The sequence below is a fragment of the Falco punctatus genome, assembly GCF_963210335.1.
Source record: "Falco punctatus genome assembly, chromosome: 10".
Taxonomy (NCBI): domain Eukaryota; kingdom Metazoa; phylum Chordata; class Aves; order Falconiformes; family Falconidae; genus Falco; species Falco punctatus.
Window position 1 is genome coordinate 5,383,311 of NC_137590.1, and position 278,635 is coordinate 5,661,945.

The window sequence follows — 278,635 nt, forward strand, 5'->3', positions numbered from 1 at the left end:
GGATGGGACGCATGCGCACTGCGCGCACAGTGGGGCACGGGTTCTTACACAATGCGCCGGGCTCCTTCAGCGGCGGGGAGAGGAGTGGCGGGGCGCGGTCGAGTATGTAAATGAGGGCCGGGTTTTGCTGCGCGATTGGACAAGTGGGAGGAAAAGGCGGGACCGGATGTGTAAAAGCGAGCCGGCGCAGGGCGGACGGGAGGGAGTGCGCGGGTTGGTTGCGTTCGGAGTGAGCATGCGGGAGGGGCGTGGCTCGTATGCAAATCTCGCTGGCTCGCGCGCGCGGGAGGGGCGTGGCCCGTATGCAAATCTAGCCGGCTCGCGCGCGGGGAAGGGCGTGGCTCGAATGCAAATGATCCAACCGCCGTTTGCCAGGCCCCGCCCCATCGTGGTGCCCTGCACCGCCGCGGCCCCGCCCCGCCGGTAAAAGGCCGCGCGCCTGCGCAGTGCGCCGAAACGGGGACTTAGTCTGTTACACAACCGCTGTGGAGCCAGGGCTGCGCTCTCCGCCGCGTCCAGCTCCGCGCGTCCCCGGCGGCGCGGCTCGGCTGTCCTCGCCTGTCTGCTCCTCGCCTCTCCTCCTGCTCCGCTCCGTTAGCGCTTCCCGCACCCTCCGGTATGAGCGGGGACCAGCTGCACAACGATTCCCAGGTGAGCGCCCCTTCACCGCCCGCTCCCGGGGGACCCCGGCCCCTCGCTGCCGAGGCCGCAGGGTCCTTGCTTCCCGTCAGGGTCGGCCCTGGGGGCCTGGCTGACGCCCCCCCGCCCCTCAGGGAGGGGAGACGTGCCCCGCTGCTGCCCCCTGCCCGCCCCCGCTCGGGGTAGCCCGCGCGTCTGGGGAGGGCCCTGTCAACCTGGCCTGTCCCCCCCTCGTCGCGCTGTGGCGTCCCCATCCACCGAGTCCCCCCCCGCCCCGGGACCCGTTTCTGCCCAGATGGGGGGACGCTGTGGGGGAGAGGGGGCTCGTGTGTGACCGGGGCGGCTGGCCACCTTCCCCTGGCTCGCTCCCCTCGGGGAGTGGGGGGGTCACCCCAGGAGCTACGCGGGTGCCGGTTCACCCTGCCTTCCCGCACCCCGCTCCGCAGGGCCCTTTCTGCGTCGCGCTGGTCGTTTCTCATTTGATATTTAATTTCCCTAAAAATGAGAAGGAAGGAAGGAGAAGGGGGGGGGGGGAGAAATTCAGCGGCCCCCCCCTCAAAAAAAAAAAAAAAAATCGATCCCCTGGCGGGACGGCGTTGTTCACGGTGTCTCCCTGTCTCCTCTCCCCGCAGATCGAGGCGGATTTCCGAGCGAACGGTGAGTGTGGCCCCGGCGCGCCCCTCGCCTCGCCGCGCCGGCCGCGCACAGACATGGCGTCCCAGAGACTAAGTCCCGGCTCCTCGCTCACCGGCCCCATTGTTCCCATCGAGCTGCCAAAAGCGGCCCTTTCCCGGCGGCCTCGCCCCACCCCGACCCCCGCCGCCTCTAGTGGGGGCTCCGGAGGCCCCCGATCCGAGCCCATCGGCTCTCCCGGGATCCCCTTTGGGCCCCGATTCCTCCCTGGAAAGTCGCCTTGTCGACGGTCGGGACTTAGTCTCTGCGCCATTTTCTTTTTCTCCTCTCTTCTGTGTGGCTTTCTCGCCTTCTCCTCCTCCCCGAGCTGCCGGCAAGGAGCCTTCTACAGAGGCACCGGGCGGCGATCCCCGGCCCCCAGCCCCTTCTTAACGGAGGGGAAAGCGAAGTTTTTAACTAAAATAAATCCCCAAGACGTTTTTTATCGCAGCTTCCCCTCCCCCCACTGCTCCCTGTCTCTGTTCCTTTCAGGGAATCCCTCCCTTCCCCTAAAATGAAAGGTGATTGCAACATGTTGCTCTTTAAAAGAATCTGCTGCATCCATTTTAAGATCGGTCTTACTTCTTGCCTTGCTATTTAATTGATGTAACTTTACCTTGTTGGGTGGAGATTTTTTAATTAAAATAAAAGCCCACACTATAAAAAAAAACCCAAACAAAAAAACCCCAACCTAACAAACAGCTGAAAACCAGTGTAGACAATTCCAGAAAGGTAGACAGCATCACTTTAGAAAGTTTGCAAGGTAACTGTTCATTTCGTTCAGAAACACTATAGAAAGCCTGTAATTTTATATCTATGTATGTATATATTTATTTATTAATATATACACTTAGATGTCAATATATATTTATATTCATGGATATACACACACATACAATAGTATCTTTTCTAATCAGCCTAATGGCTGCTAACTTTTCCTGATAGTTTATGCATATTTTCTAGGAAGCAGGCTAATTGCAGTTTCTACCATCCTCCCTCCCCAAGTTGGTAGGTGTCAAATTGAAGGGTTTAAACAGGGTGGAGGGTAGTTGAGGATGTACAACCTACCCTTTGTGCGTATGTGTTATTGTCACTGTTTGGGATGTGCAAGGAGCTCTGAGCTGTCCTCTGACTGGTGAGGTGTGGTAGAGGACAAAAAAAGATGGTTGAAGAGATCTGCTTGACTTGTACTGGTTTTTAGCATGCTTTTCTGGATGATGTCCATGTGCCTGGTTGCTTTGTAGGCTACTGCATGTAAATATTTACAAATCTACATTTGTGTGCACCTTTCTGTCAGTTCATTGGAATGTGATTGTGTGCAGTGAGAGCAGGCAGTAACGAATATGCATTTTTTTAACTTTTATTTCCATTCTGAATCTATAGTAGGGCTCTATATATAATTCTTAATAGAAAAAAGGGTACAGAGGATTTCCCAAGAGGTGCAGGAGTAACTCTTGAAGGAACTTAAATATAAGTATGTATTTGAATACTTGCAGACTTGTTATGCTGGGAAATATTTTCAAGATCATCTATCTTTATTTAGAGAAAAGTACTCCCTGGTAAGCTTTAGTTATATACTGATTTACATAGGGGAGGTGATGCATATTTGACCTTTCCACTCCAGCTTCCAGTGGACCTCTTAGAGCGCTTTTTCTCTTCTACTGTGACCATGTGCTGTTTTATTCTTTTAAGAATTTTGGGCATATAGCAGTTAAAACTCCTCCAGTTTTTATTTCTACCATGTGTTGGAGGAATTCAGTACAGAAATTCAAAGTAAGACACCTTGGTGGAAAAAAAATAATTCCCAGTAAATCAGGCATACCCAACAAATTCACACTAGTGTAGGCACCCTTCTCCTATTGTAATTATTTTATGGCAGTTGTGTAACACGTTGTGACTGATCAGAGGGCCCCTAAAATCCAAAATCCTTTTTACCGCTAAAAGGTGCCTGTAACCCTGTTAGTCTTGTTAAGGCAGTAATGCTGAATAGACACTGTCCTCTCTGACCTTGTGACCACGACTGATCTTCCTGAAAACCTGTCACCTCTGCTTGCTCTGTGTCTTGTTTCCTCGACACAGGAGATCTTTGCGTTTCTGTGTCGAGAATTGTCACGTGCGGATCTGAGAACAGCAGTTCTCATTTGGGCATAGTGGTGAGGCCCCAGCTCTTATATTCTTGTTTTTGATCCTATTTAGTGGCAAAGATTAGGAGTGGGTGGTAGGAATATTAAGTACTTCTCCCCCCCCCCCCCCCCCCCCCCCCCCCCCCGATGTTTAGAATTGGTTTGTACTTTGGTTATTGTTAGGCAGCACTTAACAGTAGAACCATGTCTCCCTTCAGGCTGCCTTTACATTTGGGGGAAGGCAATTTTTTCTTGGGGCTGGTACTGATTCATTCTAAATGTTGAATGTACCAACAGTAAATATTTTTGTTAAAAAAGAATGTTTGGGGTGACTTCTGGATAGCGTATCAGTAATAGAGCAGCTTAAGCACTTTGAAGCTTCCTTTTGTTACTAGTGTTCATGTCTGGGTCAATGGACATACTACCTCAGGTTGTGACCACACAAGCTGTTGTGACTGAAGTGGGGTGAGGGGGGGTGGATCTGCTAGCTGGTTGCAGGTCACCAAGGAGTACCCTGGTTGTAGCTGAGACCTTGGATTTGATTACACACCCGTTTCATTGATGGCTGAGTAGTGGTAGGTATGAGAGAGGATGCCAGCAGTAAATACGTGTTCCTGGCTATTTCTTGTCATTAAATAGCCAGATCACTCTAAGCAAGTGTGTCCTGGGCAAATTCCAGCTTGGGTAATTGCATTCTGTCTCAATATCCAGATTCTCCCTCCTGTTTAAATTGGCCATAGTGGGTATTTTTTTCACCTTAACTGTATTTTTAGTATCAGTATGTACTGCGAAGAATTTTCCATGTTCACTCCTAACAGTGCCTGCTTGCAAGGCATCCTGAGAACATTATTGTGCTAAGACAGTGAGCCTTTTTTGTATGTCATGTCCTCGCAGTCTTCAGCATTGTGGAAGGGAAATGGTGGTCTAAAACTGTCATTTCCAAGTACTGCTTGGTCATTGAAAATGACCCCTTCGCAGATGTTAATGTTGAATTGCAACTATGTACTCAGGGAGGGAATAATTCTGATATTTTATTTTTTTCTCTCACTTGGTAAAATTGCAGATCAAATGCAAAATCTGTTTGGATTCTGTTGAGTTTTGCCTTGAAGAGTGTTGTTGTTAAGGTTGAATGTAATAACCTCACAACTACTGAGGACAATGTTGAGACTAAAAGCAATTTGTCTTGACTTTCAGTTCTCCCGTTGTGTTTGTAGAGTGCAGTAGATAAAAATTAATTTTGTTTGCAAAATAATCAAATTACGTTCCAAAGCTACTAAATTTCACTAACTGCTCTTAGTGTCTTGGCTGTTCGTCACAGATCAGGTCTGTGATCAGAACTGTTCTGTGTAGACAGTAAAAACATCACCCTAAGAAGTGCGTTTTTTTTTCTCTGGTTGACTTGGCCAATAATGCTACGATGCAATTTGAGGCCAGATTCACTGTAGTAACCATTACAGTTATATTAACAGGAGTTTAAGTGTGAATTTGATTGTCCAGGGTCATAGAGGTGGCTTCTGGAAGTCACACACTTGGAGGAGCTTGCTTTAACAGTGAATTATTTTTTTGGCGGTGGGGGGAAGCAGCCCTTGCTGCTGCAACATCTTATCAGAAACTGGCAGGTTTTTTGTGTTGGCTTGAGCGCTCATATGGCACCTCTGTATGTATGTATCAGAGTGAAGATATGAAGGGCAATGAGCGAGAGGGAAATTTAATTTAAATAACAAGTGCACTGAAAAAATGCCTTACAAGTTAAGGAATTTCAGCACACTTTGTGTTTTGTGTTAAATTCATGTTTCACGTGTGACAGAGCTGTGCATGTAACAGGTGGGGGTGGAGTAAATGCTGACAAACTGAAAAGCAATATAATGAAGATCCTTAAGATTCTTCAGTGGTTGTGAAACAGTCTGTTGGAGGGCAGATTTGCTCTTCCTTGCAGCCGCTTTGTTGGCGCCTTATGGATGAGTGAGAGTTTTTTTGAAGGAGAGTATGGCCACTTCTGACATAGGGCTCTGTGTGCCTCCGCGCTGCTGTTAGAGCCACTGTACTACAACTTCTTAGGAAGCTTGGAAGTAAACTCTGGTGCTCTATCTGTGTTTTGTGCAGGTCAGGGGACACTGTCTTTTAAGTTCTCTGGGAGCATGTGGTCATCAGTGCGTTTAAATGTCAAATGTTTGGCAAGGGATCTGAAATACAAAAGGTACTTGATGGTATTTAGATGCAGATTGGTATCTCCACTGAAAATTTCCTTTCCCTTTTTTTGTGATACTTGGAGATGTGAATCCTGAAGAATGTAATTTGTTCCTTCCAACACAAGCCTTGAGTCACTCCCTGCCTTCACTTCCAGACTGCGGTGCTGGGTGATGAGCCCACATTGTAAGAAGTGCTGCCCACAGCCCCAGAAACAATACTTGGGGTAGCTTTAAGTCTGAAACCACTTAACTTTTCTATTTTAAAAGTATTCAATGTCAGGCACCAATCTCTGCAAAATTTCTTAATTTTATTTTCAATTGATTTTTCAGTATGTTCACAGCAATCTATTGCAGGGCTTGTAGAATTTGAGTGTTGCTTTACTATAGGAATCTTCAGATTGTTACAGGTGAGGGTACTGTGAAGTAAATTGATCATTTATGATGCTTCTCGGAAATGTAAATAAATGTACTGTTGGTAAGCTGCTTTTAAATATCATGTGCTACATAAGTTGTCTGTGTTAATTTTCCCAGCAGTAGCCTCAAAAGGGCTTTACTAAAGACCTTGAGGTCTGTTGTGTTAATTGGTCTGACACATTCAGCATTCAGGTTAAAACTTAATGGGTGTCTTGTGGGAGTGGGGAGTTGAATGCATTTCTGTTAGCTGCCGCCAACTTTTGTTTTTGTTGAAACTCAGCAGAATTACCTAAATGTGCTGGAAGATGTGTTTTGGGGGTTAATGGCCTGTGTGCTTCCTACCTCTGGCAGATTTTCTTAAGATGTTTTTCCTTTTACTACAGTGTTAAGCACTATCTGTTATTAACATGCTGTCAGGGCTGCTTTGTTTATTTTGTAAAACATGAAAAATTTTTAACTAGGGGACCACTGTAAAAGTGTGGGGTTTTACATGGCTTCACATAAATTAGATACACGGCTCATAAGCATGATTGAACACAAATTCAGATTTAATTTCATTTACAACTGTGACTCCAGATATTTGTTAGATAGTTCATTGAATTCCAACCTCCTGAGTTGCGCTGTCAGCAGAAACTGCAATAATATGTAATTATAGCAAGTACTTAACATCTCATTGACTCAAATTCCTCTGTTAATGATTTCACTGGATTCTTGTTAAAGTAATACCTGCTGAAATAGCACAAGCCACTGCCCTATTAGAAAGAGGCTCCAGGTCAGATTCTTGGCGTTGTAAATTGCTGTAGTTCCGCTAAAATCAGCGGAGCTCTGACAGTGTATCTGCGTTTTTGTTATTGGACTGCAGGGATGGGCTTTAATGATACACTAAGAGGAGGACAATTTAACATAAGAAATCAGTGCAGATTTTCTTTTTCTGTGGCTTTTCAAGATGGAATAGTTTCAAGTCTGCTTGAGCTGGTTGTGCTAATATAATTTCTCATATCCTTGTAAGACATGCAGTCATTCAGAAATATTTATTGGCTTATTAAATTGAATTGCCTTTGCGGCTGCTAGTTTTATAGAAACTGCCCTAAGTTTTATAGAAAACCTCACACTCTGAAATGTGGGAGCAAAACGCTATTTAGCATTATGTATTCCGCTCCTGCCTGCAGCTTTAGAAGGACCGTGTCTTAGGTTTCCAAATCTGAGAGAGGATGTTCCTTGTAGAAATTGGTGTTTATCACCTTGCTTTTCTGGGGCTGTTTCATTTAACTGAGATTGCAGCATATGACAAATATGTCCAGCCGTACCTTCTCCCTGCATGCCTTTCCGTTCTGAGCTGTTTAGCACTGTCAGCGTTTAAATATGTATCATCATTAGATTTCAGAATGCTTCCTCCTGTTCAGAGAACAGGAGAAGGGTATGGACTTACTGTTCTTTCAGCAGTGAGTTTGCTGGTGACCTGCTCTTCTGAAAGAACAGCAAGAAAATCAGTTTAAAACCCAGTTCTCAGCTACAGTAGGATTATTCCTTTTAAACAGTATCCCCAGCTCCTGCTGTCCTTACTCTGCTATTAACTGTCACCTCTGCTGGTGGTGGCTTTCTCTGTCACTTGCTGAACGCTGGAATTAATGCAAGGTTGAAGTGCTGTTTTGGGCAGAGCAGAGAGTGCCTTTTCTAGGGCAGGCTCCTGCTATTTAGTAGTTCAGCTGAACAAGTTGTAGTAGTGGTTTCCTGGTGTGTATGTGACTACAATATTTTTAGCACAGCATTTGTTCAAAATGTCCTGGCTGACATAAATACTAAATAGTTGCAGTGGATTTAATCAGATTTATAGTTAGAAATATTTTCATCTTGAATGCTTGCTTTTGAAACTAGTGATCATAGAGAGTGAACTGCCGTTGATATCTTCTGGTGTCACAGTGAGAGTTAAGGACCTTTGGAAGGTGACATGAAAAGAAAGGGTGAAGTTAATTTTGTCGTCTTGTGAGCTGCAAGGTATAGAAAGGAGTAGAAAGTGGCTGTTGGCTTTTGAAACATGAGCATGCATCCATATTTTCAGGTTGAAATTTGGTTTCTAAATTTGACTTCCATAGCTACTGAGCGGATGATCAAGTGAGAGCTCCAGGCTTGAGGATTAAAGTGGAGAGTACGGAGCTGCCGTCAGTCTTCCTGAAACTTGTTCTTTTGCAACACCTGCTTAACATCAATGATTCTTGGGACTTCTTTGACCTCAAAATAAGATTTTGCTAATTGTAAAAAAGACCTCAGTTTGTGTCAGCAGGAGTGTGGTGATATGAAATATACAGCTTTGTGCCAGTCCTTGCAACAAACAGTATTCTGGGAGATCCTCCGGAGCAATGGAAGGCTTGATGCTTTTGGGGAAGTGGGAGACCTTGGCAATTGGCTGCTTGTTTGATAGCTAATGATAGAGGTGTAGAATCCTGTAATGAGAAAGAGGAGTAGGAGAGGGACATTGGTTCAAATAAGAGTTGCCTCATAAATTTGCGGGGGTGTTATCACAAAGTTCTAGTGATGTTTTCTGTCATCTCAAGGCCTGTTTATCCACTAGAGTAACATACTCTGCAAGAAAAATAAGACATGGCCCAACAGCTTTCGTCAACACTACATCTGTGATCCTGTTGCTTCACCCTTGGGAAGTTTCCTTTGTTCATAGCTGTACTTAAATCTCTATAGCTTCACTTGACGATGGTCGCAGGTCGCAGTCATAGTTCATTTTAGACAATTAACTTGTACTGACAGCTGCTGTGTGTTTCAGAACAGCTGCTTCCAACATGGAGTCACAAGGACAGACGGTATTGAGCATGCTTTACTCCCGTCTTGGAAAGCTTTGGAGGAGGGGGCTGGAAAATGTCTGAAATGCATGTCTTCATGGGATGGGGGCAGTGCAGGCTCAATTATGGGAGGCATAGCAGGAAGGTTAGTGTAGATGCTTGTTATTCAGCCTCAGCAGACAATAATTCATCAAGAAAAACAACCTGTGTTTCCACCTAAAGTACTTAGATCCCTTTTTAAGTCTGAAAACTGTAACTTCTGAAATTGAAGTGACTGCAGGGTAAAGAGGGGCAGCATCAGGCCATTGGGAAATTGTTTTATTAGAAGGCTTCTGTCAGTCTTGGAGCCAAAAGTTGCTTCCCACAAAGCTTCTGATTGCTAGATGTTTTTTGGATTCCTTATTGATATTTTTGACATGAATGTATTTGTTCATGTTCACAAGCTTACCATATGCTTTGTGCAGTTGTGAGCTGTGTGGGTGTGCGTGTATGTATTTTTATCTTATACCTTCGTCAGAGAAGGGGCTTTTTAGGGAGTGTTGTAAAGACAATGGCTTCCTTCTCTGGCAGTATTGCAGAGAGCTGAGCTTCATGGTGCCCACCAAAAGATGCAGATTTGCTCCTTCATAATTCTGCCCAACACAGATGATCATGTGTTAAAAGACAGATGGACATTCATGAAATCCAGTGCTGCAGCAGAGTGATTCTGCAGCTGGCTGTATCTTTCCATGACTGAAGAGAGATTGATTTCTGCCTCAGGAAAGCTTGGAGTGTACTTGTAGCTTCACTGAAATATTTTGATGGGTCTATGTAACTCGCCTTTGGCTACGTCATATCTGTGTCCATTAAAGACATGCTCCATGGTGAGTACGTACTATCTTAAGTGCTTGTTGTGGCTCATCAGCTGCAGTATACAGCTGAGAGAGTCTGTTACAGACACACAGTATTTAGCAGATAGTACAACTTTATTTGCGGGAGAAACACTCTTATATTCTTAATGAAGGCATGGTTATGATTCTTCAAGATGTCCCCTTTTCTCCCATAATGCTATTTTTTCAACTGTTTTCTAAAAATAAAACCCTGGTGACTTTTACTACTTACTGCTCATTTTGAAATCCCAATCATTGATTTGCACAGTCTTACTAATTTTTGCAGCAAGCATCTGGGACCTCAGTAGTAGAGCATTTTGCTGTGTTATGGAATAAATTGTAGGACCGAATGAAATATGAGGTCTTGTGTTCAGCGTGAGTAAGACTGCATACTGCTTGTCCTGTTTGAAACCCACTGCATGAACATGGTTTTTCTGGCTGCTCTGGAATGAGTTTTAACAAATGCTTTGTAATTTCTGAAGCGTCGGGCTCGCTCCACTGCTCAGTGTATACTGCACGGGATTGGAAGTTGTCTTGATCCCATCCAAATGTCTTGTCAGTTTGGTGCAGCTAGATGATGGGTGGCAGTGTCTAAATGGAATAATTTTAAGAATTTTTAGGAATTTTTTTTGACATTGACCAGAGATGTGGCTTCATAATAAAAAGTCAAGAAAATAAATCATAGGCATGAAGCAATACCCAAGTACAGATTGCTTTTTAATTTTTGCTGGCATTTGTCAGTCACTCTGATCTATTGCCTAACACTGCTTCTGAGACATGAGAATATGAACTTGCAGGGTTATTCAGAACAGGGTTTTTTTATTTGTCACTTCTCTTCTGTACACTTTTCCAGTTTGAATGCCAATGGGGTAGTTTTTCCTTTGTATGTAACGTGGAATAAATGAACTGTGTTTTAGGGCCAGGGCAATGTACTTTAGTTGAACTTTTCATTGATGGCAATGTATTACTGCTCAAGGCTTACTCTGGTATTTGAACGAGGGCCAGACTTGTCAAAACAGCTGCTCATCTTCCTCTAAGGTTGCAGTTTCTTGTTTTGGAGAGGTGGCCTAAAAAGACCTTTTAGGGGAGAGGGTGAAGGAAAAGTGGACTCACCCTTTGAAATGTGCTAAGTGTCTGTTGCAGATCTTTAAGTATCTGGAGGTAGAGTTGAGAAACATATAGTGGTCTTCTAACTGAAATGTAGAGATTTCTGGAGTTATGGTAGCACAACTAAGAGGCTTCTATTTTTGTGGTCTGTAAGCAGAGTTTTAAGAGGAGAAAAGTACAGGTGGTGGGAGGGGACACACTGTTCTTAGCTTGTGGCATGAGGTGGTTTGGAGACCTGATAACCAGGTAGGAGAGCTGTCTTCATCTGCTCTGCAGTGGGTGCAAGTGAGTGGAGTTCTTTCTGTCCTTAGGGAGGTTAGTAGCTAAGTTGGCAATTCTTATTCCAGCTTTTGGTTTTGTGTCATGCTGTCTTGCCAGCTATCGGCATAGTCTTGTGTTGCTTGGTGCTCTGGTCAGGCTAGGTGGAGATTAAGGTTTGAACGTGGAGACACTTGAAGCTGAAGGCAGGAAGTACTGGGCAGGGACATTCTGGTACACAGGGACTCTGTACCTGGGATTAAGGTCCTTATTACCCTGTCCTTAGGCCATATTGTTTAAATAGGCAACACAGTGGGAGAAGAGGGAGTACTATGCTCTTCTCAGAGGTAGAGAAACGAGAACAGAGTGGGAGTGATTTCTTCCAGCACAGAAATAGATATAAAGCTGTCTGGTTAGGATGGAGATTCAATTCCAACTTGGACATTTGTTTTCGATTTTTAATTCTCTCTCCAGCTGAAGACTGAGGTGGTTAGCAAAGGGCAGTACGGAAAAAAAATAAGAGCTTCTGCAGTTTTAGCATATGTTGTAATTTCTTCTTAAATGCAGAACTCGTCTCAGGAGCTAAAGTGCATTTTTTTTTCCCCCTGTGGTACTAAATTATTTCACAAATTCTAAGACATTGCATGCTGGGTTTTGCAATTAGTGAAATCACTGAATTTGCAGAAGGGAGATCAGTGGTTTTCAGGTCTGCGTGTGGGATTTCGGTATCAAGTACTTTACAGGTTAGACTCTTGCACCATACGTGCCGCCTTGGTATGAATGTCTCCTAACCATGCCTTGAGCAATAGGAAGAGCATATTATGTCTTCTGCCGGTTTGTGAGTGCTACCAAGTGTGTGAGTAAGATCAATTATTGGAGAGATAAAACAGCTGGGCTGGGCAGGTACCGGTTTTAACTTGCCTAAGAAGGTACACTTTCAAGTTAGACAGGCACTCTCCATTTTAATCTAGCCTTTTGGGAAACGGGAAGCAGGAGCTTTTTGGAGATCTGTGTGAGGGTATGATTCATTGCAACACAAGCAGCATGTACAAAATGGAGGGATGGAGTAGTACTAGTGACGTACTCTGAGGTTTGTACTCTAGAGTTAATGACCACCAGATGGGAAATAAAAGGCTGCCTGCTCTTCTTCTGAGGACCGAGAATGTCACTGAGACTGTTAAAATGTGCTGTATCTGTTGTAATGCTTCTTGTGCGCAGGAAGCCCCTTTATGTGTGGATCAGAGCAAGCTTTTCTTACTGGTGCTTCCCCTTGACACTTCATCTTTAGCATTGGTTTTGGCTGCAGATTAGGTTCCTTCAGTTTGGTAACAGTGCACCTCAGGTATAAACAAGTCTGGAGTGCTTTCTGGCAGTAGAAAAAGGTGCAAGTTGTGTTTCAGTACACAAGTGTAAATTGCCAGATCCAGAGGCAGTAGGTTCCTGTGAACATGAATACAATGCAAGAGATGAACTCTTAATAACAGTGACCTTGATTAACTCCTGCAGTGTTGCCCAATCATGTTGTAGGTGTCATCTTGATTCATCTTTTTAGTAAACAAACACTGGCACAAATCAGAGTCAGGATATCAGTGCTGTTAACTGCAGTCTTGCTCCAGCAGATTGGAACATCTCTCCAGCTGTCTAGGTTACCTTTGGATGTGGATGTGAATAACATGCATTTTTCACTTTTGCTTTCTTGTGCCCTCCTGTGTTCTCCCTACTCCAAAAACAGGAAGCCTCTCAGAGGAGCTAGCATCTTGTCTGAGTCATAACATCTCATAGCTGTGTATGTCACCTGCACTTCATTAGGGAAGCATAAGCAAGCTGTCCTTGAAATACCTGTTTTTATGAGTAGATAGAGTCTTCTAATTTAAAATACGCTGCTCTCTGGAGTTTGGTAGCTGTCATAAACAATGTTTTTCTTTTATCATTAAGTAGGCTTATTCAGCATCACTTGTATTGAAAGGAAGCTTCTTTCTAGGTTTTAGACTGTTGTAATTGTATAGATATAAAGAGGGAAGTACAGCTTGGCACTTCATTCTCTATGCTTGTCTTACTCAGTTGTCAGCATGTGGTCTTGGGAGAGCACAGCACAGTGTAGTTTTGTTTGCTCCAGTCCGTAGTTTGTCTTGCAGTGGATAAGAGACTGCAGCTAGCAATAAGCTGGCTATTGCAGTAATTTAATTCTTAAATTGAATCTTAGGCAAAAGGCAGAAGTACTTGAATTGACGAGTCCATCAGTTTCTAGTTTCATAAATGAAGGTGTAAAGCTGTCATTCTTCAAGCATTGCCTTCTGTCTCTAACATGTTTGCCCCTTCCCTTCTGTGCAGCCCTGTTGTTGAGACTTGTCCAGTGATGCATAATCTTCAGTTTATAGTTTTGCTATCCATCACTGTCAAAGCGTGAGCTTGCCTGTGTAGAGGTGAAAGTGAATTTATTGTTGAACAATAGCCTGAGTTAAAATATTCTGTTTTTCTCTGTGTTCACGAGTATGCCTCTCTTAGAGCACTCATCCATTGCAGTATTTGCCTTTTTTCAGGAATCTGATAGATTTTTCTTCAAAGCTGCCGGTGTTGTCTTTGCATGCCAGCTGAATCTGGCTGCGTGCAGTTCTGCGAACAGGTTACATGTGCTGTTGAGAACAGGGATAGCTAGTTCAGAGCTCATCACTGTACTTGGTTAGAATGAGAAATGATACTAAAGCCCTGGCCATGTTTCCAAAGGGCTGGGAGGTTTACTAGGTCTTTGCGTACTGAAGTTGAAGTGTGTATTTTTAAACAGATTCCTCTATAGAGAATGAAGCTGCGAAGCATTGTTTTGTGAAATAAGTCCCCTGTAGCTGTATTTCACAAGAACATGAAACAGTGTTCAAAACAGATGTGAGCCTCATTTATTAATGGCAGAATTGGTTTGTTTTTAATTTGAGTTCTTACGTTTTTTCTCCTTTATTTTTTTTTTTTTTTGTAAATACTCCACCCATCAACTCAGGCACAGGAGCCTCATGCTCAAACTCTAATCCAAACTAAGAAACCTTCAGTCCCAAAATGTGTGATTATTTTTTTCCTAAACTGAATTTTTATGATGTCTTTTTGTGTGTATTAACAGTTTAATCTCAGCAGAGCTCTGGAATTAGTCTTTGGCAATTAGCTCTATAGGAGAACAGAGTTTAAAAAAAGCCCTCAGTTCAGCTGTTTTTCCCCAGTACTGGAAAAAGTATTTAAAAAAAATATAGTACATGGATTGCAAACAAGTATAATGGTGATTTTTATTATCTTAGCTGCTTCAGAGACTGCAAAGGTTTAAGTTTTCCACTAGTTTTTAGTTCACACAAGACCTGGTGTTCAGAAGGGCCGCCTTCTAAGCATCTATGAAATATTTGAAGGTTTAAAAATGAATGAAAATTTGTGTAGTTTCTGGGTTCCTCATAGGTCTCTTATTTCTGTGTTCTGAAGTCTGTGTCATTTGGTCAGTAAGCGTTAGTGACACTTGCTCATGTCTTCGTTGCATAAGCTATTCTTAAATCTTCGCTGTCATCCTTTCCGTCGATGCCAGGTGTCCAGATAGTATACTGCTAGGCAGTTAGCACTTTGCTAACTGCAGCTATGTGATTTCCCAAATCCTGTAATCTGGATGGGTTTATTTACATACAGAATTAAATTAAGATCAAATTACTTGAGGAGATTGGTACTCCAAAAAGGCATCAGTACAGAAATAGGTTGTTAAACATCCTTGTACACCAGGAGTCAAATGAGGCTTCCTCCCTGTAGGTCCCTACAGTTTTCCCTTATAAAAGTAATTCTGGTTTAAGTGTATGTCAGCTGTGCACGTAGTTCATAAAGCAATGTCTGATACATTCCTTGATGGTACAAATGCTGGATATGACATTATCTGCAGACTTTTCACTGTAGAAAAGTTAGATTTTCCTGAGAATGTAATGCTTGGTATTAGCAAACTGTCTTGTTGTTTTACTTGTCTGTGGCTGTTTCTTTTACAGAAAAATTAAACATTGCAGTTTCTGTATCAGGGTAGCTGTCTTACAGTGAAGTGCCATCAGGCAAGAGCCTACAAGTTGTCACAGAGACTAGTGGCAGAAGGTATCTTGTTTTGTGTTTTAGTCTCAAGGTAACTGAGATTAAAACTTGTTGTGAAAACATGCTGAACTGTTTTTCTGGTCATAGATACTTCCTTGGGCAGAGACTGCTGAACTGGTTCACCTCTTAAAGATGCAAACAAATATCCTTAGGAAATCAGGTTGAACTTAGATTGTCTCCAACAAATTTGGGATATTTAGTACACCATCACTAGAAAGAGTGTACAAGCTGCTACTTTACTTTCAGTTTTATCTTCTTATACCTCTTTCTCCAAAAGTATCTGTCCATCCAGCTTCTTAGTTTTGGGAACGGCACATGAAGTAAAGTATCTTGTGTCATTTGCTGATTTTCAGGATAGGTTATTCAATATTAATTCTTTCTTACGGTATAAGGGGTACTCATCATTTAGTTTTCCCACTTACAGACTTTACTTGGTACTACCACAATCATTAATGAAAGCTTAAGGCTTCAGTGCTCGGTATTGGTGCCGTTCTACATGTGATAGTATCAAGTAAAAGATGATCACAGGTTGCCTTTGTGATCGCAGGGAAAAGGGAGTTTTCTGGTCTGCTAGGGACTGGAGTACAGGAAGTAAGACAACTGGTAGTTGTAAACCAGATCCAAGTTCAAAAATAAATTAGTACACCTTAAAACCTGCAAAATAATGTCGCTGAAATGCATGCAAACTCAGGTTAAAAATCTTCAGGTATTGCAGTTTCAGAAAGCGCTGGGGCTGCTGTGCTCTTTCGGGTAAAGCAGAACTTACTCTGAAGAATGTGTGCGTTGCTTTCTGCTGCTGGGCACCTGGATGGTGCTTTCACTCCCAGAAGTGGTTTTGTCTAGCACTGGCTTGAAATACTTGCAAGAGGAGGACAGGAGCGAGCAGTACAGCTGCTGCTCTGGGCTGTGTGCGTAGGAGTGCACTAAATCAGCTGGAGTGGCTACAGCTTTCAGGGTGGTATTAGTCCTTCATGTAAAATTCACAATAAATTTTAACAGATGCATTGATTTAATTTTGACTCTAGTAAGAATCGTAATAACTTTTAAAAAAAGGCCTCAACACATATAAAACTGCCAGCCAAGAAACTTTTAAAAATAGTTTTTCCTAGCCTTACAGTTGAATCATTCCGGAATAAATTATGACATTGTAAATAGTCTTAGATGTTCCTCTTGTTTCCTTTGCCGATTTCTGCTGTCAAATAATAAAGTGGAAAGAAATACTACTTAATTTTTCCTTTGGAATGCTCCTGAAAATAAGCTAATAACTTGGTTTTTCTCATTTTGGGTTATATTAAAAAGGAATAATAAAGTCTTTAACCCCTATGGTTGCTTGTGTAGTGCTCATAGTTTTTGAGCATGTTTCTAATCCTCTCACCAACCAACCTCTTAAAATATTTAAGTAATGTTATGTTTCATGCTCAGAAAACTTGAGAAGTGGAGAGTGATTATGTTGCAGTAGTTGTAAAGCAGAGCCTCTGATATGATGGAAGTCATTAGTTAGGCACTTGGAGTTTGAAGTGTAGTGATAAACAAACTTTTGATGACTCTGCACCTGCAGCATATTTCCTTCAGTTTAAACAGCTCATTTAGTGACTGATTGTGGAAACCATTTGGAAGCTGAAAAAAGAAAGCTACCTTTTCACACCTAGTTATTTCTGCGTAGGTAGAGAGGACTACCCTTAAAATTGAGGGACAAGTTAAACAGAAACAGTTGGTTCAGTTCAGTTTTCAGGGACTATGCTTTGTTTTACAGACTTTAGATGTCAGACAAATTAAAAAAAAATGTTTTTCTCCCCTTCATAAGTCTCACAGAAGGCAGATGTGAGTTTTATCTAAGGTGGAATTTGAAATCATCATCTGTGCACTCCATCCAAAGATGTAAACCATTAGTTTGAAGAAAAAAAAAACCCAAACAAACCCAAACCCCCCAAAAACCAACACCAAAACCCACCAAAGTCAAACAAACAAAACCCAACAAAAAACCTCACCAAACTGGCAACATACTGCATGGCGCTTTTTTGATTGAAAAAGTTGGGAGTTTATTTTGCATAATAAAGTAACCACAGGATGTTATCCTGCATTAATAGGTTATGGTTTATATTCAGGTATTTGTATCAGTGTGATTTAACAGTTGCCAGCTAGTGAGACTTGACCTGGATTTAACAAAACAAACATATTACAGGTGCATAACGAGATTAAAATCAGTGACTTACATCAGTAGACACAAGATATTATTGTAAATTAAAGAATTTCAGTGGAATTTTGAGCACCATATCTAGGAGCTCTATTTACTAGTCATTTAACTATTGCAATTATAACATTATTTTAAAACTTTTAAAGCTACTGTGGTGATGCTTCTTTCTACATCTTCTATCCTTTTTAGAAGACTGAGGAGTACAGCTTTAAGTACAGAAACCTCAAGTGTCATTAAACATTTACCTTTTGTTTACTCTCTTGTGTGTTTTAGCTTAAATCGGGTTTCTTCTTGTGTGCTAATTGTGGTAATGTCCCCTTAAGGCAGGTGAATTGCTTTCCCTCCTTGTCTTGAGAGTGGAGCTTGTGGCAAAGCAAATTCTGATGATAAAATGCCTGCAGATAACTTGGAATTAGCCTGGCAAGGGTGAGTGATCACTTAACTCACCCACAATAGGAGCAGAGGTGAAATCGGGCTGTATCCATCCAGTGCAGACCTATACTTAAAAGAAATTATTGTAGGTAGAAAAGAAAAAGGGGGAAAAAAACCCACAAAACCAAACCCAAAAACCCCTGACCGGTTGGAATCTGTGTAGGAGTTGCTACTACAGTGAGGAACCAGTTTGTGTGTGATAAAAATAATATAGAAGCCTGGTCTTCTGAATCAAACTTTTTGTAAGACTTTGGCCACGCTTCCCCCATCAGTTCAGCTTCACAGGCATGATACTAAACAAGTAGTAGGAGAATCATCTGACACCAGCGTAAAAAATTGTGGTACTGCTTGGCAGAGGTGATTTAAAGCTTGTACCAAACACTTTTCTGTCTTGCAGACTCAATTTATGCCGTAATACTGAGGATTGCAGGGACCTTATGTTGTTCCCAGGGGTGCTGCCTCTTTAAGTCTTTCCTCCCTACAGCAAGCAGGGGACCAGCGCTGGCCAAAGCCACATCGTGTTGTTAAGGGCTGGTTAATAAAGGCTTTGAACAGATGCCATTAGAGCCTGTCCTCTGAGGACACTGAGCACAGCTTATACCACTCCCATGTGTATAAACTGTGTGTGATCCTTACTGCTGACAGGAGGCTAGTCATTCACTGCTGCAAGAGAAGCATTTCAATGCAGCTGCTTTTTTTTTTTTCTTATCTTCTGTCAAATTTTTGCTTAGGGGAGCCCTTGTTCTGGGTCAAACCCAGGACAGTCAAACATGCCAGCCCTGTCCTCGTGTGGTGTTGGTGCAAATACAGGCTCTGTGTGAGCTGCTGTTGAGACATCACTCTCGTGCTGAGGAAGTGTCAGGATTTCAGGATAGTCTTTACAAATTTCTTTTTCATGAATCCGGGAATGGTAGTGACTCTACAGAGCTGGCAAGTGAAAGTATTTTTCTAGTTTGATGTCATTGCAGTGTAATTATTCCTGATAATATAGTAGTTTTCCTGTTGGCTAGTGCTGTTTTTAGAACTGAAAGGTTTCTTCTTATGCCCCAAAATAATGTCAATCTCTTTTAGTATACTTGAAGTTTCTGTTATCCTCTGTAAGGACTGACAATTACAGTTGTTTGCCCCTGTTTTCTCCTGTTTCACCTGTCTTGAAAGTTTGCATGCAGTAAGCAGCTGTTGACTTTGCATCACAAACTATATTGTTTGCACCTTTCTAACGTGGTATGAAGAGCAGTTGGAGGCGGAAAAACCTGCTAGGGGCACTGACTCAGTCTGTGGATGGAGTATGGTACATGAAGTTCTCTGTCTGCAGTGTGAATGTCACAGATTGCACCAAAAGATTTTCTTTGCTCTTGACCCAGTCTGCTGAAGTAACTCTCAAAGCTGTTCTCGGGCAATTCTTTGTCAAAAACCTCCAGAAGATGATGATTCAGCCCACCTACCTGTGACAGTGATGCAGGCAGGAGCAGAGGTGCTGCACTCCTTGCTTAAGGTCTAGGCTTGATTCTTAGGCTGCAGTTGAGCATAAGCTGGGGTTCTTGGAGCTGTGAAGCAGCCGAAGAGCAAAAGTGTCTCTGGTGTAAATGTGCTTGGTGGCTGAGCAAAAGTGTTTCAGTCCAGCCTGGTTTGCACATCCTTTGTGACAGGGGATTGTTGAAGAACAGTGTGTTATCCCAAAAATTCTGCAGTTTTGTTCAGACTGTGTTGAAGTAAGGGTCTTCTGCAGTCCCTGGTAGCTCTGAAGTGTGAACATGACTGTAAATGTTGCAGTTGCTCCCTGTAGCAAACAGTTTGGAGAACCAGGGCAGAAGGTGAGCACAGAGGTGTGAGTGCCTCTGGTTCTTGCTCCTGAGCAACTCGCAAGAGACTGTGGGCAGTTCTTTGTGTCTGGTGTATGGCACATCCATCCCTCGGTGCGGTGTGTGTATCCCTCCTGCATACATCCCTCCCTTTGTCTCTTCCTGAGAGATGATTTTGTGCAACAGCACCATGTGACAGTTTCTGTACTAGGCCTTGGATCTGTGCTAAAGGTTGGTTGCTTTATAACTCTGAAAATAGGATTAGTCCCCCTTGCTTTATCTGTTTGAATGCCCTTAAATTTTACCTTCTTTCAGGATTTTACACTACTTCTGCATTCCTGGATACTAGAGCAGTTTGTGAACAGTTGTCCGGGTTCTCCCAGTGAGCCTGTCCTTCCTGCTGTGCTGGTGATGGTAACTACATTTTGCACAATGGGGAGGAAATGGGTGCAAATTTGGAAAAGCCTGACTAGATGCTGTAGTAAAAATATTTGTGGATCTAAAAGAAATCACAAGGAACCTACCCGGAACTACTTTTTTATGCAAATTTTTCTTCCCTGAGCCAGTTGGTAACAGCTGTTTCCCCTCAGCCACATTCACTTTATATACCCATAAGGCCTCCATGGTCTCAGTCCTGTATATGTGTGTATTAGTAAATTGGAATATAGATTTAGTTGCAATGAGTGTAAGGCTTTTGAAACCTGAAAGGTAACAGAGCTCAAGCTTTTTTGGCTGTCCCCTGTTTGCTCTTACTTTTTGTGTTTTGGATCTGGTTGTGATACTCAGATACAGGCAGAGATGGCTTTGGAGAGGGTCTTTGGCTGCTGTAGCTGCCTGGCTTTCCACTTTCCTGTTTGGACCCCATTTATAGGCTGTGGAAAGTAATTTTGGGTTAGTTTTGAGGTGAGAGCAGGAGGAATAAATCCTTATTGAAAGCAAGGCAGTTGCATATGACCACAGCTGGGAGTGAAGTGGGCATATACAATATAAACTTGCACGTGCTTCCAACACAGCTTTATTACCGAGTGTCCGGGAGCTTTCCTGAGTCCCCACAGTGCTCGCTGTGTGGATTTTTGCCTAGATCCTTCTCTCGGCCTGATCCTGGCCTCCTGATACACAGAGACTTAATGGGCCATGGCTTTTGAACCTTGAGGCAAAAGTGTATCTTCAGGTTTTGCCGCAGCTTTAAAGATGTACCTGCAGTGTGTAACTTTGTTCATTTGTGTGGGTGTAGACTCATAAGGCAACAGGAAAAAAATTGCTGCAACTATTTCTACCCCAGTAAGGGAAGGGGAGAATGTTAGTATGCAAGTTACTCAAATTCCAAATGGAGGAGGCTATGGAAAGCAAGTAGTTCTGTTCATAAAATAATGCAGTCTTAAGAGAATAAATATCACTAGGGACAAGAACAGGGTTGCTCTTACCTTGTTCCCTTAAGAGACTGCTCTGGACTTTCCTCTACCCTGCCAGCACAGCAGCATTTTGAGCTGTGCACTGGTGCTAGTAATTTCCCTGAAGTTTTAAACTTGCTGTTCTGTTTTATTCTGCTTTGTTAGTGGAAACATACTAATGGGTTTCAGTCTCTGACTCTTTATTTATACAATTACAGGAGACTGTTTTATAGCTTGGGAATTCCTGGAAACACATGTTTCTGTTCACATAGAACTTTTTTAGGTTTTGAATGCAAATAATGGATTGAAACTTCATTGTTGCCTCTCGGTTGGAAGCCCTTTGGCATGTGTAAGAAGCAGCTATTAATTTAGCCTTTCTGTACAGATCAAACATGTATTTTCATGTGTTACAAGGCTTCCTCAGTCTTATCCTTTGTGTAATATCATCTGCTGCAATTCTGCTTGCAGTGATTTTATGCATTTGTTACACAGCAGCTAAGATCTGCTGCAGAATAGGCGTATGTGAGTGTGCCACCTCTTTCAGAAGAGGCCAAGTAAAAGGCACTGACAGGTCATTAAACTTGCTGCTGCTGTCTACACTGTTAGTTGTTTTGCTACAAAATGCTTGCAGTGCAGCAGTTTCTTAAGGTCAGCATCCCTTTATACCACATAGCTATCTCAGTCACTGAAACATTAATTACCCACAGAGTATTAGGTACTTCCCCAGCAGGTGGGAAAATGAGGTGCACAGAAAATAAGTGATTAATCCAGTGTGGCTGAAAAAAAATTGCAAGGCTCAAAATGTGCACTAAAGAGTATCCGTCCTCTTGCTGCATAGGCTCTTGCAGCACATCTTGCTTACCTACCCAGCTTCTGCAAGTTGGTTTAGATTGATGGAATGCCAGCAATGACATTTGCTTCAGGATGACTTCATGTCCCAGAGGCTTCAGTAATGCAACATAGGAGTGATCAGTCTGGTTTGGGGTTGATGTTTTGTTTTGGGTTTGGTTTTTTTTTTTTTCTGTCCTCCTTAACCTATCCATGATAAGCTGTTAAAGTTTGGGACAGATAAATGAGTGTACAGCTTGGCTTGCAGCCTTGGTCCTGTGCCTGCCATACTCTCTCACTGTTAGTTCTGTCACATTGTTTATGTCTCTTCCTTAGATTGAAGTTGCCTCAGGGTTTCAGTGGAGCAGAAGGTGTGCTGATCTCGTTTTGCAAACTTTGTGTTTTCAAGAAGCTGTGCAAGGTCCTTGCTTTCATAGTAAAATTTTGCTGGAGTGTTAGTGAGACGTCTCAAGAAGTTGGTAGGAGCTATTCTGAAAGACAAAGAATGGAAGAATTAATCTCTTCCACCCTAGTTCATCACCAAGTTGTGCCACAGGTTGTTTCTTCCTTTCCCTGTGTTCAACAGGAAGGAATACAAGGCCTTCAAATCACAAGATTAATGAAGAATGCAGTATCTAAGGGGTTTGTCTTGTTCTGAAGCTGTTTTCCCAGCACAGTCCTTCTAAGGGTCAAGACATAGTATCTGTCTGTCCCTGTAGTATCTTTTGCCTCAAGTAACTGCTGGAGTGTGGGGAGGGCTTGTATGGTCGTTGGGTTTACTCCTGTTTCCATCAAAAGTACTGAGTTTTCAAGCTTTGGCAGAATTGGATACCATGTGGTGTGATCAATTCTGGCCCAGCCCAGAAGGAGTTTTGTCTCTGAGTAACTATAGCCTGGAAAATAGGTTGACTCAAATCTATTCAGTGATGATGTATTTCTTCATTTGAACCCTTAGAAAAAGCAAGAATACACTCTGGAGGAGTCTCAATTAGCCAGTTCATCCTTCCTAAGGCAGGAACTTTATTACTATTCTGCTGTACTCTTCCAGGCTCCCTTTTCAAGAAGCTTTCATACTTCTTCCCCCCTCCATTTTTTTTTCCGTGTATGATTGGAAAATGAATGAATGAGAATCTAAATTCAGAACCGAAACCTGCTTTATGTATTCTCCTTGTGCTTAGTCAAAATTAATTTGGTTGTTTTGCAGTAAACTATAAAACTGAGATTTTATTCTGGTTTATGGAGAAAAACGGTGAGCACTGTTGGAGTGTCAGCCTCCCTGAAGTGGTGCACCTGACCCAACACCTGAAGTGAAATAAGTTTGTGATAGCACAGTCATTGTGCTTCATTTGAATTTGACTTCAAGAAGATTTTTAAGGATTTAGCAATAGCTTTCTGTGGCAATGTTGGTTGTGGAGATGTCTTTCAACACTGGTAAAGGGTTGTGTGTCAGGTTGCTTTTGAAAGGTCCATCTGTGCCATTAAGCGTGGCACTGAGGAAGCAGAAGCCTGGCAGTCTCGTTTCAGTATTATTGTAGTTTCTTCCCTTTCTTGACACCTGCTGAGAACTCAGGTCCTGCTGCTTTTATTGAATTTCATGCTTAGGTTATGGGGGACTCCAGTCATGGTCTTGGTGAGTCGCTCTCGTTTCAGGATTCCAGATGTTTTTCAGTCAGCGATTGGAGAAATAAAACAGCACAACAAACAGACCTGCAATACCTTTCCAGGGTAAATCTTCTGTGTGTATTCTGTAGTTGTGTAAATAGGGCCATTAGGCCAGTAAGTGACACATCCAGTTTCACATGGAAAGTTTATTTTAGGTTATGGTTTTCTGCTGCAGTGTATCATCTACAATACTGTAATTTCTTTCTGAACAGTGCCTTCTGGGTATGTTTTTTCTGCTTTTGTCGCTTATAGCTGCATATAGATGTTTTCCAATTTCTGTGTCTTTCATACCTACAGTTTTGTTTTCAGCCTGCCCTGCTGTATTGGGAAGGGTGTTGTCTCCAACACCTTGATGCACTTCTGTTTTCTGTTGAGTAGCTTTTCCTCCCCCTTTTTTGGGCTACAGCAATGGCTGGCAGTGCATTCCAACAAACTCCAGAAACACTGTGTAATCAATTACTGGAATACCATGGTCACACTGTGACTTCTTCCAACTGGAATACAGATATTTAAACCTCCTCCAGACTGGTTAGGTGGGATTACTGTACATACTTTTAAATTGTTAAAACATGTAAAGTCAGGTAACTAGTCTGAGTCATAGCCTGCCTTAACAGTGAGGATCCTGATGCCCTATGCCTCAGACCGTGCCACTTTCTCCATGTGGTTGCTCTTCTGAGTCATATGGGGTCTACAAATGGGCTTTTTCATCTCTGCACAGTGGTTGCTTTCTCAGGTGAACAGTTTATAAATTGACCAGAACCTCACAGAGCAACCTTTACATGTGGGATTACTGTTGCCTGTTTATGTAATCTGTTAATGCTGTCACTATTCATGTTAAAGATCTTGGGTAATGATGAAATGTTACAGTCTTTCTATGTGCTGATATAATCTATATGTTGTAAAAGTTAGGGCAACACTAAACCATTTTGATCACCTGCCTAAGATGAAATGACATGTACTTTGCCAGGAATATGAAGAGTATTTTACATACCTTGAATGACATTCAGATGTTTGACCATTTGTAGCACTTCTGGCATCATTTCAGCAAATGAGCCTTGATAATTTTAAGTCTTTTTATACCCAACGTAGAAGAAATTAGACTCTAAAAGTAATATGAATTTGCAAAATAAATGGCAACAAATGGTAAAACTTGAGTAACTTGAAAATAAGAGGCCTTTTTCTGATGATCCGCAGTTTTAAGATGACTGTTTTTGAGGACGGCCTGTGGGGAAGGAGAAACATCAGTAACAGTGTTTCATTTAGGTCATCCAGAGTCTTTTTGCTGTTGTTTCCTCAATGCTTTCTCAACAGGTGATGAGGAAGTCAGGCTAAATAGTAAAAAGGCTACTGCTGTGGAGTAAATGGTCTAACATAGAGGTGGTGTTTCAACTGAAAAGGGACTAACCATTTCTCAAGTGGTTCATGAGAAGTTTTTGAACTTGACCAGCTTTTGAACCTAATCCAGTGTTCCTGAATTACCTTTCTTTCAGCCGTATAAATCAGCAGAGGAACTGGTGAGGTCTGTCTTTTTTTTTTTTTTTTTTAAGACTTTCTTCTCCTTTCCAGAGGAGAAATTTAAAAGACCCTGCTAGTTGCATCGTACATGTCCTCTATGGTGATAGTAAAAGGCTTCTTGCTCATGCCTTGGGTTCAGGGTGGCTGAATGTACCGGTAGTAGAGTGCTATGCTCACCAGACCAATGATCCTGAAAACGTCTTGAGAGCTCGTATGCTTCTTTGGTAAAGATTAAGTAATATTGAGACACTGGACTTAAATTGGGGCAGAGATTCCAGCCACTCATCTGAAGCAGAAGTGTTACTGGAGGAGCAAGGTAAAAATGCTTTTTTTTTTGTTGCTAGGGTGATGCATTTTTTTATGCTGTGTCTTCAGATTTGGGCGCAGATTTCAGTCCCAAGAATCAGGTGGCTTAAAAGGTGTTCTGGGACATCAGTGTAGAGAAGCATTGAGATGAGGCTTCAGACTGGTAAAATACCAGCATAAATATCAGTTGAGGTATTTCTGGGCTGTCTAATGAGAAGAAAAGCAATTGGGGTGTTGGTGGAACCAGAAAGAAAATACAAAAAGTCCTTGTCCCCAGAACCTAGTAGAAGATTTCAAAAGAACAAAGACTGCTGGCAGAAACCTTTCTGTAAGCAGGTTAATGAAGTATTCAAATTGTGCTCACAAAACTTACGGGAACATGAACTGAAAGACAGCAAATATGGAAGGCTAATAGATTTATCTTGAAAAGCTACTGTTGACCAGAAATTGGGGTTACCAGGTGTTAATTTGCCAGCTATCTCACTTAATTTAAGAGAAATGAGAAGAAACCAGCTTGTTGCTTACATCTTTTTTTTTTTCCCTCAGCTCTTAAAAAAAAAAAAAGATATTCTAATGCAAAATTATGAAAATGGGATAAAAAGGAAGTGGGATAAAAGTGGGTGGTGGGAGTGGGATAAAATGTCATCTATAGCATCCTGTACCATGTGCCAGCAACACTCTCCCAAATAATATTGATAGCTGTACTAAATGGGCATATGAGAACTTATGCCCCTTCCCCTGCTTTCAGTATTTTATTAGGAAAGTTGCTGTCAAAACTGAAATATTAATGTAGAAAGTAGGTCTGCTGCTTCCCTTGATTATGATATGTAAGTAATGCTTTTTGGGGATGGGTTGCAGAGAAGGGTGTTCAAAAGTGTTTTAAAAGCAAATGAATTTTTCTCATGAACTAAAACAGTATAGTCCACATAACTGTTTTGTCACCAGACTAATCTATTAAGCCAGGGTCGTTCTCGTTATGAAAGGAGACTGCTCGCCTTTGCTGTATCTGTTCTTGTAATGCTGTAGTTAGAGATGCCTAACCTTTTACAGCTCTGTTCCTGGATAAAGAATAAAACTGCACTGTTCCAGTAATGTGTATGTACAAGTATTGCAAATAGGGTTATGATTCAGCCTTTCCCCAGAGACTTAGCAGTGGAGTGAAGGGGGGGGGGGGGGGGGGCGAGGGGCGACACACAAACCAGCCACAGACCAAAAGTGCTTAGAATTTCCCATCCTTAAGTCAGGCATCCTTGTAATTAAACAGAGTTGAAAGATGAATCAACATACAAAAATGTGGAGCTGCTCGTGATTGTTGGAGGTACAGGGGGAATGGCAGGAATAGTACAGGGACTGCGGTAATCTTTTGGAGACGTACCAGGCTCAGCATTAACAGACAGAGATCCAGTGCCAGAGACATCAAGCTTTCTAGAACAGAAGAGATGCCAAAAGCTTTTGTTTGGATTAGAGGATACTGAAGGGAAAGCCTTGGGAGTAATGGATCCTCGTTCAGTGAGCATAACCCCTGTCCCCTCTGTAACCTTGATGCTGGAGAGAGGCGTTTCAGTTTCTGAAATCTTTAAATATCACATGAGCTTTTAGGGGTTTGAACTTTGCTCACAGGAGACGGTGGATTTAAGTAATGGTCTTAGAGAAGGAATAGTCTTTATCTCCTTGTTTAGTGTTAGAGGGAGCAGACGTACTTAATGGAAGACATAAAAGGCAGGAAACAAATCTGAATGTGTGATAATGTCAGACCTCATTCTGTAGCTCGTGTGAGGCTGGACCTGTTCAGCTGCTAATCAGCTGCAAGCTGGGAGAGAGTTACTGGAGGTTGGAATATTCTTCCAGGAATCAATATGCTAAATATATCAAAGAAGATATATTAGAGACAGGATCACTTCCATTGATGGCTTCTGTGTTGATGAGGTTTGGTGTGAGGTAGCCTACTGTATCTTAAAGGTTTGTTCCCAATTCGGTCATCTGTTGCCTGTGTAATTCAGTTGGAGGTGATGCTGTATTGGTTTCTGTGAAGTGGGCACACAATCTGGAGTGAAATGGCTAAATTTGTTTCATGTCAGCCACCAAATAACCACCAACTTGAACTCCTAGATAAAGCCAGGCTGGAACAAAGCATATTTGTGTGATATGTGAAAAACGTAATTCTGCCCTTTTTAATGACCCGGTCTACTGAACCTCATCCAGCTCCACCCTCAAAAAAAAAAAAAAAAAAAAAAGACAAACAGCTTTCGTGCCTTCTGAAGATACAAATATGTCAGCTCAAGAAAATTTAATAAATGCTGTTAAAGTCTTTGTTCTTAACCTAACTCATGGCATTGTGTCAGAAAGCAACACTGTGGAGCCTGAATACCAGGCAAATGTTCCAGAATAATTTAATGCTTGGGAGACGTGCCTGGGAGGTAGTACACTTACCTCCGTGGAAGTACTGAATTTAAAGTGTTGTCCAGTGTGAGAGGCCAAGTACCTACCCAGCCTTGACTGCACTTGACTGAAAGCTCTCCTGACAGTCTTTCCCTTCTGCTTTCAGGACCATGGGCATGACCCCCTGTTCCCCTGCTGCTTGGCCTGCCTTTCAGCCAGAGCACCTCTGTGAAAGCCCTTCCTGCTAGGAATCCTTTGGTAGAAGGCAAAGGAAAGCTGAGTGATGACAAATACTAGCAAGCAGAGCTAGTTTAACTGGTCAGGCACTCTTTTTCTTTTTTTGTTGTTGTACCAGACTTTAATTGTCTGAAAATACCAAAGTATTGTAAGCACTGCAGAGGATTGAGGAAATAGATGTCTGACTCCAATGTTTCCAGGGTATAGCAACTACTTTTCAAGAGCAAATATTAATTTCAGCTGGAAAGCACAAGTCAGCTGGAAGGGAATCTGGTGATGAAGGTAAAAGACTTCTGTTTTCCACTTTTTTGTGTAAAATAATCTTGTGGTTCTAAGCTCTAAAGAGAATAGCATTGAGCCCAGTTGCACATGTTTTCCATCGATCGGTTTGTAGAAAAAAATTGACTCTGTGTCGGTATGTGCCTCCTTACAAAGCAAGTGTGTTATAAAATGAGCGTACATAGTTCTATGTATAACATCAGGATGGTTTTTCTAGCAATTTGCCTATTCGCCAAGTGTAAATAGATGGCTGTTCGCTTCAGCCAGTGCTTTAGGAATCAGTGAGTAAACTCTCTGTGGAATAAAACCCAGGCAGTTTGCAAACAGCCTGAGCTTCCAGCTACTGGCTAAACTGAAGAACCCTAAGTGTGAAATGCATTGCAAAAACATTTTTGCCAGTGAAATGTGTGTTGTCCTGGTGGGAAGAAGGGTACTGAGAAATTGCTTCTTGGCTGTTCAGAGAGTGTAGGTGTACGGTCCCCACACAGTTTGCCAGAGATGCCTGCAAAACTCTGCCTGCTGTGAAATAGATTTTGCTGTTGGTACTTGAAAACTCTTAGGTGTTTTATGCTGTAATACCAAATGTTCTGCATAACCTGCCACATGCCTGTTTATCAAAATATATAAAACTAAATCTTGTGCTTTAAATGTATATGCTGTATACACCAATGCACTAGGAGGTGTTGCCAAGCTCAGGAGGATTGAGGAGAGATGCAGAAGGCAAATTGGAGGCTTGAATGTCAGCATTCAGTGTTTTACGTTGTCTTACTGCAGGTGTCTGAAAACAGTACCTGAAGTTAGAGAAAAGGCAATAGGTTGAAATCATGTTCTGTGGAAATGTGACTGTGGGTGTGTTTCCACTAAAAGCAGTTGAATGTTTTGAGGTTTAAGAGCTGGTGTCAGTTAAGGAGAAAAATGAATTTGTGGTGAAAGACTTGGTTGGAGTCGGGAGGACAAGGCTTGTTCCTGGCTCTGTAATGCATTTCCTATGTGACTGGGCAAGTCACAAAATCCTTTTGTTGCAGTTTCCTATTCTTAGTGCAGGGAGAGGCATGGTAACGTCTATACAATTAATTAAGCATTAATACCTTAAATCCAAGATCTCTGGTGGAAGTTCTGGTGCTATTATCTGGAAACCATTGCCAAAGTCAGTGCAGCCTTTTAGGTATCCTGAGGAGCTCACTTAATTTTCGTTGCTTTGAGAAGCATGTTCAAAACAAAACCTGGGGGGAGTCTTTGGGTACGTACATGTTCTTTCCAACATTACAGTGACCTTGACTGTAAATGGTAGTGCCTTTTGAGGTGGGTTTGAGATGCTAGTTCAGCCTCAGCTCCTTCTTGATCTACTTATAAAGAAGATTTAAGGAGCTAAAGATGCTTCTCAATGAGTTTATTTAAAGTTGAACTATGTTGCTCTTTTCCTGTGCTGGATCTGTTTCGTTGGTGCTTTAAAGGACTTTATTGTATAGTACAAGTTGTCACTGAGGATGGGAAATGTCACTTGGAGTAGAAATTGATACTGGTAAAATTGCTGTGTTCATGTAGATTTACTTGAGTGCCATCTTTCATTTCTGACCTGTCACTTAATTGGGCCAGTCCTAACCCGTGTAGGTGGGTTACCACTGGCACATACTCATTACAGCTGTCATGGTAGATTTTCTTGGCGAGGCTCTTAGCAGAGGGAGGTAAGTGTCTCCAGAAGGGAAGCATGAGGAGAGATTCCTAGTCCTCTTTTCTTTTCACCCTTTATTTTTCTCATTACTCCCCCTTTCCCTTGCTGTGTGCCTGTCAAGTCATCCGCTCTTGGGGATAAGAATAAGATGATTTTAATGGGGGTGGGGGTGCGGGGCGCTGTTTTTCTCTAGACTAGACATTTGTGGAAGTAGCAGTTTAAATTCTAGGATTCAGCAGGCCTAACATTTCAGCTTTATGCTCTGTTTCTGTATCCTTATCTATTTGACATGAAATACTTACTGGCATAGGAAGCTAGGTTTCCCATCTGCCAAATAAGATTGAACTTGCTCTAGCCATACTTACCTATTTAATAAGAAAGGTTGCATTTCTTCAGGATCTGTAAAGCATTTAAAGGTCATTGAATTAAAGACCGTATAAATGCAGCTGTTGCCAGGATGAATTAACTTGTGCTACAGAAACAATGAATCCATTTAGGACCTCTCAAAATTTGGAACAAAAATCTTAGTTTCAGTCACAGACAATACTAATATGGGGTGGGGGGAAATGCAGAGGTTGGTAAGGGAGGTGTGGAGTTTTCTCCCAACTTCATTTCTTAATTTTTTTTGCCTCTCTGCTTGCAGATTCTCACAAACACAAAGATAAACACAAAGACCGAGAACACCGGCACAAAGAGCACAAGAAGGACAAGGAAAAAGACCGGGAAAAGTCCAAGCACAGTAATAGGTGAGGAAAAAGTCAATGAAGTCCTCATAGACTAAAACACTGTTGCACATGCAGTCTTAAAAGACTTACTCTGATATGAGGATGAAATTGCTCCATTTTGAGTGTGGTTTATAGGGGTGTAGGTGCTTTAAGCCGAACTTCTGTTATTGCGTGCGTTTCCATATGGGTAGCTGAAGTAGTGTATCTTGCAAATGTGAGCCAATACTAATGTATAAAATATTATTGTAGTTAGTGTTACTAAAGGTGTTGAAAAGTAGTTTAACCCTACTATCATGAAGATCGATTAATTTTGTTCATGATCTTTTTTGTGTGTAGTTCCACGTGTTTGTCAGAAACGTGGGAGCTCTTTTCGAGTGTTGGTATAAACTGTTTCAGCGTAGGTGAACCTGATGTGACTGCTAAGCCTCCTAATAATTCAGCATCTGGAAAGATGGTTCTCCAGAATGATGCAGGTGTCCTTGGCCTGCTACCACAGTGGTTGGGTATCTCATTGCTGTGAGGCAGTGTTATGAACTTCTGGGTTAGATAACGAATTTGAAAGGATTGCATGCTGGTTTGTCTGATGTGGTTGATACATTACACTGCAGCTATATGGGGAGGGTGTTTCATGCAAGTCACCTGCCATACCATCCACACTGAACGTAAACACTTATTTATTCTGTGGTGACTTGCACCTCTTGAGGTGGTGGTGAATTCCATGCTCCAGTTGATACCCTAGCCTTGGCTGTAAACTGAAGAACCAGGATGTGTAGGTCTGGTGATTTGGTACGATGGAGCACAGGGCAAGTATGTCACAAAGTGGATGTTACTTAGAAAAGCTTTCCTAGTTGGAATTCCTGACGTGCCAGTGCCACAGAGTCTGCTTTAACAATGAAACTTGCAAAAAACAGCCCTTGGAGGGTAAGTTTCTGTTGTGACACTTGGTGAATGGCAAATAGTGTTTATGCTACAGCCAGGCAAGTGTTATTAACTAATTGCTGTGCAACTCTGATAACACAATCTAAAAATGAATAGAAAACCTTGCGTCAACAGTGATTTCTATTAAAAAGAAGCATGGAAAGGAGGAGAGAGTCTGTGCTAAGCAGTGGATTTGTTTTATTGGGGTTGTGCTTTGAGTTTTCTGTGACCTTTTGGGAAGTTATACAACCTACAGTTCTATAATATGTTCTCTTTTTTGAAAGTAAATGGCTGTGGAGGAATAGAACTTAGGCCAAATAACTTGCAGCATTTACTGATTTCCACAGCAAAGATTAAATGCTTTGGACACAGTGTTTGGACGTTTGCTCACATATCTATATTGCCTTGATTTCTGAGTTTCATTTTTCTGGTATTCAAGCATGTACCCCGAAATTTGCTATCTTGCATTTCCAAATGTTCATTGCTTCACTTGAAGAAAAAAAAAACAACCAAACAAAAAACAACAAAACAACAAACCACCACAACCCATACTCCTGAAATCTCAGGAGAGTACATCCTTTTGTAAGGAGTAATGTAAGCGCTATCTTTAAATTTCCAGAATTCATTAATGAATTTGCCTTATTTGTGTAGGAGTTAGAAATGGTCAGCAGATTTTTAGCTGGAACAACAAATTATGGCTTGTAATGTGAAGCTGCACACTACTGATTGTGTAAACAATAAATATGAAAACAGTGGAAAGGAGATAAGAATGGCTCATGTTTTGTGAGGTGTAGTTCATGATATGTAATCATGCTTTATCTTGAAGTAATTCCTTCTCCCTGCAGTGTTGCCTTGAAATCCCGGTGAGAAAGGCATCATGTTTTCTAGGCACTGTGCCTAAAGCTTCCAGTCACACTTGTTTATCTATTAAGAGTTCCTTTGTCTTGTGGACACAACATACTGTGTTTTTAAGTCCCATAACAGGGTACACCTATGTGGATGGCATGACTGAGTGCACGCATGTGCCAGGGGTTTTGTTCAAGGCACCTTTTGGGGAAAGATTCCATAATACTGTGTTGCCCCTCAGGCCCCTACACAAGGTGGGACTTCCCTTCCCTAGGCTGAGCACACATCTTGCGACTGCCACCTTAAAAATGAATGTATTATAGTGCTGAATCGTGAGAACCTGTCTTGAAGGTGGTACTTGGAGAAGACAATGTACGCAGACACACATGTGGTGTTCCAGTTGGATCGCTCCTTCAGGAGTGCTCCAGAATTTTCACTGCCCCATTCACGCTCGGTCACACACAGGGTACGTAGCTGTATAAAGCCAGCTGACTTCTAACACAAACTTTTTAGAAATAACTGACCTTGTAATTGAAATGCAAGCATTACTTCCCGAAATCTTTTGATTCAGCTGTCATCCATGTAATTCCATAAATGTAAGTTGTGCCTGTGAGGATTAGATTTTAGGTGACCATTGTCTTGTGAAGGAAGTAGCCCAGCAGTGCTCGACCGGGGAGGTGGAGGTGTGGAAGAAGATAGTGGTGAGCAGGGAATTGCTTAGAGAGGAGCTGTTGGAAAAACCTGAATGGAGCATGTGCTTGTGGCCAGGCTGCTGGCAAGTGTGCACTTGGAAGGTGTTAATCCAAGGATGGCAGAGGCCGGACTGGTGAGTTATGGGACAGGATGGGGAAGGACTGAAGCAAGTTGAGTTTCTGTTTGGGTTCTGTTACTGCAGTCACAATACCAAAATACTTCCCTGGACAGAGCCAGGATGAACAGAGAAATCTGAATTTTAGGATGGCTGGTGTGACTGTACAGTGTCTTGTCACTGTCATACTGCTAAGCAGTTGGGTTGCACTGCGGAAGGGGGATTTGTTCACTATGCCATTTTTAGTAGCTTTTAATTTTACCAGCAATGGGACAGGAATAAATTGCTTTGAAATACCGGAGAATTTCCCTGTTTCAGCGGGCTCTTATTTGTGGTGTAACAAGACCAAAAGCAAAATTGTTTTTTGGGGAAGAAGAGTGAGGGCTCTGCGTACATTTCATTAGTCTGGCTTAGCCCTTCGTAATAGAACCATTCAAAGGGCTGGTTCTAGGTCCAGTTTATATTGATACTTGATTGCAGTGGCCGTCACTGCTAAGAAAGGTTCCTCGTGCAGAAATTTATATGGATCTACATGGAACAAGTGCCTCATCAGCTGGGCTTAAAAATGGATACTTGTTTTTCAGTCCATCCACTGACTTTCGTGACACTGGGCTGGTAAACGTCTGTATTCCCCAATGTCACCCAGTTGTGCTTGCAAGCTAACTGAAAGCGGTTGCATTTTTAGGAGATGGATTCAAAACCTGTTGGAAACTCTTCGTTTGGAAGGTTTTTAGACAGGTTAGAAAACTTGGTTTCCAAGTTTTTCAAGTGTGCAGCTGGGAAAGCTTTTCTGGATGACACACTTGAATTGGTTTTTGTAACAAAGTCATGTGCTGGTGGATCTGTTCTCATGATGCTATCTCTATAGCAAGAGTTTCTTCGGAAAAGCATTTACTTTCTTACCTGTTGTTCAAATGGCACCTTCACCTTGAAGGGGCACCTTAAGTGTGTTTGGTTTTTTGGATAATATCGGCTAGGTAGCATACTACTGACAGCAAGCTGTCATCAGCAGGTTTGCAATGCTTTTTTTTTTGAGGAAAAAAAAAAAAAACAACAACAAAAAACAACCAACCCACAACCTCTTTAAGTTCAACAGCTCTTTTAAGCCCTTTGCAGTGAGGTAAGTGGTGAACCTCTTAAGTCGTACACGAGATTTATGTGGTCACGCCGCCTCTCATTATGACTTGTAGAGACTACTGGGTTGAAGGTCTTGTTTTTATGAACAAAGGTGACAAAGTGCCCCTTCCTAAACCTAGCCCTGCAGCAGTGCCACCACATTACTGTCCCTCCACTGTGACCATCCAACACCTCCCATCTGCAGCACAAACATCAGCTGAACCCAGTTACAGGGGTCCACAGCTGACCTCTAGAGCCTCTGCCCTGCTGAGGATTGTGACAGCTGTTTTGATAGGGGATATTTTTGCACAGAAGAATTTTTTGAAGGAGTAAAACCTGCCTGTTTGTACTGAAGTTTCTACTTTGACAATTAAAACCAAGGGAAAAATACCCATTAGTCCTTTAGAAATTAAAAATTCCAAGGTAACAAGAATGTGGGTTTTTTCCAGTGTTTTTTTACCTGTGTGGGGAATTCTTAAAGCACTCCATAAAAGCTTGTCACCTGTTTCTAAAATTGAAAATTAATCTTTTAGGAAAGTTTATCTTGGATCAATAGAATTGCATGTAAATCTTCAGAAAAGCCATTCAGTATTTCAGAAAAGCTGCTGTGTTATTGCAAAAGTTGTGCTGTATCTTTTGATAATTCTCAGAGGTTGAATGGTGCTTTAGCAGAAATCCAAGCCATTGTTGTCGGTGAAACTTGGCTTTGTATCTCCATGGCATTTTATACAGTGTGTGTAAAGAGTCCAGTAATTGCATTCTGAGAAGTACAGTACTGCATTGGACATTGGACACAGTTAAGAGCATTGTCTAGTTGTGTTTGAAGCAGATCGTTTTTATGTCTGTCTGTAATAGTTTTGACAATTTCATTTCCTGCCCTACACTTAAAAAAGGCTTTTAAAATGAAACCTGCATCAAGAAGGCAGAGAAACTTCAATGCAGGAGAATAAATGTTTCCTGTATCCAGACTTTGAAGCATCTAAACTGCCAAGATAAGTCTCAGAAATACCTAAAATAGATAATTTTGATTTCATATGGCAGAAGTGTGTGGAGTCGTATGTAGAACTTCTTAATTTTGCTTCTTGCTTTCCTCTCCCACTCACAAGATGACACTTCTGTATCTTAACCACTCATTTACAGCTGTAGTAAACTGAGAGAGAACATTTGTATGCCTCAGATCTTCTCAGTCACCCCTCAAGGAAAAAAAATGCAAAGCCCACTGAAGAAAAAAACCATATCAAAGAATAAATCCACATCACTATAGAGCAATCTCTGTCAAGCAAAATGTTTTCTTTGGCTCTTTTGCTCAGCCCTGTACTTCCCGATCCCCAAAAGAAAGTTTAACACACACCTATTAAATATAAATGTCGGTGGTTAAAAAAATAAAATTAAACAATTCTGATGTGGCAGTAGGTTTCTGATCTGTGGGAGACAAGTATTTCAAAAAAGTAGAATGTACAAAATAATAAAATAATAGGTCCTTTGAAGCCAAGGCTTGTTAGAGATCAGTTCAGAAGCGTTCACAGCAACAAGTGTCTTTCTGCCAGGTGACTTGGGCTTTGTGCATGGAGTGTGGGCTGCCAGTAGACTGGGGAGTGCAGGAATGGCTGTGATGGGGAAGGGGAGCAAAGAGGCTGCTCTTGTAGCACTGATCTGTGTTGTCAATGTGACAAGCATCTGAGCTGCAGGAAGAAAAATCTTCTGTCAGATTGCATATTTCCTCCATTTTCTAAATCTCTTGTGATCACAGTTTGAGACAAACTGAAGCGTGGAACACAGAAGGGATTTATAGACGTGATCTTCACTGGCATCGTATAAGTTTTATGGTTTTGCTAGGAAAAACACAGATTCCAGGCACTTGCTAGTCGTGAATGAAGATAAATTTCAGTTCAGACTTCTTGCACATCTCCTCTGATTTATTATGTGATCCTGAATGATTAAGAACTGTGTGCATAGGGGGCAGGAGGAGGCAGCGGTATCTGATGTAGAAGGGAAAAAGCAATTTTAAAAAAGTGTTTCAGCACCCCCTATGCTCTAGCATGTGTGGGTTTGTTTTCATTCCCTGTTGGAGTGCACAGTTCACCTTGATGAACTTTCTAATGTGTGGCGCTGCCTTCCAGTAGTAAAAATACTTGCTTTTCATTTAGTAATATACCTGATTCTCACACGTCCACAGAAGGTACATGCTAAGCCTGATCCTTGTCTCAGTCTGTGAATATTGTTCTAATTTTTAATATTTTTATCAGCTGTTGATTAGTCCAGCTTTTTATCTTGTTCCTCTTGCTGAAGGCTTGCTCTGTGAATCTGAAAATTGCTGAAAAGACTTCTTTCAACTCCGGGAAAAGTCATTTCAGGTTTTTCTTTATTGTATTGCTGAAATCCCAGCAGAAGCACTGGAGCTCACGTGTTCGTTCCCTGTAATACCATATGATAACCCTCTTAACTGCGAGCATAAAATACTGCAAGCCAGCTGAAAACTTGTCGTTTGCTGGTGTGCCTTCTGTTTCTGAAATGCTCCCTGCACAGTCAGCCGTTCTTGGTATGCATTAGTCTGAATATGATCACAGTTTGCCATTAATATTGTGTTACGTCAAACGAGACACAGGCTGCGTAACCTATGCTCTGTCCCTATTGTGTTTTTAGATTTCACTAAAATCACAGCTCCCTGTTATTTTACGCTTCAGTTGCATTGTAGGAGCTCCTGTGTAGGCAAGCAGAGCTCTGCTTGCAGCAGGCTCTGGTGCTTGCTAGTAGCAGATTCCCAGTCACGAGCTAATTACAGCTGAGAATATGAGAGAGGAAATAAAAGACACTTCAGATAAAGCATCCTTCCCAGCTTGTGATTTTGAAGCTGGAATGGAAAGGGCCTGGGAAGGGATTATTAACGTACGTAAATGGCACCTGAAGAATGCGGTGTTAAATTACTGCAAAGCTGTTGTAGTTTGAAGAAGGAAGCTGTGATCTGCACATCTGCCATTCTTTGGAAACACTTTCCACTTGTGACTTTCCCATGTGATCGTAGCCTCAGCAGCTGCTGCCAGGTGGCTGTCCTCCCTTCCTCTCCTCCTTCCTGCCCTCCAGCAGGCATCCTCACTGGGAAATACAGCCACCTTTTCAAGGGAAGTGGCATCTTCTGTTGCATTTACTACTTCGTCTGCTTCAGCCTGAGCTCTCCAAGGCCTTGAGATGCCCTTGTTCATACTAAAACTCTTAAGTGAAAGACGGGCAAGCTAGCAAAAAGGTTGTATTTAGGAGATGCATTTCTACTCATCTGGCCTTTCTGTGAACTAAGCCAGTACCGTGGGATATCTTCAGGTGATGTAGTCCCTGGTTCTGCCTGTATTGATATGGTGTCCTACTGTACTTTGTTACCTTAAAACAAACAAACAAACAAAAAAACCCCAAATCCAACAAAAGCAACAGTGCAGGTTGTCAGAATTAAGCACTTTCAGAGGTGTAAAACACTTCAGTGCTCTTACAGTGGTTAACTGTAATGGTCTGGGTGAAAAGGAAGATCTTATTTTGTCAGCAAGGCTGGGCATTTCTAAAACAGATTGTGAGCAACTGTTCTGTGATCCAGTTGTCTTCAGGCGAACTTGCACTCGAGGTTCTCTCTCTCTTACCCCGGGGGGTTGCTGTCCTGCTTCATTGGCTTCAAGCTGTCTTATTGGCAGAGGGGTGTGTGCAAGAAAGGTAACAGAGGATCCACAGCACTCCGAGAAATTAATTCAGGATAAGTTCTCTGGCTGTATGTGGTCTTAAGACCATTTATATTGGTTGTGTTTGGTCTTTTTAAAGAAAAGTGATCGGGGTGGGTTTTTTTCAGTTTTGAATCGGCCAGGAAGATAGACTTCTGATCTTTAAATTGTTCCCAGTCCCTCCTAATAATAGCTTTGGGGCTGTCTGGAAATAGCTTTCTGATAGAAGGCTGACACTCCTTCTTCAGGGTAAGGATGGCATCCTGTTGCTTTCTCTTTTCTTTTGAGATTAGTGTGGTGGTTAAATTGTGTTCCCCTGGAGGCTCGCATAAGTATCTTAGCCAAATGAAAGACCAAAGCAGCTCGGCTTGCTGACTGAAGTTAATATCTGAGCAACTTGCTTTGCTTTTGGAAGAAAAAAGGTTATTCTTCTCAGGATTGTTGCTTGGGGCCTTTGTTATCAGCATGTTTCCAAATGAGCTTTTCTGGGAGATGCAGATTTCAGGCCCTCTTAGGGAAGAGGAGCACATGCCCTCATTGTTGCACGTGTCAGAAAATCTTGAACCAAGTTGTTGAAGTCAGAGCTGTGGTCCAGTGTCTAGAAACACATAGGGCCGACAAGGAGTCTGCTTACAAATAAGGGAAATAAATGTATGCCTTTTTTGTTTGTGTTTTTTGGTTGTTGTTTTGTTGGGGTTTTTTTACGAGTATTTTTTGTGAGTAGCACATGAAATCAGATTTTTATCTGGGGAATTTCTTCTAGTCACATACCAGGAGCAGCAGCAAGCGGAACCTCAGGGCCTGGCCACCAATACTGTTAGGAAAATGAAGCTGCCAGGTGAAACTGGAGACAGTTTCCTTGGGTTATCTGAGCCCCCTGTTGCTTTGGTGAGAAATTTACTGCTTTGTAGAGCAAAGGGGAAGAATAGTCTTGTGATTAAAAAACAAAGCTTAAAAAAACCCAAACCCAATACCTAAGACTGAGTCGGGAATCCAGATTTCTTGATTCTGACTCTAGTGCTGAAAAATCTGAGCTTTAGATTAGATTGCATAACAGCTTTTCAATGGTGGCCACTTACAGTCTTTCGAGGGAGGTGTCATTTGAGCTTCTACTTCAGCAAGCCTAAGTTTTTAGTACTTTTTGTCTTTATTCCAGCTGTTAGTCTGTAAGCATTCAACATAAAAATTCTCACTGTTTCTTTTAGGCCAGTGGGATTTTCTACCTTTTTCAGCATTACCTTTGCAGATGTAGGTTTTCATCTATTAATTTGCTTTTAGTCACATTTTGTGTGCATCTCTGGGCTCTGCAAGTCACATACTGAAAGCTAGTGCTTTGGGCTGCTAGCGCGGAGCATGGTGCTTTTGAAAACTTAAGCTTTTTTTTTTTTTTTTTCCCCTGCTATTCCAAACTCCCAAGCAACATTTACCCTAGAGAACAAACCCCATCGATCGCAGCGTGTACTGTGCTTTGAAGATGCAGATTGTCTGAGTAAAACATGTTATTGCAGGTAGGATTTAAATACCAAATAAGAGCAAGTCAGAAAATAGAAACAAGCAGACTTGCAGAGAACAAAACGGGTTGAAGCCTTGCATGTTTGTTCATTATGTATGTTTTTTTCCTGTATGATGATATGCCTTTGTAATTGTAAAACTTAAATCTTTGGCAAATGATGTACCTAGCATACAGATAATAGTACAAGATACCAAGTCAGAATTTCCAGATCTTCCTGAGTTAAAAAAGGATTAATCAATGTGTGGGGTTTGTGCTTTGAGACAGTCAGTGAATCTCGTTGGAGCAGAGGAAAATGAAATAGGTATCTTAAGTCTGAAATACTGATGAATAAACAGGATACAGAAGCTGGGATGTCAAATCTGAGCAAGAGTAGCAAGCATCTCCTGGATTTCCAAGATCCAGTGTCAGGATGTCCTGCATATGTAATTGCATGTCCTGATCACACAGCACACATAACACGATCTGCTGGGTAAGAATAGTCTGCAGTTGTTGAATCTTCACTCACAGGCAACATGTGGTGCTGTGCGTCTTATTTCTAAGAGTGCCAGTTGCCTTTTGATATTTAGATACTCCTTTACAGTTTTAGATGTAGTATGAAGAGGTTGCTAGAGAGTTAAAATGAAACTGGTTTCTCTTTCTACTGATCTCTTTCAATGTGACGCAGTTTGTGAATATACTGACTTCAGTGATGGATTTTCGTGCTTTAGCTGCTTGAGCTTGGAAGGCTGCTGTATATTTATTGGAGTGTGTGGGACTCTGAGCTTGAATAATTTAGACCTTTTGCAGGTTCAGGTCCTTTTGTGCTAGTGTTACACGAGGCTCTGAAACTCTCTGCGTTGGACTTTACTCGGCAGTTCTACAGCTGGGTATGGGTCGGCGTATTTGTGGCTGTGGCTGCCTTCCTCTTAATCACATGCAAGCTTTATGGGAGCTAGTTGATGTGGTGCTTGTTTTCTGTAGCCATTGAATATCCAACCCTTTTGTAGTCTGGTTTTTATGATAGAAGGAAGACTTGAAGCATATATAGTTTTTAAAAATCACACTCCTACCTGGCGTTCCAGGCTTGCTGTTTTTCAGGTCTGTGCTCCCCCAGATCAGTTTGGACTTGCACTTGAGTGTTGAAATAACTGAAATAAGGAAGCTTGCCTATTTCTGGTAAGGTTTGCATTGCATTGAATAGTCCTAAGGAGAAGCGGAGTGCATCCCAGAGAGCAGTAGTGGTGGGAGTTAAGTGCTGAGGAAGGAGGAGCATAAGCTGCCAGTGTGAGGAGGGCAACTTACTTGGTGCCTAGCCATGCCCAGTAGAAGAGAGGCTGATTTCCACTGTGCCTTTCTTTGGTTTGCTTTTAAGCCCAGCATGACCTCAGGGAGTGCACACAACCTTATAAATGTGTATTGAAGGCCTGTTGAATTGACAGGCTTGCTGCTTGGCTTCCACAACAGTGCTGCTAATCCTTGCGGCCAGTACGAGTCTCCTGAGAGTGTTTGCTTACTTTCTGGCTCCAAGGATCGGGTCATTTCATGTCATTTTCATTTGAAAACAGTTGCGTCTTTTTGGTTGATAAGAAAAACTTGAGAATGTGATTCCAAATTTACCTAAATGTATTGGAAATCAGAAGGATGTAGACAAGGAAGATTTTTCTTCTCCTTGGGGATCTTTTTTCCTCTGTTCTGTCTAAAGAATTTCAGTTATTTAAACTCTCAATGCTGTTATCCATAGCACCAAACCCTTGGGTAGCAGCAGCCCAGATTTTCACCTTTGGTGAGTTCCAGTCCTGCATGGCAGGGTCGTCTCAGCCGAGCAGAGCTTGCTTGACCACCGTGGTGAGGCACAGTGAGGAAACAGCTTCGACTGAGGACTGCAGCATTATTCCTGCCTTTTTTGTTTGACTTTGCATAAACACAAGGACATCTCATATCCTGTTTGCTCTGGTTTTCCCATCTGTTTGGGAATAATAGAGATCAGCGGTTTTCTCTTTAAGTTCCAGAGATGAGAGCTGCTACAATGACAAACTGTTGTCTGAGCAAAAGCTGACATGGGCATTGATGGGACTGGCGGCTCTATTCCAGTGACCTTTTATGTGGACTAGGAAAAAGAGGAAAAGCAGAGACAGTGGGAATTCAGCCTAAAGTGTTGAGCTTTAAGCATAGCAGCTGTGGATTTCCTCAGCAATCCAGACTGATGGGGGTTTTCCTGAGGTGGAGCTCTTGGCGTCTGTGGTGTTGTGGTATGTCCCCCTCCTGTTCCTCTTCCTCCGGAGGAGCATGGATGACATGTGACAGGAGACTGTGGTGGATCTTTCTGTTGAGGTGATCTCTTTATTTTGTAGGGTTTGTAATGATCAAAACCAGTGACTCTTTACTGCTGGAAGCTGTCTGTGTTAGTTCTCCTTGTGTTCCCCTCTGCAAACATACGCTTTTGTCTTGCAGTGAGCACAAAGATTCCTCGGAAAAGAAACACAAAGACAAGGAGAAAACCAAACACAAAGATGGCAGCTCAGAGAAACACAAAGACAAACACAAAGATAAAGACAAGGAGAAGAGAAAGGAAGAGAAGGTATGTGTCTCCTGTGGGAGAGACAAGAGGATGGTTCTGGTTTATACTACTGAATGTTACAAACTCAGTAGGTTAGATGTAGCTTTTACTTCCATGTCTTTATCAGCCTGGAGAGAATTATCCCAACGCTACCCAGAGACTTAGTTTGTGGAGTGCTAGGTAGGAATTTGTAAGGACTTTAGCTGCAGCTGTGGTGAAGCATAACAGTTCCACAGTGGAGCTGTGTCTACTGGCTCCACATTTCACTTTGTCAAGGCAGAAAAATCTGTTAGATCATGTTCGTTCTGTGCAAGGACAAAACTATACAGTTAACTCCAATCTGTTGAAATTGAGGGCCAGAAAATACAGAGTTGACCATGATTTACCAAAAGTGTTGCCTTTTTGGTGTGTCATGTAGGTCACTAAAGGCTACAGGGGACGAAGGTGTAGTCACAGTGCCCTTTGGTTCCTTCCACAAGTTAAATATCCTGCCTGTGTTGCATACTGGAAAAACGTAAGTGGTCTGGGCAGCGCTAATCACCTCCTACTTTTTATGTTTTTCAGATGAAATTACCTTCTGGTGATATAAAAATAAAGAAGGAAAAGGAAAATGGTTTCTCCAGGTAAGAAGTCAGGTCTATGATCTGAAAAAAAAAAATATAAAAAAATAGCAGTTTGACTTTTCTTAGGTGCTCAGTGTTTGACCGCTCTCACTTGGTCTTGGGGAAAAAATTGGAATGCTTTTGACCCCTTCAGACACTATATTCTCAATTATGGGAACTGGTAACTGATATACTTACCTAGTAACTGGAGATGGGAGCTGTTAAATACCTGGTATCTGCCTGCAGATGATGGATTTGTCCAAGTTTGAAGTAGTTGAATTCTGCCAAGGACAGGTTGAGCTATAGAAATGTTGGTAGCTGGAGCTGAAAGAACCTTTGTTACAGAGTTGGTACCTGGAAGCTGCAGGCAGTCTGCTGGAGACAGGGCCTTATAAAGACACTCCTGGTTGCCTCGAGTGTCTCTTCTGTAAGTGACTGCAGCCCAAAGCCTGCGAAGAGGCATGGCAAGTGAAGGGTGCTGGTGTAAAATCAGAAGTACCTTCAGAAAATGCCTAAATGTCCAACTCTGTTAAAAATCCTGCTAATAATACAGGCTCCTGGACTTGGTTGTTGTATCAGTCATTAATAGGTAGTCTTACTAAAAACTGGAAACGAGCAATTGTTTCTGAGTACTTTTTTCTAATAGTTTTACCAGCTAAGATCTCTTGTGACTTGTTTAAGTGTAGCCATTGGTGATTTTTAAGGTGGTAAATGCAGTCCACTACCTTACTGGAGGTCTGTGGCATGGTGGATGCACGTGTTGGTATCTGTTAGTCAAGCAAAGCTTTCAGTCATGTGCCCATTTTTACGGATTCATTTATAAAAAATAAACAAAATCCTTCCAGTCTCACCATGTTCTGCGGATACAGAGAGGCTGGGAGAAGATACCTGTCGAGTCCATGCCTGTTAGTTATTCTTTGCGTATTTTGAATGCGCCCTCTTAACATGAGTTCCTCCATCTGTTTCATTTTCTTGCTCCTGTTTAAAAATGCAAACCAAGTAGTTAGGCTTGGCGCAGGGAAGAGGCGCCCCCTGCCGGCCCTTTTGGGGATACCCTGGAAACAGAAAGCAATGACTTTTAGGTGTTCGTAGTGTAGGAGACGGTTAATAATAACTCTTTTCAGCCTCTGCTATTCAGCAGTATTGCATTAATGTGCTAACCTCACCAGGGAAGTTGTCTGTTCTCGTATCAAAGTAACTGGGTCCTCTTTAGGTCCCAAAACATTTTTTTGTGTGTGTGTGTGTTTGAGGAAAGCCTGGAGGAGCCATCACAATTGTGCTTTCTTCAGGGCCTAAAGCTGGCTAAGAGTAAAGAAATTATTTTCTTTTTTTCTGCTGTAATTTTTTTTTTTTACAAGCTCACCAGAGAAAAATATCCTCACTCAGATGGTTTTGATTTTCTTCCTTAAGACTTGGTATGATGAGCAATGTTACAGTCTTGGAAACAATGCAAGTCAAGGTTCAGCTTGGTCACGGAGCTCCTTTTTTTTAATATAATTGCACTTTATTTCCTACTAATTACAAAATGTTGTGAAATATTTCACTGTTAAAATAGACTAGATAAAATTCCTAGCAAATTAATGAACAGTAGTTCTAGATTTCTGCCTGGAAGGGAGAATAAATTAAACAAGACAAATACTTCTTTTTTTCCATGTTTTGCAACTGTCTATGTGTTACAGACTTGAGTCTTGGTTAATCATAAGCGATGCCACAGAAATGGCTTCTTTTAGCAGCACGTATCTGTTTCCCCTGAGTTGCATCTGCCAGCACTGCAGTGGCTTTACAGCTGTGAAAGAGCAAACTGCCTTGTTCTGCTTCATGGACACGTTGCCAGCTAAAATAAGACTCCAGAATGTCTCTTGCTGACTGTGATCTACAAAGCATAATGGTGCTTTTTTTTTCTCCCACTCCATCCAATTGCGAAATCCATATGTTGACTTGAAAACTGAGTCAATTTGATATAGAAATTGCTGATTGAATATATGAACAGGAAAGCCCAGGATGGCACTCTTTCTACCTGAGTGGAGCAGCACTAAGTGCTTTAAAATGTAGCTGTGAACTCCTTGAGACATCTTTTTCTTTATGAAGTAAAATGCTTCTGTGAAATCCAGAAGTAATGAGTTCGTTTAAAGGGATAGTATCTCTTGTACTCGTACTCTTTTTTATTCTTTTTAATTTTTTTTAAATTACTGAGGTCTTGAGACATTATGTCTAAAAATGTTGAGCCTAACTTAATATTTGTGGTCTGTTGAAAGGGATGGGATTGTTTGCTTCCCGCAGTTTGGACAGTGAAAAGAGTGTGATCAGTTTAACTTTGCCAAATCTTTGTTTCCTTTTCTGGTTTTCACATGCCTCTGTATTTAGTTGGCAAAAGATTCATGGGAATAGCTTTCAAATCTTTGTTTAGTTGATAATCTTTTTCTCTTATCAGGCTCAATAAGGATACTGAGTTGAAACTAAATAATGTCCTCTATTTGACTGCACGCATGCATTTCAGTTTTGTGTTAAGTACATTTGAAAGTGCTGGAAGCTACAGTTGTTTTTACTCAAAACCTCAAAGGAACACAGTGAAATCTAAACAGTTGAATTTGATCTTGATGTTGGTTGAGAAACAGCAAATAAGTAGGCACTGAATGACTCCTTATGCTGTCTGTGGATATTCAGAGAATGACAGTTCGGGTCTTGGGGGTCTTAAGATGACAACACATTCCAGGACTGGAAGACATGCCCATTTTGGAGATGATAATCTCTTAAAACTGAGTTGTTGCTGGTTTCCGGGAAACCTCATATCTGAAATTAAAACCCACCTTTCTTGGCTTCTTTTTGTAGTCCACCTCGTATTAAAGATGAACCAGATGATGATGGGTTTTACATGTCTCCTAAAGAGGACTCCAAACCGCTGAAGAGACCTCGAGAAGATGATGAGTAAGTGGTGTGGGTGCTGGCGACTTGGATGTTTGGCTTTTTAAAAAAAAAAATATTGAGGGAGAAGGTGGGATTTCAGGCCATCAAGGCAAAATTGTTCATGTGGGTGACTGGAGATCTGAGACCGGACTCCTTATGCTGTTACAAGTCTTCTGTGCAGGTCAAGGATAGTATTTGTGGTGTCCAAGGCAAAATACCATTACCTGCTCCTGCAGATGATGCTATGAAATGTTGCAGTGCTAGTAAATAAAAAAGAAAAAAACCCAGAAGGTAGGTAGAGAAAGAGCAAGAGAGGTATTTATGCTATTTATGCTAGCTAAGTAGCTTGCAGTGGTTTCTGTTGGGTAAGGAAATGACTGCACAAGAGGAAGAGGAGGCATTGTCAGCCTGTTTGGGGGCAGGGTGGGAGGTTTGCCAGCACTGCTTGGCCTAGAGTCTAAATACGTCATGGGTTATGCTAAATCAAAATAAAAATACATACGATGTTTGCCTGATACAGTAACCTACCCAGTAAAATAAAAGCCCAGTTACATCATGCTGATGTGTCACCATCTATGTGCATCCAGCTCTTTGGATAGTGTGGCCTTACTAGCGGTCTGCAGTTAAAGGGTTGGAAGGGTTTAACCATGGTGGCATTGTGTCCCTGTGTGGTATTTCTCAGTTTCCAAGAGGAGATGGGTGTGACATCCTTTGTGTAATCATTTGCTGCCCTCTGTTAAACTTTTGTGACCTCCCATCTCATGTCTGCAATGGAAAGATTAAGAATTCGCCAGTAGTCAATTTTGCTGTTGAACTAGTGGAGGATGCAAAAGTTGAGCCACGTGGGCAGGTCCCAGACTGATGACTGGAAAAGGAGTTGGGGTTAGAACATGCCACAAAGCTGTTGCCCATTTTATCCCATCCCATGTGATCACTGGGAGGCTACTAGTGCTTTTGGATCAATTCTTCATCAAGGAAGATTTTTGCTTCAGCAGTTTGAAACTTGTGGAGAAGTGTTCACAGTAACAGCTTACGGGTTTTAGGGTTTTGTAGGCTGTTTGGCTGGATAGGGATTGTTCAGTTTTCTGAGAGTGGGGCATAAAATTATATTCTTTAGAAATGAAACATGCTAGAAATGTTGTGAACTTTTGCACACAAACTTGGTATATGTATGACTTTATTTTTTTTTATACTGGAAAATTATTATTTTCATCAGCTAGTGGTTTTGTTTTTACAGTGCTGAGTACAAACCCAAGAAAATCAAAACAGAAGACATCAAGAAAGCAAAGAAAAGGAAACAAGAGGAAGAAGAGGTAATGTGAAAGATGAGTTTATTTCTATAATCAAGAAAAGCAAGGCTGACAATTTGGTGTTGAATTATGTAGAGCAGGGGGAGTCTGATTCAAGGGTACAGAGGCAGGGGCCAGTTTGGGACAAAGCTGCACGTGGTAGATCCCCACCTGTGGTGCAGGTTAACTTATCTGAGCCATGATGTATACAAAGTCAGGAAAACTTTGTCTCCTGCTCTTAAAACAACGGATGGAGATGATGCCTCCAGGACATGAACTTCAGCCAGTTCCAGGCAATTCGCAGTCCTTCTGTTAAGTAGCTCACAGAGGGTAGAGGAGCCTCGCTAACAACATCTGGTAATTGCACAGATGATGTAGCACAGTTCAGAAGCAGGGGAGATGAAACAGAGCTAAGCTGCTAGAAAGAAGCTTACAGCTTTGAGATGAAGTGTAGAGTGGAAGTCTCATTGGAGAGGGACTTCACTGAGAGGTTAGCCATAATTTGAGACTAAAGAACTATGCTCCACATCTAGCAAAGGTACCCTTCTGAGGCACATGTTGCAGGCACCTCCTGGCAGTGTGGTTAATTCTTCATTTCAATGACAGTGTCTCTGTAGTGAACGTATACTAGTACGTTCCCAGAAGCCACCTCACAGTGGTGCAAGTGTGCTCTGTAGCATTGGCCAGACTAGATACGCTAGTGCAGGCCAAGGAGGGTGTTTCTATAATTAAACAATTGTGTTACTATGGACCAGGCTCCTCGCTTATCAGGTGAGGCAGAATAACTGACTGTGTGTACACTTAGCATGCCCCAAGTGCAAAGTAAAAGAATTTAGCTTGAAATATAAGTGGGACCATCAGCGGATTTTAACTTAATAGGATGATCTAAGAGCACGTTTACGTATTGAAGCCACAGGAATTTGGTTGTTTGCGGTCAGATTTATATGCCCCAAGAGACAGTCTTCTAGTTTTAAAGCATCTTGTCAGGGAGGGGAGAAGTAGCTCCTTCTAACAGATTCTTCACTCATTTTGCAGGACAGCAAAGCAAAGAAAGCTAAAAGCAAAGATAAGAAAGTCCCTGAAGCAGACAAGAGAAAGAAGCCGAAAAAAGAGGAGGAGCAAAAATGGAAATGGTAACTATATATCAGTGATGTAGGCTACCTCTGCACCTGACCTTTCCCTGTTAACTTCCCATGCTGACTGATAAGCATATCTGGCTTTCTCTTTTGGTGATTCATGAGGATTTGTTCTGAATAATGGGCTTACTTTTTCTGGTAAGCTTTAAATAAGTATCTCATTCACTATGTTCATCCCCTGAAGTAGAAGTGAAATACCTTTTTTGGTATACCTAGAACAAGAAATAAGTTGTTTGTGAGGCTGTTTTATGTTGTGGGGTTTTTTTTTTCCTTATCTGTAGAATGTAGAGGCTGTCTGTAATGATCAGGTACCAGTATTCTGGTGCCCAGGACCTGCTCCATTCTGACACTCTTCAGAGCAATATGAAAACTTGCAGGCTTGGGGGAATATATAAATAGCGTGTAACTATTAACTGATATTCTAGTAGATCTTATCTGTCTTGTATAGAGGGTACAACATGAGTGGTTGTCTACCTTTCTATTCTAGCTGGATGTCAACTTGTGTGCCTCTCAAAACTGCTGCTGTCTCTGGCACAGATATGAAAGTTGGTCGATGGACCGGTTAAACGTGGGTTGTTTGGACAATGAATTTTGAAGATAAGTTATGAACGGAAAGCACTTTTTGTCTTGCCCAGGACCCTAAAGTTGTGCTTTTTTTTTTAGAACATTTTTTAAATAAATCTGGACTTTGTGGTTCATTTGGAAGACAGGCCTATGCTGCATCAGTGGTGCTCTGTGTAAGAAACCTGCTGGATTTTCTAGCTATCCACAGTAATGTAAGCTGTTGTTACAGCTAGATTTGAGGAGCTGTTACTTGTGTGAAGTTTGGGCCTTAGTACTTCCCTCAGTTCAATGCATATTTAGATTTCAAAAGCATGTTTATTTTCTGCACTCTTGTAATCTCCTGTAATGTATTTTTATGCCCTTTTGGAGATGATGTTTTCATGAGTGTTTTATCAGATCATTTGGCTATTTTTAATAGATCTGTAGTGTTGTGGAATGCCTTTGCAATCTTCAGTCATTTCAGGTTGAGTTTTTTTACCCCTTTATTTTCCCTCTTATTGATTCATCTATAAAAGAAAAATTATTCTGTAGTGTATAGCCTTGGCATATTTCTCTTTGTCACAGCTTCCTTAGAACATCAGCACTTGAACAGTTTTTTCATACTTTTATGCTGTCTTAAAAATTTGGTTTTCAGGCCCTTCCGCAGAACTGTCCTGATTGATGATATTTTTTTTTCCTTTTTCCCTGAACAATCCACTTTTTTTCTCGATCCTTGACAACATATTTTTAATGTGCTTTGACATTAACAAACTATAGGGGCATGAAGCAATAGGAAGCTACAGAAGGTCTCTTTAAGCCTTTATGATCTGTTGTCTCTCTGGCTTTGTTTCAGCTGCCCTTGCCTGTTCTGTCGAAATACTCTGTTATCACAACTCCCTTTTGTTGTAGTCTGTATCCTTCACAGCAAACCTTTACTGGAGAGCTGTGCTGTTCTCACCTGCCTTGGCTGCATGGGCCCTGGTAGCTGTGTTAAGCTCTGCGATTTGTGCTTACTGCTGAGAAAAACTGCCTTTGAAAGCATGTTTTGCAAAATTTGGCAGTAGGTAGCTGCATCCTTCTGCTGATGTTCCTGTCATCCATCTGCAGCTTTGTATAGCGTGTCTTTGCTGGACAGAGTTTCATCTGCACTTGTGTCTCTTAAGGGCATTTCATGTTCCATCTGAGTCAATTTTCTGAAAGTCTGATATCTTTTTTTGGCTGCTTGTTCAAGTGCTTACTGCCTTGAGCACTTTCATCCTCACTTATGTGAATGCTTGATGCTAGACATTCCCAAGGCATTGGCCTTGTTCATCACTGTGTGGAGCTCTTTTAGAGGTCATTTTCACACCCTGTCAGCATGTGAAAAATATGTGATCCAGAAGTATACCTTATGAGCACTTCTCCCACCTTGTGTTATAGTAAGTTCATTTCCTTGAAATAACATGTCCTGGAGGTATAGTCTGTTTTTTTTTTTCCTAAGAATCTTCTCTATTTTCATTCCACTTGAAAAATCCCTCTCCAACTCTACCTTCCTGAGCTGCCTGGCATTCTTGATAGAATCAACAGGCTTGATACAGGATTTAATCAAGGAACCTATGTGACTGATCAGCACAGTTTCTGCTGAAATCAGTAAGGCGGCTTTCCTAACAGACAGTGTTCTCCCTGCTCCATGTAATCTTTTGTAGAACATTGCTTTAGGACCAGGAGCTATCTTGGACAGTGTTGTTCTAACAGGTTTTTTTGTTTAAAACCAAATGAGGATGAAAAATTGGCTAAACTCAGAAGGCTTACTTTTACCTTTTGTCTTAATGATTATGCATGAGGTTTAGGAAGGTGGAGGTGGGGTTAGGAGTGGCTTATGATCTTTTCATGACAAACTTTCTGGTAGCCTTGGGCTTAGAAACCACCCTGTGGATCGAGTGTTTCCTTGTAGCCTTCCCAAAAGGCACAACGTGATTCAGCTATCTATTGGAACGGCTACCTTTCTAGGACTCATTTTACATGTGTCCTTCGTAAAAGAACAGGAATGGGTAGAGGAACAATTTCTCATCAAGTAAATACAGCATGATAAATATTAAAAAAGACATGGCTGAAAAGCAAGAGTGACAAACTTATCCTTTAAAGTAGTGGCTACTGTGAATGATCCCCACATTTTTTCTTACTTGAATAAAAACACTCATTGTGAGAGAGGATAGCTGGGAGGAGAGGCAAATAGTTTAATTTATTTTGCTGGAAGGAGCTTCTGGGTGGAAGAACCTAGGCCTATGTTTGACAAAATATTTAGATGTCTAGCTTCTAATTAATTTAAAAAACAACCATTAGGAACGTAAATATTTGGGATCTAGACTTCAAATGTCAATATTAGTTTCTTATATAAACATAGTTTACTCAAGCCTTCTTCCCAGCCAGGGACTGAAACTGACATGCAGGTTTTGTGCTGATAGCTGGGCTTGTGGGCTTTGCTGTTAAAGATGTTACTGTCCTCCTCAGTTCAGGTCTGGGGCTGTGGTCAAAGACAGTGTCTTTCTAACTGTGTCAAGATATTACATCCCATACAGTTGTTTTTCCTAAATTCTTGATGTACAGGCACCGGTGAAGCATTTTGAGTGTCTTCTGGCAGAAGCTCTTTTCTCTCGATACAATGCTTATCTTCTGTGCTCTGACCCTCTTAATCTCAGCAGGGATGAAGTGATCTGTATTCGTGTATCACGATTCCTGAGATGCATGCAGTACATGTATGTCTTTTCTCAGCTGCTGTTGGACCCAGGATGGGACTGCTCCATAGGGCTGACACTAGAGGGAAGCTTAAACTATTTTTTTTTTCTTTTTTGCTCAACAAAGTTGTCTGGGCAATTCAAAGCCTGAGTGCTGTGACAGGTTAATGGTCTTCCAGTTGATTAATCACTAAGGTAAAATAGCCTTTCTCGGCAGGGAATCCTGTGCCAGCAGCATGTAGCAGTAATGTTCTGGTAATCATGAAAGAAGTGTAGAGGGGAGGGGAGGAGTGTGGAATCAGTGGCTCGGGCACACAGGGTACTGGGAACTGGGGGAAGGATACTGGCCTGCTGGGACCCCTTTTCTCTGTAGATAAATTGCTGACCCTGTGAATTCAGTTGGAATGTGGAATTGGTGCTGCCTACCTTGCTGTGTTGTGATACCTAATGCATCACTTGCAAAACATTTTTATAGAGGTGCTTTCAGGCAAGTTTGCGATTTTCCAATGCTACTCTGTTTTTCTTCAAGTATTGCTTTTTTTACCCAAAGAATCAGAATGAATTTAAAATAACAGAGCAGGTTTTAGTCTTTCTGTCTAAGCAGGTTTGTTCTCATTTAGGTCGTAAATGAACATCTGTTTCTTTATCTCTGTCCTTAACGGCATACTTGTCCACATCTGAAAGCAGCTGCATAATATACTACAATTGTTTGGCTTTGCTGAACAGGCATTCTGGACTTGATGTTAGATCACAGCTGACTCTAATTTGGCATGATCCTAGCTGTTTTACAAGACTGAATTCTTTGTTTTCTTAAGTTCTAAGCTTTTTCAGCTGTGTGATTTTATGAAAAGAGCAGCCAGTGGGAGGTGAGATTATGGTGTCATCAGATAACCTGTGACCCAAGGTTCATGGACATGGCTGTGCTTTTGCTTAAAAAAAAAAAAAAGAAAGGAAAAAAAAAAAGGTGCATTGAATATTTGTACTTGGTCTGTGCCTGGCAAAGCAATGATTGCTTGCTGATTTTTCTTTAGCATACTTTTATAGCTACATAGTAATAAAATGAAGATTAGGAGCTTAAATTTGTATTGGTTCGTATTTCTTTCTTGAAGGTGGGAAGAAGAGCGCTACCCTGAAGGCATTAAATGGAAGTTCCTAGAGCACAAAGGTCCTGTATTTGCTCCACCATATGAACCTCTGCCTGAAAATGTCAAGTTTTATTATGATGGTGAGTTAATCTGTGTTTCCACTTGCTGGGAAGAGAAATAAACATTCTCAGGGTATTGTGGTGTTCTTCCGGGGACTGAAAAGATGAGGAGGTGGTTTTGTTTTAGTGGTTAGCTTAAAAGAAGTTCCTCAACTGCTAAGTGAAGGAACGATCTGTGGAATAAAGGAACAGCCTACTGAATTCTGCTGATGGGGTTGACATGGAGATGAACTTGTTCTCCCTCTGTTACAGTGGTAAATCTCTCAGGTTACTTAACAATATGAGTGTCTTACGCCTGCGAGTAGTGGTTTAAAACTAGTAGAGTACGTGATTGTAGCTTCTTCATTGCTGGTCACCTTTAGGCTTGCTCTGTTTTCTTAATGTTATGAATTGCAACTTCCATCATCTGTGATGAAATTCATCATCGCTTGATAGCATGAGCGGGATGAAAGACAATTGAATTTTGATACAGATGATTAGGATCTTGTAGGAATGCATGGGATGACCCTGACCTCAAGGACACAGCCCTCTGGTGTAAGTCATGGTCCCACTCACTAACTGTTGTGTGTGGTAGAACTAATTGATGTGGGATTCTAATGTGTTGGGCTGACTGGTTGTTAGAGGCTCATGTGGAAGGGATTATATGAGGTGATGCCTGCTGGAGATTGGACTTGATGACCCGTGTGCTTCCTTTTAGTCCTGTGATCATGTTAAATGAAGGATCAAATTAACCCAGGATTGAATTAAGTGGGAGGCATCTGAAAGGATGAAAATGTAATTTTTGGTGAAGGGGACATCTGTGCATGGAACTCTTCCAGGAGCAGCGTGCTGTTTTCATGTGACATGACACAATGTTTTTAAATACTGAGAAATAGGTGGCATTCATTTTCAGCAACAATTTAGTGAAATAAACATTGCATCCTGTTGGAGGCTATCTCCAAGCAAGTAGCACAGTGATCAGGGATGTCTACAGACTTCTTTCTTAGGGTTCTTATAAAGAACTTGATAAAAGTTGGAAATTTTTTTTTCCTCTGTTGAAGCATGTATGATGCCTCTCCTGCTGTCTAGAGAAGGGGAGGGGCAAGTTGCACTGCAGCTGTCTGTTCGGTGCAGGCAGCAATAAGCTCCTCTCTATCTAGCTGTCATGATTTAACCCCGGCCGGCAACCAGGTACCATATAGCTGCTCACTCCCGTCTCACCCAGAGAGATGGGGAGAACTGGAATGTAAAACTTGAGGGTTGAGATAAGAACAGTTTAATAGGTAAAGCAGAAGCCGTGCATGCAAGCAAAGCAGGACAAAGACTTCATTCACTGTTTTCCATCGGCAGGCAGGTGTTCAGCCATCTCCAGGAAAGCAGGGCTCCATCACGTGTAACTGTTACTCAGGAAGACAAATGCCATAATGCCAGATGTCCCCCCCCTTCCTCCTCCTTCCCCCAGTTTATATACTCAGCATGATGTCATATGGTATAGAATATCCCTTTGGCCAGTTCGGGTCACCTGTCCTGGCTGTGTCCCCTTCCAATTTCCTGTGCCTCTCCAGCTGGCAGGGCCCAAGAAACTGAAAAGTCCTTGACTTATTAGGATAAACATCACCCAGCAACAACTAAAAACATCAGTGTGCTATCCACATTGTTCTCACACCAGATCCAAACCACAGTGCTGCACCAGCTAATAAGAAGAAAATTAACTCTATCCCAGCTGAAACCAGGACACTAGCCATCTATTTCATGGAATCTCAAGGAAGCGCAGGGATTTTTGCAGCCTCTGTCTCCGTCATGGCAAAAAATTTATCAGTAGGCTCCGCAATTACAGGGTGGGCAGGGGGGTCTGGCAAATAAAGTGATCACATAAGTCTTCCTTGAGAAACTAGGCAAAAAAATCCGATGTCTGATTTACACAGCAGCTGCTGAGAGCCGCTGTCCATGCTCACAAGGCACTGTCTAATTTCAAGATTATGCTAGGATGATTTGTAGAGCCCAATAATCACGCTATGGCTGGCCAGCCAGCTGCCAGGCTACAGGCTGTCACTGGAGGAATCTGTCCCTTGCCCAGTGACTGCGCTGCGGTGGGACTGCCTGTTTTCACCTAACATAATGACTGCTGGAGCCATCGTTAGTGCCTACAATATCAGACTCAGTAAAGGAGCCTGAAATGCCAAAGCCATCTTTTAGGGCTTGACTATATATATGTTTGAGTGGCTGTGGGTTAACAAGCTGCTGCTCATACCGGGGAGGTGGCTTGAATTTGCATGTTTTTCTCTAGGGTGGGGCAAGATAAGAGTGTAGATAGTGGCAGCTGCATTTCAGTCATGGCCATGTGGTCTCTTCTGCTCATTATGTACACTGGTTGCTCTCTGGTTTTCAGTTTTTAAGTCAGGTAACTAATATTCACACCTCTGGAATAAATCTCTTTTTCTTTAAATGTACAGCCCTGTCACTGAGAGCCTTTTCAAACCTTTGTAAAGAGAAGGAAATCGAGTCCGATGCAATATATTCTAAGGTGATTAGATAAAGGTGCCTGAGCCTTCAGCTATTTGGGAAAAATATCGGTCATTTGAGCCCCATAATATGTTACTAACTCGATAGCCTCTTTCAAGCTAGACTTGAAGCCTGGAAAAACAGTTTCCTTTGCTGTCTCTCCCTTCCCCCATTTCCTGCTAAAAGCAAACAAATGCTGTGTTTTAGGTTGCAGCTTAAAAATTGGCAGAGTTACTGGTGGTTTAATTTAATTGTGGAATATTCTCAGATCATTGGGAGGACCTTTTGCTAATTCCTGTTTTATGGGGATTAATAGATCTTAAGGTTTTATAGCTGACTCCCATGCTTTAATTTTAGAGATGACGCAACTTTTAAAAACATGTAGTAAACAAAGTGGTGTTTTTTCCAAGAGCATAGAATCAACAGTAGTGTTTCTTGTATTCACTTTTGTGGAGTAAAATGGTTGTTAAAAAAAATCCACAGGTGTTAACTGTCTGCCAGCCTATTGGGACTTTAAATATTTCTTGCAACTAGCTGGAGATGTGAGCTGCATGCAAAGCCCTTCACAGGGATCACTGGCACCTCATGTGTTGTCAGGAGTGCAGTCTGGCCCACAAAGATGCTAGATGTGAATGTTCGATGTCAAATCAACGGCTTCAGTGTTGCAGCAGCCTCTTTTCCTTTGTCTGGTAAAGTCTTCCCATGCAGCAATTTCACCTTGTACTGCAGTCTTGCAGATAAGCTGAAATGTGACCTCTTCGTTCACTGAAAGCTCAGTCTGTCTTAAAAATGACTAGCTTTTTGAGGCCGAGTTGGAGACACAGGAGTGCATTTCCACAGCAAAGGGAACAGTTAGCAGAATCCTGACACATTTCCCTGCAGTGAAGGAAAGTTAAATATTTGGCAGCACTTTCCAGCCTATTTGTGGTGTATCCATAGGAAGAAGGGCTTTTCCTGGCTAGAAAAAGCTAAAGGCTGGAAGGGGTGTTCCAAAGCAGAGACCCTCTGTGGGTAGAAGTGGAATACAAAGACTTTATTTCCCATATATGTGAGTGCTGGAATATGAAGTTTCATAAAATCCCTTGCCTTTTCCACTTCAAACAGCAGTATTTCCCCAGGAGCGTGCATACCACTGGGGTGTCTCAGCATAGGGTTTCCTGCAGGAGGCCTTTCCCCTTCCTGCCCTCCATGTCTCAGACCTGTCTCGCATCAGATTGCTATTGCTTTTTTTAATGTTTAGATTCTAGAGGAAACTTTTTTTCTAAATGTTTATGATGCTAGTCAAGCAATTGTGCTCCTCTGTTTCCTTTGTCCATCCAATTTGCTGTATTATGTGTTATTTTTTTTTTAGGAAAAACTTCTCTGTGGTAAAAATACAGCGTCCTTTAAGGTAGTTACTATGACCTCTTTCTGGCTTCAATTCTTGTTTACAGTTTTCTTTAAAAAGAAAACCTTTCTTTGTAGGTAAAGTCATGAAGCTGAGTACCAAAGCAGAAGAAGTTGCCACATTCTTTGCAAAAATGCTTGATCATGAGTACACTACAAAGGAGATCTTCAGGAAAAACTTTTTCAAAGACTGGAGAAAGGTATGCATGTAGACTGGGGCTGCAGTGACTGCAGGCGTGCTCAGCACTGGGCAATGAAAAGGGGCTACTGTCCCATGCACAGGAAAGTTCACTGAAGGCAACTAAAAGCTGCCTTAGATTGTAGCTCTGAGTTTTCCAGTTCATCCTGTAGTTTCACCAGGAAGGACCCTGGCATAAGTACCTTTCTAAACCAGCAAAGTCAGACTTAACCCAACCAAATCTGCTTGTTATGGGGTGATGGGGTATAGCTAATCTGACTGTTACTTGCCTTGTCGAAGAGCCAGCTTTATATTAGAAAGAAACCTCTTCCAAAGACCTAAAACTCAGAACTTCACCTCAGTCATCAAGCCGTAAGATCAGACCTTTTGATCAGGTGATGCGGTTTTCCTAGATGGGTTACTGGGGTTTTCTCCTTATCCCTCAACAGTCCCAGGCACTGTTCAGTGCGAGAGCGCTCTGGGAGGTGGTGCAGCACCAGCACTCTGAGATCAGAATGCTGGAAGGCCAGCATCCATACGCTCTGCTCCTTGTCCGTATCTCCTTGACCTTAGTCGGAGTGAGCATGTGGAACTAGGGGATGCTTGGGAGTTTATTGTGAGAACCTGTCTATTCTTTCTGTTAAAAGTGCCTGGGGTAGGGTAAGCTCTGCTATGCATGAAAACTTGCTATGTGTGAAAACTTGAAGTGCTGCTTTCTTTCTGGAAGGAAATGACCTCTGAAGAGAAGAGCACTATCACCAACCTCAGCAAGTGTGACTTCACCCACATGAGCCAGTATTTCAAAGCCCAGTCGGAAGCTAGGAAACAGATGTCTAAGGAGGAGAAACAGGTACCAGAGGGAATTCTAGGAGACTTCTTGATTCTTAGCTGGCTTGTTAACATCTTTGTGTAATCATTTCTCTGCCTGCCTTGCTGTTTGTAAGCTAGTGTTTACTAGCTTTCAAATTATTACTTTAAGGTTAACTGTAGGAATCTTTACTGTGCAGCTCAGGTAGGGCAAAGCACTGCTTTTACAGCTGAATCTTTATCCTGACTTAAAATTATATTGATAGGGCTAAGGCTCCTGATCCTACTTAAGTAAATAAAGAGAATCAGAGGTGCTACCTCCTTGGGATCCTTGGTTCCTGGCCAATAATGAGCAGTAGATACTCAGTTGAGAATAGATTTTCATTTTAGAACCTCCTTGGGTCTGGAGGGCAAAACTGGTGATGGTGGGAAGCATGCAGCAATGACATTAGTGAATAAAATGAGAGAACAAATCTTAAATATCAGGTAAAGAAGTTTTCTGAATAAAAAACCAAACTTTATTTTCCAGCAGCATGACTACAGTGGCTTGTGGGGAGAGAACTGAATAGTTTAGATGAGTGAAACTTATTGCAGTGGAAGTTGGAAACTTGCCCCGAGTTCTCAGTTGATCTTTTGCAACACTACAGTAATTGTCCTTTGAGTGGGGCCTGGTAGCTTGCAAGTACGGCTTTTGGGGTCAGAGGGGTCCCAGCAAAATAGAGAGCCCCTGTCTTACTGCCGTTCCCATTTGATAAACATGTGAGTGAGCCCTTCTTGGTTCCCATCCGTGGTAGCTGTTAACGATGGAGCAGAAATGGCTTTTTCTGTTAGTTTCTTAGCTGACGCGCCAGTGGTGTCTATGGGTCAGATGTTTTATTTCGAGCTGCAATGTTTTTATTTTTCCTTCTGTATAATTAGACTTCAAACACAGAAGTATGCATGAAATCTCAGCACATTTTTGCTTAGACTGTGTTGTGCTTCTGAGACTATTTGCTGACACAGGCTTGACATGTGGCAGACTGGAGACATTCCTCTGCCCGCTTTCTGATGCTCAGCTCCAACGCAGAAGTCTTGAGTTTTTATACAAAACCAAGAAGATGTGAAGTCTGGTGGATGTCAAACGCTGAATAGACTGTAAAGCAGCACTACTGTGCTGGGGCTGCTCTTGCAGCTATGATACATGGATAGAGGTACATGCCTCTACTGTAGCAAAATGGTCGCTGTCTTCACCAGCCCTAATCTGTTTCCCTGAAATACAAGTTTTAAGAGAGTTTTCTCACATTCTTTCCCTTTTTCCAGTTCGTGCTGCTTGCATTTTATGAATGCTTTTCTGGACAGCCTGCTGCGCTGTGTGTTGATACAGCCCTTGGCATGGTGGGGATCTGGTTTTGAGTCTGGTCTTCAGTATTAGTGTGGTGCAAATACGAAAATTTTTTAAGTCTTGGCATTTAGAGATGTGTGTGTGGTGCTGGATATACTGTATCATCTTTGCTTTTGGCTTATTTCTAGAAAATCAAAGAGGAGAATGAGCGGCTATTGAAGGAATATGGTTACTGTGTGATGGACAACCACAAGGAGAGAATTGCCAACTTTAAGATTGAACCCCCAGGTCTCTTCCGAGGTCGTGGGAACCATCCCAAAATGGGCATGTTAAAGAGACGCATCATGCCAGAAGACATCATCATTAACTGCAGCAAGTGAGCACTGGATGCTTCACACCTTAGCTTTACTTTCTAGATAGGATAGTCACTTTTTTAAAATCCTGTATAGGTTGATACTCAAGCCTGTAGAAATATGCGTGCTGCTTATCTTACTCGTATATGGGCAAGAAACTGAGTCATACAAGCAAAGACTGAACAAGGCTACCATGGGTTTCGTGTAGAACTCTGTCAACATATTTGCAACCTACATTTGCTTAAACAGTCGTTCCTGCTACTATTTCCAGAAATTAATTATCTTCTAGATAGGTTACCCTACTTGGTTTCCTTGATGTTGAAAGCTAAGGTTTGGTGGGCTTCTCTTTCCTGGTAAGTGTTGATGCTGTTGCAGTGTGAACAAGACAGAGATGATCCTAGCGATGTGTGTTCCCACCTATAGTATAATTCTTCAGCAGATACATACAGATAGCAGTTACATTTCTGATCTTTGACTGTTCACTTTGATTCACTTGCCTTCCTGCTTGTGGAAACAGGTAGTTACGTTGTCTCAGTTTCTTTCCCTGTGCTTTCTTTGTATGATGGTGTTCATTACTTTCTCTGTTTTGATGACGTGGAAGTCTCTTCAAATAGTTTTTATTTTCTGTTTTGTAATTCTCTGCAGGGATTCAAAGATCCCTCCCCCTCCACCAGGACACAAATGGAAGGAGGTCCGGCATGATAACAAGGTTACCTGGCTGGTGTCATGGACTGAGAACATCCAGGGCTCTATCAAATACATAATGTTGAACCCTAGCTCAAGAATTAAGGTGAAGATCTAGTTTTTTACAAAAAATCATCTTACTGGTCACGTCTCCAAGAAGCAAGTGTAACTGTTGGCTAGGAGAGAGATAGGACGTAAAGCTGTCTTGCTATTTCATCCTGCATGGATGGAAAAACATAGGAAAGTTTCTGTGCTTTTGTTCCTCCTTGAAAAGAAATAATACAATTACTGCACATGAGAGCAGATAAAATCTGGGAAATAACTATTGAAAAGCATCATTGTGTCATTTGTAGGAAGAGTCCTTTACCCTGTGTAAACCTAAAACGAAGCAACTCATCCAAGAACAGACTTGCACCCCTTGATACTTGACCTACTTTTTGCCCTAACTTCCTCTGTCTGATCATGTAGTAAAGCACTAACCATGGGTTGCTAATTAGTTGATCGTAAAATAAAAAATGTGGCCAGCCTACTGGCTGAGAAGGAGCTCATGACTGCAAAAAAAACCTAAACCCAACCAAAAAACCTGCTGTGGGAGCAAATAATCAGTCATCAGATCGATTGCATAAAAGCAATGATAAAACTGTTGAAAGACAAGTAACCTTCCATTTTCAGAGGTAGGATTTAAGTTGTTCTCATTAAGTCTCCACCCCCACCCACCCAAGATATTTTCTCCTGGATTAATAACAGGGGATTTGTCCTACAAGTGCAGGGGAAAATCTCTGTTCCTTGTTTTTGCTGTGACTTGAATATATAACAGTGATGAACTGTTGATGTTGCTTTCAAGTTTTATGGATGTTTAATTATACAGCTGAAGGAATGTAACTGTCATCTGAATAAAGCAGAGGAAACCATTTATATGTTGAGACCATATTATGGTTTGTGTCTTTATAGTCGCTTCTGTGGAAGCGTTTAATATCATGGAAATCTGAATTACTTACAGCTGCATGGCAGCATAGTTTGAAGTTGAGCTGGTAGCAGCAAAATCTCAGTGGTTTTGTACAGGGAGACAGTTTGCCACACACAGACTTGCAAAGCCTGGAGGTGCAGATTGGAACTGGTCCTGCTTTCTTATGCTCTCTATTGTAACTTTGCAGGGTGAGAAGGACTGGCAGAAGTATGAAACAGCTCGGAGGTTGAAGAAGTGTGTAGATAAAATCCGAAATCAGTATCGAGAAGACTGGAAATCCAAAGAGATGAAAGTACGGCAGAGGGCTGTGGCGCTGTACTTCATTGATAAAGTAAGGCTCGTTCCCAGCACGCTCCTCTTACCTTTCCCGTCCAGCTGAGAATACTTGAGAACGCTGTCTGTTCCTAGGGCAGAATGGAGCCCAGTCGCTTGAGGTTTCCTGAGACTTCCTGGTGGGCAGGCTCCCGTCTCCTTTTCCTTCCCACTACCTGGAATCCAGAGCAATAAGCTATTGTACTAAATGTGGCTATTTCAGGCAGCATTGTTTTAGTTCAGGCAAAATTCACAGTCTGGTTCCAGAGTCGCCCAGTTGGATTACTGGGAGGTTTGTATGGGCCTTTTGTCTCCAGCTGTTTCAGTTTTCCGGCTGTGAATTTCTGCTGGTTTGTCACCTCTTTAGTTTGAGGTCACAGTTGTGAGGTTGCATAATTATGCTAATTTTTTTACCACAGCGTAAAGAAAACTGCAGTTGTATTGGTCCATTTAAAGCTACTTAAAACCAGTTCCCAGAGAGCTGTTGCCCTGGTAGTGTATGGCACTAACCGACGAAATTAACAAGTTTTGTTCAAAAGAGTTTGGTGTAAATCAGAGAAGTTAGATGTGAATAATTCTGGGTTTATATGAATGCTGAAGGTTTCTTTTCAAAACTTAGAAATTGGTTTAGCCAGTACTGTTAAAACCTTTTTTTTTTTTTTTTTTTTTTTAATGTAGCCTTTAGATAATTTATATAACCAGAAGTGTCCTGTGTGCTATTTAAAGTCTGTTTTTTAGCATGCAGCGAAGAGGTAGGATCATAGAAGATAAACAACTGAACTTTATGATTTTGTATGAGGTTAAGCTCACAAGAAAGTCAGCTTAATATTTTTTTCTTTAAATATCAAATGTTTTGAAATGGATTTCCATTGGTCAGAACTGTCACAGTTTGAGTTAGTGAGTGAAAGCTGGCAAAACATCTTGCTTTAAATTTCTCTTAAAATGAGGTATTTTGGTAGATTGGTAGATTTGTGGTTTTAATGGAGGGTTATTTAAAACAGATTTAAAGAGGATTTAGTGTTGGTTTTATTAGAATTTTCTAAGTGTCGGTTTTATCCACTCAGATGCACTTTCTTCCTTTCTCTTCTCCTATGGACACTGCTGATTCTAGGCCAGTGTCTGAAAGTTTCCAGCATCTATACATTACTGGGATGGTTTGAAATGCTTACTTTTCTTGTCTTGATATAAATCTAGCTTGCTCTGAGAGCTGGTAATGAAAAAGAAGAAGGAGAGACAGCTGACACTGTAGGCTGCTGCTCTCTGAGAGTAGAACATATCAAGCTGCATCCTGAACTGGATGGCCAGGAATACGTGGTTGAATTTGATTTCCTCGGGAAAGACTCCATCCGATACTACAACAAAGTCCCCGTTGAGAAGAGGGTAAGGCATCTCCAAAAACACATACGTAGACTGAATCACAGAAAAATATCAGCACAGTTTTGATGACAGTAACCTGGTGCTTCATCACAGGTCAGATACTTAGCCAGAAAATAAATCTGTTAATGTTCCCATTTTATTGGCAGTGCCATGGAAGATCAGCGGGCTGGTGGTGTAACATAACCCAGCAGATGAGATACTTAAACATCTTAACTGCTTTTCCCTGTGGTCTCGTGTCAAGAATTGGCGTAACATAACTGTAGCGGCTATGTTAGAGGAGTTTCTTGGGTCTCATTCTGGTCAGCTGAGTTGGTTTTGTCACCTGTAGATGGTAGAGTTCTAGGCCCGTATGACAAGTAATAGCATAAAAGGTTCTGAAATACCAGTGCTGGACTAGCAGTCCGACTTGGGCGTTCGTGATACCAGCTTCTCTGTCACGGTGGTTTTGTTCCCCTTGGAGCTGAGCCCTCACTGAAGTAGGTCTTGATATTGGGCGCTCCAGAGCATACAGAGTAGGTGCACCGATACCTCTGGCCTATGAACCTGGCTATCCGCTAACCAATACTTCTTTCTTACGCAACGTTAACTCCTTTATTTTTTTAGTCATCCACCAATTTAAAATCTGCTGTGGCTTTGACCTCATTCTGGAATAAATCCCCATCCAGCAGTGTGAACCTGGAGGGCACTATCCAAAACCACCTTTTGATTTTCTGGGTGTAGCAGATTTGCCTCTGGCCCACAGCTCTGCAGTCAGCAGAGTATGTTAGATACGGCATGTATAATACTGTGGTAATTGTAACCATAGTCAGTAGCGAACGTTCGCTCCTTGGAGAGCAAAACAACTGGAAAAAAAAACTACAGCTGCCATAGAAATGAGCATGTGCTGGAATTCTTACTTCTTTGTTGAAAGAAAAAGTTTTTCCTGTTTTTAAATTTATGGGTGTTGGTATCTCTTGGTGTTTCTTCTTCAGTGCTTACAATGGGGAATTGATTATTGTGGAACTCGAAGCCTTTGTATATTAGGCGTCTATAGAAGAACGTGTTGTTGAGAAGCTGGGAACTGGGGATTTGGAGCGTGCAAAGCTGGGATTTGTGGTCTCTGTATAATCAAAGATGTCTTGATTATTCTCCCTAACCTACTGACACTTGCTTGGGTTGGAATTGTGTGAAACATTTAATGCAGCAATGAGAAAGTAGGGGTTTTGGTAGCTTCGCTACCAAGCCATGGTAGCCATGGGAAATGGCTTGGGGGTCTCTGGCTGGAGTAATAATGGAGAGTAAGGGAAAGATGGTGTCTTTGGGGTCTCTTTCTCTGTTAGGCAGCTAAGCCAGAGCAGAATCAGGTCTCCTGTAATCTTGATCTAAAGGATGAGGGTAAAGGGCATCAAACACTCAAGACTCCTGTTGCTAGCGAGGAACCTTCAACACAAGCACTGTAGAGACATGGGTCTTTGCCTGCTGAGAAGTAACATCCAGCATTATCACTGTTGCCTGAAAATAGTTTTAAGTGGCTCCCTGGCAGTGTTGCTTCCCTTATGTGTTGCTGCTACCCAGCGCTGTCTGGTCTGTGTACCTGAAGTTGTTGATTTTCTTTTCCTGCAGGTGTTCAAGAATCTTCAGCTGTTCATGGAGAACAAGCAGCCTGAGGATGACCTCTTCGACCGCCTCAATGTAAGCACATAGTTAATGATGAGGGGTGGTGGTAGAGCACCATGAACAGGCTTGCTCTGCACCAGACAATAACAGCTGCCGTGTTCCAGAAATGGCTTCAGTGGCAATTTTCTTCCAGGGCTGCCCTGAGTGGCCTAAAAGCAGTGAGAGTCTCAGTCTGGTGTCTGTATTGTCCCTGTGCCCACAGGTTCCTGAAGCAATGTCCTTTGGTCCGGGTGAGCCTGGCTGGCTCTGACTTGGGGAAGTTGTTTTCAGAGTTCAGAGATGATGATTGTGTGAGGTGACAGATTTTTAGATGCCATTCTCATCTGCACATTTGGCTCTGTGGGAGCACTGTGGTGGTTCAGGCACCTTCCCTGCAGTGGGACAGGCACATTTCTATCTGTTTGGAACCAAAACCTCCACACAGAAGAAAAGATTTTTGGCTACATGTGGTACTTGTTGTGGTACTTGATAGCAATCTAGTACTTGTTGGTTCTTTGTTCACTTTTCCTGTGGTTTCGGTAAGGTTGTGGTCAGGTCTGAGTACATTAGGCTTCAGCCATGAGCTTCATCAGCTGCGTGTCCAGAGATTTCACACATCCTGAGGTCAGTTCTAGTGCTAACTGTCATCTTTCTGTTTCCTTAGACCAGTATCTTAAATAAACACCTTCAAGACCTTATGGAGGGACTGACAGCCAAGGTATTCCGTACTTACAATGCTTCCATCACGCTACAGCAGCAGCTCAAGGAGCTCACTAATCGTAAGTTTTGTCCTTGAAACTGTGAAAGGAACAGATCTTATCCTGCAATATAGACCTGGCTTCCTTGCCTTAGCCACAAGTCTCGTATCTGTACACCACTTCCTCATTGCAAATGTCAAACGCCTGAGGTCTGACCAAAACACTGCAGCCAGACCGTCTTTTGGGGTAGCTGAGCAGCCCAGCACTGGGACAGAGCAGAGCTGACTTGTGAGCACACCAGGGTGTGCCTGCTAGTTTATACCTGTCCTTTATCAAATATCTTCCTTGCTTTCTGTTAATTGTAAAGTTCTGTAGGTGGCAGACAAGGCAGACGCATCTGTAACAGCCCCAGGTTTCTTGGCTGCTCATTCACAGCCTCTGTCGAGCACTGCTAGCTTGCACTTTAACGGCTTTACGAAGTTGGGTCCGTTGGATCTGTGAAGCCCAGCAGTGGCTTGAGCAGTATGGGCCTGCTGTCCTCTGCTCTCAACATGGGCGTGCTTCCAGTCTTGAGTGGCAAATGGTGTCTTCGTTGCTACCAAAGTAATGGTCCCAGAAAGAGTTAGGGCCCAAGATGGAAGTGGTCAGGCTCTTCGAGCTGTAGTTGTGCAGAGTTGCACGGGCCCACCAGAGGGGAGGGCCAGTTCTGCGGTGACTGTGAGCTTGCAGAGCTGGTGTGACACTGGCTGGGGCTGCACAGCCCTGGAGAACCCACTTGCTCACCACTTTCTTGTGCTTCGCAGCGGACGACAACATCCCAGCAAAGATCCTCTCCTATAACCGTGCCAACCGAGCGGTTGCCATTTTGTGTAACCATCAGAGGGCTCCGCCGAAGACCTTTGAGAAGTCCATGATGAACCTGCAGAGCAAGGTACCCCGACCGTGCCCGGCGCTTGGGCTGGGACAGGGCTCCGGGTGCTGCATCTCAGGAGTCACGTTCCCTTTCACTCGGGGTGTGAAGGGGAAGCAGAGCCTGCCTTTCCCTAGCGGGGGCTGGTTAGGGCTGCATCAGAGATGGGCCTGCTTGGAGAGGAGGAGTGAGCTGAAAGGGACACCTTTCAGTCTGAGTCATCTTTTACTTGTAAAGACCAAGACCAGACCCTTTCTATCTGCCCTTCATCCCATAGCTATGTGTTCTGCTGCCACTGAAACTTCAGAGCAGCAGTCTCTAGCTCTGATTTGTGTCCCCTAAAGAGCCGGCGTAGGCATCCACTCCTGTCCTACGAATCCCAGGCTGCTGTCAGTGCACTCTGTGTACGTGGTACACTTTGCCCCTCTGACTTGACCTCTTCCTTTGCAGATTGTTTCTGGTGAAGGCCATGAGGTCCAAAGGGGTTAGGTCTGTTCCTGGTCTGGCTTTAGAATAACCTTCACAATAAGGACTTTGGTTTGGCACTGCAGTGTCCCCTGCTTCTGTAACACCTAACATGGCTGCCTTCACCCTGGGTCTTAGAGCGTGGGGAGCGTTGAAGGGGAATGGTTGAAAAGGGGCTGCAAAACACTAAATCTCCCTGAATCCTAAACTTACTGGGGAAGAACTGCCTGAGGCCTTAACAGCTTTCAGCCTGTAGGATCTGGGGCAAGAACTGATTCCTGCTGAGGGCACAGGGATCATCCTTCCATCTTACAATCGCAGAGTTGGTACTGGTGGGATACAGTGGAGGCAGACAAGCTGCCTAGAGGGGCTGTCGGCCAGTCCCAGGCCAAGCCAATTCCTGTGCCTGCTTGGTTGTAGCTGTGTGAGAAAACGCCCAGCACCACCTTGTCCTCAGAAGTGAGTGGGGCCCTAGTTTGAGGGGAGTGTTCACCACACTAGGCTTTACATCAAACTGAAAGGCCAGTGGCCTAACTGTTCTGCAGAAGTGGGTCTGACCGCTGGTAGATTCTGAACATGGTCACAAACTTGCCCCCTGGGTCATGCTGCCTTGGGGTGACTGCCACGTTGTCAGCAGCTTGTTCACAGTGCTGCCGTCTGGTTTTGCCTCTCCTAGATCGATGCCAAGAAGGAGCAGTTAGCTGATGCCAGGAGAGAACTGAAAAGCGCCAAAGCTGATGCCAAGGTCCGGAGGGATGAGAAGTCTAAAAAGTAAGGCTAGTGTTACTAGGCTGTGCAATGCTCCCAGTACTTTTGGCTCAGAGTGGGTCTTTCATCCTGTATTCTGTTTGCCCCAGCCTGTGATCTGGGAAGGCTCCCTCAGGCTTTCCTGCGCCCTCTTTCTTCTGTACATGAAGAAATTGTCTCCAAGTTGAGAACCGTAGGATGGTGTGACACTGCAGTTCCTGCTGTGGTCTCTAGCACTACTCTCCAGTGTGTGTCTCGGCACTCTGAGGTGAGCACCAGCCAGTGCTCACCCGCCCTGCTGCCCAGGCCCGAGCAGAGCGATGGATCCAGCGTGCAGCGTAGCCATCTTAATGCGGAGCCAGGAGCTACACGATTGCACCTGTACTCTTCTGGGTTCTGCTCTGCTCCGTTGGAAGCCCATGGGGGCAGATGATGCGCTCAGACTCTGTGTGGGCTCTGCAGAATAGCCACAGGGGTGCTGTTAGGGGAGCTCTGAAAGCAGAATCAGAGCATGACTATCGGAGGGATCGACGGGCTGGTTTTAAAGTGGGTATAGCATCAGTACAGTTCAGGCTGTTGCTTCCAACCCTTTAAAACAAAACCGCTGCTTAAGGTTTCTGCTCTGCTTCTTGAAAATGTCAGTTCTTAATTGCATGTGCTGAGTGGTTTGTGTCACCATCTGTGCTGACACAGCTGCCCTTTGTGGCTGGCGGCATCGCTTACCTTGAGCAGAGTCCCTTTGGGTTCCCATGGGCTGCCATCTCAAGCCTAGCACGGTATTAGGAATTAAATGCTTTGATATTTTTTTTTTTCCCACCACAGGACAGTGGAGAGCAAGAAGAAAGCAGTGCAGAGGATTGAGGAGCAACTGATGAAGCTGGAGGTTCAGGCTACAGATAGGGAGGAGAACAAGCAGATCGCTTTGGGCACCTCCAAACTCAACTATCTGGATCCCAGGATCTCTGTTGCTTGGTAAGCATCTGCCTGGGGTGTGCTGGAAGGACCCACCCCGTCACTTCTGCCTCGTCCCCGCATTAGCAGACAAGGGCTGTGGCTGAGAGAGCAGTGCCCCTGTGCTGCCAGAGATAGCGGTCTCTGTGCCTGGTCTCGGGAAGCTGTGTGTCCCTTGAGGCGGGGACTCTTTGGCCAACCAAAGCCAGCACCGCACTGGGAGGTGATGGTCGCGGAACCTGCAGGGTCTAACACCAGGAGAGCAGTCGTGCGCGGCGGGGTGGCGTGTTCTGTAGCGGAGCAGAGCTTAGGAAGGTGCTGGGGGAGAGCAGGGTGGCCCTGTGCACAGCGAGGGGCTGAGTGCCTGCGCTGTGTTGACTCTTAACAGCATCTCCTCTCCTGCAGGTGTAAGAAGTGGGGAATTCCTATAGAGAAGATTTACAACAAAACCCAGCGAGAGAAATTTGCCTGGGCTATCGACATGGCAGAGGAAGACTATGAGTTTTAACCTGTTTTTAATGAGCTGAATTTTATGGGAAAAGGGAGTAGCCTGGTTTTTAGGGAGATTGATAAACTGTGAGCCTTACTTGTCCTTGGATGCTGGGGAAGGGGGAGGAAAGGGGCAAGTGAGCATCAAATAAAACAGCCAACATCTTGCAGAAAGCATAACCTGGAAATATCCTAAAGGAGCTGAGCCAGTTGTCCTATGGACAACTTATTTAAAAATGTTTCAGAGATCCAAATTCTAGCTGTCTGGTTTGTGTGGTTTTTCTCTTGAGGCAGGGCAAGTGGATGGGGGATTTGTCAACCTTCCGCCAGGCAAATTCACCATCACACTGAGAGCGTGGGAATCTTTAGCTACTGTATACAAAATCCAATTATATTGGTGCGTTTTTACAGTTAGGGTTTTGCAATAACTTCTATATTTTAATAGAAAATGGACTCCTTAACCCCTGCCCTTCCCCTCCCCCTCCCACCCCATTTCAGAATAACGAATAAACAAAACTTAAGAAACCCAACGCACCTGTTACAGCTGTCACTATAGTCATGGAAATACCCAAATCTTTTTCAATTTGTCACTTGAAACAGTCGTGGCATTGGAACATGAATTACAAAAATCCACATTTGTTCAGAGCAAAGCGTGATGGGAGATCGGCCTCCTGACTTGAGTGTTCCTTTTTTAAATGTGAATTTTTATTTCTTTTAATTATTTTAAAATATTTAAACAGTTTTTTTTTTCTTCTTGATCTTAAAGATCGTGTAGATTTGGGGAGCGGGTGGGGGGAGGGGGCCGTGTGATGGGGAGACGCGTGTGGAATTTGAGGACAAGTGAAATTGGCAACAAATGACATTCCCATCACCCTGTGTTCTGAACATGCTCTGTACACTTCAAGAATATCTACTTTTTAGGTTTGTCAGACTGTTTTACCTTTTTCCCCCCTTTTTTTCTAAGCCCCACTCCCCTCTTTTACTTGAAAGATTTTATTGTGTAAAAAGAAGTTTCACAGGTCAATAAATTTCGAGGGAAATGAGCATTGGTCCAAAAAAAGGAAAATAATCAAGATTTTAGGGCTTTTATTTTTTCTTTTGTAATTGTGTAAAAAAATTTTAAAAAAATTAAAAAGCAGAATTTTAATGTGAAACCTTTTTTTGCTATAATCATTAGTCTTAGAGGCATTGTTAGCGTAGTGTGTGTGCGAAGACCATTTCCTGCAGCCTTTCCTCAACAAGTATCTTCTATTTTTATCATGAATTCCCTTTTAATCAACTGTAGGTTATTTAAAATAAATTCCTACAACTTAACTGAGTGTTGGTGTCTGTGTGTTCTTTCACCTCTGGCCCTGGGCCCTGAGGTCCCCGAGGTCCCTAGGCTGCAGGGGGAGATGGTGGATGTGGCACCATGTCTTTTGGCAGCCCCTGTGCAGCAGGCACTGCGCAAGATGCTTGAGCCTGTCCCCTTTGAACAGGGCTGCCCAGAGGATGCTGAGGCCATGGCAAGGGCCAGGTGGGTTGGGACTGACCCAGCAGTTGTGTCTTCATCAGGGGTGAGCTGAGAGCACATGGGTTCCTCGTGATGCCAGGGATCTGAGCTGAAGCACCTGGCCAGGGCTGGCTTTTGGAAAGGAGAATGCTTTCCACAGCTGCTGATGGTGCCCTAATGTGCTGAGTAACTGGCACTGCGGGATGCTCATGTTGTCATGGTGGCTCTGGTCAGCCTGTACGGCCACGTAGGCAGATCCTCGATGGGTGGAGAGGTTGGTCCTGTGGCATGGCAGTGTGGGGGGGTGCTTTGGAGCCCTGGTAGGGGCACAGAGCTGACCAGGCTGTCCCGCCAGCCTGTGATCCTGCTTGCTTGTTTATGAGCAAGTGTTAGTGGGAGGGCTTGAGGTGGTCTGTCACCTCGTTTGGTTCCCAAATCCCTCATCTGTGCTCCTCTGATGGCATTGTACTTGTCTGGGTGGGTGGTTGTTGTGACCCTAGGGGAAGCTGCCTTGAATAATGCGCTTAAATGTCAGCAGCCCGACCCTCCAAGCTCTTGGGGCGCAGAGCTGCCCGGTTCCTGTTCCCAGCACAGCAGGAATTGCCTGAAGGATTTTACTCCACTCTAATGAGAAGCTGCTCGGTCGCTGCTGAAGCCCTGTCCATGTGCAGCCTGCCCAGCAAGCCCAGGAGCCTGCCCTCACCCTGAGGGTGCCTGCAGATGCCAGGTAAGGATCCTTTCTGGGACTCATTTGCTGCATTTGTGAGTTGGTAGGAACATCTGGAATGTGGCTTAGCATCTGTGTGCGGGGGCCCTTCGAGCATCCTTGGAAGTGGAGGCTGTTGCTTTAGTGAAATGGGAAGTGGACCTGAGGCAGCAGGGGCGGGGGGGGGGAGGGGGTGGCGGCAGAGCCAGGCTGACCTCTGGCTGGGAGAAGGGGTGGCATGGTGCTTGCTGGGGCCTGGGTGGCCCCTGTGGGAAGGTGGGTTTCGGCTCACCTTCCTTCGAAGATGCTGCCTTCAGGATGCGCTGCAGCTGGGGGCACCAGGAAGCACAAGGGAGGGCAGCGTGAGCGTGGGTTTTCCTTTAGTCCTTGTAGGGAACGTTCTCTGCCCTGTTCCCTGCCCGGGCTGCAGCATGTTCTCAGCAGCCTGGAAGCCATGTCCTCGCTCCAGCCGAAAGCCGCTTGATCCTGAACCCAGCACTTGAGCTAGCGCAGCCGGGGTGGCTGCGGGGCAGGAGAGGAGCTGGGGCTGGGGCTCCGTGCAGGGGGTGCTCTGGGGGTGGGGGCGGAGGGGGCTGCTCTGGGGTGCACAGGGAGCTGGAGGGGAGGGGGTTGAGGGCTGTGCTGTGCAAGCTGTAGGGTCTTTGGCTCTGGAGAGATGATGGAGCCCAGATCTGGCGGTGCCCCAGAGGGGTGTCCCGTGGGCTCTCACTGCCTTGCTCTGGTCCTGCTGCCCCCCTGCCTGACCGGTGGTTGCTGCGGGTTTCCGTGCAAGCACAGCTCAGCACCCGCTTGCTTTGCCTCCCTGGGCTGTCTTCTCACCTGGTCCCCGGAAAAACCCTGCCCGGCACAGCGAGAGCAGGATGTGGCGAGAGCTGAGCTGCTCTTCCTGGTGCCGTTTCGTTGCTGCCTTTTCTTAGCCCGCAGGGGAGGATGGAGCACAAGCAGCCCCCTCTCCTTCCCGGGAAGGGCAAGAGGCTGGGCAGGGATGCGGGCGACGAGGCTGATGGATGCATCCATCTCCCGGGCACTGGAGAGCAGCCCAGGGCCCCGCGTCCCCAAGGACCCTGGGGCAGACACTGGCCCTGGCTCCTCCACAAGCACATCCCAGTCACCCCAGTGCTGGAGCAGCGCTTGCTGGGCTCCCAAACCCTCGAGCAGCGCTTGCTGGGCTCCCAAACCCTCGAGGGTGGCTGCGGGGTCAGGCGCAGCAGGCGCAGGAGCCTCCCAGCAGCCAGCCCCGAGCTTCCTGCTGCCCGCTGCGATATTTTCAGGCGCTTTGTTGTGGCTGCAAAAACTCGCAGTTTGGCAGGAGTTACCGTTTACTCTCTGGGGCCTTTCTAAGGTGCAGTGGAGAAATGCCAGCAGAGAGGGAAAGGGGCTCATTGTGCTCCTGACCCGTGCCTGGAACAATGCAGCCCGTAAAAATATCCTTTCTATTTATACAGCCTCCCCTGCCAGCGCTCAGACCTGGCCCAGGGAAATCCTCATACCCGATGCTCCTGAGCAGGGAAATGTGCTGCTCCTCCGGCCCCGCTGCAGGCAGCAGGGAGGGATGTGGGGATCCCCCACCCCAGCATCACTGCCACCAGATCCACCTTCTCCCAGGGCAAAACCAGCCCTTGAAAAGGCACTGGGCTGCCTCCGAGTGGCGGGGAGCATGGGCACTCCCCTGCCGGCTCTTTCCTGGGCAGGGAGCTGAGGAGGATTTAAATCTGTGGTTTTGCCGGTGGCACAGCAGAGTCAGCACCACACATCCCACACTTTAAAAGGAGAATTCCCAGATACTGTTGACTCATGTGCAAACAGAGAAATGGCCACAAAACATGCCTCATCCCGATTTGCATCCCCACCACTGCAACGCCTGATCCTCACCTGCCCCAGTGCCACCACCCCGCTACGGCTTTCCTGCCCTGTTTGGCACGAGGGAAACTGAGGCAGCAGTGACGTGACCAGTGGAGGGAGCAAAATTTAGGCTGAAACTGGATTTTGTGCGTGTCAAGCCTGCGGACAGGGCCTGACAGCTCAGGGGACTGCAAATCCCACTGGATGCGGCCCCATCCCCCTTGAAGTCTTAGAGGATTTGGCGGTTGGAAATTGAAACCAGGTGATTCCAGGATATTAAAAAAGCATGTGCTTCCCTAGTGACATCGGGGAGCAGGGACAGGGAACCCGGAACTGCAGCGGGTTTCCCGTCAGGTGCCGGTTTGTAATCCAGAGGGATCTTGCCATGCCTGGAAGGGGCAGGGGGATGCGGGGGGGCGGCCCTGGCTGTGGGCACAGCTGTGCCCCAGCTCCTTGGCGAGTGCTCGGTGGGCACCGCGCCAGCATCCGCAGTGGCTCTGCGGCCCCAGGCGGCTCTGCTTTCCTTCCATCCCCGGCAAAAAAACCGCCTTGTGCTGCTCTGTGTCTGCTAACACTCCCCGGGGCGGGAGGTAGCTCAGCACCATGTTCTCTGAGGGTTTTTCCAGCTCCCGCTCCCTGCGAGAGCAGGGGAAGCTCTTCCCTGATGGTGATTTTCTCAGCCCATGGGCTGGTTTCTCGTCCAGCCGCCCCAGGCAGCGTGGAACAGGCAGGAGTGAGTAAATAACCCGGGCTGGTGCGTCTCTCCAGGGGATTGCAAGATGCCAAGTACCGCTTGCTCAGGTGAGGATCGGGCACCTCCTCTCAACACACGGTCCCTGGGGTGGGAGAGGGACGAGTCCATTCCCAGACACTGGTGTCAGAAGGGTGCTGGGCTGTGGGGACCCCCGGCACTCACCCATGTGGTGGCCTCAGGGCTTTTTTTTCCCTGGATTTTGCTCCCCAGCCCATGAGCAAGGCCAGGGGCTGTCCTGGAGCCAGAGGTCACCTGGCCGTCAGCCAGCTGCCTGTTCCTGGGCAGAGGATGCAGCTGCTGCACAAATCCTGCAGGATACGGCAGGGTCGGTGCCCCACACTTCGGGACTGCGAAGGGGGAAGATGCTGGGGCCACTCGGAGGGGAAAAACCCTTTTCCCAGAGGTGTTTGCCGGGGGAACTTGCAGACCCCCCCACCTTCCGCAGCCGTATGATGAACATGATTCAGGGAATTTCCAAACCAAAGCCTGTCTGACCCACTGCGGACCGATGCCCAGGTGGGGTAGAGTGGGGCAGGATAACGGGAATATGATGGAAGATTCCAGTGCCCTGAGGGACCAGGCGTGATGGCCCGCAGCCTGGCTGGTACAGGAGCTGGGACCACGGAACAAGACTGGCAGACAGCAGACAGACAAAAGCAGTTTCACGTGCTGTCAAATTAAACTGTGAAATTCCTTGGTGTGCAGCATCGCAGACATGGAGAATTAGTGCAAGGCTAAAAAGGGATTAGTCAGACTCAGAGAAGAAAAAATACCCATCACAGACACCTCATCGCAAACCATCACCTCCATGCACCAGCGGCAGCCTCCCAGGCGCCGTGACGGGTTCTCCCCATCCCCACGGACAGGCAGCGGTTGGGAGAGAGGGAGTTACCTTTCTTGCGGCTTTGATGGCCACGCTCCCTTCTCAGGTTTTGCCCTCAAAAACAAGGGTGTGCCCATAATGCTCGGCTATTTTAAGACCACTGGGAGCTGGCTGCTTCCTGCCCGTCCTGAGCGAGGCCCTTACACAAGCGTGGAGCGACTTTCCCAGGGGCAGCGGTGGCTTACCCTGGAGGGAGCAGGACAGAGGGTCCTGTGCCGGTGGGAAGTGTCCCCAAGCATCCTGTCACCTTTACAGTGCTGTCATACACTGGTCAGTTTTATAAGGGCAGCTTTAGGCTCTTATCCCAGTGCATTTATTGTTGGGTAGGATCCTAAACACCCCAGGAACCTTGTAGGGCTCCTACTGCGTGTGCACGCCTGTGCTTGTGCGTGTCCCTGTGCAGGTGGGTGAAGCAGCAGGGCAGGGGCAGCTGCTGGCCTTTGGGGTGCTCTCGGTGACGGGCGCCTCACTTTGCAAACGGTGCCCCTTCCAGAGCCACCAGACACAGGCTGCTGGGCTGCGTGCTGCCTTGCAAGCACACGTAGGTGTGTGTAGGTACCGTATGTATCTGCATATATATGTTTATCTGTGTGTCTATATAGAGGGGTACATCCCCTCCAGCCTCCTCCTTTCGCTGGGCTCGCCCTCGGGCAGCCCAGCACCACCAGCCAGGGTGGGCGATTCACCCACCGCTGCACCAGAGCCGGGGCAGCCTGAGCCCGCAGCCCACCCTGGGGTGTCCCGGCGGGGAGGAGGGCTCGGGAAGGCCAGCAGCACACGGAACGAATGGGAAATAGCAGGCTTTAACCATGTGAATGGAGCAAACCGCCCTGAAATGCTTCCCAGTTCAGCCCAGTTCAACGATTTATCCCCCACTTCTGTCTGATTGGTGGGCTGGAGCAGGGTTGGAGAGCCTCCCGGGACCCCTGCCCCCTGAACCCCCCTGGGGATGGGGTGCCGCCGGCCACCTGCAAGCCCAGTCCCGCTTTCCTTGCTGGCACAGGTCCGGCGTGGTGACGGGGAGGAAGCTGTGGCAGCCATGGGCCTGGCTCCAGCAAAGAGCCAGCGGCAGCCAGGGAGGGGACTGTCCCCAGGAAAGCCACCCTGCCTGGCCTGTCCCAGCGCAGCAGGGCTGGGGGTGTCCCTGGGAGGGCAGGGAGGGGGGGGGCAGCTGCCAGCCTGGCCTGGCCCGTGCCCAGCTCACCCGTGTCCCTGCGTGCGCCCGCACAGCCCCACGGCAGACGCGAGGGGTGGTGGGGCTGTGCTGGGGGCTCGGGGGGCTGAGCCCCTCGGCCCTGTGGCTGCGCTCGGGGGTGATGGCCTGGGGGATGCAGCACCCCGTGGCACGTGTTGCACACCCAGGGCCCCATGTAGACGCTTCTGTGGGGTGCCAGGGCCCTGTGGCGGGGGCTGCGGGGTGTGTGGCACATTGTGGCCCTACGTGTGCCACGCTTCTGGGGCGCAGGGGACCCCTGGTACCCCAGGTGCGTGCTGTGGGATGCAGGGGACCCCTAGTGCCCCCGGTTTACGGTGTGGGGTGCAGGGGACCCCCCGTGCCGCCGGCGTGCTGCGGGGCGCGCAGCTCCGGGCCCCCACGCCAGGGCCTCCCGCAGCCCCCCGGCGCTGCCCCTTCCCCCCGCTCCCCCCCGCTCCCCCCCACCCCCACCCTGCGGCGGGGGCGCGCTGGCCCCCCACGGGCGGCTGAGCGCGGGGGGCGGTGCCCGGGCGGGGGGCGGGGTGTCCCTGCCCACGCCCCGCCCCCTTCCTCGCTCCTCCCCCGCCCCCCCTCCCCGGGCCGGCGGGCGGGATGGGGCGCGGCGGGCGGCGCTGAGCGGCGGCGGCGCTCCGGGCGCTCCCGCTCCCCTTTGTTCGCGGCGCTGATGGCGGCCGGGCCGGGCAGCGGCCCCGGGGCGCCCAGCGAGGCGGAGGCAGCCCACCTCTGCCGCAGCCTGGAGGTGGGCACCGTCATGACTCTCTTTTACTCCAAAAAGTCGCAGCGACCCGAGCGGAAAACTTTCCAGGTGAAGCTGGAGACGCGGCAGGTCACCTGGAGCCGCGGCTCTGAGAAGATCGAGGGAGCGGGTGAGTGCGGGGGGGCACCGTGAAACCCGGCCGGGAACGGGGGGAAAAGGGCTCCGGGTCCCTCGGGGCGATGGGTGCGGGGCGGCCCCGGTCGGAGCCGTCCCGGGGAGCCGCCGTTCGCCGGCTGGGAAAGCGGCGTGAGGCTCGGTGGGGAGGAGGAAGAAGGGGGAAAAAAATAAAAAATAAATCCCGACCTCCCTGCGACCGGCATCTCCCTGCGCAGCAGCTCGGGATGGCGGAGGTGGGGTCCGGGTTCCCTGCGCGGTGGGTGAGCGGGGGATGCAGGGATGCGCGGGCCGGGTACCGCCATGGCCCCCCGCTGTGCGCATCCCTCCCCGGCACCCAACTTTACCGGGACGAGCCGGCGCCCCTTCCCGGGCGGTACCTTGGGCCGCAGCACCGAAAAGCCGTAAGGAGCCTCGGCAGGAGTAGTGTGAGCCCTTTTGGGGTTGCGTCTCGGCACAACAGATGAGGTGAAACGGAAAGGGCAAAAAGCAGAAAAAACAACCTAAAATATGGTGATGCAGCTCCCTCCTCTCCTGCCCTTTCCGCGGTGATGGCGGAGGGTCAGCGCGGCTCCTGCCTTCGGTTTCCCGCGTGTGATGTGGAGCTGGAGCATGAGGAGGGCAGGGGAAAAGATGTGTAAGAACTGTGAGCGTAAAACCACCCTCACCACGGGTGGGAAGGGGGAGAGAGCAGGGGGCCCCGCGCTGGGAAACTTTTCATCTCGGTGTTGGTTTCCCAGGTCACTGCTGTTTCTCTTAAATTACCTTTCCCACTCCCACGCGTGAGGACGGTGTCTCTGTTGCGATGCTGGAGGTGAGGAAGAGGGGACACGCACGAAGGCGATGTGATTCAGGTCCTGACGCTGGCCTTCCCCTCCGCTGAGGGATGCGACTGGGCGCAGCGAGGCTGTGGAGGGTTTGTCATCTCCTGACGAGTCCCGCTGGTCCAAGGCGGAAAAGTTGGATGCTGTTAGTATTGCCGGGGGCTCAGGTGAAGGAAGGAGGTGGAGATGATGGTCACGTCTCTGTGGCAGAACCACAAAATGCTGGTGCTTCTAGTTTGGGCTTTGGTTTGCCTTAAGGTCCTTGGAGTCCTCCAGCTTCTGCCCAGCAGTGTCTTGGGCAGATCTGGAAGGAGCCTCTGGCTCTGTTACCATCACTGGGACGTGGAGCTCCCCCACCCCTTCTCAGGGTGGCCTCCAGGTGTGTTGAGGCACTGGGAGAGGGAGGAGAGTACAGTGCTCCATTGACCCTGGGTTTAAGTTGTTTGTAAACGAAGGCAAAGCGCCCGCTTGTTCTGCCGGTGAGGCACCGGTCTCTGGCAGCATCTACAGACCACGTGGGTCCATGGCCCACGGTGGGACAGAGGCCCCCGTTGATGTTTACACGGGTCATCGTTCCTGTGGGCAGACCTAAGCACATGCTGCCGGCCTTGCAAGGCTGGGACCTTGACTTCAAGGAAATTTAGAGAACTTCTAACTCCTGTACCAAAACTGCGGTGGTAACGATGATGATGATGATGTCCTGTGCTGTGCTGACAGCCAAGAGCAGATCACTAAAAGCAGAGAGTGTGTCCCAGGGGCTGAGATGAACAGGTTAAAAATGTAGTAAAATCCACAGGTTTCTAGCAAAAAAGCAAGCGTTAGGGAGCTGGGGACAGCCAGTTCCCTCATGTTCCTTGAAGCATCACAGTGGAAAATTACTTGGGGCTTCTCGGCTCTGCTGCAGGCGAGTTGGCCAGCTGGTGGCCATGGGCGCTTGGTTCTCTGGCACACGCCTCCCAACACCCGTGCCATTCCTGCTGCGCGTGCATCCCGCCTGAGGGGCAGGACGGGCCGTGCTGGGAAGAGAGGACATCAGCCTGAAGAGATGCCGTGTCTTCAGCCCCATCTCTGACGCCACATGCTTTCCCCATGGCCTCCTCTCTGCACCTGAGCATCTCACCCTGTCCTCAGTCCCCTCCTGTGGTGTCACCCAGCACCCTGAGCAGCATCCATCCTCTCGCCCCTCTTCCTTGGCAGGGCTGAGAAGCAGAGCTTTGCTTTAACGCTTCCTGGACAGAGGCATGGGAGCTCCAGGTGGAAATAGTGGCTTGTGTACACAAATAGTGACTGAGTATCTAGGCAGGCAAGGCAAAGCCACGCGATCCTCGGCCAGCAATACTGGGTTGTTGGCCAACTTCCCTATTTTTATCTGGATGTGCTTTCTGGGCGGAAAAAGGATGCCTGGGAAAACCCAGGTGTGTGACAGCTCCACTTCACATGGCAAATACATTGATGTATTCTCCTCCTGGCTCATCCTCTCCCCTTGATGACCAGCCTTTACTGGCACAGCGTTCACATGGCCGTAGTGGGAACCAGAGGGGGAAGTGGTACAGAGTCGAGATAATCGCTGTTAGCGCAGGGTATTTTTAACCATGAGCAATGGCTGACCCAGTTCTCCCCACGAAGACAAGCCGTGCTGGTGTGGGGAGCAGGGGGTGGGGGCTGTCAGGAAGGCTGGGGTTTGCTTTTTGTGGCGGTGCCGGTTTGGCCCTGACTTGCAGTGTGAGTATGAGCAGAGGAGAGCAGCTGTCAGGGAGTGAGGTGTTCCTTCACAGGGAACAGCATCTCTGCTGGATGATGTCTGGGGGTCTGCAGGTCGACTGTTGTGTTCATGGGTTGGTAATGAATGTTCTTCTGTTTCTTGAGATATGGAGACCAGCAAGGAGCTTCAGAACCCCCTGGGCACAAGTTGGTTCTCTCAGTAGGAATGATCCTGGGGTTTTATCCATTTCAGAGCAGATGGGTATCCACAGTATATCACATACACAGGTCTGGGACTCGGGCACGTCTGTGTAGGTGGCCATGTCTTGGAGAGGTGTCTGTCGCCACGATCACCCCAGCACGGAGGAACTGTGCTCCTTTCTCTGCGCCTGGTGGGTTTTGCAGAAACAAGATGTGTACTTGGCCCAGGGAGGCGTGGGCAGTGCTGGGGGACCTGGCTCTGTTACTGACCCCGCTGGGAAGAGCACAGCCCCCGTGGCTGCGGCTCGGGGAGCCTCCTGCTGTGTGGCAGCAGTGCACCAGGGGACAGAGGGACAGAGGTCAGCTCCAGGTGGCCTTAGGCATGGGGCTAAAGCTGCGATGTGCTGGCAGGAGAGGGCTTCTGGGCAGTCACAGTCACAGTTCCTTGGTGTGGTGCTGCTCATTTCAGAGCTTCGATGTGGTTGTGGGTGGTGTTGTGGAGCTGCTGCCTCCCCAGGGTCTGTGGGCGCTTGCCTGTCGGTACTTCTGATCTCCTCTGAACTCTGGGCGCTTGCAATAGGCAACCGGTCATTTGCCTTCATGAAAAGCCACGATTTGGTGGTGCTTGGCTTTCTGGTGTGTGCGGACCTGGAGCTGATGGAGAGCAGAGCCGGAGCAGGTTTCAGGTCACCCTGCCGCTGGAGGGGAGCGTGCCTGGAGGGAAGCCCCCATCCTCCGTGCCAGCAGCGTGCTGTCGGTCCGACAGCTTCTCCCCGACCGAACGGGTGTGCGCCTGCCAGCTCCGCTGGCCACGCCGCTTGTGCTTGGAGGCGATGAGACATCTTTTATTTCAAATTACCTATTGAAGTGAGTGGGATCTCAGCTGGCCTCTGGAAGGAGCTTTCGGGACCCAAGGACAATGCCCTTAGTGTTGAACAGCATATTTAACAGTGGTGGGACCAAACCGGAGGGATGCTGGCTGGGGACCAGGTGCTGCTGGGTGAGTTGGGTGGCATCGCCATACATGCCACAGGTGTACGGGCAACCAGCCAGCCGTGCTGGCCACCAAATGCCCAGCCTTGCCTCCCACCCGTGAGCAGGAGGTGCTGGGGTCGTGGTATGTTGGTGCCGAGGGGAGGGGGGAACCCTTGCTGGTGTGACAGCCCCTCCTCTTCGTCGTCCCCTTGCTCTGCGACCCTTGTGTAGTGCTTTGTGAGCGTCGCATAAAGAGTGACCTTGTGTGTGAATTGTCAGCGTGTGTCCCCCCGCTCCTCCCCTCCGTGAGCGGCTCTGACTCAGCAGCGGGCAGAGCGGGGGCTCCAGCCAGCTGGGCTCCCAGATGAAGAACCTCTTCTGTTGGAAAGGACCCATCTCCTGCTCTTTGTTCTGCTCTTCAGCTCGCTCCAGAGCGCCCTGGCTCTCCACGAGCAGGATCAGCCGAGGAGTGGGGAGGAGGGGGCAAAGCCTTTCGCTTTGACAAGCGGCCACCTCCTTCTCCTGTACTACTTCAAAACTGAAACTGTGCAAAATGCAATCCTGGTTTCTGGGAAAAAAAAAAAAAAAGTAAAAAAAAAAGTGTTTTTTTCCCAGTTAATATTTGTTTTTATCCAAAGGGGTTTCAGCCAGCTCTAATTACCAGTGCATTGCTTTCTTGCTAATCAGCTCTGCAGAGGGCCTGGCTGTTATGATGGGAAGAACTCTAATAATTTTCTATTCTTTTTGTTAATCACCCAAAGCAAAATAGAGCTAATCCCTGGAGTCCGTTGTCTTTCATGCGTTTTTTTTAATACTTCCTGTGTTACGTAATTCTTTTTTTAATATAAAAGGGTCTTGCATTCATAACTTCACAGGCTGGGGGGTTATAGGCCAGCTTCTAATTGATCTGTTTGCCTTGAAACACGTCAGAAAATTCAGAGAGTTTGCTCAGAGACCGAGCTGAAAATTTGTAGCAGATGTTTGTTTTATAGGGGAGAGAGAGGGGGGGGAAACACCTTGGAAAAGCCCTGGTTCCATTCTTGCTTTCAGTGAATTGAGCTTGGTCCTGTGGAGGTAGAGAAAAGCTGTTGCCTGCGTAAAAGAAAAGGCAGGAACTGTAAAATAATAATTTTGGACTCGCCTCATCCTTTCCAACTGCTTGCCCCTTTCATTAGTCCACCAAGGCACAGTTGTTTGGGTATTTGTTATTTTATTTTTCTGAGGCTATCTGAATAAGCTGAGGGGCTTGGAGCTCTTGAGAAGCGAGCAAGCCAGAAACAGCTTTCAAGGATAAACAAACTTCAGAGTCTGATCCTCTCAGGGTGCAGGACGGCTCCTGCACTGGCGGGTCCCCCTGCACCACTGCCCCACGGTGCAGGATGCGGCCCCTTGTGGGGGCAGGCAGGGGAGCTCGCTCCCGAGGTGCCGGGAGCTGGGGGCTGCAGGAATTGCTGGTGTGGGAAGGCGAGAACATGGCTTGTGACCGTCATAATGGTTAAATCTTCCCCTGCTGAAGCTCTCTTGTGGGAGTTTCTTGAGCAAAGGTGGTTTTTTTGTGTCGTTACCGGTCCCCTTCCTGCTTATCAGGATATTTGTGTGAATCTGGGGGAAGCGAACGAGCTCTGCTTTGCCTTCACCTCCAAATCGAAACAGCCTTTTTCCCTCGCTTTACATCTCTTCGTCATCTCCTTCCTCTTCTCAGTAGCATCTTCCAGGAGGAACAGGTTAGAAGATCACTCCTCATGCAGTAGTAGGATACGTCACAAATTACCCCTTCCCTTGGCATCTCAAAAGCTTCTCTGCGACCCAGAGAGCAGCTGGAGGTTACCCAGCTGGGAGACCTGCTCCACCGTGGCACCTGCACCCATCTTGCCCATCCATCTGGTTCCTTCATTTGCCAGGCAGCCACATGGAAGGTATTGGCTTATGGGCTTTAAGCCCAATGATTAAAACGTGCTGGAGAGGTTTTGCATAGTGTCAGACTGATTACTTCTCACCTAGCCAAGGGCCTGAGCGCTCCAGGATTTTCAGGGCAGAAGCGATGTGGCTTGGCTTTCTCCCTGCCTGCAGGCAGCCGTGTTGGCTGGACACCATGTGTGGTGAGAGGAGCATCTGAGTAAGCTGGATATGAACATCTGGCTTTGCAGAGGAGCACCTCGCGTGCTCGGTGCCGTCACCTCCCGTCTCTGCCAGCAGTTTTGTCGTGGGATTCTGTACAGGGCTTTTAACGTGCCCCATCTCCAAGCTGAGCTGCAGTTGCCCAACCCAACTGCGATCTTTTGATTTCTCTTTGGTTTAGTTCCCCTGCCCACATGGCGGGGGTGGTCCTCCTTATCGGCTAAGCGTTTGCTCAGCTCTGTTATCTAATCACAGTGGTGCGCACCGTGAGCATCCCAAAGATGTGCCGAGCATCTCGAAGATGTGCCGGCTGTTAGCGATGCCCATCGCTTGTCCCTGCATGAGCGGGCGTGTGACCTTCTGCGTATCTTGCAGATTGCAGATGGAGGAGAAGAGGCTTGCCTGCAGGCTCATCAGGGGTCTTGGGAGGAGTTGGTGCTGAAGTCCCTGTCCCCAGGCAGTGCTAAGGTCCCCATCTCCAAGCGAGCAGTGCTAAGGTCCCTGTCTCCAAGCGTTGCATGTGGTAGAGCAGGCTTGACCACCGAGTTGCCCCAGAGGTGCAGCCTTCATTTAATTTTTGTGATCCTGGGAACTCGGGCATTGCTCTTTGGCTGGGACCTTCCCCTCCAGAGAGCGTTGGGACCGTTCTGTCACTTGCAGTGGTGTCACTTGGGTCGCTTCCCACTGAGGTGGGCAGCCTGGCTGGGATGTAAAGCTTGCCAATGCTTGGGATGGAGCAGGAGCTCTCAAAGCACAGTGTTCAGCTGGGACTGCCTTACAGTTCTGGCTACGTCACACAGGCTTCTGTTTGTGTCCTGCCCTGACCAGCTGCAGCAGCTCAGCCCATGGATGGTAACTTTGGGAGCTGCTGGAAGCAGAGCGCATTTGACTGTGTGTCCATCTCCTCTCTCTCTGCCAAAGTGGGATCCTGCTGGGGTCGGCGTTGCAAACGGTTTGTGCTGAGCATCCAGGCCATGGAACCAGCTGGCAGGAGCTGTGAGACTTCTTCCAGATCAGCCCACCACCAAGCACGCTGATGGCCGGTCCCGCATGGCTGTGGGAGCACAGCAGGACCACCCCCTTGGTGGGCTGCAGTTCCTTAGATGAAGGGGCCAACAGCAGTAGTCCCTGCTTAATGGCCAGTCAGCCGAAAGCTGGGCTGGTGGTTTGGGTTCAGAGGTGATGGTGCTGTGGGTGGTCTGGCTGGGGCTGCAGCGAGCCCCCGGTGCTGTGTCCCCATTCCTGAACTGCGGGGACAGTAGGAGCTGGTGTGAAGCACACGATGGGGGGTGTGGGGAGTGCAGGAAGAGCTTGCAGCTTGTGGTGAGGGGGTGTGGGGCTTCGATCACAGGAACCCCGTGCAGCTTGGAGTTTATACCATTGGCTGAACCTTGTTATAGAATGAAAGGAAATGTCTGAAGTCAGTGGAGGAGACTTTTTCTTTTCTAGTGTGCTCTGAGGTTTAAGGGCAGAAGAAATCAGAAATCAGTGGGGCTTAAATTTTGAATGATTTTGAAAAGTGAATCCCCACATCCTCCCTTCTTCCCCTTGGTCAAACACGCTTGGAGAGCAGGTGGTAGGAGATGGTGCTGAAATAGAGCAACTGGAAGGATAGCCGTCTAGAGGAGGACAAAAGAAAAAAAGATTTGTGTGTTCAACAGACACCTGCAGCTGTATGGAGAAAATGATTTGGTATCTGACAGCCAGGGATGCTCACAGAAACCTCTGGCTGTCCCAGCAAACACCTACCTGTGAGGCTTGTTGGCTCACTTGGTCGTGGTGTTTGCTACGGCTGGTGCTCTCCTGCCACTATTGTGTTTTGAGATCTGTTTAATATTTAGAACATCCTCCGCACAGTGACTGTACCCTGCCGTGCACGGGGTTGGGTGGGTGATCTCATGGCTTTTCCTCCGCTCTGACGTCCCTGCTTATCTGTTCCGAGTGTGGTTTCTCCACCAGAGGTGTTACATCGGGCAGTGGCAGGAGGGACCCAGGCCGGGGAGAGCCCTTGGGAAGGGGACACGGTGCCAACGGCCATTCCCAGAGGGACTCTGCAGCGCTGGAGGAAGTTTTCCTTCGAAAGGTTTTGAATCTTCAAGTTGTGAGGATTTTTGTGTTGCACAAAGAGCTGGTTTACATGCTTTTTGACATCGATTCAAATTCAGATTTCCTTATTTCTAAGAATTGTCTGCCTTTCTGAAGATCCCGTGGCACTTGGAGCTGCAGGCAGGGCTCCTGCCTCTGCCCGATGGCTGTGCCAGGCTCATCACTCCTGTCCCAGCTCTGGGCACCTTACTGACTCTTGATATATCCCTGTCACATATCGAACACCTTGATATATCAGATGGTGGGAGGACACATGATTGTGGAGCACCACGAGCACGCAAAAGCCAGGGGCTGGTATCTTGAGCAGAAGGTGGCAACTCTAGATCTGGAGGAGTCAGCAGATCTTTACGACACTGACAGCCCATACTCTGAAAGTCTCTGTGACTTTCAAACAGCTTTTCAGCTCTGTCTCTGCTGCCTGTGTGGTCTGGTGGCTCTTCAGCTCAGCCTGCAGCTGGGGGTGCTGAACTGGGCTAGCTGGAGAGCCATGGAAAGCCTTCCAGAACCTGGAATGGACCTCTCCCTTGCTCTCCTCTGCAGCTCCTACCTTCTGTTTGAAAACATTTGTGGTCCTGAGGTTTTAGTCCGTTGTGTCTTCTTGTGCTGCTAATAGTGTCCCAATGCACTCCTGGCTGTCGACAGGCAAACCCGCATCGCTGTTTTAAAATTGTCCTGGCGAAGGTTGTGGTCCAGCATGTGAGCTTCCATGAGCAGGATGCTGGGCTGAGCTGACTTTGTCTGCTGGCCTTGAGGATGAAATGGCTAACAGATGCGGCAGAAGGGGCAGGACCGAGCCTTACGGGTTGTTTTTTCTCCCCAACCCATTACAAACGCATTTATTTTCTTTTTCTTGGAATGTGACTTTTGTTTTTTTTTTTTTTTGCTTTCCTGCCTTGACATATGAAATCATCAGGGCCGGAGCTGTGCTGCCTGGTGGTTGCAGCTCAGCCTCTCTGCTCACCCCCAGCCTTTACCCATGCAGGGATGCGTGTGGGACTGCTGCCTTCCCCCAGATGTGGCTGCTCCTGCCTTCCCCCAGATGTGGTTGCTCCTGTGGCCCTTGGGGGAGTGACTCGCGGGGTGAATTGTCCTCAGGGACTGTGGTTGCCTTTTCCCCCTAGCTTCAAAACCCATCACCCAGGAGCCAGACGTGCAGTTGCCGTGCTGCAGTCCATCCCGCTGTGCTGCGGGGATCGTGGCACCTGGAGGGGTGGGTGTGGGGGGCAGCACGCAGTGATGCCGTGGCTGCTCTGCTGCAGTGTGCTGCTCCCCATCTCGGCTGGAGCTCCCCTGATGTGCTCCGCACTGTGCCTTGCTTCTTTCCTCCAGGGCTTGTGCTGTGCAGGGCCCCATCCTGCTCCATTTGAGCATCCATCCGCGCTAGGGCCAGACCGGCCAGGCTTGGAAATGAGTGTCACCGAGAGGGGATGTCAGGGAAGGCTGTCGCAGCAGGCTGTGCCCCACGGGGACGCTGGGTAGAGCAGCTGCTTGAAAGTCTTTTTCCTGTTTACTTGCTCCCAGAAGTGCCGGGTGATGTGGTGGTTAAAGGACATCCCTCCTGTGTGTGCCGGGGCGTCCTTCATCCCTCCTCCTCACCCTCTTTAGGGGATGTTTCCACACCTGCAGTCCCAGCCTGTAAGCCCTTCCAGATAACGGGTGGGGGTGGCTGTGGACCACGCTCAGCAGTGTTGGGAGCACACGAAGTCCAAGAGGACTTTAACCCCCTTGGCACCCTGCCCTGTAGATCTGCGCCCCATAAATCTGCTTTCCAGCTGGTGGAGGGGTGGGTTGAGGGCTGGCTCGGTTTGTTTGCTGAGCATTCGGGCACTGCCTGGCGTGGTTCTTCTTGGCATGAGCGAAGGGCAAGGCTCTCGTGCTGCTGGGCTGCACCAGAGCAGAAGCAGAGAGCCTGCTGCCTCGTCTGCCTGAGCTGCTGTGCTCAGGTGCTTCTGCCAGCACCCAACCCATAGGCATTGCTCCTCCATCCTCTGGTTCCTCTGGCCAGGATCCCAGGGTACCTGGGGTATCCCACTCTCCTTGGAGCCTTGTCCTGCTCACAGCTTGCCAGCGCCCAGCCCTCCTTGACTTCAGAGGACCAAAAAGTTGTCCTGAGTCCCAGAGCAGCCCCAGAGTGGTGCTGGGCTCCCCAGGCTTGCTGGGCAGTGGGGAGCTGGCTCTGCTGGGACACAGCTGGGCTCTACATCCCAGCAAAGCAGCAGAAAGTATTTTTTCTTTCTTTTTTTTTTTTTTCTTTCTCCCCCCCACCTCCTCGGTGTCTCGTATATCATTTAATGCTTTGTGTCAGCCTGTTCTCAAGGTCTTGCTGCTGGCTGGAGTCCTTGCTGCTGGCCCCTGTGCCTTCCCAGCAGCTCAGGCTCTGGGGCATGTTATGAAAAGGCTGAGGGATGAGGGCATGACATTTTGGAGCATTGACACATCGGGTTTGGTATGAACTGTGGAGCAGGTCGGTGTGCATGCAGGAGGTCTCCAGTTCTGGGGACCAAATACATCCCAGGTGAGATCATTAAGAAAAAGCCAAACTCAAGCCGTAGAGGGTCCTGGTGTGAAGACCATATCCAAGAGCTCCTGCTCTTCCCATGTAAACTGAAGATAATGTCTCCTGCTAGGGAGGTGTGTGGCTTAGGTAGTATCTGCTCAGTGCCTGGAGATCTTTAGCTGGATGGTGCTGTAAGAAGGTGCCGTTGGCTGGTTACCAACCATACTCTTGCTTAGCAATGGGAGGTGAAGCCAGCATCAGCAGTGGTCCCATCATGGCTACTGCAGATAGAGCAAAACTGGTGAAGAGGAGCTTCGTTGTTTCCATCGTTAACCACTGTGGGTCAGAGCAGGTTTGATTTCATCAGGTTTGATTTCAGCAGCAGCCGCGCTGGTGACGCTGCCTCTTTCTCTGGTTCATGGTGCGGTGAGTGGAAGGGACCCACATGGAGAGTCCGAGGGGAGGTGACACGAGGAGGTCCCAGCCACTCCCTGCATTATTGGTGGAGACGATGCAGCTCCCTGGGGCCTCTGCTGCGGATAATGGCACGCAGGAAGATCTAGGGGAGGGTGCACATCTGGAAATCACATCTGTGCTTCAGCAAATACTCAGTCCTTGCTGTCTCAAAACAGCTTTGGGGTTGAGCACGGTGGGGGCAGAGGTCAGGCTGCTGTGGTGACCTCGAATGGCTCAGCAGCAGGTGGGATCTTTACCCTGTTCTTCCCTTCCCAACTTCACCCTGACACTGGAGAGCTCAAGCCCTGGCTGGGACAGGAACGAGCCATCTCCCTGCTGCCCGCTGAATGTCCTGGCCAGCAGTCGCCTTTGCTGCTAAATCGCTGTCACGGAAACTTGATTACATTGTCTGGTGGGATGGATGAAAACTTGAGTCATGGCATCTGAGCGTCACTGGCATTTGCTGCCAGCGTGACGGATCTTTTCTGTCCTTTGGTTTTCACTCCCTGCCTTCGTGCCCTGTCCTGGGGACTCTTGTCTCCATTCGCTTTGTGATGGGGCATCACTCTCCAGACACGAAAGAGTCAAGAAGGTGCTTTTTTGTGCTGTTTTGTTTTAAGTGCAAAAATCCCCAAAGAGCTCCAAGGAGAGCTTGCTGCTGTTGGGGGCCCAGGTCCCCAGATCCACCTCTGCCAGGGCTTCCTCGTTGGCCCTGCCAGTCTCCTGGCTGTGAGCTGGTGAGCTGTGCCTTTGACTGCCTTGTGCACTCAGGAACTGCTGGATAGCCATGTCTGCCCTTCTTTTGTGCTTGTTTTTTGTCAGTCTGCTTGCTCCCATCCCTTTCCCCTGGCAGGCAGTGCTGGCATGGGTAGGAGTCCTCTAGCTGACAGAGTCTGGGGAGGTCAGTGACCCTGTAAGCTCACGGAGAGGGATGCAGAGATGTTGCACAGAAGTGCTCCCTGCTGGGCCCTTTGATGGGGATCACCTGCCCTGGAAGCAGCTTCTTTGAGTGTCTCCCCATTCTGTGCCGAGATGCAGCGCTGTGTCGGGTGCCCCATCGATCCATCCCTGCTCTCCGTGGTACCGCTCAGATCTCCCTACTGCTGCGTGTCCGCCCTGGAGTAGGGGAGAGCGGGAGAGGCAGGCTGGAGGAGCTGTAGCTGTGCTCACAGATCCTCAGCTTCCCCCATCCTCCCTCTGTTTTACTGTGCTCCTCTAAGGTCATTACATTTCTTGCCCAGACAGGGCTGAGGGGGATGGAACCCTCAATGCCACGAAGGAAAAAAAGTCACCTTTGGGGGGTGGCTTGTGGAGCCATCCCTAGACAGACTGTCCAGAAGCACTGATGCTGAGCTTCCCCTTTCCATTTGAGTCAGTGGCAGTTTGTGCCTCTCAAACAGACCAGGCTGATGACTGAAGGGCAGCTTCGCTGGCTGCTGCTGGCCTTATTTCATCTGGGGAAGGGACACCGACTTCTTCAGAGCAGCGTCTGTGTGAGCAGAACCAGGGCTTTGCCTTAGCTGGAGTAGCTCTGTGGGTGTTTGGGGTGGAAACGTGCTCCCAGTCCTGTGTGGTGAAGGTGCAGCAACTCCATGGCTCTGGTGGGTGCCAGCTGTGTGTGGGGGTGGATGTGACCAGCAGCCCTGGGTGCCGAGCTTGGGATTTGGTAGAGTCCAGAAATCGTGGTACAAACCCTCCACAACATTTCCATGGTGGAAGCCCTGAAGCGTCCCAGATTGCTGGGGCCCTCCACTGGTGTTTGCCATCTGGCTGCCCGTCTCCTCGAGCTGCCCACCAGTGTCCTTGCAGGGCTGTGCTGGAGGGACAGGGCTGCTGGTGTCCAGCACTGAGCTGGGTGAATTCTGAACGGGGAACCCCGTCTCTGCTTTCCTACTTCACAGCCCATTCGTGTTGCTCGGGGTTCGCCCCTCCTCACAGTAGCTGTCCTAAAACTGGGTGCCTGCACCCGGCTGTAGGCAGATGAGAGAACCTCCAAGGGAGACCCCAAGCTGCAGAGCGGTGGGTGGTGGGAGGGTATCTGGAAGGAGATACCAAGTGGGCTCGCTCTGTTCTTCACTCGTTCCGCAGTGTTCCCCGCTGGCCACCCCAGAGGTGAGGTGTGAGCCAGAGGTGCTCTCTCCAGCAGCCATGGAAGAGATGCGTCTCCTAAGAAGTTTCCTCCCACCTGCCTTGTACGCTTGTGTAGTGCTGGACCGAAGTGCCCATCCCTCCCTGCACTGTGAAAGGAGCCCTAGTGATCAGCTCGCGAGGGATGTTCCCTTTCCAGTGACATGGGAGAAAGCATGGGGGAGGCTGGGAGAGCCAGTAGGAGCTGGCACCCCATACTCGTAGCACCCTATACGAGAAGTTCATCTGCTGAGGGAGGAGAGCCTGGGCTGTTCGCATCCAGCAAGCCCCACTGTGTGCCCTGCAAACACCCCTACAAGGGCTCTGCTGGCAGCAAAAGAGCCTGAGGTGGGGAGAGCAGCGGGAGAGCAGAGAGCCTGTCCCTCTGGGGGTGTGTGGAGCTGTCCCCAGTAATAACCCTGCTAATTAACTGCTGGCCGTTAGCTGACACTGGGTAGGAGACATCTCCCAGGCCTCTCTTCCTCCCTCTCCCCGTTGGAGGGATGCTGGCTGCAGGTGCCCAGAGACAGGGCTGCTGGTGGGGCGTGGAAGGATTTTGGGACTGGGGAGCCTCCTGGTCCTTCCTCAGGGGCTTGGGCCGTGACTGCAACAAGTGACCGTGACTCAGGATTGGTGTCCCACCTCTGCTTCATTGCTTTATTTGCTGTTACAGTTTCTTGTCTGGCTTTGGGATGGATGTACCGGTGTGGTGTTTATAGCAGGTGCTGTGGGCTGTGCACACCCCCGGTGACATCTCCTCGTCCCCACAGCCCCAGGGGTACAACAAAGGGGGCTGTGCAGCTGAGGCTGGAGGAGCTGGAGTGCTTTGCCCGAGACTGTGCAGCCCACCAGAGGTACTGGTGGGTCCAGCACCACCCTCTCAGCTACACTGGGGCCAAGCGGTGGTGATGGACAGGGTGGCAGTGCTGGCAGAGAGGTGGCTCGGGTCAAGTGGGTCTGAGCGTGAAGTTGTCCCTGGGCAGGCTGAGTGTGAGCTGCCAGCCTGCACGTCCCCCGTCTGTGCTGGGCTGCGGGCAGAGCTGTGAGATAGCAGCACCCTGCTTCGCTCACTTGGGGATCAGCTTTGGGGTTGTTTTTTTTTTACTTTATTTTCTTGCAGCTGAGAGTAAGCGGGAGAGATGTGCTGATGATACAGGGTAGGCAGCTGCCAGCCCACAGCTGCCTCTGCTTGTAGTGTTGGGAGGGTGTTTGCGAGCTCTTGAAGGCCACCTGCGTGAAGCTGGTGGAGCAGCAGGGTGTGGGTCAGCCTGGGGAGAGGTCCTCAGCACCCTGTAGGAGCCGGGTGATGTCTGGGCAGGACCTGTGCCTCCCTGCTCCAGCCCGGAACACGGGTGCGTGGGATGGAGGAGGGAAGGGCAGTTCCTCACATCCTCCAAGCCGCAGAGCGATGCAGCAGCATAGCATCTCCTAATCTCCTTGCGCATCTCCTCTAGTTTCCTCTAGTTGATAAGGATTTGGGGGGGATGAGGGGGGGAGGGGGGAACTGGAGCTCGGAAGCCACAGGACACGTGGCCCAGGGGCGCAGCGGAGGCAGCAGCAGCTGGAGGGGCGGGCAGGAAACACGGGTGCCCACAGAGCAGCCGGCGCGTCCCTGCGTGCCCCGCGTGGGCTGCCCGGGCGCGCTGCCGGGGCAGGGGTGCTGGCTCCCAGGGTGGCATTTCAGCTCTCTGCCAAATCCTCCTGCTCCACGCTGATTGACCGAGATCGTTGAGAGGTGAGCCAGGATCTGAGCCGGGATCCAGGCTAGTCACGGTCACCCTGGCTAACTGGGAGCTCGCTGCTGTCCCATCTCCAGCCCACTGAGCAATCTTTTTTCCCCCAGCATCTTCTCTCCCGGGATGCTATATGTATGCTCTCTGTATGTGGATGTTGCTGCTGCTGGGTAGAGCTAATGCGACAGTTGCTTCGCAGCCAAGTGCGGTGCCTCGCAGCAAAAATTGCTGTTTGCTGATGCAGACAGCAGGTGAGATGAAGCAAATTGCTGAGACGCAACTGAGCCGAGTCTGCAGGGGAAAATTGTTTTACCCACGTCTTTTCCTGAGGCAGAAGTGCCTGCGTGTTACAGCAACCAGAGCAACGGGACCCAACAGGCCCCTGAGCACCAGCGTGGCTGTGTCCCTCCCTGGGACAGTAGTGGGGGTGAAAGAGCCTTTCACAGGGGGTTTGGTGCCTCACTAGACGAGCAGCTTGGCCATTTTTAGCTCGTAGAGGATGAGGGATTCACTGGGACACAGGGCGCTGCTGGTTCAGTGTTTGTGTTGGCCTCCATGGATGTCTCAGCCCTGCCTCCTGCCCTCTGCAAAAGTAGTAAGGTCAAATTAGAGGCCTCAGCTGCTTTCTTGTTGTCCTGTCTGGATAAACCATCTGTTAATGGCATGGGATTGTTCTCTGCAAACCTGATAGCCGGTGAGCGGCAGCTGAGGTCAGGCGCAGCAGGAGGATGCGGTAACCTCATCGCTGTCTCAGTGCAGGGATGTTTAATTCTCCATTACACTGCCTGCTTTAGTTTCATCGATTAAGGAGAGCTTGTGGGGTCGAGAGATTGAGCTGTTTTCACTCTGAAAACCTGTATTAATGAGAGATGCACCGCTTTTCCCTCTGAAATATGTTCCTAATCGGTTGGGGTTACTGCTTTGCCTCTTGTAGAGGGGATGATGTTAAGTGCAGGACCCCACTTTTTGCATTGATTCTGGGTGCAACATGCGTTTTGTAACAGCCACCTGAAATTTTGCAGTCCAGCCTCCAAATTCAAGCTCAGGTAGTGACCGTGTGCCCGATTCCTCCAGGAAACCTCGGTGGATGCAGGGATGGGTCCACACAGGGACAAACCCAGGGCTCAGCCAGAGTTTTGCAGGCAGAAGGGGCTCCATAAATAGCGGTGGGCAGGCGACGGGGCTGCAGACTGCAAGGTGCTGAAGGCTCTGGCCCCTGTCCAGCAAAGCACTTAGCACTCACTCGGCTGTTCCCCTGAAATCATGGGGGATTTTTGGTCGTTTTTTCCTTGGCAGAGCGGTGTTGGGTTGCAGTCAGCAAAGGTGAGGGGCTGAGCGGTGTGGAGCAGCCCCGGGCTGGGCAGGTTGGTTGCAGATGGATGAAGCAGCTGGTGAATGCCGGCAGGAGAAGGTGGGCTGCAACCCTCCTCCGAGCTCCTGCAGCTCCCAGTATCTAGTGCTGAGTGGCCACTCCAGGGGGCTTCCACTGAAGTATTAAGAGGGAGATGGCGCTACTTTATTCTCCATGCTGTTGCGTAATGGATTTCTCCGATTTTTGCCCACATGCACACACGAGTTGTCGGGGTTTTTTTTAATTCTTTCTCCCTTGGCAGCCTTTCTCTGAGGGCCTGACCGCCCAGCACCCCTTCCAGTGACGGGAAGCCTGGGGATGACCGCAGGGTTGTGCTCAGTGGGAACCACAATATTAAATAAAAGCAACTTTTTATTTTTTCTTTGCCAGAGTAAGTAGCCTGGAGGCTTTTCTGCTGCCCCGGGTGGGATCAGTCTGTGTCAGCTGGCTGAGGTCAAGCTGGGCTGGGAGTGACCATGTGGCTGTCACTACACCGTTTGTCCCCAGGGAGACACATGCACCGAGCAATGCTTGTTGAAGCAATGGGTGTTTTCTTGGAGGCTGTCCCTGATAAATCCATCCTAGGAGATAACTTGGGCTAAGCCCTCCTTTTGCCAGCTTTTTTTTCTTTAATCAGTTTTATATCTTTCCAAAAATCCTCTGGAGGTGGAGATTTTGCAACCCTCAGAGCCCATTCCAGGGTGTCCTTATCCTTGCCCGTTACAACACTCCATCCATCAGCGGTTAAATGAAGCTTGGATGAAGTTTTGGTTTTAAGTTACTTTAAGGGTGGATCTGGTTTTCATGTAACCAGAAGGGTAATTTTTTTAAGCTTTTTTTTTCTTAAACGGTGTGGAGGGTGGATCTGGGGTCAGCTTTTTCTTTCTGATGCAACCCGCTCCTGCTGAAGGGAAGGCTCCTTGCCCAGGAGTGTGACCGTGTCCTTTTATTTAAGCGCTGGAGGCAAGTGGAGGGCCAAGCCTTTCTGCTGGTGGTCGGCTGGGGGGAAGTTTGGGAGGCTGTGAAGGGCACAACCTGTTGGCACAGCCACGGTGCAGCTCAGCGTGCAACGTGGAAGCATGTGAGGAGCTTAGAGCATCTCCGGGCTGGATGGACTTTGCTGCCTCCCTGCCAAGCCTCTGCTGGCAACTGCTTGCACGCCTGCCTGGGAGGGCTGGAGGATGGCTGGAGGATGGCCAGCACGCTCCAGGCATCCTGTCTCATCTGCTGCTCATCCGTCCCTGCTTACTGCTGGTCCCTGCGCTGAGACATCTCAGCCCTGCCAGGCTGCAGCAGGGTTGATATTCCAGCAGAGAGCTTCCCTCTACCCCGGCCATGGCTGTGGCACCAACTTCTTCTTCCTCTTGCCACTGTCCACATGGGATGAAGACCAGTTTCTACCTTCTGCAGTGACCGCTGCCTTCCACAGCGTGCTCTGGGAGAGGGCAGCTTGGGGAGGAGAAGTGGCTCACCTTGGTGACAGGCTGCTGATCTTTGGAGGGTTCATCCTGGATTACCTGCCACTTCTTCTGTTGCCCAGGCACGCGTGACCCACGGTGGTGGGGCCCCACCAGATGCTCATCTGGTGTCTCTGGCCACATCCCTGGTAGGTCTTTCCCAGCAAGGACCCAAGGTGCAAACCTGTGGTGGGACTTGGGGCTGCTGTCACAGAGCCCACACTGCCACTCACGTGGGGACCTTGCTGGTGACTGGATGTCACTTCCAGCGTGGGCTCTGCAGTTATCCCTTCACTGCTCTCGTGGGGAACCTCTGCTGTGCTTCCAGCTCGCCTCTACTCCTCTGCCCTCTCTTTTGTATTAATTTCCACTCCCTGCTCAAGGCTGGCTGCCAGGTTCCCCTGTCTGCCCGGGGGGGGGGTCCGGGCTCCCCCCGCAGCCCTCTCTACAGGTTTGCAAAGCCATAGGGCTCTGCCCCCAAATAAATGCAAGTGCTGGTGGGCAGATCTGGGCATGTGGGATCATCATCAGCCGTGGTGGGAGCAGGCTTGGGGGGGGTTGGAAGGCAGCAGTGGGAGGATAGCTGCAGGCGCTGGGCTTACTGGTTACTGGCAGGAGGGTGGCAGGGGTGTGCAGAGGTGGCTGTGTTTGACTTGGGGCTCGTTCTTGCGCACTGCGATGGAAATAGTTATGGGTTGGAGTTTGGCTTATTGTCTGGAATAATGTGCCTGGCCTTGGCGGTGCTGGGGACAGGCAGGAGGATGGGGAGAGTGGCACCCAGGTGTGGGGGAGAGGAGTTAGTGCGAGGCAGGGCAGGGGGAGATGGGGCTTGTGAGGCTCTGCCTCTGTTGCCTGCAGGCTTGCAAGCTGGTTGCAAGCTTGCCTGCAGCCTTTCTGCTGGTAGCAAAGCTGAGGTGAAACAGCGCTCAGACCAGGCTGCAGAACCCACCCGGGGCAGGTTTTGCACCTTCGGCTGCATGCTCCTGCGGCAGCGGGGCCCCAACTGGTGCTGTGCAAAGCTGGGGTCACCCCCAGGAGCCGCAGCGTCTCGTGGGGCTGACACGAGCAAGGTCAGCCAGAGAAAATCCCAGCAAGCCCTGGGCTACAGCAAGATGTCTTCGTCTCTCCTTCCCCTGTGGATGGTGGCTCCCGGTCCTGCGCTGGCAGAGGGAGGACCTGCGGTGGGATGGAGGCAGGGCTGGTGCAGGGAACCAACATTTCGGCATTTGCTTGGTTGGGATGGTGGCATTTGTGCTTACTGGGCTTCCTGCTAAGAGTCATTTCCTTCCATGCTGCAAGGGGGCCAGGGAGGTACTTGAGGTCAGTAGAGAAAGTGGGGTTTGAGAGGCTGATCTGCTGCTCCACGGCAAGGAGAGGGCTGCATAAACCAAACCCTGAACTGCCTTCTCCCCGGCACACGCAGGCATGTTTGGGAGGATGAGAGAGATGAGCAAGCAGCTGCAAGCATGCGTGGGCTGGAGGTTTTTACCCTGCTCCCTCCGGGCGCAGAGGCTGCCCTTCGCCCTAGGAATTCCCTACGTGCTTCTGTCTTTGATAAGTACCTTGCTTGCTCCGGGGCTGCCTCCGTTGCGTGGATTTTAGATATGCAGTTTGTAACAATAGCTCTGTCTTACTACTTACTTACTAACCCACTGGTTGGTGCTCTGTGCAGTGAAAGGTGAGTGCAGGACATAGGACACTGCAGCATCCTGAAGCAGAGACGAGGCGCTTGCAGCATGCTTCAAGGGAAGGCCATTAATATTTTGGCACCTTCCCTGAGTAGTTATTGCCTGCTAAACTACCATGAAAACCCAGCTGCCGGTTCTTTCCCACTGCATTGGTCAAGCCCTGTATCCTTCAAAGGCAGGATTAGTCTTCAGCCCTGATGTGCATGTCCTGGATGCAAAGACCTGAGCTGTGATATGGGTTTGTAAGGGCTAAACCAGCGTGCTGTGTCGCTGAGGATGTGAGCACATGGGCAGGTTGCGGCAGGGCACGCTAATGTTTGAACTTCCAGACAGCTCATTTCCAAAGGGTAGGCAGTGCCTTAAGAAGTCACACCCTTGCTTATGGTAGGAGGCTTGTCCGTCCTCCCTTTGCAGCCCCGAGGAACTCGGTCTTTCTGTGCTCTTGTCCCGAGTTGAGGAGCTTTGGCGGGTTATTGCGGTGGTCAGTCTGCATACGTCCCGTGTCAGGCAATGAGCAGGCTGCTGTCATCTCCACCTGCACACCCACAGTGACTGGGTGCATTGCACTGCATCACAAGAGGATCTCGCATTCCTCATGTAGGATTTAAGCATCTTTTAAACATCTCCCCAAAGTCAGGCCCTGTGTCTGGCTTGCTGTGGTGTTCGTCTGGAGCGAGCATCATCTCTCGTGATGCAGTTCAGTGCTGTCGGCGGCTGCTGTGGGTAATGAGCAGGTCGCATTTCTGTCTAGTTTTAAGCTGCAGTAAATTGAAATGAAAGACGAGTCGATCCACAGTGAGTGCAGTAAGTGGAGTTTAATTGGGATGAATTACATGCCAGGTTTGTAGTAATCTCCGTCCCACATTGCTCAGAAGCATCATCTACTTTGGAAACGTGACTCAGAAATGTTGTTATTTGATTCCCCCGAGCATTTAAGAAACTGTTTTTCCAGGAAGCAAAGATTCTTGAGTTTGGGTTTGGTTTAGGTTTTTTTTCTTTCTTGTTGCTGCTGTTGTTTTTTCTTTGTTCTATGGCAATGAGAGTCTTTTCCCAGAATTTTCTCAGGGGAGGCAGTCTGTGAGATGCTCCCTTACTAGCATCTCTTCAGCTCCTTCTCCTTGCTCAGCATTTAATGCTCTGGCATGCTCGCAGCTGCCCCTTGCAGAGGAGCCAGCTCTGAGGCAGCTCGTTGGAGTTACCTGCTGCTCTTCTCCCTGAGCCACAGCTGAAGCTGCCAGGATGCTGGAGCTGTACTGATGGATTCACCACCCACATGTGCAGCCAGGCCCTAACACCCTCTGCTGCTGCCACAGGTTCAAAAATAAGCCAGTTTTTATAAAATAAAGTCCAAGGGACTCGTGTATAGTACAAAGCTGTGAGAGGCGGGAGCCCTGAGCTGTTATCCCCCTCCCTCAGCTCTGGTTCTGACCAGCACCTTGCATATGTTTATGTTGTTGATACCAGACCTCCCTAGTGGTGTCTATAATTCAAATGATCTCTGGAGATTGGGCGGGTTTCATGCTTTTTCAAATGTTTTCTCTCTGGAAGGTGTTTGGAAGTGAGGTGGGGAGGGGGATTCTGCCTGGAAGCATGGGGGGTGGGGTGGTTACTACAGTCAAATCTGCTCCAGAGCTGCTGTGGCAGATCCACCACAGCTGGATCTCCAGAGGTTGGATTTGGTTGATACTTGTACTGTGCTTTCTTCTGTGGCCTTCTGAACATCACCCAGAGGTGCTAAGCTTTTTGTCCCTCTTTGGCTAGGGAAGGACAGAGTTTTCTTGGTGAAGATGGAGCATATATGAAGGCAGGGACTGCCCTGGGCATCCTGGTGGTGCTCAGAGGAGCTGGGGAGATGCCAGAAAATGCATACGTAATTAGCATGAAAGTGGGGAGCGGGGCAGGAGGCAGGGGCATCATCAAGTTGTTTAAAAGAAGGATCAATGCAAGTTTCAGTATCTAACTTGAATTTGGAGAGGAGCAGATCTTAAATCCATGGTGTTTGTAAGATGTGGTAGCTGCAAACAGGATTTCATCTAACTGGGCAGGAGGCTGTGCCCTTAGAGGGTTCACCTCTGTAGAAAAGCTTGCTTTAAAAAAAAAAAAAAACAAACACCACAAAATGTTGCTGCCTGGAAAGACAAAAAGAAGTGCAGTTTGCAGGTGTGTGTTGGGTGGAGGAAGAGGAAAGCATGGAGTGTGAAGCTAAAGGGCGAAGGAGCTTACAGTAGCGGTAGCACTGCCCTCTGCTCATCACGCCTGGGGATTGCCACGGTGGCGTACCCAGCTGTTCAGGGGGACACGGAGGTAAAGGGGCTGGGGGGGATTCCTAGGGAGCCGGTAGAGTGGGGCTGTGCTTGCAGGCTTGTGTGTGTGCACAACCACATGCACGCGGCAGGAGAGATGTGCAGGTGGTAGGATCTCTGTGCTGTTTTGGAAGGTTGAGGAGCAAGCTGGGGCTCCTGAAGGGCTTGTTGAAGGTGAGAAGTGTGGCCAGCTGCTCTGGGAGGACCTGGGCACCTGTGGCTGTACTGAGGACCAGGCTGGTGGTGCTGTGCTAGAGCTCTGGGTGCCTCTACAGCCTGTGCCATCAGCGGTGGCAGGGGAGGACTGGGAGGCTGCTGTGATGGTGGCTTGTTCCCTCTGCACGACACCGTCCCCAGCACCTGCCCACTGACCTCGGATGTCTGGCAGCTCTCTGCCCGGGCCGGGGCAGCTGTCCCATCCTTGCTTTCCAGCATAGCCAGGGAAACGCAGTTTGCTGTTCAAAGCCTGGTACCACGGTGCCATGCCTGGGTCTGCCATCGTGTCACGGGTGGTAATCCAGCTCTTCAGATGGCTAGAACCTCTTTATCTGTGCCCACCCTTCCTTCTCCTCCATCTTCTTGTGAATAGCTTGAAATTCCCTGAACTCCCCTTCTGTTTTCCCTTTCTCTTAGTGGATATTCGTGAAATCAAAGAGATCCGTCCAGGAAAAAATTCACGTGATTTTGACCGGTACCAGGAGGATCCATGTTTCCGACCAGACCAGTCTCACTGCTTCGTTGTCCTCTATGGCACAGAATTCCGGCTGAAGACCCTCAGCCTGCAAGGTAAAGCACTCGTGGCCTCAGGGCTGTGCCAGGGGAGGGTTGGGCAGGCACCTCATCACCACAGGTCCCAAACTTCCGATGCATCCTTCCATGGTGAGCTAGAACATATCCTTGGGTAGGTGCTCTTCTTACCACACCAAGGAGGTGTCTTTGGAAGGTGACACCGGTCCCTGAAGGGTTACACATCCAAGCCCTAGTTAAGTCAATTAATTCACCTGGTGAACCCAAAAGTTGGGTGAACTAAAGCCCCTAGTTCAAATATGTGCTGGAAAATGTGGTTCATCTCAGCTTGGCGTGTTGGTGTTCATCAGCTGCGTCGTGGTAACCAGCCCCACACGTGAAGGGGAAAATCTTGCTCGCTTCTGCTGTGCAATTCTGAGTGAGAAAACGCTGCCAGTGCCAAACGGTAACTCACAGAGCCTGGGTACCTCTGCCGTGTTGGTCTCAGCTTTCCTCGGCCACTTGTCGGTTGACTTAAGCCGGACTTGGAGCAGCCATCCTTATGTTTTGCTACTGAAGGAGACGAGGTTTATGCTATTGAGTCTCCTCCTGTTCAGGTGGAGGACGGGCTGCAGCTCAGCTGATGGGCGATAATCTTTTTCTGCTAGCAGTGCGCAGGCTTGTAGACGGGCCCGTAGATGGGCGCTGATGGAGGCGGTGATGCTGTGATGGAGGCGGTGATGCTGTGATGGAGGCGGTGATGCTGTGATGGAGGCGGTGATGCTGATGCCTTAACCTCCATGGCAAATCTGCCTCTGGCTAGTGCTGCAGGGCACGGGGACAGGGACAGCCTCTGCCCTTAGAAGGGACGGAGCTGCTGTCAGGGAGGTTACAGAGGAGCTAGCACACCTTCCCAAAGCAGATGGTGGCCTGTCACCCAGGCCAGCCAGAGCATGACTGCTTGAGGGTGAAGATAACCCCCAGCTCTCGGGGACTGAAGGGAGGAGAGAGCGTGACGTGCAGGGGCAAGAGCTGCAGCCAGCCACATACATCCCACGGGAGAGGAGCAGGAGCCCGGCACAGAGAGGAGCCAGCCAGAGCATCTGCACAGCAGGGAGCTGTTATCAGAAAGGGGATGAAGGAAGGAACAGGGGATACAAGATGCTGAGGATAGTCCACAAGTTTGGGTTGGTCAGCAGCTTCTGCGTCCCTTCCTCCCATTTCTCCTGTGCACTTTCCACAGCCACTTCCGAGGATGAGGTCAACATGTGGATCAAGGGGCTGAACTGGCTGGTGGCAGACACTCTGAGGGCTGCCACTCCTCTGCAGATCGAAAGGTGAGGGAGTTGTCCTTGTTCTGCACTTCTTTGGGTTTGTTTTTTTCCCCTTTTCTGTCCTTTTTTTGACAGAAAAAGGTGAGCACAGTGACATCACCTCCTTCCCTCTCTGAGCAACGCTGACCTGGCCCTCCTGCCTCTGCGCTCGAGGCTCCATCACACGACCCGGTGCACAGCATCGTCTGTGGCCAGAGCTCCATCTCTTATGTGTGCAGGGAAAAGGAGCTTTATGACAAAGCAGATGTTCCTGTGTGTGTGCAGCCTGTATTATCTGTAGCAATTCAGTGCAGAGGCACGTAGAAGAGAAGACTTTTGGGGTTTTGTCTTAACTGTGGACCCATTTCCAGGCAGAGACAGTTTTAAAGGGGGCAGGTTGACCCTGGAAGGGGCGCAGAGTTCTTTGGTGGGAAGAAGGGCTGTGGGATTGGGTGGTGTGGTGCTGAGCATCTTCAGAGACGGCAGCAAACCGAACGGGCTTCTTGTCAAGGAGCTGGGGCAAAAGCGTGTGGTGTTTGTGCCTTTCCGTTTAGGTGGCTCCGTAAGCAGTTCTACTCGCTGGATCGCAACCGGGAAGACAGGTAAGAAGAGAGGAACCGCTCACTGGCACAGACGTGTGTGTTCTCAGAAGGGTTTGGTCCAGGGAGGTTTCCCTTTGACTTGAAACCTCAGCCTTCGCTTTGGACTTTTTGTTGGGTTCTTTAGGTTATTAATTTTCATTTTCAAGGAACTTTAAATCGAAGTCCCGGTACTTCCCTGGCTGATCTTTGCTGAATTAAAAAAGCATTTAACAATGGTCTTGTTTCCCTGACCTGTTTCCCAGCTGTTCAGACCCAGTAACACCTTGAGAGCCCATAGCTGTGAAACACCCTCACCCCCAGCTGGCATCACCCAAGGAAGGTGACACCAAAGAGCCAACAGGCAGCTCTGGCCACCCCACCAGGGCTGAACAGGGTTGTGTTTGCTGCTTTTCACCCTGTTTGTTTTATTCTCCTTTGCTGAGGTCCTTGAGGCCATGGATCATCCTGCTGCTTGGCTTTTAGGCAGATGGGCTGCAGCAGGGCCACTACTGCTGTGGTTCTTGGGTGGATACTTAGTGATGTCCTAGCAGGTGAAACGTCATGCTTGAACCCATCACAAGGAGGTAAGGGAGGGGAGTTGGGTCATGAGCCCTCATGAAGGGATGAGGGAAGGGACGTTTGCCTGTCGAGGAGGCAAGTTCCACCATGCTCTGTTTTGTGCCACTGCTGGACAGCCTGCTTTACCTGGCCGTATGCCGCTGCCAGTCTTCTCTTCCCGAGGTGCTGTTATCTGCCTCCTTTCACCCCTGGGACGTGCTTTTCCCCCATGATGTTAACTGAGCCCATTAACCGTTCTGCATTGATTTCCTCGTTAAAGTGCTCCCTTGGGGTAGGGGGATTCCTCCAGTCCCATCTGGAGAGGGCAGTGCCAGGGACATCACTTGCACATCAGCTCGTGCCCCCCCGGCTGCAGTGGTCCCGTCTGCCCCCTGTATGTGCCCGGTGCCCAGGCAGGGCTCGCTGCAGAGCACCAGGCAGGTCCCTGTGCTCCAGCGCATCCTCCGCTTGGTCCTCGCTGGTGACATTTGATCTCGCACTGCTATCGATTTCCACGTTTCACCCCGAGCCCTGGAGTCTTTCTCATCCTTGCAGCAAAGCTCCTGCCAAAAAACTTGACCTGCAAACCCGGCTGTCTGTGCCAGGGGGATGCTGCTGGGGAGTGATGGGTGACTGTGGTCGGACAGGTCAGTCCTGTAGATCGGCAGGCAAAAATCCCAGCTCCACACTTATCAGGAGAAGTGAGCAGGTCCCCTCATCCCACTTTGGTCCCCACTACCATGTCCCTCCCTCCCGGCTGCAGAGTGCTGCTCCATGACAGCCAGGACAGGCTGATGGCCCCACTGTCGGACTGCCAGGGGTTAAATGCAACCTGTCTGCATCTCAGAGCAGAGCCGGAGTGTGTCGCATGGGGGAAACCCCACTGCATTGGACATTTTGGCTTTTGCAATGATTTATATCGTGGTGTGGCGAGAGCACCGTTGGGTGCACAAGGATTTTGTGGAGGAGGGATAAATCCTAGCTAGCAGAAGCAGAAAGGGAAAGAGTGGTGCTTTTAATCTGTTGCAGATGCTACACACCTTTCAAATCCAGGCTTCGGTTTTATACGCAGTGTACTGGTTTTCAGTGGTGACAGAGCGAAGTATTTCGTAATTCAGCAATGGAGAGCACTGAGGCAGGTGCAGGGGTGACTGCGTGGGGCTTTTGGGTAATGAATGCATGAGAAATGGAAAAAATTGGTCCTTTTTTCTCACCTGGTTATACAGTAAAACTGATAAAATGGCATCCTGACAGGACGAAAGAAATCGCATGTATAGATTCGTCTGCCCGAGGCATGATCAGCAGAGCTGAAAGGCAGCCTGTTGCATCTCTCTTTTTGTTTTTCTTAATTTCATCTTTCTATTAGCATTTAGAATTAAGGTAACAAAATAGAGTATATTCCTTACCTGTCCATCAAGGGGAGAGGTTTCAGTGTAAACTGCTTAATTGGAAGAGCTGCTGCTCCAGCCCAGGCAGCAAAAGGAGCAAAACAGCAATAGAGGGGCAATGTGGGAAGACTGTGGGTCTCCCCATTTTACAAGCATCATGTGTTTTCTGCAAAGTAGGGGCAGAAGTTATGGGGCACATACATCTCTCAGATGAAATCTTTCCCCTTATGAGGCATTTCAGCGTTAACTTTGGTGTCGCTGGGCTCTTTGCTTTTACTTCTCAGTCTGGAAATGGGTTTGAAAAGAGAACAGTGAGTTGGGTTTTTTTGTTGCTTTGTGTTTTTTTTTTTTTTCAAACCACTTCTTTTGCAAATCATCCTTGGTCGTTTCCAGAACGGGCAGGTTTTTGGCAGCTGAAGAAATCATTCCTGGCATTCATGGACCCCGCACTCACCCTGCGCCCCAGCCTCCTGCACCAGAACCCTTTCCTTTCCGCCTTCTCCCGGCTGGGTGCCTGTGCGTACCTTCCAGCACGCCGGCAGATGTTGGCTGTTTTCACTGGCTGCTGGGCCTTCGGGTATTTGTTTTTCCAAGGGAGGTTAGGTGGAAAGAGGAGGATAACAGGATGTTGGGGTTTTTTTCCTAACTGCTGTGGGGGAGACTGTTTCACCTCTAGCTAGGAGAGCTGCCCGTTGCTGGGAGCCGTTACAGGCTGGAGGAGGGGGGAATGTTTTCATCCCCTGTGAGAGGGCTGGATCTGTCCTTTGGCCTGTTTGTCATGAAACCTTAAAAACCTTCCACAGAAGAAGTTATTCATTTGCTTTTTTACTTTCTAGTCTCAAAATACTACCAAGCTGTTTATCCAAGGTCACCAACACTTCATTAATAAAACACAGTAAATAAAATCCTTCCATGCCCCATCCTCCTACTGAAGCGGAGAGGGAAGTGTCGGTAACAGCTTTTACAGGGTTTGCTCTCGCTTCCTCTGATGCCATCACATCGGTGAGCAGTGCCATGGTGCCACACCTCCCTGTGAAGCAGTCCAGCATCACCAGAGCCAGGCGCTGGCTCCAGCGGGTCTCCAGCCTGCTGCCTGCTGCTGCAGCCCCTCCTGCCCTTTTCCCAAGAGCTTTTTTGTAGTCTCAGCCTCCCACCAAGGGGAGATTGCTGCTGGGCGGCCTGGATACTCTGGGTGTCCCATCAGGAGTCCCATGAGAGCTGTTGCATGCTGTGGTCCCTGGTGTGTGAGAGCATCTCTCGTGAGCCACCAATGTGCTGGCTCGTTCCCCCCCACATCACCTAATTTCCCTGTCACCCAGGACCCCGTAGCTGGGACCCCCCTGCCCTGGGGGCTGCACAGCACCCTGCTTGTGGCCATGGAGCTGGGTGTGTTGGAGGAGGGAAAGGGCAGGGTCCCCTCCCCAAAACGTTTGCCCTGAGCCCCCGGCATAACTCTTCTGCTGGGGGAGGTGGAGGTGCAGGGAGGAGATAACCAAAGCTGCTGCTTGTGCTGAGAGCGTGTCGCTGGCTCTGTAGCTCACACAGCCAGGAGGGGAGGGGGGGCTGGTGCCATTTGTCAGCTTTTTTTTTTTTCCTGTCCTGCCAACGAGTGGCAGGACGCTGCCTGTACAGTCTCGGCCGGGTGCTGGCCCTGGCCACCGCACGGGAGCTGGGCCAGGTCCTGCTCTGGCCGTGCGTGCGTCCCGGTCCCCTGTGGCTCCGAGCCCAGAAACAAGGGCTCTCTGTGTCCCACTGGTCTCTGCAGCGCCTGACACCAGCCAGTTTCTCCCTCTCCCTGGGGCTCTCTCCTCCTCCTGTGTGGTTTGAGATCACCCTGTTTTCAGGGAAGAGCCAAAAGAGACGCATCGCTGCAGGTGACAGTGTGCGCCTGGGTTAAAACCTCTGCGTGGGACATCTGCCCTGGCACGCTTATATTTGCACCCCAAAGCTGTAAGCTTCCAGGGTCAGCCCTGCCCTACGCTTTGTGGGACGGAGGAGCATCCTGGAGGGTCCTGGGCTCCCACGCACGCAGTGGGGGGCAAAAGCAGCATCTGTGATTGCTGGGGCGGACTCGGAGGACTTGCTTTTAAGGGAGGAGCTGCCAGAAAATGATTGCACGCAGACCTTTCAGCTTCTTACATGTTGCAGATGGGAGGCATCCACATTCTTCCTCGCTGCAGGGCTGTTGCCCCATGGGGGGACAACGCCAGAGCAGGCAGGGGCAGCCCAGGTCTGTCTCTGCCCACCTGGGGTCCTGCTCGGGGTTGGCACCGGAGCCCTCCTGGTCCAGGAACGGGCACGTTGGTGCAAATGGCCTCGGGGGGAGGACAGCCACGCCGGCTGCCCGTGCCAGTGGTGCGTGTGGCAGTGGCTGGGGGAGTGCAGCTGAGCACGACGTGGCAGTGCTGTGCCTGTGGCTAAACACTCAAAATGGCTTTTTTTCCTCTCTTTAGGATAAAATTAGCTGGGTCCAAACCACTTGCACAGCCTACCCTCCTCCAGCTCCTTCTGCAGGCCGGGGAGTGGGTTTTGGAAGGAATCTGGTCACCCAGCATCCATGTTGGGACACAGATCCTTGAAAAATGCTTCTTCCTGATTGTTCCTCTAAAGCAGCAGGTGCTGTGTGCCTGTTGTGGCATCGGCTCGAGTGGGCTGAGGGTGCTGGGGCTTGCCCTGCAGTGTTAGGAGCTTGCAGGAGTGGTGTCTGCAGTTCCCATTGGCATGCCAGCACCTCTCTCTGCTCCGCACGTGCAGCATGGATGCAGGGTTCAGTGGAAAACGTTCTTCTGTTCTGCCTTTCATCCCAATCCTGCATCCTTCGGGGGTCACACATCTGTCCTTGTGCATCACAGCTGATGCCCCTTTGGGCATGGCTGCTCCGTGCATGTGGTGTCCTGGTCCCAGGGTGAGAACCCTCCTTCCCAGACCTCCTGAGCGTGTTTCCCCTCTTTCCCCTGCCGAGCCAGGATCTCCGCCAAGGATCTGAAGAACATGCTGTCTCAGGTCAACTACCGGGTCCCCAACATGAGGTTCCTGCGGGAGAGACTCACGGTGAGTGTCTGATCCCTCTGCTCTCCCAGTTAGCACTGGGGACCCTTGGCAGTCTGTTGCCTGCCTGTGAACAAAACCCGGTGGTGGCTGAACTCCCACAGTACGTTTGCATATTGCAGAGGCTCCCAGCCTTTCCTGGGAGGGCCCCCACCCACGGCGGCGACTGAAGAGGTGCCAGCTCCTGCTGGGTGCTGCACCCTGCCCTGTTTGTGGCCAGCACGCTCTCTTCACCCCATCCTGCCTCCCCCACTCCCCACATTGCTCCTGTCTCCTGTCACGGGCTTTGTGCTGGTGGGGTAGAGTGCAGGAGGACAGGCAGTGAGGTCAGGTCCTGCAACCCACTGCCCCTGAGGGATGGGTGGCTGGCTCTGCCAGCATCCCTGCAGACCCCTGAATGAAGGGTCGTCCCGTGATGACCAGCCATTTCCACCAGCACTGGGCTCCCCGACCAAAGAGCTGTGTCCAGAGGAGAGCGTGCACTTCAGGTCTTGCAGTTTCCAGACACTTTAGATGCTCTGCAACAAAAATCTAAAATAATCCTTTCGTAGCTATTCAAGTAAGCGGTAATGCTTTTATCAGTGCTGAGATGCCTTTATGCGGGTAGGCTTGGGGAGTCGCCTAACTCGGTTTAGGATGTGCCTGTGTCCTGGGCACTGCAGGGTCCCTCTGGCCCCAGCAGAGATGTGCTAGCGGTAGGAGGCAAAGTCTGGCCAGGTTCTGGTCTTTTCCTCCTGCTTTTTAACCCAGGAATCCTGGTGAGAGGAGATACTCCTTGGGCCATGCAGAGTTGCTTGTGGCCCCTGTAAAACCTCAGGTGTTTTGTTTGTTTTTTTTTTTCCCCAGGACGTGGAGCAGAGGAACGGGGATATCACATACGGGCAGTTTGCACAGCTGTACCGCAGCCTGATGTTCAGCGCCCAGAAAATGGTAAGAGCTGAATTCTCCAGGGCTGGGAAGGGGAGGGAGAGACTGTATTTGTTACTGGGCATTCCCTCTTAATTGCCTTTTTAACCCTGCTGCCCTCAGCTAATAGCTTTTGTCTCCTACCTCTGGGCCACGGATGATGTGGAATAAAGAATTTATTGCTTTAAGCTGGTTAGCACGGGCTGCTGGGGATGGGGGGGCGGTGGGTGAGCAATGGCTGTAAGGAAAGCTGAGCTGCCCTGCGCTGGTTTGCTGCCCCCACTACCTTCTCGATCAATTTGTGTTTTCATGTATGGTGGTGAGATTGAGTGCAAACCTAATGCTTGTGCTTACTCTTTTGCAGATGGATGTCCCGTTCCTAGAAAGGTGGATAATACTCTGTATTTGCTGGGGAGGGGGCTGTTTTCTTTTGCTTCGTAAAATGCTTTGGTGCCTGCAGCAGCGTGTTGGGGATGAGGCATGCTGTGTACCTCTTGCCACCGTGCTGCTTGTGTTTTTGCATTTGAATAAGCATCTTTGCTGTAGACACTCAGCTTGGGTCTGTATGGGCTCTCTTCCTCCCAGACATCCCACTGAGATCCAGCTCAGGTCAGCCGCCTCCAGAAGCAGTCGGTTGGTTTATGTGAATGAGTCAGACCTTGAGCCATCTCCCAGAGGTGGTCCTCGTGGCTGGGGCTGGTTGGCCACAGCACCAGGGGCTGTGCAGGCTGTGCGCAGTGCATTCCCCTCTGGCTGCTCTCCGGGCAGTGCCGGTGGTACCACGGCCAGCTGAGCCCTTCCCTGCCCTGTGCGCATCTCAGCCTTGATAAGAAGAGTTTGAATTTAGATATGGAAGCTGAAGAGTGTTAACTTGTCCAGATAATTCCCCATGGTTTCCTCTCTTTTTTTTCCTATAACCATAGAAAAGAGTTGGCAGGAACCTCAGCAGACCAGCTGGTTCATCCCTCTGCCCCGGGCAGCCAGTGCTGCCCGGTCCATTTCTGGTTTTTTTTGGTGTTAGTCCCCAGCATAGCCCTCGGCTATCCATTATGGCTTGGTACGTTCACAGACAAGTCTTTTTGATATAATCCTCTACAAACTTCCCTCCTTCATTCCCTGCCTTGCTTCCTTGAGTCCATGTCCTCTGGATACCTATAGGTCTGTCCTGTCTACAATCACCCCTGGACTGCCCTCCCCCTAGTAAGTTCTTTTCACTTTTGTACAAGACAGACCCTCTGTGATATTTTTTTTTTTTGCACAAGTCAGTCCCTCTGATGATTTTTGCTGCCATTCACCAGAGTTTCATGTTATCGTGCCCTTGGCAGTGTGAATCCTGGATGGCTCCTGGAGCAGTCCCTGGCTCTGAGATGTGGATGTATAATCTCAGCTGCTGTGTGTTTGCTGTCCTGCCCTCCTCAGCTCTCTCTGCTCATCCCACTCTGCTCTCACAGCGCTGTTTGCTCGGGGCACATCTTGCTTGCACGTGCCATGGTGGTTGTGGATGGCATCTCACATGATGCTGGTAACAGCTGGTGGTAATGTGCTGCATGAGTGACCAAAGCTTCTCTCTCTCTGCTTGTCAGGGGTGGAGAAAGGTCTGAGCACTTCAGGGTGTCGCTGATGGAGTTGCAGAAGTTCTTGGTGGAGTACCAGAGGGTGAGCTCAACGCAGACCCAGAGGAGGGGTGAAGGGGGTAGGCACTGGTGTCGGTAGGGATCCAGTACTCCAAGGGTAGCCTGGCTGTGGAGCTGGGATGATTCGGTCGTAAGGTGCTCTGCCTGGCACGGCCACAACCTGAGCGCATCCTTCCTGGAGCAGGAGGTAATGCAGGGGGAGCACTGGTGAGGGTAAACCTGGCCTGAGCTGGGTACCCTGGTCAGAAAAGGGACCAAGAGCAGAGGGTCTGAGAGGAGCAGAGGTCCCAGGAGGGAGGAACTGGTCCGTGGAGACTTACCCAGTCCCTGTGACATTGGCTGGTTCCTGAAGGTTTGCAGCAGCCGAAGCATCATGGTCTGTCCTGTCTACTTGGGAGGTCTCAGCAGCTCCTGAGGAGCATCCGATTGATTCGATTGCTGACTTTTCCCTTTAAAAGCGACCTCAGGTCATTCACCAAGCACAGCATGCATGCTTGGACATGCACACAGGCGCAAGCAGTGCATTTGTGGGCAGCGCAGACCCTTAAATTTGACTCTTGCCAGGCTCCCATCTCTTTGCTGGTCTCTTCTCCAAGAGGATGGGGGTGGCTGGCGAAAACACTGCCCTGCCTCATGTGAGAGCAGGGGCCTCCTGCTTTGCACCATCCTCCCCGTCCCCCGCCCCTGTCATCCCCTCTGCCACCTCCCTGCCCATGGTCTGCAGCGAGCAGAGTTAACCAGCAAGGAGATGCAGCTGTTTTGATGGCCAAATGAAAGACACCCAGGGAGAGAGAGGAGCAAAAGGAGTTGGCTTCTGCTGCTGGAGGAGGAGGGATGGCAGATGTGTGCAAAGGAGAGAAAAATGCATAGCGTTGAGAAAATGAAGACCACTTAGAAACAGGGCAGATTTCTGCAGTTACTTGCTATCCGGCATTTGTGCTGACAGTTGAATTCCTGGCAGAGACGGTTTTGCATTAAAAACTGCCTCCTTAATTGTTAAAGCTTCTAGCTGGATGAGTAGTGCGTGGTTTTGAATAGCACTTTCTGAATTTTTGTATTTTTTTTTTTCTCTCTTGGGTTTGCAGGAGCTCTGGGCTGAAGATGCCCTTCAGGTACAGGAATTCATGTTCAACTTTCTGAGAGACCCTTTGAGGGAGATTGACGAGCCTTATTTCACTCTGGATGAAGTAAGACACCTTGAATGCTAGTGTGTGTGGAGTGGGGTGGAGAGGGTGTGATATCCTGGGTGTGATGAGTGATGGCTCTGCTGTCTGTGTCTTCGCTACAGGGTGGTGATGCTTAGGGGATTGCAGCTCCTGCAAGCTGCGGTGCTGTATGAGGTGAATGCGGTGGGTCACCACGTTGCACAAGAAGGGTGCGAGGGGTTGGCAAAAGGAAAGGCTTAGGGGCTCTCCCCGTGCTGAATGTGTGCAGCTGGGAGTGCTCATCGAGCAGGTCGTTTGGAGGAGGAAAGGGGCTGCATTTGGCTTAATGCCCCTTTGGGGCATGTGAGGGTCTTCTCAAAGCAAGAAGAGCTGAAAACAAAAGAATAAAAACAACCAGAGATGACCATGTCACTGGCTCTCTGGACCGACTCCCACGCAAAGGTTCCTTGACCCACATGGCTTTAGTGAGCTATTGCCTGTCATGTGAGCCACAAAATAAAATGCAGAGCAATTAATTAATCTGCAGCTGGGTCAAAGGATTTGTACGTAGGTATTTGGCGCAGCTCAGATGATAGGTGGCAATGCCTAAGCTGTGGTTACTCAAGTGTGCTGGGTCAGGTAGCTTGTGTGCTGTCTTGGTTGCCTCTGGTCGGTCTGCGCTGAGCTTAGAAAATAGCCGCATGCTCGGAGGCTGCTGGTGTGGAGGGTGAGTCGTGTGTGAAGCTAAACTACAGCACCAGCTCCTCGGCACTATTAACACGCTTCTGTTTCTTCCTGAGCAGTTTCTCACCTTCCTGTTTTCCAAAGAGAACAGCGTCTGGAACTCACAACTGGACATGGTGTGTCTGGAGAACATGAACAACCCCCTCTCGCATTACTGGATCTCCTCCTCACACAACACGTAAGGATTAGGGGATGGCTCTCTCCACACCTCTGCTCCCGGTGTCCTCTTCCCCTCTGCCAGGGTGGGATTCTCCTGATTTTGCCCAATCCCAGTGATGGGTCAAGTAGACTTTTCCAAACCAGGGTCAGTCTCATCAGAGACCTTCCTCTTGGTGCCCCGATCCTCCCTCCATTGTTTAACCATCAATGTTTTGCTCAGACATTGTCAGCACCACGCATCTGCACAGACTGATTTCTTACCATTAGCAATGTCACCTTCCACAGCCTCTTTGGACAAATGTGATAAAAATCTGGCAGGCTGAAACTGGCCATTTTCCTTCTGTGCTGCTAGGATAATCTTGCAGGAGCTGCTCGCTTTGCAGACAGGCTCTGTCTGTGCTGCCTGCTCATGGGCTGCAGTCGCAGCATCTTAGCCCAGGTGTACAGGATGGAGAGCCCAGGCCAGCTGGGCAGCCTGGGGGGCAGGCAGCGAGCTCCCCCCTGCCTGCAAGAGCTGCTCTAACCCTGCTCTCAGGCTGCTTCTGCCCGGTACAGGGGCTTTTCCCTGGCACTGACGCTGCCATCGCTCTGTGAGGCTTACCTCAAGAGCTAGCAGAAAGGCTGGACCCCAGAGCCGAGCTTGCAGCCCCCTGCAGTAGGGGCAGAGTTGAACCCCCCGCTGGGGGAAGGTGGCAGGTCTGGAGGAACGTCGCTGCTGCCACCCCTTACATGGCGGAGGCAGGGCTGCCGTGTCCCGGCGGGCACCCGCAGCTGCCGTGAGCGCGTTGCCTTGCTGATGTGTTCTCTCACGTGAAAGGTACCTGACAGGGGACCAGTTCTCGAGCGAGTCCTCGCTGGAGGCGTACGCCCGCTGTTTGCGCATGGGATGCCGGTGTATCGAGTGTGAGTACCCGGGGCCAGCCCTTCTGTCCCCATCGTCGTGATCGCTTGTGGTGGGTGGGGAAGGCTTCGTGGGGAAGGCAGGGTGGAAGGTTGGTGTGCCAGTGGCAGCATTGTCACCATGATGTGCCGAAAGGCCTGTGGCTGGTTCCTTTGTGGGGCTGGGGGGTATGTGCCTGAGCTTTTGCTTCCACAGAAAGATCTGGACTCTCATCTCCCTCCTTATTGGGATCCAGTGTGGTTCCCAGCAGCGCTTACTTCGGTCCATCTCATGTCCATGTCCTGCCTGTATTCCAGCCCTTGAGCTAAGTGTCTGCCATGGGTCTCTTTCAGTGGATTGCTGGGACGGTCCCGATGGGATGCCAGTCATCTACCATGGACACACCTTAACCACCAAGATCAAGTTCTCTGACGTCTTGGTCACTATCAAGGAGCATGCCTTTGTCACCTCTGAGTGAGTACAGCAGGGACCTGGACTTCAGCTAGCAGAGCTGCCAGGGAAGCGGAGAGAGGGTAGAGCCAACACTGTAGCAAGGTGAAGCCCACCTTTATCTGGAGGTCCAGCACAAGACCACATGCCCGGGATTCGGTGGGAAGAAAGTGTGCCGTTGCACCTCCCACCCAAAGGGAGATTTCTCCCAGAAAAAAGTTGTGGGAGGGAAAGCTTCTGGTAAACTCCAGTACTTTGCCAGTCCTCCCCTCTGTGCATTGCGCGCAGCGGTGGGAACACCTTGCTGTAGGGTGGTTGCACGGAATGCTCAGGACAGCACAGATCACTGTTGATGCACGCTGCTCTTTGAGGGCACAGAGGTTAGGTTTTTGAAATGGAATTTGGAAGGCATTAGTTCCATCTAGATGCCATGCTGGTTCTGAGGGCTTTTTCTCCTCCCAGTTTCCCTGTCATTCTGTCCATTGAGGACCACTGCAGCATTGCTCAGCAGAGAAACATGGCTCAGAATTTCAAGAAGGTCTTTGGGGACATGCTCTTGACCAAGCCAGTAGATATTTCTGCTGACGGCCTTCCCTCTCCAAACCAGCTCAAGAGGAAGATCCTTATCAAGGTGAACTCCCTTCCCCAGCAAGGCTCCTAATTGGAGAGGGTGGGAGCAGATGGGGTGAGGGTGGGCACCCAGGGCAGCCCCTTACCTCTGGATGGGATCGGTTGGAAGTGGAGACCTGGTGCTAAAACAAATTGGAGACAAAGAGCTCTCTTGCTTCAGAGGAGCTGCTGGGAAATGAGCTCAGCATCCTGAGTTCTGCCTTTCTGGAGAGCTTGGGGGAGGTTGGTATTTCTGCTGCTGGAATCACCTCTGGGAACAAAGGGTGGGACTTCAGAGCCATTTGGTGATCTCTGTCACATGGGTCCTTTTAGTCTGGAGGGACCCACTGCAGCAGACTTGGAGTCTGAGAGTTGTTCACTAGGAAATCCATGCTGCTTTTCCGTGCCTGACCACTCTCGCCCCACAGCACAAGAAGCTGGCAGAGGGCAGTGCTTACGAGGAGCTACCCACGTCTGTCATGTATTCAGAGAATGACATCAGCAACTCCATCAAGAACGGGATCCTCTACCTGGAAGACCCCATCAATCACGTATGTCTCTGCTGCTGTCACCCTGGCCCCGCTCTGTGGGCTCCATAAATGACACGGTAACTCTGCAAGGCACTGCGTGGTGCTGGAAGGGCTGTGGTGCAAACGATCTGAGAGGCCGTTGATCTATCCTGTTTCTCAGGAGACTTTGGAGGCTGGGGGAGTTTTTATGCTGGCTATCTCCTGTGCTCTTCCCTAGGCATCTCCTGTTGGCCCTTGTTAGAGGCAGAAGGCTGAGCTAGAGGGAGCTCTGGGCTGATGCGCTGCAGCTGCTCTTGTGTAATCCGTATAGCCTGTTATCTGTTGCTGCAGTAAGTTCTAGCGATGGCCTGCGTTTCTAGACCTGCCTGCCTCCTACCAAGTGCCTACACACCTAACACACCTAAATGAGCATTCTGCTTTCTAAAGCGCCGAGCATTCGTTTTAGTGTGTCTCTTTACTTATATGCAGTCCACCTCTTCAGCTGCTTTGCTTTGCTGAGGATCTGTCAGGCAAAGTCATGTGCAAACAAAACAGGTTTTTGGAAAATAGGGAAGTGCAATGGTAAAAATGCATAACCTTCCCTGATATCCTCATCTCTGATAGCCCCCGTGCTGAATCCATGCAGAGTGTTTTCTTTTTGCATTGATTTGCTCTTCATTTGGTCATCTCCTTTTAACACATGCTGGGATGTTTGCAGTGTGATCTGCAGTCACTTTGTGTGTAAGAGCTACCACGTGCTGGGGTTTTTGCTACTGATAAATCATGCTTTGGATCTGGGGGATGTCTTGGAAGCTCCTGCGACTCCACAGAAATCAGTGTCGCTGGTGACTGTCCTTTGCAAACCTGATCACCCCTCACTGCTTGTGCTGATCAGGAAGAGATGAACCCATGGATGGGTGGTGGGCCAGCTCGGTGGATCCGCAGGGGGTCTCTTTGCCCAGAGTTTGTTTCCTTCCAGGAGTGGAACCCACATTACTTTGTCCTGACCAGCAGCAAGATCTATTACTCTGGGGAGACAACCAGTGACCAAGGAAATGAGGATGAGGAAGAGCAAAAGGAGGTGAGGGCTCCCTTGCGTGATGGTGAGTTGTGCCCCTGTGGAGAGGACTTGACTGCCCAAGGGCCTGAGCATCTCCACTGCCAGCTGACTTCAGGGGGAGATCCCGTGGCGGGAAGGGTGGGAGCTGCTTCAGAAACCCCCTGGTCCTGGTTGGAAGACCCCAAGCAGGGCAGACTCCGGCACCACGAGCCTGCCATCAGTAAGCCAAGACGGTGGCTTTTCCCCCTGCCAGGTGAGCAACAGCACCGAGCTTCACTCCACGGAGAAGTGGTTTCACGGCAAGCTGGGAGCGGGACGCGACGGGCGGCACATCGCGGAGCGGCTGCTGACGGAGTACTGCATCGAGACGGGGGCCCCCGACGGCTCCTTCCTCGTCAGAGAGAGCGAGACCTTTGTTGGAGACTACACCCTCTCCTTCTGGTGAGGGCCACAGGCACCAGCCTGCTGCTCTGTGTCGCTTCTGGGGTAGTTTCATCTTGACGCTGTTTTAGTGGTGGGGTCCCATTCCCCGGTGGCCTGCAAGCAGGTTTCTTCCCCTCTTCTGTGGCCCAGCATCATGTCAACTCGCTGTCCCAGTGCAGAAGGGTCGGGTCCCTTGGGATCCTTGCGCAGTGGGTCTCCTGTGGAACAGGAATGCTGTGTCCAGGCTGGAACTGTGCCCGCGGCAGGTGCATGATCTCCATGGATTACCCTGCTTTACCCCCTCCCTCTTCTGCAGGCGCAACGGGAAGGTACAGCACTGCCGGATCCACTCGCGGCAGGATGCCGGCAGCCCCAAGTTCTTCCTGACCGACAACCTGGTGTTCGACAGCCTGTACGACCTCATCACCCACTACCAGGAGGTGCCGCTGAGGTGCAACGAATTTGAGATGAGGCTGACAGAGCCCGTGCCACAGACCAATGCTCATGAGAGCAAAGAGTGAGTGTGTGTTTTGGAGGTGGTGGGTCATGTCCGCTGGGCAGATAGGACCTCATGGGGAGCCCTCCCAGATCTCTCCTCGGTCATTCCCTCCTTTTTGAGGCTCTCTGGTTGCCACTTGCTCCCTGCCGAGCTCTCTGTGTCACAGCAGCCACACGGGCCAGCTTCGTTGTCCATGGAGCTGGTTGTTGTGGAAGTTTGGTGCAAAGCCGGGAAGTACCGGGCTCGGTTGGGATGCCCTCGCCCACGTTGTGCATCACCACATGGCTCTGTTCCTGCCTGCCCCAGAAAGGAGAAGACAGCCCTGTTGCAGTGTTCCGTATACGATGATCTGGGCTCCCTGGCCTCCTTTCGAGGAGTCAGGCAGCTTGTAGGGGCTGGAGGAGAAGCCATGTGGCATGGCAGCGGTGTGGGGTGAGCTGGAGCTGTGGAGACCTGTGCATGGTGACATGTCTTTCCTGAAAGGTGGTACCACGCCAACCTCACCCGGGCCCAAGCCGAGCACATGCTGATGAGGGTGCCACGCGACGGAGCCTTCCTGGTGCGCAAGAGGAGCGAGCCCAGCTCCTACGCCATCTCCTTCAGGTGTGTCCTGGGGAGAAGGGTGATGGGTGCGGGGGGTGGAACTGGGATGCTGCAGTGTGTGGGAGAGCAGGAGAGGGGCTGCGAGCCTGACACCAGGCTTCCCAGAGCTCTTCTCACTGCTAGATGGCCCTGGATAAATCCTGTAGCCCCTTGAGAGCCTTTTAGACCCTGATCTTCCATCTTCTGATGGGAGATGGCTGTGCTCAGCAGCCAGCCCCAGGGCACCTTTTGCTTGGGTGTCTTTATTTTGGCAGAAACCTTCTCTTGCCAGGTGCCAAGTGGCTTCTCTCTTTCTTTCCACCTGCCAGGGCAGAAGGGAAGATCAAACACTGCCGAGTGCAGCAGGAGGGCCAGACTGTGCTGCTTGGCAACTCCGAGTTTGAGAGTCTTGTGGACTTGATCAGCTACTATGAAAAGCACCCACTGTACCGCAAGATGAAGCTGAGGTACCCCATCAATGAGGAGACGCTGGAGAAGATAGGGACAGCGGTGAGTGTGGGTGGCTGTTGGAAGAGCTAAGCCAAGGGGTGATGGACAGGTCCATTTTGAGCTGGTGCCTTGAAGGGGTGGTGTGTGAGCCATCCCTGTGCTTCCCAGTCCACACCTCTTGGGGCTTCATGCCCTGTTGGAAACACTGGGTTGAGTGAAATCTGTTGCTGCTCCCCTGACCCAGGTCAGCAGGGAGTATGGGCTTGAGCATGTTTGCTGTGTGCGGCATCACTTTTGGTCTTGTGCCTTCCCTGGGGCGTTCTCCCTACCCCCCCAAGGTAGGGGGCCTGTTCTCCTTCAGAGCCACTGCTGTAACTGCTGGCCCTTTGCTTCCGCAGGAGCCGGACTACGGAGCCCTTTACGAGGGACGCCACCCCGGGTTCTACGTGGAAGCCAACCCCATGCCCACCTTCAAGGTATGCTCACTGCTTGGCATGAAACAGCCTGCAGGGCCTGAGGGTTTAGCAAGTGTCTCTGGTTTCCAAGAGCTGTATTATTTTGCGCACCTTTCCAGCCTGTGAAGGGGAGCCCTGCCCTAGGCTGAGCCTGCAGGTTCCCAGCCTGGGCTGCCTCTTGTTTGCTCCAAAGCAAACCCATCGGTGGCTCCGACGCAAAGGGAAGTGCCCGTGCAGGGCCATACCACGCTTGTGACTTCTGGTTTGGCATGAACGTGTGCCTTGATTTGTTCTGCGAGGGTCACTAGGGTCTGGCAGCCTCTGGCAGCAGGGTTGGATGCTGCCTGCACATGACATGCCTCACAGCCCCTGCAGCAAACCCGTCTGCAGTGGGAGCTGATCTCTCATCCCACGGGCTGGCTGTCCATGTGTCCATCTGCTCCCCGGCCTCACGGGACCCCTCCTCATTGCAGTGCGCAGTCAAAGCCCTGTTCGATTACAAGGCACAGCGGGAGGACGAGCTCACCTTCACCAAAAACGCCATCATCCAGAATGTGGAGAAACAGGAAGGAGGCTGGTGAGTTGGTCCTGAGCCTCTTTTTTTCCCTCGGGGACACAGTCAAACCTTGGTGTTACCATCCACACAGAGGTGTCTCCCCTCTAGGGGTGGCTCTGTCTGGGGATTGCCCACAAGCGGCACAGCCCCACGAGCCCTAAAAGCAGATGATGGAGGAGCTGCCTGTCCCCCGTGACCCCCAGCCAGGATGCTCTGGGATCCCACGGTGGGTGCTGACACTGCCCCTTCCCTCTCTTCCAGGTGGAGAGGAGATTATGGTGGCAAGAAGCAGCTGTGGTTCCCTTCCAACTACGTAGAGGAAATTACTGGTCCCAGTAGCCTGGAGCCAGAGCGGGAGGTGAGCTTATGCCTGAGCAGAGCAGGGAGGGGTGGTGGGGGGGAGTGCATGTGAGCAGCCCCTGGGCCTGGCTGCACTGCCCAGGACCGTCCTGCCTGTGCTTCGTTCCCAGCAGCATCTGGATGAGAACAGCCCCCTGGGAGACCTGCTCGGAGGTGTCCTGGATGTGCCCTCCTGCCAGATCGGTGAGTGCCAGCGAGGGGTGGAGAACAGGGAGGGTCTTACAGCCCTGTTGCGTAATGTCTGTGGATCTCCTGGGCCAAAGGGCTTCGGTCTCCATCTATCTCTAGGCACCCCTGTGCCTGCTGCAAGCGAACACCAGTCCATGTGTGTGCTTGCCGTGTGGTGACACACTCCGCTGCTGCTCCCGGCACGGAGGGTGCCTTGGGATTTGGGGCTCAGGCATGTCCTGGCAGCCTGAGTGCAGCCGAGGAGCACTGGGAGTCCTGCCAAGAAGCCACTCCAACACGCCTGGAACCTGCTCTCGGGGGCAGCTGCCCCACGGGCAAGGGAGCTCAGACCAATTTTGTAGGCTCCTTCTTTTCTGTAAGGATTTGTACTCCCTTGCATACGTGTGGTCCAGCCTCTGTGCCGGGCTGCCGCAGGCTCTGGGGCTCCTGGGTGCTGGCTGAGCTGGGTCTGCAGCTCCCTGCCGTCCCTCAGCTCCTTGGAGCCCAGAGGTCGTTGTGCTCCAGGTGGCTGTTCCCACCTGGGCACTTCAGGGCACAGAGTGAAGGAAGATGCAGGCGTGGGAGGAAGATGCAGGAATGGGAGGAAGAAGGTATTACAAAGGCCCCGTGAGGCTTCTCAGCCCACTGGGGTACACTCTGCATCTTCACCTGTTGCTTCTTGGGCTCCATCTGTGGCCTCCAATGACCAGAAATGGGAACATCTCCTAGCTGAAGAGTTCCAGGGCATCTCTGAAAGTCCCTCCATGTCTGTCCTCTCCCTTCCTCCCTCTGTGGTGTGAAGGACTTGGCTCAGCATCTGCTTGTGACCTTGCCCTCTGCTCCCTCTCCCCATGCAGCCATCCGCCCCGAGGGGAAGAACAACCGCCTCTTCGTCTTCTCCATTAGCATGGCCTCGGTGTCACGCTTGTCCCTTGATGTGGCAGCTGATACACAAGAGGACTTGCTGGACTGGGTGAAGAAGATCCGGGAGGCAGCCCAGACAGCTGATGCACGGGTGAGTCTGGAGAGCCCTTGGCAGGGGAGACATCTCCTTGCCAAGTCCTGGATTTTCCAGGAGTCGAGGAGCAGGTGGAGGCTGGTGGGAGGGTGGCAAGGTAGCAGCCTGCAATGAGTGGCAGAGCAGTTACAAAGATGATAAAGCCAGAGTGATCTTTGACAACATAGCAAGGGGTGGTGGCCACGCATTGTGGCTTTGAGAGTTTTGGGCTGGACGTCTGGGAAGACTGGTCCGTTGGGAGGGTGTTTCAGCCTCAGGAGGTGGGGGAATCTCCATCCATGGAGGGTGACCAGGCTCAGCTACAAGGCCACAGCCGCCCTGCGCTGATACCGGTGCCAGTCCTGCTCCAGATGGGAGGTGGGACCCACCAAGGGCCCTTCCCATGGGTGCTGTCGTGGTGTCCCACCGTGCAGACCCAGCAGACCTGCTAGTGGTTCCCACAGCATGGGCAGGAGCGGCCACTCCAGGTGAGCTGGGTTATCCAGCGCCGCTGCTCCCACCTGGCCGTGACACCTCATTCTCCCTCTGTTGGCAGCTCTCTGAAGGGAAGATGATGGAGAGGAGGAAGAAGATTGCCCTGGAGCTTTCGGAGCTGGTGGTCTATTGCCGACCGGTGCCCTTTGATGAAGAGAGTGAGCATCTGCTGGTCTGGTGGCCACCACAGGCAGTCACCATGGCATTACAGACCCTGCGGTGTGCCCCGAGGTGCTGCTTTGGCTAGATCTCAGCAGAGGGCAGATGTCCAAAGCAAGCTGGAACCAGCTTACGTCAGAGCTCTGGAAATGTCCTTCTCCAGAGGGTGGAAGTTCCCTTCCTCATCCCTCTGTTGCTGGGATCTGTTACCCTCCAGAGCAGCTGCTGAGGGGAGTGGGGCTGGAGACCGTCAAGCCCGATCACTGAGAGTGGTTTTGATGCTTTCAGCTGTCAGTGTTGGGCACCCAGCAAACACCTGCTGGGGCAGAGCAGGTTCTGCACTGCCTGATGGCATTTGAGCCAAGGGCGGAGAGGATGGTGTTAGTGGGGTGGTTGAAGCGTCTGGAAAGGGAATGTGCTCCTGGCTTACACTGTGCTGTCTCCTCCCAGAGATCGGCACAGAGAGGGCCTGTTACCGAGATATGTCCTCCTTCCCCGAGACCAAGGCGGAAAAGTATGTCAACAAGATCAAAGGCAAGAAGTTCCTGCAATACAACCGCCTGCAGCTCTCCCGCATCTACCCCAAGGGCCAGCGCCTCGACTCCTCCAACTACGACCCCCTGCCCATGTGGATCTGCGGCAGCCAGCTGGTAGCACTCAACTTCCAGACCCCAGGTGCGGGCAGCAGGCGGGGAGGGTGGGCAGGCTCCTGGGGTACCCTGCTCCTCCTCCGAGCCACCAGCCTGCACGCCTGCTGGCTTGGTCCCAGTAAACAGAGGGTCTGGGAGGGACTCTGGGTCTGGGAGGGGCTCTGCAGGGAGCAAGACCCAGTGTTCAGGTCCGGGCTGCAGGGGAAATGTGCTGCAGAGGGCTGGGTTGGCCAAGGGAGCTAGGCTGAGCCAGGAGGTTGTGGTGCCAGGAGGACAAGATGAAATGAAGAGGAAGCAGGGAGTTCCCCTGAGGACCCTGGTGACTGGCAGGGCAGCAGAGTGGTACCAAAGGGGGACAGTGCAGCCCCAGCCTTGGGACACCAGCTGGTTGCAAGGTCTGAGTCAAGCTCGCTGCTCTGCTCACCAGCTTCCAGTCCTGCTCCTGCCAGGCTTTCCCCTTTCCCTGGCCCTTGCCAAACCCTGCTGTGAGCCTGTTCAGCTCACCAACCCACCAGAAAACTACCTGCCTCTTTTTTTCTCCCGCTTTTCCATTCCTTTTGTGAACTCGAGCATCTCGCAGGGTGGTTTGGCAAATGCCAGAGCCAGCACAAGGAAAGCTGAAAGGAGAGGGAGGAAAAGAAGGAGGTGACCTGTGGTGCACCGGGTAGTTGGGCAGATCGTGCATGAGAAAGTCACCCCATGGCCCCAGCACGTGCACAGGCTGCAGTGAGGCCATGGTGCATGAGGCATTGCCAAGGGATGGGCCAGCTCCCCTTGCAGAGGGCTTCCCGTGAGGCACCAATAATCCAGGTGATCTGGCTCGTGGAAGGGGCACAGGGTCTCCTCCCTCCATCTCCTGCCTGTGCTTTCCAGACAAGCCCATGCAGATGAACCAGGCCTTGTTCATGTCCAGCGGCCAGTGTGGGTACGTCTTGCAGCCAGCCAACATGCGGGATGACATCTTTGACCCCTTCGACAAGAGCACGCTGCGGGGTGTTGAGCCGCTCTCCATCTCCATTGAGGTCAGTACCTCCTCCCAGCGTGGGAGGAAGACAGGGTCGTATCCAGGCGGTTATACCAAGCTGGGGGTGATAGAATGTTTTTTCCACGTTCCTGGCCTCTGTCTGCAGCTGCTTCTCACCAAAGCCCTCAGCCCCTGGCTGGGATCGCAGGCTCGGAGACCCCTTGCCGAAGTGGGGTACCCGAGGGATGCTGCTGAGGGAAGCGCTGCCAGCCTCCCCGGCTGCCTGCAGAGCAGGAGCAGGAGCACCCCTGGGTGCTTCCCCCAGGACCCCTCCTGCCCAGGGGCCTGTGCCAGCAGGTGGCATCCCTGAGCCGCGGAGGTGGCATCCCTGTCCCCAAAGCTTGGCTGGGACTGCCCGCACGATGGCTCCCAACGGGATAACACAAGAGCTGTGCCTTGTCCCCTCCTTGTCACTCAGTTGCTCTGGTCTCGATGTTTCCATGCCGCCTTGCTCATGGCCCCTCTCGGGAAGAAGCTCAAGGTCAGAGCGGACTTTTCGGCCTGGTCTGCGTTGCACTGTTGGTGATGATGATAAGAGAGTGTGTGTGTGCTGGTAGGGGGTAGTGGAGGATGGACTGTGGATGCTCGTTGAATCTTTTTGTTCCCAGATGGTGGGACTGGGGCTGGACCATGCCTGTGTCAGCTCACAGAGCTGCACAGCAGAGGCTCTGCAGGGGTACAGGACAGCTCGCCAGGCAAAGCCCCTGGAGGGATGGGAAGGCTGTGACTGTGCCAAACCAGATGGCCCTCGTGTTCGGACCAGCGGCTGTCCCACTAGCCTGTACAGGCATCCCTGGTGGTCTCGGAGCTGCGCTGAGGGTCAGCAGTCTCCTTTGCAAGTCTTTTCAGCTCAAGCAGACCTTGGGGAGGAGGCAGAGGAGATCCTGCCTGTGGGCGCTCACAGGTTTCCAACAGCACACCCAAACTGCTCCTCTGAGGCCACCTCTGTTTTGGCATGATCCCACCTAAGAGAGCCACAGACCTTTTCAGTGAGGACGCCCCATCGTGTCCCATCTGCACCATTGACTCTGGATCCACTGTCTCCCTAAAAATCCCTGGCACCGTTTCCCTGCACTGCCTGTTTCCCAAAGTCTTCCTGCATCTCGAGATGCAGCTGCAACCACCAGGTGTCAAGAGTCCCTGTGCCACAGCCTGTCACTGTCTCCTTTAAGAGACAGGCTCAGCCTTTTGTCCTCTGGCAAAACTGCCCGATGTCCCCACCAAAGCCAACTTTCACGGATGGAGAAGCCGTCCCGAGCCCAGCATGACTCAAAGCACATGATCCAGCATTGGCAGCGTGTCCTTCCCCTGCAACAGCAGCGTGCCGACAGCATGCTGGAGTGACATATGGCCACTGGCAAGAGGGAGCTGGGATTTCTTTCTCCTGCAAGGAAGCAGGTTGTCATTTGAGTGGAGCACAGACTGTGCTATGAACAGGAGGCAGAGCAGCAGCAGAGCTGCTCCTTTTCGTCAAGCCAAGGCAGGAGGGCCAAGAAGTTTCGGCAGAGAAGGAGGTGTCCAGCATAGCTCTCCAGGCAGGGGGAGGCGGCTCAGCTTGGCAGCCCAGTTCCAGCTTGGCAGGCTGGGGGATGGATGCGGTGGTCCCAGGGCTGGCTGTACAGGCGGCAGACAGGCACCTGGGGCAGTTCAGCTGCCTTTTTTTATGGCTTACAAGTCAAACTGGTGATCAGTAACACCGTAGCAGCTTCCAGGGGTGGGAGCTGGTTTTCTCTGAGAGGCAGGCTGTGCTGGGCTGCCTGTCAGCATCTCTTCTCTCTCCAATCAGCAGAGCTGGGCTGATTTATTTGGAAAGAAAATGTCTCGGTATGCAAACACAATTTTTTCCTTTGCTTCCATCTCTTACCAAGTCTCTCCTGCTCTCTGCCCAGGTCCTGGGAGCCCGGCATCTTCCCAAAAATGGAAGGGGAATTGTTTGTCCATTTGTGGAGGTGGAGGTGTCTGGCGCCGAGTACGACAACGCCAAGCAGAAAACAGAGATCGTGGGTGAGTGGGTTAGCGAAGGGAAGGGAGAGGGGTGTACCACCACTCCTGCCCGCAGCGTGAGCCGCGGAGCCTGTGCTGGGCTGGGGGCTGCCGTGCTGTCCATCTGCTCAGCATCAGCCGAGGCGGGCGGCAGGGGCACGGGGCTCGGGGGGGGCTGCCTATTGACAGCGGTGTTTTGTGACTAGCCGACAACGGCCTGAACCCTCTCTGGACGCCGAAGCAGTTCCACTTTCAGGTCAGCAACCCCGACTTTGCCTTCCTCCGCTTTGTGGTGTACGAGGAGGACATGTTCAGCGATGAGAACTTCCTGGCTCAGGCCACCTTCCTGGTGAAAGGCTTGAAGACGGGTAAAGCACTTGGGGAAGCCAGGAGGGGGTGTCATGGTGGTCCTCACCAGTTTGCTAATTGCATCATTAGCCTGGGAGCCACAGAGTTTCACAGGAGGATGCTGTCAGTCCCCAGGCTGGCTCAGTCCCTCCTGTCCCCATGACAGGTCACAGCCCCAACCAGGTAAAGGAAGGAAGAAGCCATTCCTAACACCCCTTGGGGCCAACTGCCACTTGAGGGGAGCTGGGGGAGGGGAGGGCGGTTGGAGAAGACCCCCTTGAGTTCTGTGCCAGGGGACCAACACGTCCGTGCCTGTGCTACAAGTGATGCCGGTGCTGTCTCTGCCACAGGTTTCCGAGCTGTACCCCTGAAGAACAACTACAGCGAGAACCTGGAGTTGGCTTCCCTGCTCGTCAAGATAGACATTTTCCCTAGCAAGGTATGGTGGGTCACGCACGAGAAGGTGACGCTGCTGCAGGGCTGAGGAGCAAAGGCAGCGAGCCCTGCTGGGTGCTGCCCCGTTCGGAGCAGCGATGCTCAGCGTTGCCTGGCGGAGTTTCCAGTGCTGCTCTGTAGTGATGCACAGAGGGTTGGGTGGGATGGCAAGCGCTGGCTTTGCCTCCTGCAGCGAGTCAGGGCGTTTCAGGCAGGGTCCTGCCTGGGCTGCATTTGACCTGCTGGGAAATCCCTGCAGCAAAAGCTAAAGGAGGCAGATTTGCTCCATTCTAGTCCCTGTCTGCGCTCTGAGGAAGTTACAGCTCAGTATCACGGAGCCTGGCTGGCCTGGGGCTGTCTGCGTTGGCATAAGCAGAGGGCAGGGCTCCTTCAGAGGCAGATGTTTATTTCTTCATTTAAAATGATGCTGGTGTGAGCCAGTGATGGTTGTTAAAGACAGAACAGCTGCATGTTGCAAACCCTAAGACCCCATGAGCCCCGGACACACTGCGTGGCAGCTTGCAGGGCCCTGCACCAGGACTGCTTTTACTAGAAGACTTAGGCTTTGAAATCCCAAGCCCTTTGCTACTGTATTTTTTTTCTTTTTGTCTGATCCAAGCAGGAGAATGGCGAAATAAACCTCTTCAGTGCTTCAGCCTTACGGGAACGAGCAGGGGATGCTTCCAATCAGCTGCTGGCGAGCAGAGGCAGAGAGGGGTCCTTCGAGTCGCGGTACCAGCAGCCCTTTGAGGACTTCCGAGTGTCGCAGGAGCAGCTAGCTGACCACTTTGAGAACCGGGAGCGAAGGTGTGCCAGCACTCACTGAGCTCCTCCCAGCACGAGACACCCCCCGCAGCATTTAGTCTCCTTGGTGGAGGCAGACAAACAGCCTCCCAGTAACCCAGAGCGGAGCTGCAGCCTTGTTTGCTGCATGAAAACTCTAAATATCAGTATGAAAGTTGTGCCCGTCCTTTGGGAAATCGCTGCTTTGGGTTCTCTGGGAGGAGGGTGGGACACGGAGCTGAGCCCCTGCTTTCCTCCTTCCTTTTGACGCTGGCATTGCCCATCATTATCCCTCGGTCAGCCTGAACCATGTCCCTTCTCTGTGCCCCCTGCAGGGTACTGCGGAGGACCCGGGTCAACGGGGACAACCGGCTGTAGCCCATCTCGGCGGGCGAAAGCACCTCCAGTGCTTGTGAATCTCACGGCACGCTGTGAACTGGTTTCTATGGAAACGGCACTGCTATGGCCTACTTTCAGGCAGCTTTTCCAGTTTCTCTGCTGAAGTGTGTTCGAGTGGAGAACTAAAAAAAAAAAAAAAAAAAAAAATTTGGAAAAAACCCAAACACCTAACCAACCCCAAACACCCACCAACCTTCACCACCAAGCCCTTAACGAAGCGTAGCGATGCGTACAGCCTGCCAGCCGCCGAGGTGAGAGACGAAACTGTCTATAATCACACAGAAAGAGACCCAAAAAACCCCAACCAGCCCTCCACCGTCGCTGTTCCGCCTGTGCTCCCGGAGATCCCGCTCCTGCGCCGCTGCCGGAGGCCCCGTTGCAGCCATCCTCTGGGCGAGGGGGCACGTCAGCCACCCAGGCAGCCGATATCTTCTGTCCTGGCGGCATCGCATCTACCTACCTGTATAGCCACTGCCTATGGGTCCAGTAGTGAAACTCTACATTTACAAGGCCGCTCTAGCTTTAAACGACAATAAAAGTGTCAGTATTACACGCGTGGTGTCTCAGGTGTCTGGCAGTTTGCCCCCCTGTTGTTTCAGGGGGGAGCTGGGGTGGCTGCACTGCTCCCCCCATCCTCCTAGCTTTAGGCTGGGCATTGCAGCTACTGGGGGGAGAAATAACCAGGAGGAGCACCAGGTTTAATGTTCACGCAAAAGGGTAAAATAAGGGTATGTGCTACAGCTCACCATGCTTTTCTGAACCAGACCGGGGACAAGCAGTTACTCCAGGCTGCAGAAGGGCTCCTAGGACGAAGGTATTTGGGCTCTGGCATGCTGCTGGGTCGGTCACTTGTGGTCTTACCCTGCAGGTAAGTTGTCGTGCTTTTAAAACAAATGGGAGGGTTGTGACTGAGCATTCCCCACTCCCCACCAAGCAGCTGGGGTGCAGGGCACAGCCCTCCCCATGCACAGGGCAGTTCTCGCTGTTGTGCGCTGGTAGCACTGGGCACAAGGGCACCATCATGGACTTCCCCGAACCTAAGTGCAATCACCAGTCAACTCACATTTATCTTTTACGCTCTTTATTTAGGAACAACCAAAAATGTCTGGTTTCATTTCAACAAACTGTACAAGCAAGCTCTTCCCCTCGCCCACCCTCACATCCACATATACAAAAGGAAGGGAAACTTGCCATTCACTTCTCAGAAGTGGCATTGTTGCTACAGGGAGTTCTCGCCCTCAGAATAAGAGCAGGTAAAGTCCATAGCAGGTACAAGCTACCCTAGCCCTAGTAATAGCTACAGCCCACAATCACAGGCAGCTTCACTTTTTTTTCCTCTTGAAAACCTTTACCAAAAGTAAAAACTATTTCCTGTCTCACACGATTGCCAAGGTGACCATCTAAAATTGTGGTCTTAAAAAAAAACACAATAATAACCCCACTGGAACCCCCCACACCTCCCTGGTACAAAGACGGTTTACACAGCAGAGCCCTCGCTCTGCTCCCTAGCTGCACGGCCACCCTTATGAAAGGTCCCGTTGCAGCTACAATTACATTTTCCTTTGGATAAATCCAAGCAAAAATTCCAGGTCATTCAGCACCAGCATGATTTCTAAATAATAATTAAAAAAAAAAAAAAAAAAGAGACCCCGTTAGGCTGACTTTGTGGTCTGCTGAGAAACAAAGTGATCAACACACTGTTCCCAAAGTCTCTCTTTTAGTGCAATGTTAGTATGTGCAAGGGGAATCACAGCCACGTACCCATAACACCACCACGAGCCAGATGGGGCAGAGAGAAAGTGCAATTTTAGCAAGACGTTTTCTATGCCGTGGATTCCTAGCCCAACCTTCACTAGCACCAGTAAGCAAGAGTCCTCCTAATACCACCTTCCACCAGTACAGGGAAAAAGTGGCTTTAATTGTGCCATCAAAATATGGCCAACGTCAGCCAACAGAGCACTCTTTACTGGAACAGGTGATAACATGAAAACAAAAAAAGAAATAAAAAAAATATCACTGCTTAGGTAACAGAGCTCCCTTGCTCTGCTTTAAAGTTTTGCGACGCTGATCCAGCATTCCTGGCAGGGACCACTGCCAGTAAAACATACAGCAGAAACTAAACTTGATAAAAAGAAGTACAGCTTGCAAGTGTCTCACCCCCCCTCCATTTGCAGTGTTGCCTAATCTTACCCTGCTGGTTTTATGATCAACTGAGAAATTACAACAGAGCTTACTGCCATGAGCTGAATCACATCAGGCCACCAATTCATTTGACAAGAGCAAAGCCAAAATTACCTGGGCAACAGGAGAGCGAAGTTTACATCCGTTTTAAATACTATCAACTTGACTGGAAGGTGCATCATTGTATTAACTTTCTCATTTCTGCCTAAGTGCTGAAAATCATCTTTCTCTTCTGATTCCCAGTGACCCAGCCTCCAAATATCACCTTCTGATCAGGTTACCTCTGTAATGTCTCCAAGAGAGGGGCTGCAGAGAAGACAGAATACAACACTTCTACCCCTGACCAAAAATTGTTGCTTCTCATTAAAAAAAAAATAAATAAATACCCCATCCCAAATGGAAAACCAGCCTTCTACAGCCTCCTTTTCCTCCTGAACAGACAGGGGACACCTAGCAAAAATTAATCAAGCAGGTTCCTTGCAGCTCCAGCTTCTGTGCGAGCATCGCCTGAGCAGGTTAAGGTTCTGCATTCAGCTGTGGGCTTCTCTTGGTGACCAACGCAAGCCCCTGGCAGGGAGGGGACATGCTGCTGTGCTAAATACCTGTGGCTGGACCTCTGCAGGCATTTGCTGGATGCCATGCATCAAAGCAATCACCTGTGCTCAATCCTGTCGCCTCGGCTGCGGGCCAGTGGAAATAGGAGCCTCTGAATTATCGGGGTTTTAGCATTCTGCTCAAAAAAAAAAAAAAAAAAAAAAAAAAAGGAAAAAAACCCCAGAACGGTCTCCAGGATGTTAATTAAGGAGCTGAAAAATAAGCTACCCAAATAAAACACACAGCCATGTCTAGGAATCTCATGGCAGGGCCTGCTGACATGAATGAATGAAGTAACTGTTCCTTGCATCAGGAGAACCAGCAGCCACTTACATGAGCAAGCCAGGTACAGCACAAATCAGCGTTTCAGGTTATTAAGCAATTGGATTGTGTCCTTAATCTAAGCAGCCTCAGAGATGCAAGTAACAAGATTCACGTGGATTAAAAATGATAGTTACTACTGTGCCTGTCGAGCCCAAGCTCACACATGGTGGGTGGAGGTAAAAAATTTCATTTCCCTTCCTTGCTGATGCTGGCTACATGACCTCTCTCTTACACCCCTCCTTTCAAGTCATATAGTCATCTTTGATTAGATGATGATAAATATTCACACGCTGTAGAACTGTGGTGACACTTCCTCTTAACACCAGAAGAGCTGCTGCTGGGACTGTCAAGCCACCTCTCAATTTTTCCTTTCAGTTTCAGATGCAAACACATTCCTAATGTCCTGCACCAAAACCTGAATCTATTTGGAGAGGACACCTGCTTCTCCTCAGCTTCAAAAACGATGCAATAGGGAAACAGAGGACCACAGACCCTTAAAAATCTTCAGCTTATACTTTCATGGAGATTTCAAGTCAACTAAAAAATGCAGATAACAAGGAATGTAGGAGTTAGAAAGGGAACTCTATTACTTTTTTGTTTTTCTGTCTCTAAATCTTACCCTCCCCACGCAATGGGGCTTGCCAGCCCAGTTGCTGCGTCCGAGGGGAGTCTGAATGGAACCACTTTTTAAAATTCCTCCGACCCAAAAGAAAGAAAACTCCTGCTGTGCTTGTATGAATGCATGGAGACAAAGCTCAAAAACCTCAGCAGCTTCCAACCCTCAAGGCTGGTTTTTCTGTGTACACTGGGAAATTCTCCCTCTAGCTCACAAGACTTCTCTTTTCAGTTTTTCTGGAAAACTGGCCGAATACAATCCAAGTGCAAAAACTTCCAGCTACTGCACGGAAAAATGGTTTGAAGGGACCATTTCATACCATAGTCCTTAAGCATTTCTGTAGATGGAGCGGGGATCACTCTTCCAATTAGCCATAGACCTTTAAGTGTACACCAAAAATCCCACAGAAAATCACCTTGAATGGGCAAACTACACTTCCAACACGTTTATATAGCAAGTAGTTAGTAAAAGTGTACATTTTTAATGTACATCTTAATGCAATAAAGAATCAATGGCATATCTGAACTGTATATATGTGTACTTAAATAAACCTGCATGTACATAGACACTAGAGAGTAAATTGACCTACCTGTATTTGTTCTCTGAAGGTAACACCGTACATACACTCATACTCTTGGGCCGCACGACTCCCAGATCTGCTACCTCCGGCTCTAGGACCACCCAGATTCTCCCCTCGCCTGGAACATTTTGGGGTGTGCAGGATTGTGCCCGTGAGGGTGAACCCCTGGAGCTCTGGCTGTCTCCGCAGCGCAGCCACCCCTGCTCTCCCAGAGGAGGGCCGCGGGGCTGCTGCCCACCTGGGTGACACGAGGCAGAGGGGGGATTGCTGCCAGTTATGCCTCCAGCCACGGCGTGGCCAGCACTAGTGCTTCCAAAGAGAAAGAAATTGAGGGAGCCTGGTGTCACAGCAGGGTGTTCTGGGTCAACGCCACCCCTGCTAGAAGCATTTGGGGGATTCATCAGCCTGCCAAGGGATAGCTGCAGGGTGGGTGTCTGCCTCCGAGCACATCACCCCGGCTCTCTTCAGGGTGCAGATCATCTCCTTCTGAAGCAAATGCCTGCTCCTGGCCGTGTGGGTTTCACCATGGGCCAGCGGAGCGACATGAGCTCAGGCGCAGGCACCTACCATGCAGGCACGTACCGCCAGGCGGGAGAAAGCCCTCACTCTTGTAAAGCCCTGAGCAGATAAAGTTGAGCAAGGCGGCCTCTTAAACAGGGGACGAAGAAAGAATTGGAAAAGCAAGGGCAATTAAAGGTAGAAATCAGACACCATCTTTGGAAGAGGTTCTGAAAGAGCTTTTTTGTTTTTAAACCAGATTTTTTTGTAAATCTCTGGATCCAATCCTTTGGGGTTTGCTACCCACCCTTCTAATAAATATCATTTACCACCAACAATAAAGTCTCCCACATTAAAAAGCTCTCACTAAATAAAAACCTTCTACTGAAAAAGCTTGGCTGAGTTAGTTTGGCAAAAATAAGGAGCTATGACTACTCTCCATAAATACATCAGCGGATAAACACCAAAAACTATTTAAGTTAAAGGACAATGTTGGCTCCAAAACAAACCAGGAATGAACCAGCCATGAATTAATTCAAACTAGAAATTTAAATAAAGTTTCTAACCATTCAAAGGCACTGAAGTTCTGGAATAGCCTTCCAAGAGCAACAGTGAAGGCAAGACATGGAACCAATTTTGAGCTGGGTTTTGATTAGCTTGTGACAGAATGGTCTGACACAGCATTTGGCTGGAATACTCAGCTCAAGAGTTTCCCTTCCAGACCTTGTTTTCTGTTAGAAGAGAATATTAAAAAAATCTTCAAATAGTTGCATCACACAGCAACCACCCAAGACAACATGGGCACATAAAAAATGTACAGGTACTGGCAAACAGGAAGGTTAAATGGGAAATTTATTTTGCTGTTTCGCCAGAACTGTTGCAGATGGACTGGGGAAAAAATGGGAAAAAAAAAGAGGAGGGAAAAAAAAAAAAAAAAGACTGGAACAAACACTTGAAGTTACCAGCGCTGCTGCAGGAGGATCTGTCATGTAGCGCTGCAACAGGGAAACTTCCTGATTGCAGAAGAGCTGCTGCCTCGCCAATCCCTTGGAGACGACAATGACTTGAACCACTTGCACAGCAACGCTACGTATTCTCTGTGTTTGTTCTCTGAAGAACAGCTTGTTCTCTCTGAACAATGAAAAGGATTCCAGGTCAGGATGGAAAAATTATTATATGCTAGTTCTCAGTGATTAAAGGGAGCCTTGGAGATTTAATAGCCTGCTACAGTCAGTCTCCAAGAGTGCAGGGGAAAATATTCTAGCCAGCAAGGGACAAATGACACCAAACTCCATCACCTGGGTTGTCTGGGCCTGGGAACCTGCTCCTTATTGGAGAGTATGCGATGCTAAATCTAACCTCGTCCACAGGGATGAAAATCTCACTCAACTCCCACTGGACTTCAATGCAAGACTGGCAGTTTTCTTCTCAGACACCTTTCCTTTCCTAACACACACACACACACACTTGTGTGCCCACAAAGCCCTACATTGCCAGGGCTTAAGGACCAGAAAGGGCAGAGAGGATATAGGCAGCCATGCCAACCTTTAGAGAACAAACACCTTAACAGACAGATAAGAAAAAAGAAAAAAAAAAAAAAAAAAAAGGAAAAAAGAAAAAAGTACTGTGCCATGATAGTCCATATCTAAGCAATGACCTTGTTTACACAATGTCTGAGATTTGTTATGCTTATATAGGCAGCTGTAGGCATCGGTATATGAATATGAAATCTGAAAGTCTGTCCACTGTAAAGCAAACAAGAGCATCCTATTTCCTGGGTGCAAGCTGAGCCCCCGCCTCTGCCAGCTCTCAGCCATCTCCTCGGCTGGGCCACCAAGAGCTCTGCACTAAGTGCCCAGTTTTTGCACACGTGCTCTCTCGTGTGCTGTGCTCAAAGGTCTCATTTATGGCAGTGCTTTATCACCATGTCCTGCTCCTGAGGTTTGGATCAGGCCGGCCCATGGGTTTCTTAAAGACCAAAAACTTCTTCTCAAGGGTAAGAGTGGATCCTCCAGGGCTGGTGGTTTGAGTTCAGTCTGTTTCTGAAAAAGAACAGAGGTGTCAGAGACATGCCAGCTCACCACAGGGGCCTGCAATCCAGCTGGGGTGCTGGGTGGGGAGGAAGGGGTGCAGGAGTGCCTTGGATGGGCAAAATTGGGAGCCTCGATGAAGTCAGCTGTGGAGAATGGCTAGCTCCATTCAGAGGAAACCCAAAATCCTCATGAGAGTGGAGCTGGGCTTTGGCCAGCAGCAGGGCTAAGGAGGGACCGAGCCTGCAGCGGTCCAAAGCCACGCACCCTTGCTGAGCACCTCCTGTCTCTGTGCCATCAGGGGTGACGGGCCAACCTCGCTCTGGGTGGCATAAAGCCACACTCGGAGGGTGCTAGTAGCATGGCCATCTCCGTGACATGGGCACAAAAGCCGGCCCACCACCCTTCCCCACACCGCTCCCACTGCAACGCCTGCCCAGCCTGCTCCTGCAGCCGCTGCCCAGCAGAGTGCACGGGGCAACATCCAGACCTCTCAGATGCAAGAAGGGCAGCTTCAAACCCACCCTCCACCTCCTCCAAATTAGACGGGGGAGGGAAGCAATGAATTGTAGTTGATTTTTGTAATTTATTTATTTTTTTAAGGCCTGCAGCCACGGCAGAGGTGTGGGGGGAAGCTCCAAAGCAAGGCAGCGTGGCTGGAGAAGATCCCAGCTGCCCAGCACGCCAGCAAGGGGCTGCGTGCATGGAGCAGTCGAGGGGCTGCACAGCCCACGGCGGGACTGGGCCAGCGCTCGGCCATCCCCATCTGGTGGGAAGCCCGCCAGGGAGGAAACGGCCCCCAGCTGCACTTCTGAAGAGCCCACGGAGGGCTTGGAAACCAGCTCTCCTCTCCTCCACACGCGCATGCACACGCACACGGCTTTCAAAAGTGAGTCCTGGAGGAGGGGTAGGGCCAGCAGCCGTAAACACCAGTCCTCCACGTCCTCTCTCTCCTTGCAGCCTCCATCTTCATCAGCCAAGCCCTGCCACAAGCCAAACAAGGATGCTCACATCTGGAGAGCTGGCGGTGGGAGAGGGAAGGGAGGAGGCTCTTGCCCGCACAGGCAGGCGGGGGTTATGGCCGCAGCCCGAGGCCAGGGGGAAGCACGGGAGGAGCTGGTGGCATGGGACACAGCAGCCAGGCCTCTTACTCCCCAAACGCCCATCCCCTTCATGCGTAAGCCCAAGGGCCACCTTCCCCCGGGGTGGGTAAAGGGAGCAGGCACTCCCGCTGGTTTTACTTAGGTTTAAAATAAAGCCAGGACTTGGCCTCTGAGCGGAGCCAGCAGCCAGTGCCAAGGCAGGCAGGGGCAGGCAGGCAGCGGTACCTCACCAGACCTTCCCTCACCCTCCTTCCCTCACCCCCCCTTCCCCAGAGGGAGTTCCTCCCTGCTTCCTCAGCTAAATCCCGAACAGCAGGACCGGACACTAAACCCTCGCCTAAAGCCTCCGCTTCCCAAATGGCAAACGCCCAGTGCCCCGCGCTTGCCCAGACCCTCCCGCACGGCCGGCGCTGCCCGAGGCGGGGGCCTTACCGAGCCGCGCAGCGGGCGGCGGGCCAGGGGCATCGGGGGTCCCAGCGCTGCCCTCCTGGCCGCCCGGCTCCCACGACTCGCCGCTCTCCGACACCTCCGAGCTGGCTTCGCACGGCCCTTTGCGGCTTCCCGCCGCCTTGCCGGCACAGGCCTCCTCGGGGCCGGGCCCCCTGCTCTCCTCCTCCGCCTTCACGGCGAACCACACCTTGAGCTGCTGGGCGCTGAGGTGGGAGCGCTCGCAGAGCCCGGGCACGTCCTCCTCCCGCAGCCCCTTGTGCTTCTCGTAGTAGTCCTCCAGCACCTCCCGGCCGGCGGGGCTGACCTCCACCAGCCCCGGGGGGAAGACCCCCCGCCTGTAGTTCTCATACCACTTCAGCTGCCCGTTCTTGTAGCCATACCGGCTGTCCCCGAACCAGCGAATGACCTCGGCCCGTGGCAGACCCGTCTGGGAAACGATGGCGTCGTACTCCTGGTTCGTGGGCCGCTGGGTCTGCACGAACATTTGCTTCAGCAGGTGCCGCTGCTGGGCCGTTTTTTTAAAGTTCAGTTTGGTTTTTGGAGGGGTGGGGGGCCTGCTGGAGCTGCCATCCCCTTTCTCATTTGCGCCGGTCCCCGGTAATTCGCCTTTGCCATTGGACTCAGTCACTCGCAGGTTCTTCAGGTTTATTTTGATGGGACTCACTTTCCGCTCCATGGAGTTGGGGTTGTTGCCAGAGGCGTCGACTGAGCCATTCTCGCCCGCGGCCCTCAGCTCATCCAAGGAGTCTTCTCCTTCCCCACCACCGTTCTCCACCTCCTCCTCCTGCCGAGCCGCCTCCTCCACTTTCTTATTTTCCTCTGCCACCTTCTTCTTCCTCCTCTCCGAGAACCAGCTATCGATCTCCCTCCGTGTCATCTTTGTTTCCCCCCTCAGGCGGTTCACCTCTTCCTCTGCGGGAAGGGGATTTTGGGCAAAACTGCTCTCCAGGGCCTTCAGCTGCTCCGGCGCCCGCTCCTTGTACTTGGTGGGTGTGAAGTCGGGCGCCTGGTGCCATGACTGCCGCCGTGGCGGGGGGTGAGGGGCCGGCGTGGCCGCCGCCGCTGCAGGGCTCAGCTCGGCTCCTCTGGGTGAGACATCGAAGGGTATTTCGGACAAGGAATCAAGAGCGCTGTCTCCGGGGAAGACGGCTCGGCCGCCTCTCACGTTCCTGTAGTGGTACCGCCTATCGCTGAACCATTTTCGAATCTCCTTGGTAGACAGGCCCGTGATTTTTGTCAGCCGCTCAACTTCGGCCTGGCCAGGGAACTGGTTTCTGCAGAAGCTGCCTTTCAAGGCTGAGAGCTGCTCGTGGGACTTCTTGTTTTTGTACATGTTGGGATCCAGGAAGGTCTGCGAGGAGATCGCCGGGCAGGCAGTGAGCAGCGACTGGGCGCTGTTGACCACTTTCACCCCTGACGTGTTGCTGGAGGTCACCGTGCTGTGCTGTGCCACCGGCTGTGGCTTGGGGACAGAAGTCACCGCCAAGCTGAAGGAGGAGCTAGTGCCCTTCAACCCGTTTGCCATGATGGGCTGCGTGACCAGCAGCCCCCCCGTCCCCTCCGGCTGCCCCACCACGTGGCCTGGTAAAGTTGCCTGAATAAGATGGGGTACGCTCCCAGGATTCGCAACCAGCGGTGTGTTCAAAACTGTAATGGTGGGTTGCGGCACAGACTGAATAACAGTGTTGAACATCTTCTTTCTGGCATCTTCGATCTCCTCTGGTGACCAGCTGATGCCCTGCTTCAACCTCTGGGCAGTGAACCAGATCTTCAGCTGCTCTTCTGGGTACTTCGTCACCACGGTCAAGTAGCAGAGCTCAGCTTTGGTGGGGTAGGGAAACTTGTGGAAAGAGTTTTTCAGGAAGCTGTTGGAGTCCATGGCAGCGTTGTATGTGGGAATGCTGCTCAGGGGAATCATCACCTTGGGAAGGGACTTGGACGTAGGTAGCTGCTGATGCAGCGGGGGTTGCTGTTGCAGTGACACAAGTTGTGCAACACCCGCCTGCAGAACAGGCACGTTTCCTATGATGGAGCCATTCGCTATATGAGATGATTTTGTCGAACTTGCAGTGGGCTGGCTGGCTGGCACGGACCCATTTGGGAATGAATGCTCCCCGTCTTTTGCCTCCGACTCACTGCCCAGCTGACTTGACACATTCTCCTTCAGTGTGTGGATTTTTTTGGCCTCAGGTTTACCTTTCATTATCTTCATGATGGGGGTTTTGGTAATGATAATTTCAGACTGACCGTCTGCCCCTTCTTCAGCAACCTCTCCCGGCAGATCATGGCTGCTGGCGGCCTCGCAGAGACTTTGCTCCACAGTTGTGTGATTGTCTTGCTTAGCCACCCTCCAGACAAAACTCGTTTCACCAGCGTGCGACTCTGCATTGTGGTGAGAGAGCCCTTCATGGCTGTTTGCCAGAAACTTGCATGCAACACATGCAAACGCAGGGTCTTTGCTAAAGTCTGAGTGCTCAGAATCCAAGTGCCCAAAGAAGTGATGAACGTCTTGAGATCCAAATTCACAAGACTTACAGATGTAAGTGTCGCTATCTGCAACACCACGGTGCCCGTTAGACAAAGCTCCGTTATTGCTGTTACTGGCACCAGTATCACCAGCTGCTGGCCCTTCCACAGGAGCATCTTGTTGCGTTCCTTCACGAACCTCTTCTACAGCATCCAGTTCAGTCTCCTGAAGCACCAGTGTTTTTACTGGTATCATGCAGGGAGTTGTGGATTTTCTTTTGCTAGCCATCACTACGATTGATCCAGATGATTATTTTTCTTCCATTTAATTTAAATTCAAATTTAAAAAGCACTGCTGCAAGTGCTCTGTGGCCTAAATTCCAGAAATTTCATGACGTCCCAAGGAGTTGTTGTCAAACGCTGACAAATGTTCATATTTGCCACTGAACCTGAGGACAAGGAGAAGGAGGAGGAGTTAGTTCCCTTGGCATTAGACAAAGCACAACTGTCCTGGTATTTAACTGTTTTACTCGATAAATCATTTTCAGCCTCTCTCGCTGGAAAAATTTAACTTGACCTTGGATTTAGCACATACAGCCTATGAGTTACCTGTTTAAAAATGAACACACAAACATGTCTTTCTTATTGCCCGCATCAAATTCTCATTTGAGGAGGAAAACCACCTAAATCCCCCTTCAGCCTGCCCTGCCAAGACCCCTCACCAGTGTTTCCATGGGCCGAGCAGTGCCTGGGCTCCCTGGCTCAGCAGCGTGTCGGAGGCAATACCAGGCAGGGTCACCCTGGGAAAGCTGCCTGCTTTCCATCAGAAAAACCTGATGAAAAATCAACACGTTCCCCACAGAACATTTCAATTTCTTCAAAATCAGCATTTTTCAACCATCCTGTCGGGGAGTTTCTCACCAGCTCAAAGCACCGTGCCTGTGCCAAAAGCCTCTGCTTGCAGAGATGCCTGGAGCCGCGGGGAGCAAGGCATCTGCAGCCCGGTCCCCGTATTTTAGCACTCCTCGCTCAGCAAGCCTGCAAAGCATTTGTGAGATACCCTCCCCACCCCATGCACACTTCATTACTGTTTTAACAGCATCTGTTGAGTCTTCATCTGGAGCTGCAAGAGAAGGTAAGGGCCCAAAACTCAAGGGCAGCATCACACATATGTTCCTGGCTCCCAGCCTTCCCCTCCCACCACCTTTGCAGCTTTTGGCATTCACACAACTCAGTGCACTGCGGGTATTTCCTAAGTGTAATTTCTCTGCAACGCAAGCTCATTTTGCTGGGCTTGGGGTGACCAGAAATCTGTCGCACTTGGGGAGGGGAAAAAAAAAAAAAAAAAAGAAGAAAAAAAAAAAGGAACAACTTTCTCTTTTTTTTTTTTTTCTTCTTTTTTTTGTCCTGAAGCTAAAGCAGTTCCCAAACTGCCCTGGCCTGTACAAAGCCAGAGCTAGCTGGGGCATTAGCCACAATCTTATTCCTGGCCTGATGTAGCTTCAGCAAATGCTCCGTGATTGAGATCACGGCCGAGGGCAGCAAAGCTGTCTGCTGTAGCTGAAACCAGGAGCCACTTGCCTGGTGACAGGTCCCAAAGACAAGGAAGGCAGCACATCGAAGGGTGCAACACCTCTGCCTTAACCCCTCTGTCAGCCTTTTAGACAACAACTCTGCTTTTTTTTTCTTTTAAACACAGGGATAAAACAGTATTTTTCCAGATTGCAAGGTCACTTGGAAGCATATGGACACACTGATTCACATTACAAAGACTCTGTGCCAGATTTTCCTGGGATTTACAGTAACAGCGACGGAGCTTTATAAAAACACTCATAAAAACTTGAACTTAAAAAAAAAAAAACAACTTACCATCCTACCAGATGACTCACAGTGGTAACTCCTATCAGTTACAGCAGTTGTGCACCAGTAGCTTTCTCATATCAGATATTCTGAGCTGATCTCATGCACTGAGAAATGCAGATCAGGCAAATGACTTTGTGGTGCTTATGCAATACCTCCTCTGCTTATTTTTGTCGGTAGCTTTTAGAACAGAGGAATGAAAGGTCCTAATGCAAAAAAATCAAATGGAGGAAGTACAATCTGACCTCCCTAACTTAATTAGAAATTCTTTAAAAAATCATTCTGAAAGCTGACATCATTTTTTCCATACAGGAGAGCCTGGATGGCCGATTCTGGCCTCAGCAACTCTCAGGCACCGTTTAAAAGACTGATGGGAAAACGTAACTTCCCGTTAATGTGGGCTGATCTGAGATTACAAAACAGTCCTGTAAATAGTGTTAGTCATCACTGAACTTGGCATCAGAAAAGGCTGTTTGCTATGCTAAAGCTTCATGAAAAGCTAGAAATTATAACATTTAAAAAAATAATCTATAAATAAAAAAGGTATTAAAGCTGTGATCTGGATTTAGACAGTGCGAATTGCACGCTCTCAATACCTGCTTTATGCCACTCTCATCCCACCTTTTCGTGGTTAGTCTTTCCCTCTGCAGAGGGCCAGAAAGTTAGTCATTAGCATTAACAAGTCGAATACTTGGATGACTATGAATGGGCTTTGCTATTCGGAGGGGAACAGCATCCATTTGACACCAATCCCAAGATCCTCATTTTTGATGCTAAGTTAAATATTACACAATCTAGCAGGGTATGATGACCTTTCCAAGTCGAATCAATTAGGAAAAAACAACAATAAGACCAGCCTGAAGGCTACAAAACATAGCTTTAAAGGCTGAAAGGAGTTTCATGTCAGGGAAGAAAAGGTAAAAGGGAATTCTTACTTAATTTTATTCTGCAGCTCTAACACAGGCCAGGGAGAAACTGGTGAGCCCTCTGCAAGCTTTTTCGTTTCCAGCAAACTCCTGAGAGATGCAGTTCCAGAGCCTCCATTACTGAGACAGCTCGAGTCCCAGACGGAGCTTACCTAGTGTTCATGGAGTTGCAGATATCGAAAGGATTATTTTTATCTGTCAACAGAGTAAATTTGATACAGAACAAGGGAGGTACACAAAGACCCCCACTGTGCCATGTTAACAGAGAGCCTCTCCCGAGCATGCTGTCACTATTATCTTGGGTAAATGTGAATGGCCTGACCCACCTACGGAGAACCTAAAAGCTCTGCATTTCATTTACCAGCACATTTACATCAAGCTCCATGCTCTCTCCGACAACTTTCGTTAAAAATGCAATCAAAGCGGCCCCAGCCACCACAGCTCTCCTGCTGGGGCTCCAATATTAATGCCACCTGAGAACACAGATTGCAAATTTAGCTGGAAGTGAATCACAGTGCCAATTTACTGGGAAAAAAAAATTAATCAAGTGTACTGTTTGTCCGTTTCATTTCCACAGAACAGTTGCATAACCACATGTTCGGAGCATGTTTTATTCACTGCTCACCTTCTGGAATGCACTAATACTTTAATACACCACTAATATATAACAGAATGGATAATTCACCGATTTCTCTGTCATTAAAGTGAGGCTGTTTTAATGGATAGGGTAAATTAATGGCAGAAAAATTAATCAATTAAAAAACAGGCTTACAACAGAGCTCAGTGTACCACCACTGCAAACGCCCCAGACCAATCTGTACAGCCGTGTGTGAAGAACTTTATTTCCTATGTATTATTTTACGATTAACTAGAGCAATGAGACATTAGTTGAATGGAACAGCTACCTGCCAGCCAGGAAGACAATGGGATTGTACCTGAATTCATGCTTCCCATTTAATTTATACCTGCTAATTTAATAGTGAGGTTGCAGAGTAAGCAAGTCAAATGACCTGTGCCCCTAAACCTGCCACTGCTGTTGGAGATCTGAGGGAAAGCTGACTTAAAGCAGTCAAACCGATTCTGTCCCAGCTGATGCTCCCAGAGAAACTAACGCTGGAAGGCAAGGCAGCCCAAAGGCTCCTTTGGCCAGGTTGGGTCCCAGCCCAGCACGTGGCCGGGGGTATGTTTCTCTCCTATCTAAAGCACCAGGAACTGAGCCTGGGGCTGATGCTTGTTCATTCACACGACAGCAAGACAAGTGTGCATACCCCACTCCTGTGACAGGGACAAGCAGCCCGGCTTTTGCACAAGCCCCACGCCAGCGACCCAGCCCCAGCTCACAGACCAGTACAAGGAGCACAAGTACTACCCCTAGCAATTCAGAAAATAATAACAGAGGAGGAAGATGTGAAATCTGGGAGCCCAACCTATGAAAATAACACAGCATTTCTGCTAGAGACAGCCCAAAACCTACAATGCTGCTGCGAGCATTCCTCCTGTAACACTTGCTGTACCAGCCCTCCTTCCTCCCCAGCACAGGAGCCTTCCCATCCCCATCGGCAGGTCCAGGTACACACCACTAACCCTCCGCAGAGCAGCTTTGCCTCGGCTGAGGAGAACAATGCCGAGACTGGTCAAAGTGAGCTTAGCAATTTCAGAAAATTTACTTCTGCAGAGATTAACAAAGGGAGGTTTCGAAATCTGCACTGCTGAGTATGAACTTTCAGCTTTTTCCAGCTTGGCTGGATATAACTGGTTTGGTTTTAAATGTTTCAGTGAATTAACGAGTTAGGTTGTTAATGCAAAACATTCATTCCACGCAGTGCCAAGGTCCCCAGTTAGAAGATTAATTTCTGCGACCTTTTGCAAACCTCGCCTAGAAACAACAACCAGAAAACCCACCAGGCAGTACCACCGGCCAGCCAGTGCATAGCCAGGCACAGCAGCTCCGGTCCCACCGCCTGGGCATGGGGACAACAGGACAGCCACCCTTCTCTGCCCCAGACCAGCCAGCTCCTGGGTGCCCACCCAGGGGACAAGGCTCCACGCGGACATATAGGATGGCTACGTCCTCTCCTGTGGCCTCTGGTGTTTGATGCAGTTCTGCTGAAGAGTGAATGCTCAGTCAAAAAAAAAAAAATTGACACCAAAATAGAAGTAAAATAACAGTTTTCTCAACATTTGCAGTCCTGCTAGGCAGGCAGACACACTCCCCAGGTCAGAGACAAAGGTGATGTTTCTGCCTCATAGGAAGCCAAGTACAATATTGGCACTTTAAATAATAGCGGTTTGTTTTTAAGTTGAAACTCTGCAGGCCCCAGCTGATAATATAATATGGGGGGTGAAAAAGAAAAAAAAAATAATAAAAAAATCAAAGGAGGAAAAAAACATTGATGTTTAAGAGTTTTTGTCTCTCCCCTTTAGGCTCTACCTCCAGCTAAGCCCAGAAGATGCACATCTATCTTTGGGAAGCCCACACATGACTTCCCAACTCCCCGCCGGTAATTAGCAAGTAAAGACCAGTAAATAAAAGATCCCTGTGGGCAGCACAAATGAGTGGGTGCTCTCTGCAGCACCCAGACACATGGGCTGAGCCACCTTCCCCTTCCAACCACCAAGCATCTCACCGTGCTTCACAGCAGGTCCTCCCCAGCATGGCAGCCTGCCAGTTTGCTCTGGGCAGAGCTGGGTGCCAGCTCCATAGCCTGGGACTGGGTGCACTTACCTGGGTGCTGGGGAGAGGAGGACAAACAGGTCCATGCAGCAGCGAGTGCAGGCGTACATGGGGCACAGCCCCACGACTGCCCCTGTTGCCAGCCACGGTAGTCCTGGGGCTGGGCATTAACACTTGTTCTGCATTTGGAGTCTGTTCATGAGAAATCATACAGGAGTTTTACCAGTTTTATTAATTTATTGCCAAAACGTGCCTGGTGCAGGCTGGCAGGAGAGGAAGGCTGGAGACTCCTGCATTTTCTAGACCCAGGTGAGAAGGGGCAAAGGCTCGTTCCCCAGCCAGACACTGACACTAGCTCTCACCTGGGTTTCATTGCCATGGACTTGGAGTCACAGGCTTTGGTTACAACAAAAGCATAATGAAACACGGGGAGAGGGCATGCAGCAGCATCACCAACAGGCTTCAGGGACGGGGACACAGTTCCCTGCCAGGAATAGGGCAGCTATTGCTAATCCATCCCATGGACAAGCTATACGGATGGACATGCTCCAGCAACTCAGCAAAGACCTCTCCAGGCTACATCCCTGTGATTCAATACAGACACAGTTAGAGGGAACAGCCCACCTCTCCAGAGCAAATCCCAATTTCCCGAGTGCAGACAGGACCTCTCTTTTAGCTGCGCCAGCATGGCTCTGTAACAGAGAAGAAAAGGCAAGATTTGGCAGGGCTGAGCTCCTCTGTTCCCAGTCTGCGGCTGTACAACCCAGCTAGCTGGGGTTCAGCATCCTCTCTGAGTAAATCTGCAAAGCCTGCAGCTGGAAGGGAAGTCACGGGATGGGACCATCTCCAGCAGCCTAAAAATGCCAGCAGCAGAGCATCACCCTGGCTCCCGTGCACATCTTCACGCCATGCTCTCGCCTAAGGCTGGCACCTGTAGGTACCATCTGCCACCCAGAGCCTGGTCCACAACCGAGATGAAGGTTGGGACACACTAAATTTTTTTTGGGTTTAATCCCATACGGGACTGCAAGTTCCCATGAATGAACAGTTAATGAGATTTGCCCCTCCAGAGTAGATTTCTACCACTGCGGGCACTCAAAATTCAGGTGCTCTCAACAAGAGCAAGGAAAGCAACCAGCAATAAAATAAACGCAACCCAAGAGAAGCCACGCAGGCAAGAAAAGCCTCTTCGTATCTTAGTATTTTGCACTGCACGAATGTACAAACACACAGAGAAATATCAGCAGTTTTGAGCTTCAAGCAGCATCACAGTCAACATTTGTATTAAGGAACAATTTCTCTTTATGTCAACTGGTCAGGGTGCTTTGTAGCTTAAGCCTGGCTTTGAAAACGCGGGTACAGTCTAAAGGCAGGGGAAGCTGGTTGACCGAACAATCGTATTCATTCTCCATTACTTGGCAGGCCCAGAGTAGAAAAGCGTCTTTTCCATTTAGGCTAGTTAAACAGAGCTATTCATTAAAATTTCACCCTTCTACAAACTGCTGTACTTCTCCATTTAAAATTTGCCTTTCTCCTCTGCCCTGCGACACTCCTCATCGCCCCGTTTCAAGTCATCACCCATTTACGAGCTGTGTTTTTGGATTGCTCTCGTGCTTCCATAACAGCAGCAACTCGCCTTTGCCATCGTTACCTGGGTAGAGGCTGGCTTGCTGCCTTAGCACTCAGGGACTAATGGTAATTATCTCTGCTTTTTTTTTTTTTTTTTTTCAGATGAGCACAAAACTGTGTGAGATGGAAGGCTAGAAAGGGGTGGCTGAAACAGAATGCGATTAAAGTATAAAAATAGGTCACTAGGATAATATAACCTTTAGACTATTGGCAATGTGCCCCCCTTAGAGACAAGCCTGCGTGCTATATTTCAGGAGAACGTCAGGAATAATAAAAAAAAATAATAACACACATCAAAACAAAACCACTGATCATCCCTCAGAGCTTTGCGTGCTTCTGTTTGAACATCACTAACATTAATTCACTCCTTTTCCTCTGCCCTCATCCATTTGATCAAGCACAAAATAAACCGTTATGCAATCATACCATTAACATCTTCCAAAAAAATAATAATCTGTTTTGGCATAGAGGCTTCATTACAGATTTGCTCCAAGTTACACTACCTTAGCAGGGTTCACAGTCCCAGCATCCCAGGGACCCACCTCCATAGCTTCAATCCTCACATTTTGTCCATCTTGCAAAACATTCCTGGCATTCCCCCAAAAGGAAAAGGTCCAGCAGACAGATAATCATCTCTCGACAGAGCCAGCTCTAAGGTTAACAGGTTAATGCTACCAGCAGAGGACACCAGATAGCATTAATGGAGCTTCAAGAAGTCCCTCAGCTCATTGGTATCTGGGTCTCCCATCACCTCGCACTCAGCTGGTGAATACCAGCGGGTTGGTTCGTGCCTGAACGGAACAGTATGAGAACATTGGCCATGTTTATAAATGCACAGGAGCTCCAGTTTCACCCTCTTGTGCCTTCTCCAGGAGGTTTTCTTTTTGCTTGCACTGCCAGGGATCTGTTTGCAATTGCAGCTTGATCACAGGCACCTCCAACGGCCCCACACAGGTCCGTAATATTCTGCCACCCCACGTTCAGACTTGCTACACACCTTGCGAACCCACACCTAGAGCTCATTACCAAGCATCACCCTTTAGGTAGAGCAAGACCAGCTTTGGCAGATGCAGCCCATTGGAATGCAAGTGAAAAGGGTTAGGTTACACCTAAAATATACTTCTTCATATTTTTATTATCTGAAATTACTGAACTGGCTCCAAGCTAAAAAACTATTGGGAAGCTCAGAGTAAAGACACCCAGTTCCCAAAGCAAAATGAGAACCAGAGGTAGATCTTGGTCCACGTTAAATTTCTGACAAGGATACTTAATCTTTTAAATCAGCAGGAAATGCTTGGCCAAGCTGGTGAGAAGTTCACAAGTACAAGTGCTCAGTGGCAATAGGGCACACAAAACACAGAAGCCCACCGTGCTCCCAGCGCTGCTGCAGCCTGCCCAGTCCCAAGGAGTCATTTGGGGGGAAGTCTCTGAGCCCATGTTTCTGAAGCACTTCTGCTCAGAACCCCATCTCAAGGTTTCCACATCCACCTCCATATGGCTGACCCTATCTGGGGGCCACCACCCAAATTTGGGAACCACAGCTCTAGATGCTAGCACGTTTGTTGTTAAAAGAACACCAGCATCAGCTTTTATACCAGCACTGAAACGATCCTGCTGCAGAACCACAAACCCAAAAGCCTGCTAGAGGGTCACATGGTTTTCTCACTGAGCATCCAAGTCCCTTGTGCAATGAAGAAACACTGAACACAGGCTGACCACCAGTTACCAAGCAGCCCCGTAAGGGACAGACCTGCAGCAATTCCAGGGAAGTAAAGAGTGTCCAGAGTTTTAAAACAAGATATGGGTGGGAAGGACTAAACCAACCGACTAAATAGTACCAGACAGCAAATGTAGGGTGCTGGAGCTGATCCTCTGCAGCACAGCCTGAAGAGGAGCAGAGTGCTGCAGCCCCTTCCCAGTGGAGCATTTTCGGATGACTTCATCCACCATGCCCTTTACAACATGCTAGCTTCAAGAGCTGTGCTACGTTCTGGCCCAGCATCAGCTCCCATTCCCCCACTTACGGTTGCTATAATCAAAAAGACAACTGCAAAACACTTGGGCTGAAAGCAAGGAAACGGGGTTTGGCAGGTCAGGATCGAGGATTTTTTTTAATATTTTTTTTTTCCCCATCCCCTGTGGATCCTGCCTCAGAGTCGTCCTTTCAGACCTTGAGCGCAGTCGATGGCTTTTGCAGCTTATTGAGTCCACTGGTTTATGGCAATGTTTTTCTGCTCACTGAACTGGCTCATTCTTTTAGCAGAACAAACTGTTCCACGTTGAGGCAGGAGTTGGCTGTGTTTTAACAAAGGATTTTTCCCTTCTGACAGTGTTTTGCAAAAGACCCAAAAAAAGGAGTTTGGAGCCAAGTTACAAAAGGTCAGGAGAGGCGAGTCAAGCACTGGGTGTAGTTCCTGTATGTCACAGCCAGTCAAGGAAATGGGTGGGGAGAAGAGGAATGGCATTTCGAGCTGCAATAATATGTATAAAGCGATATTAATGAGGAATGGGCTTTTGAATGAGGATGGCAAGTATGCAGGCACTATAATTTTTGCTTTACAAGTGCAGGCTTGTTAGGTAGGCTGAGGTCTCTGCAATCATTTATCCCTGTGAAGTATGCATTTGAGAGAGTTCAAGTAGCACTAGCAGCAAGAAAAAGGCAGTCTTATTTGCCTCCCCTCCCCAAGCTGATTTCAAGGAGCTACCATACTCTCATCTCCCGCCAGCCAAATGAATATTCAAAAGGCTTTTGCCAAGCAAACGCCAGTCAATCACCTGCACACAATGCTGGGGGAAAGAAATACTGGGCTGAGAGACCTGCGTGGGACTGGCACCTTGCCCCTCTGCTGTAGCATCCCAGCCATTTTTAACGTGGTGCAAGGGACTCCTGCAGAGATTTGCTGGTGCCACGGCTGCTCTGCCTGCTCCTTTCCCGGCCACGCAGCAGGACACCACCGCTAAAGCAGAGCTGTGGCGTGGAGGACAAGCATTCACTAGCGAGGGTGCTATGGGTGGAGAAGGAGCCCAGCACTGTGGTCCCAGCAGCACTGCCCTCCCCAGGGAGCTAGTGACAGGTCTTCCCTCTCCTCTTCTAGAGGCATTTTTGGCAGTGGACGGACAGGTTCCTGGTGAGGTCCCACTCCCTGCTCAGCAGTGGCTGGTAGGGTTAGGGTCTTTCTGTGCTATGCACTGTGTGTGGACAAACCAAGATGGCCAGTTCTGGCCTCGCAGATGTTGGAAGAAGGGGAGCCAAGGGGATCTGCAACAGTTGACAGCATGCAATGCCTAATACTCAAGCTTTTCCAGGCCTCAGAGGATCCCTGAATAGAAAGAAACCACCCACCACTGGAACAGAGCCACTTTTGTGGCTGGAAGGGGCAGATGTTCAACCCCATACAACAATGCAACACAACAGTTGAGACTGTAAGTGAAGAACGCTGCATCCACTTAAAACTGAAGAGGGAAATCAGGGACACCATCTAATTCTAGAACTACCATTTGGTCCTGATGCTTACAGTTCACATACCTACTCTGCAGGAGTAGCACAGGGTTTTCTTCCACTGCCTTAAATAGACAGTACCCTGGCCTAAAGCGCTGAACCACAAGACCTTCAGAAGCATATGGTCAGACTGGCAAGTGCTCAGCTCCTTCGGCTAGAACACCATTTTCAAAAGAAGTCCAGCTCCTTTTTAGTACCTACATTAGTGACAGACTTCCCGAAGTCCCCACTTCCCAGCAGGTCCTGCTGACACAGCGAAGGGCGGACCACTGAGAGGGCTCAGCATCCTAATGGCCAAACTCTTTGCCAAGACATGCCTGATGAGAAGCCGAGCTTCAGAAGCCCTCGCCACAGCTAACAGGTGCTCCACCACTCAGCGGCCAAGAAGAACGGGCATGGAGAACGACATCGTCCCTGCTGCTGAACCCTCATCTGCTGACAGCCGAGAGCTCACAGGAGACAACCTTCTCCCTTGCTCTGAAACATTCACCATTTCTTTTGGGATTGATAGTAAGAGAAAAATGGGTTTGGGATTTTATTTGATATTTCCATGGGCAAGATCCAGGCATCCAAATCGTGCACCTGCCAGCCAAACATACTACTTGTCATTCGCTCTCTGGTTTGAAAACTGTTATTTGTTCAAAACCATTTGTCAAGCCACTCTGGACAGTACGCAGGGACACAGAACGAAGTTCAAAGTTCAGAGGTTATTTGTGATATGAACCGTGCTTGTCCAGACTCTTCCTCCAGCTGTTTAGTGACACTTGGAATGGATTGTCCTTACTGGAGAGTCAATTATTTTTTTTAGTTGAAAACTCACCATCCTCTGTAGGTCAGCTGTGAGCTGTAAGCATCCCAGTTATTTACTGCTGGAAGCTAAAGGAATTTCCTTACTCTCAGAAGACAGATATTTAAAATTAGTTTCAAGTACAGTTGCGATAAACAAATAATGTTCTCCTCCTTTCTCTCTCCTGTTTTTTTGGTTGTTTTTTAAATCACGCCTGCTGTCTAACCAGCCTTTCCCTTAGCTGCCCTCTGCAACTCCTCGGTTAAAAATTCATTCACAAGGAAGCAGGGGACATCTAAGAAAACCCAGCAAAGCCTGACCCCTGCTTTCAGAGCTCTCCCTTTGACACTCGATTCCCCAGGGACCTCATTTTTTGAACACCATTTTTAAAAATCCAACCCACCCAGTATGTGGCTTTTTTTGCCCCTTCCTGTGAAGGGCAGAAGGTTGGGAGTTGGGTTGTTACCTTCTGCAGGGGACAGGGGCTCTGGACTTCAGCTCCCTGCCGACAGGCAGCCGGCAGGGTCTCGCTGGCTGGAAGATGAGCTCCCCAACCCACTCCACCTACCCTGCTCGGCAGCTGGGGATGGAAAGAGCTTTCAGCAGACTGATGAGGAAAACAAGAAGTGTTTTTAAATGGCACGATGGCCCAAGTAAAGGGTTTTGGGGTTTTGGACTGAGGTCTCCTGCAAGCCTTTATTCAAAATATTGATGTACTCAGCAATTTGTGGCTCACAAGGCCTTGATAGGAGGAGATTCTTTTTAAAAAAAAATCAGGCATGCTGGGAGAATTGCTTCCTTGCCATGTGTTAGCGAGCCTACCCATGAACCGCCAGCAATTACTAAGCCTGCACTCTGTATTCAAAGCTCTACACAATAGAGTTTATTATTTTTAAGCCTTTCAGACATCAATGGAGCGAACTTAAGAGAGCTATTTGGAAGATTAAGATACAAACACCACCATATTATTCAATTTAGCTCCGACACTGAACACTTATTTCTGTAAAGAGTCACAGCTAATATTACATTTCCAACTGCCAACAAAGACAAATACTTACAGCTTTAAGTCACATTGCTGCATGCTCTTGTAAACCAAATTCCGGAAGTAAGAACAAGGAAATTACTATCATTATGCAAATACTGCCCAATTACTGCCATGCCGTACCAAACCGATCTTCAGGTCTTGGCCACAGGCTTCAAAAATACACCCACAGACACCACAACCCCAGGAACTCCCCGCTTTCCGTGCGTGCAGCCAGGTGTGAAGTTACTAGTGTATCTCCAATAGCTGTATTGGATGAGTTTTCTAAGTATTTTATGTTCCTACTAGTGCAGAGAGGCTTGCTGCCACCTCACTGCCCCAGTCCCTGCTTAGGACGGTCCCGTGGGGGACAGCAGCAGCTCTGGGTTTTGACAGCGATGTGCCAACCCCAAAGGTTCCGGCCACATGTGCTTGGCTCTTGCTCCCATATTCTCTGTCCGAGTGGGAGAAACCTTGGTCCCATCCCCACAAGCAGGTGCTGGCTCACCTTGAAAGAACAAGACTCTTGCTTTTCCGAAGAGCTCTGCACAGCTCCCTTTGCAGAATGAGGGCATCTGGGCCAACCTCTCACTCCCAGCAAAGCGTTTCCATCAATTCTTCACCAGACAGGCGAGGCTGCCTATCAGTACTGAGCTCCTGTTTCCTACAACCTGCTGTTGCACGGGTACAGAGCAGCTTTCTGGCACTTGTGTAATTTACAGAGACTGTTGAGTAATATTCCTTTCAAAAACCCACACGAATTACTAAAAAAAAAAAAAAAAAAAAAAGAAAGAAAAAAAAATCCAAACCATAAATGTAGACTGGTCCCAGGACTTTTTGGCCCTTCCTGTGACAACAGCAAATAAGAGTTTATTAGTAGCTGCTTTATTTGCCCAAATCAGATGTGCAGACAGGTGACATAAAGGGAAAACAGGGAAAGAATTTGTGCCTGTTTTCTATCATTATGCTGCTTAAAGGAGAGCCGACTGCTCCATTTTGCCCTCTTGAAGCCATCCCATCCTTCGCAAACAATTGTGTGAGTTAGACAAGACTGGGTGCAGGACTAGCAGGATGGGAACGACATCCTTCCATAGGAATGCAGGAATAAACCAAGGAATGAAATAAGACTCAGTAAAAATAAAAAAAAATCAGTTTGCCTATTTGAAGGCTCTCATTCCATCATAAGAACTGATTTAACTTGAAGCCTTTGGAGAAAAGCTGCCTTTCTGGAATCTAAAATTGCCCAGCATTTCAACCACACATGGAAAAGTTCTCATGGCAAAGTGTACCATGGATAACATAAATATTCCTGATTTACACCACCAAAAGTATCACGGCCTATGTTATAATCTGAGAGAAACAAAGATCAAGACTTCCTCCTTTTTTTTCAGAAATAAATGAACCAGTGTAAAACATTCACCAGCATCATTAGGATGAATGGCAGACCATACATTATTAACTCTGTTTAACGTAACTAAGAAAACAGCAGGATGAACTAAACTGCAGGAGGAGTCAGCACAGGGGACGATAATGTAAAAATAACATTTATGCTGTGTCAGCAGGTAGTCTGCAAATACAGGAATGGGGACGACCAGCTGGCTTGGGGGCTTACTAACGGCATGATGGAGCCTTTCATTTCTAGGGCAGCAGTCCAAACCATATTCACATTAGCAGAATGTGGTCCTCCAGGCACCGGCTTTCTTCCTTGGGCTGGGAGAGAGCAGACTTGGAAGCAGCTTAATGATATTGCACCAAAATGACAGCGTGTCACACTGGAGAAAGCTCAGGACAGCAGGAACTCCCTCCATACACAAGCCCATAATCACCTGCCGGCAAAAGATTAAGCGAATAGATGCCTGCAGCATCAGGGGAGCACGGGGAGGAAGAGTTCACTCAGTGGGACTCGTCCTCAGTTAAGCTAGGAGCACATGAGGCAGCTTCACAGTGAAACCCACGATGTTCTTCATGTTCTTAAAATCAATCACACACGTCCTTGCGTCAGGCTGCTCGCCCAAGCGGCCAGGATCAGGCAGAGCTGCCGAGCGAGAGGGTTCATGAAGTGAGCTCTCCACGGATTAATGCTGTAAAACTGTACGTACCTTCCAGTGACAGCTGGGAAAGTGGTTTGCAGCACTATCCAAAGCACCGCAGAGCCATACTCCCACTGTTTTTAAGGTTCCTCTAGACCATCTGCTTTCACACCTAAAGGACTCAGCAACTGCTAGGGGCAGCCCCCAAAATTCAAGGCCAGCTGCTCCTATCTGCACCCTTCATCCTCGCTCCCCTTCTAAAATGGGGCACAAGTCTCGTCACTACCTGGCAAGTGCTAACGAGTGGTGAAAAGCTGCTAGTAAAGAAAGTACCTTTGCCTTTCAAATCACTCGAGCTGCCGTGTTGGGCAAGGTCCCGTGGGACTGCAGCTGCCCACCAGCCAAGGGCTGCTCCCAGGAGGATACGCAGGTCCCACTTGCCTGTCCCCCAGAACACGCAGGTGTTCTGAAATGGTTCACTGCAGATCACTGACCTTAGGAAACTGCTACCAGCCTCCCCCCTTGCTGCCTGGCATTTTCTCCTCATCCCTCCTCTCCTCTGCCAGTGGTTATTTCCATGGCATTTTTGATTGTCCCCATGAGACACTTGCTGAGCCTCTCTCCAGAGCTCCAATATCCTCCAAGAGACAACTCTGAAGGCTCCCAGAAGTCACACATCTGCGTGATCTTCCACACACATACACGCCAGCCTGGAGCTTACCCTCCCCAGTACAGAAAGCAGCTTGAACGACTAAAAGACCCACAACTTCAGGAAAAGTCCACAGCCTTAAATGTGTGCTGTCCCACCATGAGGACCACACAAACCATGCAATGGGAAAAGAAGAAGGTTAGACAGGAGTGCTTAAAGATACCACATCCTTTACATCAACAGGTTGATTTCTTCCCTTTTACCAGTGTGGGTCCTGCTCTTTAAGACACAGTTTTACTCCAGGAGGGTTCCCAGCTAGAGGCAGAGTCTGAGGGAACAGCTGGCAGACCTACCTGCAGTCTGAGCTTTACAACCCCCCTGGTCTAGAAGCAGCTCCAGCCTCTTATCCTCTCCTGGAGAGCACACACTGCCAGCTGCCCAGCCTCACAGCATCCCACCTGGCATGTCATTAACTCCAGATACCTCGAAGAGGAAAGCTTTTGGGCTTTTGGGGTTTGGGAAGGGCAGAACAGAGTTGAAAGAAAGAGCTTCTGTCCAAAAGGGATGGATGGATGGATTCTCTGGGCCACGGTGCGATAAAAATTTCATACGACAGATATTCCCACCAAAGATGAAAGAGCTGGCCCCAATTTACAATCTGCGGCTAAGTTGCTTCGGGGTGCTTCTCAACAGCCTGCGCAAGCCGTTAAACCCAACTATATGACACAGGCGAATACAGGTATCCATATTTTTGTTATTTCTGGAGAGTCAGATATTCCCCGGGAGCATTTTTACCCACCCACAAACACGAGGCCCAATTTTCCGCCACGTCTCAAAGATGCTCATTTCCATGCACTCAATCCCAGCATCCCACACTGGCTGGAGCTCAGTCACTGATACGGGGTGGGGGTCTCAGGCCAGCAGCTCTCCCAGATCCACCCCAGACCTTCAGGCTCTACAGAGGGAAGAGGGGCTGCATGCCATTGGATGAAGGAGGTTCAGCATCACTCCTCCTGCAGCTCCGCTGCACCCAAAATGCAGGCAACTGGAGGCAGCTCCTGCGCTGCCTGGATGTGGCCATCATGTGGAGGCTTCCCATGGGCTTATCCCTTGGGAATGGCAAGGAATCTTCACGGCACAATGTGGGAGCCAGCAAGGCCCCTGCTCCCCCCCTGTTGTCTGCCTTCCCAACCAGGAGGTTTTAGCATGTTTCAGGGGCGCTGGAAAGCCTCTCTTGACCCTTAGGAAGGGGTAAAAGGGGTGGTCAGCACTGCTACCCCCACTGGAAAGGGGGAACAGGAGCAAGGAGGGATGAAACAATCTGCCCGAGGTACGTCTGCACGCTGAAGTGGGGAGCAGCACCACATGCCAGCATCTTTCCTCACAAAGCCATCACCTCTCCCGAGCACCCACCCAGGTTTAAAGCAGAAAGGCAGCACAGGAGCAAACACAGACTACTACAATAAAGGAAAACTTTATGCTGAGGCCAAAGAAACACCAGAAACCTGCTCTACCCCAACTGACCATCAATTTGAATCTAAAGAACTGAAAGCAGCACTAAGGAAGGCTTCTCAGCTCAAGGAGCAGCTAATGACCTCGCTGGTGTACACCTGCAGTCGGGCAGGGAGCCCCAGGATCTCACCTATAAAACCATTTCAACGATCATCCTGTTCCATTTTCCCCAGGAGAACAGAAGAAAGGCCTGTAAGATGGTCATGCTTTCTACTCCATCCAGGTTCTTCACACACCAGTTATGGAAAAGGGTACGGACTGCCCTCCCACTGCCACAGCTCCTGGCTGGAAGGGAAATGCTGTCACCGGTGTGTTACAGAAAGGGAAATGAGGCACACAGCAATTGCAAATAACTCGCCCAAGGTCACAGGAAGCTTATAGAAAGCAAGTAATTGAACCCAGGACTTCTAAGTCCCCAGTCTAGTTATTTAACAGAGATCATCCTTTTAATGGGTCACCTTTAGTCAGAAACCCTCCCAGTTTGCAGACAAAAGCGCTGCCAGGAGATTATGCTGAAATACACTGGCACAGAGAATTATTACGAGTTTCCCTTCCAGCCCAACAAGCTCAAAGGGTTGTTTTGGAAGTAAAATAAATTAAAACTTGCAGCACATTCAGTGTGCTGGAACAGACAACTCCCTAAGCACTGCAGACAGCTGAACCACCAAAGCGCTTATAAGGCTGCAGATCAAGCTGGGAGATAAGAAGGTGTTTTACCTCCGCATTAATCGCTTTGTTTTGAAGGGTGGCCTCCAGTGAGAGCTTACCAGTTCCCCAGTTTCACCTTGGATTTGCATCTTCATTCATAAATACTTATGGATGAAACGGAATATTGCAGCCTTAGCACTGAGCCAAACATCAAAAAGCCTTTTTCCCTTCACCCGAGGCCTCTCCTTGAACCTGGCATGCAATCAGTTTGTGTTGCTGCAAAAACAACCAAATGGACTTTATCTGCGCTTTCATGGGCCACGGACACAGCTCTATTCCGTCCTAAAGGAATCTGCGTACAGCGTCTCTCAGCATACCCCAGTCCATCTACAGAAACTAGAAATGGCCTTCTATACCCTCAGCGCAGCCCTACCAGGCAGGGCTGGTTGAAGGCATCTCAGCAGCATCCAGGCTGGCTGCTCCTGCAAGTCTGCGGCGTGGGGACAGCCACTGTTGGAGCCCCAGCAGTGCCACCTCCCCACATACCCCGGTGCCTTCCTGGGGGACAGCTCACCTTGCTCACAGAGCCACGAGGAACAGCAGAGCCCAGGCTGCAGCATCACTCTGTGCCCCAAACCCCTCTGACCTCCAGCATGGGAGAAGCCCATGCACATGGAAACAGGAACTGCAAACCAAATCCTTCCAGCAGACAGATGCAATTTTTAATACAACAGACAATCAAACCACGTCCGTGGGTATCTACAGTGCTCAGATAATTTTCAGCTGATGACAAATAGTGAAAGTGTTGGGCAATAGGTTTGGAAAGGGCCACGCAGGATGGAATTTGCCTTTCAAGCAATACAATGCAGCCTGCACAGGGGGGAGTCAAAACAGTTAGTGCAGGTCTAGCCAAGAAGTTTATGCAGCATTTAAGCATCCAGTGGCCACATCTTTCTGGGTACAAGCAATTTAATTTGTCACACTGATACTGTATACATGTCCCCAGCGGACAGGTCAATAAGAGATAAGAGTAGGGAGGGAGGGATGAGGGGGGTTGCCTCAGGACAACTGTGTCTGAGCTGCAAGTGGGGAAAACTTTAGTTACACATCCTGACTGGGGAGATATGAAAATGAAAACAGAGGTAGATCCCTTTGGTCAGTTCTCAAAACAGCTTCAGAGCTCCATGCTCAGGGCTACGGCCACCTGCCTGGGGAACGATGAGCCCTCTTCAGTGCTAACCCCCAACCATCACCTTCCTGGGGAGCACCAAACTCCATCAGCTTGACGGGAAGAGAGAAGAAAAAGAACAGAAAGAGAGAACTTCACCTCCACTAAGACTCTGTTACAGAAAAAAACCTGGCACTACCAAGTTACATGGATAAAGGACGATTCTGCTTTGCAAAGCCTTCAGGTGGGGAATTCTTTACTTTGTGCTCTGCTGCAGATTTGCAGGTGAACATTTGCTCTCAGTAAAAATTTGTCTCTCGGGGTGGGGAAATTGAATCTATCTTTCCCCCATCTCTTTACTGGCAGAGCAGAGGCAGCTGTTGGTGGAATAGCTGATGACAGCCACAGGAGCACGATAACCATGCCCTAGCCCATTTCACTTTCAAGTTACCCACCAGAAGACCTTGCTGTCACTCTGCAACACCTGGCCCTAAACCCCAGTGAGGAGCACGTTCAATGCTGGAGCTGGAACTGGGGATTTCATGCAGAGCACCCAGTTTTATGAAAGCGCCCTATGCGTTTCACACCATGGGTTCCGTCTTCATTAATGCCATGCCATCTGACCAGGATGAACCCCTCAGCCCCCTGCAAGAACCAGTTCAGCAGAAGCACCTCCAGTCAGTTATTAGCAACAAGATCAAACTAGCAACCATGGGCCTCCAGATCCTTGGACCCTAAACACACAGCTGAAGAGGCATGATATCAAAAATTTGCTTAGCTTTGAAATCCTACTCCTGCTTATTTATGTTTCAGGAGTACCCAGAGACCTCAGCCAAGCCCACATCTGCTCTACAAAGCTTGGGCTGGAAGTGCATTTGCACATGTACTGGCCACCTCCACGCAGAGCTCCCACCCTGTGGCCAGTCACAAGCAGCTCATCGTTTAGTTTACAGTAGAAATAAATAACAACCAGGTGTTGAGGAGAGGAGGTGCAGCAGCGGGGCGGGCAGGCTATAGTGCTGGGAGCCAAGCCACCAACCGGACATCACAGACACTGGTGTCCGTGGGGTTCTTCTAGTGCTCCCATAGTTGAGCCAAGCTCTGCCTCCCAGCAGCCAAAACGCCCTGGTGAAAATGCTGTGCACAGAGCAGAACCGTACTCTGCAAACCCCTGCAAGGATGCAGACAAGGTTGTTAACCTAAACAGACAGGTTTGAGATTGATTCGTAGGAAGGATGAAATCAAGAGGTAAAAATAATGTTTCCAACACACCAGTGACATACTGAGACCTGAAGCCAACAGACTATTTACAGGCCAAGAGCACTCCTCGCTGCTCTTACCTTCATCTGCAAGGTCTGAATCAACGGCTGCTTTGGAGGAGCCTGTTTGAAGGCAACAGGCAGCCCAGGGAACAGCCAAGCCTGAGAACTGGGAATTGCAGGAGAAGTTAAATAATTGAAGGGACAACTCAGCACAGCTCACTAGATTATGCTTCACAATCCAACTGCCAAAAGTTGGAAACTCAAAACATTTCCTCCTTGAACACATTAAATTCCCATTTTCCTATTTCAAAGTCTTCTACTTGCTTCAGCATCCAGATATGCACTTCCCAAATGCACTGCTAGGAATAGGGTGTTGTAAACAAAGTTTTACAAAAAAGGAACGTTAGCACACAACATATTTTTCCCATTACTCCAATAGGTCCTGCAAGCTCTGCAAGCTTGGTAAAGAAAGAGTCTATTTAAAAATCTAGGGTGGGGAAGAATTAGCTCACCAAAACCATAAACAGATTTGCTTTGCACTTTCAGTCCAAGAGAAAAACAAGACAGGCTATGTGCATATTGATGCACACAATAGCACAATCATTTTAAAAACAAATTAATTGGGAGGGAGAGGACACCAGAGAAGGGTGGGGGGAACGGAGGAGTGGAGAGAAAGGGGCCAAGTCCTAGAGCAGAGATCCTGAGTTTGGTTCTTAAAGCTCCCTAAGAAGGTATCGGGACCCCGCCGTGTGCCAGCGCAGGACTGCGAGCACACAGGCAGGATGACACATGGTGCTACAATGCCACAGTCTGTCTCTGGGTGCAAGCCCTTCAGTAATAAACGACATTATTTTCTGCAGATGTAACACAAAGGAATCCTCCCCACTTACCCAGTGACCTTCCACACAAAGCATCCAAACGCGTTATTACTATCTTTCAGTGGCAAATACCAAGGGATATAAAATTTAATTCCCTTCCCCCTACTCTCCCTCCCAAGAGACCCTGACCCTGTTTACCAAGGCAGAGTGAAGCTACAAAAGCTTTAACCTCTTCCTCCTGCTTAATTCTCCATCTATAATGGTAAGACAACCCCAAGAGCAACAATTTTCACTGCATTTGCAAGATTACTGCCATAAGGAATTTGAGGACCCACCTAGTATGCAATTAACTGAGGCAACTTCAAGGAGGACAGCTCTCAGGAGGCTGAGGGTGCACGTGGATCCCAGCACATCACGTGCTACAGCAGGGTCCATTAGTTTATTCCTACCAGTTTAACAGGCTGGATTTAGCCTGCAGAGCTGGAAGTGTGTCAGGAAAGCTGCAGTAAACAGCATCAGTCCAGTTGTGGTAGTCCTGATGCTGATTATTTAATAAAGTCTAGAAACAAGCAGTCTCCAGGCATGGCACAAGCTGAGTAGAAATCACTCTAGGGTTTGAAAATCCCCATTTCCACAGGGACACTGTCATTTGTCACACAGCTGTGAATTGGGTGAATGAATTCCCCACCAGCCTGCACACTAATGCTCAACCAAAGAACCTCATTTCTTACAAATGAGATGGCTTTGCTCTGGTATGAGACCCAATTTCTCCTTCAAAATTCTGGAACAGTGTAATGGAAAACCAGAGTGTTATTTCCAAGCACACTTCTTCTATCGGCTGAAGCCAAGGAGAAAACGCATCGCTCTCCTGACCCCTCATCCACACCATGAGACAGATAAATATTTATTAAGTTATATGGTTTCCTAGAGGTGGGGAAAAATAAAAACCAAACACATCAGTGGTCTAGCACAGACGAGCACCAGCCAGGAAAAAGAGTACAAATGCACAGGACATCTGAACTCTGTCCCGTCCAAGGTGTGACATTCGGAGGCAAAAAATCTGCTCCCTTCTTAGGGACAGCTGGGAGCATAACCCAAGACCTGTACTGACCATGGAGCAAAGCAGGGCTCAAAGGTTAATGGAGCAAACCATCGCAGGATCGCTTATTTCAGCCAGCGGGCTAGAACAGCCTTCATAGGAGAATCCTGCAATACACTGAAATAGGGCACATTTCCCTGCCCAGGCTACCCAAGACAGAAAGGTGCACGGTCCAGATCACACATGGAGCCCGACGTGGCAGTGGCGACTTACCTGCACAGGGGACCACGTCCTCAGCCTGTCCTTCTCCAGTTCTTCCTCCGCGCTTGCGTGCATCTTTAAAGTGCCTGCAGTCGCTTCAGCTGTGCCGGGATTCAGGGCTGGAAGAGAAGACGTTACACCAAAAATTACTGCTGTACCTCCAAAGGAGAAGGCAATCCTTGGTTAGTAAAGACTAAAAGTATACAGAAAATACTGATCACTTGAAGGTGTCTCCCAGCTGTCCACCCCACCGTGCTCCCACAGCACATCCTCACTGAAGCATCCCAAAACACACGTCAGATTATTTTTTTTCCACTCAATTAGCAAAAATATCATGTATCGGAAGGTAACCAAGTTCACAGAGTTAATCGCCAAGCACTCAGCTGCGCTGCTCTCAAAAATCTACCAGCAGAAGTAAAAAACTCCCAGCCTGCGGCATGCTGGAAACCAGGGACGCTGCTCCCCGGCTCTCGGCCACTGCTCATGGGCTCGGTTCGTTAACGGGACTGGAGATCTCAGCTGGCCAAGAACATATTTAGAGAAGCAATCACAGCACCCTGACCGACACTGCCACAGCCTGCAGCTATATATAACCTGCCGCTTTGCTTGTAGCTGTGGGCTTCCTCTCTCCCCTTTATTTTCCTCTGCTGCCGTGCAGTCCCCATTCCCTCATCCCCGGAGAAGCAGCAGAGCCAGCCTGATGTATTTCATAATTTCTAAACTTAACCATCTAAAGGGATAACCAGCCAAGTGGATTTCTGGGATTAAGTTCAGACAGGGGGAGAAAACAGCATACTGAAAAACAGAGAGTCACCCTGGAAAAAGGTGAGCCAGAGCTCGTAAGGATGAAAAACAGGAAAATTATGTTGTGATTCCTGAGTAAAGGAAAATTTACGCTTGTTTTCTGCTCCTGCCCAAGCATGGCCAGTGATAGGGTCTCCTCCCCCAGCAACACATCCCAAGCGCCTCTGTGCGTCAGCCAGCGTGCGTGCTCCTGTCCCCTGAAGTCCCCTGCCAAAGCCCTGCCGATCTGCTGCTCAGGTTGGATCCTGCTGACCATACACTTTGCACGCAACCGGTGAGTTCCTTTAATTAAAATAAATACGTAAATTAATGGCATGGAGTGATTTCACCAGACAACTAGCACAGACGCATTACAGCTCGGGACGGTGCCCCCCGACCCCATCCAAACTCCTGCAGACAAGAAGCTTCCACTCTGGCTGTAACCACACAAACCGAACCCCAGCAGGAGTGGTTTTTTTTAAAAAAAAAACAACACAGGTGTCCCAATGCTCCCTGCTGCAGAGCCGCCCTTGGACAAAGCTTCCCCCAGACCTGCAGTGCTGCTTGCTGTGTGTTATTTGCTGTACATTATTTTCCCAATTTAATTCACAGAAAATCTAAAGTGAGCACAAAACTGGGGGAAAATTCAGCCCCAAGGCTGGTAAATCACAAGAGTTCAGAGAACAAGAAAAAGATGCTTTAAATTCCTGCTAGATGCCACAGCTTTTTCTTTTTTCTTTGCTTTTCTTCCCCCCTTCCCAACCCTAAAATGAAGAGGATTATTCTGAACCAACTGGGTTTCAACATGCTTGGAAAGATCCCAGTGTTGAATGCTGGGACCTTGACATAACAGGTGACAACCTTTTCTATGCCAGAAAATGTTTAACATCTAATAAGAAACAAATATTAGACTGCTGATGGAGTGGGTTTTTATTCCAGAAATTTGTGTAAATGTCCTGTAATGACTTGCACAACACCACCATCTCCCAAACGAAGTGATAACAGCATGGCCCTGGCTGCTTATCTGCCATTTCTCCTTCAGTAACACCACTGCTCCTCTCCCTTTATTATACAAGCTCTCTGCTACAGTAGGTTTAATATCATTCACACACTCCTTCAGGGATTCAACATATGCCTAAGACTTTAACAGACAAGATTTCGTGACTCTTGGAGTACCTAAATTAAGGAAAGCGACCTTGACCACAGCAGTCTGAGCAGCTTTGCGCTCCCTGAAATTAAAGGTGGTTTAAATAGAAACTTAAGCTGGAGGCAGAGAAAAATCTGAGTTTCCCAAAACCTTCGTCTGAAATACAGCGCAAAACCCCTGCAACTTGGCACTGTGCACCACTATTACCTTGACAGCTTCTCCTTGAATGCCTGAAGTTGCTGCTTCAAGTACAATAGTATAGGAAAGAGCTGGAGCAGGGGGGCAGGGGTTGGGCTTTCCTCCAAGCAGCACATGCAAACGGTTCAACTGCTTATCACTGAAACTGGAACAGCAACAAGGACGACCAAGGCATGCTTTTTCCCCCACTAACTTCTTTCAGATATTAAAATCCCAGCATTGGGTCCTTCTACCTCAGAGATTTCCACTGTCTGCCAGAGCCACCGATGGTCGTTACCACCCCACTGCCATCCTTTCCAAGTCTTGCGGCTTCCTTGGGCTTGACTGAGTGGCTCAAAACCTGCAAACAGCTCAAGAACGAAGAATATATCCCCCAAATACAGTCTCGACACAGAGAATAAGTCATCCTCATATACCTGGGGGTTTAAAATCGTAATGCGTGGACCAGCTGGGACAGCAGGCTTGTGCAAAGGGAGGGAGGAACATCTGCATCCTGGCAGCATCCCTGTGCAAGGACCCACTGAGGGTCTATACGCTTAAAAGTCAAAACCACTACAAAGTGTCAAGAATAGAGACTATTCTGTTTTTCCTTTCACCTGGCAACCCCATCCCAGATTTATTTATTTTTTTAACAGTTGTTAGCTCTCTTCTCCCTCTCTTTTGTTTGTTTCTTTTGGGTTTTTGTTTGCTTTTTTTTTTTGAAGTGGCTGGAAAGGGAACAAGGCTGCCCCAGAACAAAGCCTCCTTGCAGAGCAAAGCCTGCTTCAGTCTGACACTCACACAAGCAGACAAGGCAACCCCAAGCTCAGCTCTCAGCACTCTGCCCCGCTGCAGGTCGGGCTGAGGAAAAGCAAAACAACGCAGAAGAAGATGAAAACAATTCCCTGGTCTGCAAAGGGGATGCTTCGTCTTTTCTTGCTGGTCCCAGGACTGGGAACTAGCTCAGCCATGCAGGCACTCTGCAAGACCCCAGCTTTGGCAGAGACGGGCACCTTCCTGCGGTGCCTGTGTGGCCCCTCCTGTGGTCCATGGGACCTTCTGCCCCCAAGACCAAGGTAAGGTTTCCTCACCGTGCCGCTCCATGTCCCATCACCCACAATAAAACAAGTCTTTCTGTTGCCTTCAGTGAGCATTGCAGACCAGTTTCCAATGGTTATGATTTAGCAGCTCTCATTAATGGACGGTCTTGAAATGGATTGTTTTATCTAGCAAGGAGCAAAAAGCTCATTTATACCTTGAGATCTGAGTTGATTTGTGTGGATCTAACAAAAGAGGTGATGTGCAGTGACACACAACTCTTACTTGGCTTGAGATTTTGCACCTTGTTTGCAAATCCATAGCACAGACCTGCTCCCTGCTTGACTATGAAATGGTTGTTCCCTATAGGGAGAAAAGGGACGTTGGCATCACACTGGTGTCTTTGATAAGGCTCTTGGAGGAAAAAGGGTGCAGAGGATGCTGCAGAACACAGTCCTGACCTGCAAAGGATGCGTGGGGAGGAAACACTTCTCAGCCACGTGGGACCTCGTGAGATGGCCCAGCAGAGACTGTCCAGCCCTGCGAGCTCTGCTGCGTGTGGGATGCCTATTTAAAAAGGTTCTCCTTCCCAAGGTACAATTAAAGGACTGACAAGTTACCATTCAGGATCTCTAAAGTGGCCGTTTCTATTTCTCCAGTATTTACACAGAGCGGGGAACTTGTCTTTACTGATGTTTCTTCGAAGAGAAACAGCTACACCAAAGGCAACATCACTCACACCCCTTCTGTCTCCTCCAACTCAAGTGAACCAGTGTCCTGGAAAGGCTGTATCATTGAGAGACAAAAGTCATACAATTTAGCGTCTATAACATCCAATTTTAGAATCAAAGAGCATAAAATATTTCTAGCCAACATCTGCTTTTGTAGAGAGGCATGCAAACTTATATTATCTTTAGTCACTTCAATCTTTTTAAGTGCCTGAAAATTTAAGCCCCAGAACATCATTTGTCATCTCTTGCTTATTTTAGACTGAGAACAACCCTTCCTAACCTCACCACTCCACGCCAGTGCTGTAGGAAGAGAGGACAGGAAAGCATCAAGACAACTCCCACTTGCAGGAGAATAAACTGCACCTGCACCGTGCAAGAATGACCATCAAGAAATATTAGAAAGATATTTCCAAGCCTTTTTCACCTTCCAACAACTGATGCTCCACAAGCTCTTCAGACCATCAAATCCAGTTGTTACTTTTAGGAAAGTATTGCCCAATATTTAATCTGAACTTTTTTTTTTTTTCTCCACAGTTTTAGGACTGTGACCTCTTGCCCTACCTGTGAATGCAGAAAGCAAACACCACCTTCCCTTTTAGGCACCTGAAGATTTCCTCCCTCACTCCCAAAGAACTCGGCCTTACTCAGGCCAGGGTTTCTGGACCTCCTCCTGCCAGAACCAGGAGAGGACACCTTCCCCCAGCCTTCTGCACCACACACCTCTCCACTGCGGCATGTTTATTTTCAGGAGAGATAAAAGGAGAGATGACTTTTACGCCTAATCGCCAACAATTTACAAGCAGATAGACACATGGTCTAATTCACACCTACCTTCATCATCTTTTCCATCACAAAGAGAAGGAATTATGGAATATTCTTGTTAAGATAAAAATTCCTATTGCAGATTTTTAAAAATTTTAAATCCTATTCAGGCTGGATTTTAAAAAAAAAAAAAAAAAAAAAGAGGTATGTAGAGCATTGAGCATTAAAGCTCAGCAAATGATGGTCAGCTTCTTGCTCCAAGAAAAGGAAACACAGAGCAGACTCCCACACATTTTCATTTCACTGCCCACAAGGATGCTTTGAGGACCACAGGGATACAAATACCTAAATTTTACTATCTATTATTTGAGAGCAGAAATCATCACTTTGTTACATGTTTTATACAAGGCTTAACAGGGCTCTGATCATCTGTGATTATCCAGTTTGGCTGAAATAGAATAGCACTGGTTTCCCTTTCATCCAAAAATCTCGAGCCTACAGCATCCTGCAGGACGTGGGAAGCTGCAGCTCTGTTCCAGCACTGCCTGGAGGGTTTTGCATCGTTAGCTCCAGCTCCTGCTGTGAGCTGGGATATTCTGGGATGGGGGACTCTGCCAGTCCCCTGGGATCTGCCTTCCGTGCTCAATAACGTATCTAAACAGTCAATACACTCAATAATGTATCTGAACAGTGCCTCTGCCCTCATCTCCAGCCTCTTTTACAACCAGCTGCAGTTACTGGTCCCACTCACAGTTTGTGGGACCGAGGGGACAACAAAAGCAAAAATAAGTTTTTTCCAAAAATAAAATTTCCTTTGGCAAAGAAGTCCCCCCCAGGCAGCACTGCCATTAACCCAGGTATAAAAAAGCCTGGGAGCCAGCAGTGGCTATACTATTATAATACAAATTATTAATAGGAGGGACCTCACTGCCCTCAGCTTCCACATGCAGCTCGGCTAAAGCCAAAGGAACCTTTTATTTTTTTTCTGCATGGACCTTGCAGACTCCACAGTTAGCAAAGAAAAACCACACTGACAGTTTTTACACTGTCTACAATATCTTTTTAGGGTGATTTGTCATTTAAATTGTCAGCTTGAAATCTAATGATTTTAAGAAAAAGAATAAAATACTATGTATTACATTCACAGGCTGCAACCACTGCCAAATTCCTCTGTCAATTTTCAAGGGATTATAGGCACATTTCTCTTTTAATGTTTTATTCTCTTGCTTCTGTACCAAAGAGATGGGGAAAAGAGTAAATGGCTACTTAAGAACAGTGTATGACAATCCAAACCAAAACTGAAAACGGAGCAAAGCACCACGCTCCTCCTCCTTGGAGAGGATGCTCACAGCAGGAGCATCCTTAGGTGTTGGCTGCAACACAGCAGCCAAAACACTTTCAGATGCCAGCGTAATTTTAAGGCAGGTGTTCCACAAAAAATCCTTTTTTTTTAAAGGAAAAGCATTTTTAATTGCAAGGCAAATGTGTGGGAGGACAAGCTTCACATTTCTGTCGTTGAGAAATACCCAGCTCTTGCAGAGCTCAACTCAACAGTGGACGCAAGGGAAGGTCTGTGGGACCCAGAGCAGATATAAGAGCTGAGCACACCCCAGCCCCCTCCCAGAGGCTATACATCCTCCTTTATCACTACATTTGCTGCTCAGAAATCCTACTGCCTTCTCTTCTCCCTAAACTTTCCTTCTTCCTGAGGCGGAACAGATGAATGGACCCATCTTTGGTCTTCCCAGCTTGCTCTTCCCACTACAAACAAGCCCTGTCTGAGCAAACTACCAGCCGGGTCCCGATCCCTGTTCCTGCAGGGACCTGGCCGGGGCTCAGCCTGGGGAGAGTTACACAAAACAAGGATTTTGGCATTTTTTAGTCAGAACCTAAATGTCTTTTTTCCCCAAAAAAAATGCCTGGAGCACAATAGTGCTTGTTCATACAAAGAGGACAAAATTGTCTAGAAATGGAAGCAAAACCTTATTCACCCAAATTAATGGGCAAATTTTACAACGTGAACACAAGCAAAATGTTGGGCTTGAGGGTTTTTTTTCGCCTGCAAGGCATTTTTTTTTTTTTTTTTTTTTTTTTTGCAGGACAGTGTTCCTTTATAAAAGCATTCTTCTGAAAGCACTTCTCCCGTGAAGCTCCCCCCTCCAACAGCTACTGTTACAAATCTCTGATAAAAGATGTATTCAGCAGGGTTTGGCACACAGAGAGCACCCAAACTGGCATTGCCAAAGCCTCACAATTTTATCATAAGCTTCAACATATTTGGAGAGAGAAAAGATGCTCTTGCTGGGAGTATCAGCTAGGAGAGGGTTCAGCTCTTGGGGTCATGAGAACCTCAGATTTCAGGGGGGGGGGAAACAAAACAGTAAGTGTCTAGACACAATTCTGGAAAAACACTCTCAAGCAGGAGTGCAACGTGATCCAGACTTTCAAGAACTGATGTCCAAGCAGAAGGAACCTTTGCTGGATTATCACCTGATTTGGTCCAGCTTCAGGATTTTGCAGTGTCTCACTGGTGACTTCTGAATATTTCTGGGGGTAACAACACTGTGAACTTCAGCCCTGGAAGCACCATCAGAACCAACGGTTTTTGCAAAGGCAGGGGAGAGAGCGGCTGTCCCCAGCGCCGCTGCACTTGCAGCCAGTGCTCAACTACACGTGCGGGAGCAGAGCCATGGAGCTCCTGCGGGGCTGGAAGCTTTGGAGCTCGGCTGAACACAGATGCTTTGCTTGCCTAGACAGGGTACGTGTCCATGATCTAGTCACTTAACCCTGGCAAAAAAAAAAAAAAAAAAAAAAAGCAGGAGGTCTTGCTCTGCTCTCGCTCACCCCCCATCTCCCTCTCCTTGCCCCTGCGGTCTCTCCCTATCCCTTAGTACATCCAGACCTCTCCCAGAGCTTCTGAGCTAGCAGCAAGCTTTCTGCTGTTATCCCTCAGCATGAGATCAGATCAGCTGTCTCACAAACCTCTAACATAAGCTTGTAAGGGAAATATAAATGGAAATAAACCCCCTCACTGATTCAGCAGTGCAGCAAGGCAGGTCCATCAAAGCCCAGGGGATGCACAGGTCCTGATGGAGGAGGACAAGCCCCGGTGATATGGACGAAGAGCTTTGCTGTTTCTGTGGAAGCGGGACTGAGCCCACAACAAGTGTGTGACATCTATAGGGTATCTTTACAAGGATGTATGCACACGCACCCAGCAGCAAGCATAGCTCTTCTGTCTTGCTGCTCTTCTCATCTGTGCCAGAAGCAAAAACCGCAGCCAAACTGGACCCAGCATCCATGGCACAAGGGAAAAGAAACATCTCGGCAATGAATAGATTTCAGCTGGAATCTCCCAGGAGACAGTATTAAAATGAAGGGGGGAAGAAACAAATAAACAGAGGAGAAAAGAATCAACTTGCCAGTATCAGCCATGCCAACTTCTAAAACCATAAGTCAAGCCCCAAACACCACAACACTGGCTTTCAGTCTGGGACACTGGGAAATAACCAGGCTAACGCGGGGTGGTAAGAAGAGGCACCTCCCTACCCCTCTCTGCCCAAGAATTCCCATTCTCCAGCTTTTCTCAGTCACTGCGATGCTCCAGAGGTCTTTTTTTCTTTAAAAAGCCAAGATTTTCACTGAAGTCCCTGGTTCTGAGTGCTGGGCTTTGATCCAAGTGTCAGATGTCAGGAGATAGTGATGGGCTACAGGAGCTGGCCACCAGCCAAACCTTTTTCCAACCAGCTCAGCTGGAGTCTGGATTTGGGAATCCACACCAACGCATTTGGGAAGTATTTCCCAAAATGCAGAGTTTAACCCCAACATTGTATTATGCAGCAGCAAGCACAGCTCTATATTCCTCTATAAATACATCACTAAATACCATGCTCACCAGGTCCAGCTCTAAAACTGGATCACCCATCAGTTGCAGAAAATATAAATATTCTCCCTGGTTTCCAGTGCAATATTCCCAAGTTGATCCAGAGAACCTATGGAGTCGCTAAGCTATAATTAGAGGTTTATTATAAAAGGTGTTTGGGATGTCTGTCAGCACTGAAGGACACCCTGTATTTAAGGTACCCTTAACACACGTAGCAGCAGCCGGACATTTGGCTTTCACTAAAAAAAAAAAAAAAAAAAAAAGCCAACTTGTTTACTCACCTCAAGTGACTTTTCTTGGTCTCTGCTTTGCGAGAATGTTTTCAGCCTCTAACTTGATTAATGTCATTTTAAAAAGGCAAAAAGAAAAAGCCATCAGTGAGGTGGTTTAAAAGACGTATTATGAACTATGGATAAAAATGTGATACCAGCTAAATCTTGCTTTTCACCCAAAAAAAAAAAAAAATTTAATCGGGTGCAGGACGTGCACGTTCAGTCATTCGTTATTGTAGGATTGTTGACATTAGCTTTTATTTTTAGAAAAACATGAAGTGTGGAGGGGAAATGAAACAATGTGATACTTCTTCGAGACTGTCTCTAATATGAGGAAAATATGCAAAGAAAATACCGTAGCGATCCGCTTGCATACCTTCCCACAGAGTGCTGGGCTTGAATTTATAAAATAATAAATACCATTTCAAAGCACTTGGACTGGCCTGACTTTTTTTTTAAATAACATCTGACAACGTCACCATACCCTGAGCCTTTGGGAGGGAGAAGAGCAGAGAGCCACACACCAGGGATGCTCTCTGGGACCTGGTCTCCCTCCTGGCTGTCACACCATGGGGTGACCCTGGGCAGCCAAAACCAGGGGGCACATCAGATCACCGGCTTCATGCCACAGTGAGCATTTCACATTGCAGGCACCTTCAGCTGCCCAAATCCTGCAAACACCTTCATAAAAAGACTGCTCCATCAAACGCACCGGGATTTCTCGCCTTTGCAGCACAGTGTGGTAGCTCGTATGCAACACTTGTAGGGTCAGGGCTACAGCAGACCATCCTCTGAATTTCTAAATAAAGTAGTTTTAGGCCTACAAGCACCGAGCTATACCACAACTTAGTAAATGTTGCTGAAATTAAGTCTAAACTAGAACGAAAAAGCATCTCTGAAGTGATGCTCTGGTTCAACACCTGGTAGCAGCAGCATCTGTGCTTTCCTGCTGGAAAAATAAGCCCTGAGGGCAAGGTGGCCATGGCTAGATGACCAAAGCTGCTCTAGGAGGGGAAAAACATCATTAGGAGATAAAATCATCTCTGCTAATAGTGAATGTGAATTCAGGTGCGTAATTACACCAGCTGCCAGGTACAGCTCTGCAGAGGTGACCTTTCCCGGTGCTGTCTGGACATGACAACATGGAGGCATCACGGCAGAGAGGGGATTTCTCCAACCACCCACCTTTGGGGCAGAACTGGCCCAAAAAAAGCAGTGGAGGAAGGCAGGGCAGAAAACATCCGCAGATCCCTGTGGTAAGAGGGTGCCCAGCTCTGGCATGCTCTGAAGTCACCCCTTCCCAAATGCCGACTTCCATCCATCCCTTCAAAGCACAACAAGAACGTATTTGGGAGCTGAATGGATGCACGGTAAACACAGAAACAAATTTCACTATTAACAGCCTCCAGTGGGCTTATTTTTGCATCCTGAAGCAAAGCACCACTGCAAGGGAATATGTTCCTCTTCCACTAGACTATTTACTGTCACACACCTACAAAAAATTAGATATTTGACTTACAATTTCTATTCTCAACCCCCCTACATCCCCCTCCCCCCAAGAAGCTCAATTTCAGTGGCTTTTCAGTTGCAAAATTAGCAATACAATACTTTGTATCTAAATTCAGTTTCAAGAACCTCCCTCATCTCTTTTTTATAATCACATGGAGAACAGCTACACTGCACATACCATTTTTTGCTACATTGAGCTTGAGGGAAATTTAAGACTTCCTCCCTGCCCTGCCTTCTTTTTAAATGGGAGATGTGATTATTGAAATTAATTCGGAAAATAGTCAGCATTCACCAATCAGCTCAGCAGTCTGGGTTTTCTTCATCTGCTGGTTACATGCTAATTATTGTACTGGTGGGATTATTTCCCATTCACATTTGGAATTTACAACACAGTAGGGAATTGATTAAATTACAAGAAAAATACCAAAAAAAAAAAAAAAGAAATCAATGACATTTTAAATGCAACATTTTTTTTTTTATTTTCTTCCAAGTCTCATGCCTACAAGGACCTGAAAAACTCAACCCTGGCAGCACAGACGCACGACGCAGCGTTTCTGAGCGTTAAGGGGCAGAGCAGCAACGTCTCAGGAGCAGACATTTTGGGAAGGCAATGCAACCCTTCCACATACATCAATACCTCTGTTGTTCATCCCATCCTCCGCTGCCTCACACTGACCGTACCCTCCTCCACTTGGCCCACGTTTCTAATTAAGAAGGAAAACCTGCCCACAGGTGGGCAATAAGGCCCCATACCCAAGCCCAGGGCTCCAGCCACACTGGAACGCCTGTGCTGCGGTGGGAGCTGGGGTCCGCCAGAGCAGGGAGCAGAGGTGGCGATGGCACATGCGTGCCATGCTGGCCCCTGTCCTGTCAGCAGCTCTGATGGACTTGGGTGGCTTTGTCCCCACCCCAGAAGAGTGTGAGGGACAGAGCAACAGCAATCCACAACGCCTGCTGGCAAGAACCACTTTCTCCAGCTATCAGGTCTACCAGCCAAGTGTAAGTCCCTGATGGAGACCGTCTTTCAGAGGTACCCAGCGCAAGAGATCCCTAATTTTGCTATGTGACTCTTAAATACTACTTATTTCACTTACTACTTATTTACTCATTTCACCTGGGCAAGCACATATGCCAGTACCATCAACAGCAGGGCTCTGAGCACACAAAGGACTTTGTGTTGGCCCTGCAGGGCTGTTTGTTTGGTGGTCACCCCTGAAAGCAAGGGCTCCTTCTCACCCCCACCCTCTCAGCTCTCCAACTGGCCCATGAAAACTACAATTAAAAAAAAAAAAAAAAAAAAAAAAGAAAAAAAAAAAACCAACACCACCAAAACCTAACCTACGTGCCAGAGATCAAAGTAGGAGTGTCAAAGCCTTAAAGTTTCTTTAAGCAGCCCAGTCTCCTGCTCCCCACCCACTGCTGGGCACCCACAAGCTGCTCTGAGGCCTCCTCGGAAGGTGACAAGAAAAGCAAATATCCTGCAATGCCGAAGGGAATCAACACCACCCCAGAAAACATGCAGGAATCCCCAGAGCAGAAAATACGATTGAAAAATCACATCTGAAGAACAGGCTTAACACAGCAGCAGCACAGGCTGGCAGCGAGGCCAGGCAGGGTACCAGGGTTGCTCGCGCTGTGGTTTATTTTGCCACCATCACAGGTACCCCCAGAGACCCAGCTCAGCCCAAGCGACCCCCCGGGTGGGCAGGACAGGCAGCTGCCTTCAGCTTTCCCCGCCACAAGCAGGAGTTTTGGTGCAGGCAGGCACAGCCAGAGCTGCAGCCCCCCCGGACAGGGAGGCTGGAGGAGCCCAGCTCCAGGCTGGATGCTGGGGAGCGCAGCCCCCGAGAAGCAGGGTCCTCGTGGGGGGCATGTGGGCGTCTGCCCGGGAAACCACCAACCTCCTAAGGGCTGGGGGGCGGCCAAGCCAGCACTCCTAAATTAAGGCAGAAGGGGATCAGGGGCTTGCTGCGATCCAGACAGGCAGCCCGGCAAGAAGAGGATGCTGGCAAAATTAGGAGAGCACGGAGCAGCAAATGGAGCTCGGCAAAGGGTTAGGTGCGGGTGGACACAGCAGTGACTATCCACAGGAGAGGGCTCTGCACAGTTAACCCCAGTATACTGGCTCCGAGGATGCCTCCTCCAAAGCACCTTCATTTCTAGTGCTTTTATAAGCACTACCATGATGGCCAGGACCAAATTTCCAACCTCCAGAAACAGTGCCGGCACGCGGCAGAGCAAACCCGGCTCAGCACTGCAAATCCTGGCTGGGTGAGCTGGGCGACACCACACCACTGAAACATCAACAACAGAGGGGAAAAAGCTAAAAGCAAAGGACCTGCAAACCTGCCGTGGTTGCTACATCACCCTCCGTTTCCATCTTTCCTGCCTGCAAAGCATGAAAATGCCAGACACTGGAGCAGGGAGTGCAGGCTGCTATTTAAAATATTCGCTGCACTTCACGGTACACACATGACCGGAGGAGCAGAGCCTAACAGGTGGATTATGGTCTTAATGAAATATTCACATTCATCTGCTTGCTCCAAGGCCAGACCACAAGTCTGCTTCCCCTCTGCTAGCACGGGTGAGGGGGGCTGCGCCCAGATTTTTGGTTTTAAATTAGCTCTGCCTCTCTAAAGCAGACACTCCCCTTGTCTTAAATATTTCCGACATGGAAATGATTCCTAGCAAAGAAAGAAAGAAAGAGCAGGATACATTTCAGAAAAGGAATGTGTTTTTATATCCTGCTTAACAAACCAAAGCACAACACACAACAGGCTCACATAACCTCCTGCACACGCTCCAGGATAACTTGTCACTCTCTAATGACCACCCTACAACTAGGAACACATGTTAAGAGCCAATTAACCTTAATGCAAAGAGCAAATGCACCCGTCTTGCCAGGGCTGTGAAAAAACACACATCAAGAAGCCCCATTGGTGTCACATCCAACCCTTCAAGGTCTCCAAAGCCACCGAGCACTGCGCTCGAGGTGCTGCTTTAGAGGTGACCACCTCTACCAGGGTGACCAGAGCCAGAAGGCACAATGCAGGCGGCAAGAGAAAGCCCAGTGCATCAGCTGGCATCAGAGGCTGAAATGGTCCTTGTGCTATCGGTGTCCCAGGGCAGGACCTGGAACCACCAGGAAGGTCTCCAGCCATTGAAACCTGCCCTGAGCACAAGCACAGGAGTCAGCGATATGGTTGGATCCTTAACACACACACCCAAGGCTTCAGTTCATTAAATATGCTGCAAATCAGAAAGCATCCAAGACACCCTCATCTCGAACATCCTCTTACGCCAAGTATGCTCCAAGTACTCCAGTGTGCCATAGCAAAGACCCTTGTTACTCCTACACTGAGGAGTTCTGGAGATAAAGAGCTACAGGATCAAGTATCCAGGACCTCAAGCCTAATTTTGGTCCTCTTAAATGAAAGTCTTTATTTTTACCATTTTAAATACAGACAAGAAGTTTCAATCCCTCTTTCAAGGCGGATACTGACCATTCTTATTTGGGGAAGACAGAAGAACAAGATCCATCAGACAGCAAGGCAAAGCTTTTGGCAGGAACCACGCTCTCCTTCGGTGGGACAACCCAACCGCTGGATTTACTTTCCAGAGGGACACCAGCAACACCATGGCTGGGGCTGCAGGACAGGATAGCGAACGACCAGTATGACCACTTTGTTAAGACTTGGTGTATTCTGGGAATTTCATTTTTAAATTGATTTAGGTGGTTTCGATCCCACTGCTGACCTGAACTCCTCAGGAGAACAAAAAAATATCTCCCCAGCTTTCTGATAAGCACCTGGATATAAAGAAAAAAGTGTCACAGCTTCTGATTTAGAGCATGAGCCCATAGGAGATGCACAAATTCCAGATGGAAAGAGAGACCGATTACATACAATTATTAATGTGCGTGTCTACGCCACTGGAAAAAAAACACAGAATATGCTTAAAAAGAAACAAAGCAGGGAAAAATAAAATGACTACCCAGTCAAGTATTTGTGCAGTACTGGCATGACACCTTAGGGAAATAAATATTTGCTTGACCTATTTCCAAAAGAGAAGTTTTTATAAGTTCCATGAAAACCTCTTTATTTATCAAAGCATGAGAGCAGAGCATGCGCAAGCATCCCGCACGCCAAGCTGGGCTCCAGGTGCAACGAGCTCCCTTCCCATCCTTCTCACGGAGCAAACTGATCTCCTTTACGCCAGTAGGACCAAAAAGTCAGCCTGAAAACAACATCAAGGCACCTATTTAGGAGAGGAAGAGTTGAAAGACACCAATGCACATAGCAGAGAGCCACCTCGCCTTGCTGGAAGCCCCTTTCAACTGATTCATCTGCCTCTTGCCTCAGTGATTTTTTAAGTGCACGCTATTTAAACCTGTCCCACCCAGGCTCTTTATTAAGGACATTCTGCCGGCCAAATGCCAGGGCTCACTCCCCACCCTGCTCCCGATGTGACCCTCTCGAGCATGTCTGCGTTAAAAGAAAAAAAACCCAAAAAGCTCTTCCCCTTCCCCTTGAGCCACCCAGCAGGCAGGGAAGCCCCATCACCCAGTCCGAATTTTCTGAGCATTACTGAGCAGGAGCGTTTGGGTGGAGCTATAATGGAAACTTTTGCAACCTTAACACCATGCTATTTTATTTCATTTTTTTTCCTCTGCCAAGTGCTAAAACACATGGGGGGCCTGGCTGGAGTGGCGAGGGCAGCACTCGCCTTCAGTAGGAGGACATGACAAAAGCCATCACTGCAACTGAACGTACAGTTTAGAAGGTTCATCCTCCAATTTTTCTATTTCTCAAAAAAGTTAAAAATAAATAGGAATAAGGAGCAGAGAGCACACAGATAAAAAAGGAGTTCAGTTAAATGTCCCCTGATGACACATGTATGAAAAGGACCGGGCACCCTCACACAGTGTTGTTCTGAAAGGGGAGAGGGAGGAGAAACCACGAAGCCTTTGAAAGGCTCGAGCACACCCTCCACGCCGGGATGAGCCATGGCTGCGACTGCATCTGGTGACAACCCAACTGCTCCGGCTCCGCTCTTGTGCCATGTGTCATCACCAGCTCCTCTAACTCCACCGCAGTCCTCATCCGATCAGGGCTTCTCCAGTGACTTCACTTCACGCAAACTCACTTAGCTTTCATTTTAAGCATTGTTATTTAGAATATTTGTTCGGGGGGGGGGGGGGGGGGGGAAGAGAGAGAAAAAACAAACAAACAAAGGGGAGAAATACAAGACTTTTTTTTTTCTTTTTAATTAGAAACATCACCCCTCGCCTACTCAACAAAGCAGAAAACCCAGCACAGCTGCAAGTGGGAGAGATGCTGCAGACCTTCAGCACAAAGACCAGCAAGCAGGATCTTCTCCCAGTTAGCCTCCTTAGCAGGTCTAGGCTCCTTCCACCTGGAACAGGTGCCGAAGCTACAAACATAATCACCCTGGGCTCCTATTTCGCTCACGCAAAGAGAGAGGCACCTCAGAGTGATTCGGAATCTGCATGGGGCAAAACATCCTTAGGACGAGCAGGGTGGGGGCACCTGGACCTGGCGCGGGGCTCTGGCTCCTCCAAGCAAATCTCTCTATGGCAGGGAGGTGGCAGCTCCACGCAAGAACAAAGGTGACAGCAACTTACATTAACCATGAGCAAACCAAGGACCCCTCCACGGGGTGAATCTCCCTCATGCTTTTTTACACACAAATCAGGTCGAAAAAGACAAAATAATAAAAATACTGCCACATTATCAGGAGATGGGAAGCAGCAAAGGGCCCGTGGGCAGCGACATGCTAGCCCATGCAGGTTTGCTTGCACAAGCCGGGGGGGTTGAGCAGGACAGTGGTGTGGTGGGACATGTCTGCTCCCACCTTCTGCCTTTTGTTTGCACAGATTTCCACAGACCCTCAATTATTCATTTCTGCTCCCACCAGTTTTCTGGGGGAGCTAATGCCCTGTGTTCAGCTGGGAGCTGGCAGCCCCATCCCCGCAGTGGGTAACAGGAGCGGGTCTTGCAGGGTTCCCCACTGCCCAGGACCCTGCCCCACATTCCGAAACAGCAAGGGACCTGTGTGACAGCCTCGCACAGAGCACCAGGTCCTCGTGCCCGGTAACCCGGAGGAGGCTCCCATGGGACCGAGCCACGGCCCTGCCCTGCAAACGATGCTGCCTCCGGACCCGTCCCACCGCACAGACAGGGAAAGGCTTGACAAGGGACAGACGCAGACCCGCGTCCCCCGGTTGGCCTGTAAACCCAAGTTGTAGATACTGTCAGGAGCTAGGAGATGAGCTGCTTTTACATAGTAACACCATAGTAACCGAGACGGATGATAAAGCTTGCATACACAAGAGCACCACATTTTTGGAGAGGAGGAAGAGGAGGTCTAAATAGAAGGAAAACCTTCCTGCAGAGCAAGGGGACACATTTGTATAAAGGAGAACCAGAACCATACTGCAGTTTAAACCTCCTCCCCAGCTGACAACAACCCAGATGGCTCTTACTACCAGCCCAGCTCACCTGCTCCAGACTTCCCCGCTCCGGGCTGTCAGCACTGCCTGCATCGGTCCTTGCATTTCCCCGATGAAAGCCAGCAGCCCCCACGGGGCTGGTTTTGCTTGGCTTTGCAACAAGGATTGTATTGATAGAGATGTGCTCCTGCGAGCGACTTTGGGGCTTCAAGTTACTACGGCTTTCTTACGGTAGCAAGAATTGCGGAGGCTGAGCCCTGTCAGGAAAACCTATGCTAAACCCCGACCCATCTATAATACAATTAACACAAGCTACAGATTAGGCTGTATCTGAAGCAAAATGCAACCAAACAGCCTCCTCTTTCCCACCCCCAAAGGTGGGTCAGGACTCCGAAACTGTGTGGGCATACGTGTGCTGCGAGCTGCTGGGATGAACTAAGAGGAAACAATAAACAGACTGCAACAGTCTGCTCCCTCTTCTCAGCTACGCATCCCGAGTTGTAAAACACATCAAGGTCACAGACCCAACCTAGTTAATAGAAGTTATCATTAAATTGCTGTTTTCTTCTACAGTAAATAAAATGCTTCTGATCTTCTGGGTGGGTTTGGTTTTGTTTTTCTCCTCATCTCTTCAAGAGAAATTAGTTCAGAAGTTTACTTCGTTTTCTGGAACAGCTTATTCTGGCTTCCCACCTGTGGGGAACCGTTCCTCAGGATGCTGTGACCCTGGGCAGGGGGCTGCAGCCAGAGTAGGTGCTCCGGAAGAAGGGCAGCAAAACCCTCCCTGCTGCCGAGGGGGAGCCCACGGCCGGGCAGAGCCTTAGAGCAGAAGTGGGAAAACAGCTCAAAAAGCATTTCTACATGGGGGTTTTTCCCCCTCCTCGGTACGTCGGTGGGCCCAGGCAGACCCATCACCTGCCTCTCCCCCAAAACCTTCCCACCTTGGTACCCGAATAGAAGAGGAGCCCTCAGAAAAACCGTATGGCTTGAGTTGTGAGGGCACAGGCTCAGCACGCCCTGAACCAGAGGACCGAGCTCAGAGCCCCCAGCCGAGCCGTGCCACCACCCGCCCGGCCAGCCGGCCGCCCGCGCAGGCGATGCCCGAGGGGTGCACGGCGCCCCCCGCCCGCGTCCCCCTCCCCAGCCGCTCCCCACCTCGGCCCTGGCCCCGCGCCCGGAGCCCTGACGGAGCCGGCACAGCCGGGCAGGACTTTACCCCGGCAGCCCGAGGTGGCACCGCGGCCCCAGCCAGGGCGGGGAGCGTCCCACGGGAAACCAGGACGGAGCGACGTGGGGCTCGGTCCCGGCTCCGCCACAGAGTCCCTGCGCGGCCCCGGGCACGTCACTTAGCAGCAGCCGGTGTCCCCACCTGCGCCGAGGGGGAGAGGCCGCCTGCTCGCACCCCGCTCTGCCCCAAGGCCAGGCACCCAGACCCACCACCCCTACAACACCGGGAGCCACGAAACCCCCACGACCCACCCGTGACCAACCCCCGGTGACACGAGTGGGGCCAGCCGCCCCCTAGCCAGCGGCCAGCGAGGGCTGGAGAAAGGGACTCTCCTTCCCCACAGACCCAGGGTAAAGGAAAAATCCACTCGAGACCGGCCCGCGGGAGAGGCGGCCGGGTCCCGGGCAGCCCCACGCAGAGCTCCCGGCGCGGCCGGGCCGGACCATTTTTAATTGAATTTATCTTAATTGAAATTTTAATCGCTGGCAAGCCGCCCGCAGCGAAGGGCAGCCCAGCCCACCGGCTCCCCGGCCGGCGGCAGGGCTGGGCGGCGGCGCGGGGGCACGGCCACACGGCCACACACGCGTGTCCCGACCCCCGGGTGGGCCCCGCACCTGCCCGGGCTCGGCGGGACGGCGGAGCGGGCGGGGGGCGCGGGCGGGACCGCGGCGGCGAGGCGAAGCGGGGGGCGCGGGACCCTCCCCGGGCGCTGGGCACTCACCCGCGGCAGGTCCCCGGGCCGCCGTGGCGGCTCGGCTCGGCGCGGTCCGGCGGAGGCCCCGGCCCCGGCGGCGAGCGCGGGGCGGGCGGGGCGGGCGGCGCAGCGGGGCGGCCGGGCGGGCGCCGCCGAGCCCAGGCATCGGCGGGGGGCGGGGGGAGCGCGGGGCGGGCGGGCGCGACACACACCGGCATTAGCCAGGCTCCATCGCCGGGCTGGGGGGGAGGCGGGGGGCGGGGGGTGACGTCACCGGAGCCGGACCGGGGCGGCGCGCGCGCTTGCGCGCCATTCAGCTGGCGGCGGGGCGGCGCGCGCGGGCACCGGGCACCGGGCGGTGCTGGGACGGCTGTGCGGGCACCGGGCACCGGCTGTGCGGGCACAGGGCACCGGGCGCTTCTGAGACGGCTGTGCGGGCACCGGGCACCGGCTGTTCTGGGACGGCTGTGCGGGCACCGGGCACCGGCTGTGCGGGCACAGGGCACCGGGCGGTTCTGAGACGGCTGTGCGGGCACCGGGCACCGGCTGTGCAGGCACCGGGCACCGGCTGTGCAGGCGTGGTTGTGCAGGCACCGGGCGGTGCTGGGACGGCTGTGCAGGCACCGGGCACAGGGAACCGTCTGTGTGGGCACCGGGCAGCGCAGTGACGGCTGTGCGGGCACTGAGCACCGAGCACTGGGCACCGTCTGTGCAGGCACCGGGCAGTGCAGCACCAGCTGTACGTGCACTGGGCACCGGGCGATGCAGTGCCTGCACCGGGGAGGACAGCGAGCGTTTGCACCGGGCCTGGGCACCGGACAGGCGATGGGCGTTGGGCACCTGCAGGGGGCCGGTGAGGGCCTGCACCGAGGGCGTGCAGTGGGTGCGTGCCCGGGGGGTCAGCAGGCGCTGCACTGGGGCACGTATGTGCTGGCGGGCCAAGCGTGCCACACGCACTGAACGTGGGGAGGGTGACGACCGAGGTACGGTGGGGATGTGCAGCGGCCACCGAGAGCAGTGGGTGCCCCGCGTGCACCAGGGCGCTGCACCCCTAGCCACACCTTGTCACCCCCACAGCCCTGGGGTCCCCCAGCTCGGTGCCTCACCCCAGCCCCAGCGGGTGGCTTGGTGGCTGGAAGCGCCCTGTCCCGTCCCGCTGGCAGCCGTGGGCCCCAGCATTGAGGTCGTTCCACCCAGTGTGGGGGGCTGCTGTCGTGGCTGGGGGTCCCACTGCAGGGCGAGCGGCTCTGGGCACCGCGGTGCTGCCGGCGGGTGCTCTGGGGATCACCAAACCGCTGTGCCCCAAGGGCTTCGGCAGCAGTTCATCATAGCGTGCTGCGAGCGGGTCGGGGATCAAATGGAGCACCAACTATTTCTTAAATAAAGCATGGCTTGGAAACATCATCTGTCTTGAAATAAGACACCAGCTTTGGACAAAAGATAAAAGATTTTCCAGCTGCCTAAATGTGCACGTCATCCCACTTTTCCTGGATTCAGAGCTAATGGTTAGACAGAGCGCACAGTTACGTCCATGTAAATATGATGTTGCTTATCTAAAGCTGTTGGCTTTAAAGCACAGGTTTATTGGCAGCTGGGACAAAAAAGCCAAGGGCTCTCAGTGCATCGCAAGTGCGGAGACTTCGTTTTTCAGGACCATTTCAGTGCTCAGGGCTATCAGTTCTCCCAGTTTCAGAGCGGGGCTGGATTTTTCTGCAAGCCCTGGCTCTTGGAGCCACGCGACTGCATGGGAATTGCAGCTTTCTGGTTTTTCTTTTTAAGTAAGCTTGAACCCTTTGTGTTTACAGAAGAAATGTGAACTCTTAACAGGTCAGAAACTAGGAGCCAAGTCAACAGAGCCTGTTTATAAACCAGAACGGATGGTTTTTAACCAGTCCTGCGGCCATAGCTCAGCCTTTTCAATGCTTGCGATTGGCAACGGAGGATGGCATTTCCTCCTCTTCAGGCAAAATGGCTTTCCCACCCACTCCATCACATGCCAGGCCAATCTGACCTGGTCTTTCTGGGAATAGGAAAGAAAAAGAAAAAAAAACAAAAACCCATCACTGTTTTCCTGTTGTATTCCTGGCTCCAGAGCCAGCACTTGGAGCAGGACACCTGAACCTTCCTCCCTGTGGCTTTCATGGGATGAGAATTTCACCCCATCCAGCTGTGCCAACTTGGCATTTCTGCTTCTCCTCTCACTGTTTTGCTGAATCACCCCTTTCACAAACCTCTGGAGATCTTTGTTGATCCGGGGAAAGGAATGGGAGCCCCTGGCCAGCCAGCTGAGAGGGGCAGGAAACTCTGCCAGCCTTCCCAGTGCTCCCCTGCTCTTAAAAAGCTGCTTCTGTCTGCTGGGAGAAGGGGCCCTGATAAGAGGGAAGCCCTTTCTTTGTATTCCAACCTCTGGCGGGATTCCCTGGAGGGTGACAGCGAGGCAAGTCAGTTAGGGATGACAGCCCCGCCAGCAGCAGGGAGCTGCTCCAGGGAGCTGCCTGGCACAAGGACCTTGGACCTGCTGGATTGATTGACAGCTGTCAACCGCACATCCAAGATGCCCAGCCCAATAAACACAATGGCTCTGGCCATCTCTCACCTGGCATTTGGTGCTTGCAGCATCGTGCTCAGTGTACAGCATTCGGGAAAAGGCATCTGCTGACTCCTGCCTGGATTTTGCCAGCATCTTGGGAAACCCCACTGTAAGGGGGATGCTGGTGAGGTTTAAGGAAAGCGCAGACCCAGGGAGAAAGGAATAGGCCAGTGGCCATCAGAAGACTGTGCCCCAGAACAGTGAGGTCCTGGAGCATCCTTTCAGTGTGGGAAAGGGAGCAGGAGAACATGGCTCCCTGGGTCAGGGGTGGGAAGAGGATTTGGATGCTGCTGAAAGTGGCTTAGCAAGGTAGGCTTCCAGCCATCAAACCTTACTGGTGCCCCCAGCTATGAGCTGAACCCCAGGGCTGGAAGGATTTCTCCTGTCCCAGCCCCAGCTCCACTTGTTTGCACAGCAAAGCAAGATCCTTTCTGTCAACTCAGTTCCCCTCCTGTCTGAGAGAGCTTCTTGCTCCTCTGCAGCATCTCTGATGAGCTGAGCTGCATCAGGTCTCGGCCAGCATGGAGGCAGGTGGGTTGGCCAGCTTCCCAGGTCTCTCTTGCAGCTGGATCGTCTGCCCTCCCTCCAGATGTTTCACCCCAGACCCATGAAGAAGCAGGGAGCAAGGGGGAGATCCAAGGAGAAGTGTCCCAAGGGACTGCCGGGCTGCTCAAAGACAAGCTTGAGCAGCTGGGAAAATCCCAGAGAAATAATGTGATGACTGAGGGAGGAGGCAAAGCCCCCACCTTGGAGGCAGCTGAAGAACTGGCTGTGGCCTGGCTCGTCTGCAGCAGCTGTCGAAATACAAAGAGGGGGTAAAACAAGCCTGTCTTTGACACGGCTTGTCCCCTCTCCCAGCCTGCAACTGAAGACACAACTTGTTTTTCTGGGACAGAGGAAAATTTAGGAGTCTCCTGGGCAGCAAGTGCCTGGGGTGCTCCCAACTGCCAAGTGGATGGATGGAGTTTTTCTGGGAAGGCGCTGGAAGCACTGGGATCGTGGCTTCCAAGACTGTTGGCCGGCGTAGGCACAGCACAGCCTGTGAGGCAGCACTGAGGGGCTCAAGCGTGGCTGGCCCTGCCGCTGCCCAGTGTGGGGTGAAGGCTGTGATCTGAGATGGGTGGGGAGTGCTGGGGATGCAGGACGAAAGCCGCCAAGATGGACACGGGTGTGAGCTTTTTGGAATGCAAGGAGCTGAAAATATTGCATCTCGGTTGACTAATAAAAAAAGCCATCTTGTTTTGCAAAGGCTCATTGCAAACATCTGCGGGTTGTAGAGTTCCCAAAAGGGGGAAGAAACCTCTCCCTGTTGGAGCAGCTCCTGGGGGGAGGATGCAGAGGGTGCACAGAGAAACTGAGGGTCTCAGGGTTAGAAGCCCAGGGAGTGATGGATCTGCAGGACTTGCCTTCCAAAGAAAGTAAGTGGGAGCAAGAGGGGGTATGAAAAGCAGCTGGCAGGAGCCAAGAATAATTGTATGGCTTTGCAAAAAATTACCATGGCAATTAAAAGTGCTTTAAGATTTTTTTTGAGGAGAAAGAAGGAAAGAACAGGTAAGTAAAGTGCCCCAGGACTGGATTGCAAGGTAGCATGGAGGGAGGTACAGACATCACCAGTGCGGCCATGGCACAACTGGGGATCTACTGGGGGGGACTGGTGGATGAGCGAAGCCTGGTGTGTCAGGAGCTGGGCATAAGGGCCAGCAGGGAAAGCCAGCTGAGCCAGGAGCCTTGGAGGTAAGTGATGGGGGAAGCAGCTTTGCAGGGTGCCCCTGTGTCCAGAGGGCAGGAGCTTGGAGCCACAGCACGGCTGAGCAGCCTGTGTGCTGCTGCTGGCTTTGCCTTCTCCGCCCTCACCTGAGGATGCATTCAGCTGGCTAAAGAAGAACTGGTGTCCTGTGCTGAAATGTCCTCTGCAGCATTTGTGACCAGGTACCAGGTCTACAGCCCAGATTTATCCTTTTGTGTTCCGGACCCAGGGTTTGCAGGGTATAAACCACTGCCCTGGGTGAGACCCACGCCGGTGGCACCAAGCTCTATGCGAAGACAAAGGACAAAGCACCTGAGGTGTCACATCCTGAGGTTACAGCAGGCTCCTTCCCTGCGGGGCATGAGCGCCTGGTGACCTGGCAGTGGGCTGCAGGGTTTGGTGGCAGCCCCCCACCCCAGGCTCCCTGTAAGCCCTGCTGGGGTCAGCAGCCGGTGCTGCACGGTGCCAGCCCACCCTCCTCGGGGACCGCAGCCGTGCCTGGCCACCCACAATAGCTGCTTTCAGTCCAATTTCACCGAGGGATAGAGCTTTCAGAAACACTAAGCTGCTGGAAAACACTTCCTTCCTCAGCTGATTTGTCACAGCCTTTAGGAAAGTTTCCACGTTGGGTCTGGAACCTTGCACCCAGGCTGGGCTTGGGGTGGCATGGGTGCAGGGGGGGTTGCCGTACCCCCTGCTGCCATCAGCCCTACCAGTATGGCACAGCTGAGGAAACTGAGGCACAGGGAGGTAACGGCGCTTGCCTGGGAATGAGCTGCAGCGTTTCTGTAGATGCACCCATCAGCTGTGACCAGCCTGGGTGCTTCGGACCCTTCTCCTCAGGGACTAAAGAGGTCCTCAGCAGCCAACCTCCAGCTCCGGTGCTTCCCTGCTCTCACACAGCAACGTCACCTCCACGAGTGATGAGTGGGAGAGCCCTGCACACTCACCGGTGGAAAAGCCTTTGTCCCCCAAGTGCCACCAGCTCTCGTGCAGACCAGGAGCCACAGCCACACAATTCACGTCACCCCAAACATCATCACAGAGGGTGCTGGGGAATCCCCTGCACAGCGAGTCAGGGGGTTGTGGGGCAGAGCCAGCGCCAGCCACATCCCTGCCCTTGGGCAGTCATAGTCCAGTGGGAGCCACTTTTTTGGGGCACAAAAAAACCCCACTGCATCAGTTTCTCACCTGAGCCCCCCTGGCTATTCCTCCATCGCTTCCCCACTGCTGTCAGGCCCGTTGAGAGCTGGAGAACCTCAGTCTTCTTAAACCTCTGCTTCTTTGTGCTTTTCTTTCAACTCATGCTCTCTTTTCTCCTCCCACTGGAGATAATACAGGGCAGAGGAGCCCCTGGGGCTTGGCCACCCACTCCCTCCCTTTATGTCTTGTTAAAACTTCACTGTGGGCTTTGGTGGTGCCTCTAAAATGGTGCTCGGTGCTTCTTTGTGTCCCAAAGCTTTCCCAAGGCTGTGTGTGTGTGTGAATTAAAAGGAAAAAGAAAAAACCCAAACACCCTTAAAAGGCAGAAAGCCACAATGATGGAGGTGGAAGGGTGATATGGAGCTGCTGGTGTGCAGGGTACTCACACCCTGGGACCTGGTGGTGCAAGGAGGGCTAGAGGCTGGGGAAGGGGAGGGAAAGCCACCACCCTGTGGTGACAGTGCTGTGGAGCACCCAGGAGTGCCAAGGATGGGTGCAGCAGGCAGGCCAGGCTCCTTGCGGCATACGGCACAGCAGCAGCCTCGAAGGATTTTGCAGGAGCGGGGGTGATGCTGTCCCTGTCCTAGCAGGTGCTGCCCTGATAGGAAGCGCTGCCTTGCTCTGCTTGCCCAGGGGTACAGGCTGGCTTGTGGAAAAAGGAGGTCCCAGTCCAGTCCCAGGCTGCACAATGAAATAAACTCACTCGAATTCACTCTTCCAAAGTTTGCAAAGTTTACTGAGGGGCAGCTAAAATTATCCCTCAAAATCCTCCAGAACCTTGGGTTCTGGTGAAACCTTATTCCTCCCTACAAGCACCACACACCAGCAGCTTCCATGTTCCTCCCAGTCCAAACCTGACCAAGGTGCATCCGATCTTACATCCAGGATCAATTAAGTGAGCAACACAGCAATTATCACCCTACTCACCCTTCGTGGTCCTAGTCCATATGACCCTACAGCCCTATGGAGGAGGGAGAAATTAGCGCCTGGCATAGGCTCCCTAGCAAGACACTTCCCACTCTGAACAGTCCTTAGCCTGGCTGTGGCTACGTGAGGATGCTCTCCAGCTATTGCAAGGCAGTTTTTAAGGGGCAGAACTTCCCCAGAGCTGCACAGTCAGGCTCTGCAAGCGCCTTTTCCAGAGAGCTTAGTCTCTCCTGGGGTGCTGAGAACTAGGACTTTGTATAGTTTGTGCGTGGGGGGCTAAACGCTGGGAGATCTGGTCTGGAGAATGAAAGGACTGTCTTTGGAAATTGCAGCCTGGTGGGTCGGGCTGTAGTGGCCTTGCAGGACGGTGGAGTGAAGAAGGAGGATCTCCATCAGTGCAGGGCAGCTGGCAGCTCTGCCTGAGCCACTGGAGCAAACAAGCAGGTTGTAATGAGACACATGAGCTGGTTGCAATGAGGCACAGCTGCTCCGTGCAGGTGTCAGCTGCCTCCCCAGATCCACCCTCCGGCCTCCCAGGAGCCCTCATAGGCTCAGCAGGAGGCAGGGCATGGGGACTGGGTGCTCTTTGGGAGATGGGGCCCTCCCCTTGCTCAGGTGAGAGGAAGGAAGCAGTAAGGAGAGGAGGAGCTGAGGGTGAGCAAGCTTGTTGCAGGCAGAGAGCAGCCCCCGGGGTTTCTGGGCTGGTTGCCCCAAAGTTGAGGAGTTGCTGAGGTTCAGTAGCTGCCCAGGTAATGGGGAAGGTCCCGAGTGGTTTGCAGCATGTGATGGATGGGCAGTGTGGATGTGTGCAGTGGGAAGAGCGTGCTGCTTGTGGGGTGGCCCAGCTTGCTGCCACCTAGGAGAAGAGCAAGCTGGTGTTAGCAAAATATCTGGCTTATTTTGGGAGGCTTTCTAGCTGGAGAGGTGGCTGTAAGCTGCGTTGCTTCTGTAGAGGTGGCTGTAAGCTGCGTTGCTTCTGTAGAGGAGGTTTGCCCCCTCTGCAAGAGCTGTGTTGGTGAAGGGCTGTGATCCTGCTGGTCCTGTGGTTGAGGGGTGGGGGTGCTCCGTTCCTCATGGGGTTTATCTGTTGAATGTGCTGTGGTGTCCTCCAGGTGGCTTAAAAACCCTTTCTCTCCTGCTTGGTCTACTTATTAATCTCTCTCCAGAGCACAGCTTATTCTTCATCTCCCTAACGGACCTCTTCCACCCGTGGTGGGGCTGAGGGCTGCAGGGAGGAGTCTGAGTCTCTTCTCTCTGTTCCCGGCTTCCCTCCAGCTGCCCTGGGTGAAGCACACAGGGAGTTAAAACCCAGCAAGCTGAAATCTGTACCAGAGCCACCCTCTTTCCCCTGCCCTGAGCTCTGGGGCTGAGTGTCCCCCGCAATGTGCAGGGGATGCTTGGGGAGGGGGCTGCTGCCCGTGGAGGCAATGGGGCATGAAGCCCTGGCGGGGGGACGTGGCCCCAGCATGAGACCCTCAGCAGCGTGTTTTGCTGGGTGGCTGCAGTGCTGTGTTAAGCCCTTGCACCCTGCGTTCCCATGAAGGTGCTGCTCAGCATGGGGCTGTTCCTGGGGTCTTTCTCCAAGCCCTGCAGGCTGTGCAGGTTTATCTGCCCAGGGTTTTCCCTATGTGCTTTTCAGATCTGTCTCAATGCAGATCCCAGCTGGGAGCCCATCAGCACTGCCCTGGCAGCAAGAGGGCCAGCCTGATTGTTCTTCCTCTCCAAAAATTCCTCCCCCTCTCAGCCAGGAGCTCTCTCCTGTTTGCTGCCAGGCCCCGTGGCACAGCAGGGAAGGCAGCTGGAGTGCTGCCCATCCCGGCAGCGATGCCCAGGAAAGCTGGGCTCAGCAGGTTGGTGAGTGGCCCCGTGACCCTGGCCCTGCTCACAGCAGAGCTGATGGAGGCACTGAAGCTTCGGGAGCCAGCTAGGCTTCCCTGCCACCCGCCCCGGGGAGGATCGGGGCTCTGGGATTATTCCTGGCTGGCGGGGGGAGAGGCAGGGGGGACAGGGCATGAAGCAGGGACCATGTCTTCCCACGCAGAGCACCTTCCAGAAGGGATGTCTGGGAACAGGACGGGGCTGAGCTTGCGCCAAACGGATCGGAGAGGCTGGGTGCATGCTGGGGCAGAGGGCTCCGAGGGTGGCACGTGCTTGTCCTCGTCCCTTTGGGTAAGGAACCAACTCTCCCTGCCCCCTGGGTTGCATGTGTGCTGGGGGCTGTGCTGAGAGCCCCCTGGGAGCACCATGCCATCGGCTGATCGCCCTGCTGGCACAAAAGGCTTTCTTTAGTCCATCTGTGGTCCTTCTGAAGTCGTCATCCTGTGTCCTCATCCTCTCCTTGGGACAAGGTGTGCTGTGGAACCGGCAGCTCAGGGCCCAGCCTGTGGCGTGGTGTGCTGGCACCAAGGCCATTGTCCTGCTGCTGCTGTCCCGCTGATACCGGGTGCTCAGCAAATGGAGCAAGGGGTCCTCTGGGACCCACACCCAGCACCCCGACACAGATGCGCAAGAAAATACTCCAGGGACTTCAGCACGTTGACCAGGAGGCACTGCCAGCGGTGGGCTGCTGGAAGGGGAGCTGCGTGAGAGCTGTTTGGAGCCTGCGTGTCACCTTGTGTGGCCGGAGACACGGCTGGGCTGCAAGCCTCAGCATGGGCCATGCGAGTCTGGCTTTGCAGCCATGCTGTTGCTCCAGCATGGCAGAGGGGAATTGTTTGCTCGGGGAGCGAGCAGCTGAAGGATGTGAGCGGGCGAGGGGATGAGCAGGCAGCAGGCAGGGCTTTCCTTCCATGTGTTCTTGCTAATGAAAACCAGGAGCTGTGTGGCCTCGGAGTGCAGCAGTGCCTTGTGAAAATGGTGTTGCAGAGCTGCCTGGGTGTCCTCCGGGTAGCACGGCCCCTTTGCTGGGATTCCCTGGGAAGCTGCAGGGTGGTGGCAGGAGCCCAGGCATGGAAACCAGGGATTTCTGGCTTGAGCAAGGGCCATGTCTGGCCGATTCAGCAATGCCTAGGTGGGATGCCTTCCCCTCCAAGTAGGAAATGTTAGGTTTGGACTTTGTTCAAGGTGAGCACATGGTGTATGCAGCAGCTCCTTGGACTTACCACCTCTCTGCCCCAAGCTGAGGGTTTTTTTGGTGGTGGTTGATTTTTTTATTTGTGGGTTTGTTTGGTGGTTTGTTTTTGTTTTTTTTTTTTAGTACAGCTCAGGGCAGGAGGTCTCCTGTCAACCAAATTCTTTTGGAATGGAATGTTGACAGCTTGACTGTGAAGTGTTGCTGTGAGGTACTGTTTGCTCTCCCAAGGGGCAAATGTGATGGTGCATCCCAATGGCAAAGGCACCTCTCCTCCAAGCTGAATGCAATAACTTGTGTTCTGGCTTCTGTCCTGTTTTCTGGTGCTCCCAGAGGCCCTAGCTGATCCGTATCAAGGCCCTTCATGTGTCTGCCTCGGTTTCCCTAGATGCTTACCTGTCCCCATGATGGGGCTGTGTTTGCAACTGTGAACTGACTCTACTTGAACAAACTCACATTGCATTCACCTGCTGGAGCCCGCTTCCCGCCAACCTGAATCTATTCCTGTCTCTCATCCACAGTCTCAAACAATGAACTACGTGGGGCAGCTTGCTGAGACTGTCTTCGTCACGGTGAAGGAACTGTACCGGGGTCTGAACCCCGCCACCCTGACGGGCTGCATCGATGTGGTTGTAGTGAGGCAGCCCGATAACTCCTTCCAGTGCTCCCCATTTCACGTGCGCTTTGGGAAGCTGGGTGTGCTGCGCTCCAAGGAGAAGGTGGTAAGTGGTGGCAACCCTGGGACTGTGCTTCTTCTCCGGTATCTCTAGACTTAGGATCTTCCATAACCTGTGGCTTACGGAAGAACTTTGTTTGAGGGGAATGGGAGCCCTGCTGAAAGGATTGCTTGCCAGTTTTGGGAGGGATGCCCCCAAATGGAACCCATCCTCCTTCAGGGAGGACTCTGCTTCCCAGGAAAACTGGGAGAGGTCCCTTGCCTCAAGGGACTGGGTGGCTGTGAGCTACCCCAACCCATTCCCTCCCTGGGGGAATGCCCCCTGTACACTGATGGGTGAGTGTGTTCAGATGGACACGCTTCTTCTGCCCCTTGCTAGGTTGACATTGAAATCAATGGGGAGCCTGTGGACCTGCACATGAAGCTGGGTGACAATGGAGAAGCCTTCTTTGTCCAGGAGTCGGAGGAGAATGAGGTTGGTGGTGAAGTGTTGCTGGTCTGTGTCCTGCTGTGACCACCTGGTGGAAGTTCAGGGTTGAGGTGGAAGGACCAGGTTTGGACCGCTCTTCCTCCCCAGGGTGACTCCGTTATCCTGCTCTGACACTTTGCGTGTCTGGAAAGGTTCCTGCTCAAAGGATCTCATGACCAGTGTGGAGGATCTGGGCTGTGGAGCACCGTGAGGGGAGCATTAGACCAAATATCTGCATCTCAGACTGGCCTCCATCAATGGGCATGGCTGCCGGCCAGTCAGGCAGATATCTCCGGGCTTGGCCTCTTGGGGGATCTTGTGACAGGGACAACAGTGAGCCAGATGCTGTGGCAGGCTGCCTGCTCCACTGGGAAGCAGGATGAGGCTAGTTGTGTCTTCCAGAAATCTTGGCAGCTCTCTCCCAGGCTGACTTGTGGTCGCTGCTAGCTTGGGCTGGGTTTGAGAACAGGGAGAGGGCTCTGGAGCCAAATCCCATCTGGAACCTTTGTAATTCTGGTCTTGTGGTGCCACCTCCTGCCTGCCTCTCCTTGCCCACATTAAAGTCATCTTTAGCTTGTGGCTGGATAACCCTACTTTTTTATTATTATTATTTGCAAGTTGTATGTACAAAACTCTTCCTTTTAGGCCTAGCCACAAAACCACCCTCAGGCTGAGGGCTCAGTGGTGCTGGTTGTGCTGGTGGAGCATGTTGCATAGGTGAGAGCCATGAGCTACTGGACTAGAAAGGAGGGTGCTGGAGCTGATGGGCTGTTCCTAACCCTGTTGCAGGTCAATATCCCGTCCTGCCTCTGCACATCCCCCATCCCCACGGAGCAGATCCCAGAGGATGTCGCTCAGCCCTCCCATGGGCAGGAGACCTCCACTGCTGAAATGACCTCACGCAAGAGGAGGCGACGCAGGAGAAAACCCAAGCAGCAGGAGGTGTCTGACTTGGAGTTAGAGGGCTGCGAGGACACCAAAAATGAGGTGTCCATGGAGGAGCTGTGCAAGCCACCAGCCCCAAGGTAAGCTGCCTCACCTGGGCAGGGTGCTGTGATGGGTCAGGCCCATAGGTTCACTTGGTGATGCCTGGCAGTACTGAAACATTGGGAAAGCGTTTCCGAGCTGGACCTCGGCCTCATGTGGAGTAGCAAGTCAGTGGAGATGGTCAAGTTGGGTATTGTCGGCTTTCCAGGACAGGAGGCTGGTGCCTCGGAGCAGCACGACTGACCTCTTCCCTCCTTTGCAGTGGTTCAGTGTATTTCTCCTCTGCTGATCTCCCCGAAGAGGAAATCGGATCATTGGAGTCCCCAGAGATTCACCCTTACTCTGACGGGGAGCTGGCCTCTGTGGACAGGTAACGGGCAGAGCCAAGGCAACCTGCTTGCCTTTGGGAGCAGGGGATGTCCGTGTGGCTGGGAAGGTGGTAAGGAAAAGGCACTTGGAGGTGTCCGGAGAGGAGGGTTTTCCTGGCTTGATAAGGTGTGGCTGGAGGAGAGCTCGGAGCCCATGGGGAATGCTGCTGGCTATGGTCACAGATGCAAGAAGCCTGCCCTTACAGGGCTCCCCCTCCTCTGCTGCTGAGCTGCTCCGGGACAACCAGTGGCCCAGCACTCTGCTTCCTTGGGCCTGAGCTTCCCATAGGTCTTGCTGACTTTTAAGTCATAATTTTGAGGCGGAACTGATTCTATAGGAAACCAGCCTTATAGGGTTCTCAGACCTAAATATACTTGCAGTGGTAGGAAAGCACGGGGCTGTGGAGTAGCTGAGGTCCCATGTTGCCTTCTCTTCTTGTAGTCCCACCCTGAGCCATCCATCTTCTCCTAAAAGTGATTCAGAACTGGAGATCAGGCCGCAGGAGAGCTTGGCTCTAGGGGCTGAATCCCACATGCAGTGGACCTGGGGAAGGCTCCCACAGGTGAGTCCCTGCCCTTGCTCTTCTCTAGCAGCTGGTGGGAGAGGGGCCTGCAGAAAGTGGAGGAGGCTGTGGCCAGGCAGCCTCAGAGGAGTCGGCATTTTCTGCCTGATGCTTTGGGCAACTTCCCATCCTCAAACCTGTTCTTCTGCTTTCCTTGAGGTGAATAAATCTGAACGAGTTGAACCAGCCAAGTCTGCAAAGACCACTGCTACTGCAGCAACTGCTGTCTCTGCAATGCTGGTCCCAGTGGATGAGGCAACCCATCTTGTTGCCACCTCTGAAGGTCTGGGAGGTGGTCCAAGCCCAGCAGGACCTCAGAGCATGCCTCGTTCCTCTGCAGTGTCTGTTGTTGAGGCAACACTGGTACCCCGAAATGGGGACACCCCCAGTGCTGTGGGAGCAGAGAGCTTGCTGGAGGCCTCCTCAGCCCCACAAGAGAAGCAGGAGGGAGGCAGGGCTGTTGTGCCAGAAGTTCAGCCAGATGTGGAGCCTTTTGAGGGAGCCACTGCTTTGAGACAGGTGGGCTCAGAGGGCCCCGAGCTGGAAAGCCAGAGGAGAAGAGGTGAGTGTGTGGCTGGTGCTGCTGGAAGCGATGTTTGAGCTTGTGTCTGTATGTGACTTGGATGTGGGGCTGGATTGTTCATTCACCGTTAACTCCTTCGTGACTGCCCTGGGAATCAGAGGTGGGACGTGTCTGCTCTGCCTTTTCCAAAGCAAGGGAGCTGGTAGCACATGAAGAGACATTCCTCAGGTTTCCTCCTTTCAGTGACCACCCAGCTCCTCAGGAAGGCTTTTGTGCCTTATATTTCCTGAAGTCCGTCCTTGGATGTCCCTGCTTTTACACGGTTAGAAGATTTCTCAGCAGCATGGACCATACCTTAATTTGAAGTGTCTGGCAGCACCTGGTCTGACTAGTGTCCCAAGCCCACCAAGCTGGGTGGAAAAATCACACAGTGAAGCATGCATTTGCCTCCCTTGATAATGTATTGAGGACTTTTATGCTGTTACCTGTCCGAACTAACCTTACTCTTCCAGCCGGCATAAATTCAGAGCATAATCATCTCCCTGAAGAAGAGATGCTTGGGATCCCCTGTGTAACAAACCGTTACCTTGCATGGTGCTAACTTCAGATTATCACGGCAGGACTTTGGCCTGTCCTTTGTGTCCTCTTGGCAAGCGGTCTTGTGCCAGTGCAGGTGTCTTGAGGTACTTCTGTTGCTGTTGACGTAAGGCAATTTTTCAAGTAGGAAAAGAGATACCTTCTTTCTGGTACATGAATAGAATAGAGGAAAATGCTGTTAGCTTTCTCAGTGGGTGCTGGGTTGGTTGGAGAGGTGATTCAGCTAAGCTCTCTCCCTTCTGTTTGTGCATTGAGGAGCCATCAAAAGAAGTCCTCACCTGGGTCCTAGTGATGTTTACCTGGAAGAGCTCTCCAACCTGGATGAGGAGCATGTGGGGCTCTATTTCCCCAGGAGGTATGGGTTGGCCCAGCTGGCTAAGCTCAGACCTGCTTGAGCAATTCCCCTACAGCAAAGGAAGGAGGAGCATCTAAAGCTATTGCCTAATGTTGCTTCTTCTCTTGCTGGTAGTGACACAGAGAAGAGTTCAAAGCCTGTGGCAGACCCCAGCAACCCTCTGTGTGCCCAGCTGCCATCCAGCCTGCCTGCCAACAGCCCCACGGACTCAGGCTCAGATTTGCTGCCCACCATCGCCCTGTCCCTGTGCGGAGGCCTGGGGGGCAGCAGGCAGATCTCCTGTGGTAGGTGGGAGAGGAGGGGGAATCTGCTGTCCTGAAATCCATTATACACACCAGTGGCATGACACTGCCTCTGTCCCACCAGAAAAGTTCATGGAGCATATGGTCTCCTACCAGCAGTTTGCTGAGAATCCAGGACTCATCGATGACCCAAACCTGGTGATACTGATCAACAAGAAGTGAGTGCCCTGCTCCTCCTGCTGCTTCATCCCAAGATGACCAGTGTGGCCCCCTTGTCCCTACGGAAGCACTCCTGTAGGAGTGTGACTGTACCCCAGACGAGGATTATACCGCGGTAGTTGTGGGAGGGGACCTTCTGGCCATGCTGCAGGACAATGTGGAAATAGCTCTTGCTCCAGGAATGATGATGTTCCTGTTCCTCTTGTTTCTTCCAGGTATTACAACTGGGCAGTGGCTGCTCCCATGGTCCTGTCCCTGCAGGCTTTCCAGAGGAACATTCCCGAGGTCAGTGGCACAAGACATGTACTGGCCATGCTTCTCAGCAGGGCTTGCAGAGTACAGTGGGGCTACGAGAGGCCAAGCTTCCCATACGGGGCTTTGCAGGCAGTCTGGGGCAAAGCCAAACATCACTCCAGTCTTCCAACCCTGAGGTCTTCCTTTCCCCCACAGGGACCACAAAAAGGGGGGCTTTTAGATACCTGCGTACCACTGACACCTGGAGAGCAGAGGTTTCCTTGTCAAAAATCTCCTATTCTGATGGTTGTGTCCATGTGTGGATGGCCAGAGCCAGCAGCCCTGGCAGTCTGGAGGAGGATTTGGGACTGCGTGAGCCCACTCTAGGGCTCTGCAGACCTGGCTGGGATTGTATGGAATAAGGCACCCAGATATACATTGTTTATCCAACCTGCATGAAGGGAACAAGTCATTGTACCCTTTACCCCAAAACCTTCTCTGCTCAGAATGCAGTGAGTCACACACTTTTTTCCTGTGAATAAATTTGCAAATGAAAACATGTCTGGACAAGGGTGTCCTTAGCCTGCGGGCAGCTGAGCCTCCCTGGGCTGAGAACTGACCTCATACTGTGTTCTGCCACATCCACAGAGCGCCATCGAGCAGCTGGTGAAGGAGAAGATGCCCAAGAAAGGCAGCAGGTGGTGGTTCTCCTGGAGGAGGAGAGAATTCCCAGCAGAGGAGGTGTGTTTGCAGCAGTGGCTGTGACAACCATGTCCCCAGGAGGCAGGTGTCATTCTGGTGGCTGGCAGGGTGGGGGGAAGGAGAGCAAGCAGGGCCCTGGGGCTGGCCCAAGGGCGAGTACAAGGCAAGGTGACTTCTGAAGGTTGCTGCTGTCCCCTCAGGTCTGTTAATGCCTGAGCAGCTGAACACCACCGGTAATGCAATAACATTGTAATGGTGAGACACCTTGCCACATGCCCCTCACACCACAGCCTGGGCACCACATGTGCTTGCTGCTCTCCCTGCCCCATCACAGCACCATGTTGTGGTTCATCTTCCATGGTGCAGCGTCCTCAAAGGCAAGGGATGCATTTCCACCTCTTTTCTGCTATTGCCACTCCAAGAGGCGGTAGAGCAAAGCAGCCCCTCTTCCAGCCCTTGGCACTGAGGTCCTAATGATGCCACTCTCTGCCTGCAGCAGCAGCAAAGGCCAGGGAAAACCAAGACGGGGATGCTGCAGCCCAGCTCTGCTCAGCAGAGGTAAGTGCCTCCCTCCCAGGGTGCCTTTAGGAGTCTGTGCATGCTTCTGGTCTCTTTTTCTCCTAAATGACCAGTTATCCCCAAGTGTACCTAACGTATGAGAGCTGAAAGCTCTGGTCAGGCTCTGGCTGACCCTGGTCCAGCCAAGCTCCTCCATGGCCGCTTCCTGGTGGGTGCATTGTCCTGGGTTCCCTCCAGATCTTCCCTGGTACTCATGGGGAAAGCTGTGGTCTGCGGAGTAAAACAAGTATGGTCTTCCCTTCTGTGTATAGGCAGGAGGAAGAGGGATCATCTAGTGATGACGGGTCCCTGCACCCTGGGAACTTGTTAGCAACGGATGCCCCTGCACAGAAATCTCCACCAACCTACAAGAAATCCCTGCGGCTCTCCTCTGAACAAATTGTATGTACTTCATTCCTCCTTCACTGCCTGCTTGTGTGTTTAGGGGTGAGACAACCCTTAAATATGGATTTCTCTACTCCTGACCTCATGATTTTTTTTATAGGGCATTTAAGTATTTTGCCCTCAGTGGCTACCCTATGGATGTCTGGGGTCTCTGGCATCCAGTGGATGGCTCTGGCCAGGTGGCAGTCTGACCTCTAGGAAGCTTTGGACTGGTGTGTATTGGTGCTGGTGTACCACTTCTGTTCCCTCTGCCACAGGAAAGGCTGAATCTGCAAGATGGCCCCAACGAGGTGGCATTCAGTGTGACAACCCAGTACCAGGGCACGTGCCGCTGTGAGGCCACCATCTACCTGTGGAACTGGGATGACAAGGTGGTGATCTCAGACATCGATGGCACCATCACCAAGTAAAGGGCCTTTCTCCCCCTGGACATCCCTGTTCCTCCCTGTTATGGGAAAGTGTCCTTTCACAGCTAGCATAAGAAGCTGGGAGGGATCACAAACCCCATCCAACCCACCAGGTTGGGTCAACCTACCCTGGTCTCCTTTTCTTCTAGGTCAGATGCGCTTGGGCACATCTTGCCGCATCTGGGAAAAGACTGGACTCATCATGGGATTGCTAAGCTCTTCCACAAAATCCACATGTAGGTATTGGATCGACTGAGGCCAAGGGGAAGTGGGAGGATGATGGATGAGGGGCTGGGTGGGAGCCAGAGTCAGGGCTCCTTAACCACTGATGCCGGCCAAAATAGCCTGATTACCCGCTGTCAGTGATGACTGACGTTTGCTGCGCTGTCTAGATGATGTTGGGGGGCACAAGCAGAGGGGGCTTCCCCTGGGAGCAGTTGTTTGTGTTGCCTTCCCTGAGAAGAGTGTGTGTTGGTGGGGGCTTGGCTGGGGAGGTGTAGCTGAGCACCAAAGGACACGAGACCGCACCAGATCACACCCGAGAGGCCACAGGCATCGCCGAAGACCTTTGCCTCGCTGTGTAGCAGCAGCACGGGGGTCCGCCCGGCGCCGCAGCCCCGTGGGGCCGTGCCGGTGGCCTCTCTGGGCACCCAGCTACTGCTTCCCGCACCCACGGGGACCCCCGCCCCGAGGTGCGATGTGGGGCTGGCAGGGGGTCCCCACGGAGCCCGGCCACCGGCTCCATCCCTGGCACCGATGGCCACTAAGAGGCACTGTGGGCCCGCGGATGGCTCGTCCCGGCCCGGGGCTGGGGGGGACACGGGGCTCACGCCCCCGGGGGGCTGCGGGCGCGGGGTGCGGTGGGGGTTTGCGGCCACGTCTGGTCCCGCAAAAGCAGCGTTCCACGCCTGCCCGGGGGTCTGCACGGGCTGTGCCCAGCTCCCCAGGAGCCGCGGGCAGCCCGGCGCATGGGGGTGCTGACCCGGGGGTCCCGCTGGGCTTCGCAGCCCGGTACGTGCTCCCCCTCCAGTGAGGCAGGTGGGGCTGGTTTTAGCCTGGGTCTGGGGGCCAGTGACGCCACCTCGCTTGCTGAAGGGCAAACAGGTCTGGGCTTAGGGCAAGTGCTTGGCTCCGTCCTCTTCAGGGGAGCAGGGGGTGCCCTGTCCAGGGCGCAGCCTGGAGGGTCCCCTGTGCGCTCTGCAGGAATGGCTACAAGTTCCTCTACTGCTCAGCCAGAGCCATCGGCATGGCACACATCACCAAAGGCTACCTCAAATGGGTCAACGAGCAAGGCTGTGCCCTCCCCAAGGGTCCCATCCTGCTTGCCCCCAGCAGCCTCTTCTCTGCCTTCCACAGGTACCGTGTCCTCTTCTCCTCCCCAGCCCTGCACCTCCTGCATCCCTGGGGATGGCACCCCCCTCCCCTCGCTGAGGGGTGTCACAGCCTTAAACTGCCCCCGCCCCCTCCCTGGGGCAGGATGCCTTTCACCGGAGGCAGCAGGGGAACTGTGGGTCTTCCCTGCAGCTTCATGGTGAAGTGCCTGATGCATGGAACCTTTCTTGCCCCCAAAATTGCTGCCTTGAGCCCCGGACAGCCTGGCTGCCTGCGGTCCTGGCCAGCTGATGCTACTACGACCTCTGCTCTGTGCGTCTGTCTTGTGCTGCAGGGAGGTGATTGAGAAGAAGCCGGAGGTGTTCAAGATTGCCTGTTTGATGGACATCCAAAACCTGTTTGCGATGAAGGTGCCCTTCTACGCAGCCTTTGGGAACAAAGCCAATGTGAGCAGGTCTCCTGGGGTGGAGGAAGGGCTCGGGCTGTGGTGGTGGCAGAGGTGCCTTGTGTAGCCCTCACGCCTCGCTGGCCTTCCTTGGCAGGACGTCTATGCTTACAAGCAAGTGGGCCTGCCGGAGAGCCGCATATTCACAGTCAACCCCAAGGGAGAGCTGATCCAGGAGCTCACAAAGAACCACAAGTCTACGTAAGTGACATGCTTGTTCCTTGGGTTAACGTGGCTTTAACCCTGAGGAGCATCTCATGAGGAAGAAAAGTAAACAAAACCCCAGTGACTCCAATGCAACTTCTTTCTTATCCCCACAGGTACGAACGTCTGTCGGAGCTGGTGGAGCTCATCTTCCCTCCCCTGGGACAGGGTGGCAGCGTTGCTCTGGTGTGTCCAGAGTACAGCCACTTTGCCTACTGGAGGAGTCCACTCCCTGCTGTTGACTTGGATGCCTTCTCCTGACCCCTTTACCTGTGGAGACCTGACCCAGGGCTCTCCTGCGTGTCCTCTGCCAGTTCGGGATGCTCCATGTGCATCTCCTCCCTGTTTGCTGCTCAGGTATTTTGCCGTTCTAATAGGGATCACATTCTGCACTAGAAACACCCCTTCTCAGGGGGCTAAAGAGGGGTAAGAGGGAGATCTGACTCCACAAAAACTCCAATCACTAAACTAAAATTCATGTAAGCTGGGTGTCATCTTCATGTTCTTAACACCTATAAAGCCTGGCTGCCTTTTAGAGGTGGTGGTGGTGGGTCATGGTCTTATTTACTGATGAGCCTCTGGCATAGCTATTGCTTCTTCCAGTATGACCAGTGTTCCCAGACAGTTCAGCTACCTCCAGTTTGGTAGCTGATGGACTGAAGCTGTCTGTGGCTTAACTCATTAATGTAGATGGAAGCTGTTGGGGTTTTGAGTGTTCTTCACCAACAGCAATAATAAATAAGCAGTGCCTTAATCTAGGCTGCCTGTTGTAGCCCTGTGCGTGGAAGTGGGAGCCAGGCTGGGTATCCTTTTGCAAATGTAGTGGGGTTTATCCTGCTGAAGTGGCCTGTGGGGGGTGGGGTGGGGGGGGGGGGGGGGGGTGTCCCGGTCCTGGTGGAGATGTGGGCAGGACTTACAGCTTCCTCAGCCTGTGGAGCAGCTGCACTAGAAAAGGACTTTATTTTGATTTTATGTTTTTTTGCCTACTACCTTCAGGTAATGTTGCAAAATTGATTTAATGCAGGGAGCAGGCTCTGGTGCTCTGTGTGTGTGCAGCGGCCGAATGTCTCCTGTGCTGGCACAGCCTGCCACAACCTTGTGCCAGGGCAGGAGCTGTTCCCACACCCCTACACTGGAGCAGTTGGGGAAAGCTCAACTGTCCTGAAGCAGGGTTGGGCTGGGACCCTGTCCCCATGGCTGGGGGACTTCTCTGGAACTTGGCTGCCAGCATGGTGCTGCCTTTGGCTGGCTGGGTGCACCAGCTCCAGGAGCTCTCGGCTGTAACTACATAAAATAAAACAAAACAGGCAGGAGCACTGCTGGGCTCCTTCCTCCACTCTGGCATCCACCTTCTCCTTCCCTAAGCAATGTGCTGAGTGTAAATCACCCCCCAGCCTGCCTGCCATCGTGCTTTAACTCTAGCTCTGCTTTTCTGAAAGCCACACAAGTCATTTTGGTCTTGGAAACCTCGGCAAGAAATACTTTATTTTTTTTCCTTTCCAGTACAAACACTTTCTCAGCTTTTAAAATTTGAACAAATGTACAAGGTTTTAAAAACAATAAAACACAGCCTTTTGAGAGGATCAGTTATCAACTGCCTCGGAAAGCTGCCCATTCAAGGACAACGATGGGGCACCATCTCCTCCTCTCTCTGCAAGCAAAAAAAAAAATATTAAAAAAAATGCCCTATTTTGTATGAAGTTCCTTTCACTTTTTAAACATGAATAGCTGAGAACCAAAATGCAAACTGTCCGTAGCTTCAAGTGACTAGTCAGGAACAGTCCAAACATAGCACCATTTTCTGGAAGGTCAGACTTCTTCCTTGTCCTGGTTCTGTTATGGCCAGTTCTGGCTCCCTCAGTGCTGGAGGAAGCTGCTGTCCAGCTGCTCTCTCACCCAGCCCTGGCCTGGGAAGGTGTGAGTCTGCCCCTTGGCTTAGTTTTCTCTTTGGTTGCTGCAGCCCTTTTTCTCCCTGTTGTGAGAGGATTGCAAAGTACCAAGGATTGGCTTGAGACACCTTCCTTGGGCTGAGGGAAAAGGAGGAAAAAAAAAAAAAAGGGGGGGGGGGTTGTGGTCTGAGAGCAGGTTTTGCAGGATGCCCAAAGGTAGCTGGAGTTTCTTGTCAGCTGGAGAAGTGTCTCAGCAGCTCCAGCATGGCTCTAAATCAGCAAAGCCCAGAGCAGCAATAGCAGAGTCTGGTGCTGTGAGCAACTGGCAGCCTGTGAGATGGCAGGATGGAGTGGTGGGAGACCAGGTCCCTTCTCCCTGCTCACACAGCTGGTGGCCTGTGCTCCCCTGGCAGCAGAAGGAGCTTTTACCACTTCAAGGTAACGTGACGTGGCCTGCTAGACTTGGTGATCCCTGTGGTCCTCAGCCTGGAAGCATCTGTTTCAGGGAGCTCATCCAGCTTTTATGGAGGAGAAAAGGCACCCAGACGCATCTCTGCTGGGAGTTGCTGCTGCTTTGCGCTGTTGGAGCACAGAGCTCCTCCTTTGTGGGATGGGGGGACCAAGGGGGAATCGTGGTGTAGAAGAGCAGGGACAGCCTGGTGAGGCTGATGGGCACTGTGGGAGCTGAAGGCTAGCTGGCATGGGAGGGTCCATGAGCTGCAACGCCGAGCTGATAGGAAAAATATGTTCCTCTGCTATAAAGTGCCAGAGCTGGTGAGATAGAGGTTCTTTGATGTCTTCTTCATCCTTTCTGGTAATGAAGCCCCGTTGGCTGAGCAGCAGAGGACACCCATGCCGGGCTCCCTGGGAGAGGCAGGTTTTGTGTGCAACAGCTGCACAGTCCAGGCATGTGCTCCACAGGGCAAGGCTGGAGTTGCTCAGGAACATGTACAACCTTTTCCAGCCTGCCTGTTCATGGGAAACCAGAGTCAAGGTGAGTAAATCGTCTGGGGTTTCCATTCCCAGGCTGAGATGAGGAGAGGTCTCAAGAGATCTTCTCAAAGGTTCCCTGCCTTGCTCCACAGCGGGGCAGGTCCCCAGGGCTGTTGGCATCCCAGTGGGCTCAGAAGAACGTGAGGAGGACACAGGCTCCTGCTCCGACACTGCTGCACGGGGAAAGCCTCACACCCTGGAGCAGCTGCAGTTCTCCTGTCCCGGGACGAGATGAGGGAAACCACCTTCACAGTTTAAGCAAGAAAAAGGACAGGACTGCTCCATGCCCAGCTTGGTCTCTGCAGAAACCTATGGACACACATCTCCTTGGGGAAGACAAAAGTTTTTCCATAACCCTTCATGTCAGTCCCAGGTGTAACCAGAGAGTAGAGCAAAGTGGGATTGCAAAGCGCGGCAGCCCCAAGGGACTGCACCCCTTGCCCCAGATACTGCTGCACCAGGTTTTAGCTGCTTAATGTGGTTCTTCGAAACACAGCAAGGGACGTGGGGGCAGCTAGAGGAAACGGCAATCAGATGAGCACCACAACAGTGGACTGTTCAAAAATATACATACACATACCATATATATATATATATATATATATATATACACGTATGTGTGTTTTCTTAATGTATATCCTCATACGCTCCATAAGGCATGTGCATTTGCAGGGAGGAGAGAGTAGTATAAATGGATTTACCATACACGAGGAGGGCTGCTGTCTTGGAAAGGGGAAAGCAGTTCCCAGGGGGATGTGTGAATACGTGTGTTCTTTGAAATCTGCAATTCCTGTGGAGAATTTTGTTCCCTGTAAGAAGCCCTGGCTCTGCTCAGTCCCTTGATTAAGATGCAGGTGGTCGCTAGGTCAGAGAAACTCCTATTTCTCAACTGATAACTACAGGGTTTTATTCTTCAAGAAGCGATAAATCCACAAAAATAAAATTAAAAAAAAACCAAAACAACCACCCAATGTTCCCACCTCCAGCTTCCTCCTGAATTGTCCTTCTGGGGTCATCAGCCCAGGAGCCAAAGCAACGCCCCCGGTGACACTGCTGCACCAGGGTTGGGACAGCTGCTGAGTGTTGGGAAGCAAAAGTACCGTAACGGCAGAGTTACGGAAAAGTGGGGCTGACAAGATTTAAAAAAAAAAAAAAAAAAAAAAAAAAGGTTTTGTAGCAGCTTTTAATTTATCTTTTCATTTAAAAAAATTATCCCAAGAACTGTTGGCACATTGGAGCAAGTCTGTGTGATATAAGTTAAGCCTGTCCTTCCCGGGGAGGAGAAGGAAGAAGCACGTGGCAGCGCAGCTAATGCTGCTTCCCCTCCGCCTGCTCTTCCAAGTGGCCGACCTGCTCCGCCAGCTCGGAGACCTTGGCCTGGCAGTCAAGTAGGTTGTCCTTCAGTCCCGTTATTTCCTGAGAGTGGGCAGCCAGGGTCCCATTCATGTGGTCCATGTAGTCCCACAGACTGCCCGTGTGTTTCTCCAGTTCATCCCTGATGCCGCCCAGGCTTCCCGTGATGGCACCCAGCCTGCCGCAGACGCTCTCCACCCGGGCCACCCGGTCATCAAAGTGAGCAATCTCCTGCTGCAGGTTGTGGGCCACGTTCTTGCAGGAGCTCAGGTCGCTGACAATCCTGGCTTTGAGTTGCTCCAAGTCTCCCTTGAGGTTCAGGACACGCCGGTTGCTGAAGAAGAGCTGGGAGCCTTGGTCATTGACTTTCTCCTGGATAGAGTGGACTTCATCCTCAATCTTCCGCTCGTGCTCATCCAGTGAGGAGTTGACGTGTGTCACAGTGTCCGAGTACTGGGAGACCGAGTCCTTGAGCCCCGTCAGAGACTTGCTTACGGTGTTCAGGTTGATCTTTAGCAAGGTGATCTCCCCTTGCAAAGCCCCCGATGCTTCCTCCTCGATTCGCCGCTGGATCTCCAGGATGGTGGCATTCAGCTTACGCAGGAGGTCATAATTGCTGTCCATGCGGAGAAGCAGGTCCTGGTTCTTGTTCTGGCAGTCTTCAATCTCTGTCCGGAAGGTCTCCACATCTTTGGAGGCAGAGGTGCAGCCCAGGGAACAAGTGTTCTCCAGCGTGATGAGGCGATTCTGCAACACCTGCAGCATCTCGTCCATCTGTTTCCTCATGCTGGCGAGCTCCCCCTCCAGCACAGGTACCACCGCTCCATCCATTCCCACAGGAGAACTGATGTTGTTCAGCTCCCCCACAATGGTCATGAACCTGTCCTCCAGGGTCTGCATTTTGTCTTCAAAGGCAGTCCTCATGCCATCCACCTCTGCCACCACGGTGCCTCTCATGCTGTCCTCTACACCAGAGCAGCAGCTCCCCGTTTCTCTCTCTGTAGCATTCAGTCTGGCTTCCAGATCCTCAAAGCGCCCTTCAAAAAGGTTCCCTAGTGTGACAGTGGAGACTTCTCCATCCAGCCGTGAGTGCAAGTTCTTCTGGGACTCAGAGATGCTGTGAAGGCCTTTCTCAAGGATGTTCATGCGATCGGTGAGGTAGTCCAGGTTGCTGCAGCAGCTTTCCACCACTGTCAGCCCTTGAATCTGGGTCTCCAGCTGGGAGATCTCTTTCTTGATCTCTAGCTCTTTCCCATCCAGCATCTGCTGCAGCCGCAGGTTGGCAGCTTTCTCCTCCTCACACTGCTGCCGCACCTCTTGGATCCGGAAATCACACGTGGTCTGGATCTTCCCCAGCTTCTTCTCAAAGCCATCAAGCAGCTCCCCGCGCAGGTTGCTCAGCCTCGTGTCCACGTACTCCTCCAGCATGTCAATGGAAGTGAGGGGCGAGGGCCGGGCTGACTCCAGCAGATGCTTGATCTGCCCGTCGTGGTCCAGGACCATGCCGCGAACCTCATGCAGCAAATCTGCCTTGGTCTTCAGTACATCGCTCACCTCCGTCACTTTGGTCAGGATCTCCCCCACCGGTGGGTATGTGGCAATGTCGGCTTTGTCTGCCACATCCACCAGGCCGTCAGGAATGATGCCAAAGCCCACTGTCGAGTCAGGCGTGCCCGGGCTGTTCATCAGGGAGCCGATCATCTTGGAGGTGTCCTCCTGGATGGCCAGCCGCAGGCGGTCCCCCAGGCCACTCACCATGGTGTGCAGGCTGTCGTAGGACTGGGAAAGGCGCCTCACCTCCTCCTCCAGCCGGTCCAGGCGGTCCCCGAAGAGGCCGGGCAGCTTCCTGCCTGCACAGGGAAACAGGAAGAGAGGGCACGGTCAGGGCTGGTGCTCCTTCAACTTCCCTCCTTGGCTATCTTCTAGATTTGAGTCCTTTTCCATACTAACTAACATTAGCTCCTGCCTCCCTCTTATTGCCAGTTCAGCAAAATATCAGCCTGCCCTTCCTCCTTTCCTCTACATTTTTTCTTAAGCTGATCAGCAAACCCTCTTTTCTTCTTGGGATCAAGCCCTCTGCTCCCAAGTTCAACAGAGAACAACCTGGGGGAGCTTCATCTTGAGACACACTCTACCGACCCCAAAAATAGAAAAATGCTTTAAAGCAATGAGCACGGGCAATTTGGAAGCAGCATGTTTTGAAAGAAACTAGATTTAGAAAGCAATTGATCTCCAAAGCAATCAAATGTCAGGTCTCTGATCAGAAAGCACATCACCCACTGAGGGTTTAGCAAATTCACGCCTTGTGCTGGAACAGAAAGAACCGGGAGGTCCGAGAGTGTGTGGTAACCTGGGGATATGAAGCAGGAGCAAGATCTCACCATACTGATTCTTCTTTGGTCCTGGAAACAAGCCAGGGTGGCTTTTTGGATAGGGAGGAAGTCTGGGGATTTGAAACATCTTTTGCCCAGGAGGCATTTTAGGGCTGGGATGTTGGGGCAGCAGGCCGGGTTGGTCAGTCGGGCTGTCATGGCACCCTTCTCCCATGAAGCCCGGGCAGCACCTCCAGGCCAGCTCGGTCACTGTCTTGTACCCAATCTTGTATTTGGGTCTGAAGAAGGTGCGGTACCTTTCCAGGAGAGGGGAGGAAGAAAGAAGACAGTTTAGCGAAGCAGCCTCAACATAAAGCAATCAAGAAGAGCAGGGTCCTGTTGAGTGTGGAGAATCCAGGCACGAGGGAAAGCCTAGCTGAGACCTCTGTGCTGCCCCTGCAGACCATGACCCACCTCCTCCAAGAGCTCCCGCTGCACCGTCACCCAGTGTAGCATCATAGTGCCCGTCCAGGGACACAGCTCATTAACCAGCACTCCAAAAACACGTGCCCACCTTCTCCAGGACCAGACCACAGTGTGCAGGTGTGATAGCACATGGTAAGAGAAGAGTTCTCCTAACAAGTTGGTAACACAACTAGACAAGCATGAGAAACAGCCCAGGGGCGAGGAGGGACTGTCTGAGCAGAGCCGTTATTTATGTATCTGTGGTTTCTGGAGAGATTTATTTGTTGGATTTTTTTTTTTTAACCTGGGACTCTTATTGCACGTTTAGAAAAGCAGCTCTAAGTGTATTGCTTTGGTTCCTGGCCCAATAGATGACCACTGTGACAGATGCCACACAATTTGGCAACTTTTGGCCCAGGAGATCACAAGATGAAAAGATGGAAGTGATTCTAAAACCCCTGCAAGCTTCTCTCACTTCCAAGAGGGGTCCGGGCTGCTTGTGGGTGTGTTTTACCCTTTGACTTGACCTAGAAAATTTCCCAGTGTGGTAAAAAATCCTCTTCTCAACTGGAATCCTGTCCTGAATCCTCTAGGAAGTTGACATACCTTTGGAAAGGTATTTTCTCCGTGTGGAGGGCATCAGTCTGATGGGAAGCCTAAGTGCTTTGGGCTAGCATTGCATGCGAGAGCTTTGACAGTCAGGCTGCAGAGCGCTGGCAAGGTTTACCGGAGCGATGCCATGTGGTGTGCGCAAAGGGATGGCTCCTTACACCTCCTCCTGCCCCAGCTGGGATGCCCTGGGAGGTTTTTTTATCATAGTTTGGGCACTACAACAATCAAACCCCGCCATACACAGCAAACAAGGCTGCGAGCCCACCTCCTTGCCTGGTGGGACACTAACACCCTCCCTCTCTGCTCTCACTCCACGTGGGACCCCACCAGCCCCGCCAGAAGGACTCAGCTGCTCCCTGCTCTTCGGTGGCACTCTCCCATGAGGTGGCAGGGATGGCACAGGACCCCCCCAGCACCTGTCCTCCCCCCACCAGCCGAGCTGAGCCGCGCAGGGCTGAAGACCGCACATGTCTCACCACCTCTGAAACACCAGCGCTTCGAACCTGCCTTTTGGAAATTTCCAATCTGAATTTACCAGGGCTTGAAAATCCTGGAATTTGCTGTTTTGCAACAACACACACAATCAGGCCCTTGTTCTCCAGCACGTTCAGCAGGTCTTGGAGGAGATGGCACAACCACCCGTGCTGCACAGAGGGGCTGTGTAAGGCACTCACACTTATCCAGTCGCTCAGGGCAGCAGATGGGGCTGAGCCCCTGTCATCGTCCATGTCCCTGGTCAGGTCCTCAGTGTCCCCAGCCCAGCCGCAGCTGCTGGGCAATGCCACTTACACACGATTCCCAGTGTGGTACAGCCACTTCTGCACGAACCACAGTGCAGGAGGAGAAGGCAAACCCAAATCCTCCGTTCTTCGAATCACTTCAAAATTTCTCAAAATCAACAATTTCCCAAAGGCACAGGACAGTTTCAAAACAAGCTCTTCTTTTTGTTTTTCTTCTTCACAGGTGCTGCTGAGTTTCCACGGTCTTTCCTTTTGTCTCAGTGTGTAGAAACCTGCCTGGACATAGCACAGCAGGAGACTGCTGCACCCAGCCGCCGTCATGAGGTGAAGTGAGGATGAGGATGGCATCCAGAAGGCAGGGCACCTTTTCTGTGTCATGCTGGCCTCGGCAGAGGAGCCCAGAGCCCTTCGGCACCCCCGAACCCTTCTCCCCTTCTCCAAACGGTGGCAAGGGGAAGTATTTTTTGCAGCTGCACAAACATTAGCTGATGGTTTCAGTGCATGGAAAACTATGTTTCCCTCTCATGCATGGATGCAGCATCCAAGGCTGTGCAGAAAGTTCAGCTGTGGGTCCAGCTCCTTTCAGGAAACACCTTGGTTTCACCCCAGTTTTGTGTGAAAGGCTGGAGGCGCTGAGCAACGGACACTGCAGAGACGGGAGAGGCTTTGGGGATCTCCATGGGTACCAGCAGCTGCAGGATGTCCTGAAGTCCCCAAATGCTGTTAAAGCACTTGTGATGGGAGGAAGCAAAGAACAAGTCAGCGAGTGGGTCTGATGGTCTGTTTCTGCCGAGAGAGGCTGTGTGTGCGTCCCACGGCACTGCCGGCACAGGGTGAGTCCCAGCTGCTGCAGCACCATGTGCTGGTACTGTAGAAGGGGTGTCAGGCTCCAGCAAAAGCCCTTCTCAGCCTGGTTTTCCTCGGTGTTCAGCTCTGCTGCTCTCAGCAGGCCCAGGGAGGATGCTGGAGAGCATCATTTCTGCATGGAGCAGCATCCCCAGCCTGGGGCCAGAGTGTGGTGAAGCACAAAGCCCCAGTGTCCACCCTGCTGTGTCTCTAGCTGCGGCGTGGTGGGGCGGTTTCCTCCAGCACTGACAAGGTGGCAGAGAGTTTTGCAAATATTTTCCTAGGGCAGGAAGCCCTGAGCCATCCCCAGCCATGGGCTCTGTTTCCTCCTCCTCTCAGTCAGGCTTTCACTGAGCTGCCATCTTTGTGCCAAACGGCACACGTGTGACAAAATGCTTCCCTGCACAGGGACCCCCAGCTTCCCATGATTTCCTGATTTATTTCTGATGAAGGACAGAGCTCCCTCTCCCTCCTGACAGATCCCACATCGCCTCCTCCCACCACTGCTGCGCTGCCATTGACTGCCTCGCCCAGGAAAATCCCTTCAGCCCCTTTCACTGCCCTCTGGAAAGCGGGGTTCACAGTTGGAAGGGTGGCACAGGGGGTTGGGACCCAAGGAGAGCTGCAACCTGAAGCTGGGAGGGGAAGGAAGTCGTGCCCCAGTGTTCCCCATACTCACAGCACTTTCCCCGGGCACTTGGGTCCCCAGCTGCACTTGTGGTACTCAGCCTTGATGTAGCTCTCGGCCCCGTCCTGCAGCGTGCACGTCACGTTGCGCTGCACCACGTAGGCACAGTAGCTCCTAGGGGGAAGCACAGTGAGACACTGTCACCCCTGCCTCGGCAGGTAGCAGCCCCCTGGCTACGTGCCCCGTCCCCCGGCAGGTCTGCCTGCCCTGCCTGCCCCTGCTGGAGGGGTCTCTGCCGGGGCAGCAGTTGGAGGGACCCCCAGTCTGTGCAGCTGCTGAGGAGGGGGCATTGCCCACCCACCCACTGAGGACAGGGACAGCAGCGGGGCCTGGGGGAGTGCAGAGAGCAGGGATGGAGCAAAGTCCCCCAGTGCCCAGCCTGCTGCTGGGCGCACAGGCAAGGGGCAGGCAGGCGCTCCTGCTATGGCCGGGCTGGGTGAATCGGCTCCTGCTCATGGTGTCCCCAGGCACCCCATCTTCCTTCACCCAAGGGACTCAGCCCTGCCAGCTGCCCTCGGGTGCCAGGGTGCTACCCCCAGCAACGAGGAGCCTTTTCCTCAGTCCAGGCATCCCTCTGCCGGGTTAAGGGGGTGTAGCTAAACCCCTGCACCCCCAACACAGCTCTGCTCGCCTCGGCTGTGCTGGGCTCTCTGCTCAGCCTCAGGCAGTGCCTGGCCCACAGTGTTCCTCCAAGCTGGTGGCTGCCCCATCCTCACCCAGCTGTGGTCACTCCGCAGTTGAGCCCTGCCTGAAAAATCAGTCTCGGTGGTAGAAACACTCAAGGCAGGTCTGCAGTGCCGCTGTACTGGAAGAGGCCAGGTGCTCAGCACTGTTGCTGCTGTTGTAATCATGGCCACATTGTCACTAGTGCTGGGGTCACACAGAGCCTCAGCCCCAGAGCTGGGCCATGCTCAGCACAGCATGGGCTGGCTGAGGAGGTGAGCTGGGAAGAGAAGCAGAACCCCACCAGCAACAGCAGTTATGGGGATAGCATCCCAGAAATAGCTCCAACAGTGGCTGGCAGGGGTGGTCTGTCCTTCTGCAGCTCTTGGAGTGCTGCCAATGCCAGGGCCAGCCTAAAAGCCTTCAGACCTTGCAGTGGGTACTGTCACACTGAGACCAGTGTGATGCTACAGTCAGCAGAGGGAGAGGAGATGCAAGCTGGCCTCTCTGCGGGGCTGCAGCGTCGTGGCTTCCTCCACCACAGAGGCAGGGATGTGACCCAGGTCCCAAGGCAGATGAAGGCTGGAAACCTCTGCAAGGAGTGGTACCTCTTCCCTCCTGCCACCATGCCTGCAGCTGGGTGCCACAGGGTACCAGCCTGCTCCAGGCACATGACCTCTCCTGAGCCGAGCAGCAAACCCAGGCGCAGAGGATGAGATGGCCAGGAGGAAGGCTGCGTGGGAAGGATTCAGCAGCACTGGTGGGACAGATGGAGGCCAAAGCTGTTCCAGCTAAAGGCAGGGCTGCCAGCAGGAGCAGATGGACTTGGTCCACAGGGGCAGAGACAGCAGGGATGTGCGGTGAGGCAGGGATTATGGGCATGGGGACATGGCAGACGGCAGAGCGGGAGGAGAAGAGGGCACAGGCACATAGTGCAGAGCTGAGGCAGAGACAGAGGGTCAGCAGGATGGAGCAGATGGGCCAGCGTGAGCTGCAGGTGCAGGGAGGTGTTCAGTGAGGCGGGAGGACTCGGCTCTCCCCATGCGAGCTGGGGTTGCTGCAGCTCAGCTGCCTGGCCACCGGCTGGGCTGGGAAGCAGTCGGAGTCCCCTGGCATCACCATTGCGTGGCCTGTGCAGAGCAGCCTCAGGGCTGACCACAGAACTGAGCTGCAGGGCCTTCAGCCCAGCTCACGGGCTTGGCATGGTGATGGCCCAGATGGCACTGAGACACCTCTGCCAGGTGGAGGCGAGGGAAGGGATTGGGACAGTCACGATGGAGCAGAAGGGTTTGGGAAGGACAGCGGTGTCTCCTGTTTGGGGGACTGAGCGTGCACAAGTGTGTGTGCAGCCCTCCCCAGCCTCCCCCCTTCCCTCCCCCCCCCCCCCCCCCCCCCCCGCCACCATCTGGGGACACAGCAGTGGGGCTCTGGCTCACCATGAATGGGGAAAGATAGATGAAGGACACACTGATGGCAAACACATGAAGACAAAGTACACCCCCTAGCCATGCCAAGGCCTGCCTGCCATAAGCCCCCCAGAGCCCCTGTTCAGGCTCCTCCACCTCCAACAGCCCACATGGGGCAGGAGGTCCCTCCACAAAGCAGCAAGGTGTGAGCATGCTCATCCTCCCTCCGATACCCTGGCTCTCCCTGCACCCTCCCAGCAGGGACCCCTGACCCCACACGCCCAGTGCATCCCCCTTGTTCCCCCCCCAATACCAGCACTTCTACCCCAGCCCCTCACTAAGGGCTTCTGTGCTCCCCTGGGATGGGCACCACAGGTCCCAGCTACAGCCGGCATCTCCATCCTGCCCAGATGCAAGTGGCTCTGCCCTGGCGAGGGGCTGCCAGGCTCAGAGCGTGTGCAGGGATCGGCGCCGCTCCCCACTCTTCCAAAAGTGACTCATTTATCTGTGCACAGGGCCACGCGAGAGCAAAGGCCAGCCACTTTTCTTAGCTGGAGGGAAGGGAGATCATGTGTGTGTGTGTGTGTGTGCATGTGGAAATTTAGAATCACTGCCTATCCATAAATCCAGGATCTACTTACAAACACACTGCAAAACCCCTCTGCAAGCAAGCTAGTAGCCAACACGGGCAGATCTACTAACAAACACTGACTACCTGTGACTACTTGGGTTAGGGTGGTTCTGGCTCGCTCTCCTTCTCAGAAATCCCTTTCCTTCTCACCCACCTGTGGCTAGCAGTTTTATAGCTCCAGCCTGATGTTTTAAGAGTGAGCAGCTGGAAAATGTTACGGGTTTCAGAAAGCTCTCACTGGCACTGCCAGTATTGTTCGTCTCGAATGTTACTTTATTCATTTCAGCTTGTTCATAACACCACATCCTTTTTCAAAGAAGCCCGACAGAAACCCTTCTAGCAAACAAGAGGGGAGGGAAGCAAGCCCCCCCCCCCCCCCCCCCAAAGTAGCAGCCTCTTTGCAGTTGGATGGAAAAAGTCTATAGTACGTGTAAAGCCCACATTCCTGTCTGCCTGAGCTTTCCAGGTTACTTGAAAACATATTTAAACACTAGTAAGTCTGTGCTTTACAAGCAAACGGGCAAATTCCCTCCAGACCAGCGTTTTCATGCATAGGTCTGTGTACTGCCTCCCTCCCCTCCCGCACATCGCCCCCCTCCTCGCACCCATGTCATGCGGAACAGGTACGTGCACCTACCCCATAAGCACACACAGGCATCCCCATCCCCACATCCCCCAGTCCTGCCGCGCACGGAACTGCAGCACACAATCTGTTCCCCCCAGCCCGCTCGGAAACACAGCCCCACACCCTCCTGCGCGGAGCAGCCCCCCAGCCTTGCTCTACACGGAGGGATGCACCGAGACACAGGGACGCCCCTGCCCTGCCCGCCAGCCGGCGTGGGTAAAGGGATGCCCGCGGCCGGTACCCAGGGACCGCTGCCCAGCCCGGGGCAGGGGAATGGTACCCAGGCTCGGTACCGGGGGTTGGGTGTCCCCCGGCGGTACTGCCTGCTAAGCCCAGACGTGCGGCCGGTACCCGATGCCCACGGTCTGTGCCCCGTATGGGATGCCCGACGGGAGGCGGTGCCCGAAGAGCCCCGCCGCGCAGCCGGTACCCAGGAGTCGATGCCCGGAGGCAGCGCCGATGCCCGGTGCCCGCCGGATCGGTTGCGCGGCCGCAGACGGGGGCGCGCAGGGGGTCGCTTACTTGTGCTTGCCCACGGGCTTGCCGGGGCCGAGCTGCGGGCTGGAGCCGGCCGTGTAGAGGCTGTACCTGCCGCCGTAGGGCAGTGGGGCGGCGGGGGGGTAGAAGCCCCCCTTGGCGTCAGCGAGGGCCAGCAGCGTCCCCAGGGAGAGGCAGGCGAGCAGCGCTCCGCGGCGGCGCAGCGCCCGCGCCCGCCGCATGGTCCCGGGCCCGACGGCGGCGGCGGAGCGGGACGGGACGGGGCGGGACGGGGCGGCCGCAGGCCCCGCCGGGACGGCGCTGCGGAGGGGACCGGAGCACCGCCCGCTGCCCTGCCCTGCCCTGCCCTGCCCTGCCCTGCCCTGCCCTGCCCGGCCCTGCCCGGCCCTGCCCGGCGGCACACGCTGCTCCGCCGCCCGCCCGACCCCTTTTGTACCGCGGCGGCGGGGGCGGGCCGCGCTCCTCCTCCCGCCCTCCCACTGCCGCCGACCCCCGGCCCCGCGGGCGGGGAGACAAAGCGGCCCCCCCGGCTCCCCCACCCCGCGGTGCTGCAGCCGGACCCGCGCAGCCCCCGGCGGACGCGGGGCGGGGAGCGCTGCCCGCCGCGGAGCCGCTCTGCAAGGGGCGCGCACCCCCCCGGCCGCGGCCCCGGCGCTGCCCCCTGTCCCGCAGCCGCCCCCCGGGCACAGCCCGTTTGCCCCCCACGGGGCAGCAGGTGCAGCGGGAGCTGGAGCCGCGGGGAGCCCGCACGGCTCCCGGTACCCCCCCGTGCCCCCCCCAGCCCGCAGGCCGCTCTGCTTCACCCCGGAGCGCCGGCAAAGCAAGGCTGAAGGGGCATTAACTCGGCCCCTCAGGCGTGTTCGGCCCGAGGAGAGCTGCGCTGCTGGAGATTGGCAGCTGTCAATCATATGGCTGGCACCAGCGTGATTCGTCCAGCATCACCAATGGCCCAGCAAAGCCGCAGCAGGGTTTTACAGGTAGGGTAAGGGGGAAGCTGTGCCGTTTTGGACATTGGTCCTCCCTGGTGGATACGGGCTTTGCTACAGGAGAAAGGGGAGTCCCTCGCCTTTCCATGCAGACCCATGGATCTCCTACTGCCAAGTGCACTTCCTCCTAGGTGGCTTTGGACGGCAGGTTCAGGGCTCCTACCCCTCCTGCGCACTGCAGAGATCCCTGCACCCCAGTGCCCCCACCTGCAGGTAACCCCCAGCAAGTGGGTGCTGAGCACCCTGCCCTGCCCCGACAGCACTCGCCAGGCACCGCACCGTTAACCACAGCTGTGCTGTGTGAGCCACAGGGAGCCTTTGCTGTTGGGCATGGGGGAGCAGACCCTCACCTGGGGCACTGGGCACTTGGGAGTGGGGGAACATCCCTGGTACTACCCAGAAGAGGTCAGCTTGCAGCCCTGCGGAACTGGGGCCATGCCAGGAGGGAGGAGATTTTGTCAGATAAGCAGAGCCAAGGCTGAACATCCAGCTGTCCCCAGGACCCTTGCACCCTTGGGCATCCACCTGAGACCACAGCAGGCTTTGTTAAGGCTCCTGCCTCGGCTGGCAGGGGCCAGCTCCAAGTCAGCCCAGGCAGGGAAGCACAGTGGTGAGGCATGCAATGCTCCTCCAGAACTCTTGGAGGAAAATAAGAAGTGGCTGAGAAAGGGTGGTTGGGTGAAATTCTAAATGCAGGAGTGAAATCTGCTGCTGGGGGAAGGAGGTATCAAGGCTTGAGCTGACACTGAGACAGAGATGATAAGATACTGACACAAACAGCCTTTTTCGGTTAAAAGGAGCCCTTGGCTCGGTCTGAGGTGAATACAGAAACATCAGCAGGAGAAGAAAAACCCACAGGAGAGCCGTACTGGGGGAGGCAGGCTGGAACGACCAGGCAGAAAACCATGAGGAGGAAGTCTGTGTAATGAGCCAGTGCATCCTCTCAAGCGGCTCCCTCCTCTTGGTTCAATCTGCTGCAGGGTATTGCTGCGAGTCGCCATGGGCTTGTCAGGCTGCCCCAGAGGTGGCTGCATTATGGTTTTTACATGGTATATTTGGCAGCACATGAAGCACTTCTCATCCAGCTGGTGCATCGAATTGTTCCACTCCGCTGGGATGCTACAGAAGGGATGGTCTATAAGCAACTCTGGAAGTCGACCGAGTCTGCATGGTTTAATGCTGGATGCCAAAGTCGAGAACTAACCTTACACACAGCCTTAATTTTTTTTCCTGCACGCAGGGAGTATGAGCCAGTTTTAATAACAGTGCGCTGCACGTGTGTGTCTGAGGCCTCAGGAAAAAAACATCTGGTGTTGCACAGTTTCAGAAAAAGCCCTTGGTCCTGGCCTTCAAACTTGTGCTGTGATGAACGGACACAACAGGGCAGAGTTAAGAGTGCTCGGTCATTCTCGCTAGCCTGGCTGTGAAAGGAGAGGAGGTGGGAACCGTTGCACTTGTGTAGGTGCATGTGTGTATCTGTCTGTCTGCCTGTCCCTGCTGTCCAGCTCCACTTTTGAAGCTCCAGGTCATATTCTGCCAGATTTCATAGGATCTTTCATAAGGCAGGATCCTCAGAGAGACTGAATGCCATTTTGTTGTTCTGTTGTCTAATTGCTTTATGAAAAAAGGCATATGGGTAGACAAGAAAGTGCCAAACTTGGGTCCCCACTGAGGAAATGGATTCATCAACTCTATTATAAGACATCAAAGAATCCACACGGGAGAGAGCCATTATGAATGCCCCAAACCATGGGAAAAGCTCTCATGTGCCTTATTAGCCGTGAGCTAATCCAACCATGAGACACAGAGCAGCAGGAAACTGGGATTCGTTAAGTTGCACTTCTCAGGGAGCAGCTTGGGTTTGACTCTTTGATGCTCAGCCATGCTGCTGCTGGTCCCTAGCACACCACAAGCCCTGGCTGGGCACAGGAGAGTGTCCATGTGGAGCCTGGCACAGCATCCTGGTTTTGGAGAAGTGCTCATGTGGAGAAGAAACCAGAGACTCCTTCCTACTAGGGCATCCTCCTGACATGTGCGTGTCCCAGGGGTTAACAGAGAAGATGCCAAGCCCCATCTCCCAGAGCTGTGAAGCCTGTGCCAAGCACCGAGCTCTCCAGCAGAATGGAAGGGCTTTGCCACACTGAACTGCTGCCGAAAGGCTCTGCAGACCTGCTTGCTGGTAACCTTTGGGTGAGAGAGCACCAACCTGTGGTGCTTCCCACAGGAAAGCTCTGCTTTCCCTCCTGGCCTTGGCTGGGGAGTAAAGGGGATCAGATCAGAGCTGATGATGATCAAATCTGGATGCTGGGCAAACCTGAGACCCTACCCACAGAGATGCCTGACCTGGGAGGTTGTGTCCATCAGTGTCCCTGTGTAAGCACCTTCTGCAACAGCTCAGCATGTGGCTAGGGAGCTTGTTTCTCCATCTGGACTGCCAGGAGTTGATTATTTTGAGAGAGAGAGAGGTATTATTTGAGAGAGGTTACACCTCTCACCCCTGCACAGCTATGCTCCAAGCCAGTCCAGGAATGAATAGGTACAAGTTCTTCCATACTAAGGATCCAGCAGGGACATTGTGCAGGACTCGGGAGCTACCCAGAAAGAGGAGCTCAGCTGGAGGAGATGAGGGTAGGAGCAGAGGTACTATGAGCAGCTCCTCCTTGCTCTGTCTCCCAGGGAGGGCTGAGTGAACCACCACAAAGCTAATTTCCCGACCGGATGACACCAAACAGTGACCTGTTCTGCTTTGCATGCTTTTTAATTAACACCTGCATGGCTTCATCAGCTGAATCACTGCCTCCCTTCACGGGTCAACAAGCCAGCAGCCCCTGACCTCCTGTTCCCACCTGGGTACCATGTTCGGTGCCTGCGCAGGGTGCAGCGGGTGCACGCTCTGGTGCCACCAAACCCCCCCGTGGGCCAGCGCAGCAATAGGCAAAGTGATAGGACAGTCCAGGGACTTTTCAACTTTGTATGCTCTTGGTCCACCCTAATCCTGAGCTTTGGATAGGTACCACTCCTGGAAAGGCACCCGCCACACTGAGCAGGGTGGGGTGCATCGGGCGCAGTGGTAAGAGGACAGTTGCCCTCCATGTTGCCATGGGATAGGAGCAGATCACAACAAGGGAAATATAAGTTGGATATTGATAATAAAAAAAATATCTGGTAGTAAAATGAATATAGCCCTGGAGGAGACTGTATTGAGCCATCTGGAGATTTTAAAGGAAAGGTTAGATAAAAAAAAATCTGTCAGGACCAATTTGGGGTAGGGAAATGGATTGGATGTCTTCCCAAGATCTCTCCCAGCCTGAGTTTTTCCGAGTACAAATTCATTTCCCAAAGTGGCAAAGCAAGAGAGCAGCTCAATTTAGAGGCAGAGTTTCTCCCTAATGATTCCCACTGGATCAAAGGCATTCCTTGAACTGGCACTCAGAGAGGCCTTTTCCCTTGGCAGCGGTGTCTGTATCTGTGTGAGAGAGGGAGCCTTCTGGAAAGCCCAGCTTTCCCAGGTGCACGTCCAAGAGGATCCACCCAGGGCTTGCTCTGCCCTTTCAGAGTCCCTGGGAGGACACCACAGCTATCCCACCACTGCTTCCCCAGCCCCTGGGAGGAATGGGGACACTGCATTGCCCAAACTGCCGGGCAAGGTGCATGTCCCAAATGCTGTAGCAGTGCAGTGGGATTCCAGTCCAAGGAGAGCAGTGACCCCAGTAGGGCCAGGAGTTCTCCAGGTGCTCCAGTTCCCAGCTAAAACTGAGCTCAAGGAAGCCCACCATGGCCATGGCTCATCATCTTGCTGGCTCCCAGCACACGCTTCTGCCACATCCCAGCTCCATGCTGGGCAGGGACCACTTCTCCATTGGCCTCCACAAGAGGAGATGCAGGCGTGCCCTGGTCCAGCCCGGTGGCATCAAAAAACCCAGCAATGTCACAACATCTACCTCATCTGGAGGCTGCCGAGGCTGGGTTCTGAATCAGACCCTGCCCCCTGCCAAGGGCTGTGACTGCAGTGTCTCCCCCCCACCCCAAGCTATGGGGTGGGGGGCACCTGGGTTTGCCGAGGCTCTGGAGGAAGCTGCAGCCAGGGGCTGAGAACAAAATCCCTTTCTTCGTGGGAAAGTGTAGTGACTTGAAGTGGTCAGACAGCCTTATCTCTGGTTTCGAAAGCCACACGCTGATCATTTGTCAAGATTAGCGCGTGCGGTAGAAGGGATGGAGCTGTTCCAAATCCATGCTCACATCTCTTCCCTGGGCTCAAGGCCATTCATAAAAATGCCAGAGCAGCAGCGGCGGCGGCGGCAGGCAGCGCATACTGGGGCTGTGGTTTGGGGAGGACTAGGAGGGGTCAACCGCAGGTTATACAAGCTCTGAGTGGGGAGAAGAATACACAGGTTGCTTTATTTATATCTCCGTTAGTGTCCTTCCTCCAGGAAAGCATGCAGGGAGGCTGGCAGGGGAGATTTAGCAAGGGCAAGAGGCAGGCAGGAGGTGATGTGCTTAAAAAATCTCTTTCCCAGCCATGCCAGGACCCCAGGGACAAGAGAGCATTAACAGGCAACAGTCACGGAGATGGAGATGGAGCAGGAGCAGTCTCCAGGGGCAGTCCCAGCTGGATTCAGCAGCACATGGATACAGGGTGAAGAGGATGAAGGCTGAGCAAGGAAGGAAGGGGCATCTTCCCAGTAAACCCCAGCATGTTGATGGTGGGGCACTGGGGACCTGGCTGGATCCAGGCTTTGTGCTGAGGCGGGCTGGCCCTGTAAGCACCAGGGAGGAGCAGCCCCGATCTCAGCTGGTCCCCGTCAGCTCGGGCTGGGCCGAGCAGGAGCCTGGGAATGCTATAAAAGGCTGGGTGGCTGTACTGGGTGGGAGGTTATGGTCATTTGCAGCTGGTGTGTGAGGGGAAAGACCTGGGGTGAGCAGAGGCATCTCTATTGCAAGAAAAAAATTTGTCAGCTCCTGTCTACCTGCAAGGATGCTTCTGAAACCAAGGGAAGATGACAGGGCAGGAAAATGCCTTCACAGTGGGGGCTTGAGGCTGGGGTCAGGCATACAGCTCTGCTGGTAGGAGCAGGGCTCTAGCCATGTGCTGTGAGGGTAGGTACTGATGCAACCGGGAAGCTTTTGCAGGAGTGTTTCTGGCATGAGCCCTCACAAGGAGGTGTGTGTCCCTCCTGGCTTTGCTGGAGGGAGCTCTGGCAGCAGGCCAGAGCTTGAAGCAGGGTTAGCCATGAGATCAGGGTCTGAGCTGCCCTTCCCATGGCTCCAGGAGAGGGGTTTGGTGCCACCTCACCCCCCCAGCATGTTACCCTACAAACCCGGTTCTTGGCAGTGCTGGAGGAGCTTTGGGGGAGTTCCTTGGCTCCAGGGCTACCTGCTGGCCTAAGCTCAACTGGGTGTGCTTGGGGAAGGCTCTCCCACAGCAGCTCTGTGCTGCATCCCAGCTGATGCACGCCGCAGGGCTGCAGGGAGGTCATCTTCAGCAGGAGATCCTCCTGTGCTACTGAAATATTTCAGTCATTTCCACACTGTTGTAGTAGTTCAACACTTGCAGTTCTCCTTCTCACCTCCCCTGCATGGATGCTTTCCTCTAGGGACTGTCCCTGGTGCAAGAAACAGTTTCACTGGAAGTGGAAAGAACAGCAGCCTGGCGTTTTGGTTTAAAGAAATGCCTGGAACTGGAATGTTTGATTGCTTCTCCAGGGCTCAGCCAGGTCCTTTGCAGGGCTATGCCTCTGGCTTTTGGGAAGACCCATGTTCTTCCTGGGCTGCGTGTCCAGCTGGGTCAACTTTTGCCTTTCCTGGGAACAGGATGATGGCAGCAACCCAGTGATTTAGCCACAAAACCTCTGCTCAGTGACCTCATTGCTGCACACAGCAGAAGAAAAATACCACAAGAGCGGAAAGAAAATACTTTTCCTCTGGGTTCTGGGGAATATTGAGGGACATTAGTACAAACTGGCCTCTTTGCTGGTTTGTTTTTGGGTTTTTTTTAAGTCACCCAACATTACCTGTCTTCCATGCTCCTGTGAAGCCAAGTTTGCCTGGCATTGAAGTGCTGTTTCTGGGATGCTTAGGAGGGTGGGTTGCCCCTGGGCACCTGCTTCTTGCAGGCAAGGTGAAGGCAGGGAGTCAGGTCTGCTGGGGTGATGGCAGTAGGAGAGAAGGACCTGAGATGCAGCATGGATACAGGTTTCCCTGCATGTGGTGGGCCGGAGAGGCAACGGCCAAGTGCAGAGGCTGCTGCAGGGCTCTGCGAAGAAGCAGCCTGCGGGTTGTCTTCTATCTCCCCCATCTCCTGCATTTTGGGGCAGGAGCCACATGGAGCTTTCCTGGTTGCTCTAACAGCCTGCTTGGACGAGAGTAGTCTCGGTGGCAGATGCGCGTTTCTGGGGTGGGTGATGGAGAGCAACCCTACAAGCCCACCTGGGGTAAGTTATGCTACACACTTGATTCTCTATTTTGTGCCTATTTTTGCCTAGCTGCGGACATTTGGCCCGGACTGGGGTCCTGGGGCAGCAGGAAGGTTTCCCACGCCTTGGGGCTGCTTCTCCTTGGCTGTGGTCAAGCACTGCTTCCTCCAAACTATGGGCAGTGCAGCTCTCACGTGTCCCCAGGCACTGGGTGGCTTCTGGATGTACCAAATGTGGGAACAGCTGGGCTGAAACCCTGCCATTATCCATGTCGCTTGAGGCAAGGGGATGAGGGGGAAGTTATTTTTGTGTCCTAAGAGGGGCCCTTCGTGCCCCCCCTGCTGCATCCATCCTCTGAGGTAACCCTGCAGGCATGCATGTAGGGTGTGCAATGTGAATGGCCATAAATAACGGGCAGTTATTTATGCACAGGCAAAGGAGCAGGGAAGAAAATGTAACTGATACCAGCTTTGGGCTCCTTCCAGACCTGCTTGGAGCTGGGACCTCGTGGCTGATATTTGGCTTCGCCGGTTTCCCTTTGCAAGCAGCTGTTCCTGCGGGCCCTGCATCTGCGTTTGGCTTTCTGCAGTGTTTTGCTAATCCTCTTTCTCACTGTACAGCAACGTGTGCTCGCCAAGGTCCCACTGACCCATCACCAAAAAAAAAAAAAAAAAAAAAATAACAGGAGGAGGAGAACTTGATATCTTCTGCAAGTGAAATAGCTTGGGTTCAGTCTTGGAGAATTTCCCGAACTCTCAAGGAATTTCCTGATCTTAGGAATGTGCCAAAATTTGGGATCTGCCTCTGTTGGGCTGCACATATTTTCAGAGCACACACTGTGGTGCTGTGTTTTGGGTTTCTACCCCTGTCGTTGTAAGGACACGTTCTATCTGAACAGGTCAGCAAGGCCAGCTGCAGGAATACCCAGGGATTTATTTAACAGCATTCCCCCTTTTATTTTGGGATCAATGGCATTTTTGATCCTAAACTCCTGTCTTGCTGCCCTGTGCCAAATCCCAGGCTGTTACTGCAGCCCTCATGTGAACATGGAAACTTGGGTACAGTTGTAATACTTCAGGTTAGTGGCTCACTGGCAGACCTAGAATTAAAGGCATAACCCCAGATCGACTAATATCCCATATTTTTAGCAAAAAAAAAAAAAGCCTTTGCAGCAGCAGGCAGCCTCTTTGCTCGTAGCTGGGGTTCAGTGTTCATGTGTTTATTGCACATACTGCAAAAGTAAACAAGCTTCTGGGTGGGAAAAGCACAGCCCCTCCCCTCAGAACAAACCCAAATGAAATTCTTCAAGTTTTTTTTCCAAAAATTAATGTTGGCTGGATTCTGACCAGGTTGTTTTTGACCGGCTTTAATCTGTGAAATCAACACCGAGTCAGGAAATGCTTAGATTGACTCCGAATGAGGATTTGGCCAGAACTTTTCTCCTATTTATGAGGGTTAGTTGGAAACAGCAAAACCTCCCGGAGGAGACCTGTCCTGACCTCCCCACTCATCCAGCCCAGTCCGGAGGGGCTTTATCATCCGTTAGGGCTTGATTTCATCCCCAGGAGCTCAGCAGTCTTGATGGGTTGTACACGATGCTGGAGCCTGGGACAGGTTTTCCACTGGTTTTGGTGGATTTTGGACCAGGCTGGTGAGATGAGTTTCCCTGTGGGCCAGCAGCGCTATGTTGGGGAAAAAAAACAGTCCCCCCAGGCAATGAGTCAGGCCTGAAGCCTTTGAAATACTGTCCCCCTCCCAGCTCTGACAGGGCATGGACCAGCCTGAAGAGTCACTGTCTCTGCCTCCCTGTTTGCTCCTGGTGCCTCCGCATGGTGAGGTCTCCAGCCCTGAGCTGGGGCTGCAGCTGAGCAGAGCCTGGTCCAGCAGAGCCCATGGCATCCTCCGTGTCCCACCATGCTTTGCCATCCCCCCTTCCCCACGCAATGCTTTGCCAGGGCATTGCAATATATCACCCTTGAGAGGAAGGAAAAGAAAACCAAACGTGAGCACATGTGGTGGGCAGGGGGAAATGGCTGCTGCAAAGTAAGCAGTGCCTTTAAAGAAGTGTTTGTCTGGGGTTTGTTTAGTTATCCTCTAGGTAATTTTACAGCTGAGGAGGCTGGGCCATTCAGGCAATGGCCAAAACAATATCCCCACTGTCTGAGCAGCTCTTGCGGCTCGGCATGGCTCGGCAGAGCTGGGGGGGCAGAGGGAGACAGGGAAGAGAAGTTTCTTTTACCGGCCGTAGGCAGAAAGCACCATGGAGGACGTCCTGTAATTAAGACGTCGCTTCGAACATCAAGTCACTCGGCTGTCAGGTTGAATAAAACTCTAGGCTCAGGCCGGGTGTGAGAGGGGGATAAAGGGAGGTTGTTGGGAAAAGCCCAGTCCCATCGTTTTGGTCTGAACTGCAGGTCCAGGCTCAGGGTGCCTTGGCATGCTTGCTGTGGAGGAGGTTGGTGGGATGGGGGCTCAGGTCCCTTGTTCCTGTGGGCAGCAATTTTTTGGTGTCCTGTGTGGAGCTGGAGGCAGGTCTGTCCTGCCTGCACCCCTCTCTGCCCCTGAGCCCTGGGAACCAGCAGCTCCAGCCTGTTGGACATGGGGAACCGGAGCTCCAAAATGCCACCTTGCCCTCATGGAGGGGGTGTGTGCCATGGCAGGTCCTGCCCCCCAGCCCACCAAAGCACGGTTTGTGCTATCACCCCAACAGATCCCAGGCTGAAATCCTCATGCGATCCCCAGGAAAAGCTCCCCTGCTTCTTCCAAAGTCCTAGTGCAGCCCAAGCTGGAAACGTGGGGGCTCGAGTCTCTCTCTGCACTACGTGCAAATAGCTCACATCAGCTCATAGTGCTGTTCCCAAGAGCCGCAGCACTCGCTGCTGGCAGCCAGCTTGCAGGAGGATACCAATATTTCATGCAGACATGGCGAGAAACCAGCCCTGTTTCCCATTCACAAGGGGTGGCTCCAAAACAACATAGAGATCTGTCACAGCATATATGCGGCATCTGTGCAAATTGGCCTGACTGCCTAAATAATTCCGTATATATTTATAAACTGTGAGATGTAACGTTTTTTCCTGTTTACTTTTCGGTTGAATTCCTTGCTCATGGAAATGAGAGCTGCAGCGCGGTGGCTAGACATAACCATTGTATAGGGAAGACACTGTACAAACTGTCCTAGAAAATTCTGCCAAAATGCCAGGCCATATCAGCCCTGATCTGCAGCCCCTCGCCCCTTCCCACAAACCCTCCCCCTCTGCTCCCCCCGGCTCCAGCCCTCTGCGTTAAGCTGAACCCAGCTGGATGCTCACATACCAAGGGGGTGGTTGCCCAAATACTAATTGGGAGACTGCTGCAGGTAGGTCGAGTCCGGACCCAACAGCGAGGAAGGAGAAAAAGAGGCAGAGGAGGGTGGGGAAGTTTTCCACCCTTCCAGGATTGCTGTGAATCTGACCTGGGCAAATCCTCTGTGAATACAATCAGAAGAGGTCTCTGCCCCACCAGCCATAGGTGGGATATCCTTTCCCACGTGCTGCTGAGCATCATGGTGCTGGCAGCACCCTGCACTGGCACTGAGGGTGGCTAGTGGTGTGAGGCACACCATGGCATGGCTTTGGACAGCAGCACTGTCACCATCCCCACAGGAATCTCCCACGGCTGATCTCAGTATTCAATGTTTGCTGAGCATCTCTGGGGTGCTGCTATGTTGCTGTGCCCAGCGTAACAAACTCGGCCAAGGTGATACTGCAGCAGCTGTTTGGGATGCTGGGAGGAGCAGATTCCTGGGCTCTGCTCCTTGGTTTGTGTTTTGGGGACAAAAACATGGGATGTGCTTATACCAGATGCAGCGCTTTAATACTTGTGCGGGTTCAGGATCGAGGGGTCTGCAGCAGTTGGGTATGTGCAATGTCAGGGGTAAGTGCAAAGTGACCGGCTCCAGGAGCTCCCACGGCTTCTGTGTCAGCCAGCAAGGGAGTCAACGCTGCCCAGCACTTGCTGCAAACAGCACCACAAAGGGCCAAGATCTGCTGGAGCCAGGGTTAACACATCTGCTGGGGAAAGAAAGAAAAGGAAAGGGAGAAAAGATTTTAAACATTGCAAGTGAAATCCGAAACCCATTTCATGGCTGCTTGGAGCAGCCAGCTGCTCAGGTGGGCTCTGGGAGGATGGCGAGGGGCCTGAGCCACGCTGGGGGCTCAACCTCCTTCATGCCCCTTGAGGGATGAGCTTGGACATGCCACCCTGTCCAGTTCCTCTGAGTTTGGTGGGACCAAGGGGAGGTAAGGATGGGAGAGCACTTGGGAGCTAGAAGGATGGAGGAGCCTCTGGGTCCCACAGGCTTTTCCCCATCCCACTGTGCCCAGTTCCCCTTTGGTGGTCACTATCACCTTTGCGAGGACCCATTCCCAAACACCGCTTGTAGCTCACCTCCCTCTCCAAAGCAGGAATGGGTGAAATAACCACTTCCATGGCTGATAGACAGCAGGGATGGAGCAGGGCAGTTAGAGCATGCATGGAGCCTTGCTGTGTTTGCACTTGCATCACACCGGTCACTCCCCACTTCAAATCCATGTCACCTGCTGGTGGCATCTTTGCTTTCAACTCTATTTATACCATCAATTTAATTTAAAACTTATTTAGTGGTGATCACAGTTATTGTGTCATATTTATTTTTAGCCTTTCACACTTGCTTCTGTTCACTCTGTCGGTTATTTCAGTCACATTGCTCATCCCTTACATAAAGGTTGGGAACAGCTGTGCTGGAACAGATCAAAGGTCTGTGGAGCCCCGTGTCCCCTCTCAGATATTAGCCAGCGACAGGGACTAGGGAAGGAGGAATGAAGCAAGTGTGCAGTGATCCTCCTGGCAGCGAAAGGGTGAGGCACACCTCTGGGTCAGCCTGCTGCGCAGCACCACCACCACCCCAGCTCCCCCCACCCCACCCCCCCGGGACCTCCCTGAATGGCTCTAATCTCTTTTGCAATGCGGTTATACTTCTGACCTCCCCATTGCCCCCACCAGCAAATGTCACATTTCGTGGTGCCCCGGGTAAAAGGGACTGTGGCCATGGCATCCATTCCCCTGGGACCATGGGGGGACTGGCTGGGGGTGGTAGGGATCCCTGTGAGCAAGGAGGGCGAAAAAAATATAATTATAGAGAGTAACTGTTGAATTCCTAGAAATCCCTACAGTTAGGAATTTCTGTGCTTGCATGTGGCTCAGGGAGCAGGTGGGGGCATGGTGGCCTCCCAGCCCCTGCCCTTCGTTGAGGGATGCTGCAGCATGGCCATGGGTGTTGAGGGCACCGGAAGGTTCCCTGCCCCAAAGGCCTAAAGTGGGGATGCAGGCTGAGCTCCCACGGGCATGACGGGATGCAGCGATGGTCCCCAGCCGTGCCGGGACCCCAGCTCCTGCCCAGCAGTGGGTGCTTTGCTGGATGCCCAAAGGCAAGCGGGCTGTGGGGTGGGGAGAACAGCTGTGCTTGCAGGAAGGTAAATGGGGCTCCTGGGATGGAGCTGGGTAAGTGAAGAATTGCCAGTAAAGCAAGGGTCCATTGAAATCCCGGCTTCTGAGCACAGTTGTTTCGTACAATGCCAAAAAGCATCAAAAGGAGGCGAGACAGACAGAAGGGCAAGTGTAATTGGGTGTTTTGGTAATCCTTCTCTGAAGGAGACACAATGGTTCATCTGACCAGAGCGGGGTAAAGGGGTAAAAGCTCATCTGCTCTGGACTGCTCTGCGGGAGGGCTGGGGAGCCCCTGCCCCATCAAGCGGGGGGCAGGCAGCCCCCTACCCCCCACCAGCATGACCACCATAGCCAGTCCAGGGCATCCTACCTCCTGTCTTCTCCCTGGGCAAAGGGGAGCTGGTCCAGGGGCGGGCCAAGGACAGACACAGCAGCTCCTGGGCAGGAGAGGGGCTCGTGGGGCTGTCCCACAGCTTTACAGCAGAGCCCATATTCATCACCAGGGACGTCCCCTCCGGACAAATCTCAAGCCTTGTGCTTGACCTTTATCGGATGATGGCCAGGCTGGGGTGTCCCTGCACCCTCCCTTGGGTGTCACATGCCCCCATCTCAACTCAGGATCTTGTCCCTGCTCAGGATGATGTGGCTGATGGACAGTAAACCCTTTGCTGCAGGAGTCGAACCCCATTTCTCTTTGCTTCACCAGCCCAGCCACGTGTTAGGCAGGAGGAGAAGGGCCTGCGCAGTGCAAGTCGGGTCATCATGGGGGGCAAGGTGCTGCCTGGCTGGTGTCTGGACCTTTGGGGCAGCAGGAAGGTGTTGGGGGGAGGTTCTGGTGCTTTCCTGAGCTGCCCAGGATGCTCCCCCCCACCTCTCCATCAGGGTTTTAATCAACATGGAGAAAGCCGTGGCAAAGTCAGTCCCGCTCCCCCCTGCTCTCCCGTGAAACTGGATCTATTTCCTGGGATTACATGCAGCACCTTAAAGAAAATATTTACAGAATTTATATTCACATCCCGTTCTCCCTCTTCTCAGGGGGCTCTCCCATGCCCTCCCTCCCTCCCGCTCGCACTTCATCTCCCCCACGCCTCCTCCTGCTCGCCTTCCCCCCGCACCCTGTCCTGCTACAATACCCGCCTTTGTGAGAGGAACAATGTTTACTTTCCATCGAGGATGGGGGGATTGGGAATGAAAAGGGCTGCCTCCCCCTCGCCCCAGCCCCGGCCTGCACTCAGTGGTGGGAGAAGGAGGAATTCCTGCAGGAATGCCGATGGCAACGAAGGCAGCCCAGGCGAGGGGATAAATAGTCAGTCCAGGCGAGGGGATAAATATTCATGCGGGGGGGGGGGGGGGGGGGGGAGAGGGAGAAAAGACAGAGAGAGAAGAGCCTAAGAGCCTGGGGACCAGTATAGTCCAGGGTCCATCATTTTTCTCTGCAGCTTAAGGGTGTGTTGGAAATTCCCCGCCGGCCCCGCTGGGTTTACAGGTCCGTGATGCAGAACGGGTGCAGCTCTCTCTTGGCCTAAGCCAGGAGATGAAAGGCATGTCTGGGCCAGGGGGGCTGCACAGCAGCCTCAGGGGTGGAGAAGGGGATTTGGGGCTTGAGTGAGGCGAGGGCTGTGAGATCCAGCATGTGGCTACAATTACGGGGATGCTTGTGAGGATGGTGTGCTGGAGCATTGGAAATGCATCGCTTTCCCTCCCCACCCTTCCCCGGCGCTGGCTGCTTTTCCCCACCAGAAGCCAAGATTTCTCCTGCTGCTCCTTGCCGGGAAGCCATCCAGTTGGAAAAGGGGAGCGCTGGAGGGAGGGCTGCCCCACAGCCGCCAGCGGGTGACAGGGACGGGGACCCCAGCCCGGGCACTGCAAGGAGCAGTGGCAAGCCTTTAACAACAAATTAGTAAAAAAGGCAACCTTTTTCTTTTTTCTTACTGTCAAGGAAAAAACACCAGGAAGGCTGTAGAAGCTTGAATTATGGGATGCCTTTGCCATCTTCAGTGCCCTCTGCCGTCCAGCGCCAGCAGCCTTCCCTCCCAGGGCTCGGTGGCAGCCGGAGTCAGGCACTGCTGCTCTTTCCCGTGGCACCACTGGCCCTCTGCCAGCTTTTCTAAGCCTTTCCCCACGTGAAAGGGGGGTTGGCCAGGGCCCACCGAACCTGCCGTGGGCCAAGGGCACTTCGGGGTCCCCTGATGCCTGCGGGAAGGGCTGGTGGGGCAGCCCTTGGCACCAGCGCAATGACGGGCTTTGGGGCCAGCCCTGGTCAGGAGGCTAGGAGCCATCTCCGGAGGTGAGCACAGCGTTTCGTACAAGCCTCCTTCTGCTTCCTGAAAAAAATCCGGTAACTAAATATAGCAAGTACTTGGGCATTTCACTCTGGGAAGGGAAAACAGCTCTAGTGCCAAGAGAGATCCTCTTCTGTTTGCACAGCGTGAAGGCTGCATGTCCTCTGCCTGCTCCCGTCAAGGGGGACCGGCGCTGACAGGGGCTGGCTCCCCCCGAGCTGGGTCTGTCCCCCAGGACCCCTGCCCAGCTGGCCTGGGCAATGCGAGAAACCCCACACTGGGCTTTGGGCATCGAGTCCAGCTGATGCACGAGCATGCTGAAAGTCAGTGATCTCTCCTGGAACCAGCACAACCCTCTTCCCACTTTGTTCCAAAAAAAGGAGAAAATATTTGCTGTTTTAATTCGAGGCTGAGGCAGGAAATCATCGCTCCCAGGGGCCCCTCTCCCCGCTGATCTGGGACAGCCTGGTCAGGTACCACATCCTCCTCGCCCAGCAAGACAGGATGCTTAGGAAAAGGTATTCATTGAGTTGTTCATCCAGTCAAATTCCTTCACTGGTATCCTAAGAGGAGATTTGGGCATGGGGACCCGTACTGTGGTCCATCTGTGTTGCAGATGGGAGCCCCAGCAGCTCTCTGGGCACTGTTCATTTTCTACCTGACAAGTGGGAGGATGCAGCTATAAATCTTCCCGATCTCCCAACCTGACAGGTGCAATGGGAACCCTCAGTCCACCCAAAACCTTCTTCTTCACCTTGTTTCCAGAAGCTAGAGGAAAAATAGGCTGTGCAGTATATTGTCACAGAGCTAGATGTGGCCCTTTTGTCTGGGCAATGCCTTGCCCATCCTCGGGCTGTTGGGAGCAGCGGCTGAGCAGCCGGGAACCATCGTGGGCATCCATTCTACACCTTGTGCTCATCAGCTTTGCATCCCCCCCGCCTGGCTGCGGCTCTGGTGGGAAGGGGATGGTGCGTCCTTCTTGGCCCTGCCACCACCAAGGGCTGTGGGTGGTCCGGGCAATCCACCTTTGCCCTGGCCTTTGCTCCCCAAATCAAGGAAAACAAACGAGTGGCAGCCACGTTGCAAACAGCACAGGCTTTGTGCTCCCAGGGCTCTGCACCTCGCTGGCCTCCCGGCTGCTTTTCTCTTAAGCTCTTCTTCAAAGTGGGATGGTGGCCTGGGAGCTCAGAACATCTCTGTGCCGTTGTGCCTGGCGCCTGTGCTGCACCCCTCAGTCCAGCGCCCTGGGTGCTCGTGGCTGCTGGGCGATGGGTGACTGCAGAGGGAGCAGAGCTCTGCTCTGAGCCAAAACACCCCTGAGCGCTGGGAGGGACTATAGTATCCAGAGGCTGTGCAGGACTCAGAGGAGAGCACGCAGCTCCGGTGCAGAAACTGGGAGGCTTTGCCTCCTTCTATAAATTGCTTTTTTTTTTAATACCCCAGTGGTGCAGAGCGGCAGCTACCATCAGATCAACAGCACACTGCGGCCACGGCGATAACTGCTAGTAAGGCGGTCCTGCAGACACCCTGGGGAAATGCAGTGTCTGACTGGGAGTGAGCATCATCCTGGCGGGATGGGAGGCCAAGATCTCTGTGCTGCTCCAGGAGCAGCCCTTGGCTCACGGGGATCACCCAGCACTGGCTCCCGCTTTCCCTGGGCTGCCAGGCTGGAGGGAGTGCGATGCTCTGCAAATGGCACCTGCCACAGAAAGGCCACCAAGGTCACCTCCGAAGGCTGTGGGGATCAGGTTTTGCATTTGGTAGCTTTGCACAGGCAAGAGGCAGCCCAGGCTGTTTGTAGAGTGGTTGGGCTCCTCTCGCCAGGTCAGCTCTCTGTTAGAGAGCAGGAGTGAGTTAAAGGGTGGAAAGAGGCCCTGGATTTCTCTGGGAACGCAAGGAGGATTAAAATCTCTGGTTCCTATATTGCTTTTTCTATTTCCTTTCTCTTTTTTTTTTTTTTTCATGGTATTATTTGATGGTTAGAGAAAAAAAAATCTGGAAACATAACTGCAGAAATTGCTGTTATTTCCGGCTATCCCTGCAGAGCCCAGCTCTCTCCTCACCAGATGGACCGGCTTAGGGAGCCTCCCGCTCCGGCAAGGCTCCCGGGGACCCGTGGCTGCCCTCTTCTCATTTGCCATCCTGAATTTTGCTCCCACCAGCCAGGCTTGCAGCAGGAAGCAATCCTGCTCCCTGAGCCAGGTAACAGGCAGCTAGGCTCTGCAGGCCCCTGCTCCGGGAGGCACCGAGCCCTTGTTTGCTTTGGGAAATGAAATCCGTACAGCCTGTGGCTGCAAGCGGTTGGGAAATGTTGCTGCAGGCAGTTTGGGGTGAGCGCTGGGGCTGCTGCGAGGCGATGGCTCAGGGTACAACGTGGCTGTGGCAGTGCTGTACTGGGGCAGCAGCATTTCCCTGCTCTCCTTTTCACATCTGAAACCTCCTCCAGGTCTGCTTTCTCCTCACCATGGGTGTGCAAGGGGCTTTGGGCCAGTTTGTCCTTCCCCAGGGACAGTATTACTCCACGTGTCTCCATGATGCTGTGGGGACCAGGAGGGCGGGCAGGCACCGGGACGAGGGGAGCAGGGCAGGAGAGGAAGGATCCCATGGCAGCGATCTGGTGATCAGTGTCCAGCGGGAAGGAGGAGGTGGACAGCTGCCCATGTCTTTGGGCTGTACATCCTGATAGAGATGTTGGACTTGGATGAGCCCCAGAGGACCAACAGCCAGTGCCAGTGTGAAGTTATTCCCCGTAAGCACACAGCTCCTCACCATCCCTGCTGCCAGAGAGCGGGACCAGCACCGAGGTGACCTGTCCCTCACGGCAGAAACTGTTCCCCAGTCCTGCCCCGCAGGGGCTGCTGGCATAGCCTGCTCCTGCACCACATCCAGCAGAGCATGCAAAAATTCCTCAAGCGCAGCAGCAACGATGTATTCAGCCTCCTATGCAAGGAAAAACATGTATATGTTCCATATGCACAAGAAAGAGGCCTTGAAAGCCAGGAAGATGCAAAGATCAATAAATTATAGCTTGGATAATATTTTTCACCAGCACCAAATAAATCAGATCTTATTTTCCCCCTATGTCCACAGATTTAATGGCAGCAACAGTGCCCTTGGTGGTCGTAAAACTCCATCCTCTTGCTGAAGGGCCTCCCAGACAATTTGTCATTTGGCCTTTGCTTGTTTGCTTTAAAATTAGCTGGTCCAGACATTTAATAGCCCAGGAGCTAAGAAATCCATCACCCTATCCCAGCTTCCAACTATCTCTGTGTGAACGCTGAGGCTGCATCACAGCATGGTGGGTGGAAAGAGCGTTGGGAGGGAGCAAGCTGCGGAGTCAAGGATCATGGGGGATATTTTTCATCTGAGCTTTAAGATCACCTTTCTTATTTCCATTTCTTTCTTTCCTCCCATCTTTTCTTTCCCCCCTACGGTCACATCACCTCTCCAGCTGCCATGAGCAATACTGTCCTTCCAGTTGCAGTGAACAAGTCAGGAGCTGACCCTTTCTCATAGGTGTAAACACTGCCTTGTTAAAAGGGGATAATTACCGGGGTCTAGTTAACCCTGGTGTAAAATCAAAGTGAATAGTGCCCCACCGAGACTTCCAGCCATGTGGACCATGACGCCTGGGCTCTGGGGTAAACAGCAAAGGCTTCACTGCTTGTCAGCTCAGTGCATTCAGTGGAAAGTTAACTTCTCCCTGAAACAGAAACGCTGTCTTTTGGATTGATTTATACCCCCCAGACACACGACCAGCTGAGGGGTGGGACCTTTTCCCATCGGAGAGCCTTGCCAGGATTTTTCTGGCTTCCCCATTGGGAACGAGCAGGGGTTGAACTGCAGGAGGTAGGCAGTGTGTCACTGCATCGACAGTAGTCACTGCTTTGACTTGTTGAGCATTTCCAGCCCTGGGGCCCCCGCACCCTGCTATGGTCCCCGGGGTTCCAAGGGAGGCAAACCCGGGGCTGCGCACTGTGCCTGGGAGAGTGCAGCTCGGCTGCCATTGTCCCTGTTCCTTGGAGGAGCTTGTGCATCACCATCACAAAATGGTTTCTGTCTGGTTGGAGGCCTCCCACAGTAGCCGAAGGGCTGATTTTTGCTTTTTTCTAGCATCTGCTGTCTCAGTGCTGCCCTGACCCACATCCCCGATGCGACCTGCGTCCCTGGATCATGAGCAGATTTTAGCAATAAGGATGCTCAGAAGGTTTTTCTCGGGTGGCAGGAAGGTGTGCACAAGAGGTAGGAATGGAGAGCAGCCCTTTCCCCTGTATCCTTCCCAGCAGCCTGCCTCAGCCCCCTCTTGCATCCATAGCCAGAGGACCTGCTGCCCAGGGACACCAGGGAGGGTAGAGAACAGGAGGCAGCAGCACCCCACCTGGGATATCCTGAACAGACAGCAGAGCAGCCAGTTCTGCCTCTGCAAAACCAAAGCATCTGAAGGATGCTCCCCAGCCAGCACGAAGCAGCAGACGCCCTTCAGGCTCCTCCAGCCATATTGAGAGCGAAGCCAGCTCCCTCATGTTATTTTTTCCTATTTGACCAGTGGGGCCAGTCATAGACAGCTCCAGTAATTCAACCTGAAATGCCAAGAATCCTTTTTCTGCCTCTGCTCACTTGTCGAGCTCTACCCATGGCCTCAGAGCGAGATAAAGCGTCTGTGTGTGTGTCTGGGCTGTGACCGAAGCCTGCGGGCTCAGGGCTGACTGCAGACATCATGGGAGAGAGGGGCTCTGCAGGCACCCAGCTGAAGGCATTTTGATTGCTTCCAGGATTACTACCCAGCATGTTTATTCCTCCAGTGGGGAGGACTTCATAACTCAGGGACTCCTGACAATGTATATATATTGGAATCTTATAAGAGTAATGACCATATCCAATGATATTTCGTTCTCATCTTGCCAATATAAACAACTCGCTGGACTTACCCAATTGCATTGGGTCATCCTGAATAATTAGGCTCGCATGTTCCATTTATTACCTTGAAAATCCTTTCTCATTGTATTTTATATATATATATACATATATATATATATATATATATAAATGTAATATGTTTAAATGAAAACCAGATACAACTCCGAAGGAATTTGAAATATGAGGCTGAGAGTACAAGAAGCGGCAAAAAGGTCCTTTGCTAATAGGAAAAGCCGAGCCATCCGGGGCTGAGGAAATACGGGAAGGTCAGGTACGAGCTGCCGCACCGGGCTGGGCTCAGGCTGCGCCTCTGCAGACAGTCTCGTGTTTAAGGAAATCCAGTAAGTAACTGGTGAAGCCGCTTGTACTGGCAGGATGTGGGGAGGTGTGGGGTGGGATCCTGGTGGCCGGGTCAGCTTTGATATCCCCTTCAGCGCTGAGGTCTCTCTTCAGATGGCTTCAGAGCACTAGTGGGTCAGGCAGCACGAGTCCAGAGAGAGCATCTCCAGACCTTTTTGAGAGCTTTTGTTCCAGGCTCGGAAAGTTTCCCATGGCACCAGCAGGCAAGAAACTGCCAGCACCCTGAAAAAATAAGACCGTAACGGGGTGAGGCAGGATTGCTGGGTGCCCCTTGCATGGGGGTGAGGAGTGACCCTGGTATGAACCCAGAGAGCTTTGTCAGGAGAAAATAAAACCACCTTCCTTGGAGCCATGTCTGAGACGGGAATGCTAGACATGGACGTGGTCAGGAGCGACTACCAGCAGTGACTTGTGGTGGCTGAAAATCACCACTGTGTCCTCTGTGAAACAAGAGTCATCGTCAGCTACTCTTAACCAGGGCATTCCCTGACATCGATGGATTCATGGCGGGATTTTGAAGACTCTGACACTGGCCCCTGCATTTTACTGACAATGTCCCTGTACAGCCCGAACGAGGCAGTGCAGTGACCCTCAGGAGCTGGAGCTGTACATAATCCTCGCCCAACTCCTTCTCCCCCTCTCCTGAAAGTGTCACCAGTTGGGTGAGTGTCACCAGTGACTGCCAGCCCCAGACTGCCGTGGCTGCGCCACAGGATGCAGAGCATCACGGCTGGTCTGTGCAGGAAACACAAAACATCATCCTTCAAAGCAAAAAAAATGCCTTTTGCAGCTTTGTTTCCACTATCCTTCCTTTCTAAAGCAAGCTCCTCAGCAAAATCAAGAGGAATTGTAGTTAGCATGGATCTCACAGACCCAAGGAAGTTGCATGCCTGGGGTGGTGCATACCAAGACCTAGCTGTGATTTGGGAAACCCTCCCTGGACACTCTATGCCTTGCCTTGGCTTCCTGACACCTGCAGGGCTCGAGGCTGTTGGCCTTTAGTGACAGGTTCATTGCCATTTCGGTTTGTTCTTTCAGTGGTGACAAGGAGGAGAAGTCTGAAGGTGAAGCAGACAAATACATCTTGTGTATCATCTCATGGCTTTGCCATCTTCCTCCTCGAGGATTGCCACACAAGCCCCCAAAATGGGGATCAGACAGGAAAACCTGACCCACGCTCTTTTTGACTAAAACACTGATTTCGGGTCACTGGGAAGAGCAAGGTGTGAACCATGGTGTCCGTGCCATGGGGTAGGTGTCCTCCAGCAAGACATCACCCAAAGCCACCTGAAGCCAGCCAGAACCAGCACTTGGCTGGCTGTGAGGATCCTGGTGGGACAGACCCAGCAGCAGGAGCACCCAGCGAGGATATTTCAGGTCAGCAGGGAGGTGCGCGGCGGATCGGTGTGTGGGAAGCTGGAGCAGCCCTGCCAGCTCTCCCCATGGTTCTGGCCAGAACTGTTGAGTGCTTCACTTGCATGAGCACCGAGAGTAAAAACAAAATGACATTCATTAGATGTTTTAAGGAGTGTTCAGGCATGTAATCCTCCTGGAATGAGGCAGCCATAACAAGTTACTGTAGTTATTGATGGTCATGTCAGTTAGCCTTTTCCAAGGATTAATCACCATCCTGCTCATGCCCTACAGGATGTTTTTATCTCCGTTTTCTCCCAGTGTTGCAGAGTGCAAAGCTGCCTGGGCTGACCGACGTGGCTTCCGAATCTGGGGGAGAGGTAAACTCCTCATACTTAGATCCTAAGTATTTAGCAGTTTGGAAAAGCACAGCATTTAGAGGAATTGCTGGGGCAGAGCTGCAGCATTTCCAGGTTTCGCCATGTAGAGTCTGAACAGAAATGTCCCCATCACTGAGGTCTGGTGTGCAAAACCATGGCAATTCTCCAAGGCAGCTTCCAGCCTGCAGGAAGGATACTGTGCCCGGAGAGGTCTTGCTTGGCTACCACTGTCATTGTAGGAGCATCTGACGCATCACCCAGAGAGGGTGATGCAGAGCCAAGGCAGAGCTCCTCACACCCAAGAGGACAGAGAACAAGGTTGTACCATTAAATAAAACACATGAAGATGATCATTCTTTTGCTTTGTTCTGAATTAAAGGGGAAGCTGGGAGGTGACAGCACCATTGCTGAGCTCGGCATGGGAAGGCCACAGCACAAGGGTGACACAAGCAGCATCAGCAGTTTCCCAGAACTGAGGCTGCCTTGAAGAATCATTGAGTCTGAGCAGTCCCATGGGCTGAGGCTACTGCGTGCACCCAGGGATGTCCCAGCCACCAGCCCAGCAGCGGCACAGAGCACCCAGGCACCCGTCTCGGTCTGAACTCCTCCACTGTGCCCTGTCCCTAAGGACAGACAGTGCCATCCCAAAACCCACCCAGGCCAGAGAATGAAAGCAAAACAGAGGGAAATGTCCATCTGCTCACTCTGAGAAGGGAGAGCCTGGCGTGCTTGGCTTAGAAGGTGCAAACAAGTCCAGGATCTTCAGCTGCTTTTCAGAGCATCCCTGGGGAGCATGGCCACGGCCCAGAAAGAGCTCCCTGGCTGCGGCTAGAGGCAAGGTCCTGCAGCGGAGGTGTGCAGTGCTTGCACGGCCAGCCTGCGTGTGTCCCTGGCTGCTTTATTGCAAAACCTGGCGGATCTTGGTGTGCAGCTGACTTGTTAATTGGGAACGAGTGACTCCAGGAGGTCCTGACCTCCAGCATTTGGTCAGACCCCATTGCCTGAAAATGCTACAGAGCGGAGAGGGCTCAGGGAGGAGGGGGATGCCTCCTATTTACCCGCTGGCTAGTGCAGCTAGATGAGGGCCAGGATTTGTGCTCCTTGGTAGTGCCAGCATAACCGAACCTCCAGCCGGAGTTGGATTTGACCTCTTGCCCCAGGTGTTTACATTGGCACTTCTCAGCTTGCCCCATCGTCTACAGGGGATGGCCTCAGGGCTCGTTTTCACTGCAACCCTGATGCTGGTGGTGGTCTGGAGTCTGGAAAGGTCTCCAGAAGCCACACACCCAGGCTGGGCTGGAGAAGAACCTGACCTAAGGGGTATCACTGTCTCATTAATGCTGCTTTGCTTGGAGAGGAGGGAGAAATTCAAGATCCCAGTGGGGGTTGGCTAACTCCCCAGCTCAGCACTTCACACTCAGGAGCTCTTCACACTCAGGAGCATCCCCCTGGGTTTGGGCAGCCCCATCCAGCAGCCTGCACTCAGGGTCAGGAGCAGCACAGGGTGCAGAGCACCACAGGGGCCCTGTGGGGAGGCTTTCCCAGGCTTCTTGCCCTCACAGGACCAGGCATTGCCTGCAGCCATTGTGCTTTCTGGAGAGGCAAAATCCCTGAGATCTCTTGGTTGCCCAGCCTCCCTTGTCTTGGGAGCAGAGGTTTGCCCCTAACCTCTTCTGCATCCATGCACATCACTTTCTCAGTGCCTGCAGGGACATGGGGGTGTTTCTTGCCCTCCTGATGCTCAGATCCCTGCCTGCTCAGAGCAGCAGCAGATGGGCATAGGGCTCTCACTGTCCCTTTCTGGTCCCACTCATGTCCTGCTGGCAGCTGGGTGACTTTGGGACCCAAGCACTCCTTGAAGCAGCTGTCCCGATGGCAAGAGACAGTGCAGGAGATTCATCAGCCCCACCAGGAAAACTGCCCACTCATTACAGCATGCCGGAAAAGCTGGAAAAATGCCACAGAGCAGAGGAATTAGCATTAATCAAGCCTAATCCCCCAAGGGAATCACCCTGATGTGTGGCACAGAGGCGTGCTCTATCCCAGACAGGCTGGCGGGTCCTGGGCAGCCCCTGGCCGAGGGACCCCAGTGACTTCCCGGTGTTGCCTCTGAGAGCGGTGACCTCTGATGCGAGCCCTTCACTCCGAGCCAGCAGGGAGAGAAGGCAAAGAAAAAAAATAATGAAGCATTTTCCCTCCCCCTCGGTGCCTTTGACAGACCTGCCCCCTGCCTGCTTTTCCAGAGGTTTCCCAGGAGCTGATTAACCTCCCCGCCAAACGCTGGGCTGAGCCAAACTGGATTGGATTGGGCGTGCGTGGGGGCTGCTTCATTAGCCAGCCTGCTGGGAGCCCACCGGGATGGAGGAGCCCCCACCTGCCCGCACCGGCTCTGTGGGCTGCAGTGCCCTGCACAGACAGCCCTTCCACAGCCACGTCCCGGGAGGAGGAACCGGTGGGGGAAGGTGACCTGAAGCCATGGGAGATGCAACAGCTTCAGCATGCTATGCTCTGCTCAAGGCATGCTCAGCTTGCATGGAGGAGATCTCCTGCTCAGTGCCTGGAGACACGAGGTGTTTCACAGCCCTCTGGCCCTGGGAGCTGCCAGAAGCAGAAGAGCTGCAGGGCAGCTTTGCTTTGCTCCCCCTGGATCTTCCCAGCTCTGCCTTACTTGCTGCTTAGGAAGGGGTGGGAGAACCAAGTCCCTCTTCTCCCAAGCCAAGGTCCACCTCATCCACTCCAGCTTTTCTGTCCATCTCCAAAAATCGAGGCCTGTTACTGTTGCAATGGGGTAAATTAAACTTTTTGTCAGCATCGTTTCCTCTGGTTCAGCTAGGTGGGAAACTCTGCATTTTACAGCCCCTTGGCTTCTCATCCAAAAGGAAAAAAAAAAGAGAGAGGAAAAACGCCCTTTAAATAGAACTTTCCATGCTGGAAGTACCTCTGGAAACACAGCGGAGGGGGAGCCGTCAGCATGAGCGATAGGTGCAGGCGCAGTGGGGTGTGAGAGACAGGGGCTGGTCTGGGACATGGCTCATGGATGGGTTCCTCCGTTTGCCTCCCAGCACAGCCACAAGCTCCTTCTCCAGCCATCAGCTCGACTTGCCCTGCCGATGATCTGCCCTCGCTGGGCAGGACCGAATCCCAAACTCTTGTTCTGCTTGGAGCCACTCCAGAAAGCCTGGGAGCCGTGCTGATTCCTCGCTATGTTGGGGATATGTGTCACCTCAGTGTCCTCCAGACACAGGTTGCTCCATCATCATCCCCAAAGCAACGGGAAACACTTGCCATGCCCCAAGCAGAGGAGCTGCAAATGCCTCCTCTCCTGCTTCTGGTTTTGCCCAGCCTCTGGGTGCACCCCTCCCCACCCCAGGTTACCCTCTCCATCTATTTCACTTTTTCCCCAGATTTGCTTCACAGGAGCACTCCCAGGATTATTTTTGTGGCCGAGGCAGCTGGTGGGAATGCAGACTGCCTAAGCAGGGAAAGAGAAACAAGATGCTTGGCTCCTTTTGCCAGCCCCCTGGCCCCTGATAAAAGCCAAGCTCACCAGAGGAGACCACCAACCAGGTGTTTCAAGTCCAGCCACAACTGGGAATTCATGTTTAGCTAAATGATGCTGTGGATGCAGAGTGCCCTTCAGCTGCTGGAGCTGTGAGCCATGCAGAGCAAGAAGACCCATGTATGTCTGAGCACACCCTGGGCAAAGCGAGACCACGTCACCGTTGTCGCAGCAGCTGGGCAGCTTTGCTCTGCTGTGCCCTGGTCAGCAGCTTCTGGCTACGCGGAGGAAAATCGCGGTTAGCTGTGCTGGGGGGTTGGTTTCCAGAGCTTTTTACAGTGTAAAGCTGCAGATGTGGGCATGCCCTCAACTAAAATGCAGGCACTTTGGGGGAAGAGCACAACCAGACCTCCTCTGACAGAGGACACGACCCATCGGAGATGGGAATGGGGAAGGATCTCTCCGAGATGGGGAGGAAGCCTAAGGATGTGGATGCATTGTGCACTGTGAAGCTCAGAGCTGGGCAGGTTTTGCATTGCTCCAAAGAGCAATACAAGCTGATTTGCAGCAAATACTGCTCCACAGACCTTACTGTTCCATTTTCTGAGTAATTTGCATTTATCTGATACTCGTTTTTGCCAATTTTTCCCCTTCTGTGTTATCGCCAAGGATCCTTATTTCGTACTGTAATGATTTATCTGTCTTGCTTAGCTGTGACTTGGCATACACCACCGATGCTGTTTCTCTGATGGGATGGGATGAGCGTGACCCAGGCTGGCAGAAAGGCTGGGATAAACTATTGGGATGCTGCAGTGCCTTGGAAAGTGGGAGCAGACTCGAGGGGCTGCGGACCTAGAGGAAGAGTTGCACCATATCTCTTGTTTTATTCCTAAAAGACCTAAAATGTGCTGGAAATGTGCTGGCTGGCTCCAGCACTGCTGCTGACCTTCCCCCCTTGCAGATCGAGAGATTAAATGTGTTATCAAGCACAAAGATGGACACCAGTCAGCCTGGAGTGTGCCAGGGGGTTTGGTGACCCCTGCTCTCCTGGACCCCCATGTGCAAAACCTAAACATCTGTTTTCCATCGTGCTCTGCACAGGTGATGGTCAAAGGCTCGGATGCCGACAGAGGATGAGAGCAACGGTGGTCCAAGCTCAGCTGCGCAAAGCTCGAGTCCTCCCTCTGAGCTCATCTCCACAGAAAACATTTGGGGAGGACGTGTCCAGTTCGGATTCGTCATGTGGAGCAGCTTGGCAGGTCCAAAAGCCCCTGGGGCCCTTCGCAAGCATTAACCAGTGGATTAAACCAGCCCAGCCATCGCTCTCGCTTCTGGGATATGGATTTCTCAGCTGAACACCGCTGAGATGAGTGGAAAAAAGCGCGATCTGTCTCTTTAAGTCCAAAATGACGAGCGTATTTCTGAAGGCTCTGGAAAAGAAGTCAAGACTATTGGCTTCTGCGTCACCAGCACCAGCCATTGATTCCCTGGAAATGTTTCATATTTGGCCAAACTGGTTGTTGACGGAATACTTTCTGATTTAACACTCTCGGCTGCAGTTGGGACCCAGCTGGGTCTCGTTAGCTCCAGAGAGACCGTCCTTCCCGTTGGCTGCTGCAGAAATACTTCCAGCATAGCCCCCTCCTCCTTATTCCCAAACACACACTTAAGACACTCTAACGAGATTTGCACAGGAATCCTGGTTATTTCAGCCTTCAGCCGCTGTTGCCTTTTATTGTTATTATTACTTTTTGCTTTAATGCAAAAAAATACCCGCGTGGTGACCAGCCCCAAGCTGCTCTCTCCCCTACCGCCAGCCCTGCCCTCTGTGGGGAGCAGATGTGGGTGTCCTCAGGAGCTCCCAGCCTTGCACCAGCACCTTCCCTACGTGCTCCTGTTGGACCCCATAGTCCAGAGAGGGTCCTCCCCGTTCCTCCTTCAGCCTCATCTTCCCACCCTGTCTCTCCCAGCCTCTCATCCTCTCTGCCCTTCTTGCTCCCTCTCTATTCAGTCTGTGTGTTCAAAACTCAGCACAAAAGCTCTTACAGCTCCCCGGGCTGTGACCCAAACAGTAAAGAATGTTTATATGCTGGTCGCCTTCCATTTCTGTGTATTAATATTGCACACACACACTCACGCACTCACACACAGCGTTCCTGGTGCCTTCGCGGGCTGCTGGCCAAGGGAGCCCAGCCAAAGTAAAGGCATCTGGGCCCTTCTGCAGCAAGCAGGAAAAAAAGAAGGAAAGGCAAAATACAAAAGCAAAAAGGATTCGGAGACAAGCAGCTCCTCCAGCCTCTGCCCCTGCGTCCACTGTGGATGGGACCAGGTAGTCCTGCAGAGAGCGGAGTTTGCCAGGCTGTGCCTCTCCCAGCAAGTCTCCCTGTGTCCCTTGTCACCCCCCTGGCTTTCCCCATGGGGCTTGGGGGCTTGGTGTGAGCCACAGCCTCATACAGAGAGGGGGTAGCTGTGCAGAAACTGGGGGTCTGGCTTTGGGCAGGGCTGCCTGCCAGGAAGGCGCAGCAAGCTGCTGGAGCCTACCTCGGCGCGCAGTGCCCGGCCATGGGGACAGCAGCCAGCCACAGCCGAGATGCTGGAGCCCCGTAACGATGCTGGGATGTCAGGGCTGGTGGCCCATTTAAGAGCTTTGTAATTGGGGCTGGGGGGATGGATGATGTTCTGTCTCCTCATTGACTGATGCCACACAAGAGCCTGAATGTCTCATTAAACCGCTGGCCCATGGGCTCTCTGGCGGGGCTGGGGGAAGGGGTGCTGTGAGCGGGTGTGGGTGTGAGTCCTCTGTGGTCTGTGCCAGCAGAGGTGGCCAGAGGGACAGAATGGTCCTTCCTGCCTCTAAAATCACTAGGGATGCTGCAAAGGGGCAAAACAAGGCAAAACGTGAGGGTGAAGAGGGCCAGGAGCTTCTGCTCCCCTGCTCTCACAGGAAGCCCCCTGGGTGCTGCGATGCTGGGGGCTGCAATGCTGGGACAAATCCACAAAGCCAGCGGCTGACTGGGAAGGGGCAGGTCTTTGGCTGAGCTCATCCCACTTTCCTCCAGGGTCCCAAAAACAGGACCACATATGCGCATGGCATCAGCAGCACCTGCAAGCTGTGATTTAGGGATGGGGCAAGAGGACCCTCGCTCATCTGCATAGTGAAGGTGCTGCCTTACCCAACACGCTGCCAGGGCTGGCTGCTGCTGTGCTGGTCCAGGCTCAAAGGCAGCTGGGCTTCCCTGGGCTGGTCCCTCACCCCTCTTCAGGACACACAGCCTGTCCTCAACCCCTGTGATGGGGAAAAGCTGCCTAGTGCAGCAAAGCTGCTGAGGCTGCTTCTGGGTGCCCTGACAGCTTTGTGCGTTGCGTGGCTTTTAACCCCAGCAATCTGATGGGCGCTGAATTTCCTTCTCATCTTCCAGAAAAATGACCTCCCAGAGGTCTCAGCAGGGGTTAACTCTGCACAAAGTAGTCACGCAATGGAGAGGGCTTGTTCCAAGCACCAAATAACTTGCAGAAGTAACGCATTTGTTCCTAATTAAGATAATTGCCCCATCACTTTTCTCTGTGGCATTGGCCAACCTAACTCACAAATGTCTGAAAACACCAGCTAAAGTATGACCAAATTTAGGAGCTGAGTCGAGTAATATATCGCCTTGATTTGTCCTAAAACATGAATTGGCTGGGAGTCCTCCCACATATTGCATTTCCAGGGAACATAAGGAACCCATTGTGTAATTAGTGGTAGTATTTTCAACACACTGTGGTGCGCAGCCTTCGTGGTGCTCTGCCCTCCTCTCCTGTGCTACTGCACCTCCTGGGACCCCCAGTCGGTGGACATGAGTGGGTGAGGGGTTACAAAATGTGTCTGTCATAGAAGTTATGAGCATGGGTTTGGCAAAGCAGAAGATAAGGGCTTGCCTGCTCCTTCATCCCTCTATTCCCCAGTCTGGCGGCAGCCAGAGCTGGGGTGTGCCTGGGCATAATCCATCTGGTGGCCCGGAGAAGAGCTGGGGACAGGACAAGGTCCTGTGTTGGAGGATCCAGCTCACAACCATCGCTGCCTATCTGCAGCTGTCAGCAATCACCATCTCCCAGCCATGGCATAACCTTGCTGGGATCTTGGCGCTGCAGCCAGAAATCCTGACCCAGGGGCTGCAGGGTGGCTGTGAAGCTGAGCCACAGCCGGACTGCAGGTTCTACCCTCCTGCCTGCCCATACCCCGCTCAAGGCTGGCTGGAAGGATTCCTCACGGTCTCCCTGCTTTACCTGCAAGATGTGATGCTGAGACCTCGCTGGGGATCCTGCCTGCCTCAGCACGGCACTGAGTGCCCCTTGTTTTGGATCTCTGCTCTCCCATCACATGAATGTTTCCTTCTCCCTTCCCAAGCTGCTTTGAGCAACTCAGGCCCTAAATATTGCCCACCCCAGGTGAGCTGGCTCTCGGATGAGCTGGGTGCTTGGCATGACCCAGGAGTACATCCTCCAGGACAACAGCTTTCCCCACCTTGGTCTAAGCCCATGTTTGACAACCCTGCCTTCTCTTTCCTTTGTGTATCACTCTTACCATGCAAGGGACCACGAGTGAAGAACATACCTGTGGCTGGAGTCACTCAAGGCAAAGCCTTGGAGAGTAGCATCCTCTCCCGGCCATGCACCAGTGTGCCCAGCACAGACAGCTTGCAGAGGTGATGTCCTGTTAGCAAAGTGCCTGGATATCTCTTTCATGCCCATTTTTCCACATTCACTCACCTCCTCTGAATACCGCATGAGGCTTCTTTCCCCCAAGGGGGTTGACATTTAAAGGTATTTGGAGAAATCCATTCACACTGTAAAAATGACTAATGGTTAAGCCTGGAAGTTAATTCAGTCTCCTTCTTGTCTCATCCCTGCCAGTCCAGGAGCTGGCCAGAAAACAAGCAAGAGTGCTTTCTTCCTCCCCTTGGCTGCTTGTTGTCAGCCCCATGTGTTTACCTTTCACATCTCATCTCAAAATGTTTTCCCCCCTTGCGATTTTTGGAAGCTCATGGAGGGATCGGGTGCAGCTGCCCTGGTTAAATAGGGTGGGGACAGTCCCCTCTCTCTCACCCGCTGTCCTTCCACAGGGGAAGGGTTAACACAGAAACACTGGCCAAAGCAGGAAAAGAAACTAAGAGAGGACTTTCTGTGTGCCAGGACATCCACTCAAAACAGCTAGCTGGCCTGTCTGGAGCCCTGCTCTGCTAAAGGCATACATTTCCCCTCTATATGGATTTTCCACCTAATCTCCACATTTTACATGGACGTGCTGGGGGGGGAAGGCCAAGGCTGAAATGTTCATTCATTTCCCCAGTCCAGCTTCGTTTCCACACCTTCCACCGGCTGTCTCCTGGGCTAGGTACGCCTTTGCATCTGCTCTCCCCTTCCTTCCCCTCTCGCCCCTCCACCAGCGCTCTGTCCCGTGGCAATGTGGGGAATACACCTTTGATAAACACCACATTTCTGGCACCGTTATCTGTGCACACGTACGGCTTCATCATAGGAAGAAAGAAAAAAAAAAAAGCAAAAAAAAAAAAAAAAAGATAAAAGTCCCTTTCTTTCACAAAACCATGGAAACATCCTCATCCGTGTGCGAGCAGATGGCTTTCCCATTGACTCTGTGGCCGAGGCAGCCCGCATGTGCACAGCAGAGCCCCGCAGCCCGCCTTGCGCTGCTCGGCAAAGAGGTGAGAGAAAAACAAAATGTTGAGACAAGCACGTGGCTGCAATGCAAAGCAAAACCAGCTCCACAAAAGTCTCGTTGCAGATAAAATCAAGCATAAGATGGGATGTAAACCTGAGAACCCAGCGTAGTTCTTTTCCCCCCTGGACTTCCTAGGCTCCAGCTGAGCAGTGATTTTGTCCCACTAGTCCTTGTTTATTTTTTGACACTAGGGAGGTTCAAACTGAGACACAGCAAACCCGAAGGAAGTTTTCCTCGCTGCACTTCTGCCTGAGCTGCTTCAGAATTCTCAGCCTGGGAGGTCAGCAATGTCGGTGCAGGAACCAATCTTGCAGGACCAGGTCCCTCTCCGCGGGGTGCAGCTCTGTCACTGGCCCCCTAACCTTTCCTTGTCCTTGGAGCTGCAGCTCAGTTCGTGCCCCAAGTGGTGTTATGGGGTCAGTATTGCCTTTCCAGCTCTTTCCATCTGTCATCAGGTAGTGGTTACATTTGCTCCTCGGGAAAGCCAGCCCCTGGCCGCTCACATTCCTGTGCTCTCCGGAAAGCACCTAAGCCTCTTGCTCTCAGTCCAAGTGCATCCCCCTTAAATCTCCCTCCTGGATCAGGGCACTTAATAAGGCTTAGCATTTTATTAGCAGATGCTAATAGCAATGGCAGAGAGCCACATACTTTGAATTCAAATCCTCCTTGGCTTAGCATGCACCACTCATCCCCCTGTCCACCTAGCAGCTAGGACTGAGACATCTCCTGCATCCCTACTTGGGGCTTTTCCTACCAAAGGGCTGAGCAGCCACTGTTTCCAGCTAATTGCAGTGCTGGAGAAGGGGGACTCTGAACCTGTGGCACCCAGACCTGCACTGAGGGAAGGAGAAACCACCATGCCCCAAAATGCCTTCAGAAACCTTCTCTCCAGCCTCCAGCAGGGAAGCAGACCTCTACCAGGCAAGATGAACCAAAGCAACAGCTCAGCTGATAAACAGCGATGGCAGCGTAGAAACTGGCTCAGAAGGGCACGGGGGCTGGTCCCATCAGTGTTTACCAGGCTGTTCCCACAGGCTCGATGGGAAGGGGGCAGTCTCTTTCCTCTGTTTTGCCTCTTCACTTCCAGGACGTTTCTGACCAAGGAAACCCCTGCCTACTTTCCTCCTCCTTAGCAGCCATTCTGCCTGGGTTTTCCTGACAGGTGGAGAAGCACAAGATCAGCCCTGGGAAGTCAAGACACAGTCAGTCCCTTAATTTCTTTTAGCTTCCAGTCTTCAATCCCTGGTTATTGTGAATCCCCAAACAAGTAATACTTACCTATGTGACGGTGATGTGGTACCTACAGACAGTCCCACTGAGTCCCACGGGAGACCATGGTGCTGCCAGAAATTGTTCCTTAGCCCGGCCTTGCCCGTGAGCCCCCTTCTTTCTCACATGGAGCTAAGCAAACCAGTGCTCAGAGACCTTTCTCACTGACCTTCTCCCAAAACAAGATGTGGGACCTGAAACGGCTTCCCAGGATGACTAACGCTGTACCGGAAAGAAGAACAAGGAAAAGCAATGCTCAGGAAACACACACAAGCCAGGAAAGATCCCATCCATGATGGAAGCTGTTGCCCCCTCTTGCAGAGCATGGAGAGCTGGCTGCTCCCTCCTGCTCTGCAGAGGACACTGCAGACGCCTCGAGTCCAAGCTGCACATCTGGAAGTCGGATCCATTAAAACAAACCCTATTACATAACAACAGACATCTGGAGCCTGTTACCACTACATTTTTAGTAAAAATAGCTTTTTGATATGATCTCTCCTAAGAATGTGGCAGAGGGGCTCGGAGCCAAAGTCCTCCAAGAATGGCTGTGACTGCTTCTTATAAAACATCCCCCACCTTCTGCTTGGAGCAGGGTTGTTTCCTCTCGGTGCACACACGCTGATGCTTGGAGGCACAGAGAAGAAGGTTTCAGGTAGGCAGGTGCAGTGCTAGGGGTAAAGCTGGAGGATTGACCAGGCCCCAAGCTCTGAGGTCTGCATAGGCTTCACACTGAACCTGAGATCAAAAGGATCGGACATCCTGCACCCAAAATGTCATTGTTAGTGCAGGGGACTATTAGCTCATGGAAGAGGAGAGCAGCATGTCTGTACAGTGTGTCTGTGCATGGGGAGGAGCCCACCTAAAGCTGGAGACCACAGAGGGCTGGGGCTAGCTGAAATCATGGTTGTTTTTGTCATCAACATGTAGTATGACGAAGCAAGCTGCGAGGTTTGCTAACATCTCTGAACTGAGGGGCTACATGCCTCAGTGCGTTCTTCTTAGCCCCCTGGAGCTTGGAGGAGTGGGCTTCGTGGGTCAGCCTATAGAAAGTAAACAGAGCTTGCTTTGGAAGTGTTTAGGTTTGGGTGGAGGGAAGGAAGGAAAGCCATGGTTTTCAAACAGTAACACCAGACCTCCTTTTCATGAGAACTGGAACAAGCAGCCCTTTACTGCTGTGAGAAGTTGGGATGACCAAGCCAGCAACAGCTAAAATGCGTGAAGGAGGGACAGCAATGAGTGTAACCTCTGTGGGTCTGGGAGCATAGGAAGTTAGCAGCAAACATTGGCTTGGGTTGGTGCTGGGCTCCCAAAGCCTCAGGTGAAAGCCCTCAGGTCATTTCCTCTGCCAGCTTTGGTGACCAGAATAAATGAACTCATGTTTCAATCTCCTCAGATTTTGATTAACCCAAACCTTCTTGTCCAGGTAATTTTGGAAATGCTTCAGCAAGATCCATCTTTGTGCCCCAAGCTTTGTTAGCCTGCTCTGCGATGGGCCCAGAGGGATGCTGGTGCTCTCACTTTCACTGAATTGTATTTCTCTCACCAACCATCCTCTCCCAGCTAAGTCCTTAGACCAGAAATACTTCATGGCCACATATTTCCCCAGCACATCACCCTATTTCCTCTCTGCCTAGTCTTGACTGACAGCCCCAATTGTAATCTTTGCATCATCCCTAGATATCCCTAGAAGTCCCCTTCTTACACCACTCACTCTACCTGCTAGTAGTCTAAGTGCTGAGCTCCTGCAGCCTCCCCCTCTCTGTTTTGCTGACTTTCTCTTGAGTTTGTGCAGTGCCAGCCCTTGCAAGCACAGGCACTACTGCCCATCGTCCTGGCCAAGCATCTCCAGCCCGTGTCTTTCTCTCCTTCAGCTTCCATTAGCTCCTTATTGCAAATCAGACTCAATGCCCTCTCGGGTATGGTGCAGTCTGTCCATGGACCCTCCCCAGGTCTCGTTTCTGCTCCTGGTGCTCATCAGCTACCAACTCCCTGTCCTCCCCTGAGTCATGACAACGATGGGATGGAGGCTTTCCTGCCAGCTGCTGTTTTCCACCCTTTGCAGATTGCATCTCCAAACACATCTCCTTCCTTTCCAGCTGGTGGCTACAACAGGACAGTCTCTACCCATGGATCCTCTGGACTCTGGCTTTCTTTAACTTCCCTGGTGTCCCATCTTGCCTTGTTTCTCCTGAAGTCTCCACCCTGGCCATAAGCTCACCAGTGCCGAGCCGACCAGGCTGTGGCAAGCCCAGTAAGTGCTCATCTGGGAGAAGCAGAGGAAATCTTGAGCTGGCGATGACTCAGTTGGTAGCTGCTGTGCTCCTGGAGACAGCTCGGCAGCAGCACTCTGGAAAGGACCTGGAAGGTCATCTGGGCACATGCATTTGGTGCTAAATATTGAAATGTGGTTGCTAAGGAGACCTCGGTGCTCCTGGCCAGGCCGAGGGGCTAACCCGGGTGCTGCAGCCAGGATCCAGTCTGAGCATCTACCAGTTGTTCCTTCCATAGGTTTTTAACGATGCAGCTTTCTCTGGCATCAGGGTTGCAATCCTGGCTCCCCCAGGGCTCCTCAGCTGGTCCAGGCCATACGCTGACTGCCTGCAGATCCCAGCCCAAAGCTGGCCCTGCGGCTGAGGAGGCTTTGCCTGGTGCTAGCAGACCCCAGGCAGCAGCAGCAAGGAGGGTTTGGCTACCCAGACACAAATAATCAGCCTCTCCTGCAGGTCAGAGCTGGACAAGCACACAAATAACAGGAACTCCCTTCCTTGCTGTTGACCTATCTGCAAGAAAGTGAGAGGGGTTTTTAAACGATGCGTGAAGCTGGATTGGGACAGATCGCTGCTCCTGGAGTCAGGACACCCATGTAAGACAGGGTATTTTATTGCTGCATTGAGATGCCAGTCCTGAGGACCCCCGCGAACATGCCAGGGGGTGCTAGGGGGTCCTCTCTCTACAGCATGGCTGGCCAAGCCCTGGCACAAGGAGACATGAGGCATCTGACCCACCAGCTGAATGCTCCCCACCGTCCCAAGCCCCCTCCCTGGGGCCCAGCAAGGTTGCACCTCTCGCATATGCAGCCCCTGCCCCATCCTTCTTGGGAGGCACCCACGGAGGGACAGGGTGCCTGGTAGGGGGCCGTGCTGCACTGCCCATCTTCCTGCCCTAGGCACACCAGCACAGAGCCCATCAGCTGCTTTCCATGCTCTGAGACATCAGGAGAGAGCAGCACCACGGGAAAATCCCCAGGGTGAACCCACTGCAGGCTGAGACCCCATCACAGCAAGGTCCAGCTCCTCACAGCCAGCAAGACCATGTCACTGGTTCCACCAGCAGCTGTGCTGGGGCTTGCTGGGCAGGCAGGAGCCAGAGACAGGCCAGCCCCAGCCACTCTTGGCCAGTGGGTGATCCCTGGCCTTCATTCCCTGCTTAGCCAAGCTCATCCCAAACTCTGCCTGCTGCTGCCTTTGGATGCTGAGACAGCTGCCACCTCCAGTGTGGCCACAGCTCCCTGACTAGCAGCTGGCCCTGGCCACATCTGCTGCCTGGCAGGTCCTCACCTGCTGGAAAAGCTTTGGGGTTTCCATGCCAGCCCCAAGCTCCTTGCTCCAGCACAGAGAGCAGCCAGGCGAGGAGCCCTGCACTGCAGCTGGGTCCTTGCATCTCCCCAGCCCCGCACTGATGGAGAGGCAGCCAGGCACAGGAGCAGGCTTTTAAACAATACCTGGACACATGTGAAACACAAATCCACATGAGGCCACGTGATAAAAGCTCTTCTGGCAAGCAATAAAAGAGCAGAGTGACTGATCATTGCAAACACTTTCTTAAAAGCTTTTGGCAGGAGAGGACACTGTTGCCCTCGGGACAGCCCAGGAACGGGGCGCTGGGTCCCGGCTGCTCCCCATGACGTTGGCTGGCTCATTCCCATCATGTAATTCCCCAAAGGGAGAGAGAGAGGAGAAAGAAAGCAGATCCTTTGTTTGGACTGGAGGGGTAAATTTCTGTGGATTTTAGCAATTCTGTTGCCACATCTCAGTGGAAGCTCTGCTTTCTGTGCAGGGGCCGGAGCCCGGCGTTAACAGCTTCAGTGCCTCAGAGCGAGGCTGCACTGTCTCCTTTCCCATCGCGCTATAACAGACATGCATTTAAACCGAGCCTTTCCTTTCTCCTGCCATATGTACCAGCCAGACTTCAGTTTTCCAGAGGTTATAACTTGGGTGGCTTTTCATCTCATTGCCAGCAGACGCATCTTTGGGTGAAGTGCATCTCCCTGCCAGAGCAGAAGGCTGCTAGAGCTTTTGTGCAGAAAATGCTTTTCTGGTTCCTTAACTCTGCCCTTGCAAATGCTGCTGCTATTTTGGCTAATGTGCAGCCAGCCTGGAGAAGTTCAGGCCAAGTGATCACAGTTTGACAAAGTTAAAGGCAAATGAAATAAGAGCCTTGTAACTGGAAGCAGCAAGCTACTTTCATTGCAGGTGGGGTTACTAGTTCCACCTACAATAAAAACTGCTGGAAATATGTAAGAATGCTCTTCCACACACACCCCACCCCTCCCACCCCTTTCTTTTGGAGACTCTTTGCCACTCTGCATTCTTTAGCTAAAATCAAAGCAGTCCTACTATCATCCTCATTTCCCACCTGCTGTTAAGTCTCTCCTGTGCCCTGTAAGCATCCCAGGTGGGCAACACACAGCCAGCTTCTGACAGGCTGACAGCAGAAGGCAGAAGGGACAGTGGGAGGTGAGACGAGGACACTGGTTCCAGGACACTGCTCCAGGCCGATGTGAAGCTGGTGCCTGCTTTTAGTTTCAGCTTTGCAGCCATCACCTTGGGAGATGTTGTCCAGCTGCTTCAAGCCTTGAAAACAAAAAGGTCTTTAATTTCCATCTTTTTTCTTTTAAAAAAAAAAAAATTCAAATTCAAACACTGGACCTTGATGGGAAAGTCCTGCATGGAAGGAGCAGCAAATGGAGGCTGCTGAGAAATGGGCTCTGGAGCAGAGTGCAGTTACCCTGCTCATGCCTCTTAGATGGCCCCTCTGCATCACACTCTTTGCTGGAGCTGCCTTCTCTCCCTTCCTCTCTTTCTATCCCTCCCTTTGCATTTGGAAGGCAGAGTATGTTGCCTCTGATCTTCTACCAATTATATCAAAGAAAGGCTGAATAAATAGAGCAATCTGAAGAAAAACAGAGGCTCAGATTAGCTTCGGTCTGCACTTGCCTTGCTATTTCCCACCAGTGCTCTCCTCACCCACAGCCTTTGCATGTCATTTCTCCAGCTGGAGAAGTAGCAAAGCTGCTGGGTCTGGTGCTTTTCTGTGCTTCTGGCAGACAGTTCCTCCCCGGTCACCCACGTTCCTGGGGAGCAGCTCCTGGGACTGGGGCAAGGAAAAAAGAGCTGCTTCTGCAAGCGCCAGGCGCTCCCTTGAGCAATGAGGTCAGGGTCAGAGGCTGATCCCCAGACACGCTCCAAGGGGAATCAGGGATTATTAATTGCTCATTATACCCAGGAAGGTCCCCAGCTCCCCCAGGTACCTTCCACCCTCCTGTCTCAAGTCCATCCCCCAAGAAGTAGGGGGTGGTGGGGCAGGAGAACCCCCCACGTCCCCCAGTCCCAGAGATGGCTTTGTTCTCTCCACAGATGAAACTGCTGGCTGCCACATTCCTTCTGCTCTGCTCTCCCCCCCCCCCCCCCCAGAACCTCCTAAACCGATCGCAGTGAGGTACCCTCACATCCAGCTCCATCTTGGGTGTTCCCCCATCCTCTCCTGCAGATCCTGGGCTGCAGGTCAGCCTGGGCTCTCCATCTCATTGATCTGCATCAGGTGCCTCAGACAGGGCTGCCTGACCCGTGGTACATGGCCAGGTGCCCCCCAGGAGGTCACACACACCACACCTCTCCCGAAACCACCCGGCACCCCTCTGTCACGTCGTGGGGACGTACCGCTTGGTCCCACTGCAAGGAGGGTGCTGGCAGGCTGCCACAGCCCTGGCCAGAAACACAGGCGTTTGGCCTCAAAGCACTGGAGAATGAGGAATCTACCAAGAAGAGCAAAAAGTTAAGACACTGATTTGCAGAAACTGTTATGAACCAAAGCCCAGAGCTCTGCTCATTGTAATATCTGACATAATCGAGGTCATTATTTATACATTATCTGCATGAACATTTGACACTGGGAAAATACTTGCAGTTCCTGAAAGACTGGCAAATTCTAGCACGAGTGTTAATTCAAGCCAGAATCTAAACCAGAAACTCATTTTTCTTTCTTGATGGATAAAAACCTGATGAGAGCATGGGCTGTAGTGAGCAGGCAGAGCCTGGTCTTTGCTGAGCCACTCTTGGACAGCCTGCCTGCTGGAGGAGTCTGCCTGGGTGATGGAAAGGGGAACACATTCAGAAACTCATTCAGGAATGAATTCCCAATGAGCCCATGATCAGCTGCAGATCTACCCTCCAGACGCCTCCTGGTCCTGTCCCCACATCTCGCAGCTTGATGCCCATCAGCAGCAATGGGCCACTTGGGAGATGCTCCCTGATGTGTCCTGGGCAACCTCCCTGAGCTGGAGGTCACAGTGCCTCTGGGGACTTCCACCAAGGTCGTTTTCCTGAAGGCCACCCTGTTTTACTGAGGCATATTGGATGGTTTTGCACACTGGGGCTGCACCACCTGGACCAGGCACTGCTTTCATGGCTGGGGGTGAATTGCAGCTGCGCCCCAGGAACCTGGAGACTCCTGAGAAATACTGGTTTCTCAAGGTCTTCTCTACAGGATTTTGGCAAACTGCTCTTGCAGGGAAAACCTGAACTGAAAGGCACCCTTTGAGAGCCACATTGTAGGCACCGTGGGAGAGCCTGTTTGCACAGAGCATCTTTGCCTCCTTCCCTCCCCCAGCCCCTTGGTGCGAGCAGGGGAGCGTTCCCCTCTTGGGTTACGTTCTTCCCAGCACACCCTTCCGCCTGTGCACCTCTGCCCATTGCCTTTGCAGTTGTGAAGAGAAGCACCCAAACAGAAAACACAAAACCCAGAAGTGCCATTAAGCTGAGGGAGGAGCTGGGAAGGACTCTCCGTCGCCAGCCCCTGCATGGGGTGCAGACCCAGGGCACAGGGGGACATCCTGACAGAGAGTGCTGAGGAGTCAGGATGGAAAGCGGTTTGGTGGTGGGCTGGGGCTGCAGCAGGGTGGGAGAAGGCGTGAACCCCCCCTCTCCCCCAACGCTCACACAAGGGACCAGGGATGTCATTTCCAGCCACAGACCCCGCAGTCAGACGGCCTGTTACAAGCTCATCCCTTGCTGAAGCTGTCAGGAAACACAGCCCTGGCAGCTGCCCCTGAGGAAGCAGCAATGGGGAAAGCCCTGCTTGCTTTGGCATTGCAGAGGGCTGGAAATAATGCTTTGCTAATTGCAAAGCAAGCCCTGGGTTGAAATGACTTCCTCAAGAGCCGGCATAAGGACCGTGAAGGAGCCCCGAGACGATACCAGGCAAGGAGGGGCTGCCCCAGCCGGTGTGATCATACTTTCATGGCAGGTGGTGGATTAAATGTCTGGGCTGTGAAAGGAGGAGGAAAGAGGATGGCTTTTGAGGTCTTGTCCAAATTGCCTCAAACCTCCTTGATCCAGGGAAGTAGCCTCTGGAGACCCCGGTGCTTTTCCTTATTCAGAGGATTAATCCCACCCCCGTAAGGAGAAGGAGAGGTGTTCCTACAGGTCACAGCCAAAATCCCAGTGGGCAGCTGAATCCCATCACCCCTGGACCAACTCTGCCAGCAGTGATTTACTGCAGGGAAAATCCTCAAGGAAATAAATAAAGAGCAGGAGATAGCCCGGTGGTGAGGCGGGATGAGGGAGCTGCAGCGCGCAGTGAGGGCTGCGCTGGGGGACCCAGCTGCCGCCTGCCAACAGCCTTGCCGGAGCCCTGTGCTTTAGATAAATATTTGAAGTCCCTGTAAATAAAGATCTCACTTGGGAGTGGGGAGAAGCACTTTCGCTTCTTCCCCAGCTGCCTGGGAAAGGCAAGCATGCTGGCCATCAGCCAGGCAGGGAAGTGTCCTGTGGGATGTGCATGGGAAGGGGATGGAGGTGGCAGTGGGTAGGGGTCACTGGCAAACCTAGCTCTGAGCCTCCCGTGGGTCACCCGTGGGGCCTGGGGTGGCCTTGGAGTGATGGGACCCTCTGAGGTCTCCTCTTCCAGCCATGGGAGATGGCACTAGCTCCACATGCATCATCACCCTCAGCCTCAGACAGGGTGGATTAAATGAAAAACAGGCTGAATGAAAAAAAAAAAATGGAGCAGAGTGCAGGGGGTTTAGCTCCTTGCCCCAACGAGCCTCCACACCCTGGTGAGAACAGCCCCGTTTTCCTTCCCCTCCTGCACCCCCGTGCTTTTGGCCCCTTCCCACTGCAAGGGAGTTTCCATTGCTCCTCTCAAACCACAGCCCCATGCTCGGGAACCTGAAACCTGTATTTGCCAGAGAGAAGAAAATCAGATTGTAGGAAATGCAGCATATGAAAAAAAGAGGGGGGAGTAGAGGGTAGGGGGGGTGGGGGGCGGGGGGAAGCAAAGCCATTTTTTATTGCTCCCAGAATCTCTTGCTGTGGTTTGAAAAGTGCTCCTCGTGCCAACACACAATGGGACAGCACGCCTCCCGGAGCAGCCTCTTCCCTACGGCATCGCAGGGGCTTCGGGGGGGTGGTGAGGGCACTGGGTCTGGAAGAGGGTGGCAAGGTATGGGGGTGGGTTTTGCTCTGGGATCTTGTCCCCACCTCCACTCCCTCATTTATTTATTTATTTACATCCCAGCATATTACCTAATCCCTCCCATTTTCCATGGCTGTCACATCCCCACTTCCACAGCCAAGACATGATGGAAAATATGTTTGATTATTTTTTTTCCTGGCAGGTACCCGATTTCTTTTCTTTTTTTTTTTTTTTAAATCAAAAAGCCACCATCCCTTCCCCCTAGAAATGCAGCAGCAGTCCCGGTCTTCCCTGTGTCCATCCCAGGATGCCTCCCTGCCCCAGCGGCAGCGGCGTTGGCACCGCACGGCTCCTCCAAGGAGCCAAAGGTTGGGCGAGAGCTGGGGCGTGTAGGAGGGAAGGTGAGCACGTCTTGTTTCTTGGGGGAAGTGGTAGGACCTGGGGAGCAGAGAGGGGACTCCCAGCCAGAACCACTGCCTTTCTTTCCCCTACCCTCACCTCTTTAATAAGATCATCCCGAATAACTGATTTTATCTCATTCTGTCTGTCCGATGGGAGCAGCCAAGGCATTGGCGTCACGACACCCAGTCCCAGCACAACCTGGGAGTGGGTGAGACCTCTCAGAAAGATAAAACTCCTGCATGCCTTCAGCCAGGTAAAAAAAAAGAGCAAAACGTGTGCTCCTGTTAACGAAGAATCTTGCAACCCCATGCAGGGACACCGAGACCCCCAAAGGTGAGAGCCACGGGGAACCAGCCCCACAGCTCCCCCTGACCCTGCACCTACATGTCCATGTGCAGCACCAGCGCCTCCTCCTCTGCTTTGTGTCCTCATTTCCCTGCTGCTAGTGATTTGATACCCTAATTACAACACTTCAGCAGGCTGTATAATTACCAGGCATCCCCAAAGAGCTTGATCACAGAGGCTAGGGGAAGAGGGGCCAAATCCTGTCTCTGCTGAGATGCCCTGCTCACAAGGGAGCTGATGCTGTCTCACAAGAGATGGTCTTTGCTCAGCACCGTGCCTCAGCTGCAAGGAGGGGTAGCGTCTTCATACCAAAAAGGCGGGTGGGCAACATGGACACCCAGACAGCCCTATGCATGCTGGAGCATGGGCCCAGGGGTCAGGGCATGGTGGGCGTACTGGGGACTCTCTCTCTGCCCACCAAGGACCCAAGGGACCATGATCCCACTCAGACCTGGCCAAAGGGTGCTCAACTGCCACTGCCACGCTTGCCGGGGGGTCTGAAGCTCTCCGTGGGGAGGACCAAGGGCACCCCCAGCCGGGGCCGCTGCCAGGCAGCCCAGCTGCACACAGCTGGCTGCCAAGCCACAGCCATGAACACGGGCTGGGTCCGCACCCAGAGAGGACACAGACTTACTCTGCTGAAGACCCAAATTAGAATAGACCAGTGGTGGAAAATGGCCTTTGAGGAGCCCAGAGTGGAGACTGCAATATCAGATATCAGCCAAGCAGGAGGAGGAGGAAGGGGGAGGCAGTGGGACCCCTGGTCCAAGGTGGGACTAGCCCCACCAGCATCTACCTTGTGGTGAGGAGCTTGATAAAAGCACAGAGGCCATGAGGGCATCCTGCAACAGGCAGGATCTACACCCAGGGAAGAGTAAGTCTGGGAAAGGGTAAAAAATGGGAACTGCTGAATTGTAAAGCACAAGGTCAGAGAGCGCTGAAGCCGGGAGCTGCAGCACGGGCAGAGCAGAAAAGGCAACTGGCTCCAGCACCATGGCTGTGGGGCTTTGCAGTATGCAGAGCACCTGCAGATGTCACAGCTTCTCAATGACCTCAACCAGGCCACTTCTCTGGGTCCCCCCTTTCCAAGTGGCCCAGGAGGAGATGATAGGGCAGGCCTCATCCAACAAGCCCTTCCCTTACCAGGAAGGGGTGAGGGTGCCCTGGTCTGCAGAGCCACCAAGAGGGATTTAGGGATTATCCCAAACTCAAAAGAATCAGCTGCAATTTTTTAAGAAAAAAATATATTCTTCATGGAAAGCAGCTGCATTTCTGTTGATTTAAGCCAAACCTCACATGTGGGATAGCTGGCATGGCCAGTCCTCCTACTGATGCTCAGAAACAAACATGAGGAGGAAAAAGAAGGTAAAAGCAAAATAACAGATTTTAAGTTTGGGGTCACTTTCTTGTTTAGCTCTATTCCCTTTGATTTCCATTTCACAATCTTCTGGGAGCTGGTGAAGCTGGGACCTGTCCCCATGCCTGGATATAAGCACAGGGGTGATGATGTTTCAGCCTCTGAGTTTAGTGAAGGGAAGGACAGAGCTGCTCATTTCTTTTGCTGCTTGATTGCATTTTGGAAGACCACGTGTAATCGGGGAGTGTCTGCAGGCAGAGCGGAGCACTGCCAGACAAGTGAGCAAACTGCTCATCTGCTGTGCAGCTGCAGGGAAGCGCTGTGTTTGCACACCTAATGCTTGGAAACACTGGGCCAGGAAAACTGGGGGGGGGACTGGGGGGCATTTGCACACTGGCCACGTTCTGCAGCAGGGAACCCTATGCAGGCACAAGGACACTCGTGTCTTTGCTGGTGCTCAGACTGCCTCAGCTGAGTTCCCCGTCGGCGGTGCTTGCAGCAGCCCTGGCTCTTGGCAGGATGAAAACCTGCTGCTCCACTGCATGTGCAGCCCCTCGCTGTAGCTGCTGTTATCCCTGCTGCCACTCCACGCCAGCCCCTCTCCATCCTGCCCCAGCCTTCAAAGCTGCCTGTTCTCCTCCCCATCCTCTCTGGAAATGGCAGCGACGCTTATGCACACTAGGAAGCACAAGCTTTACTGTGCTTTTCCATGGCGCGCAGAGGACTGGGGGTGATGCAGAGCTGCTGTGAGGCTTGTGCCAAGATCCAGCTTTGCAGCCCCGCTCCCAACCGGCCGGCCGGCCAGATGAGCCCGTTTAGAGTTTCAACCACAAGCCACGCGAAGGAAGAAACAAAACCGGGGGGGCAGTGAGAGTGTGACCTGAATTCAACTTTGGGGGGCTGGTGTCTCTCCAGTCCTGCACCCCCCCCTCACTCTTGAGGGGCGATTCCTCTCTATCCCTGCCGAACACCCCACAGGGGTTGTCCAGCCCTGCCGAGGAGGAGGTGGTACGGGAGGGTCTGTGGGCATCCGTGGGTTTGGTGCCTGTGTGAAACCCCCCATCCCACTCCCGCAGGCACAGCTGATGGCCCAGGAAACACTTTTGTTTTAAATACAGAGCTTGGCCCCCTCTGAGGCAGCCTCCTTCCCGGCTCCCACACTGCAGAAATATTTCAATCGATCTAATCTTCGAATAAAACCTCCTGAAATTTTTGCAGGCTTTTTTTCCATTTCCTTTCCCATTTGAGCTGACAGCACCAGATGCATATCTTGTCAGCGAGACACAGTCTCACTTCCACTCCTGCAGCTTTGCTTGTGACTTGGAAGTTACCCCAGAGCTCCCTAGCAGCAAAGGGATGCGTGGAAGCAGCACCGGTCCCTTCCTCTGCCCTTGCCGGTTACCTGGGGCTGCTCTAAGGCTGGGGAGCAGAAGGAAATACCTGACATTCCTGCTCCATGCTCTCATTTCTCAGGCAGGCCATGTACAGCCCAGCTCACTGGGCTCCCATTCGATTATTCAGGGGGGATTTCTCTTTCCAGTAATGCCACAGTCTGTGCTGGTTCCCCTCATTGAGCTGGGTGGGCAGCTGTGCCCAGGGTGGCCTTGCAAAGCACAGCCCAGCCTGGGGAGCTAGAAGGATGGACCGAGGAGGTTGGAGGGAGCACGGGAATGTCCCGCTGCTGTGCTGGGGTCAGGCAGCACCGGAGAGCTGGGAGAGAAGGGTGGTGTCAGCGAGGGGAGCCTGGACTTGGGCGCTGCTTTTCCTTTCTGTCCTGGGTTGGAAAGGGAAAAGGGGAAAGGGAAGGGAAAAGGGGAAAGGGGAAAGGGAAGGGAAGGAAAGCAAAGGGTGTCAATTCTTTATTTCTTTCTTTCCCCCCTCTGCCGCTGCTGGCCAGCAGCTGTGCACAGCTCCTCCAGCATCTGGAGTCTCTTGGCCACCGGCTGGGGCTCTTGGAGGACGTGTGCGCTCGTGCACACTCGCTGAACTGCGGCATGTCGGGTTAAGGGAGGAATGTGACTCGGGCCAGAAGGAGAGGGGAGGCCGTGCCGCCTGTGTGCAGCCAGCCGCCGGCCCAGCAGGAGTTCCAGCTCCGTCTGCCCCTCTCCTGCCTCGCCTGCCTGCGCCCAGTGGGATGGCAGATCCTGCCCAGATGTGGGAGGCCTGGGGTGCTTCTGACAAGAGGAGGGGTGCCACGGTCTGCTGGGGGTTTTGTGCAGCCCCTGGGCCAGGTGCAGGGCTGAGACAGGTAAGCCAGGGGGGGCAAGCCCAGACTTCTACCCCTAGCCCCATTGCTGCTCCACTCATGGCTCCTAGATGTGGGAGGCAGTGACTGGCATGAGGAGCATCCCTGCAGCAAGGCTTGGGAGAAACCCAAGTCCTGGGGCAATGCACAGCAGGGAAAGGGGCTGCTGCCGGCATCGCCCCACACTGTGGGGACAGCACGGTCCCTCTGCCATCCCCAGCCACCCCAGCACCCTCCCATCCCCAGCAGCCACAACTCTCAGGGGTGTTCGGAGGTGGAAAGTGTCCGATCGCATGTACCAAGCACAGCACAAAGGCTCCTGAGAAAACAGGGGAAATCCTCTAGGCTTGTATAACAGCCGTCACGAGGGCTGGAAGGCATCTGGGTGCTGAGGTTTGGGGCACACACACTCATGGGACCCATTACCACCCCAGCTATGGCACTAACTATGCCCACCTTCAGCACACCTGTTGGGGCAAGGTGTTGCTGAGCCCACGGGTTGTAAACAGAAAAATAAATTTCTCTCAGCTGTAAACAGAAAAATAAAATGTCACCCTGCGTCTTGAAGGGATTTCATGCCACCCAATCCACGCTGCCATCCACTGCACCACAGGACCCTTGGCTGCTGTTCCCCGGGATGTGGTCCGGCCGGCTGCGGGCGCTGGAGCTGGGCAGGAGTGACTGGGAAGCCACGGCTCCCTCCCCATGCTGGGGCTGACCGAGCAAACCCTGGCTGCGCTCGCCTTGGCTGGGGCCGCAGCCTATTTTTGGAAGCTCTTGAGACTTCCAGGGAGAGAACCGCCTTTTCTTTCCCTTCATTCATAGACAGGATCAGTTTGATTTGTTACGTGTTTTCGCGGGGATATATTTTTATTATTATTATTATTATTATTTTATGTCCTGCCTGTTATTTGTGACATCAGAGAAATGGAGACAAAATGCAGCAGAGGCTGCTACAAGAAGCAGCGTCAGGTTCGCCTGTCTGGGGGAGCAAAAACAGCCAGGCTGCAAACACTGTTGGGACGTGAGCGTCTCTCTGCCATGAAATGTCTGTTCTTTGTGTCTTGCCGGTGGCACTTGCCAGATTTGGGGATGCGGAGGGAAGGAGAGCAGCCAGCAGGCTTCCACCTGGGCCACCGCCTGGTTCCACGCTGCCTGGCAGGGATGCTGTGAAAACTGCAGTTTTCCAAGGAACGGGGCTCTGAGGCTGAGCACCCAAAAAAGGACCAACCTGCCTCTGACTGGGGACATGGTACTACTTATTCCCCTTGCCACCTGCTCCAGGGTTGCCCAGCCCAGCCTTTTCCTTGCTGGGGGGCTGCCTTCACCCTGATCCAGGTGTCCTGTGGGACACCCAGGTCCCGTTGCTGAGAAGCCCCTAATTCTGCAGCAATCCTCCCAAAACCCAAGTGCAGCTGTTCTTCCTGGGATGCAGCAAAGGACCCAGAAAGAGCCAGGCCACAATAGACCCAAATTTTAGGAGAATTTGACCCTGTCTGCTATGGTGCAGGTTAGACCTTGACCTCTTTGGTGACAGCAGTGGAGGGCAGGGAGGCCTGGCTGACTTGTGACCCACTGCAGGTGACACTAATTTGGATGTCCCAGGAAAGCCAAGCCCCTGGCCTGCCCCAGAGGTGGCAAATCCACTGGGGATCAGTGGGATGCTGCCGTGGGCACGATGCCTCAGACAGCTTTGGTCGCAGCTCCCACATCTCTGCTGGGGTTTGCAGCCTTCCCCAGGGACCCCCGCCACCCCCATACACAGGTGGGAAAGTCAGGAGGGGCAGGACCTTCCCAATGGGATTAGGGCTGGATCTGAGCTGGGCTGTTGTAAGTCGTTGTGGCAGAGGGGCCAGGGAGGCCAATGCGAGCGCCAGCCCCACTCCTGGGCTCTCCCCGTGGAACGAGTTACCGCAGGGGATGGCATCGCGCTGGCTGTGAGCATCTCCTGACCCACGCCAGGAGACCACATCAGATTTTCCTCTTCCTGCAGCTGGTTGCCCTTCCTCTGCACTGCCCGCATCCCGTGATGCTCCGAGGGGCTCGCAGTTCCCCCGGGGGCCGGTTCCCCCCAAGTGTGGCCAGCTCGGCGGGGGTCCTGGCCAGTGCAGCGCCTCGGTGCTGGGCTGTCCCAGGGCTGCCTGGGAGAGGAGGCAGGAAACATAAAAGCAGGCTGGGCTGTGCTTGCCAGTGCTGGAGCTGCAGCACGCACGGGGACTGCCACGTCTGTGAGCAGAAACAATGGGGTCTAAATACGCTCCCTCCCCCTTGCCCCCCTCTCCTCCTTCTCCACACAGCCCCTGGGCTCGGAGGAAAGGGGAAGGGGGGTCTTGGGAAAAGGTCTGGATGAATCCCAAGGGCGAGAAGCCTCAAGCTCAGCTGGGCAGCTGGGGTGTGTGGCTGAGAGGAGTGGGGACTCCTGGGGGTGTCTCTGCAAAGGTCCCCTCCTCCTGCTGCTTCTGGGCTCCTTGTCCCCCCACACCACTCCAGGCTCACTCCTGCTCCCAGTCACGCACTGTGTCCCACAGCCACCAGGTTTTGTCCCTCTGGGGAAATTATGTGCTTGGGGGAAAGTGCCACCGGAGTCCCTGGGAAGAGAGCACCGAGGTCCTGCTCAGCTAAGGGGGTTGGAGGTGGCACTCGAGCAAGTTGGGCTGGTGGGGAGGCCAGTGGGGGCAGCCACTCCACAAGGATGTGGAAAGCAAAAGCAAAGCTCCCAAGCTCCGTCTGCAGGACTTTGCGACATGTGAAAGTGTTTATTTCATTGGATGGAGATGGAAAAACAAAGCCCCAGCAGAGGCGGCGGAACAAAATCTCCTGCAACAATCCCTGGCCGGGAGCTGCCAGCTCCCATTCCTGCAGCACGCTTCTACTTGGGACCTGGCACGCAGGAGGTCCACGGCTCCCAGCCCCTCCAAGGAAACAACAAAGACTGGGGAAGGGCAATAATGAGTCTGCGAACAATTAACACACACAGGGCCAGGCTCTGCTCAGTTAACCTTGGCATAAAGCTGGGACTGGCAGTGTTTCTCCAGCTCAGGGCCAGGGAGGCTCTGAGCAGGCTTTGGTCTTGAGAAGCAAATGCAAAAAAATAGTTGAAATCTCTCTAAAATAGTGGGTTGGAGTGGACCTCAGGGCAGAGGGGAGCAGCAGGGAAATCCCACAAAATGGCATTGCATGAAAGTGCCTGTTGAAGTCATGATGGCTGATGCAAGACTACACAGAGCATCTCTGTACCTTCCTCTTCTGGAGATGGGCTGGCAAAGGACCGCTAGCATAGAACACCTATATTCCCATCATGGGACGTCAGACCAATGGGTATTTGCAAGGCTCTTTCCATCAGAAAAGCTCAAGGTGCTTGGCATGTGCTCAGAGGTGAAGCCTTGGAGAAGGGCGGCCAACTGGGACCCGCCGGGGTGGAACTCACACCACCCCAGCAGTCAGCTGCACTGGCGAGGAATAGTTACGTGACTTTCCCAAGCTCCCCAAGTGACTCATAGACGAGGCTGAACCAGATGTCAGAGTCCCGACTCTGGGACTAAGTGGTCTTGGGACCTCCCAACTCTTTGAAAGAGCAGATGTGCTGAGAACTAGACTTGGCCTAAGTGTCCAAGCTTTGGAGCAAAGAGAGGAAGGAGGTAAAACAGATAATGTCAATTGCTTTGAGGTGGTGAAAGGGCCCGTCCAAAGTTCAGAGGTCAGATGTATTTCTGTTTTGCTTTTTGCACATGAAAGCAGTCAGATGGAGAGGCTCTGATGCCGGGGGAGATGTGCAGCAATGCTCATTTCAGCCCTCCTCACACGAGCACGCCACTCCAACCCAGAAAAAACCTCCTGGAGAGGTGGGGGAGCAGTCTGAGAAGACATCAAGCACCTTCACTGCCTAGTGAATTCCTGGCTTCTCCTCTAATACACACGAAAAACGGATCCAGTGGATGCCAGCAAGGGGGAGCGCAGGCCATGCATGGCACGGGAACAAGGCTGAGAACAGCCTTCGTTTCCCACTGGCTGCAAAACAACAGATAAATATATATAGAGAGAGATATATAAAACGTGTCTGGAAACTCACAGGGAGATCTGGCCAACACGGCTCTACATCACTCCACCAGGCACTTTACAGAGGGAGCTCTGCCCTGTAACACCGTGTGGGATGGGCTGGTGGCTCCCACGCTGAAAAACACCTTTTGGCCCTCACTGGGCTCCCAGTCACTCCCACCAAGGACCTGCCCATGCTAAAGCAGGCGGCAGCTGATGTCCCATGCCCAGCTCCTGCACAGGCAGGTGAAGCTCAGACCTGCCCACCCTGCCTCCTGTGCAGCAGGGACTGTGTACAGTGTCACCCCAGTGATGTGCCCAGCAGAACTACGGCGCAGAGTCAAGCCTGGGCTCAACAGTTACTGGACTGGCAGTCTCTTAGGTGGGAAGATGAGGGAATCCGGGACAGAAAGTGGGGAGAGGACAGGGGGTGATTTTCAAGGAAGAAATCTTTTATGATGAGAGTGGTGAACCACTGGCACAGGTTGCCCAGAGACGTGGTAGATGCCCCATCCCTGGGAACATTCAAGGTGCGGTTGGACGGGGCTCTGAGCAACCTGTGGTAGCTGAAGATGTCCCTGCTCATTGCAGGAGGGTGGACTAGATGGCCCTTAAAAGTCCTTTCCAACACAAACTATTCTATGATTCTACGATTCTAATGGAGCTGGTGAAATGGATATATGGAGCAGTTTTGCTTTCCAGTGACTGTTTGGAGCAAATCCATCAAGACCATTAGAGCTATCAGGGTGAGCATCTCAGCTGCAGTCCACGAGGCCTGGCACTGGCATGAAAGAAGTTTGCCCTTCTCTCTATTGCATCCACAGAGCAGAATGTGCTCTTTATTTCATGAGTTAAATCAGGCCCCCTCCCATGCCTGGAGCACGTGCTTTGCTTAGCTTGAGACCTTTCCAACAGAAGGGAAAGGCTGGTAGCTCAGTTTCCCTCTCAGTGCTTTGGCCATGAATCCTCTCGGCTCCCCTGTGGCTGTGGGGCTGGGCAGGGGAAGGTGGAGTCCTGGAAACATCCTGGGGATGGACAGAAAGCCAAGAAATTTTCCAAGATGGAAGCCATCCAGCACAAATACAAGGGTTGGGCATGTGTGTGGTCTCCATAAATTAAAGCTACTAATTGGCTTTAAAGTGCTGTTAAAAAGAATATGGTATGGCCTCATAACCGAAGCTAGCACATGTGAGCTAGGTCCAAGGGATGCCAGTTCATCGGTGCCCATCGCTCACTGTAGGGTGAGCAGCCGAGAAAAATCCTTCCTGACACGCTCGCTGGAGATTTTCCTCCTGCTCCCTCCTCAACACCCTCCAGTGATATCTGCCCCTGTCAACACACACACGCGCTCGTTCAAAAGCTCACTAGCAAAAGAGAAAAATCTCTGAAAGTAGCAGGTGTCCTTAAGTCCTGTCAAAATACATCAGCACTGCCTTTGGAGCGTGACTGGCCCTCGAAGCCTGGCCTGACCCCAGCATCCAGCCACACCAGGCTGGTCCCTGCAGCACTGCCATAATTAGGGTTTGGGAATGAGCAGCGTCGTCAGAGAGGAATTTCCGACACCGTTTGGTCATGTTGCCTGCCCTGCCCTCACCAGCTTGCACCGACTCCTGCACCCAGCAGTGCGTCACTGGTGCAGGCAGGGGAGCAGGGCAGCAGGGCACCCACCTCCTACAAGAGCATCCCAGGGATGCGCTGGCTGCCGGCACTGCTTGTGGGGACCGGGGTTATCTGAGCGCCAGGTGTTTGGTAGACGGGCATCCCTGGCACTGTGGCAGGGCCCCGAGATGTCGGCACGGCTGCGGAGGCAGAGGGGACTGAGCAAGGATGGGGCCACGAGTCCCTCAGGGAGAGGAATGGGACGGTCAGACGGGTGTCTGCAGGGCGGCTGTTAGTTTCCTCACCCATAATTAAAGGAGCAGGACATGTCAAGGAAGATCCTTCATTCAGAGCCTGCTATAAATCTTCGAGGGCTGGACTGCAAAGGAGATTGAAAAGGGGTTAAGCACTCATTTCTCCGGGGCTGATGGAGCTTGGTGCATGTAGCCTGGAGGTTCTCCAAGGGTCCTGATGTTTTATGTCTTTGGGATGTTTTTGTCTTCCTTCGGTTATGTTCAGCGCTGGTATTGTGTTTATATCAGCAAAATTCTGGATTATTGCCTTTTTTTTTAACAAACATCTGCTGCTTCTGCTTGTAGATTGTCATATCGCTGTGTCCTGCCAGCAAGGAGAATCTCCAAGCAGGATGTGGGTGGCAAACGTGATGCTACAATGGTAGGCGGCGGAGCTCGGCAGAGAGCTCAGCCTGCCACTGTTCTGGGTGACACACAGCAAAGCGGCTGTGTCAGCTGCTCCGTAAGAAAAGGCACTGCTGGCTTTGTTTAGGGAATTAGGTGAAGATCCCCTCTGTGCTGGGTAGCAAAGCCGCAGGTTAGACAGCCTGAGCAGAAATAGCTTGTGAAGTGCAACCTGGTGGGGTCCCAGAGCACCTCACAGCTGGAGACCTGGTGGGATGACAGCCCAGAGGAGAGGGGTTGGGCACGGCTGGGCTGGTGGGCAGCTGTTATCCCTCCTGGATGCTTATCTGCTTGGAGCCAGGCATGCGTGGCGTGGAGGGTCCCTTGCGTTAGTGTGCCCACAGGGCTTCGGTGAGGACATTGCTTCCTCGTCTCCTCGTGCCTTGCCAGGAGATGGTACAGCTTCATCTGCTGGGGCTCCTGTCCCTGTCCATCTTCCAGTGCCAGTCCCAGCCCTCCAGCTCACCCAGCTGGTCCCCTGCATTACAACCCCCTGCCCCTGCGCTCTATTCCCCATCACCCATGCGGCATCGCCTCCCCCTCCTGGACCAGCTACCAGGGCATGAAGTCACCAGAAGCCAAAGCAGCCCGTCACCCCTTCCAACCACACACACTGCCCTACTGCCACCCCCAGCTTTGCTCCAGCATCCCGAAACCAGTGCACAAAGAGGAATGTGAGCAAACACGGACCCCACCTAGCCCTCTCCCGACCCAAATTCCACTGAGCGCAGAAGAGGGGCTGCTGGTGAGCAGGAGCAGTTTCAGTCAACTCCATATTTACTTATGAATTCCAGCCAAAGAGGCGACAAAGGTGCCAGAGACCTCTCACCCCCAGGCTTTTCACCCCTCACACCCCAGCATCTCTCCCCGCTGCCCAGGGTGAGGAACCCCCCGTGTCCTGGGCACAGGTCCCCTCTAGTTAAGTAATTTTTCCTTCCCTCCTGACTGCCGGTGCCTTTTCTCGCCTGCCTGCCTGTCTCTCTCTATTCCTTTCTCATCTGCATGTACTGGAAAAAAATGTTTCTACAGAAGAAAATGCAATCAAATCAAAAGAGAAATGGAAAGAAGCGCCTCAGAACTTGCTAGACAGGCGTTTTCTGTGCAAGATCAAGGGCCAAATTCTGCTTTCATCACACTGGAGAAAAATCTGGACTATCTCCCCTTGAATTAATGGCATTCCTCTGTAAGGGGAACAGAATTTCATTCATTCGCGCCTTGTACAGCAGCAGAGGGGCCATTAATCCTTACGGCTTCCAGTCACGTCTCCCCCGGTTTGCAGCTCCAGCAAGTCCTGCATGGGAAGTCCCAGATCATTTTCTCGCATCCTTCCTTGACTTGTCAGCTCATGATAAACAGCATCTCATCCTGATCCCAAACGTACAAGCACACTGAGTGATTACTTCACCTCCAAACCCACTCCAATAAGATAAAATGTAGCTTGCATCCAATTTGAATAACTCTGTATCCCCAGTGGGCTCTCTCCCCTCATGCGCAGCACTCAGGGGCCAAATCCTGGTGTCTGTTGCAAGGCATCCAACCTGCAGTCCCTCCTTGAATTCAGGGATCATTGTTCCAGGTTCCTGCCAGGATCGCTGCTGGGGAGCCCTGCCGTACTGCAGTGGATGCTCAGTGCTGCTGCCAGGGAGAGAGGCTGGCTTTGCTCCCTGCTGGCAGCAGAGCCACAAAACCACCTTCCTAACACCAGTTCACAGCCCCGAGAAGGTGGGTGAGTGCTGGAGACTCTGATTTTCTCCTGTGCTATTGCACCTTAATGCACGTGAATTGCCCTGAGAAGCTCACCTGGGACCCCACCCACACCCCTGCCCACGAACTCTGGGCTCTATTTAAGCTCAGCCCCAGGGTACTCCTTTCCCTGCCTGGGCTGGATGCATGCCTCTTGTTTTGGTTTCTGGATGGACCTTGGCCGTGTGCTGAAGATCATCTCCAGTCCTCTTTCTGGCTGCTTTTACTCCTGACCAGGGTCCCTGGAAGATTCTTGGATGTGGCTTGTCGCTCCCTGGGGCTTTCTGGGTGCCCTTTTACCAGCACCCAGCTCTACCTGCTCTGTTTGGTGCTTGCAGGGTTATATACCATCAGTGCAGCTACCGCCTGTGCTGCCATCACCCTTGGCTCCTGGCTCATCCTCCATCCCAGTCCTGCTCTTGCTACTCCCTGACAATGGTGTGGCTTCTTCCCTGATCACTCATCTTGCTCTTGGACTTCGCTCCTGGTAGGACAAGAGCTAATATTTTCCTTATTGTTGTGTTTTTTTGCTGAAAACGCTAATGTAAGTACAAATGAGTTGCAGTATTAATGATAAATAAGGTGGTACCCCTCAGCATTAAGGTTCCTGTCTACTTAAAGATGGGTTCAGATGTAGGCTCAAGCTCCTTCAAAGCTTAAGTTGGCATCCAAGGTCTGGAATCCTATCTCTGTTAGTGCAGTAGACCTTCTCCTGTCTTCCAAAGGGAAGCTCCAAAATGGACAGTAGACAGGTACCCACACGTTGGAATTGTGTCTTGGAGTGATGCCACCGACGTGAGGAGTAAGCTTGTCTATGCATTAAGGCATATGCTGGACTTGCTGGGCAGGTGCTGCAAGGCCGTGGAAGATTAACCTGGTGCTCTCAGGAGGTGCCTGACTCGCTGTGTGGTGCCTTCAGTGCATGGCTAAGATAGCTGGGAACACCAGACCTTCAGCAATATTAGGAAACGTGGCCATGGGATAACCCATGCGGGAATGAGCCCCACACCCAGCACAGAGGGTCACCGCAGGGCCCCCTTCCAAAACCCTGCTCCAAGCCTGCCCAGGGCATGTGGGAGGGCACCAGCTTGGCACAACCAGCATCCAAAGTCCCACTGATCCCACCTCAGACCTCTCTGAGATGGGCACCGTTACTCATTCATGTCAAGGGGCAGCAAATCAATGATTGATTTTCTTACATGGACAAACAAATCTCAGCACGTCTGCACTGAAGGGTCAGCAAAATGCTGCCAGGAGTGATGAATTACCTCTTAACGCCTCTGAAGAGCCCAGCAGGGGGCTAAGCCAGCTTCACAGCAGCACTGGTAGGGTGACAATGACTGCCAAAGCAATGGCCTGGCTGCTTTACAGCCCCTCCCTTCCCAAGGCATGGAAGGGAGCATGCATCAAAGCACCTTAGCCCTTGGGAGTGGGTGTGGGATTAAAGCAAGGGCAGGAGGATCTGGCAGGCTGAGGTTAGTCTAGGAAAGCCGGTGGCTTTCTGGGTACTGAAATGAGCTGTGAAAGGAGAGCAGCCTGCCAGCCTTCGGGGAGGGCTGGGGTGCAGATGGGGAGCAGGCAAGTGAGAACGCTTTCTTGCATTACATCTCCGGGACTGCTGTGAGTCCCCAGGTAAATAAACAGCTCCAGCTTCCTGCCAGGTCTTAAACCTTTGCAATAAGAAACTTTTTAAAATAAGCAAATACAAGGAATTGCTGCTGTTTGCTGTCTTAGTGTGGGAAATGTTTAGCACAGGAAGGAGCAGTAACGGGTGCCAGGCAAAGCGCTGCTGCAGCATCATCCGGCGGGGCTCTGCTGGTGACAGCAAGGCAGCGGAGCTCACCACCTGGCTGCCACACTCCGCTTGTGTGCAAGGTTTTAGAGCCCCATATTTCTTTATTGTGCAAGCAGGAGTCCAGGGAGCAGAGGGGCAGGAGCACCCTACTCTAGCAGCCATCCGACTGAACCTGCAGAGATGGGTTCCCATACTGGGACAGAAAAGGAGCTAAATGGGCTTTGGCCCAGCACCTTGCATCAGCTCTCCCATTCGGAGCGATGTGGTGTTGATCCACCACTGCAGATACGCTATAAAATGAGAGCGAGGGTAGAATACAGCCTCCCCTGAATCCCACAGCACTTTCCTTCAAGAGCACAAACTCAGTTTGCCCTGTTAGATCTGGGGTTCTGTGAAAAGTCAGTGGGAATAAGCCTGACCAACCTACTGAGAGCCCAGCACCACACGGGGGGAGCAGGAGCCAGCCCTCTGGGGGCTGCAGGAGGTCAGTCTGGTGGGGCACAGTGACTTTTCTACACTTCAGAAACCGTCACCACTTAGGGCAATAGCCCAGTAGATGTCTCCTCTCACAGAAGCCCCTCGGGCCACTAGCAGGTTTGGATGGGGAGGGGGGTCCTTGGGTTCTTGGTCTTCATTGAGCTTGATCAAGTCACACATGAGACGAGCAGCCTGGCGCAGCTGGAGTGACCCTGTTGATTTACACGAATTCCTCCAGACACATGCTGGGGTTTATGCTTTACTGGCATTTGCATTTCTACAGTCTGGACTCAGGCTGGGAAATTTTATTGGGTGGATTCTAGCAAAACAGAAGGCAAGGAATAAAAATAACTCTTTTTCTGGGCTGGGTTGATTGCTCTTACACCAGCATAAATCCAGGCCAGCTCTATTGACTTTTAAGGAGTAACTGGGTTTATGCTGGTGTAGCTATGTCCCCAGAGCTGTGTGAAATGTTCACAACAAAACCTGAAATTACATGGAGCTAGCAGAGCTTCACTGTTTTGGGGTTTCATTACAAATCTGAATCTCAGACTGAGCTTGTCAAAAGATTCCTTAGGGTTCATGAACCTTTCAGTCAAGCCTTGGCCTAGAGTCAAGCCAATCCTGAGCTGATTTATAGCTTTGCATGGAAATAATGTGAAATCAGTGGGTTTTGTTTGGTCTTGAAGCTGAAGCTCAATGCTTGCAGCTGAGCTTGGCTTTTGAGAGGTCAATTCTCTTTGAAAGCCAAGCTCAAACCCAAATCTGCAGTGGGAGCTATAGGAGATGCTATCCAGATTAAAAACACAGGCTAGATTTGCAAGGGTAATGAGCGCGGTGATTTTTTGCACAGCCCTCCGAGTATGAAAGCAACAGGGTCTGAGCTGCACTGCTGCTCCGTGCTCGGAGCTGGGCGAAAAATCAGATGTGATTCATTAGGACATAAGGGCATGTAAGGATCATTTGATTCAGCTGGCTGCTGAAGTGAGCTAAGTACTATTAGTCCTAATCTCTGACAGTCCCTGTGACTGCTTCTTGGAGAGGCAGGAGATAGCAGTGTTCCTCTGATATTCCACTTCACACTTCAAAGATGGTGTAGTTCCTGCTGGTTATATATTGCCTGCGGGATTAAGATTCACAGGCAGCAGCGAAGCAGTTGACAATGTGGTTTGGCAGCGCTGAGCCAGCAGCACATGCCTCCTCCCCGGCCAGCGCCGAATGCAAAGCGCTCGCAGCAGCCCTGGGAGGAGAGGGATGTAAAGCTGCCTGAGCTGTGTGAGATGCTTGGAGCCAGCCCAGTCTGCCTGGCTTGTTTCTTTTTGTGGCCATTTTGGTGTGAAGGAGGCCAGGAATGGTACCTTCCTGATCGTCCGTAGCGTTGATGTAAAAATGGCCATGGCTTGGTAATATCTGGCCCCATGAAGTGCAGTGTGAGCCATGGCATGGGACAAATTCTGCTCTGGCGTAGCTCCACAGGAGCAAGGGCTTTGCCTGGGCTTGTGGCTGACCATCTGCATGAGAAGACTTGTGTTCTCTTGGCAGCAAGTGAAAGAGCCTGGTGCAGGGCAGAGGAAGGACAACATCAGCCCTGGACTCCATGCGACCAAGCAGCCCTTTCCTCAAAAGCTCATGGGATGGGGAACAGTGTCCCCTCTGCAAAGCTCCCAGTCGGGTGGCTGGGTTTGTCAGTGCGGTGTTGCTGTTACTGTAATGCTCTGGTGATGCCTGGAGCAGCCCAAGGCAATCACAGCCTTGCACGTCTCAGCGCTTGCCAAAAAGAGCTGAGCCTGGCTGTGTCCCCGAGCTTGCCACCATGAAGGCACTTCTCAAACTGACAATAAATCAGGAGCTGAAGTCTGCGGGGAGGCCCTGCAGAAAGTACTGCAATACCCCAGGTGGGGTCTGAGGACCCCTCAGATGAGGGGTTGCAGTTGCAGAGCTGGGCCATCCTTGCCCTGTCCTCAGCAACCATCCTGCAGTCATGGAAAAGATCCCCAGAAATGTGACCCAACCTCAGGACACTAAACCCAAACCCTCCGGCTCCCCAGCCTTGTCTGAGCAACATCACTACCCTTCCTTCTGCAGGACTGTTCAGTTGAACTTCTTGGATGGCTGGGTAAGTGCTCAGTAATAGATTGGCAAGTTCATTCTTTGAATAATGTGCTCACCGTGTCCTGGCTGCTGAGCGGCAGCCTCATTAGAGCATTTTGGGGACTGAGATTCCCTGGCAAAACTGTGCTTATCTAATCTGAGACCAGAGAGCAACATGTAATCTTCCTGGGCAGTCATAGCTAATGAGCGCGGTTCAAATGTTAACTTTTGGCCAGCCGTGCACAGAGTAAACAAGCCAAAACACGATTAATTGAAAATCAATAGAAGGGACTTGACATGTGCTCACAGAGATGGCCCAAGCAAAACTAGAGGCTAAATTCAATGGATAAATAACTCATTGTGAGTTATTTGCTCAGCTCTACTTAAGTGGTTGATTATGTGGGTCTTTGGTTAATTGACTTACTGAGTGGCTGGCGTGGGTTTTTGGCTGCTCGCTCACTCCCTGCACGTTTTTGCTATTAACTCAGCTGTTTGATGGAACAAGTAGACTATTGTCTATTTTTTGCTGGCTAGGTTGGTGTTTGGTTGGATATTGGCTCTTGGGCTAATTGAACACATCTGCTGCTGGCTGTACGGTGGCTCGCCGGGTTCATCACTGGCTCTTTGTTTCATTGCCTGTCTGATGTGTCGGTGGCCCAGTTGTCACGGATCGGATGCTTGCCTACCTAATCGCCTACCTAATTTCCTGCTCTTTCAAACCAGGTTCTCACTTTTTCCTGGTTGCCATTTGGGGTTGCCATTGCCTCTTCCATGATGCTTGGGGTCCCAAGCTGCAGCCAGGACTCCTCCTCCTTGGCGAGCTGCATTCAGTGTGTTATCTCTAGGACATCTGAGGATTGTCACCAGGAAGGATGGACATTTTCTGGAAGTCCATTCCCAGCTGTAATTGTGTTCTACAGCCCTGGCATGGCTCCATCCTGACCTTTTACTTTTTCCATTGAATGCCTCATTGCTTCTGCTGGGAAATGTGGCACAGGAACTTTTGGGTTAGAAACAGGTGGGATGTTGGCTGAGAGGGAGCCTTCAGCTCCGGTGGGGAAAGGGGAAGGAAACAAGGGGAGCAGGGGAGAAGAGACCTGGCCAGGAAATGATCTCTGGAAGTCTATTAAAAAGCTCAGCTGATTTTGACAGGCACACTTCATGCTCTCTTGTTTGCTTTTGACCCTAACTATAATTTGGGGGTGAAAGAATATTTTTCCACTGTGGTAAGAACCATTCCTTAGAAATGCCTGCTGGGTAGCCTGGAAATCAGCACCATGCAGTGAAATGTACATTTGAGAGCAGAGCCAGGAGCCAGCTGGGGGGACTTCATGAGGGACAAGGGTGGGAAGGAGGGAGAGCCTTCCCTGTGCCCTTCCTCCATGCCTCGCTGGAGCACCTGAAAGCCATTAACACACCAGTCCCTCCGGGCAGCCTGGCTGGGCTCTGGCTGATGTGAGAGGTGTTGACTGGAGCTGAAGCTGACTTGACAAGGCCCCAGGGAGACACTCAAATTAGCCTGTTTACAGCTCTTCTGCTCTTTCATTTCATCTGCCATGCTTGTAGAACACTCACGGGGGAGATGGCAGTGTGTCTGTCTTGCTGTGCTTCCTGCTGTCTGGGGGAGCCCAGCAGGATGCTTGGCAGTGCTGGGCAGTTGTGCCATGCGATGCAGGTGTCCCCCACAACCCCCTGAATGGCTCTGAGTGACCCTTTTGTAGTGTACCCTGTCCCTCAGGCTGAGCACGGGGAATGAATCTGCTCCTGCTGTATGAGTCCTCCAGGTCAAGGTTAAAGTCATGGCCAAGGGTGGGAATGCAATGAAGTCACCTCTGGGAGCATCCGTCCCTCAGATGGCCCTGCCCTGGCTTTTGCACCCCTTGGAGACCTCATCCCCAGGCAGATGAGCCATGACTCAGTGGGCCATCCTGAGGGATACTTGTTGCTCCTTTCAGACACATCATGAAAGCCATGGTGTCTGGGCAAAAGCTAGCTGCTTCCCTGGCTAGAGAGTTGGAGGAAGAGCATCCTCCGTGTCAGGCAGCTTCTGTTGCCCCAGCCTCCTTCTTCAACGCCACACTTTTGTGTGTGTGACACAAAATATCCTCTGACATTTTATCCTCTGCTCCAAATACAGGATTTTCCCGGTGAGCTGCAGCAGTGGGTTTGGCTCTCCGCCCTGGTGCTGCAGAAGGAGCAGTCCCCTCTGTGCGGCACTGCTCTGCCTCAGTGACAGGAGGCAGGTCTTTGTCCTGTGATATCCAGCCCTGGCTCCGGAGAAGGATGTCTGTGCCCTCGGGCAATTCCGTGGCAATGTGCTGGAGGAAAGGGGTGGGATAGTGAGTTACCGCTGAGGTCATGCTTGCTTATCTTGGATTTCTCCAGCTGTACAGAGGCCAAAACCTCCTAGGTGACTACGATGAATGCAAATCTAAAGTTCAGGCATCCCCTTTAGCAGCCAGACTCCGTCAGCAGCTGTGCATGCCCAAAGAGCAAAAACTTTTGGCCTCAGCAAGTGTGAAGCTCCTGGTTCCCATGACAGACTTGTCAGTAATGCCCGTCTCGGTGCATCTCTGCAGAGCCCTGTGCCAGGCAGGGTGGGAGCAGGGATGAGGAGCACACCTGGCACTGAAGGATCTTGCTCCAGCCGTTTGGTTGCACAAGGAACGTGCAATGGAAATAATTCTTACATTAGCAGTCAACTCATCTTTTTCTCCCCACCTGTCTCATTCTTTGTCTTTTTCCATTTCTGTGGCTTGTTCCCCAGCAGACAGCCTAGGCTGGGCTGGCAGGAGCTGTCCTGGGGCACACCAGGGAGCGAGGGAAGATGCTGTTTGTCTAAAGCTCCCTGAAGGTCACCAAAAGGTAAGGGAACAGAATAGGCCAAATTCTATGCATTTTTGTTGCTGTCTGAAGTTTCTCCTGTCTTGGAAAACGCCTGCAGGGCCATCTTGCTGGAATCCTGCAGAAAAACACAGGGCTTTGGGAGGGCAGATGAAATGAAAGTGGTTCAAGGGGTTTGGATTTGTTTGTTTAGCTTCTGGGAGAGGCAGTGATGAAGAAAAAGGTGAGTGATGAGGTGATTCCCACTTAATGTCAGCTAAAACAAGGGAGAGAAAGACAGAAGCAGAGAAAATGGGAAGAGGTTAGAGGAGCAAGCAATTGTGCCCCCAGTCTTTGGACTTCAATGGGTCAGAGATGCCTCCTGCAGACCTGGTCCTGGGCTCCCACTTGTGACTGGGATGCACCAGGACAGCATCCCCACAGGCTGCCCCATCGCTGTGATGTGAAAATAAGTCCTGGGAGTGATGTCCTTAGAAAAGAACCCCATCTGGGACTTGGGTCAACGCATGCCCATATGCTTTGGGGTACCCAGCAGCTGCAGCAGATTCTCCCTCCCTTGCCCTGGTCCTGCTGAGTTTGATGCAAATGCAGTCCTTGCCGTGTCCCATCCCTTGCTGCACCCACAGCTTGTTTTCACCCCTCCATGGTAGCAACTGGAGGGAGTCACTACCTGTCTGTTTTCCAAGTCAGGGGAGAAATATTTTATCTGTCAGCAAGGCTACTGGTGGATTTCTGTCTCTTAGCAGCATGGGCTGGGGTGGCAGGTGAGGGTGGCTATGCAGGTGCTGAAAGGTGGGAGGGCTCATGTACCAGCACCATTAATAGTTTACGTAGTGAGGCCATAAAACAGGGATGCTTGTCATGGATGCTCTGTGCTGGCCATGATGTGTCTACATTTATGCAGCTGGGATGCAGCAGCTGGGTCAGCTCCACCATGTATCTGCAAGGTGGTGGCACCCAAGTTCCTGTGATGCTGGCACCTCTGTCCTCCCCAGCTCCTGCCAGCATCTGCCAGGATGTTTTCTTCAGCTGTTTCCCCAGCACAGCCAGCAGCCTGTGCCTCTGCTCTACTGCAGCTCAACTGGACTGGTCTGAATTAAGCAGAGAACTTCTTCAAAAAGCTAGGAGCCATCCAGAGAGATGCTGTGAGGATGGGGATGCAGGCGACGATGAAAGGAGCTCCGAGGTGCCAACAGGGTTTGTAAGTGCTCAGCCTGGCACAAATACCAGTTACCCGGAGCCTCCAAAGTGAGTTTTTTAGCCCCAGTGAAGTGAGGACAAGTATTAATGTATGGATTCTTGTTCTATAGCAAGGAAGAATTTTCTGGATGAAAGCTTTAATTAGATTTGTTTGGACCATGTTCACATGCCTCCTGGGTTCGCTTTCTGTGAATACTTTAAGTAACAGTTTTATTGGCAGGAATATTTGTGCAAACTGCAAATTTAGGGTCAGTATCTCAGCTGATATAAATCAGTGCAGGCCTCTCCGAGGTGGTGGAGGTACACCAATTTACACCCACAGAAAGGCAGACTCCCTAAATGAATATTGAGGAATTAGTCTTGGAACAGAAACTTGGAGTGAAAAATCTCCAAGTGTTTGTACTGGAAACCTTATCCTGAGGCTGCAGCCGCTTTCAAATGCAGCAGGGAGCATCAACCACTGGTCGGCAGGGATCCTGGCATCTTCCAGCATCTCCTCACCTCCTCTGTATCCCCACACTGCAATGCTCTGCTCCCAGCCAGCCCGTCCCATACCGCTTTACCCTCTTGTTACCACCATCCCGAGTGAGCTCCGTGGTCTGGTCCAGGTGCGTGCAGAGCCCTCACCCTTCTGCGGCTTGATCCAACCCAGGTCCTGGTGGGAGCTTTGGGGGTGTTGAGTTTGGAGGCTTTGAGGGCTGGAAACTAGGGGGGATGGGGCTGAGCCTGGGGATAACATGAGAAAAAGGAGGCAAGGGGGCCTCTGATTGCTGTCTCCTGGAGGAACTGGAGCATGCCCAGAAACAATAAATGTCCAGCAATGATTTGATGTGAGTTGGGATGGAAAAGCATCATAGAGGGTGCGTCTGAGACAAGCTCTCACTTTAAACTTCAGTGAACTCTTGAACAAATGCTTGTGCATTTGCAAAGCTGTGCTCCATATGGGCCAGGGCTCCTTGGAGAGGGGGGTGTTCCCTCCCCAGGGATGCAGAACCTGCTCAGGACACCTTTGGCCAGAGCTGCAGATGGGGAGAGGTGAGGTCAGGGCTGGCTGGGCTGATGCAGGAGCACAGGAGGGAGCAGAGGGGATGTGTTGCCTCAGCTCCCCGTAATTCTGGGGGGCACTCAGAACCACACCTGGCAGGGAGCAGGTCCATGCGTGGCACTGCTGGCAGGATGCTTCAGCCTTTGTGTGTGCAACAGCCTTTGCATCCAAAGTGTTCCCCAGAACATCTGCCTTGCATGATGAAGGCTGCAATATATTGTAAGAATGAGCTTTAAATTTAGAGGAAGAAGCAAAAGCTACTCCCAGGTTACTACAGGTAAAACTGGAGACACCATCCGTCACCTCTCTGGTCCCAGGCAGTGATGGGGACACAGCTCCATGTCCCAGCTGGCACAGCACAGGCTATGAGCAGGACTGGAAGGGGACTCGGGTGGGGTTTGGGGCATCTCCTGGGATCTCACAGCCTTTCAAAGCCCCTGACTGATTTCAGCACCCTTGGCTTGGCTGTGGGGCTGAGCTCTCCTGCGAAGCCCGAGGTCCCTCATGGCATGGCAGCCAGGCAGCTTTCCTTGTGCGGGAGCAAACAGAGCAGCGGGGCCAGCTGGGACCAGAGCCCCTCGGTGCTGCACCTCCATCACAGGGACATCACGGCTCACTGGCTCCCACTGCCCTTTCTAGCAAATTCTGCATGTCTGGCTGGAGCCCTGGCTCCAAAACCCTCTCTGTGGGGCTGCAGGTGGACAGCTCAAAAGACCAAGGGAAGGTTTTAATCCTTCACTGACCTAAGCAGATTACTGTTGCTTCCCAGGCTAAGCATCTCTGAGAGGGTGACACTGGGTGTGCACATGGAGGCAGTGGCTCCTCAGCAGTGAGAGGAGCAGGAGGTGAGGAGTGAAAGAACAACAGCAAAGCAGGAAAACCTCCTAAGAAAATCCATTTCCTAATGTCTGCATGGGTCAGACATGGGTCAGATTCCCTGCCTTGCCTGCCCCACTGAAGGCAGTGGTGATGGGGTTAGGGAGATGCTCTGACTTCCCATTCCCTGATCTACCGGACATCCCAAATACTTTCCATCCCAGCAAGTCTCACTCAGCCTAGTCATTTCTGGGGGGCTAGAGACAGCTGGTCCCAAGGTGGTGGGAAAGGGCGAACTGTGCAGAGCATGCCTGGAGAACACCGGGCTTTGCAGAGGAGTTTGCACGGCTGGGGAGCCTCTGTCCCCATTACAGGTGTCACACACAGCATGCAAAAAACACCAGGGAGAACTTCTGGTGCTGCAGGGCCTGACCTCCCCTGTGTCTGACCACCAGCACCACCCAGGGATTTTCCATCTTGGCACAAAGGTGCAGAGCTGAGCTGGGAGCCCTGATCCCACCTGGTCGCAGCAAGTGGCACTGGTGGCAGCCAGCCCTGGGCATGGAGCAGTGCTAAAATCCAGAAAACACCAGTGAAATTACTCCCATGCCTGTAAATACCACCCAAATAGATTAACCACTCATCACTGCTGCTCTGCATGTGTAGCCAAGGGGAGCTGTTCCCTGCCTCCCCAAGCATCCAGAAATACAGGGAGTTATTTGGAGAAGGGAAATCCCTGTTTTGTTGTGGGGAAGGGTGCAGGGGAATGAGAGGGGCATGGGGAATCTGGGCCAGGACTTGTCTGTTGCTGTCCATGCCCAGAGCACAGGAGCTGAGCCCTGAGGTCAGGCAGGTAAAGGGCTCTGGGGTCTGCGCAGTCACCTGGAATAAGAGGCAGAGGAATGTGCGGGGACTGTGGCCTCACTGAGCGGGTTTGGGGAGATGAGGGTTAAAAGAGGAGGGTGCAAGTACCTCCCAGGGCCCTTATGGGGAGCAGTGATCCTCTGGGAATGGGATGTCAGTCCTCAAAATAGTGACGCAACAGAGGGAAGAAGAAGCGTCTCTCTCCTGCAAGGCTTGCGTGGCCCCCAGGCTTGGCAGGCAGCACCCAGCCAGCCCAGCACCACCTCGCCGAGCCACGCGGCTCCTCCTGCGGTTTCCATCCAGGGCTTCTGCAGCACAGCAGGGGGGTCCTGCACACAAATACTCGTGTGTAGATGGTCCCTGCATGCACAGCGAAAAGTATCTGAAACAAACAGCACAAGCCCTCCAAATCCACTCCAGCATCGTTCTGGGGAGGGAGCGGCGAGAGGCCGGATGCGGGCAGCCCTGCCCTCACACCCAATAAAGCGTAGCTGTGTCTGGTTTGTATCTAAAGGGGAAAATAAAGAGAATCTCTGAAACAAGATTCCTTACATGACAGCATGCTGACATGCTCCGGAGTGATTTTGGCAAGAAGCGGGAAAGCGAAGCAGGAGCTGGGGTTTGCAGGATCGTGCAGGCAGAGGGGGGCTGCGGGGCTGCTGTGCTCCCCGGCCCTGCACCGTTCTTGCTGCCCTGTCCTGTCCTCAGTGCTGACCCTGCCAGGGCACTGCTCTGCTGAAAAAGGAACTCTCTGTAATGTGGGTCTTTGGGGTTTTATTTTCCCCCCCTCTTTCTCTCACCGCCATCCCTCCACCCCTGGCTAACCCATCGGTGAGGGGGTGTCCAGCAGCCTGGAGGTTTGGTGCATGCCAGTGGTGCAGGTGGGAATCCCCAGCCACTGACAGGTCAAGTGGGCATGGTAACTCTGCCAAGTTCCATGGGGAAAAAAGGGGAGCCAGGAAACATCAGGCTCCCTGCAAAAAGCCTCCTTCTAACCCCATCGGCCCTTGGGTTTTGCCCTCGAACAGCAGCTGGGAGGGAGCAGGCAGGGCATCGCATCCCAGAGTGCTCGGGGAAGCAAGGACAGCACTCCCGTTGCTCCCTGGGGATGTCCCCCCCAGAGCCATCCCTGTGGTTTAGGACATCGGTTCCGCCTGCACCCCCTCAAGCTGCTTCGCATGACGCGCCTGGTACCCTCACAGTGCGTTTTGGCACAGGACTTGTTTACGAGCTGTCGGCTTTGGCGGTGGGCTCTGCCCCGTGCGTTAGCCACGGGGCTGGATGCCGGCAGGATGGGGCTGGGGGCCATGGGCACTGCTCCCACCAACAGGCGGGGGGGGCAGGGGGATTTGCAGGCACTTTTTCAAGCATCTGGCGGTTGAATATTTATGAAGTAGGAGAGCAAACCAAACACCGGGAATCAAAGGAAACCGAACCTGATACTTGCAGTTGCTAAAAGAGTCAGGAACTGGTTTCTTCCCACCGGCTGTGGGGCAGGAGCAGCGTGTCCCCCGAGACAGCGGGGCGGGAGGCAGCAGACAAACCCATCAGCCAGCTCCATCCCAGCAGGGCCAAGCCGGACTGGTGTAACCTGGAGCAGCTGCATGGCAGCCACGGTGATTTACATCCAGCCCCGAAATATTCATCGCCTTCAGCAGGATCCTGCTCCTAAGGTCTTTTTAGAAATGCAGTGCTGTCCCTGCATGGGTCTGGTGCAAAGAAAGAGCTGTTGCTCCCCTGCCTGCAGACAGCTGGAGCTTGGGGAGAGCTGCAGCCCGTGCTGCCAGGGGCGTAGGTAAATCCCTGCCGTCCCAGCCCAGCCAGGAGAGGAGGAAACCTCCAGGCAACCGTTTCCAAATGGGCTCAGCATCTCAGAAACGTTGGGAGCTCTGTACTGCAGCACTGGCACAGGCAGTGCAGGAGGCCAGGGTTCATGCAGCCTGGGTTTATTTCTTCAATCTTTCTGCATTTATTTATTTAGTTTTATTTTAATTATTTTTAATAGTTTCTCTGAGTGCTCCCTGGGGCCTTTTTTCTTATTTAGGGACTTGAGGAAAGCTGGAACAGAAGGGAAATATTATCAGCCAAGCTGGGATTTCGACCACATGCAGGAGTTTTGTGACAGGTCCTCCCCCATGCCCGTCACCACCCTCCACCCACACTCATACACTGCCAAAGCCAAGAAAAGGGTTTTCTCCAGCCGCTCAGCCCTGGGGAGCGCAGCAGCCCCCCACCCTTCCCCTGGCCCAGCTGCTACCTCTGCGTAAGCACCAACACTTTGCCTCTGACTTGCCTGTGTCCCTGCTTTGGGGCAGCTGGTAAGATCCTGCCCGCCCATTGCAGGAGGTGTTGCAATGGGTAGTGATGACTTTATAATTTTGTACAACAGAGAGGACCTCAAGCTCAAATATCCCATGTTTACTGGTGCTGCAGTGTCCTCCAGGCTTCTTCTTGCTGGTGATTCCAGACCCATCCTGGTGCTATCCATCACCCCTCCCAGCCACCTCCACCTGCCCAGTGCCTCTGGAGGGGTCAGGACCAATTTGCCCTTTGATAGCTCCAGACCCTCAGCTATTTAAAACTCCCAGAGTTTTATTGCCAGCTCCTTTGGCTGAGTTTTTATGAGCCCACACCCCGGTGGTGTCTGTAGAGGGGGAAAAGCTGGTTAGGAAAATGCCTGGTCTTGACATGCTGGAGCCCATGGGAGCTGGGAAAAACAGTAGGTCGAGCAGCGGCATTTCACCTGTTTGCCTCATCCCAGCCTCAGACAATGGCAAGGCAGGTATACAACCCCACTGGGTGTCCCGGCCGGATCCCTCCCTTTCTCCATGGCCTCCGCTCCCACTCCCACCTCCTCTGCTCCATGTCCCTCCCTGCAGCAGAGGTAATCTGGACAAGGAGCCCAGATTTGACATCATCCCATGAAAACAGGAGAGTTTCAACGTGTGTGATGGAAATAGTGCAAACGCAACCCATCTGTTGGAGGCTTTCAGTGAGTTCCCATCCCATTCCCAGCTCTCCATCCATCCTCCTGCCCTGGGCTGGGCAGTGCTGGGATGTGGGTGGCATTGCTGGGGCAGCAGGGAACAGGTCAGTAAATCACTTTTCTAATGGGAGGTGATACACTGGGGGCTCTGCAGTGTCCTGCAGCACCCTGGAGATGCTGTCAGGAGGGCACGGGATGCTGGAGGCACTGCCAGCTGCCTGCTCATGCAGGTATTGGGCTAACTCAGAGAGCCGTGCAGCGGGCAGTGGTCCTGGGGATGGGGTGCCCAGGGAGCCCACAGGTGTAACAGCCACAGGGAAGGGCTGGGTTCAGGTCCAGGCAGCCTGGCAGCCCTTCATCCCCTCCTGCCAGAGTGGTCCGGTGGGGCACAGAGTGGGATGGGGAGGATGAACAGCGCTGTGGAAAAATACATAACAACAATTTAATAAGACCCCCCCAAAAAAAAAAGTCTCCCAGCTGGGATTCATCAAGTAGAGTTTTCCAGGAGTAATAATAAGGAAAGCAGACCCCAGCCAGCGCAGTAATACCTTCGTGCGGGCCAGGGCGAGGTGTGCTCCTGGGAAAGTGGGTTGAGCTGCCCAGCTCCCACAGCACAGGGACCACGGTGCCTCTCCAGCCAGGACACTGCCGGGATGCAGCGCCGTGGACAAGGGCAGTTTTGGAAAGCCATGTGCATGCAGAAGAGCACGGGCAGCAGCCCTGCGAGCAGCCCCTCCACCTAGAGCTGCCCTGACGGGGGAACAGGCTCCCGTTCCTTCCCGGGACTGGTGGTATTAAGCCTAAAAAGGGAATTGTTGGAGTCTTTACCAAAGAAGGAAGGTTAGCTGTGCTGCCGGCAGGCAGAGCTGGCAGGAGGGATGCTGAGGCACAGCCTGCAGGTTTGGGGGCTCTCCTGCTTGTCCTGGGCTCCCCTTGAATGCATGATCCAGCCCAGAGGTGCTGTGGAGGCTGGTGCTGTGCACTGTCCTCCTCAGGGCACTGCAGGGACTGAGCTGCCCGGACCCTGTGCATTGCCTGCAGCAGGTGGGGGGGGGGGGGGGGGGGGGGGGGGGCAGTGGGGGATGAGACCTGCAGTTCCCTCCATAAATTCACCTCATTCCTTCCCTGCCTGCTCCTGCATGTGTTTAAGCAAGGTCCCACAGGGAGAGAAGAAGGAGCCATACCCCAGCCCCTTCACCCTCCATCCTCCAAGCCCCTTGGTACCAGGTGGGGCAGCAGAAAAGAGCTCTGCCCTGGGGCATACAGAGACCTTCCACTGCCCTGCACCCCCTGGAGGGGTCCTGGCACCTCTTCCCAAAGTGGCAGATTTATTTCACACCTCCTTATCCCTCTGTCCTTGTCACCATCACCAACAAACTGCAGGTCAGAGACAGGGAAAGCATCCTGTGGCTGGAGAGCCACGCCACAGGACTATGTCCTGCGACGGTCCCCACAAGGACCAGCCAGAGGTATTGCCTGGGGCAAGGGCTCCCAAGCTGTTTTATAATGAGATGCTGCAGCTCTTGATGGGCTACAGGTCAAATGCATGGTTATTAGAACTTAGTAAATGCAGTTTTAACAACCATCTGGCACTTCTTTTATATGCAATAACCATCCCATTACATCGAAATAAAATCCACATTTAAGGCACTTAATTGCACAACTGGCCTTTAGCTTTTTCTCTCTCATCTCATAAAAAAAAACACCTTCCCATTTCCATCTGTCATAGCAGAAGAGCTCGGCTGCAGGTCTCCAGCCTCCTCTTGAGGCTGGGCTGGTGCATGTGGGGTTTTTCAGCCCCAGAGAAAGGTGATGGAGGTCCTCAAGGGACTTCAGGGAGCCCAGCCAGCTCTGGTGCCTTCCCCTGGGATGGTGGTGGGATCAGCCACCCTCTTGGAGGGGTCCCCAGCATCCCTGGGGATTGTATGGTCATCTTCTGATACAGACTAGAGCAGGGCCAGGGCAAGGTGAGAGACTCATCTGATAGCTTGAACAGAAAAGAAATGCCATATATCAAGGGACGTTAAGATCATTTTAGTTTGGCTTAGCTCCAGTCCTGAGAAAAAACCTTCCCCTCAGCCCAGTTTCTCCCCAGGAAGGGCAATGGGACAGGAAATGCCATCGCAGCTGGCTGAAATGTGTCATTTGGTTACTGCAAAATGTTAAATGATGCAAACCCAACGAGGCAAGGCCATTTCTGGGTCAGAATATCAAAATCAGACATTCTGCTGCCGATCATTTTTTCCTTTCCTCGGGAAAGCTACAGCGACAGGATTTTGCAACGTGCTTCAGGGGAGCTACATCTCCCAAGGGAAAACCGGAGAGGAGTAACCCAGCGCAAGGGGGGCATCCCCAGTGTGGGAGATGCCCTCGGCACAGATGCATGCCTGTATCCTCATCCTATCATGCCCATCTGTGATAGATAGTACCTGTATCCTCACACAGGTACCCATCCGTGTCATGAGCATCTTCTGTGTTGAGGCGGTCAAACTTGTTCAGGCTCAGTAATTGGAGATTTAGGTGAGATTGGTGGTTTGGCACTGTTGAAACAGAGCTGATGGGCAGCGTGTCTCGGCTGGGCTTTACAAACCACCACAAATCTGTGCCAGCCACACCTTGGTGCCACCCAAAGAGGAGCCAGTACCACATCGCGGCTCCAGTGCAGAGGGAGAAGCAAGGGTGGCCGGCAGAGTGGGGAGCAGGCTGCCTTCTTGGTGGTGGCTTTCCACATTTAGAAGCTCTCCAGCCCTCGCGTTCCCCCAGCGAGGCCAAGAGCCTTGTCCATGCTGCACCAAATGCCCCTAAACCCAGGGAGTGCAGAGGCGAGGGGATGGCGGTGAGCGGGAGCTGCATCGGCTCCAGGGGATCTTCCCTGGAAAGCAAAAAGCACGTTCCCAGTGCCCTCTGCAGGAGGAAGCACAGCCCTT

General features: G+C 51.0%; 5 protein-coding genes and 1 long non-coding RNA gene across 15 annotated transcripts; 4 read left to right on the forward strand and 2 right to left on the reverse strand.

Annotated features, from left to right (window-relative positions):
• Positions 1-440: 440 nt before the first annotated feature.
• TOP1 (DNA topoisomerase I) lies at positions 441-69,484 on the forward strand. Its single transcript, XM_080406005.1, has 21 exons — positions 441-651; positions 1,272-1,296; positions 30,496-30,598; positions 41,907-42,033; positions 42,577-42,635; positions 45,444-45,539; positions 46,756-46,831; positions 47,843-47,940; positions 52,310-52,425; positions 56,350-56,471; positions 57,177-57,299; positions 58,766-58,953; positions 59,576-59,720; positions 60,769-60,912; positions 62,088-62,273; positions 63,873-63,941; positions 64,570-64,684; positions 65,407-65,534; positions 66,655-66,749; positions 67,548-67,697; positions 68,082-69,484. The coding sequence occupies exons 1-21, from the start codon at positions 619-621 to the stop codon at positions 68,182-68,184; spliced, it is 2,301 nt and encodes a 766-aa protein (XP_080262131.1). The 5' UTR covers positions 441-618; the 3' UTR covers positions 68,185-69,484.
• Positions 47,948-50,225, forward strand: LOC308071096. The gene is made up of 2 exons (XR_013930988.1): positions 47,948-48,511; positions 48,607-50,225. It is a non-coding gene; the product is annotated as an uncharacterized lncRNA (long non-coding RNA).
• A 6,125-nt stretch (positions 69,485-75,609) lies between the features above and the next one.
• PLCG1 (phospholipase C gamma 1) lies at positions 75,610-124,515 on the forward strand. Of its 5 annotated transcripts, none has more exons than XM_080405989.1 (32): positions 75,610-75,945; positions 98,121-98,273; positions 99,457-99,550; positions 100,081-100,128; positions 105,020-105,104; positions 105,948-106,031; positions 106,372-106,394; positions 107,591-107,663; positions 108,727-108,828; positions 109,590-109,708; positions 110,507-110,592; positions 110,923-111,043; positions 111,482-111,650; positions 112,057-112,179; positions 113,117-113,218; positions 113,451-113,638; positions 113,937-114,137; positions 114,603-114,722; positions 115,031-115,211; positions 115,550-115,627; positions 116,080-116,183; positions 116,424-116,520; positions 116,633-116,705; positions 117,548-117,705; positions 118,244-118,340; positions 118,792-119,016; positions 119,865-120,013; positions 121,905-122,019; positions 122,205-122,366; positions 122,697-122,785; positions 123,401-123,588; positions 123,900-124,515. In XM_080405989.1, exons 1-32 carry the CDS (start codon positions 75,744-75,746, stop codon positions 123,940-123,942), a joined length of 3,852 nt encoding a protein of 1,283 aa, XP_080262115.1. In that variant the 5' UTR covers positions 75,610-75,743; the 3' UTR covers positions 123,943-124,515. The 5 variants fall into 5 exon arrangements, with proteins under 5 accessions (XP_080262115.1, XP_080262117.1, XP_080262116.1 ...); XM_080405991.1 differs by having other exon boundaries at positions 75,612-75,945; positions 123,404-123,588; XM_080405990.1 differs by having other exon boundaries at positions 75,612-75,945; positions 116,636-116,705.
• Positions 124,070-175,486, reverse strand: ZHX3 (zinc fingers and homeoboxes 3). 5 transcript variants are annotated; one of them, XM_080406003.1, is made up of 4 exons: positions 175,312-175,483; positions 156,601-156,707; positions 132,322-135,254; positions 124,070-130,798 (listed from the first exon to the last, which is right to left on the reverse strand). In XM_080406003.1, exons 3-4 carry the CDS (start codon positions 135,092-135,094, stop codon positions 130,788-130,790), a joined length of 2,784 nt encoding a protein of 927 aa, XP_080262129.1. In that variant the 5' UTR covers positions 135,095-135,254; positions 156,601-156,707; positions 175,312-175,483; the 3' UTR covers positions 124,070-130,787. The 5 variants fall into 5 exon arrangements, with proteins under 5 accessions (XP_080262129.1, XP_080262126.1, XP_080262128.1 ...); XM_080406004.1 differs by lacking the exon at positions 124,070-130,798 and adding an exon at positions 130,811-131,769 and having other exon boundaries at positions 175,312-175,485; XM_080406000.1 differs by lacking the exon at positions 124,070-130,798 and having other exon boundaries at positions 130,810-135,254; positions 175,312-175,486.
• A 110-nt stretch (positions 175,487-175,596) lies between these two features.
• Positions 175,597-194,958, forward strand: LPIN3 (lipin 3). 2 transcript variants are annotated; one of them, XM_080405998.1, is made up of 21 exons: positions 175,597-182,675; positions 182,706-183,920; positions 185,343-185,543; positions 185,877-185,972; positions 186,756-186,991; positions 187,216-187,323; positions 187,764-187,884; positions 188,044-188,446; positions 189,260-189,359; positions 189,474-189,643; positions 189,726-189,819; positions 190,036-190,105; positions 190,703-190,795; positions 191,253-191,314; positions 191,587-191,716; positions 191,977-192,125; positions 192,276-192,362; positions 193,330-193,482; positions 193,793-193,904; positions 194,001-194,104; positions 194,224-194,958. In XM_080405998.1, the coding sequence occupies exons 2-21, from the start codon at positions 183,378-183,380 to the stop codon at positions 194,366-194,368; spliced, it is 3,177 nt and encodes a 1,058-aa protein (XP_080262124.1). In that variant the 5' UTR covers positions 175,597-182,675; positions 182,706-183,377; the 3' UTR covers positions 194,369-194,958. The 2 variants fall into 2 exon arrangements, with proteins under 2 accessions (XP_080262124.1, XP_080262125.1); XM_080405999.1 differs by lacking the exon at positions 182,706-183,920 and having other exon boundaries at positions 175,597-182,500; positions 187,764-188,446.
• A 3,188-nt stretch (positions 194,959-198,146) lies between these two features.
• EMILIN3 (elastin microfibril interfacer 3) lies at positions 198,147-219,051 on the reverse strand. The gene is made up of 4 exons (XM_080406006.1): positions 207,853-219,051; positions 203,997-204,119; positions 200,724-200,971; positions 198,147-200,192 (listed from the first exon to the last, which is right to left on the reverse strand). The coding sequence occupies exons 1-4, from the start codon at positions 208,734-208,736 to the stop codon at positions 198,298-198,300; spliced, it is 3,150 nt and encodes a 1,049-aa protein (XP_080262132.1). The 5' UTR covers positions 208,737-219,051; the 3' UTR covers positions 198,147-198,297.
• Between the last annotated feature and the right edge of the window lie 59,584 nt (positions 219,052-278,635).

What these genes read in the sequence shown, in the direction of transcription:
- TOP1 (XM_080406005.1), top strand. Translation starts at nt 619, where the DNA reads ATGAGCGGGGACCAGCTGCACAACGATTCCCAG. An exon ending in AAGTCCAAGCACAGTAATAG is followed by an intron (nt 30,599 to 41,906) that starts GTGAGGAAAAAG and finishes TTTGTCTTGCAG; the next exon opens with TGAGCACAAAGATTCCTCGG. An exon ending in ACCCTAGCTCAAGAATTAAG is followed by an intron (nt 59,721 to 60,768) that starts GTGAAGATCTAG and finishes GTAACTTTGCAG; the next exon opens with GGTGAGAAGGACTGGCAGAA.
- LPIN3 (XM_080405998.1), top strand. Translation starts at nt 183,378, where the DNA reads ATGTGCTTTTCAGATCTGTCTCAATGCAGATCCCAGCTGGGAGCCCAT. An exon ending in TGCAAGCCACCAGCCCCAAG is followed by an intron (nt 186,992 to 187,215) that starts GTAAGCTGCCTC and finishes CCTCCTTTGCAG; the next exon opens with TGGTTCAGTGTATTTCTCCT. An exon ending in GGCTCTCCTCTGAACAAATT is followed by an intron (nt 191,717 to 191,976) that starts GTATGTACTTCA and finishes CCTCTGCCACAG; the next exon opens with GAAAGGCTGAATCTGCAAGA.
- EMILIN3 (XM_080406006.1), bottom strand. Translation starts at nt 208,736, where the DNA reads ATGATTGACAGCTGCCAATCTCCAGCAGCGCAGCTCTCCTCGGGCCGA. An exon ending in AAGCCCGTGGGCAAGCACAA is followed by an intron (nt 204,120 to 207,852) that starts GTAAGCGACCCC and finishes GCTTCCCCCTAG; the next exon opens with GAGCTACTGTGCCTACGTGG. An exon ending in AAGTGCCCGGGGAAAGTGCT is followed by an intron (nt 200,972 to 203,996) that starts GTGAGTATGGGG and finishes TCTCCTGGAAAG; the next exon opens with GTACCGCACCTTCTTCAGAC.
- ZHX3 (XM_080406000.1), bottom strand. Translation starts at nt 135,094, where the DNA reads ATGGCTAGCAAAAGAAAATCCACAACTCCCTGCATGATACCAGTAAAA.
- PLCG1 (XM_080405989.1), top strand. Translation starts at nt 75,744, where the DNA reads ATGGCGGCCGGGCCGGGCAGCGGCCCCGGGGCGCCCAGCGAGGCGGAG. An exon ending in GAAGACCCTCAGCCTGCAAG is followed by an intron (nt 98,274 to 99,456) that starts GTAAAGCACTCG and finishes CACTTTCCACAG; the next exon opens with CCACTTCCGAGGATGAGGTC. An exon ending in CTTATTTCACTCTGGATGAA is followed by an intron (nt 108,829 to 109,589) that starts GTAAGACACCTT and finishes CTTCCTGAGCAG; the next exon opens with TTTCTCACCTTCCTGTTTTC.